Source organism: Emys orbicularis, chromosome 6 (assembly GCF_028017835.1).
Source record: "Emys orbicularis isolate rEmyOrb1 chromosome 6, rEmyOrb1.hap1, whole genome shotgun sequence".
Taxonomy (NCBI): Eukaryota; Metazoa; Chordata; order Testudines; family Emydidae; genus Emys; species Emys orbicularis.
In genome coordinates, this window is record NC_088688.1 from 99,583,265 (window position 1) to 99,859,718 (window position 276,454).

The following is a 276,454-nucleotide window of genomic DNA, read 5'->3' on the forward strand; positions in this document are numbered from 1 at the left end:
AATCCAAAAAAAGTGTCATTGGATGGCAAGAGGCAACGTACCTCGGCTACAACATAGGTAGAGGACAGGTGAAACCCCTCGTGGGGAAGGTTCAAGCACTGGCGGCCTGCCCCCACCCACCACGAAGCACCAAGTGCGACAATTCCTGGGGCTCGCCGGCTACTATCGGCGATTCATTCCCCAGTTCACTTCCATCGCAGCCCCCTTGATGGGACTTTTGACTAAGGACAGCCCCCGGCACATGCCGTGGACCCAAGAATGTGAAGACACCTTTCGGACACTCAAGGAGTGCCTCTGCTGGGAGCCGGTCCTATATAGCCCGGACATCGACCGCGACTTCATCATCCACATGGACGCCTTGGAGGTAGGGCTCGGGGCCGTCCTGTCCCAAGAAATGGACGGAGAAGACCACCCGGTCTTATATCTTAGCCAGAAATTATTCCCCCGTGAGAAGAACTACGCGGTAATAGAGAAAGAAGCACTCGTGGTGAAATTGGCCTGTGATGCCCTTGGTACTATCTCCTCGGGGGCCCATTTACACTAGTCATGCCCCATGCCCCATGCCCCACTCCAGTGGTTAACCAGAATGAAAAACAACAACACTAGACTAATGCACTGGTACCTGGCGTTACAGTCCTATGCTTTCATCATCCGGCATAGGGCCAGCAAAGACCATGTGAATGCCAACTTCCTGTCCCACCTAGGAGGGATGGAAGAGCCTGGTCCCAACGAGCAGGAGCCAGACTTTGGGAGGGGGGTAGTGAGGAGGTGAGGTTCCCCACCGCCCCGGAGAGAGATGAGTCCCTCTGGACACCAGAGTGAGCGGAGCCAGGGTGCTCTGAGCCCGCCCCCAACAGGGTCAGGCGTGGCACGAGAAGTATAAAGGCCCGACCCCAGAGCTCACTGAGAGAGCAGCCGCCGGGGAGGCCAGATGCCTCCGGCCTACCTTGCGATTGGGAAACCCCAGTGGCCTGCGGTAAACCCAAGGACTGGCCCGACCTGCCCCATGCCAGCTACCCGGAGGAGTTGCCGAGCCTGCCTCGCGCCAGCTACCCGGAGGAGTTGCCGAGCCTGCCTCGCACCAGCTACCCGGAGGAGTTGCCGAGCCCGCCCCGTGCCAGCTACCAGAAGGAATTGCCGAGTCTACCCTTGGCCAGCTATCCCGAGGAACCCATGGTGCTGGACCCCCCTGAGGACACTGTCCGGACCCAGGTACCTCAAGAGGGGGAGTCTGGAAGTAGCCCGGGGGCAGCCGACCCTAGTCTGGCTGCAGCCGTGCCAGAGCCCACGTCAGTGTGTTGCGGCCAGGATCCCCACTGACTCAGCAGCGGGTCTTCTGCCACTGTTAGGGCCCCGGGCTGGGACGCAGTGGAGTGGGAGAGTCTGTGTCCCCCCTGCCACCCAACTCGCAGGTGGCAGTCTCCCCCTCTCCCAGGCCCTTTGGAGCCAAAGGCCTGGGTTTACTGTTATATACTGTTATTGCTTAGCCCCTGCCTGAGGGCCTGACTCACCATTGCCCTGCCCTGCCCTAGGGCCTGGGCTTACTGTGTTTATTTCTGCCCTCACAAAGGCCGCAGAGGAAGACTTCCGCGGTCAAACTAATTCCCCACAAGACATCTTCCCAAATTTAGTGAGGCGGTGTGGTTCCCCACCGTCCTGGAGAGAGACGAGCCCCGGCTAACCTCTCTACAGGTGACATCATCTTTTTGGGGGGTGGAGGGAGCATACATATTTCTCCTTTTTAGAGATTTCTCTTCAGTCAGAGTCAAAGCAATGTCATTCCCTTCCAAGGAATAGGAAAATGTGTGCCTCTATATTGAAAGGAGGCATAGTGCATAATAATTGCATAGATGGCTGGCATGCTACATTCAGAAGATAACTGCATAGTCAGGTTTTTCAGCTGATTACAGATGAATTGTGATTTTTTTTTTTATTAACCATATTTTATGAGCCATGTTTAAAAAAAAAAAAGTTGACGTGCATGGCTAGTTTTATGAGCACTGCTTCTTACATCTTTTTTACATACAGGGGACACACAGGAATAAGAGGTTTCAGAGTAGCAGCCGTGTTAGTCTGTATCTGTAAAAACGAACAGGAGTACTTGTTGCACCTTAGAGACTAACAAATTTATTAGAGCATAAGCTTTCGTGGGCTACAACCCACTTCTTCGGATGCATATAGAGTGAAACATATATTGAGGAGATATATATACACACATACAGAGAGCATGAACAGGTGGGAGTTGTCTTACCAACTCTGAGAGGCCAATTAAGTAAGAGAAAAAAACTTTTGAAGTGATAATCAAGATAGCTCAGTACAGACAGGAATAAGAGGAGTAAGGGACTTGTTCAGTGATTTAAAAATACTTCGCACATCAAACTTCTAGCACTTGGGAGTGGAAACACAAGTGTGTATGTACTTAAATGTATTTGGACATGTAAATACCATACGAAACGTTGACTATCTAACCTTAACAATCCAACAGTAAGAATAACCTAGATTTTTCAATTCTGATGTTTAATGACTGACAGGGATGACCCTATCGTTGTGTTTTGTATATACACGTGGTTACAGGCAGTATAAGTGCTTATTCTAACACATTACAAATTTTAAGAAAAGGCAGAAAACCTGGAACATTTGTTTTTTAGGCTTGTTGATCTCCAACCATGTTATAGGTTTTAAAAAACCAAACGTATTCACTGTTAAAGGCAAAAAGAACAGGAGTACTTGTGGCACCTTAGAGACTAACAAATTTATTTCAGCATAAGCTTTCGTGGGCACGAAAGCTTATGCTCAAATAAATTTGTTAGTCTCTAAGGTGCCACAAGTACTCCTGTTCTTTTTGCGGATACAGACTAACACGGCTGCTACTCTGAAAACTGTTAAAGGTGATTTCAGTTTCTGCTAAGTGCTTTGTGTCATTTTGTTGGCGATGGTAATGGAAATAAAAACAAACAAAAAGTGGAGTTTTTCCAGCAAACTGACCTTACTGCAGTTCTCTGTCCAATATTTGTTTTTGGTGTTCTTGCCTCCTCTACAACTAATGAAACTGACTTGAACTATTTAGAATTAGATGAAGTCACTTCATTATGGTATATAGACCTGATTTGTTCTTTTAGAATAGTAGATCATAAAGCCTCTAAACAAAAAATATTGTTTGAATAAAGGCAAAACCCATTTATTTATACAACTTACTATATATTTTTAAAAATTAGCTCCCAGTCAATGGCTAGGGCCCATTGTGGTAGGTAGTGTACAAGCACATAGTAAGAGACACTCCCTGCCACAAGGAGCTTATGATCTAAGGCCTTGATCTTACATTTTATAGTGTGTGGGCTCGGAGTGCGATTGACACCAGTGGGGATCTATATGAGTGCACCAGTGAGCCCACACATTTGTAAACAGCTGGATTGGGGCCTAATTCAAGATGAAATGCCGTAAGTGTGATTGGTTGGTTCTAAGTCATTCGTCCATCTCTCCCTCCCCCCCCCCCCCCCCCCATAGCTTTTAGGGAAAAAGTGAAGACTCTGGCTGAGTCCCACTGTGACTTTGAAAGCAGATTATCTTGGGGTTCAGAGGTCTAGATGTTCCACTCAGCAGACATCTGAGGAAATGAGAACAGGATGACTGCAGGGCTCAAGATAGAAAAAGAATCCATTTCTACATGCTGTGAATTGAAAGACTTGCCAGATTTTGGTCATAGCATCTGAGCACTGGTCATAAATATTTCAATTTAGTTACATTGAAATAGGTTTAACCTTAATAGGCATATCGTGAAGATACATGTCTAATATGAGCAACAAAATGATTAGAGGCATAGGAAGACTTCCATAGGAAGAGAGTGTGAAATGATTAGGATGATGATAAGATAAGTGTTCAGTTCAGAGGGAAGACAAGTGAGAGGGGACATGATAGATGTGTATAAAACAATGAACAGAGGGGGTACAATTGGGGTCTCCTATTTATGCCCATATAACACAAGAACAAGATGGTATCTAATACAATTAAAAGATAATACATTTTAAAACTGATTACAGGAAATATATTTTACCACCACAAGAAATCACTGAGTCCAAGAATGTAAGAGGATTCAAAAATGCATTAGACATTTATATGGATAATGAGAAATCCACCATTACTTTAGATCAGACAAAATTTATAAGGGATATAAGCCCTCATGCTTCCAGCTATAAGCCATCCGCTGACTGGGCTGAGCAGGAATCTTCACCAAGTCACCATTTATTCTATATTTGTCTGTTGTCAAGTTTCTTGCAGCTTCTTAAGAAGCATCTGGTACTAGCCTATGCCAGAGATTGGATACCAGACTCAATGGACAATAGGTATGTATTATATATATTCCTATGCATATTGTAGTGTTATTTATTTGTAGAAATCCACCCTCCCAGGTACGCTTCAGCAGTAGGAAAAAATCACTTATTACCTGATACCCTACTTTTCACTGCCATCTTTTTTTAACATCTTCTCTGATACCAAAGGTTTTTTTTTTTTTTTAAATTTAATCACAAAGAGGGTAATCATTCATTCTACATTAAACGGTACCAATCTTCATTCTGTTGTTGTTGGTTTAGTTTGCTCAAATCAAATGATCAGACTTACTTTATTTATGTAAATATTAAGTTACCTGGTGGGAGGGTGTAGACACTGAAAAGTTTAAGATAAAAGTTCATGTCCTGTTGAAAAGTCCCAGTCTATTAAATAAAATAACCCTCCAATCTTCAAATCTCTAAATCCTGAATGGCTGAAGCCTGCATTACCATTTCCCCCCACACACACAGCTGTGTACATTGGTGACTTTAACAGCAACCATTTACGATGAGACTATAGTAGAAATGAGGCAGCTCTGGTGAGCAACTGACAGATTGGGTTTGGGTTCACAGATGTCCACCTTCTTTTTGGCCCCAAAGCCCCAGGGACTTTTCACTCAGCCTGATGGAATACTGAAGATAATCCAGACCTCTGCTTTCTGATGAAAGGAAATAGTGATGTCCCTCCGAAAGCTTCACAAATAGTGCTTGGAAACTTTCCCTGCAGCTAGTGCTGCCCCACTATTCTGTATGTTGGCTTTGGAGTTCCACAGACAGAATTGATGCCAGAGCTGCACTAGAATTTCCTTAGAGGGAATTGGGTTGCACACACTGCAGAAGTTGAAAATGAGATACACTATGGCCACTTTGTTCACCTTCTGATCAAAGCTGTCACAAATCATGTTCCCTGTGGCTACTGCAAGGTCAATACCACTTGCTGGCAGCCAGAGCCAGATGCACTTTTCAAAGCGTATGAGACAAGCAGTGATCCAAACTCAGAAAAAGCACTCAAGTAGTCATTGAAAAATATCCACCTGAAGAGATGGAATGAGACAGTGGAGGGTCTTGACTTCACTCATTCCAAGCACAAGCCTGGGGACTACTCCGTAAGCTTGGAGTCGCTGACTCAGTAAAACACCATCAACTGAAAGTGACAGCCAATGCTGTCACCTCACACCTTCTCTGTAACTCAATGACCAAAACTGACTAGTTGTCTGACTACACAGAAAGCTCAGAAAGAGCTCTTTTGAAATGTCCAACAAAGCCCCTCCACTTTAGCGCTATCATCCCCATGTACTACAGAAGAAATAAACAAGGCATTTACAGCCGCTACAAGTGGAAAACTGCTGATGAGGATGGCATTTGTCCTGAATTCTTCAGCATTTGGGGCCAAAGGGACAAGCATGGTTGGCAAACCTATTTACTGCCATATGTTCAATGGGGAAGATCCCCAAAAGCTGGTATGAGGATAATCATTGCCCTCTTCAAATATGAGAAACCACCAAACGATGCCTGTGTACCCAATTTCACTGCTCTCCACAATTTGTAAGTTAATGGAGAGAGTTTTACTGGCCCATGTCACCCCTGTCTTGGAGGCCATCCTGCACAAGAAACAGGCTGGTTTCTGACTGGGATGAAGTTGCCAGGACCAGGTTTTTGCCATTACTAGTCATATTGAGGCTGACTTCTAGCGGAATCTAAAAACCAGAATAGTGCTGATAGATTTAACCATCTCTTGTGACACAATATAGAAGTTTGGGTTATTGCTCAAGAGTCATCAAATGCCATAGCACTATGCAACTCCTGGACATGATGTTGAGCAACTGAAAATACTGTGTCCTTTTTGAATGGGCAGATCAGCAAAGCATGCACCCTCAGGGATCCATGCTGGCTCCTTTACTGTTCAACATCTGCACTGAATGACTTAGCTAACACAATTTTGCATTAAGTTCATTTATGCTGAGAGCATTGTTCTTGCAGTACAAGGCAAAGATCTCACCACCATTGGTAACACCCTCTTTGTTGACTTTATGATAATGGTGGAATACTTTTCAGTGCTGGAAGTTCCACACCAATGCCTCCAGAACCTTGGTAATAGCCTTTCACCTAAACAACAAAGCCACCAAGAAATCACTTATTGTCACCTTTTGCAGTCAACAGGTCCAAAATTAGCCTTATCCAAAGTACTTGGGTGTAACCTTGGACAGGAGCTTCACTTTTAAAGGCCATCTGGAAAAGATGTGCAAAATGGACAAGCCTTGTCTGAAAATTCATGGGCACAGCCTGGGGCACCAATGTGCACACACTTTGAACAGTGACTCTAGCACTGGTATACCCAACTGCTGAGCATTATGCACCAGTCTGGGCAGGCAGCTCACATACCAAATGTCTGGATGTGCAGCTCAATGCCACAATGAGAATAATAACTGGAACATTAAAATCAACACCTGTTCAATGGTTGCCCTCTCTGGTACATAGATCCTCACCCAAAATCCAGAGATACGCACATACAGTTCATGAACACAATTGAACCATGGCCCAACCTGGACTTACCAATTCATCCACAACCTTCCAAAGTCACTTCTGAAATCTTGCAAGCCTTTTGGGGACTGGGCTGAAGTTCTTAAAAAGTGTCCTCATTCAATTCTGAGGCCAATTGAAAAGAATTCAGCAATAATGTTAATGTCCCAAACAAACATCTGATTGCCAATCTATAAAAGAACTTCAAAGCTTCAGTCTATCCCAGCAACAATGGTCTGCATTGAACCATTTTAGAACATTGCATGGCAGATGTTGTCATCTCTTACACCTTTGGAAGATGAGTGACAATGCACAATGTGACTGTGGCTACCAATTGTAAACTATGGGCCACATTGTAAATTAGTACCCACTTCAATCATTTGCTGAGGTCATCTCAGATTTACACCAAGCCACTGACAAAGCTGCTCACTGTTCTGGATTTGGTTACTTGAACATTGCTAATCACCTCTTGCCATACGAAAGAAGGCCTTCAAATGAAAATATTTTTTGTATTAAGCAGTAACAGCCAAACTCATTTTGCCCAAATTGACTGGGGTTCAAAGTTCAGACAAGCTCAAATGTTGTTAGGGCCACAGTCAGGTGGTTTTTAGAAGCACAGGGACTCAGGTTTCTATTCAGCTACTCAACTCTATGCCTGTTGATGCAATACATCTACACTCTACAGATGGGTACAGGAGTTTAGAGTCATCAATGCACCATTTGTAAAATCATTCACCTGATATTGCACGAGAAGGCTTGCAACTTTGCACAAAATACAAGTGTATGCATTATATACAGTAACTCCAGCTGGCTGTTCAGGAACAGCATTATGTGAGTTCTGACAGATGCAACAAAACAACAATGCAGGGAGATAAATCAATGCACATTATAGCACTTTTTGTAAATCTGTTTCCCAAAATGCTATACAAAGAGAAAAAAGGAGAGGTTAAGAGAACATCATAACTTACAGAGCAAGGAAATTGTTCTAAATGAGATTTGAAAAGACAAAGTTGAGGCAGGTCTCCACCCTCAATGAAATTAAATTGAAGCCCAAACAAAAAAAAGTGTGGGGCAAAGAATTACAACCTACCAGCGAAATGATAAGGGGGGTGGTTACTTCCTTTTCTTACACATTATTTTTACATTTTTATTATGGGGGAACGAAATGGGGGGACAGACGTAGGAGCGTGAGTAAATGGGAGAAAGAGACTGAGCTAAAAACAGGGAAGGGGGATAGTGAGAGAAAAAGAGAGACCAAGGTAAGGGAGGGAGGGGATGGAAAGGAGCATAGAGGTGAGGAAGAGCAAGGTGGCAGCAGATGGATCATGGAGATTGTTAAAAGGGTTTGTTAAAATGAAGACTTGATTTTTTTATTAATTTTTTTCTTTGAATCTGTTATTTTTTCCCTTTCCTCTGTACTGGGGTGTTTAATAAAAGTTAAAAAATAATTTCTTGCCTGGAGACAAAGTCAAGTCCCTGACAACAGCTGCCCAAACTCAAATGTCCTTGTTGTTGTGGCAAAAGGTAATAACGACCAGTGTAAACATAAAGCTTCATCACATCTTTAAAAACCAAGTTCAGTTCTCCAAAGGACTGCTGCAAAAATGTGCTCCTCCCATCCTCTAAAGTTAGCACATTCAATATGATTGGGGAGGTGTAGTGGGGTTAGGTGACCAGATAGCAAAGGTGAAAAATCGGGACAGTGGGTGGGGGGTAATAGGCACCTATATGAGAAAAAGCCCCAAATATCGGGACTGTCCCTATAATATCGGGACATCTGGTCACCCTAAGCGGGGTGGTCACCCCGCTCCTGCCATGAAGGGCATAAAACAGCCCTGGGAGAGGGCTGCAGTGGGGAAAAGCCAGGCTGATTGGGGGAAGCAGCCACAGGTGGGGTCATGCCCCAATCAGACCACAGCTGGCCCTATAAGAGGGCTGAGGGCCAGAGGCTAAAAAGAGTCTCTCTTTAGCTGTCTGAGAGAGAAGGACCAGGGAGCTGAGAAGGGTACCTGAGGTGGAGTAGTGCTGGGGAAGGGCAGAGGGAGCTGGGGAGCTCCAGCCAGGAAAAACCCCAGGCTGCAGGCCTTGCTAAGAGGGCTAAATAGGTACTGGGGCTTCAGAGAGGCAGCCCAGAGATAGGCAGAGGCAGCTGGTCCAACCCCCGTGCAGATGATGAGTGGTTTACAGACTGCCGTCTGCCCCAGTGAGCAGGGGCTAAATGGAGATTGGCAGTAGCCACTGAGACAAGGTGGGGATAGGGGCTTGGGGGTTCCCCTGGGAGGGGAGACCCAGAGTGAGGGGGTACTACGGTGGGCAGAAACCCTGATGTAAAGGGCACTGGGGTCTGGGAGGGACATGGGGGCCAATGGCAGGCGAGGCATCAGCCGGCAGAGGGCGCTCTGGTGCTGGAAAAGAGCTAATTCCCTGGACAACCAGCAGGAGGCGCCGTGCCGGTGAGTTGTCGCCCCGCCACAGGGTGGTTTTCTCCAGTCACTAGCAAATCTGATATAATTTAAGTAAATTTTTCCCATGCAGGGCCCTACTAGTGTGCCCATTTAATTGGGAGCATTGCCAGAGAACAAATTCAGAGCAATGTACCTCAGTGACCTTGAAAAATGGATGAATGGCAGATGGAGCCTGGTTAAATGATATATCTGGACCCCAAAGATGCACACATTTCCCAGTGTTTTGTTTTAACAAAGCGTCAATTTACATGGCCCGTTCTATCATCTTAGGGCATTATGTTCAATATGGTAGTGCCCAGATTGAGATCTAACATGTTTTTGGTCTCTTCTGTGTTGATGGGTCTATAGTATTTTATAGACATGAACTGTTTTTCTTTGTTTTAAATACAAACAGACGTTGAAGTTTGCTGCTACCAGTCCCCTGTGTTTTATTTTTCTTCCTTCAAATGCATATGCCTAGCTTCCTGTAAAGGTAATGTAATACAATAGCTATTTTTTGTACTGATTAATACTATAATTACAACCACCATTAGAGGACATTAAAAACTATCTAGACATTTGAATACAGCACAAACTGTTAAAACACATTTGCCAAGACAGTAGATTTTGCTCAAAGTTGTATCCCCTGGACTGGAACAGCCAGAAAAATTAGTTTCACAGCATGGGGGGAAAATGTATTGTAGACAGGTGTTTAGTATGATATACCAGTCTTTTTACAACAGTTTACAGGTGTGAATTGGCAAATTGTAGTGTAAGCTTGATACTTTACTCATTTCGCTCTGTGCCATGGCTGTTACGATTGCTTGACAAGTCTATTGCCTTGACCTAGTTTTTTATAATGTTTGTACGATACTCATACATACTTCAGCTTGTGAAATAAAAGTGGATGTCTCCCACAATCCAGTATTCCTTTGAGCCATTGATGATTGGCACAGTCTTTTAATGGTGGTCTGTGCCAAGTTCAAGGCTGAATAAACAAATTACATGTTTCTCTTAGTACCACTGTAGTAAGTCATAGCTGACTGCCAGTGCCCCCACAACCAGAAACTGATCTGGTGCCACACCATAATTAGCTCATTCTAATAAAGAATCCTGCCAGGCCTCATCTGTGCACCATCCCCAAATATACTACCTAATTCATTTATTTCTCTGGTATCTGGAAGCTTATCAAGTTGGCCTTGAGTGGACCAAGAAGGTGGAAAGCACTTTCCAAACACAAGGAACCCTCAGAGAATGCCTTCCCAGAAGTTCCTGATCTTCTATATTGAGGGAGATCCAGCCTGAATGACTCTGCTTATCCAACTAGAAGTAACATGGTAGGGGAAGAGAGGCAGTCCTTCAGATAACTCAGGCCCAAATCATTTGAAGGTTTTAAGGTTAATGTCAGCACCCTCAGGTCCACCCAGAAACCCACAGGCAACCACCCATGGTGTTATGCACTCCTGCTATAAGCAAGCTGTCACATTCTGGTCTAGCTTCAGCATCGGAGTGGTCCCAAGTTGAACATGTTGCAGTGGTGTAACTTTAGGTGACAAAAACATGACTAGGTGTACCCAGATCCATATCTCAAACAAAAGGCTGCACTCTCCTTAAGAAGCATAGACAGGAAAATGTGTGCTTTGTCAGTTTACTGGGTACCTAAGAGCATCTCAGAGTCTAGTAAGATTCACAATAATAGCCTCACCATCTCCTTCCTGCTAAACACTATCCCATTTCAGATAACGAGCATTCTGGCAGCCATCTTCAAATTGATCTACAATTGTATACCATTCACAATAAGGGCAGGCCAATGCTTGAGACAAGAGTTCCAAATGATAACATCTGTCCTTTCCCTGATGACTGGGCTATACACTTGTTTCTCTGCACAGAAAGCACTGGCAGCTGTGAAGATATGTAATTTAAAAAAAAAAAAATCAAAGAACTATATCTAGAGATCTCAAATTAACACTAATAATTTGCCTGTATTCATGAGAGACTTGAAAGAATGGAAAGGGCAGGAATTAGGGTAAATAGCTGCTGTTGGCACTGTAAAACCAAAAGGCATATTTTATTTGATACGCCAAATTGTTGTGGTCCTGCAGCAAAGTTACTGTTTTTTAATACTAACATACCACAAAGATCCCACAATATTTACCCCTGGACATGGTAGCACAATTAAGAAAATATCAACACTACAAAATATTAACTGCTACGTGAGTAATAATGCAGGACTGGAGATCTTCTTTTCCTTTAAACTCAGATGTGAGTCCAGGAGTGAGAGATGACCTTGAGAAGGAATTCTTTCAGCCAAATAACAAATTAGATGTCTCCTTTTTCCCCCCCAGCAATAAATGTCTTATTCTTGAAAGTATGTGACTGTATAGGGCTGAAGGACATGCTTTCTTTTCACGTTTCTGATTTTCGTTCTCAACCTATTAGATTTTTTAAAAAAGATAAACACAGTAATTCAATTGTCTGGAGTCAAGAGATCCCTGACACCAGCTCTCATCCTGCACTGCATCAAGACACTTAAGATCACCTGAGATGCCCTTGTTGGCTCCAGGAACTAAACTCTTTAGGGTTGGGACCATCTTTTGTCTCTGGTTACAGTGCCTAGCGCAAAGGGGCCCTGGTCCATAACTGGGCTTTGAGACACTACTGCAACACAAATAATAACTTTCCAGTTGCAATAGTTGGTCTCTCAGCAGAGGGCCTCCAACTTTGGAACTCAAACCTGCTGGTGTCCGCGAGAGACAGATTGGCAGCTGTCAGAGAAGGCTGAACGGCTAGCTTATTTTCGTTAGCATTGGGTTAATTTTGTATTGGTGTTGTTTTTTTCCCCATCAGGTAATAAACCTTGGAAGGTGATGACAGCAGCATGCTGACATTTTGGCATTGCTTATTGTTTGTGATGTAATTTGTATATTTTCCCTACTTGTAATTTGGTAAAATGCCTAGTGATTTGTTGATAGCACTTCAGGATCAGTCCTTAAACCCTTACCCAAGAAGGCTATACCTGTGCAACTAGTGCTATTAACTTCAATGGGACTGTTTATGGGCAAGATTTGTGACCAATGTGGCTGCACAGAGAACTGGGCGGAGTAAGGGTTCCCAGGGTTGTATTAATTTAGATGAGATAAATGGGCCCCAAAAGGTCAAAGGTCTTAACATGACCCTATCACTGTCCAACATTAAACAGTCTAAACAAATTAGGGATTTGGTATACAGAGACCTCAGCCTGCTTAGTACCATGGTGTGATGGGATGTTCACCCCACACCAGCCCTGAAGGGGATAAGGTGGCTCCGAAGGGGCTAATTAACCCAATAGATTGAAGCTTGTGGGGAGACTTAGGCTTGACTGACAAGCACTAGTTGAAGATGGAGCCCATCTGGGCAGGAGTAAGTGGGGGCTTGCATAAAGCCAGGACGTAAGCGAACAAGAAGGTGGAAAGGTGGAGGCCGGCAGTCGCTTTTTGGGCCTAGGGAGGAGAGAAGAAGGAAACCCAGAAGGGAGTAGAAGTCCTGGACTCCTGATTGAAGGGGTTTACCCAGAAGGGTGGTGGAGAATGAAGCCTGCCAAGGGCAAAGTAGGAAGAAGCCCAGGGAAATGGAAGCAAGGGTTGAGATGCTATGGACCTTCGCTACTGATTGAAGGGTCCCTGGGCTAGAACCCACAGTATCAGGCCAGCCTGGGTTCCCCTACCAGCCACTGGGAAAGCAGCATAGTCTTGAACTGGAAGACTGCTCGGAGTGACACTTGGACAGAAGGGGAAACTGTACAGTGACCTGGCCAGAGGGCCAAGCTGAGAAGATGAAACACAGAAACTCTTGGAGAGTAAACATGGCATGAGCTGAGAGAAGGAATGGCGCAACAGACCTGGCAGAGCTAATGAGATTCAGCCAGGAGGAGATGCCCCAGTGGTGAGTGTACCCCATTACACAAGGCAAACAACCATTACAAATCTTCTTAAGCTTTCGTTAAAGATACAGAAAAGAGAGTAAAACAGGTAAAGCATTTGAACTGTAAAGTATTAAATAAGATTTTAATTTAACAGCTTCCCCTGTCCTCTGGCTGGAGAGAGTCTTTAGAAGGAAGCCCCCATCTGACATTATCATCTTTGATACTAGCTAAGAGATTAACAGTCCTTTTGGGGGAAAAGTTAGCTGAGATGAGCTGGAGCTGTCATTATTGCTGTTGTTTAAAGTCCAATCCTGTTTCCTAGAAGAAAACCCAAGAGAAACACACACAGAAGGGGGAGAAAAGAACAGCAAAGGTAGAAAATACAGCTTCTGTCTCTGGCTTTGACTCTCACTTGCAATCTCACTGCTGGAAAAACACAGGGAGAGCACACGGTCATCTTAGCCTCTTGTACCAGCATCAGGCTGTTGAGGGCATTGCATTTAGCTGCCTCTTTGTGGTCACAGGCTTACAGCAGTGATGCAAAATATGCAGTCTTGGACAGCTAAGCCAGACTCTTATTGAACAGAGAAGGAATAAGAGAGATGGGAAAGAGAAGAAAGAAGGTGGGGAAAGAAAAGGCACATGGGTGGGGGTGGGGGACAGTCTCACATCCCAGTGGTGTCTAGGACTTAGCTGGAGCTGATGGCGGGTTGGTGATATCATTAGGTCCTTCTCAGTGGCCTGACTTGGTCTGGTCAGGACAGCTCTCAGGATCAGGACAATGAAGGCATAATGGTGTCGTGCTGAATCCTGGGGTGCCAGGAGACAGTGGGGCTGGCAGGCATGGTGGTAAAACCTTCCCCTTGTCTTTTCTTTCAGCCAACCAGCATTGTGGCAGCCAGCTTCCAGCCCTCTCCCTGCAGTCTGGTTTTTTTTTTTTTTTTTTTTTGAAGACACCAAAAGGGTGTGATGGGCAGAATAGCCCATCCTCTCATTATCTTTATCCACGTATTTGGCCCAAATACTGGCATATCAGTTTTGGTCCATTGATTTCCAGTCCCACACTTCTCTTGTTCACCAGGCATGATCTTAACACAGACCTTGAATTATAGCAGTAGGCCTTTGTACTAATTCATTCTTTGTCTCCTTTTTGCAACGTTTTCCATCCAAGTTTGTTGTTATAGGTTATTGTGACATTTTATGCATTTTCACAGTTGAGCTCACAGTTAGGGTAAATTTGTAGGTCCAACTATCTCAAAACTAACTCCCTTGTGCAGGTGTATTGGGGCTACCCAGAACTTAGTTCTGGGTACTGGGCAGAGCTGTGCCTCCCAGGGAACAAGTGGACAGGGAGTAGGCAGATAAAGGGCTCTGCCCACTCATTTCAGCTAGCAATTGCATGAAATGGGCTGTAGCAAATTGCTCCTTCTTACTCCCTTCCCACTTGCCAAGTGAAACCAGAGTGCCCCGAGGAGGCTCTGTAGCTCAGCAGTACAGTAACTTCTGGCACTTCGGGCCAGTGCAATCACAGACCTGCGCCTTACTCGGGGAGGGGGGCGAATAAACGTAATTACTCATGCAAGTAAGGATTACAGAACTGGGCTCTTAAGCAATAAACAAGTCACACTGTATAACTTAAACGAGAAGAACTGCTACAGAATTGATTATGTGAAAATTCCTTACCTAGAAAAAGAGCACAACATGTACTGTGTATATTTAGAGCCAAATCTCACTAGTCTTCCCAATACTCCCCCATCAGAGTAAGGCAGGATTTGGTCCATTATTAGTTCAGTAAAACAGCCTGTGACAACAAAATAACCTGTCTTGACTAAGCAATCAAGCCAAAAGACCTTGCCCAAAATAATAGGAGGTAGAAAATACGGCTTCAATCTGCTAGATGCTGACCCCCCCTCAGCTCCCTGAGTCTTCAGTTTTAGTTCAGTTTAGCTAATCACCTTGCAGGTTTGAGCACAGAGCTACCATCCCTGAAAATGAACTCCTTACTAATTTCGTCCCTTTCCATTTTTCCTTCAATGCTTTCCTTTTTCCATGGATGATTTTTCTCTGCAGTAAGCCCAGCACACAATCATGCTATTGATTTGCACATGTGTAGAGTAATTTCTGTTCAAATTCCCTGCATCTAGACTGGTTAGTAGGAGCCAAGATCCAATTATGTTCTTTGGCTATAGATCAAGTTACTAGTTTAAAACATATAAAAGCAGATTTGTTTCAGACTCACACTAAAGTACAGATCAGGTAATAAGCCAAACAATCATAGCATTTAACTTCCAAATAAACCTTCTTTAATATATGTTGAGATTGTTATGCTGAATAGGGTTATTTTTTTGAGAGAGAAAGAAATAAACAATTCTGTTCAGCTATATTTCAGGTTAACACAAACCAACAGGAAATTCCAGTTAAACAGACAAAAAAGATCGGCATGCTCGCTTTAACTTTGAATTGCCTACATTTGAAGGGTGTGTCACTGTCTTTCACATTTGTACAAACTATTTACATTAAAATTTTTGAACATTTTTCAATTTTTGTTTAAAAGACAATTAAGAACACTTCTACATTATTAGAAACTAATTATTTACATAATACTTCATATTCTTTTGGGGCAAATTCAGTCTTTCTAAGGTAAATGTGTTTTAAGCTGCAATGGCTTATAAATATTTATTTACTTATGAGTCAGTTGTTTTTTTGGATTGTTAATCTCCATACCAACCAGCCATATGACTCATTTCATTCCACATTTAGTAACTTTGATCAAAATCTTTTTCTGAATGCTGCCAAGCGTGCTAACTCCATGGTTTGGTTAGATTTCAGACGCTGTAGTCTACTGCAGCAGAAGTCACTTTCCAACAACACAAAACAAGGTGGCACTTGTTTCAACTGTATTCTTTATAATTAATTGCACAAGCGACAAAATATAATTACAATGATTTCAATATGCTCACACCTAGAATTGTCTGCAGAATGATCATGTATGGCAGACATCTCAGCCAGACCTTTCGGTAAATGTATGGGCTGAATGTAAGCATTGTATGCTGTAGGGACGGTATATTTTTTTTCATACTCCTCAACTATACCTATTTGTGGGTTCATTGGAGAAGCTAGGACATTCTGTGAAGTTCCCTAGAGAGTTGTTTTTTGTATCCAGACTGACAGTGTTTTCTAGATTTCATAAAATAGCCATATCCTGCAGGTACTTACAGATATAACTTACAAGGATAAGTGTAAGCAAGAGTGGGTTCCAAACTGGCCCTGATTCTGCCAGCCTTGCTCACAATGAGATGTAACTTACATTGCACTCAGCTAGACCACTCAACATGAATAAAGATCTGTCTATGCTTGGAGCTGGGCATATGATTCCCAGCTCAAAGAGACATTCTCTACACCAGCTCTGATCCAGTTGCAGGCTAAAAAGAGAGCATAGCTTAGGCAGCTGCTCCATGTATGCGCCTGTAGTCTGAGAGGGATATATATGTGGGGCAGCTAGCTGCTCATGCTGCCACAGATATGCTGTATTCCTAGCATGCTTGCTCAATCAGAGTTAGTGCAGGTATGTCTCCTCCAACTGCGAATCATATCCTGAGCTCAAAGTATAGACTAAGGGTGGCAACTCAGGTTAATTATTAAGCTAAAGAGAACAGCAATTAAAGGCAGTTAGCACCCTATGGGTAGGATCAGGCTGTAAAAGGTTCAGGGTGTGACCCCCATATACCCATTGTCCACCCCCAGCTCATTCAGTAAAGGAATGGGAGGCCTATCCTTTTTTCCCCCTCAAGCACCGGGGGACATGATTAGTGGATTTCACTTGTTGAAAAACTGACAAGTAATACAAGAACATTCTGGGGGTGCAAAGCAAATCCTTTGGTTTCAAAATTGCAATATGGGAGATTAATCTGTGTGGGAGGAAAAATGAAAGTGATCTCTGCAATCCAGTCTTGCTGGAATTTAATGGCATGCATCATCAGGTTCCACTTCAATGCCTGTTCCATCAATGCTGCTTCCTTCTAGTGTCTGCAGAGAGGGGAGTGAGAACCTTCATCTGTGCTGCTTGTTTCAGGGAAGTAGGGGGGATGCACAAGGACCCCCACCTTCTTTTTTACTAATGCAGAGAGTCAAAGAGCATACAAAACACAGGTGTAAATAGGATTTAATTCTAGCACAGGAGAAGACACTGTAGTTTTCATACAGACAAAACTCTCATTGACTTCAGCGCATGTCTTCACTAAATAACCCATCAAACAAGAAAGAAGCCTTGTGTAATGCAAAGGAAGGAAAGTACCAATTTTTGCATATCTGAAAGCAAATGGTCATTGTGTGTGATGATCAAAGACTCTAATACATTCCTCTTTCTTTGCCCTCAGAGAAAGAGCCCATGTAGGTATATATGTGTGTATATATATCTCCTCAATATATGTTTCACTCTATATGCATCCGAAGAAGTGGGTTGTAGCCCACGAAAGCTTATGCTCTAATAAATGTGTTAGTCTCTAAGGTGCCACAAGTACTCCTGTTCTTTTTGTGGATACAGACTAACACGGCTGCTACTCTGAAACCCATGTAGGTAGTTACCCTGTCCGCTTGTTTTCTGTGAGAAGCCATAAGTATAGACAGAAGGAAAAATTCTTTATTTCTGGACTGTTTGGATTCTAACAGGACAGAATAACTGAACAAGACAAAGATCCCCAGAGCTATTCTGGGTAGCTCTGAGAGACTTTTGGGATACTTGCAGATTACTACATCTCTGCTACCATTTAGAATTATAGGCTATGACTCACCTGTACATATACTTTTATCTGCTTTAACTTCTCAATAACTCTCATTTCTTTTTCTTAGCTAAAACCTTTAGTTTGTTTACTATGGAATTGGCTACCAGCTTCTTTGGTATGAGATGTGGGATGCAAATCAACCTGAATGAGTGACTGGTCTCTTGTAACCTGGAACGTTTGTGATTTCTGGTGTAAGTGATCATTTATCACATAGTCGAGCTTGCCTGGGTGGCAAGATAGACTACTGGGTTGTAAGCATTGTATGCTGTAGGGATGGTATATTTTTTTTCATACTCCTCAACTATACCTATTTGTGGGTTCATTGGAGAAGCTAGGACATTCTGTGAAGTTCCCTAGAGAGTTGTTTTTTGCATCCAGACTGACAGTGTTTTCTAGATTTCATAAAATAGCCATATCCTGCAGGTACTTACAGATATAACTTACAAGGATAAGTGTAAGCAAGAGTGGGTTCCAAACTGGCCCTGATTCTGCCAGCCTTGCTCACAATGAGATGTAACTTACATTGCACTCAGCTAGACCACTCAACATGAATAAAGAAATCCAATTGTAGAACATACCACCAGTTTGGGGTGTCTATCTTGCCTTTGGTAGCCTGCCCTGAAGTAGCCACTCCAGACAGCATGACACTCGTATGAAGGGAATCCATCAACTTTAAATGTCTCCTCATGTAAGTATGTTCGGTCTCAAGTCAACCACCATCAAAGAGCACACATTATTTTTCAGAGCAGCTATAAACTGCCTAAAATGGTGGTTGATACTGGAAACATTGATTTTTACCTTGACTAAAATGGCACAAACACTCCCCCTTTCAAACTTTATGTTAATAGGAGTAAAATTAATTCAAAAGAAAAATAACACTGAGTTCTGTTTAAAAAGTAAATAAATCCTGAAAGCATAGTTATGGAAACATTTTAAAGAGCCTAATAAATAAGAGCGATTGCATGAATGAGGCCATTCTTCTCTGCTCAAGACCAGGGCCGCCCAGAGGATTCAGGGGGCGTGGGGTCTTCGGCGGCGGGTCGGGGCGGAAGGACCCCCCGCCGCATGTCTTCAGGGCACTTCGGCGGTGGGTCCTGGGGCGAAAGGACCCTCCGCCGCTGAATTGCCGCCGAAGACCCAGAGCGGAAGAAGCTCCGGGGGCCCGGGCCCCATGAGAGTTTTCTGGAGCCCCCGGAGCGAGTGAAGGAACCCACTCCAGGGGTCCCGAAAAACTCTCGTGGGGGCCCCTGCGGGGCTCGGGGCCTGGGGCAAATTGCCCCACTTGCCCCCCCCTCTGGGCAGCCCTGCTCAAGACTGCAGTGGCTGAGACTGATACAAAGCCAAATAAAAACATTAGTTTCCCTTAAATGCAGGAGTGGATCCTGACTCTCATTGGTTACTGACTTCTGACACCTAGTGAATAGCTGCCTGTCCTATGATGAGCCAAACCTTCAGCAATGGAGTGGCTAATACCACATCTTGATTTGTCAGGAGGAGATTATGAAAGTTAATTTTACTTCTGCAATCCCATGTGCCCATTTGAAGAACTCCCTCCCAAACTTAATGAAGGGAAGTGACTTGTGTAAAATGAAGGTTGTGAGAAGCAGCTCACACATGGTGGAAGCATGTGCATTATTGAGGCTTCCTGCAGAGAAATAGTGAGATGACTAAGTAAAGGAGCTTTGTGGTAATCTGCAAGATGCAGTGTTCTTGTCATCCTACTAGATATCTCATTTCTGCAGCAGTGTACATTTCATTTGCTGTATTAGTTTTTAAATATCACTTCCCAAAGGACATTATAACATGAAGATACTAATACTAATTAGTATTAGTATTAGTAATAAAAACTAATACTTTGCAGGTATATGGCACCTGGCACGCACTAAAGACCCCATTGTGCACCCCTTATTCAGATTGGTGAGCCCTTACATTGGTGGGCATTTGTACAGATACTTCCACTGGATCATGTATGTAAAAGTTCCATAAACTGGACCCTAATGCATTACATTTGACAATGTCATTGTGAGGTAGGGAAGGATTGCTGTCGCCCCCATTTTACAGTGAAGAAACTAAGGCTCAAGGATACATTATCAAACATGCGTGCCTAAAGATATGTATCAAAATCCACATACAGGGGCACCTAAATTTTCACCTATGTGCCTTAAATAGATATTGAGTTAACTACATGTGGATTTAAATGCCTACTTTTGGCACCTAATGTTCCATCAAAATTTGATTCAATTACTTGCCCAAAGGCACACATCAAGTCAGAGACGGACTCAATCAAGAATTAAACCCAGATCATCCAAATCTCTGCAATTATATGTAACTGGTGTAGGCTATTTTTAAGCACCTCACTCCTGCATGAAATTTCACTGCAATGATAACCTGAAGGGCACAAGGGAAAGATTACATCAAGGTGCACAAGCTGCTGCTCATTGCTGAAAGTTAGCTGGGGTAACATCAGCTGTTTTCACTTACCAAGGAAAGTAAAAAGCTATTCAAAGAAGAGATTTCTTTAGAGTGGAGTGGGTTAGGATTTATGAGATAAAAAGCATTTTAAAAAACAGTTTTTGATGAGTAAATTACAATATAGCTAATAACAATATAAAAAACACTCCAATTTTGAATGATAGGTCAGGGGTTTGTGTGTAGCAGAGCAGCTACTTCATCTGGCCCTCTCTGGCTACTACCCTATGCTACTTATCCATGTGGGTACTAATGATACTGTGAGGTATGACCCTGAGTAGATCAGAAGTGACTAAAGGGCTCTGGGAGTAAAGACAAAGGAGCTGCGGACACAGGTGGTATTCTCTTGGATCCTTCCAGTTAAGGGCAGGGGCCCAAGCAGAGACTGATGCATCCTGGAGATGTATGCCTGGCTGCAAGATGGTGTTGCCAGGAGGATTTCAGCTTCCTTGACCATAAGATTCTGTTCTGGGAAGAGGGACTGCTAAGCAGAGATGGGGTCCACAGTATCAAGAAAGGGGGAAAGCATATTTGGATACAGACTGGCTAACTTAGTGAGGAGGGCTTTAAACTAGGTTCAATGGGGGCAGGAGACAAAAGCCAACAGGTAAGTCAAAAACACAGAGACCTGGGAGGAGGGTTGGAATCTGGGGGGAGCATGGGCCATTATAGCAGGGATAAGGGCGAGACAGGAGAACATAAGGGGGAAATCAAATCAGTATCTTAGATGGCTGTATACTAATGCGAGAAGTATGGGGAATAAGCAGGAAGAATTTGAAATGCTAGTTAATAAACACAACTAGACATAGTTGGCATCACAGAAATACACATGACAAGAATATTGGTATGGAAGGACACGTTTGCTCAGGAAAGACCGGCAGGGAAAAAAGGGAGGACGTGTTGCCATATATATAAAAATGTTACACTTGGACTGAGAGTGAACTGGAAATAGGAGACAGGCTTGTTGAAAGTCTCTGGGTAAGGTATTTAAAAACAAGGGTGATGTCATGGTAGGGGGTCTACTACAGCCCCCCTACCTAGGAAGAAGAGGTGGATGAGGAGTTTTTTTTTTTTTTTTTTTTTTTTTTTTTTTAAACAACTTACAAAATCATCCAAAGCACAGGACTTGATGGCGATGGGGGATTTCAACTACTCAGACATCTGTTGGGAAAATAACACAGCAGGGCACAGGTTATCGAGCAAGTTCTTGGAATGAATTGGAGACAAGTGTTTATTTCAGAAGGTGGAGAAAGCTACTAGGGGAGAGGCTGTTCTAGATTTGATTTTTGACAAATAGGGAGGAAATGGTTGAGAATTTGAAAGTGGAAAGCAGCTGGGGTAAAAGTGATCATGAAATGGTAGAGTTCATGATTCTAAGGAATGCTAGGAGGGAAAACAGCACAATAAAGACAATGGATTCAAGAAGGCAGACTTTAGCAAACTCAGGGAGTTGGTAGGTAAGATCCCATGGGAAGTATGTATAAGGGGAAAAACAGTTCAAGAGAGTTGGCCGCTTTTCAAAGAGACATTAAGGGCATAAGAGCAAACTATCCCACTGCGTAGGAAAGATAGGAAGTATGGCAAGAGACCATCCTGGGTTAGCCAGGAGATCTTCAATGATCTGAAACTCAAAAAAGAGTCCTACAAAAAGTGGAAACTGGTCAAATTACAAAATATGAATATAAACAAAGAACGCAAGTATGTAGGACAAAATCAGAAAGACCAAGGCACAAAGTGAGATTAAACTAGTTAGAGACAAAAAGAGTAACAAGAAAACATTCTACAAATACATTAGAAGCAAGAGGACGACCAAAGACAGGGTAGGCCCATTACTCAGTGAGGGGAAACAATAACAGAAAATGTGGAAATGGCAGAAGTGCTAAATGACCTTTTTGTTCTGGTTTTCCCCAAAAAGATTAGTAGCGATTGGACGTCTAACATAGTGAATGCCAGTGGAGATGAGGTAGTATCAGAGGCTAAAATAGGGAAAGAAAAAGTTAAAAATTACTTAGACAAGTTAGATGTCTTCAAGTCACCAGGGCCTGATGAAATACATCCTAGAATACTCAAGGAACTGACTGAGGAGATATCTGAGCCATTAGTGATTATCTTTGAGAAGTCATGGAAGACAGGAGAGATTCCAGAGGACTGGAAAAGGGCAAACATTCCCCTTTTTATGGATGGACACCATAAGGATAACTGGGGAATTACAGACCAGTCAGCTTAACTTCAGTACCTGGAAAGATAATGGAGCAAATAATTAAGCAATCAATTTGCAAAAACCTAGAAGATAATAATGTGATAAGTAACAGTCAGCATGGATTTGTCAAGAACAAATCATGTCAAACCAACCTAATAGCTTTCTTTGATACGGTAACAAGCCCTGTGGCTAGGGGAGAAACAGTAGATGTGGTATATCTTGCCTTTAGTAAGGCTTTTGATACTATTTCATATGACCTATTCATAAACAATCTAGGGAAATATAACCTAGATGGAGCTATTATAAGGTGGGAAAATAACTGGTTGGAAAACCATTTCCAGAGAGTAGTTATCAGTGGTTCACAGTCAAACTGGAAGAGCATATCGAGCGGGGTCCTGCAGGGATCACTTCTGGGTCTGGGTCTGTTCAATATCTTCATCAATTATTTAGATAATGGCATAGAGAGCACATTTATAAAGTTTGTGGATGATACCAAGCTGGGAGGGGTTGCAAGTGCTTTGGAGGATAGGATTAAAATTCAAAATGATTTGGACAAACTGGAGAAATGGTCTGAAGTAAATAGGATAAAATTCAATAAGGACAAATGCAAAGTACTCTCCTTAGGAAGGAATAATCAATTGCACAAACACAAAATGGGAAATAACTTCCTAGGAAGGAGTACTGCAGGAAGGGATCTGGGGGCATAATGGATCACAAGTAAAATATGAGTCAGCGGTGTAACACTGTTTTTTGTTTTTTTTTTTTTTTTGCAACAAACATCTTTCTGGGATGTATCAGCAAGAGTGTTGTAAGCAAGATATGAGAAGTAATTCTTCCACTCTTCTCCACACCAAGGCGGCCTCAACTGGAGTATTGTATGCAGTTCTGGGTGCCACATTTCAGGAGATTGGGGAAAGTCCAAAGCAGAAGAACAAAAATTATTAAAGGCCTAGAAAACATGACCTGTGAGGAAAGATTGGAAAAAAAAAATTGGTTTGTTTAGACAAGAGAAGTCTGAGGCGGGTCATAACAGTTTTCAAGTACATAAAAGGTTGCTACAGGGAGAAGGGAGGTAAATTGTTCTCTTTAACCTCTAAGGATAGGATAAGAAGCAATGGACTTAAATTGCAGCCAGGACAGTTTAGGTTGGATGTTAGGGAAAACCTCCTAACTGTCAGGGTGGTTAAGCATTGAAATAAATTGCCTAGGGAGGTTGTGGAATCTCTGTCATTGGAGATTTTTAAGAGCAGGTTAGACAAACACCTGTCAGGGATGGTCTAGATAATATTTGTTCCTGCCCTGAGCACAGGGTACTGGACGAGCTGACCTCTCGAGGTCTCTTCCAGTTCTATGATTCTATGATAACGTGAACAATAATAAGCAAGTATATGTGAGTAAATCATGAAGGGCCAGATTATGATAGGCCAAGACAGTCTGAGAGAACGCTAAAAGTTAGAAACCAAAATTGATGTTGGAGTCACACCAAGCACTTGCCTTTTAGCTAAAAGAGTTGGAGAGTATTAAGATGACTTTATAACATTTTTAGCTTAAAAGACATGGGGGAAAATATATTGACATGGGTAAGGAATAGGGGACTCCTAATGGTTGGTTAGGAGCAGTCTAGGGCTGGCAAGAGCGAGGGCTGCAGGACGAACGTAATTTTTACTCCCCACACTCTGGCACCACCCAGGGGTGAGCATGCATGCACCAAATAGTGGGACACAACTGATGTGCTTGACCAAGTACTAGCCGCAATACAGAGGTGCCATTAGTCAAGTATGCATGTGGGACTTGCTTAAATAAACATTTTTGTTTTCAGTTTTTACATTTTTCAATTTCTTGGCCTTATTTTCCATTTGGATTTCCCCCATCTATCCATGCATGTATATTTAAAATATTAAATTAGTGAAGAGGACCTGTTATCTGGTGGCCTAAGTCTCAGACTGAGAAGATAGGACCCCCAATTTCTATTCCCAGTCCTGCTTTGTTGTTTGAGTAGGGCAACTCAGTTTCTGTTGTCAAGTTTATCCTTCGCTTAAAATCATTATAGTTATTCTTAACTATCTCATGGGGGTGTTGTGAGATTTTATATAAGTAATGTTTCTAAAACACTGAGATCTTCAATGAAAGGGGCTGTCAAAGCGCAAACTACTGTTGTTTTTATAAAAATTGTGGAACAGAAAAATCTAGATAAGAAAACATTCTTTCCTTCCTATTCTTTTTTATTAATGACAACACATGGAATACTAACTATTAAGCCAGGTAAGGGGCTCTTGCAAAAGAAACTATGAAACTAAATAATATCTTCACATTAAGACAAAAAGAGTGTCATTGGGAAGCAGAACTTGAAAAATTACCCTTCCCTGTGGGTTTAGTCCCTTCTGCCATGAAGTTCTAAGTGGCCATTGGATTCAGCAGAGTGGCGACAATGGTCACAGACTTGTTACTTTCTGTATTTTTCCCACCCCATTGTAATCAGTTCCCATCAATACTCAGGACAAAATTACAGCTCTGCAAAATCACTAGTTGAGAGGGGAATTTATTGTTTTTAGAGAGATTGATCCTGGAGCTAGTGACAACGTTGGGTAACATTAGGTCAGCTCTGAGCCAAAGGGATGTGTCGAGCCTCATGATTATTTAGCAAAGACAAGCCATGATAAGACCAGATCAGTCCAGACTGATCTCAAGATTTTGTTTGTCTAAAAGCAACTTCCTCTTTAAGGTAGCACCATAGTAATTATATCCAGCAGCTATCCTACCACCAGGTGTGGGAACAACAGATTTGGATAACAATGCAGTACAAAATTTAAGTAAAACAAAAAAAGTTGCCCACTAAACATAGTGACCTATCATAGTTTTTGTCCTAATCAAAGAACTACACTCTCCTACATAAAGCAACAGAGGGTCCTGTGGCACCTTTAAGACTAACAGAAGTATTGGGAGCATAAGCTTTCGTGGGTAAGAACCTCACTTCTTCATCTTCCAGACTGCACAAGACCTGAGGTCCATCAAGTCTAGTGTCCTGCTGCCAACAATGGCCAGCACCAGGTGCTTCAAGGGAAGGTGCAAGCAACCTCACATTAAAATAGATGAGGTATAACTTGCTTCCCAAATTAAGTCTCCTCTTCATCCCTAATAGTGAGATTGGTTTAAACCCTGAAGCATGAGGTTTGCTATACCTTCCAAAATTTCTTAGCATTAACCATTGTAACTCTAGATATTAACCCATTCTGAATAATTAGACCCATTTTTGCCTAGTTCACATGCATTTTATATGATTATTTCAAATTCCAAAAAGAATGAATCCACAGGGAGAGGTTCAGCCCTTTGCCCCTTATACACCATGTGATTGTGTATAGGAGCCATAAACAGCTCACAAAAGGCCAGGGGAAAACACCCTGTATGCAGCCATTGCACTGGGTGCCATAGGCAGCCCTACACTGCCCCCACTACCCGAAGATGACCACCATTTCACTGCAAGTCATCAGCAGCACAAGGGAGGCTGCTATGACTTAGAACAGCCTCCAGGCTGCCTAGATTACACCAGGAGCCTTTTGTGTCCTCCCAATTCTGGGCACTGAAAGATAGGGACTGAAACCTTTGTGCCCCTCCCGCTTAGTCTGCACCTTTATGCTGCATTTCCTGGAGCACATGATCTGACCTAGGATTCTTACATACATTTTCTCTCTTTTCCTGAATCCAGTCTGTCAGATCAAATACGGTCAGCTAGTAATTTTACTTTACCACTAGTGGCATTTCACAATTGTCCATTATATTAATCTCAATATTTCAAATCTGCCATCCACAGCATATGATGGAGTACAGAAAACTAGGTTAAATCTTGAATTAGGAATAGAAGGAAAATGGCTTAATGACAGATGTGCCAACTTTCCCTTGAAAAAATAAATCCAGGTCTTTATGAAGCTGGTATCACATCATATGGGTTAGGTTTCCACCTTCAGTTAAATACATTAAAGAACATATCTCTGCTTTGAGAGCTCCATCACTAACTGCAGGGACTGATTTATGTGGTTTTTTTCTCCCATCCTGAGCATTGGTCCAGGCCCATTGCTTAGAAAAAAATAATTTTCTGCTTTCTTGAAAGCACTTTCAGTGGTCCACCAGAATCCCTTTAACCTTGGATATTATGCGATATCATCAGACTTTTGAACATCTCATTCATTTTCCATCCTACATCCCACCCCACGCCCTCCCAGGGAGTATGGAAGGTTATACATGTCTTGGGGCATATTTATAACGCAACAGAAATTAAGAGATTGAAATGTTCTGTTTGATTACATCTTATCCACTGATAATAGCTTAACCACTCTTATATCTTAGATCTTATCCATGGAAGGGGAGATTCTGTGCTGAGCCTCTAAGAGGTCCCATACAGAACAATCAGCTCAGTAGGTGTGGGGCAATGAAGGCTTTAAGCTACCTTTGCACTCTCCTGATCCTAGACCGCTTTGTATACTTGTCATAATTGGACAGGCCTGGGAACCAGTCAAAATTATGGCAGCCTCTCTGCATTGCCCTATGGGTGGCAGTCCTGCTCCGAATCTCTTCAGTGCTACCTGCTGTAGTCCCATCCCAACCCAACCCTCCTTCCTCCAACACATCCACCATGCCAGAGCTTGTAATTGGGTCCTCAGAAGGCAGCTTTACAGTGATCTTTCTCAGTTCCAGCACCAGGGGAATGGTTTCCTGTTTGGATCCAGGATTTTAGAGGCCTTTTATATCCCATGCCAGCCCTTTTAACCTGACGCAGAGGCCAGAGAGAGAATCTCAGCCTGGTCCATTATTATTACAATCAGGGCTCAGAACCAACCAGCCCAGAGGTAACAGCTTCAGAGAAGTGCTGGTATCTTGTTCTTCAGAGTCTTAACTTACCTTTTTTTTTTTTTTTTTTTTTTTTTTTAAATGAAAGTGTCTAGTTTATAGTGTTGTGAATAAAACCACCAAAAAGGTGAACTGGGTGTAACTGATGCAGAGATGTCCATGTGATTTTTACAGAGAGCCTGGACCAGTAGCTTTGTGGTGCAACCTGCCCCATTCCTATAATTAAAGTGTTAACTCAGATGCCCAGTGACTGGCAATTTAAATGTCTATATTGTTGATTATTCTGTTCCTCATTTAAGGAAAGAAAGGAAGGACCACAGAGCTGCAAACTTACTGTGAGAGACCACCACTTTTTTTTGCTGCAATCAAGAAAAAGCCCAGCAAGTTGTTCAGTAGAGCCCCTAGGTATATTCAAGCCCAAATGAGGAGGAGCCCAGTGGAATGCAGAGAGCCACGTAGTCATATTTTGAACATCTGCACAATGTGGTGAGTGGAGTCTCTTTCTGGTGACTCACATGGGTGGAGCTTGAAAGACTACCACTTCCTCTGCCCCCATCTCTCCTGATTGCCATCTTTAATAGTGCAGTGTCATTGAGAAGCCACTTGCATTTTCAAATGAATACTTGAAAATGCAGTAGAGCCTCCCCCTGAACAACATTCTATGGAGCGATCAAACTGATCTAGTTCACATGAATACTTCAGATGCCGATCATATAAAGCTAAACTGACTGCATCATTCGCAGTTTCATCTTTGACAGCTTATTCTTATTTTAATGTATAACATGAGTCTGCTTCAGGCCTCTGTTCTGGGTTCTCTTATATCATTCACAGGTCACAATATTAAAAAAAATACAGAATTGTGTATCCTAGGGTAACAAATATCCACCAGTTGAGCCCTGCACAGGACTATTTTTTTTTAATCCTTCTCCTGTCCCACCCCACAATATCTACTCCCACTCCCTTCTGCTTCTTCATTGTTTCTTGCATTCTTATCCCATTCCCACCCACAAAAACCTTAGATTCACCCATGCTATGTAAAAAAAAAAAGTCAGTTAATAAATGAAAACTGAATTCAGATAAAATTTTTACCATTAAAAGAATAAAACAAATCTTGCTTAAACATCTTGTTATAAAAAATATCAAATCTCTTTCTACCCCTCACTTAAGTATTAAAACCTTTATTTTTCTTAAAAGAGAGAAACTTACTCTACATTGCTGAAATTCTATTTATGATAAATTGATGTGAGATTTAGTGTTTCCCGCAAATTACCGCAGTCTGGTTTTTTGGTGGTTGGTTGTGTTGTTGTTTTTTTTGGGCAGGGGGGGGGCGGTCTTGGTTTTTGTTCTTGCCCACCCAATCACACTTGCAACACGGTACATTTTTCCTGCTATTGTGGTAGCGGGCCCTGTGGGACCCATGGAATCCCAGTCCCACTGCAGGACTCTACCTATTAGCATACAATCATAAAAATAACCCCCCTCTATAGCAGGGCTAAGAGCCTTTCCAGCCCTCAACGTACCCCTTTCCCAAATGCTAATGTCCAATTTAAAGAAAGGGAGGGTTCCAAAGTTTGTTAAAATGTCAATTGTGCAGAATATTTGCTTAGCATGTATGATAACATTCTTCCCTTTCTTTGAGTGGCAATGATGACATGCTAGCCAGCTTCTCTCTTCCTCCTACCCCCAAACCACATGGTAATTTACATGCTACAGAGTAGGAGTGTGTGACTAATCTAGTTTGATTCATTTAGCCATTGTAGCTGTTGCCCGCAGCACATGGATTCGTTACAACATTCATCAAACTGAAGAATGGAGATTTGGGGACCTTTTTTCAAAATAAATACAGTTTTTAGGCATGCGAATGGCTACATAAGTACCCAAATCTTGTTGCAAGTGTATTCATTTGAGTGCCCAAACTGTGTGATCTGGTTTTTAGGCTGGGATCCCTGTGTCTTTTTAATTTTTAGAAAGGTCCTACTCTCCAAAAAGGACAATGGCTGACATAAAACTGAAGTTCTTCAACAGCTCAGACTGATTTCATAGTGGGGATATGAACTCTGACAAGGACATTTTTATAGATTTATAGGTTTTCACCATATATGGTTTGTCACTGAGTTTTACAGAGAATTTCTTCCTCCTTCCTGTTTGTCCTCTGTTTACCAAACACCACTCTTTCTCTCACAACCCTCCCTGAAGTGCTGTCAGGACTATTTCTGTTTACTGCCTTGTCCATCCTGTAGGAAACCGAAACTATGTCCAAGTTATATTTTAATAACAGATCAAGTGCACTACATTGTTTTGAAGGCCACACAAAATGTGACAATATTTTAAAAAATCTTTGATTGTAAAACAATTTAAAAAACACAACAAAAATAGCAAAAAAACTTTACAAAAACTAAAGACTTCTTTCACAATTGTGCTTTTCTTTAGATAAGAAATAAATACAGACCATTATCACAACCTGTCCCAGTCCCCCTCGCTGGACAAACACCAGTCTGTTGTAAGGGGACCCAATCTCTTGATTCCATCTGCTTCTCGGGGCCTCTAGGTATGGATAGTTACAGGCCTCTGTTCATAGCTCTGGGTCTCTTCAGTGAAGACCCCATGTCTGACACTCTTCTTGGACCTACAGTCCATTAGCCTTAGACCCCAGCCTCAGTGTCACAGCCCTCCTGAACTCCCTGTTGTTTAGACATGTTTTCCCAGAGCCCACCTAGCTGTAGGAACTCTAGTTTCTCATTGTAACCCCTTCAGGGACAATGTGGCAAGAAAACAAGGCACACAAGCTTAGCAATGGAATTTCTTAACCACAAACACTTTATTCTTAAACAAAGCACAAGAGTTACAGCTGTCTTCAAAACAACAAAATCCTCGGTCTGCTCTCACCCTTACGTTGAGTTGAGATCTGTTCAGTGTCCTTTAGGTTAGGCCTTCCTTAGCCTGGTGGTCTTGTATGTAACAGGGTTCTGGACCCCTTGATAGGAAAGCACTCCTCCTTTTAAAACAGTTTGTGCCCCTTTGGCCATGTGTTACTGCTGGGGCAGTTCCAGGCTCCAGACTTCTTTGTCCGCTTCTGTGTAGAGTCATTCAAAGTCAATGGCCTGACCAGTAGAAAACCCAGTGTTTCAATAGGAAAGAGTCATTCAATGTTGATAGCTCTGGACACTCTACTTCCTTTTCCAGACTTGAGGAAGAGCTCTGTGTAGCTTGAGAGCTTGTACCCTCCACTAACAGAAGTTGGTCCAACAAAAGATATCATCTCACCTACTGTGTGCTGTAAGTGGTCAACAGATCTCTGGGGAGAGTCAGAGGGAAAATTCACTTTAGATAGCATTGTTCCCCCAGGGGATTAGCCATGTATCTATGTCTGTCTAAGCTCTTCAAGTATTTATTTTATGCTCCTTACTGCAGTATCTGAGGATCATGGTATCTGACCCAGTTTCCAGTATTGTGTGAGGCTTCCTTCTTGCCTCCCCTTAGTGCAAGTCCCAAGACTTCCTTGGGGGCAGCTGCAAACAATGAGGCCATGGGAGCAGGGCATCTGCTGAGCAGTACTAGTGTGAGGGTGGGGGGGAGGGAGGCAGAGTCAACACAGAGAGCCCTGGCTTCCAGTAAGCATCCCCAGATCAATGGCTGTGAGTGAGTGGGAGGATAAATGGAGAAAACTCTCCAGGCCCCTCTATAGGTTTTTCCTCACAGATGATTTGACTCTAAGGCTGGTTGGAGACCTAACAGCATCAAGAAAAAGCCAGTGTGCAAACCCTGCTTAAATACCTTTATAAGTCAGTTTGTGTAGTAATATAGGATTTAGCACAAACAGGCCCTCATCAGAAACTGGAGTAGAAAGGTAAAAAGTGAAGAATGAAATGTTGCGTGCTTCTTATCTAATAATGAAACTACACGCTACATAATAGAGCGAGAAAGCAAACTGGGGTGTGTGTGTCTAGATAACAACATTAAAAAAGTGAGTAGCAGCAGTGGATTAGCCAGGCTGCAAGATGGAACACACCTTCAGCAAATCCAGAGTGGGCATGGGAGGGGGGAGAGGGGAAGTATGTAAGATTGAAAGACAAGGTGAAAAAGCTACATGGTGCCATTTAGCTTAGTGCAGAATGTTTGGTAACAAGCCAGTGGGGACTTACAAGATGTGGTTTCTCCAGGTGGCATATAACCAATGAAATAGTCTTATAACACATACTTTGCTGCTTTGTAAGGAATGGTAAAAGCTGCCTAATCAGCTTTACATCAAATTGAATGCTACACAGAGTGAAATCTAAGGGTCTGTCTTAACTGCAGCACTGAATTATCTACACTCAAGGTATTTCTCTCACGTTAGACTAGCTTGAGTAAGTGCAAGCACACAACACAATAACTCTCAAGTGGCTATGTCCACACAGGTGCTGCACTTACTCACATGAAGTGCCAAGACTTCTGGGGCATATCCAATAGGTCTTAGCACTGCAACAAGTTGAGTCATTTTATTAATTCTTCTCGATGTACGGTGGGAGACCGAGTCTGTCCTTTCTGAGCATAGAGGGGAGAATTGTGGACAGCAGGTGCTGCTAACCTGCATCCACATTGCAGCGTTAGCAGCTGATGAGTTGTGCTCACTCAAACCTTAGCCCACATCCCCCCTCTCAGGCCAGCCAATTCAAGTGAAAAGTACCACCACACCAGTAAGAAGCTTTATGAGTGGGCGAGAGGCTAATTAGGGACAACCCTTGAGCCATAATTTGAGTTAACTTTGCAGTGAAGACGAGACATAAGAGGTTGGATCAGCGATTCGGAGTCTGAATGATCTGAAAGGTGTTTATGAGCTTGCCAGGGAGCCAAACATTGTCACATGCTGTCTAAAATGGCTTTCCTTTGGGAGAATGTGAATAGTGTTGTAGGTAACCCTAATTTGTCACCTATATCAATATAGGATTGCCCAGCATAGTCTTTCTTGATTCTCTGATCTTACCCATGCTATCCTACACCTAGAATACAAACAGCATGTTCTGTGTTTCTATAAACATATATAATTTAAAAGCTGATGAGCAAAATTTTATTAAGATGATGTTTTAAAAAAAAAGTGAATGGTACAGAGTTTAAGCATAGAAGTTTCTGGTTATCAGGGGAAAACATACAGATTATCGAGGGTGCAAAGTTTGGTTTAAAATCGGGTGGCATAAGGAATACATAATCTGCAATATCCCCGATTGGGGTACTATACTTGTAGAACTTAACTGACTTATCCCTGAAACAGCCACTTCATAGCAGTGTGAGCCCCTCACAGGAAGCACCAGCGACAACTTTGCCTACATGGACTTTACTAACTGCTTTACTAAAATGGCTCTGCTCATACCTTTCATATGTCAGATCTGCCTACACATTCTCAGTTGTCATCAGCCTCCACTGTTTCACAATTAGTAAGCACAGGTGCCCCAGGTCATTAGCAGAACACTGAAGGAGCTTCCCATGCTGTTCCTGAGACATCAGTGGTACTGCAGTCTCCCTCAATGAGGAAGTAATTCAGAAAGTGTCTATTTCAGAACAGCAAATGACATGTTTCTATCTAAGTTTGAGTAGAGTTTGCATTAAACTGTGAACAGAATCTTAGAGACTACAGCACGAAAAATGGCATAGAATGGTATTGTGGAGCTAGACTGGCTGGAAGAAAAACCAAAGAAGGATATGAAATAGTATTTGGATTCTGTTTCACAAAGCAAACTGGAGCTGAAATGAGTGACTGGAGGTTGGGGTCGGCTAACCAGCCTACCTTTTTAGATTCTGCTCATCTTATGTTCATATAGAAGCTATGCACCTGATCTTGTCAAATTCCCTTTGCTGTTCCAGTGGCATTCAGTCAAGCAGGAGCAGTGGGAGGTAGGTCAACTGTTTGGTTTGTAGGAAATTCTGGCTATATGCATATGGCAGGTGGAAGCCCAAAGAAACAAAACAGGTGCTTAAGAAAAACTGTTCCATTCGTAGATGGAATCTTGTCCCCCTGAATTATAAACTGGAAAACATGAGATGTTGATCCTCTACCATGACTCACTCTTAGCACATAAGAGGCAATGGAAAAGATCTGTAAAAAGGCTTAGAGCTGTAGCAGATCACGTTGTGCTTGCAATTCATCGCAGTTATATGATTTAGGCCCTGATTCAGGAAAGCACTTAAGCACTTGCTTAACAATGCTTTCCTGAATTGGGGATTTCATAGCAACATAAATGAACATGGCATTTAAAGATGGGCCAAAGAGACATGAGTTTTATTAAAAGAGACATACACAAAACAAAGGGAGGACAGGACAATGAATAGAAGGAACGTCGGCCAGAGACACAGTAGAGACCTGCGTGGATACAAAATTTGTATCTGCATCCGATTCGCGATCTGCGAACGTGGTCCACAGCTATCCACAGATTCACAGGGCTCTACCTGTATGGTCTTATGTTCTACGTTAGAACAAACAAGAGGTTATGGGGAGGGTATGGTAGGTCAAAGATTGTAACAGAGATTGTGAGCTTGCTCATCATTGCTCATTTGGAGATGGCTGGTCTGAGCCACTGATTTATGGAGCAAAGCTGAGGGATTCCTGTACATCCCAGATGAGCTATGAATCAGACAACTTATAACATACTTTCAGGCTTACAAAGCACTGACGTGGAACACATATACAAAGTTTTTAATTATTTCAGAGCATCAAAGAAAATGATGTACCGCTCACCCTGGTAATAATCTTTCAAACTTTTATGCTATTTATAGGATAAATAAATCTCTGAAGGTGCACAGTTGTTACAGCTACACAGCTGTGATGGCATGTGGGTTTTTTTTTCCAATGGAAAAACTTACTAGGTTGCATGGTATTGCTGTGAATGGGATTAATTAGGGCTAATGCGTATTAAAGAATTGTAGTCACATCACTGAGATGGGTGTGGGAGTAATTTATAACCAGGGCTAGACTGAATCATCAAATAATCCTCATACTGCATCATAAAATAACTGACATCACAGTAATAAAAATGTTTAATCAAAACTAAGACTATTTTTGGTGATGATAGCTAACGGATTATTGCAGTGCAACGCCCACTCAGACCAATGGGGTGACATGCTATTGTTCTTTATTAGGTGTGCATGGCATGTCGGGGGGGGGGGGGGGGTGAAACAGTGACACATCCCTGCCCTGAGGGGCTATAATCTGAAAGCCCAATTCTACAAACCCTTTCTGGTAGATTTGTTTTCTTTCACAGGAGTAGCCTCCTTGCCTCCAGGCCCAAAGTGAGACCTGACGCAAGAGGAATGACAAATAGTCGGGGAGGGGGTGTGTGGGAAGGACAAGGGCTGCCGCTGCTGTGCAGCATAAGGGCACAATATACAATCTCGTTGGTTCCTTTTTATAAGGACCATGGAGTTGGAGAATTTTTCAGCCACATAGCTGCCAACCTTGCAGGGTTCTGTGTGTACGGCATTTCAGTGTTCCTGTGATGGTATTTCCATTTATATAGTTCATTAATTATCTATGAGCATCATTATTAGAGAGCAAAAGGACAGTAGCCCGAGCCCTTTGACCCAGGCAGGAAGAAGATGGGTTTTCTCTAGGGTGACCAGGTATCCGGTTTTTGACAGTTGGTGGCGCCACACAGCAGGGCAGGAAGGCTCCCTGCTAGCCTCCGCACTGCGTAGCTCCCGGGAAGCAGACAGCATGTCCCCCCTCCGGATCCTACGTGTAGGGGCAGCCAGGGGGCTCAGCACACTGTCCCTGCCCCATGCACCGCTCCCATTAGCTGGGAATCACGGCCAATGGGATCTGCGGGGGCAGCACATACGGACATTTGCCTGGCCGCGCCTCTGTGTAGGAGCCTGAGGGAGGACATGCCACTGCTTCTGGGAGCTGCTTGAGGTAAGTGCCACCCGGAGCCTGCACCCCTGACCCTCTCCCACACCCCAGCCCTGATCCCCCTCCCATCTTCTGAACAACCTCGATCCCAGCCTGGAGCTCACTCCTGCACCCCAAACTCCTCGTCCTCAGCCCCACCCCAGAGTCTGCACCCCCAGCCAGAGCCCTCCCACACACTCCCACGCCCCAACCCCCTGCCCCAGCCCCAGCCCCGATCCCCCTCCCATACGCTGAACCCCTCGGTCCTAGCCTGGAGCACCTTCCTCCAGCCCAAATCCCTCATCTCCGGCTTCACATCAGAGCCCTCACCCCCTCCCGCACCTTGAACCCCTAATTTTTGGCCCCACCCTGGAACCCACACCCCACACCTCCTCCCACACTCCAACCCCCTGCCTCAGCCCAGAGCCCCCTCTCATATTCCGAACCCCTCGGCTCCATCCCCAGCCAGAGCCCCCTCCTGCACCCCAAACCCCCCATCCCTGGCCCCACCCCAGAGCCCACACCCCCAGCCAGAGCCCTCACCCCCTCTCACATCCCAACCCAGTGCCTCAGCCTGGAGCTCCCTCCCGCACTCTGCACTCCTCATTTCTGGCCCACCCTGGAGCCTGCCCCCTCAGCCAGAGCCCTCACCCCCTCCCGTACCCCAGCCCCCTGAGCCAGCCCAGTGAAAATGAGTGAGGGTGGGGAGAGTGAGCAACAGAGGGTTGGAATGAGCAGGGGCAGGGCCTCAGAGAAGGGACGGGGCCTGGGCGGGGTCTCAGAGGAGGGGTGGGGCAGGGGACAGGGCAAAGGTGTTGAGTTTTGTGCAAGTAGAAAGTTGGCAAGCAGTGAAGCACACCTCTTAATGCTAGACCAGTTTAAAAGGTGAATGGTATCAGGTGAGTTGCCTAAACCACATCTTGCTCATAAAGCAAAAGGAACACATGTTTGTTTCCCTGCTTGTTGATCATTTGTTAGTGGGAGGAAATATAGCCCAGAGCACTCTCCTGACAATTAAATGGAGGGACTTTCTCAGGTGATGGGGACGGCCTCAGGCTTGTCCAGCAAAAACCCCTATTGATTCAATACGTGCCAGAGGAAAGTTAACTTTTTGTGCCAATTAGTGCTACAAGTTCCCTTTGTTACTTGTGTCTCTGACTGACATTCATTCTTTTCACTGTTCTCCCTTTGTTTTGTGTCTCTCTCTTTTCATAAAACCATCTCTCTCATGCCCATCTCCATTTCTTCCTCATGCATGCCTTGCATTTTGCTCTTTCCTTTCTGTATTTAGTTCCCTGTTTTTTCTCTTCACTCTTTCTTTCTCTGTCTTCAGGATGTCTGCACTACAGCTGCAGCTACACCAATGTAGCATAGGTGCTCCCTATATTGATGGAAGGGTTTCCCCCCCCCCCCATCAGTGTAGATAATCCACATGTAGGTAATCTCTAAGATGGTAGCTAGGTCAATGGGCGAATCCTTTTGCACAACATTTTTCACAAACCTGAGCACCAAAGCTAGGCTGATCTAAGTTTCAGGTGTAGACAGGACCTTATTAGTGTTTTCTTGATTTGTTTTGGCTCTCCCCGCCCCCCACTTCTGTTCATCATCTTCCCAGTAGTCATTTCTTTCCTGCCTTCTCGCCCTTCTTCTGTTTCGTGCTCTCTAGTTGCCTTCATCTCTTCTCCCTTCCCAGTCTCTGATAAGTATAGGTTTCTTCCCTTTTTTGTCCCCAAAGGCTAAATTCTTCATTAATATTCTATAGTTCTCCTCTCCATGCCCCCAAGGTTGATGGTTTAATGTAAACTCTATCAAAACCTCAAAAGAATAAAGGAGCAGATGAAGATTTTACAGGCTCTTGCTGGCTTTAATGCTGGTCTGTCATAAGCCAATGCTTTTATATAGTCTCATTTTCTCTCTCTTCTTCCTCGAGGGAGAGAGTTTTACATCTAGAGCCTCAGGAGCTGTATGGGAAGCACTCTGTGGATTCTGAAATACCTAGCTGAGAGGCAAGAAGTTTAGGTTTTAACATTCGTAACTTTTTTGAATTGCTCAGGGATTTACTTGGGGGGAGGGGGGGCTGTTTTTGTTTACCTGACTAGATATCAGGAAGGAGATTTTTGTAAATGATTTCTGCATGTGAATCTAATGCTACTGAAAAGTGCTCGCTGCACATCCCTGGAGAATGTCATTTTCCTTTATCACAAAGATAATACAATATAAGCAGCAGTGCAAGCTTCGCTGCATTACTCCACCAATATGTCTCAACCCTGAGCTGAAGAGACTGACTGTGAAAGAACCAACAGTTCATTCTTTACACCTCATCCTTCACCTCTGAGTGTTAATAAGGATCCTCATTAGTGCCAGTTTTGCCATATGGACACTTGTCCATTGGTCTGAGACCACCAAGCGTTTAATGCAGGTCAACGAACATCTTTCAGAGGGTAACAGCTTTTAGTTGACACAACCTGGGTTGGGTTCAAACTGGCAACCAGTAGGTAAAAGATTCATTAACCTTTTGCCAAGGGTGAATCAGAATCAATAGCATGAGTGTGAAATGTGAAAGGGTAGATAAAGTAGAATAATTACATGTTAATGATGTATTAGCATTGCTATCAAATATAATTACCGGTATTCCATTTTTCTATTTCAGAACTGATGCAATATAAAATATATACATTAGAATGCACCATGATAACACATAAGGCCAAATTCTGACTCCATTGATACTAATAAGTTTTGCTAATGAAGTTGATAAAACCAGGATTTAGCCTATAGAAATTATTTGTAAAGCTAATAAATTAGAACTCCCTTAACTTTTTATATAAAATCTTGACATTGAGTGAACAGAAACAAATTGACTTTAGTGCAGTACATTTAAAAAAAAACCCTGTTTTTAATGGCTTTAGCTTTTTTTCTGATTTGATTGCATGATGCACATTGGATTTCCATAAAGGAAAAAAGGAGATGGATGCTGTGAGTAGATTTTAGAACACTCATTGCACAAGGGTTTTTGCCTTACTCAATAGCTAAATATTTGAGTAAAATTCACAACTCTGCAGAGGGCCAGCACAAGGCCTATTCATTATTTAAAGGCTGAAATTTATACTTGGGTAGAATAAGACTCAATAGGGATTTGGTTTTAATTCAATAAAGCTGAGTTTGATAGTCATTTTTTTGAGGAAGAGAAAAAGTTGTCCTACACACCTTATTCTTCTTTAAAAAAAATTTCATTTCCACTTTGACTCAGCCATTCCATCTGGTACCCTTCTGAAAGCATGTGTAATGGACATTTATGGCCTCTTGAGGGTATTTGACTTATACCCATATAAAAAGGATATGGTATACGGCTAATCTCTAATACTCAGACCCTTCTGAGTGGGAATAGTAAACACTGGAGAAACAAAAACTCAATTTCATATTCATTCTTCTGGGGGAAGAGGGAATAGTTTGCCACCTGCAGTGGCACTTAGGGGTTCCACATGAATCAGGTGGAGCATCCTGAGGACACCCAAGGACTCTGGCCTTCCTGGCTCTGCGCAGCTCCTGCATAGCATGGTTATTGCAGTAGCTAGGGAGGAGGAAGAAGCACAAGTCAGTACAACTTCAGGCTACTTTTACTTGCACGCTTGTGAAGGGGAGAATCTGGAGGAGCCTAGCTGGCTCCTCTGGCCCCAGACAGCTAGAATCCTAACCATGTCACTGTGGAGGAACGTCTAGGGGAGTGGGGTGAAGGGGCAGCACGCTGTGGCCACCAAACTCCCACTTCTGCTGGAACAGGCTGTTCTCTGTGTGCAAACAGAAGGGAGGCACGAAGCTCAAGCATTTTAGGAAGCCGGGGTTAACTTGAAAAGTGACTTATGAGAGTAACTACTTTTCCTGAGGGCTCTAGTGCTCTATATCCAGGGGTAATACAGCATCAGCCTGAGCCAGGCGCAGTGCAGGAAGGAGCTGTGGAAACAAATGCTTTATCGCGGAGCTCAGTGTTTCCCCTGCTACTCTAGTTCTGGTCGCCTGTTGAGTACAGATAGCAAGCTGATCATGCAGAACAGTAGTTTAAGTTCTATATAATAACATTTCTTTATCGAAAGAAATATCTGACTTCTAAGTCGCTTACATGCAGATCATCACATTTATCACTGCATATTTTTAAGGTGAAAACAAAATTAGTCAGGAAGCCTCCACTGCAAAAAAATCTCATTGCTGAAAGGCACATATAACTTACTGATTTTTTTTAACTACAAACCTGAGAAGTGAAAGGCTCCCCAAAGCCCTGCTTGTATTCACCTGGAGAAAACCCCCAGAAGAAAAAGAGAACAGGTCATGTCCTTAGCAGCAAGAAAGGAAAAACACAGCAAAAAAGGCAGTTAAAGCATTTACATTTGGAAGAAAAAAAGATACAGGAAATAGCAGCCCATTACAAAATAGCTACTTTAGGACTACAGGTGTTTGCCTTTGCTCAATTTAAACAGCCAGCCCACAGGAAGGAAGGAAGGAAGGAAGGCATGCTGGGGGCGGGGAATCCTATAAAAGGGCATCCCTACACACCAGGAGGGTTAATAGGAATTAGATATTCTGGAAAGAAGGAGTTGCTAGGGAAGGGGTTGTTGTGTTTTATATACTTTTGTTGCATGAGAGAGATAAATAAAGTGAAGTGTAAAACTGCTGTTTTACAGCTGTGGAGGTCTCCTACATCATGAGCCAGTTTTTTTTAAAGAGACAATTTTCCAGATAAACCTGTTACTCCTCTAGTCAGTGGAGGTGTTTAGATGCATGCTGATGGAGTTAAGTCCTTATTGCTTCCTAAATGTTAATTAGGCAATTGTCAATCACTCTGTGAGGTAGGGGAGTAAAAAGTAAGATCCAGGAGTAGTAATTTGTATTTTACAGCTGGGAAACTAAGGATAAGTGACTTAATTAGGGTCCTAGGAGGAGCCAGGATTAGAATGTAGGACTCCCTTGCTCTCAGCCCTGGCCTTAATGTATCATACTAGGCTGCTTCTTATACTACCCACTCTGTGGCAAAAAGCCATGTTGGCTCCACAAGTATAGATAGTTGTCTGGGACAGAGATTGTAGTGTCATCAGTAGTGGACTAGGAAACATTGCTCTCAGTGACCAACGGAACTGGGTATGGAATTTGGAAAACTGGGCCATGCATTTTGTAGGTGTAAAAGAGCAGCCCTGCACTAGTCAATTAGCTCATATTTTTAAAGTTGCAGTATTGCAAACGTAGGCATTCAAAAATCATGAGTAGAGCCCAAACAAAATCACAAGTGTCTTAAAAATCATGGCACTCCTGTAATGTTTTGGGCTTTTTATTTGCCTTTGTTTTTTGAGAGTTTAGAGTTTGTTGTTGAGCTTTACTGTGTGACAAAAAACTATCATGTGACTTGCACTAAAATCACAAGATTTGTCAACTCTGAAGCTCTCTCCACAATGAAGAGGGTTAGAAACTTACTTTTATTTTTAATGAAAACTGAGATCCGTCTTGACACTTACATTTACTCTAACCTTATGCCTTTAGGCTCCAAAAGCTGACTTGGCAATAGCAGGTTCCTGCCTTAGAAGCTATAGCATAGCTCAGATTCTTTGTCCATCACAGAAATCAATTCACTTCTCAATATTTTCTGTTACTGCATCAAAGAATGAATCCACCTGAATATAAATCATTGGGAAGCATGGAGGCAGAAAATGAATGCAGTCAGGGAAAGAGCATAGCAGTGTTAAATCCACTACACTCACCATAATATATTTCCCTTTCAACCAACAGGTTTTATTTTATGCCATTGAACTGGACTACAAACTTAATTCACAAGAAACCTCCATTCAAAGCAAAGTTTGTGGTAAAGGAAAACATGCTTTTTCAGCTTCTGAAAAAACAATAAAGAAATGAGAATAGATGGTGTTCACATTTTAACAGTGTAACAAATTTCATGCTAGATTCACATCAGGCTTTGGGGGAAAAAAACCAAAGAATCCCAAATATCTGAGCTGCTTGAACATCACAAAGTATGTCTGGATAACTGGGGATTCATAGAAAAGGGATACACTTTAGCAGTGAATTAGCGGGAGGTTTCGATAATCAGGATTCTGCTCTACTTCTCTCTGGCATCCATGTACAAATAGACGTTATCACTGCACTAATGTCCACTGATACTAAATCCATCAATCGGTGGCCTGACACTAGCAAAATGATTAGGAACAGTAAAATATCAGATATTGAGGAGAAGAAAAGGGAAAGAAAAAGTTTAGAGCTCTGATACCTTTCTAACTACCATATATACATGTACTATCAATTATTATAAACAGTCATCATGCATTTTGAAGTATTTGCAGAGTTTTATTACAGAAACTATATCTGGGTTCTCTCTATAACATTTAGTCTGTAACTGGTCCATAATTACCACATCTCAATAATTAATTGCAAACAAAGTATTTAAACTATAACAGTAATACTAACAAGAGTTAAGATTCTGGAGAAGGACCATCCAAAGCAAAGGAATCCTAAGGCATAACTGTACAACCCCAAGGTTTGCCATATTTTAGTTACATGTAAGAGGGGACCTTAATTGCCAATTTCTTTACCTTCTGTGCTCCTCTGTCAGTCTCAAGGGGTGACAGCAATTGAAGACTTTAGCAGAGATAGTCCTGTTTTCTTTCTGGGCCAAGTCTTTGGGAATAAATGTTATTAGCTTCAGTGGAACGAGGATTTGGACACATGTGGGAGGAGAGTTGGATGAGCACCTGAAATTTTATTTAACCCAAACATGAATATTTTGCAAGGAGTTTGTGGGGAAAGTGAGATGGCCAGAGGGAGAAAAGGAAGATGGGGGAGAGAGGTAAGTTATTTGTAATGACTTACAATAATATAATGAGTGAAATGGCTAATGCGTCCATGGACTATGGTGAATGACGGAGGGAAAGCATCAGAGCTATCAGAATAACCTGTAACATTGTGAGCTACAAAAAAATTGGGAGCAGTGCTGAAATGAGGCACTTTTAATGCTGGATTGCAGCTTTTTATTTCTGAATCATACATACATATTGTACATACAGTGATATTACATCTCCTTGTATTGCTTAGTCTACAATTTAGTGAGCATAGGTTTTTTTTTTTTTTTTAACAAAACAAATCGTAAGTTAATTTATATTTTGCTCTGAGCACTGATACATGGTAGGGAAAAAATCTGTGTATAAAAGAGTACATTTGTGCAATTCTAATACAATATTCCTCTTTGAACAAACCACTGGTTTTTGGTTAGATATTGTATATATGTGTTAGTATAATATATTGTTGCTATATCAGAACATTAATATATTTAAAAAATATATTTTTAATGAGCAAAGATAACCACACCTTTTCTTTAAGCCACAGTGATCTTTTTAACACCATCGTATTGGCAGTCCTATTTTTTTTAACATGACATTTGATTTAAATGTGTCCTTTCCATCACCAGATGCCGTTATCAAATTAGTCTGCTCCGACTGATCAACTCCTTTTGCATGAAAGTGCCTCTAGAGTGAAATTCACCTCCTATGCAGAGGGCCAGTGCGAGACTATGTGGCACTTAAGCCCCAATCGGGCTCTGAAAATAGATGCATCGGATTTCTGTTGGGGCCCTGCATAGGAGTAAATTTCACCCTCCATGAACATTTCCGTCCCCCAGAGTGTAATATAGGTGATCCAGCTCATTCTAGGTTGCTTTAACTGCAGGATTACAGATTATATGAGTTCATGCTGTTATGCATTTTTAATTATTCATATCCAGAACAATCTTAATTAGCATCTGGAAGTTAACACAAATATTAATTCCTAAAGAAAGCATTTATCTCCAGAATTTTAAGTGGTATTACTTCTGTAAGCCATATCAAAGCCAAGACTCAAATATCTGGAAGATTGGGCAAACAACCAGATACTAATTTTGGGCTCGTCACTGTGAAGTTAACAGGAATTGATGATCAGCACCTCGTAGGATGGGGCCCTTTCCCTGTGAAAATTCACAGGACTTGATAGAAAGCAGAGATAAAATATATTATCTGGTGTAACAGAGTTGCACTGCACAAGTGGCAGGACAAATCAAGAACTATAAATGGGATGACATTTCAGGTTTGCTTGGCGGTATATAAGTAAGATTTTGGCAACTTCTTGTCCTTCTGCCACTTAGTCTGCATTAGAGTAGCTGAACAAATGGGCACACAATGATATTTAGTCTCTTGTTTGCAGTATGACTCATTACTGATACAAGAGAATAATCTACAGAGACTGAGATGTGCTCACTTTAAAACAAAAATGTAGATTTTATTTTGCTATAGGACAAAAACAAATCAGATTCTGTTCTCACTTTAGATTTTACTAAGAACAATTCTCACATCATTTCTGTCCTGACTAACCTGTTTGCTCTCTTTGTCTAGTGATCCTCTCTTCTGTTAATTAGTAATACAGGATGCTGAGAATTAGTTCACATGTAAGCTGTGAGATGAACAAAGCATCCAGAATTGTTTTCAGCCAAATCAGTGCAGCTGTAATTTTGGGGCATAACAGTGACTCTTAGTGGTGAACCATGTTTATTCCAAACTGTGTGTTTCCTACAGGCACCCCAAAGGATCTATACATCTACTACCACACTCTCATGTTTGAAAGAGACAAGTAGAATGAATTTGGTTATCAATTACATTCTGTCAGGCCCGCCCTCAGGCATAACCAGCATACGCAGCTGCGTAGGGCACCCGAAAATTTGGGGCACCCCCGGGTCTTAGTGTCCACCCTCGCGCCTCTTCCTATCCCTGTTCTGACCCTTCCTGCAGGCTCCCACCACTGCTGGCTGCTGGAGCCTGGTGAGTCTTCCTCCAGAGGAAAGCAACAGAGAGTCCTGTGGCACCTTTAAGACTAACAGATGTATTGGAGCATAAGCTTTCGTGGGTGAATGCCCACTTCGTCGGATGCATGTAATGGAAATTTCCAGGGGCAAGTATAAATATGCTGGCAAGAATCAGTCTGGAGATAACGAGGTTAGTTCAACTGCTAGCAGAGGACCTCACCCTCCCTGATTGAACTAACCTCGTTATCTCCAGACTGATTCTTGCCAGCATACTTATACCTGCCCCTGGAAATTTCCATTACATGCATCCAACGAAGTGGGCATTCACCCACAAAAGCTTATGCTCCAATACATCTGTTAGTCTTAAAGGTGCCACAGGACTCTCTGTTGCTTTTTACAGATCCAGACTAAGATGGCTACCCCTCTGATACTTCCTCCAGAGGGGATCTAGTACTTAAAAGTGAAAAAGCCTGCCAGACCTATTAGCACAACATTGAAACTGTTAAAGAGCCATTCAAGTGGTAATGAAGCCATTTAACAGGCATTTGCCAACCCCCAGGTATATACTATCAGTTTCTGAATTTACTGACAAAAACAGTTGTGCATTACTGTAATATTTACTTTACTCAGAACATAGGGTTACCATATTTTGAGCCTCCAAAAGGAGGACACTCCACGGGGCCCCGCCCCAACTCCGCCCCTTCCCCAAAGTCCCCGCCCCAACTCCGCCCCCTCCCCTGCTTCCCGCGAACATTTGATTCGCGGGAAGCCTGAAGCAGGTAAGGGGGGTGTGGGGGGAGGAGGCGCGGCCCAGTCTGGCCCCCCCCGGCGTCTCCAGCCTGGGTCGGCTCAGGCTCTGGGGTGCCGGCCCCGGGCCAGCCCCCGGCCGAGCACCCCCGGCCCGCCCAGCACTGCCGGTCCCCGGCCCGGCCCCCGGCCGAGCACCCCCGGCCCGCCCAGCACTGCCAGTCCCCGGCCCGGCCCCCGGCTCAGCGGCCCCCGGCTCAGCACCCCCCGGCCCCGGCCCCTGGCCCCCAGCTCGGCACCGCCGGCCCGGCCCCCGGCTCGGCACCGCACCGCCGGCCCGGTCCCCGGCCCCCAGCTCGGCACCGCTGGCCCGGTCCCCGGCCCAGCCCCCAGCTCGGCACCGCAGGCCCCGCATGTCCCGATTTTCCCGGACATGTCCGGCTTTTTGGGATTTCCCCCCGGACGGGGATTTGGAGCCCAAAAAGCCGGACATGTCCGGGAAAATCCGGACGTATGGTAACCCTATCAGAACATGTTAGTCTACAGGACCTTAGTTTAAAATTTGCTTTAAAAATAGTTCATTAGTGTGTTGCTGAAGATTATAAAATCACATCTCTAAAAAATCCTTGCATAGATTTTTAGATGCACAGTCTGAGTATTCATCTTTAGCCTTAAATACTTGGATCTTCAGACATATAGTTTTTTAAATAAATCCTTCAAAAGACTACCCTTACCTAAAATACACATGCGAGCCCGGGCTACCGTCGGGCATAGGGGCACTAGTTTAATAATACTGCATAGGGCCCCATAAATCCTAAGGATGGCCCTGCATTCTGTTATGCAAATACAGTGGTCACCATTAGAAAAAATCAACACTTACCCATAACCACCACACCAAGTATTTCCCATGTTTAGCACACGGCCATGCTGTAGTGTCTTACATACCAGAATGTGGTACAGCAGCTGTGAATAAATGTTATTTTGGGGGAGTGGGGGTTATTTTCTGGTGAGTACTCTTGCTACATAACTCAAATTGCTTTTCAATCATTATTTTACTGATATAAAATATACTCTCAGAATATTTTGATATCAGCATTTAATGATCATGGCACCACGCTATGGATTTGTATATTTTATCTAGCACTTTGAGGATTTTCTATGTTAATACTACAAACATGGAATAATCAGCCTGTATTACTTGAGCTAAAGATGCCATTTTGAATTATCACAGTTTTAAATATACTGAGTTTGCGTTTTTTAATTTTTCCAACACTGTTAGGTCATGAGATAATCATTTAGAGGATTAATCACTTTTAAAAAAAGACTGACATTAAAAAATAAAAACACTGAACTCAATTACTAAAATAAAATTTTCAATTAGTTATTTTCTCTCTGAGAAATCTCTTTAATGACTCAAATATTTATTAAAAAATTAGACTTCTCTCTGGCCAAGCAAATGATTATGTAATGTTATCAGTAGCACAACCTGAACAAGTAGCGTTTCACAGGCAGCAAGAGGTATCAACACAGTCAGAGAAAAATATGCAGCATCTCTAGAAGTATTTTAAACAGTAGTGTTATAGCTAGTCTGTGAAACAAACTAAGCTAAGTGTTTATTGTAATAATACCACTTTGTTAAGCTAGGCGTAAATGTTAAAATACTGAAGACAAAACATAACTACTCCATTGTGAGGTTTCCACTGAATTACCCATGAGGCACACATTGTTGGTTAACTCTGATATTTTAAAATTAAAAATATACACAGTTACATAAAACAATGCTAAATTAAATCTATTTTCTTATTGCAAATGATACTTCTGAAGATAATCTACAAAGTGAGAGCCAAAGCCTGCAGCCTCTATGGCAACAGGGTCGGGCCCTTAGCTTTCTTCAGAAATTCTGAACAACATGGAGCTAATCATAAAACTAAAGGAAATGAACCAAACTGTCCCTTCCTCCGTGGCCTTCTGTGTCAGGGAGACAGATCCAGACAACCCCTCTTCTTCAAGTGCCTGGAAGTTATGGTTTTTCTTTTTGCAGCGTCACATCAAGTCTTTAAAATAAACAAAACAATAAGTCAATGCTATGTAACACATTGCTACTTCTTTTCCCAGTCTTGAGGTTCCAGTCCTGCAGTGTGCTGAGCACTCTCATTGACTTCAATGCTCCAGTGTTAAATACTTAGTTTAAACAGTCCCTTTGGGCCCTATCTTGCTTCTACTTAATACGGAAAAATTAAAGGCCTGATGCTGCTCCCTTTGTTGTCAATTGCCAAATTCTCTTTGATTGAGGTAGGAGTAGAATTGGGCCCTAAGTGTGTGTGTGGCTTCATTAAGGATGTATCCAGAAACACTTTTTTGCCATCCATCTCAAAGAAGCACTCGCAGCAATGTGGGCATATTTACTGGAATTTAAAATAAACTTGCAATGCAGACACACAATATCCTGCCAGCACAGATGGGCAACTCATCCATTTGCTCGAGCACGTTGATTACTGAAATCTTATATATACTATGTGGAGTTAATTATATACTTAAAAATGGAAATGAATGTAGATTTATACACCTCTACCCCGATATAACGTGACCCGATATAACACTAATTCAGATATAACATGGTAAAGCAGTGCTCTGGGGGGGGCTGAGCTGCGCACTCCGGTAGATCAAAGCAAGTTCGATATAACGTGGTTTCAGCTATAACGCGATAAGATTTTTTGGCTCCCGAGGACAGCGTTATATCGGGGTGGAGGTGTATTTGCACTATATCATTTTAAAGCAGAGAGCTAGATTCCTTAAAGGAATAATATGGAGACATTATTTATGGAACTTTCTGCCATGAAAATGAAGAAATGTCTAGACTAATGGTTATTCCCAAATGTCAATATTTGTAGAAGGCCAGTGTTTTCTCCATGCTGAAATGCATTAATGTCTACTGTACCTCTATGTGCCCTTTTCCATAAATATATTTTAAAAAGGCTTTGATCTCTAAAAATACAGCAAGGTTCATTGCAAGGGTGGACTTCCCCCTGCCATGCTTTCTGCTGCAGCCTTTGGCTACACCCTTTGTATACATTTCTTCCTCTGAAAGGCAGGCACAGAAACCCTGGAATGGATGCTTCTACCACCATTAACTCCTGTATGGCTGGTGAATGAGAATTCTCTTGGGTCCCTGAGAGACCTACCATGGACAGCAGAAGTTCCCCATATCCAACCCATCCTCCTACCCCCCGAATGTGCCCCCTACCCAACCTCTGGTTGTGCCCTGGCCCTGCAGTGTTCTTTAGGAAGGGAGCGTCAGAGATTTGGGATGTGAGAAGTATCCTGTGAAACTCTTGTTCATTCCTTCCATGTCCCTGTTTCCATCCCACACAGCTTTGCTCCCCTCTATCTTTGCAAATGGAGAAGAGAATCAGGGCACCAGTAGTCAGCAACACACCTGTCTGTAAGCGATGCTGTTTCTAATTGTAATAAGAGTAGCATTAATTAGTTAAAATTAAAAATCTGGAAAATATCTCCCCATTATGCCTTCAATGAATCCATCCCCCAGTTTCATTGGTATTCTTTAGAATAAGGAGCTACCACCACATTAGATCATTATTTTTCTTTGTAGAATACAGAGCTGCTGTAAAGCTCTCCTGGAGGCATACTGCATATTTATGTTCCCACAAGATCAGTATTGTTTTTAAAACATGCAAAATGCTTCAGCGTACTGAATACTTGGTTTAAAGAAAAAAAAAAGTTGTCATTCAAACCACAAAACAGAAAACATGAGAGCACACCACCAGACAAAAGCCTTGCAAATGGATATAAAGAAAAAAACCACAACAAGCTAAGGGTCTGGGCAGACTCCAGAGAGGTTTCAGCAGAAAGGATATTGAACAGATTTGTGCAAAGCTATCAATGTCAATGAGAGGGTGTTTATAGGTGAAAACTGATTTTTGCAAGAATTTATGATTATGAACAAGGGTGAATTTTTGCCATTTTGGAAAATGGACACACATTTTTTTGGCATGAGAAATAGCAAGAGTTCAGCTCAGAATTCATCCCAAATGTTCACACATTAGACCCAATGAAAATTCGATGTTCTCATCGATGAACTGTGTCATTTTTGCTGCAAAAACAATCTTTTGCTTTTGTGGAAAACAGAAAAATTGGTGATGCTATAACATTTTTTTGCTTTTTTGTCAAACCCCATGATTATTTTTAAAATCTGTTTTGGTAGTGGTACACATTTTTTTTCACAGAGCTCCAAGACTGAGGCTATGTCTACACTACGGACCTTACAGCGGCACAGCTATACTGCTACAGTTGTGTCGCTGTAAGATCTCCCGTGTAGCCACTCTTTGCTGGCAGGAGAGAGCTCTCCTGCCAGCATAATTAAACCACACCCAATGAGCAGTGTTAGCTATGTCAGCAGGAGAACCTCTCCTGCCACCATAGCACTGTCCACACCAGCACTTTCCCCGGTGAAACGTATGTCGGTCAGGGAGGTGTTTTTTCACATCCATGGCCGACAAAAGTTTTACTGACAAAAGTGGTAGTATAGACAAAGTCTAAGTCTTAATGAGGTATCCTATGCCTGGGGGAGAAAAAAAGATGTGCATGTATTTTAATAGGTGGACAGGCCTGCATGCCAGGGTTCTATTCTTGGTTCTGCCACAGATACCAGGTATGACACTTTGAGACAGTTTAAAGTACAGTTTTATTCTGAAAAGTGACTATATAAAAATGGTTCCTCCTTATTCCACATATCAGTTCTCCATGGGAAGTCAGAGTCCTATCTGCTTGCTTATTTATAATTGTGCTACTAACAGAACAGAATTTTTCAATGAATCAGTAATGCTACACTGCTTCCAGAATTAGGAACTAACACCTAGGGAGTGCTGTTTTGTACAATAGAGACCCATTTTTTGTTTGATGTGATTTAAAATGAGCTTAATACAATATTTTGATATGTATAATTACTCCAAAGTGAAACAGTGAAAGCAATGTTGGGGTAAATGGTTCAACAGCTGATAGGTACTGGAAGTCAATGGAACTGTACAAAGTATTTATATCTACACTAACATCTTCATAATTTTTTTCTGCATTTTTTTTAATTTTGGAAAATTTTTCCATTTTCTTGATTTTAATTTTTAAAATAGACATTTTTGGGGGAAAACCCTTTAAAATTTGGAATTTTCTTTCAATAAAGATTGGTTTTCACAATGAAACATTGTAAAACTTCATTGAAAAGCAACATTGTGGGACCATGAAGCTGCCCAAAATGAATTTGCAGAATTTTAACTGAAATTTCACACAAAAAATTCTTGCATGGCCCAAGTGGTTATTTTAAGAGTAGAATCTATATTTTCCCCAAATTATACAGCTGAATAAAAAAACTCAGTGACAATAATGAAAAGTCCCATTATTTCCTGTTTTGGCACATTTCCAACTCGTTTTAGACAAGATCATGATGTTATAATTCACCTTAAGTACCGGGCAGCAGCTGTTGTGCTGCCCCTGGAGCAGTCTGAAGGGGACATTGTGACCCTGAGTGTCCCAACCTCCATCCTGGTCTTCCCAGTGCTCTGGGGAAGGTATTAAACTGTGCTGGGTCTATCCTTGGTGCAGTATTATAACACACTGCTACACAGCCCAGTGCACGGGGTGGGTATAGCCAAGGGTCTACTCATAATGCACCCCTTCCCACCCACCTGTGCAGGTGGGGCACATAGCAGCTCTGTGGAACCTGCTGTCCATCACTGGCTGCTATCAATGACAGGAATTGGCAGTGCAAGAAAGAACCTTACATGCCTTACACACTTTTGCAGCAACACAGGTTGGGCCGCAGTCTTACCCTCTGCTCGCCTGCTTCGGTTATGAGGTGGCTTTAGGAGCCGTGTGCCAAAATACTGCCTCCATGTTAACAACTGTGACTGATTATTGAACTGCTCCCATTACTCCCATTACCCAAAGTCCAATTTTGGGAAGGAGGGGCATAAACACACTGGAAATGAAGTCAGGGATTGCTGTGAAGGACATCAAGAAAAGAAGGGAATTTAGAGCCTGATCCAGAGCTCATTAAAATAAATGGAATGACTCCCATTTACTTCAATGAGCTTTGAAGCAGAAGCTTGGAATGTGCCACTGAAAAACAAACTTGTAACTAGTTAGACATGTGCCCTTCATCGCTCTGATCACTTTATACCTTTTCCCCCCACCCCACCCACCATATGTTTTTGTTTTTTAACCTGTACAGTCATCAGGACAAGGACTGTGTTTGCCTCTGTTTGGAAAGCAGCTAGAACATTTAAAACTCCACTGCATTATAAATACGTACAATTCAATCATCTTGAGTGCAGCAATGAAACACCATTTTTTCTGTTTGAACACCCTGGATTAGGCTCTTGAAAAGAAAATTGAAAAGCATTTGGTTTTGCAAAAAACTATATGGAGTTTACCTAGCCCTCAGAGTCAAACTGCATGGTCATAACATTACAATATAATTGTCATTAGTTGTGAATTCTTACTCCTGCTCCATAGAAGTCATTTCCGGCTCATTTGAGAGGCAGCTAGTTCTGGGTTCAAGAGAAAATAGGCAGCAGTAAACATTTTCTCTGCATTTCTCTCTCTTTTAAAATATGAAATTATATTTTGGGATGTAACTAACTGTAGTGAGTACTGGTGATTGGGCAATAACATAAAACAATGTTAACATGAATGTAACAGTTCAGTGTGTATGACATTACACTGATTAACGCAGAGGAGTCTTTTTATGGCTATTTCCTTAGAACATATTTGACTATGGATGGGACATGTACTACAAACAGACCCTGTACACCTAACAATAATGTCCCCACGTGTCTCTCCAGTCCCACCCTGCACTTCCTGTGCTATAATTTGCAACCTACACAGGAAAGGTTATTAACAAGATAGCAATTTTCTCCCTTGCAGTGTTCCTTCTCAGGTATCCTGATTTATTTGGCACATACAGAATGCTGACAGCCCACAGAAGGATGTTTTGAATAGAATGGATGCAGTCCCATGTCTCACCGTGTTCTTCTTCTGTCCCTGTTTTTAGGTGTCTGGGTAAATCCCTGATGTCACATGCCCACAAATGTCAGATATTTGCTGTTTACAAGGGAGATTTAAATGTGAGTTTTTGCTACAGGCACTGAGTCAGTCAAGTTTCTCCAGGACTAACAGCTGGTGTATATAAGGTGAATACAAGTATTTTGGATTTTTTACGTCTCCTTTCTCTTCTGTGGCTATATAGGCTGAATTCTCAAAAGAATTTGATGGGAGTGTCTGATCACAAATGAGGAGGCATCAGGAATCAATACAACAGACACAAAACTGCATGGCTGAAAATGTAAACTGCATAAAGCAAAAGAAGGAGACTGAAGAGAATCTTCAAAAACAGTGGCTCGTTCCAAAAAAGTAGGGAAAGAAGTCAGATAGGACCTGCAGATGCAACCCCCTTCTTCAGAGACCTTATGACTAATGTGCACAGAAAAAATATACTTTACAAAAAAAATACACTATAATATATCTTTTGGTGTAGCACTGGAATAACAGTTTAATCATCTAAAGGGCAATTTGAATTAATGTCTTTGATAAATTTTAACTTCTTCAAAAATGGCAGTGTTGAGCCTTCTATAGTTATGAATCTGAAATGGAAAACCAGGATTGTATTTTAAGGCTGTGCTGGCTAAAGCTCATGCAGTTAATTCAAGACTCATTTGCCCCAGAACACTGCAAAATTGCTTTATCCCAGATAAAATCTGGAACTGGCCACATTTTAAAAGTTTTTGTCATCATAGTATCCACTCTCATTACCCATAACTTGGTGAAAGTGAAGTGTTGTGTGTCTCTATCTAGGGATTTCTACAGTGCTCTTCTTCTATACTGTCTGAGTGTGTCTTAGGGTCAAAGCAAAGGCATGGGAGCCAGAAGGATACTTGGGTCTGATCCCCAGCTGAACCACTGACTTACTGTGTACCCAGTTGAAGGTATGTCAGTCAACCCATCTGGCAATTTGACTACATCATGGCCCAGTTTAACTGAGTAAATCAGTGTAATTTTTTGTTTCTGAAAAGTGTCCACACTGGATACTGTAAATGGAGTAAGTCATCTAATGAGTGGGGTAGGTAGAGTGCTTAAGGAACTACTCTAAAGGACTGATCAGCAGGGATCCTAGAAATCAGTTTGCCGCAGAAAAATGTGGAATTTGCGTTTTCACAGAGAATCTTTTAGTTTTTACATTTTGTGAAAAACTAAAAACATATACAGTAGAACCCTGTTTATCTGAGGCTCCATGATCCGGTTCTCCATATTAACCAAACCGGGGCTGACAGCTTGAGCCCCGCCATGTGGGGCTGACCCTGGTCCCAATTAGACCAGATAAACGGGGTTCAATAAACCATTGTGTTCAACTGATACCTATATATATTGTGTCTAGGGAAACTAAACTTCAGCATTTCATTTTAATCACAGAAAAATGTGGGATTTTATGTTTTTTTATTGGAGAAACTGTTTTTTTTTAATCACAGAAAACTAGGTCCCTGCTGGTCAGGCACTCACTGACGTCAACAGCAAAATCTTTGTGAGAGAGGAGGAAATGGATTCTCAAATGTGGCATCCTTATACAGTAATTCAGATTATGATTTGCAGTGCTTAATTTGTAATGAAAGAGGTGCTAGGGCTCAAGTAATTTGGTGCCAGGGATCAAGCAATTTTTTTTACATTCATAACTGATGCAGCAAGCCCAGAGGTGCTGGGGCTATCGACTGCCAAACCTAGAGGTACCGGGGCTCAGCCCTGAAGCACTGATGATCTCATTGCAGTGGCAAACATAATGTGGTTTCACCCAATCCATTCCTGTAAACCAAATGAACGTAATGCCAGCAGCTAGCTGAAAACTGTCTTACTTAGCTGTTTCTGATGCTTCCCTCAGCTCTTCATCCAGTCTGCGTGAGTAAAAGTTATTGATGTCGAGAAGAAACAAAGAAGAAGCAAGCAGAGCATAAGAGAGAAGCAGAGCAATAGCAAAGCAAAGAACAAGGTACATGCTTCTAAAATAGTCACTCCATTTTCTGCACTGTCCCTAACGTTCTTCTATTCAATATTCGTCATTTCTGCCTGTTCAGTTTTACCCTCTTTTACTCTGTAACTCCTTGTTGAGCTCATCTGGAGGCAGACACATAAAAGTAGCAGGGGTTTGAGGCATGCTCTCTGTATGAAGCTGAAAACATTCCATTGCTTTACCAGATACAATTAAATTAGCTGCAGCCTCGGCCAAGTCAAGGATTTTTCCAGTTTAATAGGTTTTAGTTGCAAAGGAGGCTGATCTCAACAGCTCGAAGGGGGAAGTAAGACAGGAAATTACATACAAGCAAATGCACAGGAAACCTCTCTCAATCAGCTGTTGAGGTCACCTATATGTGAAAGGCTGTTTCACACATGTTCACTCCATTATGGACAGTAGCATGAGCTGCAGAGTAAGAGTTTTACCTCATTCTTCTCTTAAAACACTTCTCTTCATCATACCTTACAAGATAAAAGTGAATGAAGGAGAAACATCTATAAATTCAAATAATATAGAAGTAGAAAAATGAGCAAACTTTATTTCACTGTTGTCCTCAATTAAAAACCAAACCAAACCCCAAAACAATAACCTAATCTATTTTGAACACCTCCTGATTAAAAACAAAACAAGAAAAAAACTGGCATGAATCCATCTTTTGTCCATGGGTCCAGCAGACTTGTTATTGGTTAAGGGGCAAACCCTGCACTAGTCAACAAAGGAACCAGGATGCTAACTGTTGCATTCTCTGCTATATTAATTCTTCTAATCAGAGCAGGATTATTCATGGCAGGCAGGGAAGAGGCAAACTGGAGCACAGTATACTGCTCTTTTTGTGCTGACTGCAGCATATGCACTCACAGCCTGGGATGCAAGATACATCTCCTGGCCCCTCAGATCACACCCCTTGTACAGCTACAGAAACATGTACAGGAAAAGTAGGGAGGGGGGAAAAAAGACAAGGGGAATGACAACGACTTAAAAAAGGATCAAAGAGGGAGGGAGGGACGAGAAAGATGCCATGAAGTACAGAAGGAGAAAGGAAAGAAAGAAAAAATAAAAGAGAAAGGGTTGAGGGCATTTGTAGAGAGCATTTGCATTTCTAGGACATTCATCCATTTCAACTTTTTCACATCAAAAACGGCCAGCTGAGTATTATAACTACTCCTCATCAACACATTTATCCTGCCAGTAAAGTAGTTGCACAGACAATGAAATAGCCTCTGTCTGTGCATCATCTTACTCCCCAGAACATCCTTCTTCAATTGCACTGAACTGTCTTTACCAGTATCACTATGCTTTCCAGAGCTATTGAATCATGTCTCAAAACAGCTCATTTTCTGCCCCCTGCATCCATATGTTTTATAAATGCAATTGAAAGCTGTTTGTTAAATCTATGGTATAGATTGAGGCATTTTTGTATGCATCTCTGACATCTACACTGAATAGCTTGTGAAATATAGGACAGCATCCATACTCATCTCAGATTGTCACCTACTGCAGAACTGAAAACGAGGGAGAGGCTGAAATTATTTAGTAAGATTAAAAAACTTGGAAGTCAATCATAGTTTCTTTATGGATCATTATTGCAAAGTTACATTATCTCTGACATGCATTATTTTTTAATTCTGTGTGTCAGACATACCCGGTTTTGAACAAGGCAAAGGAAGTGTGCTAAGACCCCTTCTTTGCAAAATAAATCTTCACAAAGGGAAGAGTATGTACACCCCAGTGTGAAGAACCTTTTTTTTAGAGATGTCACAAGCACCTCTAACCAGGGCAGGTATTTCCTTGCTTGCCCCACTACTACTTATGGAAGCAATATGGTTTCCTCGCCAGGCTAATTGCAGTTTCCCATTTTCAATGATTTGAGAAAAGATAATAGGTGAGCCCCAAGGCTTTCACTGTGCAAAAGATAGTGATCTTATCAATTGGCTATCTTTGAATTATTGCTTCCATCCTAAATGCAGTAAGATTAAAGACAAAAAGCACAGTAAGACTTAACTGCAGAGCAATCATTCAAAATGTACTGTGATACTCATTAAAGGTTTAAGCTTTCCTGTCCTGCCTTCAGGTTATGATTAGTGAATGAAGAGTTTGTTCTGATTAGATAATAACTCTTTCTTGTGTTTGACTGAATGCTTTACTGGTTCAGAGTGGGATGGAGTTCTTGTGGAACCAGGCAAAACTGGAATTGGCTCACTCCTGCTCGTGCAGCTGAATTAGTGCTGACTCTTAATAATTCTTAATAAAATTAAAAGTTTTCTAACTCCCGTATAGACTCTTGAATATTAGCCCTCCAATCCAAACATCATAAATAATCATGTCACTCCATGTGAAATGGGATTTAGAAGCAAAATCTGGTTACAGTTCAGGCTTCCAAATAACAATACCTTGCTTGGATGATGGTAACATTTTTCACCAGTATAAGTACATTCTTTCTTATTATGCTTCACTTACTTGACAATACTCTCTGGTATGTGTACATATTCCATTGGAATCAGATCACTGAGTTCTGCCAATGTGCCAACATACTGGATCTTGCTGCTGAATTTCGAACTGAAACACAGAAATGCCACAGATGATTTCATTTCCCCCCTTCACAATCTCACACTTAAAGAAAACATAGGGGGTGGAGCCTTCCCTTTTGTTGTGAGTGCTCACTGAGGGATTACCTGATTATAAAATGGCCATACCGGCTCAGACCAAAGGTCCATCTAGCCCAGTATCCTGTCTTCCAACAGTGGCCAATGCCAGGTGCCCCAGAGGGAATGAACAGAAGAGGTAATCGTCAAGTGATCCATCCCCTTTCACCCATTCCCAGCTTCTGGCAAACAGAGGCTAGGGACACCATCCCTGCCCATCCTGCCTAATAGCCATTGATGGACCTATCCTCTATGAATTTATCTAGTTCTTTTTTGAACCCTGTTATAGTCTTGGCCTTCACAACATCCTCTGGCAAGGAGTTCCACAGGTTGAATGTGCATTGTGTGAAAAAATACTTCCTTTTATTTGTTTTAAACCTGCTGCCTATTAATTTCACTGGGTAATCCCTATTTCTTGTGTTATGAGAAGAAATAAATAACGCTTCCTTATTTACTTTCTCAACACCAATTATGATTTTATAGACCTCTGTCATATCCTCCCTTAGTCATCTCTTTTTCCAAGCTGAAAAGTTCCAGTCTTATTAATCTCTCCTCATACGGCAGCCGTTCCATACCCCTAATCATTTTCATTGCCCTTTTCTGAACCTTTTCCAATTCCAGTATATCTTTTTTGAGATGAGGCGACCCATATGTGCATGCAGTATTCAAAATGTGGGCGTACTGTACCATGGCTTTATATAGAGGCAGTATTATATTTTCTGTCTTATTATCTATCTTCCCAACATTCTGTTTGCTTTTTTGACTGCCTCTGCATATGGATTGGATGTTTTCAGGGGACTATTCACAATGACACCAAGATCTCTTTCTTGAGTGGTAACAGCAAATTTAGACCCCATCATTTTATATAAGTAGTTGGGATTATGTTTTCTAATATGCATTACTTTGCATTTATCAACATTGAATTCTTCTGCCATGTTGTTGCCCAGTCACCCAGTTTTGAGAGATACTTTTGTAGCTCTTCGCAGTCTGCCTGGGATTTAACTATCTTGAGTAGTTTTGTATCATCTGCAAATTTTGCCACCTCACTGTTTACTCCTTTTTCCAGATCATTTATGAATATGTTGAATAGGACAGACCACAGTACAGACCCCAGTGGGACACCACTATTTACCTCTCTCCATTCTGAAAACTGACCATTTATTCTTACCCTTTGTTTCCTATCTTTTAGCCAGTTACCAATCCATGAGAGAACCTTCCCTCTTATCCAGTGACTGTTTACTTTGCTTAAGAGCGTTTGATGAGGGACCTTGTCAAAGGCTTTCTGAAAATCTAAGTACACTATATCCACTGGATCCCCCTTGTCCACATGCTTGTTGACCCCCTCAAAGAATTCTAGTAGATTGGTGAAGCATGATTTCCCTTTACAAAAACCATGTTGACTCTTCCCCAACAAATTATGTTCTTCTACGTGTCTGACAATGTTGTTCTTTACTATAGTTTCAACCAGCATTTACAAGGAAACTGAGGATAAAGGCCTGTTTTCATTTTCATCTTCAGGCTGGATGTGCTGCTCAGTCATTGCTCTCTGGCTTTTTTTAAGTGCCAATCAGGAGCTTGACCACGGTACAATAAGTTATTAAGTAATCTACATCAGGAGTTTTCTTACTAAGAAATTTCAATAAAACACCCACTTGGGCTTTGTGCAGGGGTGATCCAAGATACCCTTAACATTTAAAAAAATGAGCATCCCACTTGTACACACAAATACAGATGTCCAATTGTGTGCCTCTGATGTATGCAATTTATTACTCCAGTTGTTCATGTGTATTAAGTTTTTGCAAATATCCGAATACATACTTCATCTTTCAAACCCTGGGAAGTGATGTGCAGGGACTTGTAAATTAAGCATGCGTCTGTGGAAGGTCATCAGGATCAAGCAAGTCCTGTGCTAAAGCCATTTCTGACCATTCATGGGCTTCTATGTTTTGAAGGACACTGAGTGAAAATAAAACTGACATGTATTACATACCTTATAAAAGGTCGCGTCACTGCTAGAATAGTTCTGATAAACCAAGAAGGGTGAACGATTATAAATGATTTCAAATTCTTCCTTAACCTAAATTGGAAAGAAAAATGCTTCAGCTTCTTAAAATAAAAATGTCACATAGAAAGACTATATGCAATCAATAATATAAAAGCAGGCTCGATAATAAGAAGTGTTAAAGGATGGCATTTAAAACAGTGTGTGTGGTCAAGGAGGAAAATATACAGTGCTGACCGTCGATCAATCATCTGATAACATTTTTTCATCCAGCCAAATCCAGGCATCTTTCTTCGTGGTGTTGCTCCATTCAAGTAAACAATCATATAGTCTTCAGCTACCATCAGCTCTAAGGTACTTATTACATATCTGATTGGAGAATAAAAGCCTGTGAGTAAACAATCTTTTATCCATTTATCCCTAATCAAAACCACATAATAAGGCATAAATTAATTAATACAAGCACACTTAGAATAAAACAGCATTTCATTTTGCTTTATATTAAAAGCAGACATTGACAACTGACTCAAAGCTAGTTTGTGGCAGCTTATCCTGCAAGCTATAAACATATCTTCAGCTTCAGAAAAATGTAGTTTCCTTAGGAAAACTTCCTTTCAGAAAGTGAGTCTGGAACACTTCCAACATTACGGGTGGGGTTTTTACCCCATTTAAGCGCATTATGCCAACAGAGTCAACAAGGGAGACCATGATAATTAAATTCCAAGTGGTGCTGAGATCTAACTAGGGCAGACAAAGAGAAACTTAGCTTCATCATTAGTCATTGGCATGTTTACGAGGGAAAATAAGACCCAAAAAAAGGAACATAAAGACACTTAGTTGTAATTCTTGTTCTTAGAAGATGCAACAGATCCCATCTCCTGAGTCTGTGAGTGACGGGTATTACCAAGCTTTTGAATTCCAAAACTATTAAACCAGCTAGGAGGCAGTGTGAACCTACCTGCTTCTGCTGAGGGGATAGAATACCCCTCAGTACTTCTAACCATAGGGTCCTTTTTTTAACATAAAAATCCTTGAGGCATACATAATACTAATATGAATTCCCAACCCTGCAATAGTTTATGACAGGACTGCACTCTTTGTTGGCCAGATTCACCCCCATGGGAGTAGCCACTAACAGGGCAATTTAAATTCTGGTCTTGTCTCCACAGAAGCAGATGATCACCTCCCCCCCCTCCCCCCCCCAACCCCCCCTCCGACCCCATTAGGTCTCATCCAGCTCTGCATCATTGATGCCACTGGTAGAAAGGCTGAGCACATTTTCAGTCTTTGCCTTTGAGAGAGGAAAAAGTTGATGAACCACCTTCAGAAATGGGATGTGTGTTGTGCCTAAACATAGCATCTTCCATTAAAGGCCTTGTTATCACCAGAACAGCCTAAAGCCTGGGCAATCTGCTGAAATGTTTGTTAGAAGCCTGTAGACATTAGCAGAATACAGCAACTTTGCTCTGAAATAGTTAGAAATTGGCTTATACCCTGAAGCATGAAGTTTAATATCCCTTCCAAAAATTTTTGGACTCCACCATCCAGCCCCAGGGCTGTGTCTGTACAAAAATGGCAGGGGAACCTCTACCTGTGTATTTAATGGGCCTCATCACTATTGTTTTTGAGCACCTCACAGTCTACTCTCCTCCTTTAAATCCTTTCTTAAAATATTGTTCTTCCAAACAAGAATCTGAAGCCCAGTTCTCACCTCCAGGAAGTGCTTGTAATCCCATTTTAAATAAATATAAGAATACATTAATTAAATTAAATGCATGGAACTATCCAGACTAGTGTAAGGGCTTGGCTACACTCGGGACTTCACAGCGCTGCCATGGCAGCGCTGTGAAGCGCGAGTGTAGTCGCGCCGCCAGCACTGCGAGAGAGCTCTCGCAGCGCTGTATGTACTCCACCTCTCCGAGGGGAGTAGCTTGCAGCGCTGCGAGCAAGCGTGCAGCACTGCAGGCACTGATTACACTGGTGCTTTACAGCGTTGTACTCGCTGCGCTCAGGGGTGTGTTTTTTCACACACCTGAGCGCAGCAAGTTGCAGCGCTGTACAGCGCCAGTGTAGCCAAAGCCTCAGACTTCATTACTGATTCACAGTACTTTTTATTGCCTCTTTCCTTTTGCATTTGTATGTTGTCTACTTAGGCCTCGATCCTGCAAAGACTCATACAGATGTTGAACTTTTATGCACTGTGAGTAATCCTGTGGAATTTAAAGCTGCTCTCTCATTGCAGTGAATCATCAGCGGGATTACTCACAATGCAAAAGGTTAAGCATGCGAGGTAAGTCTTTGTGGGACTGGGACCATGGAGAAGGGAGCAAGTCTTTTTATGTGTATAAAATGCAGAGGGTTGGTGGGTGCTATACAAATAGTCAATCATAATAAACATCAAGAATAAAAAGAGAGTGATTTATAGATTTTTAAGACTAGAGATGACCATTATGATCATCTAGTCTGACCTTCTGCATAACACAAGCCATAGAATTTCACCCAGTAATTCCTGAAGTGGAGAGACTGATTCCTCCCTGTTTCCATAAGTGAACGCTACTGAGATCAATAATATGGCTGAATTACAGCAATTGCCATTTTAGGAAAAAATAGCCACCCTTCTGATGTCTGGCTCCTCATCTACCTCGTGAGAATGAAAGGTTGTTTTTTTTTTTTCTTTTTAATAAAATAAATCGTGGGTGAAAGGAAATGTCTTAGTGACTGGAGAGATTCTTCTGCAATGCTCTATGTGCGTTTGAAAGCACAAACTCTCTCTTCAGACTTCAGCAAATAATTTTAGCAGGTTGTGGACTGATTCTTGTGTGGAACTTGTAATTGTTTGCCTCTAACATGCTGAGGATTAAGCAACTGCAGCTGAGACAGCAGGCACTTCAGCCTGGGTCTGCAGCATCGCAGGGAAGGGCATCAGCAGCTGCTGTCTCCTGTGCTTTGGATCTTGGCCCAGACTCTCACTATCCAACCGGATTTGTCAAGGTGACAAATTGATGACAGAAAGCTTTGATGACCCACAGGGCATCGTAACCGCAGTAGGTAAAATATGTAAACAACTAAATGCACAATTGCTGGTCATAGATTGAAAAATCACTGATATGGAGCTGACATCTGGAGAATACAGCATTGCAGTTGTGGGATTATCTATGCAAAGTACTTTGCTTAAGGCCAAGAAGTGCTAGATAATAAAAAGAGGGAGTGCAGGACTCCCCGAGATTCCTGATATGATTAACTAGGAAGAATTTATGCACATATATTCGTAGCCTGATGTTCTAGGGATCAGTATACTGACATCTCTTTAGTTCAATGCATATACCCCTTCTTCCCCACAAACAAAATAAATGGGTGGCCAGATACTTCCTCTGTAGTTTCACTACCCTGCACCTCTGTGTATAAAGATAATACTTAGTCCTGCCATGAGAGCAGGGGACTGGACTAGACGACGTCTCGAGGTCCCTTCCAGTCCTATGATTCTATGACTTTCATTTTAAACAGGCTTGTGGGCCTTGGAGGGTCAGGCAGATTAGGATTTCAGCAGCAAAGAGAGGCAGACTGGAGACAGCTCAGGGCAGGCGTTGCCTTCTCCATCTATTTGCTGTCAGAACAAGTTGCCATTAGGAAGCAACAGAGGGTCCTGTGACACCTTTAAGACTAACAGAAATATTGGAGCATAAGCTTTCGTGGGTGAATGCCCACTTCATCAGACGCAAGTGGGCATTCACCCACGAAAGCTTATGCTCCAATACTTCTGTTAGTCTTAAAGGTGCCACAGGACCCTCTGTTGCTTTTTACAGATTCAGACTAACACGGCTACCCCTCTGATACTTGCCATTAGGAGTTACCTTTGTTGTTAAAAATTAAAACAAAGTTGGGTTCACTCGGTCAAATTCGTATGTCCTTCCTCACTGGCAATTGCCATTCGAAGTGACTGACTCAGAAGCAGCTGGAGTCGGGAAACGTCCTAAACTTTTTGGGGCAGTGACTGCAGGGGTGCCATTTAGGGAAGGTGGGGGAGGGTGGCACCTGCCTCCTCCCCTGAGTTTTGTACCACATTTGGGTGAAGTTTGCAGTAGGAGGGAAGATGCTGCCCCTCCTTCCCCTGCTGCCCTGCTCCACTGCAGTCTGCAGCCGCCGCGCTGCCCCCGCCTCCCCACCACGGAGCCCCCACTGGCCATGCCGTTTGGGACTGGGAGCCTGCCTCCTGATCTGTTATGCAGAGCTGGCCGCAGGCTGATGTTGGGGAGTTCCCCTCCTCCTGCCCATCGTGTATGTGTACCCAGGTGGGCAGAGCACGCCCCTCACCCCAGCTCCTGCCCCGCGGATCTGCCCCCACTGTGCCAACTAGGGACTGAGCACACAGCTGGCCCAGCAACAGCAGCAGCACCGCTTTGGATACAGCCCCTCCCTGCACCTTGAGCTCCACCCCTGCCTGCATGCCCTTAGCTACCTGTGTCCCTGCACCCTGAGCGGTTTTCTCCTCCCAGTACACAGTCCCTAGATATCCCCTGCCTTCACCCTAAGCGGTTTTCAAACTTTTTGAGCTGAGGCACCCCCTCCTTGAGTTATAATTTTTGGTTGTGCCCCGCCTTTTATCTGCAAAAAACCTAGAGTTTCCAGGTTTCTAAGTAACCCTTGGAATCATGATTAAAGTTCACCCTCCCCCCCATCTGAAATGGTGCCCCTGTGTGACAGTCTTTTTGTTCTGTGTCTATGCAGCACCTAGGACAACGGGGCCCTGGTCCAAGACTGGGACTCCTAGGTGCTACGCAATACAAATAATATTTGAAAAATGAACAGAGGGTTAAAGGCAGGGAAGGCTGCTCTCCCCTACAAGTAGGACTGGCATTCACTGGTGAAGTGGTTTAAGGATTTTAGAGCCAAGGAGTGTTTCACTGAGCATTGTACCTAAGGCAGTTTTTTCCCGTAGCATTCAAGTCAACCCCTTTAATATCCTAAATTATCTCTTAATTAAAGACAGGTTCTCTCAGTACGTAATTATACGTATTAACGCAAAAGACTGTCACATTGTTCACACATCACTCACAGGAAAAGATTTTCCATGACATAGTTGTAATCAGCTTGACTGCTGTCTGGCAGGAAACATGCAGCAAACACAATGATGGCATTTAGACCATCACCATAGTATCCTGTGGAACAAACAAAAAGGCATTTGTCTCTCAGTAAAGGGCTCTTAACAAGATCATCTTAAAAAGAAAATAATTATGGTAGGCCTGGAACATGGTGATTTTTTAATCTAATTTTTTAAGCCTAATGGAGATCAAGTAAATCCTTTTTTTTTTTTTAAAGCCCAGTTTTTAAAATGCCAGCTACCTCTGCTGCCAGCAGAGATGGAGACTTGGTATATTCACAAGGGGGGCATGAGTTGGTTCCCTATAGAAAGGAACACTAGCTCAGGACAAACATTGATTGCTGTACTTAATCTAAAGAAATGGAAATCACCAGAGCTTTTGACATATCAGCTTGGCAATTAGAAGGCTGAGAGAAATTTAGTTGTGGGGGAGAGGTGGTTAGAAGATGATCCTGGTAAGGGCAACCCTGACTGAACTTTTCCCTGGACAGGAGTCATGCAAAAACATTCCTATGGAAATGTAGAGGTGACCCTCCTGAATCTAGTAATGAACACCTGATAAACAGGTTGGGTGTAGGAGCAAAAGAGGAATTATCTCGTGCAGCAAGAGCAGCTGACAGGCTGATCAAGGAAGATCAGAGAGGACTAGCTTTTTAGACAAGTAAGAGTAAAAGCATTCTTTTGTCTCTAGAACTAAGATGAAAATGTCTTTCATAATTTAGCTAGTAAGAAGGTAAGCGAGAGATAGCTGTATTAGTCAAACTGTTCCTTATGTGTTAATTCCCTTTTCTCTCTGTTTTCAATCTTGTTTTAAGAAAATCTGCTGCTGGGTGGGTATTTCAAGTAGACCACTCCTCAAGGGAGCAAAGTTTTCAACATCTAAGGAACAGGAGGCAAAAGGATTTCTGGAGATTAATTCCCACCCAGTCTCAGTCAAAAGGGCATGGCAAAGGTGTCCTCTCCCAGCAAGGTGTGTGCCCAAGTGCTGAACAACCGAGGTGGTGGTAGGGCTGGTCACACATGCATACACCACCTCTCATTCAAGGATGGCAAATGTTTTATAAAGGACAGAAAATATAATTATCCTGACGTTACAAATGGGCACACTGATACAGAGAGAGGATCAGTGACTGAGAAGAAAAAGGTTCACATCAAGTCTGTGACCTGAGTCAGTCTCCTGTCTTAGTGCCACGGTTTATCCATTGAACCACATTGCTTCAAATCCTCACTTTGGAAAGTAGTCTGCAGAAGGATTTCAGTTTTGTTCTGCTGAATTTTTACAATTGAAACATGTCATATTTGATAAAATATAATTGATCTGAATAAGACGATTGGAAGAATTAGCATATAATTACATGTGCAATTATCCAATTAACAATGTTAATCACAGAGAAGTTTTCAGAGTCACACAGCAGCTTGCATTATTTCAAACCAACAATTAAATGTGCTTTTTCCTGAACTTGGAGTAAGCAGGAGAAAAAAGGACAGCCGACTCTCATGTTTGTAAGAGCTTCATACTCAGAGGCCTTCACATGAAGGAATAACCCAGTTTTCTAAACAGGAATTAGAGGAGAACATTGAACTCCCCTGTTTTTATTCTTCCTTTTTTTCCAGACTTAAGTACCAATCTCAAAAGGGAGAGCAGCAACTGATACAGCCTTCAACTGAGACAAGGTGGGTGAGATAATAGCTTCTCTTGGACCAGTTTCTGTTGGTGAAAGAGACAACATAGCCTTCAGCTAACCAATAATATTAGCTGTCTTAAATAATGGGCTATATTAAGTCCATATATTCAAGAATAAGGCAGTATTTTTCTCCTCTTCTTTGAAAGTTGGGATGGGATTTCCTTGCTTATATAAATTAGGAAATCTCCAGGGATTCCCTATACAACTAACACAGTGAAATCAAGAGCCAATCCTTTCAATTGGCCCAGGAACTTGGCATTACCAGGACACAGTGGCAGGTGTGTCCAGTATTTTATACAGCGCTGCTAAGGGCCTTATCTTGCAGTTCCACATAAACCCAAAAAGATAATGTGCACCTAACCACCTAGAAAAAAAGATTCCACGGATCAAACTAACACATATTATTTTTATGCTCTCTTATGGACAAGCAATGTTCATGCACGACAGTGGTGCTTTTTAATCCTTCACCAGAAGACGCTAACAAGAGTTGGCACAAATTCCTTGCCCATAGTTCAGCGGAAGCAGCCAGACGGATCATTGAGGAATCTCCCCAGGGGCTGGTGTGGAAGGAAACCTCCTCCCTAGGCTGTAGAGCTGTATCTACTATCCATTCCTCCTCACTCACATTCTGGCCACCACTCAGATTCTGAACACCACCATCCCACTCAGGAGTATGGCCAGTGAATCAATATAGTGGTGGATCTATCTAAACTCTAGTTAATTTATTTCTCAAACACCTTTCTTTGCTATCTAAGGCCTTGGCTACACTCGGGACTTCACAGCGCTGCTGCGGCAGCGCTGTGAAGCGCGAGTGTAGTCGCGCCGCCAGCTCTCTCGCAGCGCTGTCTGTACTCCACCTCTCCGAGGGGAGTAGCTTGCAGCTGCAGGCTCTGATTACACTGGCGCTTTACAGCGCTGTACTCGCTGCGCTCAGGGGGGTGTTTTTTCACACCCCTGAGCGCAGTAAGTTGCAGCGCTGTACACCGCCAGTGTAGCCAAGGCCTAAGCAGACAGGCTCCACCAGCCCCACTGCTGCTCCTGAATATCTATGCAAAGGACTCTGATGGAGGTGGACTTTGTAGTAATGCCATATCAATTGCTCAGGCTCTCCACATCCTGCCCCATGCATATGCAATGAAATTGCATCATTTCCACATCCACAGCTGGGGGAGGGAAGGATCTGACTCTTGATAAATAAAGGTTGTAATCCCATTGACTTCAATGGGGTCAGGATTTCACCCAATGTTTCTAAGTTGGTCAATGTAGTGTTGGTGTGTATTGCTGATTATTATGTTTCCTTTATGAGAATTAAACTGTTAAATTCTAGCCGCAGTAGTTTTGAAAGCAAATCATGCAGTTTCAAGGCGATGGGCTAGAAGACTTAGTAGAGGTTTCCAGCTCAGACTTGTGTGGTTCTTTACAAAACTTTGCACAGGAATGAGTACATTTGTCACACTTTCCTGTCTGAAGAATAAGAAGATGCCAGAAAAAAAAATCACCAAATAGCATGCAGCTTGCTGTTGTGGGTGAACATGTCATGCACATATTGCTGATAAAACATCAGCCATGTCAAAGACAAGCTGCTCACTATCTCTTAGCACACAACAGCCTGGAGAGAAGGAAGACTGCAGAAGCAAAATTAGGGGGTCAGTTTAACAGGTGGTTATCCTGAAAAAAATGGTCACCACTTCCAAAATGAGTGCTAGAGGTGAGGAAGGGCCACTTCTCTTGGAAACAGTATTACCATAAATGACTGTCACAGCAGACAGCTTCATTTCTACTTTTGGCAGCTTGCCAGATTCAGCTTGTGACGTTGTGCAGTCTACATGGTTTTATAAAAACATGATAATAAGTGAATATAATGTAACTGGGATAGTTTTATAAAAAATTTGATAATAAGCGACTATAATGCAAATGGGATATGCTTTGTGCAAAAGGTCTCTTGTAAGGTATCATTACAAAGCTCATAATCTACTGAGTGTGATCATCCTATTTGTAGAAATGTACCACTCTTGTATCTAAAACTAGAAATATAAAATGTAACTCTGAGGGCCTATTGTAATTATGTAAAGTGTGGGCCATTAATGATGGTTTGGAATCTTGATGACTCCCATTGTCTGCAGATGGCTGTTTACCTGTGAGTCTCCCTGTATATGTGTGTGCTGGCAAGTGAGTAATGAAGTCTTGCAGTGACATGTGATCATGTCACCTGAACTGGAATCCATCTTTAACCTGGTGCTTTTCCAGTGGGGGTGGGTGAAAACCCAGAGGGACAAAGGGTTCCCGCCTTATGCAAAAGATATATAAAGGGGTGGAAGAGAACAGAGAGGGAGAGGAGCCATCATGGAGAATCCCCTAGATAACACCTAAGCTGGAACAAAAGCTGTACCAGGGGAAAGAATTGTGCCCAGGCCTGGAAGGTGTCCAGTCTGAGAAAAACTTACTGAAGCATCTCTGAGGGTGAGATTATCTGTATTTAGTTTGATTAGGCATAGATTTGCGCATTTTATTTTATTTTGCTTGTGACTTACTTTGTTCTGTCTGTTACTACTTTGAACCACTTAAATCCTACTGTCTGTATTTAATAAAATCACTTTTTATTTAGTAATTTACTCAGAGTATGTATTAATACCTGGGGGAGCAAACAGCTGTGCATATCTCTCTATCAGTGTTATAGAGGGCGAACAATTTATGAGTTTGCCTTGCATAAGCTTTATGCAGGGTAAAACGGATTTATCTGGGTTTAGACCCCATTGGGAGTTGGGCATCTGAGTGCTAAAGACAAGCACACTCCTGTGAGCTGGTTTTCAGGTAAACTTGCAGCTTTGGGACAAGTGATTCAGACCCTGAGTCTTTGTTAGAGCAGACTGGAGTGTCTGGCTCAGCAAGACAGGGTGCTGGAATCCTGAGCTGGCAGGGAAAACAGAAGCAGGGGTAGTCTTGGTACATTGGGTGGCAGCTCCCAAGGGGGTTTCTGTGATCCAACCCGTCACAGTGGAAATTGTTCGCCTGCGACATAAAGTTTGCCCCCCGATCTGACAAAATTTCCTTAGGGAAGCCCACTCTGCTGAATATGGTGAGCAGGGCTCTTGCCACTGTGACGGGTTCTATGTTAGCCAGTGCAATTGCCTCAGGGTACCGAGTGGCGAAGTCTACTACCACCAAGATATACTTGTTCCCTCTCCGGGTGGGGCGTGGCATAGGGCCCACTATGTCTATTGCCACCCTTTGGAATGCCTCCTGGATGATGGGCAAGGGACGAAGCGGAGCCTTTTGGGGTCCCCCCGGCTTCTTCCTCTCCTGACACACCGCACAAGTCCTACAATAATCCCTCACATCATTCTGTATCCCTGGCCAGTAGAAATTCCTCCTCAGCCTGTCATATGTTCTCTGTACCCCAGACTAAAAGGCAAGTCCAATCCTTCATAGGCTTGGCAAACTATTACAGGAGGTTTGTGGTGGGGTTCAGTGACGTTGTGTCCCCAATCACGGACTTATGTAAAAAGCATCAACCTAATAAGGTCATTTGGTCAGAGGCATGCCAAAAAGGCTTCAACAAGGTAAAAGCACTCCTGTCCGCGAAGCCTGTGCTGGCCAGCCCTGACTTTGAAAAGCCTTTTGAGTTGTGCACTGACGCGTCAGACACAGGGTTGGGTGCTGTGCTGATGCAGACAGGGGAAGACAGTAAGAAGCATCCCATTGCCTTCCTGAGCAAAAAACTGTCCCCGGCCGAACAGAATTACTCTGTTATAGAGAAGGAATGCTATGCCATTGTGTGGGCCGTCAAACAATTAAGACCTTACCTTTTTAATAGGAGGTTCAGAATTCTAACTGACCATTCACCTTTAGTATGGCTTCACCGAACTAAGGGCACCAACTCCAAACTGCTACGCTGGAGCCTGGTCCTACAGGAGTTTGACATGGAGATTACTCATATTAAAGGAAAGGAGAACTGGGTAGCAGATGCCCTGTCCAGAAAAGAGGAACTTTAGGTATACTGCCTCCGCCATGGACAGTGTCCAAGTCTCTGGCAGTAAGTTCAGGGGGAGGGTTCTTGCTGAGCCAGACACTCCAGTCTGCTCTAACAAAGACTCAGGGTCTGAATCACTTGTCCCAAAGCTGCAAGTTTACCTGAAAACCAGCTCACAGGAGTGTGCTTGTCTTTAGCACTCAGATGCCCAACTCCCAATGGGGTCTAAACCCAGATAAATCCGTTTTACCCTGCATAAAGCTTATGCAAGGCAAACTCATAAATTGTTCGCCCTCTATAACACTGATAGAGAGATATGCACAGCTGTTTGCTCCCCCAGGTATTAATACATACTCTGAGTAAATTACTAAATAAAAAGTGATTTTATTAAATACAGACAGTAGGATTTAAGTGGTTCAAAGTAGTAACAGACAGAACAAAGTAAGTCACAAGCAAAATAAAATAAAATGCGCAAATCTATGCCTAATCAAACTAAATACAGATAATCTCACCCTCAGAGATGCTTCAGTAAGTTTTTCTCAGACTGGACACCTTCCAGGCCTGGGCACAATTCTTTCCCCTGGTACAGCTTTTGTTCCAGCTTAGGTGTTATCTAGGGGATTCTCCATGATGGCTCCTCTCCCTCTCTGTTCTCTTCCACCCCTTTATATATCTTTTGCATAAGGCGGGAACCCTTTGTCCCTCTGGGTTTTCACCCACCCCCACTGGAAAAGCACCAGGTTAAAGATGGATTCCAGTTCAGGTGACATGATCACATGTCACTGCAAGACTTCATTACTCACTTGCCAGCACACACATATACAGGGAGACTCACAGGTAAACAGCCATCTGCAGACAATGGGAGTCATCAAGATTCCAAACCATCATTAATGGCCCACACTTTACATAATTACAATAGGCCCTCAGAGTTACATTTTATATTTCTAGTTTTAGATACAAGAGTGGTACATTTCTACAAATAGGATGATCACACTCAGTAGATTATGAGCTTTGTAATGATACCTTACAAGAGACCTTTTGCACAAAGCATATCCCATTTGCATTATAGTCGCTTATTATCAAATTTTTTATAAAACTATCCCAGTTACATTATATTCACTTATTATCATGTTTTTATAAAACCATGTAGACTGCACAACGTCACACCCTCCTCCTGAACTTACTGCCAGAGACTTGGACACTGACCATGGCGGAGGCAGTATACCTAAAATTCGTTTTTGGGCTCCCCTATGGGGCAGACACTCCTGTGTCCCCCAAAAGGGAAAGAGACCCTGACCCAGCTGTAGGCTCACAGCTACCAGCTATGAGGGACCTTTCGCTGGCCAGCAAAATCCCCCCCCTTTCACTCAGGTTGGGTTTGCTTCCAGCTAGAGTCCTTGGGGTTTGTTCCCACCGCAGCAGTCACCAGGACCCCAACTTCCAGCTCCAGGATACATGTCTCTGTGCACCTCTTCCACTCCATTACAGCCAGGTCATGCTTCTGGGTCTTAATTGCTTTGTCTCTTAAGTCCAGGTTGGTGGGCAGCCTTTTCTTTTTCCAGGTCAGCCTTTTCCCAGGCAAATTGTACATCAGTTTCCATTTGTCTTCCCTTGAGACCACCACTCGATGAGCTGGGATACCACAGAGAACACCCTCCTGCCAGAACAGGCACCCCTCCACTCCTGTCTTGCTAAATTAGACACTCCAGTCAGCTTCAGCACAGACAGAGGTTGGGCCACACCCATCTGCAGTTCACTGAAACTGAGATCACTCAGCTCAGGGGCTTCTTAGTTAACAGAGACATTCCCAGCACCCATTGTTCAGTCTTTCTGGGCAATTTGAAACTTGTGTAGTTTTAGCTTCTTTTGATCTTCATTCTTACTTATTTTGCTTCCTTTTCTGTCCCTACTTCCCTTTCCCGAAATAAGCAAACAGAAAATAACAAACCAGTAACTACCTTGTCTGTTCTCCAGCCACCACACTTAAAACTCACTTAAAATCACTACCAGTATCTCAAAGCAATCAGCTGTGCACAGACCCTGCTCGACTACGCCACTGTGACGGGTTGGATCACAGAAACCCCCTTGGGAGCTGCCACCCAGTGTGCAAAGACTACCCCTGCTTCTGTTTTCCCTGCCAGCTCAGGACTCCAGCACCCCGTCTTGCTGAGCCAGACACTCCTGTCTGGCTCCAACACAGAACAAGGGTCCGAATCAGTTGTCCTAAAGCTGCAAGTTTACCTGAAAACCAGCTCACAGGAGTGTGCTTGTCTTTAGCACTCAGATGCCCAACTCCCAATGGGGTCTAAACCCAGATAAATCCGTTTTACCCTGCATAAAGCTTATGCAAGGCAAACTCATAAATTGTTCGCCCTCTATAACACTGATAGAGAGATATGCACAGCTGTTTGCTCCCCCAGGTATTAATACATACTCTGAGTAAATTACTAAATAAAAAGTGATTTTATTAAATACAGACAGTAGGATTTAAGTGGTTCAAAGTAGTAACAGACAGAACAAAGTAAGTCACAAGCAAAATAAAATAAAATGCGCAAATCTATGCCTAATCAAACTAAATACAGATAATCTCACCCTCAGAGATGCTTCAGTAAGTTTTTCTCAGACTGGACACCTTCCAGGCCTGGGCACAATTCTTTCCCCTGGTACAGCTTTTGTTCCAGCTTAGGTGTTATCTAGGGGATTCTCCATGATGGCTCCTCTCCCTCTCTGTTCTCTTCCACCCCTTTATATATCTTTTGCATAAGGCGGGAACCCTTTGTCCCTCTGGGTTTTCACCCACCCCCACTGGAAAAGCACCAGGTTAAAGATGGATTCCAGTTCAGGTGACATGATCACATGTCACTGCAAGACTTCATTACTCACTTGCCAGCACACACATATACAGGGAGACTCACAGGTAAACAGCCATCTGCAGACAATGGGAGTCATCAAGATTCCAAACCATCATTAATGGCCCACACTTTACATAATTACAATAGGCCCTCAGAGTTACATTTTATATTTCTAGTTTTAGATACAAGAGTGGTACATTTCTACAAATAGGATGATCACACTCAGTAGATTATGAGCTTTGTAATGATACCTTACAAGAGACCTTTTGCACAAAGCATATCCCATTTGCATTATAGTCGCTTATTATCAAATTTTTTATAAAACTATCCCAGTTACATTATATTCACTTATTATCATGTTTTTATAAAACCATGTAGACTGCACAACGTCACACAGCTAGTGTCACCTAATTTAACTGGCTCCTTCATGCGAGAAGAGGATGAACAATAAAGTTGAAAGCATGTGTCAACAGGTATGAGACAATTCACACTTGTTATAGAGCTGCACAATACGCCTCTTTTTTCATTAAAGTTAAGTCATCATTTCTGTTACATTTGTTCAGTAGAATTGCATTGATGTAAACCTGGTGTAATGCCACGAAGAATCAGACCCAGAGCACCTAAATGGTGGGGAATGGGTTAGACCACTTGGCTTTCACTCCCGGAGAACTGAATTTAAATCCTAATTAGTTCATACATAAAACTGAATTGAGTGGTCTGGTCCCCAATGGGAAAACTGTCCATGTTTACAAAGCCATCAGAGGATAAGGCAGAGTTCTGCACAAAAGTAATTTTAACAGTAGGATTGTGTTATAAAGAGCCTGTTCCTGCTCCCACTGAAATCACACGACAGTCATATCATTGACTCATTTTCATCTGAACAGAAACCATTGTAAATGCATATGTAAGGGCACTAATCTGGAAAGTTGTGTAAATGTTTTCATAGTATATGCATCTAGAGTGTTTATTCGGCACATACATTAAAATGTAAATAAATACCACTAGCAATGTTGCAATTCTTTGTTTTTCTTCCTTAATTATACCGTCCATTTATGAAATACCTCCAGGGTCTTTAATTGTGTTGTTATGGTTGAAAACTGTTATTTCTGGCTGTTAAAATGATTTTATTAGGATATGATTAATCCTTTTGTGCACTGGGTGATGTAAGTCTCTGCAGGCTGTAACATAGGTCTGCAGGAGGTCACACTAGATGATCATGATGGTGCCTTCTGACCTTTAATTCTATGCTTCTATGAGTGATTGATGTAACATTGATGTGACCAGAAGGATTGAGGAAGACCTGACTGGACCTGAAGTAGAGTCTGTATGGCTTGATAGCTTGTCTCTCTCACCAACAGAAGTTGATCCAATAAAAGATATTATCTCACCCACTTTGCCTCTCCAATACTACAAGTACACAGCTTAAATGAGGTCACTTTCTTAGTTATATTTGATGGATTGTCTAATAATTACCAAGTATGCAAGGAACACAGAATAAAATATTTGCTCGGATTGCTGGTGAAAGGCTGATTGATGCTCCTGAATGGCATAAAATAACTTTAGCAGTGTTCCGGGTTAATCAAGGGCACATATGCTGAAGCCCCAGGGAAGCACTGCTTACATTACGGGCAGTTTTTCCTTTAACCGCACCTCCTATTTGGAACTGTACACCCTTGCTCTGGAAAACGGTTGCAGTCATGCACAGAATAAAAGTAGTTTAATGAATCATAGAACAGCATACTTCATGAGGCAAAAACTATTACATCTATAGCCTACAGAGTAGATTTTTCAGTACTGCTGGCTATAGAAAAACCAAAGCATTCCCTCTTTACTGAAAGGGAATTTTATGCTATGAGTATCATGCTGCTAATAAGGCATCTATATTAGTATATTTGCTGTTGTTTGAGATGCTCAGGTATTTAAAGTAGCTATCATTGGAGATTTTTAAGAGCAGTCAGACAAACACCTGTCAGGAATGGTCTAGATAATACTTAGTCCTTCCATGAGTGCAGGGGATTGGACTAGTTGACCTCTTGAATTCCCTTCCAGTCCTATGATTCTATGATCATCTCACTTCTACCTTTGCCAGGTTGAATCAAACATTAGGCCTGACTTAGGTTGATCTCCCTTTACACCAGTTTTACACTGGCGGAAGTCAATTTTCTTCATTGGAGTTACTTCTGATTTGCCCCAGTGTAAGTTAGAACAGAATCATGCCCATTGCCTCTCCCAGAAATAATTCAGCACAGCAAGGAATACTGCTGAGGGATGTAACCCATACCCCATGTTTGGAGGTAATCCAATCTTTCCAAGTGAACTTCCAAACTCTGTGGGTTAAATTCACCCATGGAACAGAAACATGAAAATGATAGCTCCTTGAACCAGCTGATCTCCCTGTATCTCCAGAAAGATTCACCCTACAGGGAGGGTATGTGGTAGTTCTATACAATTATTCTCCTATGGTGTTTCTGCCACAGATGAGTGGTTTTCAGTTCCACTGGGAGTGCTATAAGATCCCAGCTGGCAAAGGCTGCTCAGGAAATGTGCTGAGTCAGGGCATCCTATGGTTAATCTGTCCATGTCCCCTTGCTGACAATACCACTCAGTTTTGGGTCTAAGCTAGTGGCCCGCTGGCCGTCTGATGGACAGGAGTTTGCAGCTGCTTTTTTGCCATCACAGTGGACTTTCGGCAAATGGGGCTCTGCACCTGGGTCTTCAGCAACAACAGCCCAGGCATGAATCTGGCCCTCTAGTATTTACTGTAATGTGAGTCTGAGCCAACATGTTGTTTATATGGGTGACTGAAAAATTAACTCAGTTTTCTCACTGGCTGATGAAGCATGGTTTTTCACATCACTCTAAAAATGCTTTTAGGAGTTCCCTACCTCCATGGGAAATAACTTTTTTGTAAGGCTCAATGACTTTCATATCAATCCTCTGCTCCTGTTCTCCAATCACTACCGTTCTCCATAACCTGTTGTCTTGTCGCTCTTCCTCAGCAGTATACTCCGGAATGGATTCAGACTCTTCTTGGAAAACATCCCTAACAGCTGCTTGGTCTTCTGAAAAAAATAAAACGGCACATATTACTATAGTATCTTCATAATTAGAGTGGTCCAAATTTGTGGTAAAATTATGAACTCAACTGTCCCTTTAAAGCCATTAGAATTAGTCTGGATTTACAGTGCTATAAATGAGAACAGAATTTGACCCTGTAACAGCCACTTGGTCAGATCTGCCTCTCTTTTCACCATTTTGAACATGATAATAGTAAACAATCACAGTGCAGAATTGCCTTTGTTTTGCAGGTAACAAAATGGAATGTAACATTCTGATCAGCAACTTGCAGTGGCTATTGAACTGCAGCTCTTCAGTGATATGGGCTGCTGGTGTGATAACTGTTCCACAAATATAAAGTACAAAGTTAAAATGGAAAAATTAATCCCTTGGTCATACCAGTGCTTGTTGGGGGAGGGGGAGTGGGAGGGAAGAGAAGGAAAACAATAGGGCTGCATTGTTCTCAACTTTTTCCCTTTTATCAAGTGTTCCTCCTCTTTTTTATTTTTTGGTGGACGTCAAAGAGGTCTGAAATTGAGAAATATCAGATTAAACCAAACAACATTCAGAGTACTACTTCACATCCAAAAACATCAGACTCCACATGGCTGGCTGCTCCAATATATTAAACAAAATTTTCAGGGTGGATTTTATTCCTTGTAATCCCTTTCATCTAAGGAAGAAATCTTTGTCCCCTGCTAAAAAGATCAGATAAAAGCATGGATGGGGGAACTACAAACTCCCTTCCTGGATGTAAAGTGTGGAGCAGGGATTGTGAGGCACTGGTACATAAAATTCAGGTGCTCAGCAGCCACACTCAGATCCAAAGCCCACAGAGGACTATGGAGTCCCTCAGCACAGCCCCTCTGTTTCTCAGTCCCCCCAGCCCAGGCAGGATGTCACTGTATTTCTGCTGCATTTTGGGAGTTGCATAGTGACAAAAGATGCTGTAGAATTTAGTTCTAAGTTAGGAGTAAATAGATTAACGGAGTAACAAGGGACCAGAGTTGGCGTCTGATACTCCTGCGAGTATGTCAAGTAATTAGCAAAACACATATATCCATTCTGCATTGAAAAGCATGGCTGCTAATGTATGTCTAATTATATCGCCGGTTGTGAGATTTAGTGGCTGGCTACATAAAAATTAACATACGGTATTAACTTCATTTGTAGTTGGAATTACTTAATTTCTTTCCCTAGCTATTGACCAGAATATAGGATTTTTGAGTGAATCTGTTCCTCTGTTCCATCTATTTTTTATTAATCTTCCTGGAGCATTTTAGCATTGTGAACACACACCACGAATAAGCAGGCAGTCTGAGCAAACATCTCCTCGTCAGAAAGAGAGAAAACAGCCCTGAAGGCAGATATGGCAGAGAAGCAGAGAATTTTTTTCAGTTCATGACACACATAAATAGCAAGCTCAGTCTTAAGTGAAAAGACTAAATATAGCAAGAAAATTTGGGGGGAAATGGAAGCAAGCATTTTAAACCCTAACAAAAAAAGCCAAGAATCTAATTAGTTTGGCTGAATCACCAAATATATTTATATTTTGTGTTTATGTTGACATATCTGTTCTGTTTAATGCAGCATTCCTAACTGAGCTGATGAAGACGCACTATTTTAATACAAACAGTGTCCACATTAGCCATGCATACCCATGTACTGAACCACTGTAGTTTTGCCCTGTGTCCATGCTAGCATTGTCCCCTGGGTATCTGTCCTGCAGTTCTTGTCACAACTACCCAGAATCAGTGGTTTCTGGGCATGGGGGTTTGAAAAGCCACAAGTGTACTGTGGGGCAGTAAGGGGAACATTATCTGAAACACTTCAGTCTGAACTGTTTAGTGATGTCTGTACTGGTTCTAAACCAGTGCAGGCTGAAACAGCTCCAACTGAACTAATACTGAGCCCTACTGAAAGCAGGGCTTTGGCCCACATGTAACTCACTTGGAGCACTTCTGTGTATGGACTAAAGGGGCCAGCTCCTCAGCTCATGTAAATCAGACTAGCTTCACTGTTTTCAAGGTGTTTTACAAGCATGCTAAGAGGCCCAAAGTGTTCTTATCAAATTCTCCAGTGCAGACAAGGCCTTAAGCCTTCTAGGAGAAAAAGGCGAGTATTTCTTGTATTACTACTAAAAAAATATTCATGAATAAATCAGATTATTGCTGTAATCTTTTGAATTAATGAAATGCTGAACCTTCTGGTACTTACCACCATGGGGGGAAAAGAAGTATGTATTAGTATTTTATATACAAGCTCTTTTGCAACAGTCCCCATTTCTATGTTTAAATTACTTGTTTAATCTCATGGTCCAGAGTGATTTACACAAAAATTCAGGAAAGGGTCACTTGGAGTCCCTATCCCCTCAAAATATCCCCCCCCCCAAGCCCCTTCACTCCCTTTCCTGGGGAGGCTTGAGAATATTATACTAACCAATTGGTTAGCAATGTGAGCACAGACCGAACCCTTTGTCTTTAGGACATTGAAAATCAATCAGGTTCTTAAAAGAAGAACTTTATTTATAAAGAAAAAGTAAAAGAATCACACCTGCAAAATCAGGATGGAAGGTAACTTTACAGGGTAAATAAAAAGATTTAAAACACAGAGGATTCCCCTCTGGCTCAGCTTCACAGTTACAAAACAGGAATGAAACTACCTCTTTAGTGTAGGGAAAATTCACAAGCTAAAACAAAAGATAACCTAATGCATCTCCTTGCCTACTTACAATTTCTGTAATTTTAGATGGATCATTCCAGGTATATTTTCAGGAGATGTTGCTTGGTCTCTCCCTCCATCCGGAGAGGGAACAAGAAAGAGAGCCACAAACAACCCCCCCTTCCCCCAGATTTGAAAGTATCTTCTTTCTTCTTGGTCCTTCCAGTTAGGTGCCAACTAGGTTATTTGAGCTTAACCCCTTACAGGTAAAGCGATTTAGTACAGCCGCCAAGAAGGGATTTTTATGCTACCCTTCTTTCTATGTTTATGACAGAGGTAAATCAAATAATTTGATTCAGACCCTATTTTCTCACTACACACAGCTTTGTAAAGAAACAAATCCCCAAGGAAGATTTTCTTCCTACTCAGCCAGTCTGTTTTCTGATTTTAAGGGTTTTTTTTCACATGAGGTACATGGAGCACTTAAATCAACTTGAAGCTGTTTTTTGCTAATCTGAGAAATGGAATAAATTCCCTGAGCAGAGTTCTGCCAGTTCACATAGACATTTCAGGTCCAATCCAGGACATAACCCTCCAAGTATAAGAAATAATAGGAATGGACACCTTGAACTCTTTAAGTTAATGGTACTTGGCAAATGGCTCATATTTAGTGGGTAAATGATGAACTGTCTGATTTAGAAAGTGACATAAAAACATGGGGCCAAATTCAGACCTGGAGTAAATGGGAACAATTCCCATTTAAATCATTGGCATTTGCATCCATTTTGCATCCAGCTGATTTCCCCCCCCCCCCCTGCCTTTTCTTATATTCAGAAATAGTTAGCTTTCATGCAGTATTCAATATAGTCAAATTCTGAAAACCTCTCTACATTTCAACCATCTAGTCAGCTCATCATCACTCTCCCCATCTGCCCATAACAAGCTCTATCCTCTAACCGGAGGTGACATGAGAAATGCTTATGGATGGCTGAGTACACAGTGATATCCTCTTTAGCAATAACAACTTAAGCTGACATTACTGTTCCTTGCATGTTTAAATGATCATTCCAAGTACTTTTAATTTACAATGTCCTCTCCGGTAACAGAACATTTATATGCAAGGAAGAATTTAGTTTAAATGTATTAAAAAGTTGCCCTCTGTTGTTGGTTGTGAATGTGTGGTTCCCCACATAGAAACAAATTATAATTATTATTCATTTACACAAATTATATATAAGGACAATTATGTACCAAAAAAGAATTAGCACAATAACCAGATCCCTTGCACCATCAGAACAGTTGAATTAAGCAATGCTATAAATTGTTTTACATAAGTAGTATGAGAGAGAGAATGGTATCTGGGTTAAGGCACTAGAATTAGATTCAGTTGATCATGGTTCAGTTATTTGGTTCTGCCATATGCAAGCTTATATGACCTTGGACAATTCCCTTTATCTCTGTGTCCTTAAGCTCCCTATCTATGAAACAGGGCTAATACTACTTCCTTCATCCAACACTTTGACTTGTCTATTTAGACTGTGTAGTCTTCATTGCAGGGACTGCTGTGCCTAGCATATCAGAGCACAAGAATTGGTTGCGGCTTCTAGGCAATACTGTAACACAAATAACAATAATACATTCATTGTGAAACATTTGAAGTTTCACCGCTGACTTTCAGAATACTGCTGATCAATGCAACATGCACAGTAGATTTGTTCTGGTAAATTTCAAAGTCTGAACTGACTTTTATTCAGATATAATATCTATCTAGAACTATATTAGCAGAACAAAAAATTCTGTCTCCTTATCTGATGACTATCAAGATTTGGCCAGGTGTTCACAGAAATTTTGTAACAGGGAGACTTTTTTCTGCTGTAATATGTCCCATAAGGATTTTCATTGTACCATGTTTTTTCTTTGCAGAACTGCGATTACAGGTGCACATGCTTCATTAACTGCATATAGTTTTGCAGCATTTTCTCTAAAATGGGAAGAGAGATTAATATTAACTGATATTTTATTATAAAAACTTGCAGTCCAAATACTGACTCCAAACAATGATGTCCATTTATTTGCTAGCAACACAAAATCTATCTTGCTTTATCTTAATCAAGGAAGAATGCTGAATTCATTGGAACTCTATATTCTATTGCAGACACTGCATCCAGCTGAAGAAGCATTTCATATACAGAATTAAGGCTTTGGTCAAGTGAACACATAAGCATGTGCTTAAGTTTGTAGTAGTCCCATTGACTCCAAGGTCCTAAATGCATTGTTGGATTAGGGCCTAATGGCCAATAATTTAAATGCTGAATCAGCTTTCATCTTAATAAAATGTACAGTACTCTATAACATAATTAGGGCCAGATTAATTTCCACTAGTACAGGATGGGGTAGTAGTTTGGCCCACTGCACCACATGGGGATAACTGCTGTGGAGGGTTGGTGGTGTTTGCACTGACACCATCTCTCAGGGGAAAGACAGCTTTAATTTCTGCCTGGAGCTCAACAGGAGCTCTGCCAGCACAGGTGCTTAGTCAATGCACTGAATCAACACTTCCCCTTCTGTCCTGGGCCCTCCCTGTCAGTGATGCACTCTTTTGGAACTGCAGTGGTCCTGTAATTCCATTGCTGGCACATACCAGAATATCCCTTACTGAAATTATCCCTTTATCTCTAAGAACAATGAGCTTTTCATATTTTTTACGATGAGACCCTTATTTTTAAAAAGGCATGGAAAAGTGGGCTTGTACCAAAAGTAGTAAGGATGGTCTAGTCTAGTAAGGCACTGCATGGGGACTTGGGAGACGTGTATTCAATTCCCAGCTCAACTGCAGACTCTGTGTGTGACCTTGGGCAAGTTACATAATTTACCTTCCACCTCAGTTCCTTCTCTGTAAAATGGGGATAATTCCCTAACTCACAGAGGAGTTGAGAGGATAAAATCCATTAATGATTGGTGTCTCAGCTCCTCAAACAGTGATGAGGACCAACCAAGTACCTAGAGAGAGTATTGCCCAAGAAATAAGTAAGAGTGATCCTGACAATAATTCTTCTGTAAGTCTCACTTCTGTCTCCAGGAACACAATGAACAAATATGGAGAGAAAAAAAAATCACTAAACGTGTAAAGGATAATGGAACCATGTGCAGTAAGAAGCATTGGTTATTAAGAACTGATCTTGCCAAATAAATTCAAATGTTTTATTTTTTAAAGAGAATTACTAAATTAATAATTAGTAAATGAATGAAAAGGAGTAGATAGAATAATTCGGATTTTAGTAAAGCATTTACTACAGTATATCATGAAATTTCTCTCAATATTAATTCAAACCGACTTGGACGTCAACAATCCCACAGTATAAAAACTGGCTGAAGGTCCACAAAGGGTTATGACAAAACATTAACTTTTGGTTGAGGAAGTTGTCTACTAGGTATTGCCAGGAAGTGTGTTAGATTGAGTTTTATGTAATATCTTCATTAATGATCTAGATTCTAGAAAAAGAGGTAAAGAGAACTTTTATGAAACACATAAATGTTGTTATCCCAAACACTGATGAGGACAAGGAGAACACAAAGGAAGCTAGGGAGATTAGACTAATGGACAGAAAATAACAAAATAAGATTCATCTTGCTAAAATGCAAGCTATGATATCAGCACAAATAATCTGAAACAAAGATATTAACTGGGAAGGAGAAATCTGGAAATGAATAATGTCAAGAGAGACTTAGGATCAAATTTTCTAAACTGCCAATGTACTTCCTAGTTATTACTACTTTGGTTTTCAGTATGTTTATGTTGCATACCTATAAGTGTAACTAACCCAGTACTGACTGTCAAAGAACTGATAAATTCAAAGATATGCTCCTAACCAAAGAGGAATTTTTCTCAGGACAAGTCCCATAGTAGTGCTGGGGAGCGAGAGGAGTCTGAACGTCTACATTTCTATGGCTAGCTGTTCTTACCTCCATGATAATCAGCTAATCAATTAAGCTAGTTCTCCGTGTGGCCCTAAAGAAGTAGACACCACTGATTATTTTCCATGGGGAAGAGACAGATGTTCCTTATAAACGGAAAATGGAACTATTTGGAAACCTTGCCTCCAGTCTGAAGTATTAGATTTACTTACACTGCCTAAAGGCTGACACACAAGAGACAGACCTAAGCCCATCTAATACAATGAGGAAAAGCCTACTTTATTTCTGCATAATGTCTTCCAGTCTAGTTCATTACCATTTCCAGTGTATTCAAAAGAATCTGCTTCATCAGGTGTGTCAAGGTCATCTACATTGATGTCAATTTCATCTGGTGTATCCAGATTATCATCAGAAAGGACAGACCCTTCACTTCGGTCCAAAGAAAGGTTGATGTTTGGAGCAGTGAGCTTTATTCTTCTGGGATGGGAGCCATTAAGATCCAGAGAATTAGGTGGCTCTAAATAAATATGAAGAAAGAGAAGAGCATCTGTATTAGATAAAATTGCTCTATCGAATGCTTTTGAATAACGTCAAACACATATAACAATGAGATTTTCTACCAATCAGTCATTTAAAATTGTATAATATATAAAATCAATTGTAAAAAAAAAGTTTACAAGAAACCAAAATAGAATTATGTCTTCAGAAATGTCAACTGTAGCTAGAAGCTCTAAATTACATGAAGTCCCAATGACCTCAGTGAGATACATATAGAAGCATCCCAGGACAGAATTTGGCCCTATAAATTTAGTAAAAATTATCATTATATTTAAATAACAATTGAAGGATTTGTATTGCCATGTTCCAAACTCTAATAGTAACACCATTATTAATCATATTCACTTTCTCTTAAATTGTTCAAAATGGGATCTAGCTTCTTTGAAGACAGGCCTGAGCGAGAAAGTTCAGATCTGGTTTAGATACGGGTGCACTTTTTTCTTATTACAAAATTATGGGCCAAAAGCAAAGTTCAGATGTGCTTCTGAGACTATATGTGGATCACACAATTCATTTCAATGTTGAACCAAGGTACCTTTGAATCCAGAAAGAATGAATTCACCTCTAGGTATCTATTGTAGTATGTGTTTGGTATCATTCCTGTAGTATTATTTTGCAAATATGCTGCGCTGTATTTTTTCTGATTATATAATGTCAAATTCTCTATAGTAGTAGTTATAAATATGTAACATAACCTTGTTCCTCATAGTTGGGTGTAAATAAAGGTATTCTCAGTTAATTAAAATACAAGTTGGGCATGGTTTCTTTCCTGCTATCGCATTTTACGCAATATTTTAAGCTCTTTTCTTTGGATTAGTGTATTTTAATATCTGAATTTACTTACCCCATTTAGACTGAAGTCAAATTTAGCATACTTAAGGCAGAGTATTTAATGCATTTAGTTCTTGTAATAATTAACAGACAGATGACACCAGGGAAAATATGTGGCACATTGCTAATAATTATAATTTGTCAAGTGAAGTACAGAATTAACTAAATAAAGCAAACTTAACACTTTTTTCCTAACACTGAAATGATGCCTTATCAGCACAGAAACATCCTTCTCACTGAATAATTAAATGTCATGGAAATCAGACATAACTGAATGAATGAATGAATAAATGTTTCTCTTACCAGGCCTGATCTCTGTAGCATCAGGACTTAGTACACCCTCCTCAAAGGGGATGTCCATTCCCACATCATCTGGTACCAATCTGGGGAGGGGGGAAACAAAAAAAAAGCAACACCTTAAATTGGCATATTTTATGTGCAAGATGACCAAGATCAAAAGATAATAATTTGATCTAATTTGGAGCACTGTCTTTCCTCAGACATGTCTAATTTTAATATTTGATTTGCAAACAGGCTACAGTAATAAAGAGGTGACCAAAATGTGGCTGATGGAACATGTCTAGGTAGCTCTTAGTTACCCCTATTGTTGATATGGAGATGTGGCCCCTCGAGACAGTAAACCCCACCACATAATCACGCACTTGAGTTTGGATTAGGGCATAGCATTGTGTAACCACACTTCAGCAGACTGCAGTTGTTTCGATTTTATACAAATTAAGTGCAGCTTTTGGGCTTCTCTCAATTTGCCAGTGCAGCATTAGGCGGCAGAAAGTTGTGGCTATCCTGAGCCACTGCACGCAAATCACATATCATAGCAAGACTCCACAATAATCTAATTACCATAATCACATTTGCTGTATATCAACATTAAGACTAAAAGGATATTAAATTATTTTGATTTTATTCATATTTTAGGGCTATTTTGCATGAAAATCCATCATTTCACACCTTTAGAGAAGGTTGAATATGCATGTGAATCAGCTGAAGTGTCTCATTCTGTCATGGAATTTCAGAAAGGCATGTATAGGACTGAAAGAACTCAGAAGCACAAAAATAATATCCTGGAATTTTGTGACAGATTTTCTATGTTGCAAAAACTTCTACCAAATGTTTAACTTTCATATCAAGTAATATTAGTTAGGAAAATATTAGGGAACTAATAATTATACCTAAAAATGACTATTAATTGGGATAATGTATAGCAAATACTGGGGGGAAATTGCAAATGTTAGAATTTTTTAAAATAAATCATTTCAGCTGTGTTCATTCCCCTTTTGTATTCACGTTCCATAAAAATTTTACAAATAAGTTTGCTAGTAGGAATGTTCATAGAAACAGCAAATTTGAAATGAATGTGACAATATTAATTGAAAGTGAATTTCAATTTCATAACTGTGAGTATTTACACCATAAACCTTATTCTGAAAAGTTACACTAAATCAATCAGAATAAACATATTGCGTGACCTATGTGTCCTTTCCAAACAGCTCAATTTGAAATTATGAATACTGATTACGCAAAGCAATATTTGCAGGAAACATTTCATAGGAAATCCAGAGTGAAATATCTTCACATACAAATTTAGCTGAATAACTTTAAAAAAGAAAAAAAATTGTGGAAAACATAATTTTGTTTGCAGATAGTTTGCGAACTGAAAAAAAAGCCCAAAATGCGATGGCTAAATAGCTTTTTGAGAATAGGCAACCAACTCTCTATAAACATCCAACTGGAATGTTGAAAATAACTACTAATTAATTATTGTAAAAAAATACAAGATCAAAGGTGTTAATGTAACAGGGGAGTTTCTAATACCATCAGCAGACCTGATCCTGCTTTCCTTGCTCACTCAAAAAAATTTTCATTGATTACATTGTGAAATATGCGTTCTTATGGAAGGCAAGGACACACAAAACACATAGTATTCATATAACTTTTAAACTTCATTATAGTGAATATGCAAATGTGTATCCTCAGGCATATTTTTACAGTAGCAATTTAAATTCAAAAATAGTCTTTTTTTGTTTGTTTGTTTTTAGCAGCAGAAAAATAATTTTGTTTTCACATCTGGATCACACAAAACTGGCTAAATGGATTTGTATGAGGCTTCTCTCCTTCCCCCCCACCCACCCCCCAAAAAATCACACTCTAGATCTTCTTTTTGGGATGGGACTGGATATTCTAGTTATGGAGATATCATCTGCATCATCGTGAGATTATGACCATATGTAGAATGATGTTCTAGCCTGTCCTGTCCAGATGGGAGGACCTGTTTTGAAGGAGCCAGTTTCCATTCAGTTGTATCTATAGGAGGCTTTGCTTATCCACTGAACAGCTCTTCTAATGGTTTAGGAGAATATTATAACAATTGACTGCCACCTCGATGTCTCCTGTACACATCATCATCATCACCGGGCACCAACGGAAACAATCTTGGAATTAAGAATTGACAAAGAAGGAGGTTAAAGTAATGGTTGTGGGAAAGAGAGTCTGAGGCAGATCAGTTGCAGTATAGAAAATTTTAACATTCCTATGCTGGAGCTGTGATAAGGGCAAAGTAGTAAGTATTTTCCTCTGATATATCTTCAGCAGAGTCTCTTCCAGCAGACTCATTTGAACTGATGGGGAGCCTAATTAATCCAACTTGCCTTAGTTCTTTGTTACAGCTTTCCTGACTGTACATTCTTTCTATCTACTTTGCTGGAAAAAAAAAAATCCTATCTGGCTGTTTGGCCAGCATCCTGGGAGCAGTGTCAGAGCATGGCCTTCTTTGGTTATTTATTATTATTATGTATTTATCGTATGATGTTAGTGTAGAGACCCCAACCAAAATCTGGGCCCCATTGTGCTAAACACTATGCAAACACACAGTAAGAGACAGTCCCTGCCCTGAACAGCTTACAATCTAAATAGACATGCCAGACAAAGGGTGAGAGAAGGGAACTATTACCGCCAGTTTACAGATAGGGAACTGAGCCACAGAATGTTTAAGGGCCCTATCCAAAGCTCAATGATGTCAACAGAAAAATTCCACTGATTTCAATGGGCTTTGGATCAGGCCTTGCACAAGGTCACAGAGGAAGACTGTGGCATAGGAAGGAATTGAGCCCCAAACTCCTGATTCCAGTCCAATTCTTTTACCATAAGATTAGCTTTCCTCTGACAGAGTGTCACCCAGCTCCTTTCAATGAGCTCTTAGAATTGGTGGCCTGTACAATCTTCCTAGAGAAAACCTATGCCCATCAAGGAACATCAGAGGAGGCACCTTATTATCTAGTCTCATGCAACAATGCCATGTCTAGACTCTGCATGGGCCAGAGCTAGGTGGACAAGTTTCCATTTTAGGATTCCATCTCTGCTCTGTGACTATGGAGCCTGGGAATTGTAAAGAGGACCAAAGGCTTGTACATTCTGGATGATGCATGGGCAGGCCTTCTCCCTAAATAAAATGCTTTGTCATTCACTAGATTTATTGCACAATGAATTTCCTATGCAAAGTCGAATAACTTGAGTACTGAAAAAGGAATTGTTTTAATTACTTAATTTCATCTACAAAACACACCACTTTGAAACATGTCTGGTGGTTATCAAAGAGGCTTTGTATTTTTCTTTCTTGTTTTGGACAACAGTAGAATAAATGAAAAAGTCTCATCAAAGCACCCTGATAATGGATAAAATAAATGGCATTAAATTGTTTGTAAGTGTTAACACTAAACAGTAGAATCAAAATAAATGTTTTCTGTGCACAGGAGCTCTACAGAAAACTGACACTTTGAACGTCATCACTGTTTCCTTACAAAATGTAAATAAATGATTAAAGATTTAAATGCTTTGACCAATACATAGTAAAATTCTGTTATTAAAACTAACTCATCCTTTTAAACTAACATGAAATGAAGCTTGAGTTTTATAATGACATTTAGATGTCCCAGTAAAGCTAAATAAGATACTGTATGCAAACATCAGAGGGGGAGTGAATATATTTGTGAATATATTTGCTTTAGTGTCCACATTCAGGTTTTATTTAAAATGTGTTTTATTAACATTTTAAAATTGAGGTGCCTAAATCTAAGCATGAGAACTGCAGGAGTTGGCACTTCTGAAAATCAGGCCACTTATTTAGGTGTCTAACTATAGGCACCATTTTGAAAAGGTTGGCCAATATGAATAGATATGTTTTCTTGATATTTTAAAAATGTCCCTAAAATAGGGTTTGGTTTTAAATTTAAATTTCCCTTATTGTTCTGTGAAACAGAAAAATATTCTGTTATTGCACAAGTATCAGAAAGTAACAGTCAGCACAAAGTGACTATAAAGAGAAGTGAAGGTCACTAGGTAATTTTTATTCCTTATAATGAGCAAAAAGCAAAAATAAAACAGGCAACATAAATGGTGAACAGTAAATTTAAAAAATACTTTGTTTCATAATCTCAAGTGTAAAGATACATTTAAAATGAGTTTTATCCCAATTGTGTCCATTTTAATTAAAAATTTTCTGTAGCAAAACAAAAGACCAACCTAAGATACTATTGTAAGCTCTTTGAGGGAGGGACCATCTTTTTGATCTGTGTTTGTACCATGCCTAGAGCAATGGGGTCCTGGTCTCTGATTGGCTTCCTAGGCACTACCACTATTAAAATAATATCTAAAAGAGCAATGTTCTGAAATGAATTAAACTGAGTTAATAATTTGTTATTAATGGGCTGTTAAAGTTTTACACCCTAAGCGTGAATTGAATCTCCATTGCAGTGCAGCTACCCCTACCCCTATAAACTACATCCTCTTCAGAGGTTGAACTAGCCCATTGATTTCAATAGGAGTGATATTCAGTAACTGAGAACAGAATTTGGCCAAAAATCTCTAAGCTCAATTTGATGGAACAGCATTTTTTATGTAATTAAAATACAATATTCAACATGGGATATTTGTTGTGTGACAGCTGTATAAGCAAGAGGGGACCCTCCTCCAGATGGAGACTTGACAGATCTGGGACACTGCTGGTACGTAAAAAATAATTTAAAATATTATCATAAACAGCCTTGTTGATATAAGATCATCTCCTGCATTTCAAATCAAAGCGGGGCACATATTATGGCCTTACAGCAAAGCTGAATGTAAATATCTAAGCAGTTTTTGCTGAAATAATGCTTTTTTTTCTTCAGTGTCAAGTTCCCTTTTTCTATTAAATAAACAATGAACAGCACTTGAGAAAAATATGTCCTGAGAATGATGATATTTTTAGAGCCCTTGTATATGCCCTAGACCAGTGGTGGGCAAACTTTTTGGCCCGAGGGCCACATCAAGGTTTCAAAACTGTATGGAGGGCCAGGTAGGGAAGGCTGTGCCTCCCCAAACAGCCTGGCCCCCGCCCCCTCCCACTTCCCATCCCCTGACTGCCCCCCTCAGAATCCCCGACCCATCCAACCGCCCACTCCCGGGACCCCCCGACCCTAACCACTCCCCCGGGACCCACCCCCTATCCAACCCCCCCTGCTCCCTGTCCACTGACTGCCCCAACCCCTATCCACACCCCCGCCCCCTGACAGGCTCCCCCGGGACTCCCATGCTTATCCAACTCCCCCTGTTCCCCGTCCCCTGACCACCTCCCCAGAACCTCTGCCCCATCCAACCCCACCGCTCCCTGTCCCGTGACTGCCCCCCGGGACCTCCTGCCCCTTATCCAACCCCCTGGCCCCGGCCCCCTTACCATGCTGCTCAGAGCAGCATGTCTGGCAGCCGTGCCGCTCAGCCGGAGCCAGACACGCTGCCGCGGTGCCCTGCAGGAGCTTGCAGCCCCGCCACCCAGAGCGCTGCCTGCACAGTGGTGTGACTGCAGGGCAGGTGGGACAGCAGGAGAGGGGCCAGGGGGCTAGCCTCCCCGGCCAGGAGCTCAAGGGCCGGGCAGGACGGTCCCGCGGGTCGTAGTTTGCCCACCTCTGCCTAGACTGACCGACCAAGCATGTCATGCTGGAAACATGAGCTCTAATATGGTCAGTAAAAATAAAGTTTTTACAAAATGAAGACATGATTAATATGTTTTAACTTATTAATTAATATGCAAAGCAGACATTTAAAAAAAGAGACAGGAACTAGCCTTAGTTACTCTCAAATGACTACTGTTTTCACTTCCCCTTTCACAGCCAGAATGGGTAAAAACCTGGTGGACTGGGGGAAGGGCATGGAATGGACAAGTACTGCTTCTACTGTATTGTACACTTCTTCCTCAAACTCCCCAGCAGGGCAGAAATGGGTGAGGTGGGCACATGTTGACTCCCTGCAGCACTATCACCCCAAATCTTGCAGGATTTTTGTAAAACCTGACGTTCTCTGCATTAACGGACTTGGGTTCCTCCTCCATGTTCTGAAGGGAATTCTGGAGGCAGCAGATAATAGAAAGATCCTTGGCAGAGCGCAGGCTGGAAGCCCACTTACAGGCACTGGGCCTCCACAAATGTAAGCAGAATCCTCTGGTAATGCAGGAACTCCATTCTACAGTGGGGAAACCCTTCCCATTCCTTCACCCACAGAGGGAAGCGTTAGTACATCAGACACCCCTTACGTCCATGCTTGAAGAATTTCCTGGCACACAAGATGATGTTGACCACAATATTAGGAAAAGAGAGAATACTTTTTCTTTCCGGTGAATGCTCCTTGTTGAAGGAATACTCACTTGCATTAGAGGCTCCATTATAGTCATGCATGATTTAGTGGATTGATAAAAAGATGTTTTCTCATGAAACTGAGGTCAAAGTAAATTAAACGCTTTGTGTCCTAAATGACTTCTTTTGTGTGGTACACAGACCAGTCATTCAAGGATCAGCTGCATTAGGAGTCAGGTTACAGGACACTAACTTTGATATATAAGGCCTGCAGACTTGCACAAAAGTAAGTCCAAAAATGTGTATTTCTTAAAGGTAGTTCAGAGCCAGATATCAGATTTGTATGAGAGGGGATGAGGGTGGGGAAAGCTGACTCACAGCTGAACTCTTTTACATTCCCTTTTTATGGTTTAGTCAGCCACACATCTGATGAAAAGTATCAGAGGGGTAGCCGTGTTAGTCTGGATCTGTAAAAAGCAACAAAGAGTCCTGTGGCACCTTAAAGACTAACAGATGTATAAGAGCATAAGCTTTTGTGGGTTAATGCCCACTTCATCAGACGCATGTAATGGAAATTTCCAGAGGCAGGTATAAATATGCAGGCGAGAATCAGTCTGGAGATAACGAGGTTAGTTCAGTCAGGGAGGGTGAGGCCCTCTTCTAGCAGTTGAGGTGTGAACACCAAGGGAGGAGAAACTGCTTTTGTAGTTGGTTAGCCATTCACAGTCTTTGTTTAATCCTGATCAAAAGTGACTAGTGTAAGCTGATTAATTATTTCTAATTAAGATCTGCAAATTAAGAAGAAATAGGTGCAGGGTTGATTTAATCATGTAGTACAGAATATGTCCACATGGTTACTAAATTTAAATCTTGGGAGTTAATCAAATTAAGGTAGAAAAAATCTATATCCTGAACGTTGGAATTTATTAATCGCTAAAAAACCTTGACTCATCTTTCTAGTTACATACTATACAATATTGGACAATGGGCCTCTGCTGAGCCATATATTTTAATAACCATATTATAATACACAGTGCAATGTGCTGTGCAAACATCAACTAATCGTTTTTCACAACACTGCTGCACAAAAGGTATGCAAGTGCCATTATTCCCATTTTATAGATGGAGATACTGAGATACAGAAGTTAGGTGACATACCAGAGCCCTTAGAGGTAGGTAGTCATTTTCAGAACTAGGATTCAAACTCATGACTTCCTAGGTCCCTGTCCTGTGTGCCTCAGATCTAAAAGTTGTTTGACAGTGAACATTAGAGCTGGTTGAAATTTTCTGAATTTCAATTCTTTTAGTCAATTTTTCACTGAAATTTCAAAGTTAGATCAGAAAAGTGATTGGTTTTGTTGTAAAAATTTCCCCCTAAAAATGCATCACGTTTTTCAACTAGATATAGGCTAGATGGCTGAAATTTTCTGAATTTCAAAATTTCAGTGAAAAGTTTTGTTGAAACTTTAATTTGGACAGAAAGGGATGGATTGTTCACAAAAGAAATCTTGAAGAAGTTTTCCTATTTTTCAATTAGCTTTAGTATTTGTACTGTTTATCTTATTTCTGTCTGTTTTTGCCATAATAGAAGAAGCAGAAAATCTTCAGGAAGGTGTATGTTGTGCTCCACACAAGGACTTCCAATATGCTTGGCACTATGAGAATTCCCCTTCACCTATTCCTATAAGACTTAAATTTCTTTAAATAGTTCTGATGAAGAAATTCACAATAGCCTTTACAATTTTAAAATACAACTAGTGTTATTCCTGTACAACTGATCTGTTTGTCTCTGCAACTTTGTTGGCTTTCTCCAGTGTTATTTTTTTTAATTAAATCTTTTTTTTTGTTTTTCATTGTCTACCTTTTGCACTGCTTAACACATTTGCCTCTCTCGGTAGTGATGTCTACCACTGTCCTCTATTGGATGGAATCAGATCTGTCAACAGTGGGTCAAAGGTCCTATTCTACTAACAAATACACCCTCCTTTTTCTCAAAAAATATTCCTCTTTAACACAAGTGATAGAGGCTTTTGGGCCTGATTTTCAGAGGTATTAAGCATCCACAACTCTAGCTGAAATCAATAGGCACTGCAGATACTCAGCACTTCTGTAAATCGGTTTATCAGAACACAGGGATCTGAATTCAGTTCCTTTGTTGCTGCCAAGTTCAGAATTGGCACGATTTGCAGTATATTGATACTTTTAAAGGGGTATGTGCATACAAATTTCTTATGCTACAGATGCTTTCTGATTGTCACCATATCTGTCTCCATGTGGCATTTGTTTTTACCTTTTTTCCTATGTATTATTTCTACACTGTGCAATTGCACCTCTAGTCTAACATATAATTTTCTACATAACCCTGAATGCATGATTCTCTTACCCCTTTTTGCTCCGTTTGTCTGTTGTATTGCCTACCCTTTTATTCTCTTGCTATTGCTATACTTCTCCCTTATTTTGCATTTTTATCTATTTTTTCTCTTTCCTACAATATCTAGCTTTTTTTCCCTTTTGCATCGTTCTACCTAAAATTTTAGTCTTGATTTTGAATTTCTGTAATTTCGTAGTTCAGGTTAGGACTTCAATATAAATGTATATCTTAAATTGCTGTAGTGAGCCTGCAGTTCATGCAGGCTAAGATATAAATTTATACTGAAGTTCTAACCTGAACTATGAAATCATAGAAATTCAAAGTTAAGTCTAAAATTCCCCCATCTGGACTTGAAGGGCCAGCCACAGGTCAACTGAGGAGAAAGGCAGGGATGCAGAGCAATACCACAGCTTTAGAAGAACAGCTGGGTGAATGGATACTTTGGGACCTTTTAAGAACTGGATCCCAGAAGACATCTGATGTAAGAAGCAGGGAAGATCTGCCCCCTGAGTCTCATCTGAAGGCCTCAGATTGTCTTTCAGATGCAGTGTGTGCGTCACAGAGATGAGAGAACAGGGGAATGTGAGAGATCATGCCACTCACAAGCTGTTCCTGCAGGTGGCTTTAGCGGGAAGCAACCCAATGGCTGTAGAAAGGAGCTGCTGAGGACAGGCAACAGCAAGCCATTGTAAGGTGCAGCCAGGAACAATGTGGGGCAGGTTCATACAGGAGCCAAAGGAGGTAGTCTGACCAAGACAAATGAGAGCTAGCTGAGGAGAAAGCTGGCACCAAGCAGCCTACTCCTACAGCCTACTTGTGGGAGGAGGGTGTTCGACTGAGGGAGTCTCTGAAGCATGGGAAGTGGCCAGGCCTGTAAATACATGTGTGAGTGGGGGACAGGCTGGGCAGAGAATCACCACCAACTACCCTAAGAAGAAGACCGCTATGATAAATCAGTGGGGCCCCTGGAGCCAGTAAGAGGCTGCAGACCAGCCAAATCTGGACACAGAATGAAACATTAGTCAGACAGAGGGATACTGTGAAAGTGCGAGAGCCAGTGTGTCAGGGAATGCATGGCTGATAACAGCTGGATTGGAACCAGGGAAGAAGGGGAGCACTGAGACTGAGGCCTGGTCTACACTAGGAGTTTATATCGAATTTAGCGCCGTTACATCGAATTAACCCCGCACCCGTCCACACCACGAAGCTATTTAATTCGACATAGAGCTGTCTTAAATTCGACTTCTGTACTCCTCGAAAACGAGAGGAGTAGCGCTAAATTCGAAATGGCAATATCGAATTAGGCTAGGTGTGGATGGAAATCGACGGTAATAGCTCCGGGAGCTATCCCACAGTGCACCACTCTGTTGACGCTCTGGACAGCACTTCGAGCTCGGATGCTCTGACCAGCCACACAGGAAAAGCCCCGGGAAAATTTGAATTCCTTTTCCTGTCTGGGCAGTTTGAATCTCATTTTCTGTTTGGACAGCGTGGAGAGCTCAGCAGCACTGGCAACGATGCAGAGCTCTCCAGCAGAGATGGCCGTGCAATCTAATAGAAAGAGGGCCCCAGCATGGACTGATCGGGAAGTCTTGGATCTCATCGCTGTGTGGGGCGATGAGTCCGTGCTTTCAGAGCTGCGCTCCAAAAGAAGGAATGCAAAGATCTACGAGAAGATCTCTAAAGCCATGGCAGAGAGAGGATACAGCCGGGATGCAACGCAGTGCCGCGTGAAAATCAAGGAGCTGAGACAAGGCTACCAAAAAACCAAAGAGGCAAACCGACGCTCCGGATCCCAGCCCCACACATCACGTTTCTACGAGGCACTGCATTCCATCCTAGGTGCGGCCGCCACCACTACCCCACCAGTGACCGTGGACTCAGAGGATGGGATACTGTCCACGGCCGGTTCCTCGTCGGAAATGTTAGCGGACGGGGAAGATGAGGAAGGAGATGAGGAGGACGAGGCAGTCGACAGCGCTTGCACCACTGATTTCCCCGACAGCCAGGAGCTCTTCATCACCCTTACCGAGATCCCCTACCAACCATCCACAGCCGTTACCCCGGACACCGAATCAGGGGAAGGATCAAGCAGTGAGTGCTTTAAACATCTAAACATGTAATTTTAACATAACTGGTCCACCGTGGTAACACACGTTCCCACGCCATGAGTCCAGTAAGTAGTCTGGGATCATGGCACGGCACAGCATGGCGGCATACGGCCCTGGCCTCTGCATGGTCTCCCGAAGCATTCTTCCCCTCTCGCTCTCCGAGATCCTCATTAGAGTTATATCGCACATGACGCCCTGCTTTAAATTAGGGAGGGGAATGTTAGTATTGGGACTGCTTTACAGCCACGCGGTGGAGGCGGCAGAGGGGCAGCATACAGTGATCTTTCCCGGGGACAGCCGCGAGGTGGTGGGACAGGGGCAGAGCTCATGCTTCCCTGATTGCTGCCAGCAGAGAGTGGCCTTGCATTCAGTGCGAAAGGAGCCCAGTGCTACTATTACATTTTTAAGCTGCCACAAGTCTACGGCTTACCATGTTTTCCTGCAACAAAAGTAGAGGTGTCCTGCCACGCTTCTCTGATCGCAACTGCAAGACCCCAGGCACTGAAGGCGAGGGCCGAAAATTCGACCTTGTCCTGTGTGCGCATGTGAAAGGTCCAGTGCATGGTGTTGTTCACAGAGAAAGACTATGTTCTTTGTTAGCAACTTCATTTATCTGTCTCAGGAATTTACTCCCTTTTTCCCATTCCCACAGACACATCTGCGACTGTCTCCCAACCCAGCCTGGCATCACACTCCCAGAGGCTAGCGCAGATTAGGAGAAGGAAGAGAAAGACGCGTGAAGACATGTTTTATGAACTTATGGAGTGCTCACGAGAGCAGGCAGCCCAGACGACACAGTGGAGGGAGAACTTGTCACAAATGCACAGAGCAGTCATGGAACGGGAGGAGAGGTGGCGCCAGGAGGACCAGCAGGCTACTCGAACCCTGCTTGGACTAATGAGGGAGCAAACGGAGACGCTCCGGCGCCTAGTGGATGTTCTGCAAGACCGGAGGCAGGAGGACAGAGCCCTGCTGCTGTCTATCTCTAACCGCCCTCCCCCGCCACCAAGTCCCACACCCCCCTCACCAAAAGTCCAAAGAAGGAGGGGCGGCAAGGGCCGTTAAAACTTTCAGTCGGCCCCTGCACACTGCTGCAGCAATGGAAGGCTCTCGTTCCAAAGTTTGAAAAGCCCTTTCCTACCCATCTCACAATAGCCCACGTCCAAGTTTCCTCCCCCCCTTTTCATGTGCGGTTCATAATAAAACATCTGTTTCTGTTAAGTACTGTTTCCGAGAGTGTCTTTTAGAGGGGATTCTGTCTGAAGGGGGGGAAGGGGTTTGTTACTTGGACAGGACAGTCACCTGTAGCAGGCTACAGAGGCGGGGGCAGGTCCAGCATCAGGACACATACACAGTACAGTCACCAGTTACCCTGGTCAGTCTGGGAGGCGGTTTTCATGTTCTGGGGTGCGAGGGGGTTGATCTGTGACTTTGTGGCGGGGGAGGGCAGTTACAGATCTTCTGCCGCGGTCCTTATCCTGGATCACAGAGCCACGCAGCAGGGGATCTGTTACCCTCCGCCCCCTGCCAGAAAGTCACTTGGCCGACACATACATGCAGTCCCGCCCAGGACTGCTGGCAGGCTGCGTTGAAACAACCAATCCAGCACTGCGGAGCCTGTCATTCCCGGAGTTTAGAAGCATCATTTGCATCAAAACAATAAACCAGCCCCCCGCCACAGTCTGCGTCCCCGGTTTAAAACATTCCCGCGAAAACAGTAAGAAAGAGAACCTTGTTCAGTAACAAAACGGAACAGATTTTATTTGTTGGGAAGGTGGGGAAGGGGGTATGTAACTTGGAAGGATAGTCAACAGTAACTGGGTAAAGAAACGGGGGCAGGTTCAGTATCTGTGTCCACAAAGTGAACAGTCACTGGAGACCCTGCTCAGTCAGGAACCTGGCTTTCAAAGCCTCCCTGATGCACAGCGCGTCCCGCTGGGATCTTCTAATCGCCCGGCTGTCTGGCTGGACGTAATCAGAAGCCAGGCTATTTGCCTCAAGCTCCCACCCCGCCATAAAGGTCTCCCCCTTGCTCTCACACAAATTGTGGAGCACACAGCAAGCAGCTATCACAATGGGGATATTGGTCTCGCTGAGATCACAGCGAGTGAGTAGGCTTCTCCATCTCCCCTTGAGACGGCCAAAAGCACACTCCACCACCATTCTGCACTTGCTGAGCCGGTAGTTGAATAGTTCTTTCCCTGAGTCCAGTGCGCCAGTGTAGGGCTTCATGAGCCAGGGCATTAGCGGGTATGCAGGGTCCCCGAGGATGACTGTAGGCATCTCCACATCCCCAACAGTTACTTTGTGGTCCGGGAAGTAAAGACCTTCCTGCAGCCGTCTATACAGACCAGAGTTCCTGAACACCCTAGCGTCATGAACCTTGCCAGGCCATCCAACGTAGATATTGGTAAAACGTCCCCGATGGTCCACCAGTGCTTGCAGCACCATGGAAAAGTACCCCTTTCTGTTGATGTACTGGCTGGCCTGTTGGTCCGGTGCCAGGATAGGGATGTGAGTCCCATCTATAGCCCCACCGCAGTTTGGGAATCCCATCTCGGCAAAGCCATCTCTGATGAGCTCCACGTTTCCCAGGGTCACTACCTTAGATAGCAGTAGCTTGACGATTGCCCTGGCTACTTGCATAACAGCAACCCCCACGGTAGACTTGCCCACACCAAAGTGGTTAGCGACGGACCGGTAGCTGTCTGGCGTTGCGAGCTTCCAGAGGGCTATGGCCACTCGCTTCTGGACAGTCAGGGCTGCCCGCATCCGGGTGTCCTTTCGCTTCAGGGCAGGGGACAGCAACTCACACAGTTCGAGGAAAGTCCCCTTCCGCATGCGAAAGTTGCGCAGCCACTGGGATTCATCCCAGACCTGCAGCACTATGTGGTCCCACCATTCTGTGCTTGTTTCACGGGCCCAGAATCGCCGTTCAACAGTATCAACAAGACCCAGTGACAGCGAGATGTCCTGGGCGCTGGGTCTCATGTTCTCAGAGAGGTCGGAGCTAGTGTCCGACTTCATGCCGTCACGGTGGTGCCGTAGCCTCCTCTCATGATTGATCTGCAGCTGCCTCTGGTACAGGTGGAGGAGAAGCTGCGAGGCGTTGAGAACTGCCACAACTGCAGCGATGGTCGCAGCGGGATCCATGCTCGCACTGCTGTGGCGTCCGCGCTGTCAGTAATCAGAAAAGCGCGCGAACTGATTTCCCACCGGCGCTTTCAGGGAGGGAGGGAGGGAGGGCGTGAGTGACGGACGGATGACGACAGGCGCCCAAAAGCACCCTCGACACATTTTTTTACCCAGAAGGCATTTGGGGCTCGACCCAGAATTCCAATGGGCAGCGGGGACTGCGGGAACTGTGGGATAGCTGCCCACAGTGCACCGCTTCCAATGTCGACGCTTGCCCCGTTAGTGTGGACTCACAAAGTCTCACAAAGTCGAATTACTGTCCTTAGTGTGGACACACACGTTCGACTTAGTAATATCGATTCCACATAGTCGAATTAACTAAAATCGAAGTACTCTCGTAGTGTAGACAAGGCCTGAAAGAGAAAGCCGTTGGAATGCAGCCAAAGAGCTGCATAGAGAGGGCTTGTGAGAACTGATCCAAGGATGTTTTATTCAAACTGCTCAAAATACCCTTCTATAGGCAAATGTTCCCAAGGCAATGTGGCCTAACCTCAAGGAAGACAAGCATGAATAAACCATGCCACAGTCCCATGCTGGAGGGGCCTCGGCTGTGCTTAAAATGACAATGACCAGATCAGGATGCATTGCCTAAAAGGGACAGAATCCCATGTTATGGGGTCCTAGTTGGGGCAGTTTCCAGTCCCAGCAGAAGAGGGAAAGAAAATTGAAAGGTCAGGAATCGAGCCAGTAGGAGAAGTAGCATGCAGGAGACACTAGGTGTGGCAAACCCAAGGGGAGGAGTTAGGCAAGGGGCTCATAATCCAGTGTCATCCCTACAGGAGAGACCCTTGAGCAGAGCATGCTGGGCTACTGATACAATTATCCAGCAAGGGCACAATTCAGAATGGCCCCAGAAAGAGCATTAGTGATGTGCAGGGCATCAGATATAGGGTGTGGAAATTAAAACATCATGTCTGTGAGATTAAAGAACAAAGGATCAAGGTCAGTTCTGGTGTAAGAGGGTGCAGCTGACATCAATGGAGTTACACCAGGATTGAATATGATACAAAGACTTTACAAGGGAAGATGGATTTAAGTCCACAATTCAGGAAAACTTCAGCACATGCTAGGTCCCGTTTAAAGTTCAACACATACTTAAGTACTTTCCTGAACAGGGATGTTTTCCTCAATCAGATCTTAAATGGACATCTTGGAGAGTATGCTCTATAGTAGTGGTTCCCAAACTTTAACAGCCCGCGAACCCCTTTCACTAAATTGTGAAATCTCGTGAACCCCCTCCTAAAAATGAATATTTTCAGGGATTTAAGTTTAAATTTCCTCAGTGTGATGGATGCCCCAACTGCCGGTCCCACTCTTCCTGGGACTCGGGCTGGGGTTCGGGCTGCCGGCTCCCCCGCTGACGGGGGCAGGGCTCGGGCTGCCAGCCCCAACTGCCCGGCCCCGCTCTCCCTGGGGCTCGGGCTGCCAGGCCCCCCACTGACCGGGGGCAGGATTCGGGCTGCTGGCCTCAACTGCCCAGTCCCGCTCTCCCTGGGGCTCAGGCTGCCAGCCCCCCGCGAAGCGCTGGGGTTTGGGCTGCCGGCTCCCCTGCTGACCACCGGGACTCGGGCTGCCAGCCCCAACTACCCGGCCCCGCTCTCCCTGGGGCTTGGGGTGTCTGCCCTGCAACCGGGTCCCACCTGCTGTCTCCAATACCTGGGGTCCTCTGTCCGCCATTAGTGATTTTTTTCTGGCGAACCCCCTGTAACGTTCTGCGAACCCCCGGGGGTTCACGAACCCCAGTTTGGGAACCACTGCTCTATAGCCTTATTCCAACCTGGTTGGATTGCCCTGTGGCACTTTAACTAGGAGTTTCATGGCTTTATTTATTTCATAACCAACAACAAAGTGTGTGCACCTACTGTGCTTGCACCCTTTCCTTTCTGCCATTCTTAATAAAGACTCCTTTCCTGTCAGACATATAATAGTGTCTCACATCATGTGCTACAGCATATAGGGTCTCCTGTTTGAAACACCTGCTGAGTCTGTGGCATACCCAGTACAATACCATGTACCTACAGCCATGTGTTTTACCATGAATCTCACAATGACTCTCATGGCAGCTGGTTGGGGAGCTACACTGTATCCATGTACTCCACGCAACCACTTGTGCTATCTGTGCAGATGAGTGTGCAATATGTTCACTAATTGTGCCCCAGAGTTTTCTCAAACATTACTGTACTGAATATATGTTGAGAAGCTTCCCCTCCAGGAGTTGATATTTCTGGGAATGACATTTCATTGCCATCTCATTGGCATTTCTGGAGCAGGAATGTTATTTCCATAAGTAACACATCTCATGTGATCCTCCAGAAAGGACAATGTGGCATTCAGCACATGGGGAGTTGACAGCTGACTCTTTTTGAAGGGAATTTCACAATGTAATACTTATTCCTGATATTTCAGAACTGAAAGCACTAAAATTTCTAACTCTAAGGACTAACTTCCTCTTTCACTGGGAACAAATACTGAAGAATTTGTTTTACTATTGAAAAGTAAATGTGCCTTTTGCCTCTAGATATTTGGATTGAATCTGTTCCACATCAGCAGTGTATGAAAGTCATTATGCGATAGCTATTTGATGTCTATTGTGAAATGAGAGTTGATGGAGTCAATCCACATCCTACTGGGCAGGTTTCCACATCAGAAAAAGCACCATCATAATTTTGGGCAGAAAACACAGAGGCCTGGGATAGAATAGACACTGAGCTCCCCTGTTTCACCAGGAGTTTATCCCTGTAGATCAAAGGTTGGTGCACTTTGGTGTGGTGTTGGCTATAGGTCCTGCTGCTTTAGGTAAGCTGGCAAATGTTTGAGCCACACTAGCCTGCAGTCGCTCACACAAAGACCATTTCTATACATTTTGCTGCCTATAATATTTTCCTGCTATAGCAAATACCTTTCATCCTCTATGAGAGAGCCAGCCCTGTACTGGTGAGATGAAATAGGGAAGCTTGCACTCTTGCTGTCCAATTTGCATTTACCCCATAGATAAAGGGCCTCTGTCTCCAGAATTATCAATCTTTTGCAGCACTAAATTTGCGTAACAATATTTTAATCAGTTAATGTGCTGTCATAAAGTCCATTAACAACTAAGCCATTTTTTTCAATATTCAAGAGAGAACAGTTGGTTCAACAGCATGACATTACCGTCACTCTCATTCTCCTCTGCTTCACTCTTCTTATTTATTTTTGCATCATATTGCATGACTGTGTCTTTCTATGTGTTTGTACAGCATCTAATACAATAGGGCCCCATTCCTGGGACCTTTGGGTGCTACTGTGATATAAATAATCTGAATCATATTTACTTGTGCTGACAGAATTGCATTCTTTACCACCTAGGACCCATATCTTACTGATTTTTTAAGCCCACACATTTATCTGAACACAGGGATTTGACTTAAACAGTGACTTTTCCTTACTAGAGTAGCTGCTCAGATAAGAGTGCCAATATATCACAGGCTCTTAAAATGTATTTGCTCTGCTCTGTAATTGCTTTTTCCAGCTCTTATCTGTCATCTTTTCCCAGTTTGTCTCTGCTGTTAGAGCTAGATGTTAAGGGCATGCTGTAAAACTACAATGAACTCCTGTTATTATTAGGTTGGAGATGGACTAGCAGTAACCACTGGCTAACACTGTAAATAGATGTAACTATATGGACTTTCTGTAGCTCTGCCCTGATACACTCAGTGCTAAATTAGGGCCAGGCCAGTCATGGAGAGGATGCAAAGGACATTTTTATCCTCAGTGTTCCCATGCAGGGAGAAACCACACTCTGGATGGCTGGACAGGAGAGTGTGGTCTGAAGAAATGTGTGAAGGTAGCTAGTACTATGGGGAACATTAGTGGCCTCAAAAGGATGTGTCTGGACAGGGTGAGGGAAGGGAAGGGCTCCTCCCCACATGTGGCTGGCTGGCTGTTCTGGCTTGATGTATGGTACTTTTCTTTTCACAGCCCAATGTGCTCCCCCAGGAGGCAGTATGACTAAGAAAGGCATGATGCCTCCTGGCACTGCTGTGCGCCTCCTCCCACTCCCCTAGCACAGCTCTGCTTCTTAAGAGGTATATATGAGTCCAAATTGAAACCCCTCATTTACTCAAAATGGTACTTAACTACCAACACAACACATTTCCTCCCCACTCTGTTTTAAGTATGTCATAGTTAGATATTCTATATATATTCTGCAAGTTCTTCTGCACCACTGTCATTTCTCTGGACTAGATAAAAGCATTTGTTTACAAAAATTCCTCCACAAGAATAATTTTCATTCTCTCTTCACAGATAAAAAATTCCTCCACAAGAATAATTTTCATTCTCTCTTCACAGATAAAAAATGCAAATGAGCTAATGAAACCGGCAAGCTCCTGACACTAAAAAGGAATGGAAGTAATTCCTGTACAAAGCAACTTTTGCAGTAGTTCTTCAGCACTCGTATCGGTTGACATTCTTAACCTTGTAACCTTAATTCTTGTAACCTTGTGAGAGAGAGCAAAAGATCCCTTGCTCTCTCACAAGGTTACAAGACTCTTCATACTACAATAATTTAAAAGGGTGTTGCAAGGGGAAGGCAGGAAATGTTACATGCTTCAGTTGATAGCAAAGGACCAAAAACAATAGACTGTCAAGTACTGCACTGTTAGTGCTATCTCAAATTCTTGCTATGCCCGTAGTGAAGCAATCCTTTAAAAACACAATGACAATGCCTCGGTTTTCTCTCCCCCCCATGCCCTGAAAGCTATGCAAATTAACTGAAAATACACTGTAATCAGAAGTGTTAGGTGATTGATTGTACACTGAAGTTTTGTTCCCTAATTATAAATACCACGTCTGCTCCCTGACAAAACAAGTCCATCGAATGGATGTAAGCTCCGCTCAGAAAGAGTTGCAACATAATTAAAATACAGCTGCCTGATTTTCAGTAATGAGGAACTAGATGCTTTGCATCCTGCTAACAAACATTCCTCTCATCCCTTCTTTTTTCTCTGAATGAACTGCAACAATAGAACTGTTAACCAGAAAAGCACTTTGCATATCATTCTCATAATGCAAAGAGATGCTTACCTTCTAAAGACTTGAGGAGGGTTTTTTAAAGAGGGAAAATAATACAGATGCTTTATTGCTGCACTTCAGCATCCCTCTTCCTGTAGCAGTTTACTGGTAATACAGATCCTCCACCATTTTCTGGTCACATGACTAGTGGTACTTCTAAATAAGGATGATCACCTGCCTTCGGGTAGCCTGCTGTATGTACCAGAAACCACAGCCACTCTGGTTGGGTGAATGAGAGAGAGCTGAATGGAGCTTTATCTGTGGAAAATATTTTTGTAATGGTCCTGTGGAGCTCTGTCACAGTATCCCCAAACTTTTATATGGGGAGTCAGTTGTCTGTTGTGAAAAGCTGCTCACTGTTTCATTTCAGAGCCTGAGGAAAGCTTGCAGTGAGAGATGAGACAAAAGTTCATATGGATTCAGCTCATTCCAGCCCTCATTTTTGTTTGCCTCTTGTGGTTATATAACACACACAGATTCAAGCATGCTTTAGATGACTTGTTTCAGTTTAATAGTTTAGTTATGAAAATGTAAATATTAAAACCATCATATGGAGCAGGGTGTGCTCAATAAAACAATATCTCAGGGGCTTTACTAAAGGCTCTATGCTCTCCTCTGAGAGCACAGGAGGTGGGGAATCTGCACTTGCAGAAAAGGGAATTCTTCCCCTGGAGCATCGTGAGCCTGGTTCTGTGAAAGCCCCATTGGGGGCATGGTCTCCTTGTGCTTCCAGTATTACAGAGAAGGAGAAAAAGAGGGGAGTGGGCTGGGCTTTTCTGGATTTTTCCCTCACAGTCCTGGAGAGAGGGGGGACACTGGAAGTCAGTAGCCCCTGAGGCTGTATTAACTTCAGCTGGCTTGTGAAACTCCCCTTTTGGCCCAATTGTAAGTATTTAGGGGTGTTTGCACGATCAAGCCCCTAGACCGCAAGCATCTTGGGGCACAGGCCTGCTATTTTTTTTAATTTGTCTATAAATTCCTTGCACGCCTACAGCACTTCATGAAAAAAGATTCAGACATTGTCATCCTGTGCTGCATTTGAATCAGTATTCCAGCAGTGAAAGATCTTGGATTCCATTATCAATCTCCTGAGTAATCAGCCCTCCTCACTTACCTTTTAAAGATAGCAGACAACTACTGAGCGTTTAAAGAGATATAAAACATGCTCCCTCTCAAAGAAGATGTTGCTGTAGAAATGTGATTAGTAGTGCTGCAGCCAGTGTAACAGTTCTGAAAATCAAGTTCCTTTATGATTGTTGGTGGGATTGTTGGGTTTTGTATTGGTTTGGTTTGGTTTTGGTTTTGCTAGCAGACTTCCAATGTGTCTGAAATTTTAATCTCATGTTATGCTGGGCACTTAGGGAAAAAAATATCCATAGTAAAAAATACAAAATTATGCTTCTGCAATGATAGACAAGGTGAGTGAGGTAATATCTTTTATTGGCCCAAACTTCTGTTGGTGAGAGAGACAAGCTTTTGAGCCACACAGAGCTCTTCAGGTCTGGGAAAGGTACTCTGAGATTACCTCACCCACACTGTCTCTCTAATATCCTGGGACCAACATGGCTACAACTACACTGCATACAACTTCTGCAATTATGTCATTATTAACCTGATAATCACATACCACAATGGAATTAGAAATGTAATAAAAGCTAAGTCTCCAATACTACAATTAGATCTACTACAATTAAATCCCCTGTGCCGAGCCCCACTGACTTCACTGGGACTCACTGCCAGAGTGAGGGTCAACCCATGTGGATCAGATTGCAAGAATGGGGTCAGCATTGTTAATGCTTTGAGCTGAAATTGAGTACAGCTGATCTACAGTGAACAGAACGTAGTACATTTACTCAGAAAAACTAAGGTTGGATAGGAGGGGGAGTTTTTTGTATAACAGATGCGCTTTAGCAACAACCTACATTCAGAATAATTTTATTGTTTTTACTTTAGAAGATCTATTATCTGTGTTTCCTGAATTAAATAAAAGGTACAAGTCACAAAGTGAGTTAGTAACAGAATAGCTGTCCAGGTCTTATTAAAAGCTGGTTATAAAATACTTGTTGTGTGGCATGCAGTAAATAATAAAGCTGTTTTTTTTACAAAAATGGGATTATCACCATATTGGCTTCTGCTATTTTTTAAAATCTGGCTCTTCAATGCAAAACTGGCATAAAATTTTAATTATTTTCCAGCATCCAAATGGTAGTGGAAAATATAGTATCACCCCAAAACTGGCAACAAAAAGATAGTTGGCATGGCTTGCTGGGTCACAGGAAGTGTGGGGGAATAAAGGATGTTAAGAAAGCTAAGTGTGAAAAATAAGTTTAATTATTTCCATCAAGTTAAAACTTCAATAATTTAATTCACTGTTATTAAATTGGAGTGATGCAGAAAATACTGGAAAAAGGAAATGCTTGAATGAGGTCAATTATGTATTTACTAAAGTGCCTTAAAATGCATCCAGGCTGGGTATGCCTGTTTCATTCTTCTACTTTCATAGAAGTAACTTTGCAAATGATGATAGTATCTTTGCAAATGATGAAATATCATTAAAAAACATATAATGAGTAAAGCTGGGTAGGAATAGTTTTCCCATCCTGGGAAAAATTGAGGTTTTGAAACATTTTCCTGTCTCAAATAGGGGTGAAATATCCAAATCTCAAAAAACAAAAATTGAGAACCAATAATCTGGGGGGGAAATCAGTTTGGGTCAGTTGAAATATTTCATTTTGATAATTCTGAAACATTTAATTTTGATTTAAAAAAACAGCAAATACTATAAATTAACTTACATTTCAAAACAAAAAGTTATTTTGAATCAAAACATTGACTTTTTTTTTAAATGTCCAAATTCAAAAGTTTGTCTTATTCAAAAGTTTTTCAACACAGGAATTTGTCAAAACTTACCCTTTCCCATGCACACTTTGTGTTTTGCTGAATCGGCATTTTTGAGAGAACAATTCCGGACCAGTTTTTATGACAAGTCCATTGTGGCATCCTAATGGCAATTAATATGGTAAGGTATAAGGGGCTGGGACTTTGCCAGATTTAGTACTTGTAAAGCACCATGCACACCCACAGTGCTGTTTAAATAATAATGAATAACAATGCCAGTAGTAATAATGTGCTCTACCATGTGTCAGACCTGGGTTCAAATCTCAGTTCAAGTCTCTAATCCTATATTTCAGCAGGGACTGGAAGTACTACTAAAGCAATATGCTCAGTCCCCAGAGTGCCTAGCATTGCTGTAGAGTGACACTGATCAATTAAGGAACAATTGTGGTAGGAGTGAATAAAGTCCTGTCCACTTCTCCTCAGGTTTCAAGATGATGGCTTTGAGATCTCCCTAGGGAGAGGCTGGCCTATAAAGCAGCACGGAGGCAGAGGACTACTATGCAGAATACTGAAGAATCCAGCTGTTTATGATTACAACAAATGTAAAAAAATATTTTTTTGCTTAATAAACATAATGGGCCAGATTCTCTGTTGGGCCCAGATTGTGCTGACACAGCAGAGACAGGACACCAAGGGTCCTGCTGGTCTTCCTGATTCTCTGCCCGACCCTGGCCTTGGGTTCACACTAGAGCAGCCTGAAGAAAAATATCTGCGGTGAAATCCTGAAGTCACTTGGAGTTTTGCTATAGACTTCTTTGGGATCAGTGTTTCACCTTAATGTTGGATTTTGGTATCTGAACTTTAAAATGGGTGGCCTAAGTCACTAATGGCTTTGACATTATATTATGTGCATTTGACTAAATAACACAGCCCATTTTCAAAGTTTCTTGAATTTGTCTACACTAAAGGACTCAGAAGGGCAGAATTGACCCAAAGCCCTATTATTCATGAAATAGTCACAATTTTTTTCCTCCTCGGTATTTTACGATCTCTGTTCTCTGCTAATATAAACACAGGCTCTCTCAGTCAAGATTTCCTGTACTGTTTACATGGCATAACAATTTGACCCTTTCTCTGAAGAGTGATGATGGTGACTAGAGGAGGGCAAAAAAAACCCTTCCCCAGGAATCATGTTACAAATGAGAGGAGGGCCTGGAATCCTCCTCCCTGCAGAGTACTGTGGGTTGGGGTAGAGAAGGAGCTGAAGCCTCCCCTGTGGATAATGGAAAAAAACATTTCAGGGGAAAATGCAGATTCAGTAACACTGGAATGTTTTCCAAATTTGTATCAATTTTGCCAACTTCTCATTTCTGGGGAAAACCACACCAAATCTCCCCCCAAAATTGAAATGTTTTGTTTTCACATTTTCAGAATGAAACATTTTGATTTCTCAATTCAAAACCACTTTACATTTTGAAATTTCCTTTAACTTTTTAAATTCTTTTTAAACATTAAAAAATGTTTTAAATCAAAACAAAGTGTTTTGTTTTGGGCCAAACAAAATGTTTTATTTGACCCAAAATGATTATTTTTCAGAATTGCTAAAGAACTAAAAAAATCTATTATTTTGCCCAGCTCCCCTTCTATCCTGCTCCCCTTCCCATATACACCTGATTCTATTACTGCTCTCACCAATCCTGACTCCTCAAACAGCCCCTTCCTGGTATTCACGATCCCTTCTCCAGCTCATTCTACCCCTCTTTTCCGCCTCCCACAATTCATCTTCCTATCTGCCTGCCTCTCCAGCAGCCATTCTAGCTTCCTTACCTCTTACTCAATTCTCCTTGTTCCCTAGACTGAACCATGCTTTTATTCCTGCCCCTACATCTCCTCCCCCTTCACCCTTCCATTCTGCCTCAGCCTTTTTGGTTTGTTTGTTTTTGGGTTTTTTTACATCATCCCCATCCTTTAGCTTTTTTTGCTACACCTCTTCTGTTCCACCATACAGCCCTCTTGAGGTCCATGTCTATCCTGACCTTTGAGCTGCATAAATTCTTTTACCCACTGGGTTTTTATTCTTAAATCTACTTCTAATCCTCAACTATCCTGACATGTGGTAAGGGGAGGAGGCGGATGCAAGGAGTTTATGACACAAAAACATGAAGGGGAAACAGAGACAATGTGAGGGCAGAGTCCACCGGCCGGGGACAAACAGGCGCAGGGCTATCACTGGAGGGTCTCCATGCTTCTATATATTGTTCCAGTACCTATAATTCCAGTGCTTGTGAGATGAAACCTCTTTCCTCGAGAAATACTCTTATAATTTCCCACCACCACTATCTACCATACATGCAAACATACCTGGGATGATGCCTACAGTAGAGCTGGGCAAATTTTTTTGGTTGAACAGTACATTTGCTGAAAAATGTAAATCAAATTAGGCACATAGTTTCGTCCGGATAAAAAATGGAAAAAAAAAAATAGAAAAAGGTGAAATGTTTTGTTTTGATATTTTTAAATGAAATATTTTGACTTTTTGTTTTGCAATTTAGCTAGATGTATTTTTTTTGAAAGAGTAATAAACACCTGAAAACATAACAAAATAAAACAAAAAATGGAAAAATAATTGGTTTTGTTCAAAGAAAATGTTTTGTTTGATCCAAAATAATTTTGTTTGTTTTGGCAAGAAAACTTTTTTTTTGCAGTTTCAGTTCAAAACTAACAGGTTTTTTTTTTTAATTGTTTTTTAATTTTTCAGTTTAGCCACCAAACTGGAAAATCAATTTTTCTCTCAGCTCCAGCCTACAGAGCCTCTTCCAATGACTGCTGCTGCTGCCTCCAGAGGAGAAGCGGGAGGGGAAGGCCCAACCCCAAAACACAGATCGGGGCAGGAATATACTTCCAACAATATTTTACAGCCTTTCTAAAAATGACATATTTTACAAACATTACCTTGAACATGCACAGAAAAGAGTGGTTATATGTAAGCTAATACCACCATCTATTGTGCCCCAGTCCTTAATTACTGTGGCACTATCCAGTTTCATATAGTTATGTAAGATGAGTTACTCTGCCACAAAAAAATGATCTTCAGACTCAGGAAATTTTACTGTTGGCATCATATCAGCACTAGCAGAGAAAGATGTTATTCTAGACATCCTAGACCTGTACAGTACTCCATGAATTTTTTCTTTTGAAATTAGTCATTCTTGGCTGTTCACGTAAGAAAAGCCATACAAAAAGCTATTTTCTTTCCAATGAGAGCGACATTAATAATGTGCTATCAGATCTTTTTGCATTTTACATGAAGCCAAATAAATGCCAGGACTTATTATTTCTAGTGTTCAGGTCTTATTGACATTGGTTTATGGTCTTTCTTACATATTTTAATGCCAGAAATAATTATTTTAAAGATTCTGTGAATGAGGTCAGTCCTCCCTGTGTTATTACATTTCTTATTGCTTCTGTTTTTCTGATATTGTTGTGGGTGTCTCAAGGCAAGGCAGTAGGGAGAGGACCTTCATGGCCTACTACAGACCCTCTCGCAACCTGCTTGACCCGTTCTACCAACTCTTGTCAAGGAATTTGTTCATCTGCCATTAGGAAGTGACAGGACAGTGACTGATTCAAGGAAGGGGGACTTCAAGTTTTTATGTCTTGTTTTTATTTATTGTCTCTCATTCATAATTTCTTCCCCAACAAAACAGTCAAACTGACTACATTGAATTTTCATAGCTGAACTGTCAGACAGTTAGTGGAGGAGAGCAGACAATTATGTAACCTGCATTTTCTCCTTCCCCTCATTCTACCAATTCAAGGCCTTGATTCAGCAATCGACCAAAAAGAGAATATCCGTAGGTTGTTCCTGTACATGGGTACATGGATGTTCTTGTGGCAGTATCTTGTGCTAACCAACCAGTCATTGGTTTGAGAAATCTGTGCTCCTCTGCTGCTTTAAACTTTATCCTCTAAACAGGATATTTATTTCAGACAAAGGAGCAGCCCCCAGAGGGATTTCATGCTGCAGCAAATTAAAGAAATATTTTTTCTTTTTTAATGCGTCACCAAAATGCGTATAAAAGAGTCCCTAATGACACACGCCAAATCAGAGTCGTTCCCAAGTTGCTGATTGCTCAATTTATACAACAGGCTTAATAAAATGACTATAGGACCTTGTAAATAATTGTTTCCATATGTGTTTTGTCCCTTTCCATTGGGCAAATACATGAATATGTGTTTTTAATACAGCAGCAGCCTAACTGGCTCACTTTCCTTTACTTCTTTGGGCCTCAACATTAATACAGAGAACAGAAATACCCGGAGCTGTGACTGCAAAGCCAGAGGGGGAGAGTAGACCCATATAATAGGGGGTGGCCACACTAGAAAAATTTGATGATAGTCATATTATATCAAGAGCTAGCATCAGTGTAGGTACAAGTTGCTACTGTAGACAGAACTCAGGTAGTTTTACCACCATGGGCAGGGGTGCTGGAACAATTTGTACAGTGGGGGTGCTGAGAGCCATTGAACCAACCTGTAAACAACCCTCTATATGATGGAAACCACTTTGTCAGGGAGTGCGGCAGCACCCCTAGTTCCAGCACCTATGGCTGTGGGTATGTCTAGCTAGATTGCAATTCCTAAGTGTGATTGCAGCTTGAGCTGACATACCTGAGCTAACTAATTCAGCTAGCTCGGATCCAAGAATAGTAAAGCCACTGCAGCGTGAGCTTCAGCGTTGGCTCACCCTGTAATTACCCAGGGCTCCAGACGGGCTAGTACAACCCACACTAAAGCACATGCTGCTACAACTTCACTGCTCCAGGACCAAAGATAACTAGAGTAAAGCTAGCTCAAGTATGTTGGTTCAAGCTACAATCCCACCCTTTGATTGCAGTCTAGACATACCCTGTGCCACACAAACATGCTCTGAAAAGCCTGAGCCTTGCCCCTATTAGCACTTACCCCATTGCTACCACTGGTAGTAGTTGCTGTAACAGAGGGCCAGATTTTCAAATGCTCAGAACCCACAATTGGGCTAGACTTACAAACAAGCTCAGCATCCAATATGCTGCATTTCTTTGGAAATCTGGCCCCCTGGGCTCCTAAACAGGACTGAGACCTTCTGAAAATTGGGTTCCAACAGAGGGTGCTGAGCACTTTGACAAATTCAGGCCTACAGGGACTCATTTTTCTAGTGTCTGTGTAAGACCAGAATCAGCCCCCATATTTTGAGGAATCTCACCAAAAAGTTAGCTGTTTAGTGTTTGCTTCTTCAAAAATTTTCTCAGATCCACAGTGGTGACATAAAAATAAAAATTAAAAATGGATATTTAGAATTATTCTCACTTCCTGTGTGAAGACATTAACACCACTGAGTTGTGCAGGCATGGCATGCGAGAAGCCTGGAATGCTGTCTCCATGTAATTAATCAGGGTGACTTAAGCAGGGCAAGCATCTGGCAGCTTTTAATTGAAAATGCTTTTAGTGGGAGGCTAAAGAGCCTACAGCTGACTTGCGCTTGTGAAACTAACAAACCCACACCTTTCTTAAGTAACCCTTCCAATTTGTTGTCCCATTTGGACATCTGTTATGAAAGTCTCAAGGTCAAGCACTGGGACAGAGTTTCCATTGCTTTACTTTTTTACTGAACAGAAATTGATAAGCACCAACCTTCTCTGCCTTCAAACCTCTTCTGAAGATTTGCTTCTTCCTCTATGGCAATAAATGCTAACCGGTATCAGTTAAACTACCATCATTCTCAATACATTCTTGTGCTGTCCATCTATAAACTATAAATAATTTGAGATAGGGACAGTGTCTTCTTCCTTTATGTTTTGTACAGCAACAAACAATGTTTGTTCTTCAAAAAACTAAGGCGCCAAGCCTGCCAAAAATTTATGCAGGTGCTTAACTTTCAGCATGCAAGTAGTACCATTGAAGTCAAATGTATGCAGGATCAGGGCCTACACTTAGAATGAAACCAATGTCTATCTGAGATAAAAAACAAAACAGCTGAAGTATTCTACAGAAGGTTTTTTTAACCATGTGTGGATTGAAACAGAACAGGAGAGGGAGGTTTCTTTAACTTGTCTGGAGGGAAAAAATCAGTGAGGGAACTATTGAGGTTCTGAGATTGCCAACATTAATCTTAGACAGACGAGGTGGGTGAGATTATACCTTTGATTGGACCAACTTCTGTTGGTGAGATAGACAAACTTTTGAGCTTACACAGAGTTCTTCTTCGGGTCTGGGAACCATACTCAGAGTGGTGTCACCGCTATATACAAGCCTTGTCCCTCCAATAGCTTGGGATCAACACGGCTACAAAAACACTGTGTACAACATTAATCTTATTCAAATGTGGTTTGTTTTTGGCCAGCAAATTGTAGTTGTTTGGTATATTATATGCTGTCAGTACATGCAATTATCAGTGTACGCTGCCGCAGTAATGCATGCAGTGCTTCTTGAAAACAGGCTGACTGTCAACACTGCTGCTTGTTAGTGAAATTTTCAGGATGCCTAAAACAACATGTGAACCAATTATAGTAGGGTAATGGAAGTTCTAAATGTCATCAAGCACTCTGTTTCCAATTAAGTCCCAATGCTGGTATGCAATAAAAAATATCCCTCACAGGGGCAGTATCTAGCATTTCATATGAACAACTTTCCCATTTAAAAAAAAAAATGCCACCAAACTGCAGCTGTAAAGGGGCAAAGCAAGAACAAGCCAATTAAATCCTTTTATTTGATTCCCAAAAAGAAGCTTCCCTCACACTTCCCAGGATCCTTACTTTGAAAAACAAAGTGAGGGACAGGTTTAGTTACAGGACTATTGTTTTAAAATGGTGGAGTAGGAAGGGGACCCTAACAGGAATAAGCCCGGCCCACTCCTGTGACATCAGAAAGGGAGACCCCTAGGATTCCATCCCGGCAGGAGCAGGAGGAAAGCAGACTCTTCGGCAGCTGTGAGGCAGGGGAGTAGGCACAAACACCCTAAAGACAGTTGTGGAGCAGATGGAAGACAAAAAAGGAAGTACCTCCACCCCCAAAATACTGCAATAGTTGGTGCAGAGGAGGGTAGTCACCAGCAACTCCCTCTCTCCCTAGAGATACTCAGCAAGGAGGGAGCAGGCATCAGTGGTAGACACAAAGAGCTGTGTGCAACAAACATCATTTTCAGATTTCCTCAGCTATCACTCTAGTTAGAGTGAGAAGAGACGCAGGAAGGGAGCACTGCAGCTGCTTTCACTGGCTCTTGGAATCGCCCACGTGAGCTTTGAACTCCCTCACTCTCTTTCCTCTGCATGTAAGGAGGATTGCTTTTTCACTTCCTACAGGAGGGCAGCCCTTTGCTTACTGCCAGAAAGGCAGAAGAAATGAAGGAATTGTGTCTGACTAGCCCCCATATTTTCCTCCAGTCTCTCCTCCCTCTTGACAGAATTATGGAAATAATCCTTCCCTCCAAATCCCATCTTTATTGCAGCACGTTGCAGTCAGGTGGGGCTTGATGCTGTCCTCCCAGCTCTCTGCTGGCTGTAGCAGATCCTACTCTTGTTTACCCTCTTCCACCCTCCCCCATCACAGCTGCTTCAGATTCAGTCTACCCTGGGGAGACTTTCTCTGAGACATAGGGTATGTCTACACTGCAAAGTTGTCGACAAAACTTTTGTCTTTCACTGGTACTTAAAAAAGCCCCCCATTCCCCCCCCCCCCCCGCGAAAGACAAAAGTTTTGTTGATGCAAGTAGCAGTGTGAATGCGGCTTTGTGCTGCCGACAAAGCTAACATTGCTCGCGAAGCTGGAAATTTTTTGTCGGCAAAAGTGCCAACAAAGTACCGACAAAGAGCGTTTACACACACTGACTTTTAATGACAAGGTACACAGCCTTGTTGCTAAAAGCTGCATGGTGTAGACAAGCCCATAGACTGGGATTGGAATTATTCCTGTGAGGGAAAGGTAATCCCTGGGGTTCCTATAATCTCCTTCAAAATTATGAAACAATTTTAAATGGACCCACTTTGGGGTATCACTAACCTAGGCTCTGTTTGTTACAAAAGGAGAGAGAGAAATCCTATAAATACAACTAATACTTTATTTTTGAATGTTGTCACCTTTGTATGACCCCCATCTATTTAAATAACACTGACCATAGTTTCCTAGAAGATTCTCATAAAGAGAGTGTGTGGGCGTTTCCTTACCCTGATACTCGATTTAGTTCTCTTTCACTGTTGAGAAATTCTGTTTCCTCCTCCATTTCTTGTTCAGTTACCATGCCATCTCCAGGATGCTGCTGGGAATGCACTTCCCATATACCATGACCACCAACAACCTGCAATAAAAGAGCATCTGTCCTTATGATGCTTGAATTCTTGTCCTCCCTCATCAGACTGTCTAAGGGAGAATATTCCTCTTGTTCAAATGATTTGTGAGGGGTTTTTTTTAGCTGAACTCCAGACTGTTTGTCATGGATCAACTCCTGGTCTAAAACTGTTTCCAGTTCTTTGACAGAATGTCCAGACCCTGAGTCCATTGTTTCTGTCCTGCTTGACATTTCTTCAGGTGATATATCACTGGTTTCATTTTTGCCCAGCACTGTCCAACCGTGGTCTTGCACAGGGCTTTCAGGGGATCTCTTTTCATCACCCAGTCTTTGAGGCAAAACAGAAGGACTTTTCTCTGCTAAATGAAAAGAACCCCATTCACTACTCAAAAAAGATTGCTCTTTACTTTCATTTATTATGGAGATTGACTGAAACGTATCCGAGGAGCCTGCTGAAAAGGCTTCATGAGACTCTGTTTGTTCAGCCACATTAGCTTCTTGAAATGCAAAATCACTTTCCTTTGTTTCCAGGATATCCTTCTCCACAGATCCATTTTCTTCAGCAGTAACAAGGGTGTAATCCATCTCTAGTGCAGTCTGATCTTTGTTCACCCATGTCCTCATATCTTCCTTACTCTCTGTACTTGTCAGTTCAGGGCTCTCAGTGGAATTTCTTCCATTTCCCTCAGTATAAAGGGAATCACTGGCAGCTTCTAAAATGAAAAACAAACAAAATTTTAGTTTTAGCAGTTAGCAATTATTGTTTTTCAAGTGAGTCCGGTAAAGTAAGCCCATTTTTATTTGCTTTTGATAGCCTATGTTCTGTGTTAATTTATTCTTGAATTTTATATTTATTAATTATTATTATTATTATTTATTTTGTGGTAGTGCCTAGAGGCCAGTGAGGCTGGGGTCCTTTATGGTAGGCATTATACAAATATGTGGTAAATGACTCTCCCTCCTTTAAAGTTTCAGTTTTTGATCTAGCTACAATGAAGAGAATACAGGTCTTTCCAAGGTCCAGAGTTTCAGGAAGACACATGTATTCCAAATGCCATTCAGTTAAAGTCTCACCATTCAGTAACTATACTGAATCTTACTGTTCAGTAGCAATACTCTTTCTCAGACATTTACTACTTTGTCCCATTAACTTATTTTATTAGACAGTGCATAATTTCTTACCATTGGGTGATCCTGTGACTCCACCTGCTGGTGAATCAGTATTACTTGTTTTTGCTTCATGTTCTAATCCTTTCAAGGTATCAGAGGATTCAGGCATCACTTCAGACTCTACTGGTAAAGATCCCAATGCATGGTCTTCCTGGTGGCACTCTGCAAATGTGTCAAATGACTGATCTTTGGTAATGCTGTCTTTGGTCTCTAAAAAGCCCATTTTATCTTTTTGAGGAGTAAGTGGAGATAATGGCATTTCCACCGAAACATTGCCAGAAAACTGCTGCTTTAATGAAATCTCCTTTCCTCTCTCTCTGCTGCCAGTGGCTTCTGTATTAAACGATACATCAGATGGAGAAGAGTACACCCCTGGTGACTGTTCATTAGGTGATTCTTTAAACCAAGGATTATGACTATCAAGCAAATTTTCAGGTGCTTTTACTACATTGTCAGCATGCTGACTAACTGCAGCATCTCTATCATTATCATCCAATGAGGTTTTTAAGAAGAGTGTTTGTCCACTAGTTGCATCCCTTTCTACTGCTACTTTGTGTTTACTGTCTAATATTGTCAGTTTGCTCACTTCACCTAATGACTGGATGTTAGTGATTGAGGTATTGGAGCTATTTTCTATACCAGTCTCATTCCCATCAACACACATGTCTGATATTTCTACTTTATCAGTAGTCACTGCTGTATGGTCAATAGCAGGAATTTGGCCAGTTTCAGCTGAGACACTCAGATCTTTTATGCTTTCTTCTGAATTATCAAGGGGAAAGAAAGCAGTGGCAACTACATGTCTCTTGGAGCGATCTACATTGACTGAAGCTGCAAGATTATTATTTTCATAGCAAGTATCTTTAAGATTTAAGGAAGCCATTCCCAAATCTTCAGCAGAGGAGCCTGCTGAATCCATTAGTTCAACAACTGGTTTCTTTTCTAAATCAGATTTTTTCAAGATATTTTCCTTTCTGAATTCAGAAGCTTCAAAAGCTTTCGGAGATATTAGCTGATCAATCTGTGTTCCATCATCATTTTCTGGACTATTTCTATCAGGAGATGTCTCTACTTTGTGAGTTACTAATTGCTGTTTAAAATCAAAGTCTGCTTCTTTGCTTATATTTGACATTGTGAGAACCAACTGACTAACTTCTCCTCCAGCCTCAGCCAACGCATGAGTAGATTGTGAAGATGCATGCTTAGCTACATATTCATGGCAAACATCAGGCCTGTTTGAGGCCTGTGAACTGCTGTCTTGGTCACAGTGACTTAATATATCAGGATTTTCACCATCAGCTTTCAAAATAAAAAGCTGTTCAGCATCAGTCCACAAATCAGGATCTACTGAGAATAGCTGATTACTTTCCGGAGTCTTGTCCTGTAAAGTATATGGGGAACATGTAATTTGGGGAACTTCAGCTAATTCATTCCATCTCAGGCTTGACTTTTCTATCAGTTTTGGGGATGAGTCATTTGCAATGAAAGCATTTTTGGGGGAGCTGCAGACTTCTAAAGTTCCACTGGTATTCCATTGTTCTTGAACAAATAGATCTTTATTTGAAGTGTTCAGTATTACATCCACATTATCTCTTGAAAGATCAAGTATTAGGTTTTCCTGGACGAATGTGTTTGGCATATCTGGTTGCCACTTTTCTGAAAAAGGATTTTTAGAAGTATCTTGATCTCCATCAATTGTGACAAAAGGTTGCTCTTTTAAATCCCTTTCTTTCTTACCCAGTGCCAGTGGATCAGACAGTTTAAGCTGTACAATATCTGGATCAATTTGACTCTCGTGAATATTCCCGGAATGCACTATACTTTCATATTTCTCTTCATTAAAGTACAGAGGGGGAGACTGATTTGCGTGGCTACCTGGATAAGCAGGATATGCATCTTTTAGTCCTTCACTTTGCACTGGTGCTCCCCAGGCATCAAGCTTAATATTTGCTAATTGATCAATTTCTAAACCATCATCTGAATTAGAATATTGCCCTTCTATTGGCTTGTCTTTATGCGGTTGTGAATTCCACCATTCTGAATTGTCATCCGGAAATCCAAATGTTTCAATGGTGGACCTTTGATTTGTTTCAGAATCAGCTTGCAATGATATATTCCATGTATCTGAATTCTTTGAAGAATATTCTTTGTTATGTCCTGCTGCAGAAGTTGGGGCAATATAGTAATCCATTGTACATGAACTCCAAACATGTGGATGGTCTGGATTTTCATGGAAAGTATTCACTTGAAATTCTCCCTGACTTGTTTCCCAGCCGTCTAAATATTCAAAAGCTTCACATGTATCATTGTTAGTTGTGTTTAAGTGTATAATATCCTGTTCCATTGATATATTCCAAGGTTTTACATTTTCAGAGTTTTTATTTAAGATGGCCATCTGAACCTCTTTATCCAGTTCAGTTTCAGCATCTAAACTGTCTTCAGAACTCACTGCATTGGATTGTGCATAATCATGTTCTTTAGTTTCAGAAACTTTATGCTCATTTGCTTGATAGTTGGAATCTATCTCTATCACTGCCAGAGGTGCCTCTGAATTTTCAGAATCCTCATTTGCTTCAGGACTTGACATAGAAGATACTGTATCATCATCTACGTGTGCATTCCAAAGATCTAAATTTTTAGGAACTCTGTGATCATTGCTCTCTTCAGATTCTTCCTGACTTTTATTCTCAAAGCCCCCTTTTTCAGGAGCTTTTTCTAATTTATCATTGGTGATATTCCAAATGTCTTCACTTTCTCTGTGATAGGTAGCTGGCATGCTTCCCCAAACATGCACATTTGCAGCGGCATCACTTATATCAGGGCTTGTGGCACTGGACTGTGTATAATCATTTGTTGAACCACTCCATACATTATCCTCTTCACAATCACTTTTGATTTGTGTATCTCCTGGAAGGCTACTCATGGTGTTTCTCATTTCAAGAACCTCACTTGTCTCAGGACTTCTTCCAGGAGACTGTGTATCTTCACTTGTGTGTGAATTCCAAACACCTAGAATTTGGGGAAAATCATGATGAGATGTGATGTCAACATATTCCTCATCTGGAAGTTTATTCCCAGATTCTAAACCTTCAGAAGCATCACTTCCCCCAGAATCCATTTCATGTGATAATGAATTATCCATAATAGACATATTTGTAATGTCAGGCACTTCAGCAGATTCAGAAGAGGGATTCACTTGAATTTTAATCTGCAGAGTCTCACTCATGAAAGGTGTTTCATGAGCATCACTTATCTCTGGACTATGTTCAGAAAAACCTAATTCAAAACTGCAGATGTCTAAATTGCTAGGAACTTCCTCAGATAAACTCTCTTGAGCTTCTCTTAACACCTCTGGTGCTTCATTTATCAAAGGACTTGATGCAACTGATTGAGAGCTACTCTTCACAGACTCATTCCAGATATCTAGATTTTCAGGCACTGTAGGAGAATGATTTTCTTGGCTATCCTCGCCTCTGTTATAACTTTTAGAGGCACTTTTCATCTCGGGACTTGTTGCACCCTCTGTAGCGGTACTTTCCTTATCAGTATTTGTAGGAAGTGACTGTGATATATTACTATGGCTGTAATTTTGTGGTTGACCGAAATCTAAATGCCCAGAATGTCTTTCTTCCTCAGGACTTGTTGCAGAAGATTCTGCATTGTTCTGCAAAGGTCCTTTCCTCTGTTGCTGATTGGCAGGGTTAGACGAACAAGAAAAGGGCATATTTATTTCTGATTTCTCTGTTTCTAAAGCCTTGTAAATGTCACTGTTCCTTATTTTTTCTGGTGAGTTAGGAATTTCAGATGTTGATGTACTTTCTTCTGAATCTGTTATACATGATAATTTAGATACCACTGATGGTGACACTCTGTTATCTTGCATGGTTGTGTTCCAAACATTGCTAATGGTTAGCTGTCCACTCATCTCATCCATTCTTTTATATTCATCTATTCCTTGTTGAGAAGTACCAGAGATACCATTATTCTCCCATCCTGCCTGATGATTCTGCTGAAGGTGTACACTCCACAGATTCAACTGTGGCTCTGAAAGCTGAGTTCTCACCTCTGAATCTTTATTAATGCTTCCTTGTACTTGCCCATTAACTGAAACCTCATTTTCTAAGTCACTTGCTTTCAAGTCCAAACCATTACCCATCTCTGAAGTTCTTGCAGATAACTGTGTATCCCCAACGATGACCCTGTTCCATATTTCTACATTTTTTTCAGCTGCAGTTGGTCTGGTATTCAATCCACCATGTGGCTGAGATAAGTGGTTGACTGTTTGATTATAAACCTGCATGACTCCAGTGTCCTCAGAACTAGAATAACTTTCACTGATATTCTCATCACCTGAAAAATACTTAGTAGCTATTTGTTCTGAATTCAGTGAAACTGTACAAGTGTTTGGAAGAGCAGTAATTTCAGAGTTTTCTGCTTTTAACTGACTGACATTATTAAGAGACACATTCCACATTTCTGTGTTTCCTGAGCTTAGAAAAGGCATGCTTCTAGTGGATGGCTGTGGTAATGATTCCTTATCTGTTTCCTCCAATATTTTAGGTTCATCTGAATTTGAGTTAATCACTTCATCAAAAATTGTTTCTTTGTCAAAATGCTTGTCCTCATTTTCCCTTTCGTCCCCTATAAATGTAGGTGATATGTATGAATCAGATGTTGAATAATTGGTATCTGGTGGAGAAACAACTAAATCGTCACCTGCATTTGATGAACTAAAGTCTGAGTATCTATATGACAAGACAGAATCTTCCCATGGAACCAGAGTTTCTAGTACGTCTTTCTCTCTGTCTTTTTCATACAGATCCCAGACATCCATATTTTCAAATTGTTTTGGTCTACATTTAGTGTCACCTAATACATTTTGATTTTCTATGGCTAGATTTGAATTGTTCTGCACATTATCAATACTGGACTTTGTATTTTCAAATGTGCTGTATTCTTCCACTGGATAAGCTCTCCCTTTGTTCCAGGCTTCTGAAGATATTTCATTGTTTGGGTTTTCAGACTCATTTTCTGCAGTGATGTCTGAAGAATATGAAAGACTAGTTTTGGACATGGCCCAGGCTTCAAGATTCCTCACAGAAGTTTGATCAGTGTCCAGTTTTGGCATACTCCATACATTTTCTGAGGGCTTAGTGCCATCTTCTTGATCAAACTCTGTCCAAACATCATAAGATTCTGCATCGAGTTGTCCACTTTCACCTACACTGTTACACCATGGAGCTGATATCACTGGGGTCAGTTGACTGGACTTCCACAAATCAGTAAATGCTTCCATTTGTTGTTTTGTCTCCTCTAAAGATGCATTTTGCCCGTGTGAGTGTTCAGTGGTTTTCTTCTGTAGCTCTAAGCTATGTTTATCTAGGACAGGGTTAAACTGATTCTCCCACAGACCTGTTCTTGAATATTCCATCTGCCTTGGTTGTTTTTGCAGGAATACAGAATCTGAGGCTCTTCTATCAAAGTGCTCCCGAAGTAATGGGCTTGCTTTACGATCTTTCCATGAATCAGGGCTTTGAAATACAGATTCCTGTTCACTTGAACTCCACACATCAGCATTTTTAGAATCTAATTCAAAACCATCCCACCAGCTTCCGTACCTAGCACGTGACTGAGAATAGCTTGCACTATCTATTTCATTAATTTTTGTAATTACATCTTGTGGAAAAAACAAAGGTGGTCCATTATCTAATGGTGAGCTTTCTACAAGACTGTTCATAGGAGTTGGTGGAATTCTTGTTTCAACATTTTTCAACACCCCAGGCGAAGAAGAATCATCTTCCACTAAATCTGTCAAACTTGAAGTTTTTTCAGACAAATCTCCAGGATTTTCTTGCCTAAATTCATCATCAAATTCTACTAAATTGTCTTCTTCATTTGTAGTCATTAGTAAATCAGTTGAATAATTAGCCATGTCATTTTCTGATAGATTTGTCTCATCAAGTTCTTTCTGCACAATAGGTGGTTGTCCTTCTGATGAATCACTATTCAGGAAGAAGTCATCTGCTGGGGAATAATCAACAGAATGAGAAGAAGATTCAGATCGAATTGTAACCATAGGTGCTAGATCAAAACTAAAAAGATCAAAGTTATCACTGTTGTTTCTAGATTGAGGTTGTTGTTCTTCTGGTATTGCCCCTTCAGGAATGGGACTATAGGAATCAAAACCTGGAAGGAGACTGTGATGAGCACCTTCTGCAACTGGGCTATCATCACTGAGAAAAACTGAGCTCTCCTTGGAAGACCGGCTGCTTCTAATGGTAGCCAATCCACTGTCTGGACTCACAAGGTCTATATTAACATCAACATGGGCTTGGATAGAGCCATTGAGATCTTGAGGATTTTCTATAAAGTTGACAGAACTGGGCTGTGGTTCTATGTCAGAACCATATAGCTCCATGATACCAGAAGATCCCTGTGAAAGCGGAGCACTCCCAGCAACAGCTTCAGTAGAAGAAGTTCTGCTGTTTGGTACCATTTCTGGCTGTCTCCTGTTAATAACTTCTTTAATTATTAGAAAAATTTGATCACCAGTCACCAAAGTATTGTCTTGGTGATAAACGAGGAATTGGTCACATCCACATTCTAAAGGATCCAGCTCCAGGCAAGGATTCTGACATTCTTCTAATTCACAGCAAATCTGTTGGAAAATACAGTGGTTTCAAAAAGTCATTGTAAGGATAGTTACAAATGTACACTAATAGTATTATTGCCCACCTATTCTTGTTGGTTGATTTCTCAGCTATCTTCCTTTACCTATCTTTTTAATGAACTTTGAACACACTAATCCCCTTAAACTCAAGAAGATCATTACATAACATTTATTATTTAATTAACAAATAAACTCAGATTTTTGTTTGTATTCTATTCCCAATGGGGGAAATACTTATTTAGGCCACTGTCCTGCAATCAGATCCATGTCTGTGAGCTCCTGGGATGGTACAAAGTCTCCTCAAAGTCAAGTGGGCTCCACCCTGGTACAAGGCTCTGCCCATGCAGATCCATTTGCAGGATTAGCACCTCAGTGTGCACTGCACTTAAAATCATTTAAAAACAAGTCTAGAATACTAAAAATCATTTTCATTTAATAGTAACAACTATATGGTGCTCAAAGATCCAGTGAAATATTTATACTATTCATAACATCAAATCAAAACCTTGAATCAGAACCCTTTCACATTTTGAATAGGTAGCAGGAGTCTGATTTAAATTCCTGGATCTCAACCAATTCCAGTAGTCTGGTTTACAGGTTGGAACCAAAACTAGAAATTTGTTTCTTCCATTTCTGGATTGGATGTGGCCAAAATTACCTTGTGAGATTTTCACCTAAAATGAAGAAAATCTTACAAGATGGGCTCAGAGTGGAGCTCAGAAGCACTTCCTCCATTTTCGACCAAAATTTTTGTTGCTGTTAAAACCTAAACTCAAATCAGAATCCGAACTTTATCTTATATCTAATCCAAATCTAAACATGAAAACAGTCCCTTTGGTTTTTCTCTCATTTATATTGTATATGTGTTCACAACCCAGTGATCAGATTGCTATGCATAGGCCAAAATGAAACACACAATCAAGTTAAATCAACACAAAAATGTTCTGAACATTTTTTAATGAAAAGTCATCTGTATATCCCCTTTCTCTTTCTTTTGACCACTGGATCTTGCTGTATGACTGCTCTGGAACACTGACAAATACAGTAGTGTTTTGTTATGCAATACATAAATAATGCAAGAGATAAAGTGGATACGGTAATATATTTTATTTGACCAACTTTTGCTGGAAGAAGGAACAAGCTCAAATCTGGGGAAGAGCTCTGTGAAGCTTAAAAGCATCTTTCTCCATTCTTCCATAAACAGAAGATGGTCTAATAAAAGATACTGCATCACCCACTTTAACTCTCTCATATGCTGGGCCCAACATAGCTTCAGCAATACTGAAACATAATAATGCAAAACATAAATAATGCAAAAAGTGATAAAGAGTCCTATGGCACCTTATAGACTAACCGAAAGCTTATGCTCCAATACGTCTGTTAGTCTATAAGGTGTCACAAGACTCTTTGTCGCTTTTTACAGATCCAGACTAACACGGCTATCCCTCTCATACATAAATAATGCAGTCATTCCATATCCATGACAATAAAATGTTGTAGCACCCACACCATCACATGCTAAATGGTTATTCAGTGTTTAACCCATTTAATTATACAACAACTATTTTCAAGCACAATCAGTTCAGGAAGGACAATGTTTCATTCTTTCTTTATAGTACTTACTTGATTGCATAGCTCTAAGTTTTCTGAGTACACCACTATCTGCCGCTTAGTCTGCTCGTCCTCTGATAAATAGTTGGCCAAAATCACAAGAACATCAAAACCGTATTTATCTATAAATGCTTTCAGGTCACCAGTGATATTCCTATGAAATATGCAATCCTGGAATATGACAAGAAATTATATATTAAAGGATTTGATAGCTTATTCCTAGAACTCATCATCAAAGATATATTGGTTTCCACAAAACTTTTGTTAAGAAGGTTCTGGGGTGAGAGACAGACACTCTATAGCTAGATGCTTAGGGAACTGACCTGGGATGTGGGACATTCTCTGTTCTTTCTGATTTAAAACTGAATTTTTCATCCTACAGCACTTAAAATCAAGAATAACAGAGACTTGACTCTGGGTCTCCCACATCAGTGCCTTAACCACCAGGGTACCTGTGCACACATGCACAAGTCCTTTTTTGTGAAAATATTTGAGAGTTTTTGGTTTTGTTCTGCATTGGAATGAAAACAAATTCTGAAACCTTGAAAGTTTTCATAAAATGGAATTGTCATCCTCCGGGCAACTCTATTTGTTTCCCTTGCTCTTTAGAGTTGAATGTTTGGGCAAGCCATCAACCATGTTAAAGTACAAGTCAGTGTGGTAGCATGGGTATAACTGAGAGCAGAAACATATCCTAATCGTTATAACAACTATCACCAGCCTTAATAAAGTCAAATAACTGTTGTGATTTCAAGAACCATCCTCACAGCACAATTAAAAGACACATTACTTTTCATAATTTTTATTCACCATTTGCAATATATCTACCCTCTTAGAAGTTTGCAATTACCCTTGCCTTACCTTACCTATTAATCTGATTTGTTATTGTAGGGCTGCTTATGAGCAATGGGCTGCTGCAATGTCCAGAATGGAAACAAATGTTTCCGAAAAATTTAGATATAAAGGATTTATAGATTTTTGTCATAATGTTACATTTAAAATAACTATGCTAACAGAATGTTATTAAGGTTGCAAAGTCAAACACTGAAAAATTAGGAAAAGCCACATTCAAGTTGCCTGTGCAACTTTAATTTTGTCATAAGAACATAAGAACATAAGAAAGGCCGTACCGGGTCAGACCAAAGGTCCATCTAGCCCAGTATCCTGTCTACCGACAGTGGCCAATGCCAGGTGCCCCAGAGGGAGTGAACCTAACAGGTAATGATCAAGTGATCTCTCTCCTGCCATCCATCTCCACCCTCTGACAGACAGAGGCTAGGGACACCATTCCTTACCCGTCCTGGCTAATAGCCATCAATGGACTTAACCACCATGAATGTATCCAGTTCTCTTTTAAACTCTGTTATAATCCTAGCCTTCACAACCTCCTCAGGTAAGGAGTTCCACAAGTTGACTGTGTGCTGCGTGAAGAAGAACTTCCTTTTATTTGTTTTAAACCTGCTGCCTATTAATTTCATTTGATGACCCCTAGTTCTTGTATTATGGGAATAAGTAAATAACTTTTCCTTATCCACTTTCTCCACATCGCTCATGATTTTATATACCTCTATCATATCCCCCCTTAGTCTCCTCTTTTCCAAGCTGAAGAGTCCTAGCCTCTTTAATCTCTCCTCATATGGGACCCGTTCCAAACCCTTAATCATTTTAGTTGCCCTTTTCTGAACCTTTTCTAGTGCCAGTATATCTTTTTTGAGATGAGGAGACCACATCTGTACGCAGTATTCGAGATGAGGGTGTACCATCGATTTATATAAGGGCAATAATATATTCTCAGTCTTATTCTCTCTCCCCTTTTTAATGATTCCTAATATCCTGTTTGCTTTTTTGACTGCCTCTGCACACTGCGTGGACATTTTCAGAGAACTATCCACGATGACTCCAAGATCTTTTTCCTGACTTGTTGTAGCTAAATTAGCCCCCATCATATTGTATGTATAGTTGGGGTTATTTTTTCCAATGTGCATTACTTTACATTTATCCACATTAAATTTCATTTGCCATTTTGTTGCCCAATCACTTAGTTTTGTGAGATCTTTTTGAAGTTCTTCACAGTCTGCTTTGGTCTTAACTATCTTTAGCAGTTTAGTATCATCTGCAAACTTTGCCACCTCACTGTTTACCCCTTTCTCCAGATCATTTATGAATAAGTTGAATAGGATCGGTCCGAGGACTGACCCTTGGGGAACACAACTAGTTACCCCTCTCCATTCTGAGAATTTACCATTAATTCCTACCCTTTGTTCCCTGTCTTTTAACCAGTTCTCAATCCATGAAAGTACCTTCCCTTTTATCCCATGGCAGCTTAATTTACATAAGAGCCTTTGGTGAGGGACCTTGTCAAAGGCTTTCTGGAAATCTAAGTACACTATGTCCACTGGATCCCCCTTGTCCACATGTTTGTTGACCCCTTCAAAGAATTCTAATAGATTAGTAAGACACGATTTCCCTTTACAGAAACCATGTTGACTATTGTTCAACAGTTTATGTTTTTCTATGTGTCGGACAATTTTATTCTTAACTATTGTTTCGACTAATTTGCCTGGTACGTTAGACTTACCGGTCTGTAATTGCCGGGATCACCTCTAGAGCCCTTTTTAAATATTGGCATTACATTAGCTAACTTCCAGTCATTGGATACAGAAGCTGGTTTAAAGGACAGGTTACAAACCTTAGTTAACAGTTCCGCAACTTCACATTTGAGTTCTTTCAGAACTCTTGGGTGAATGCCATCTGGTCCCGGTGACTTGTTAATGTTAAGTTTATCAATTAATTCCAAAACCTCCTCTCGTGACACTTCAATCCGTGACAGTTCCTCAGATTTGTCACCTACAAAAGCCAGCTCAGGTTTGGGAATCTCCCTAACATCCTCAGCCGTGAAGACTGAAGCAAAGAATCCATTTAGTTTCTCCGCAATGACTTTATCGTCTTTAAGCGCTCCTTTTGTATCTCGATCATCAAGGGGCCCCACTGGTTGTTTAGCAGGCTTCCTGCTTCTGATGTACTTAAAAAACATTTTGTTATTACCTTTGGAGTTTTTGGCTAGCCGTTCTTCAAACTCCTCTTTGGCTTTTCTTATTACATTTTTGCACTTAATTTGGCAGTGTTTATGCTCCTTTCTATTTGCCTCACTAGAATTTGACTTCCACTTTTTAAAGGAAGTCTTTTTATCTCTCACTGCTTCTTTTACATGGTGGTTAAGCCACGGTGGCTCTTTTTTAGTTCTTTTACTGTGTTTCTTAATTTGGGGTATACATTGAAGTTGGGCCTCTATTATGGTGTCTTGAAAAAGCACCCATGCAGCTTGCAGGAATTTCACTTTAGTCACTGTACCTTTTAACTTCTGTTTAACTAACCCCCTAATGTCCCTTCTACATATGCATTACGATATAGGCTTTAATTATATTATCACATACTATTTTATTCACAGAATTCCTGCCTCATTCAGTGCCTAAACCAATGCTCTTTGAAGTCATGCAATTCTTTCCAAAATAGTGACAGGTTGTAATCTCCAGCAATAGAGATATGTTAACAGGTTCTATAAGAAATAGATATGACACAATGTAGTTTCAAAATTTGTACACAAATTATGACTATCATAATTCAGTGAATAACAAATACACATAATTAAGAAGAAGCAAATTGCACCAAATACTATTGAGCTAGATTCTCATTTACTTAAGGCCCCTCTAAACCACGTTGACACTGTAAATGGGCTTTAAAGCAGGTCTAAATATACAAAATTACAGTACAAAATTATGTTGACCTAATTTATGGTGCCATAAAGCCACTGCAGTAATTAAATCGCTTTTGCATGTCCACACTACTCTCCTTGTGTCAGCGGTGAGTGTCCTAACCAGGGTATTTGAATGGATTTAGTTGCCTTATGTCAAACTAACTCTGTAGTGTAGACCAGGCCTTAGATTTTCCAACATAAACCAGGTGTATCTCTTTCAAGTGTTGGTAACAGATACACATGCAGTACTTATGATCTCTGTCTTTCTTTAGTTCTCAGTTCTGACAGCCACCCTGTGAAATAATGAGCAAAGTCTGAGAAAACATTTGTATTCTTCCCTTATGCTTGTGCTATTTGTATTTGAGATAATTTATTGTTGTCTTCTAGCTAAGCACAATGTCATATGCTGTGATGGTTCTTCTGTTGCTGCTAAGCTATGCTGTCCCTGAATAAACAGTAGTTCATCATCAGTACAGCACAACTGTATATACAGGTTGGCATTTTATTCCCACTCCCAATTCCCCAACCCCCATCTGACTTCTACCTGATAAACTGCTGTTTTGGTTACATGTATACAAATACTATTTATTAATCTGCCCAAACATGTCCAAAAATGTGTTTCATCTTCCCTTAAGTTAAAATTAAAACAAAAAACTCTTTTTGTCAACTGTTTACAAAGTAAAAATATTGTTTTTCTACATTAAAGATGCATGTCCATCTTGCTATTTGTGTGGTATGTAACAATGAGATTCAATGAGTGTTAGGATTGCTACACAATGAACACTGAGTGTCAGAACAATGAGTGTCACTGGGATTGCTACACCCAAAAAAAGCATCCTATTGTTGGGCATCCATATCAGGTTCCAATAGACTTACATCACAAATAGTGCACAATGGCAAAAAGCCGTGAGAGACTGTGGTGAAATGGTCTGAATTTCCAAAATAAACACATTGCACATCTATTATCCTTTCTGAGGGCCAACTTGGCACATGTGCTGAAAAAGCCCAGCGTGCACCTACGGGGGGAGCATGGCCGTCTGTCACCTTTTTGCTCCTGGGGGCAGCCAGGGGCCACTGCAGTCTCTAGCATAACTTAGAGCAGCCTCAAGACCACATAAGTCACATGGGTTCATAAAAATCTCCTAGAGGATTGTATACAGTCTATGACTGCAGTCATACATCCTATGCCAAGGGGCAGCTGGAAGGTGCTGACAAAGAGCTGGCTATGCAGACTCAAAATCATCTAAGGATTCTCCCACAGCAGGGACTTTTCAGTTTATAGTACCTCCGCCCCCCACCCCCGCCTTTACGCTACTGGAGCAGCATAAAGGGGACTTAACATGGGCCAGAATCTGGCCTGCAGCCTGTTTGTTGGCCATACAAAGTAACATTAGTTAATTAGGGCACTAAATTATGTTTCAATCCTGGACCTCATACTAACACTCCTTTTTAGTTTTTATATTGGATTTTTCTCACAGCAGTTGTAAAGGAGTTATTAAACATTCTTTCGAGAATAAATGATCCAGTTTAACAAGAAGCTAAACGAAGATGGATTTGATTGTCAGAATTCCTATCTCCATTGGAGCAGCAAGAGTAGACAGCAGAATTGTCAACAGGCTTTAGACTGAACCACATTACTACAAACAGTGAATGGTCAATATTATACATGTCATTACAGATGCTCTGACCAAAATTGGCCAGGTGCTATACGTTAGATTCATGCTCTGAAGTCTGGAGTCGAGCATTCCTTGTTGACTGTGTCACCAGAGGTGCCAAGGATTGAAAGAAGTATGAGGATGAACTATAAAGATACTATCCCTAGACATTTTTTCTCTCCGGTTCAGGGATGAGCAACACCAGGAGGTCAGTGTGCCCACCATTTGTGGGCCTCTTGTGCAGATAAAGAGAGGATTGTATCAGCTGACTGGGATTCTTTCTGTCTTTCCAGGCACGATTTAGGAATATCAATATGGCAACTTTAATTATTTTAAATGGCACTAAATAAGTTTTAAAATACAAAATACAGAAGTTGGATATCTTGATTCAGAAAATAATAGTCTAGTCATACTTTTTTTCCCTCAGCACAGGAAAGGTTGTGGGGAGTGGAGTGCAACCAGACACCTGGATTCAGCTCCTTGATTCCTGGGATAAGTTTTGGCCCTGATGCAACTTATTATTATTTATTTGTATTACCATATGACTAGGAGCCCTATTCATGCACCAGGACCCTGGTGTGCTAGGCACTGTACAAACACAGATCAAAAAACAGCCTCAGTCCCAAAGAGTTTACAATCTAAGTATAAAACAAGAGACAACAGGTGAATACAGAAAAGCAGATAGGAGAGTACAAGGATACAATGAGACAATATTGGCCAGCATGACAGGCTGTGATCTAAGCACAACAATAGACTGTGATCTAAGCACAACCTACCCATTGTCAAATTGTTTGTAGATACCAGTGGAACTGATTTAAAATAAACGAACGGATTTATATCAGTGAGACTGAGGACAGAATTGGCCAAAGGGTGCCAGATTGAACACAAGCTTCCAAGGTCAGGAGCATCTGTGGGAGGACTGGGGTAAGGCTGTGTGAATAGACTGAGCCTAGGTTTGGGAACCATGGCACATTTCTAAGGGCTGGTCCACACTAACCCCCCAGTTCGAACTAAGATACGCAACTTCAGCTACGTGAATAACTGTAGTATCTTAGTTCGAACTACAAGGTACTTACTGCGGGTCCAGACGTGGCAGGCAGGCTCCCCCGTCGACTCCGCGTACTCCTCTCGCGGAGCAGGAGTACCGGTGTTGACGGCGAGCACTTCTGGGATCGATTTATCGCGTCTAGACAAGACGCGATAAATCGATCCCATAAGATTGATTGCTTACCGCCGAACCCGGAGTAAGTATAGACGTACCCTAATAGAAGTGAACCCGAATCCCCTCTTGATTTCAAATGGGTTCTGCATTCCATGCAAACTGCTCACACGGCCCTAATATAAACACAAATATTCTAACTGAAACCCTTATGATTTATGCTAGCCGATTTCCATTATTATGTTTAAAAGATTCAGTATTAATAAATTATGGAAATGTTGACAGGCAAATGATTTATGAGAACATAAAATGCATAAATTATACATGTTATTTATTCACTTTTTGTCATTCACTCTATAACTGGTAAACAAAGATGTTTCTCCATTTTTGCCACAAATTGGTTTTCTATTTATTTTCATCAGGCATCTACGGAACTTGTGGGATTTATTATTTAGGGCCTGATTCTCATTTACATTAGATCCTCTTTGCACCTACCTGGCAGTGTAAAGGAGGTCTTAAAGTGCATATAAATTATTTTTTGCCTCAGTACGCTCCTATTCTGAATTCTACCATTCCAACATGGTCTGAAACTAAGATTGTCAATCACAAAAGACATTAATTCCATCTGAGAGGAAGATTAAAAGTTGTGAAATTGTTACTGCAGGGGAGCAGCAAAAATGGAAATGGAAATACTCATTTTTGCAACTTCAAAGGTGTTTTTACTAAATGGATCTAGCTAATTACACTGCCCCCAGAGCTTTTTTGTATCTGGTTCCGTTAGGGTTCTGTACTATAATAAACTTATATTTCTTCAACTTTCATATGTTGTATGATATGGGTGTAGCCCAGGGTGGGCCAACTACTACATTTTAATCTGACCCTCGAGCTCCTGCCGGGGATCAGTCTGTTTGCCCCGCTCCACATGTGCCGTGGCTCTGCGTGGCTCCCGGAAGCAGCAGCATGTCCCCCCTCTGGCTCCTATGTGTAGGGGCAGCCAGGGGGGCTCCGCATGCTGCCCCAACCCCAAGCGCCGCCCCTGCAGCTCCCATTGGCTGGCAACATTGAGCTGCAGGGGCGGAGCCTGCGGACAGGGTAGCGTGCAGAGCCGCCTGGCCGTGCCTCCACGTAGGAGCCAGAGGGGGGGCATGTTGCTGCTTCCAGGAGCTGCTTGAGGTAAGCGCCACCCGGAGCCTGCACCCCTGACCCCCTCCAGTACCCCAACCCCCAGCCCCAGCCCTCATCCCCCTCCTGCCCTCTGAACCCCTCGGTCCCACCCTCCTGCATCCCAGAGCCTGCACCCCTGGCCGGAGCCCTCAGACATGCACACCCGCACCCCAACCCCCTGCCCCAGCCGTGAGTCCCCTCCCACACCATGAACTCCTCATTTCTGGCCCACAGTCCCAGCCGGAGTCCTCACCCCCTCCCGCACACCAACCCCCAATTTTGTGAGCATTCATGGCCTGCCATACAATTTCCATACCTAGATGTGGCCCTTGGGCCAAAAAGTTTGCCTGCCCCTGTTGTAGCCAGTCTGGCAATTTTGGGAAGTCTGACTGTACCATTTATGTATTCTGGTTCATACTATAAAATTGCTGTATCATGGAAGGCCTCTCTGTCTCTGAGGATCCACCTTTGCTGGTTAGCCTTTAAGGTATATACCTCCCAGACCAGAGACAATAGCTCATAGTTAAAGACTATCAGGGCCTGAACAGGCCTTCCTTGGGGAGAACAAAAGAGTAACTGTCTCCTAGGGAGTAACCAATTCTCCTTCAACAGGTAGTTGGGAACTCAGAGTGTGGAACCTTACCAAGGGCAGAACAAAGATACCAAGGTGGTGATACTACCTTGTAAAAATGACTCACAGGAGTAAGACCCACGGAAACACACAGGAATTTTGGGGAAGAGGATGGTCTGACTAAGCTCAGGGAAGGCAAGCTTGTGGGAGAAGGCCCAATGTTTCAGAATCCAAGCAGTGCACTAAAGCAGAAGGACCCTGGATGACTACCCATTACTCTTGCCCAACCCCAAAGAACGCTCTAGAAGAGTGGTGAGGAAACAGAGGGAGGGAAACACGTGTTGGGTTTATTATTTTTGTGTAGCTGTGTGTATTTCTCGTGCTATTAAAGAAAGAGCAATAGGGTTTTAGAAGTGCCTGTGTGTGTTAAGTGTGTTACACCTACCAAGTGCTCTCTTTGGCCTGGTCCACACTAACCCCCCACTTCGGACTAAGGTACGCAAATTCAGCTACGTTAATAACGTAGCTGAATTCGAAGTACCTTAGTCCGAACTTACCGCGGGTCCAGACGCTGCAGGCAGGCTCCCCCGTCGATGCCGCATACTCCTCTCGCTGAGCTGGAGTACCGGCGTCGACGGCAAGCACTTCCGGGATCGATCCGGGATCGATTTATCGCGTCTAGACAAGACACGATAAATCGATCCCAGAAGATCGATCGCTTACATCCGGACCAGGAAGTAAGTATAGACGTACCCTTAAAGAGGTAAACCAAGAGGCACTCACCATCTAGTGGAGTTATAGGAGAGGGTGTGTTTAAGTAATGGGAGAACCTGAGTGGTCAGCACTGGTTTTCAGGGCTGGGCAAGGAACCATATGGTCACAGCTCTCAGGAGAGGCTGCCATATAGAAGATCTGTACCCCAAGAGTGTGCCCAGAGGCCCTAAGACAGCAGGAGGGCCTGGACTTTGTTCAGACTGTGGAGGCTTAATACACATGGCATCCAATGACTGGATCCTCTCACAGCAATCTGCTGAGTGGCCGAGAGGTGCCACTTGGTGGAGTTGTGACAGCCAGGGATTCTTATCTTGGGACAAGATAGAAATAGTGGCTCATTTTACATGCCTTCCTTTCATTCCATTCTCCATGATCTCCTAGAAGATATCAGGAGGAAATGTCTGAGTTGTGGCTGTGTTATCTAGGGCTTACCCTTGATTTTTGTGTGTGTGTGACTGCATAGTCTAAGGGGAAGATTTTCAAAGGCACAAAGAGGAGCTAGGTGCTCAGCTCCCACTGAAAGTCAACTGGAGTTAAGTACCTAACATGCTTAGACACACAAGGTGGGATTTTCAAGAGTGCCAAACTCCCTGTTGAGAATCTTCCTCCAAGTCTTCAGTATCTGGTGATGGTGAACATGAAGAGATGGAGGATACAACCCAGAGAGTAAAGCTAATAAGATATTTGGGGATGTGTCATGGACTGAGTGAATATTTCCTAAGAGTATATACCTCTAAGTATTTTCCCAGGTCAGCCTTCATATCACGTTTTGCTGTTCAGAAGTTGGCTTTGACAAAGGAGATGCAGTTGGCTTTTTATATTGAAACCACCAGTGCGGTATCCTGATTCAATTCAGATAGCAGCATAGCATCTCTCCCTACCACAGCAGTATATAAGGAATGAGGAACAGCCAGCTCTGTAGTTAACATTTTGAATTACACCCAGGGTGGACTGGCAGCCAGTGTAGAGTAAAGAGGAGTAATATGCTCACTTCTGACTGTCCCTCTGATGTGGTAAGCAGCCACAGTCTGTACTAGTTGAAGCTTTCAGGGGGGGTTGGGTAGTGGGTTACAGTAGTTTAGCCTGGAGATGATAAAGACATAGAAAACTCAGACAAAGTCTGCATCGGAGAGGAAAGGGCACAATCTCTGTGACAGCTGAGCTGATAATAGGAAAAAGAATTTCTGGCTACGGCTGCTATTCGGAAATCTGAGAACACTGATGGATACAACAAGTTCCTGAGATTTAAAACCCACTGAGACAAAGGGAAGGGACACCTATTCAATAGTGAACAGTCATAACCTCATTCATTTCCTCAGAATACTTTCCCCAACCACCAGTGTCACTCCCATCTCACAAAATAAAGAATCCCTCGCAAAGTAAACCTGCACCCCTCATTCCAATAGATTCCATGGTGATTGAGGCAAGACAAAGAGATTCCTGCCTCATGAAGAAAATTTGTCAAGTAACAGCCAAATACGACTAGTACTCTGTATGGTAGCTCAGCATGATGCAGTTCTCTTATTTCTGAGTCAGAGGGCTTCAAGTTCAAATACCAGCTGAGGAACCCAGCCATGCTCCCTCGAATATTACCCAAGGATGTCTCTGGGATGCTGTGCTGCTGATAGTGTCATTCTTCAGAGACATAAAACCAATGTCTCCTTATTCACTCTGTGTTGTCAGGAAGATTTAAACCATATGGCCAACAAAATGACAACATCGCTCACATTAGTATTACCAGACAGTAGCTAACATTATTTCAAATATTTAAGAAAGGCTGCTTGCTAGTACATAAAAGTTTCTAAAGTTTCCTGTATAATGCTGGTATATCAATAATGATATATGTTTCATAAAGTGCTTTTGAATAGTCACTTCAGTGAAGTGTGTCCATAAAGTAGCTAAAACAACATGTTGTGCTCTGAGATAGATTTCTGTAATTATTCCAGCTAACATAAAATATAGGCTTCATTTGTGACGAGCAAGATAAATATCCTCTTAAAAAAAAGATTTTCTACTACTCATCATCATAAGAGTCAGGTTCTTCCAAATGGCAGAGTATCACAAAATTTAGACAATTCATGGCAGATTGGAACTATAGAACCTTTAAGAACAAACTTTCTATAGCTGAGTAAATAATCATCAGTAGAATACTGCATTTATTGCAAATGTTAACTGGGAATATATTATTTCCTGCAGAAATGGAAGACTACCAATGATTTCAAAAGATTAACTGCCACATTCAAAATTCATTATGAACACTGTAAAAAATATGCTAATTGAGTTAATGAAATAGCATAATAAGAAATACAATGAGGGCACAATGAAACAATGGGTAAGGTCAATTACCTATTACTTTTTGGTAAAAAAATTTTACTTTAGTATTTTAGCTTTTGTTTAAAAATTAATTGTTTGCACAGCACTCTGCAGCTTGTAAAGCACTATGTATATGTTTTATTAGTTTTCATGCGGTCCTTTATTTACTCCTGTAACAAAGGCAAAACTATTGTGAACAGATACAGTATAATTTTAAATAAGTGTCCCAAACTATGTGGTGTAGTGATCAGCTCTTTGCAAGAAAAGCCAATATCTTAGCATTCCTACAACAAACTCCAAACCATTTCCTTCAAAGTGTGAGTTGAGAGTCATATCAGGTTGTATACATAATGTATATATAAGAAGGCTCATATTAATATAACATGATGAAATGACATAAATAACAAAAGAGAACTGTCAACTTTAAAAAATAATATTTTGTTTTCTTTTCCAGGTCATTTACCCAATGTAATTTAGAATGTATTCCCCAAAGTAAATTGGAGTTTAAGAAATCTGAATAATTTTGAAGCACTTCTAGGCTTGACAAATTCAATAATTGGGTGTCTTTATTTTAACTTACAGTAAGTGGATTACATACGTTTCATTTTTACCAATACCATTAAACAATCTTTTCTCTGTGCAAGGTAATGTTTCAGCAGTTATAGGAATATTGTCTATTTAACAGTGGTCATGTTTGCAAATCTGAACAATTTTACTTGACAAGAAACCTCTGAACAATACTCAAAAGTGAATTGTAATTTCTCCCTCTCTAGTAACACCTTCTGATTTATGACATCCAACAGTCAATTACCCAAGTGATCACTATAAATGTACATTGCACACACTTCTGAGTCTTCTGAGCTAACTGTGTCAATATTAACCTGACCATATTAAGAACAAACTGTCTCTTTTGTTCTCCACACTTCTCACATGGAGAGCACAATATGGCTTTTGTCAGAGGTGCTCCATCATTTTGGCTCAAGGAAACTGTCAGTACAGTTTGGGATTCGTTATTCATGGGCAGATATCCTGATGGGTCTAATGAAGCCTTTCTGCTGACAACTCATTTGCTAAAAATACCCAACCATCACAAAGTAAAAGTGAGGAATATAATTGTGCCTCTATTATAATTTTCTCAATAAAAGCAATTATTTCTAACCATAATGATCCACAAGTTGAGACGTGCTTTATCTCATTAGACCCTCTTTGTATTTCATGGTCACTACTTCTGCTTTCCTGTTTCTTTTTGTGTGCTCACTGATAAACTTTATGACATACTTAAATTGCAATATAATAGGGTAAACACCAATGTTATAGCACACATGCAGAGCTAACAGTCTGTGTGCCATTTGTTGTAAATTCAGACTAATTACCGGAAGCCCCCTCCTGAAAACAGACACAATCCATTTTTATACAAGTTTTCAGGTAAGGTCATGAAATTGAAAAAAAAAGTATAGAGAAATAATACAGATATTTATCGGAATAGATCTAAAGGGCATAAATGCATTTGTTGTTCTAGCCCTCTTTGGTATCCACCACTGGTGCATCTGCTTAATACAAAATCCTTTGCTCTTTTGGAGACCATGAGAGAGGTTTATGTTCATCTGGCGTATGTACCAATCTACCTATATGCAGTTTTGCTGTTCCCACCACTAATATCCAAGCACCATGTATATGAATAAAAGTAATATGTCTGCCCCAAAAAGGACCTAAATTCTCCGCTCCTCTTTTTATAGCTGCCGTTCTAAGCTTCCAGGAAAAGGTCAAGTGAAGGTGCTAAAGCAAAGAACAGAAAGAGAGGTGGTATCTGAGAAAGCTGCTTCTGTTCTATTCTATTCTATATAAGTTCTACAATCTTCACTGTAGAATCTGAGCACCTTGTACCTTGAGCTTAACCAATTAAGGAATTTAAACTTTAGATCCCATATCCTGAAGTAGAATTTGAATTGGATACAGAACAATTAAAAAGCACAATGCCCCGATGTCTCTGCTGAACACTAATTGTAAGGATAAATTCTTGCTCTTCCTATTCAGAGCTGTGTTGCAAGAATAAAGTGGATTGGTGATGGTTACGTGGCTCAGCAAGAATCATCCTGCCTATGCAAGGCAGAATAATTTTTCAGAGAAGCATAGGGGAAATGAGACAATGAAAGTAAACCAAGAATTCAAGTATAACCAATGGAATTATCACATTGTGTTCAATGGAGGTGTGGCTGAACAGTTTCACTGATGCATTACATTCTCCACATCAAACATACATTTCCTGTTTGTTCACACAGAGTACGGATTAAAACTCTGGTTTGTCTATTTCCATTTGTCTTTTTTAACAAATCATTGTAACTAATTTAAAATGTCTGTGCTTTATATGCATGTAGCACAAGCCGAGAAAGGGTTCTGGGCGTGCATAAGCTGAAAAGTTTCAAAATTCTGAAAAAAAAGTAATATGGGTAAACAACCAAATCTCAGTTATATCAACCAGCATTTTCAAAGCTGTCTGGGGCAGCCAACATATTTTGGCCATGCTTTGGGTTTGGTAATAGGAGTATGGCCTTTCCATATGTTAGAAGAAAATAAGAACTGTTATATTGGTTCAGGCCACTGATCCATCCAGTGGAACATCCTGCCTTCAGCAGTGGCCCACGCCTGACAATTCAGAAGTGACTCATCCTCCACCATAATAGACTTACATAAATTGTGCATTTTCCTCCAGAGGTAGGAAGGAATCCTTCTGTTATGGGTAGGCAACATATACCCTAGACTAAAACATTGACTGATTACCCTTTTCAGAGTCCTAAAGCCCAATCCTTGAAACATTACAGTACAGAAAGTTCACTAATATGAGTAGTTTCATAGCTTCCTGTGAGAAACTTTGTTAAAGGCTTTTTGAAAGTCTACACAAATTAACTTAATATGCTCAAAGAATTTTGCTAGAGTGGAAATGCAGAAGCAGAAATAATTGGTTAACTCCTATTGTTACTACAAGAGAGATAAGAAATGATTAAAAGAGACAAGGTGGGTGAGGTTATATATTTTACTGGACCAACTTCTGTTGGTGGAAGGGACAATCTTTTGACCTTCACAGAACTCTTCCTCAGGATTGGGAAAGGTAACCAGAATGTTACCCCAGACGTGAGGAAGAACACTGTGAAGGCCAAAAGCTCGTCCCTTCCGTTACCTTACCCACCTTGTCTCTCTCAGATCCTGGGACCAACACTGTTACAACAACACTACAAACAAGAAATGATTACTCCATCTAATATTAAATAAACAGCAACTGACATTTGTCAGTGGTGTACAGACTGAGATGGTATGCACTGGTATAACACGATGGCACTTACTGACTGGCATCATTAAGTCCAGCAGAGGCAAAGTTGGGTACAAGTTCAGGAGTTAAGGTAGGGATGGGTATGATTCTGAACTGGTGAGCTAGAGGGGAAACTCTGTTTACTGTATATTTGCTTGCCACATTTAAGAAAAAAAACTGATTTGCCCAAGAGCTGGTAAATCTTCCACTTGTTAATGACTTTAGGCTGTTCCTTTTTAATCAACACATTGTATCTATTCCTACACTAATAAATGAAACTGCCACTTTGACTACAAATGTTTTTGTAGCTTTAAGTTTTTAAGGTTTACACTTCCCCATAGGCTGAAGCCCACCTTCCCTTTTTCAGGTGCATTTTGGGCCTGTAAAATTTGTGTGTATAACTTTGTCCCTGAAAAATAAATTACAGGAGCAAACCAGAGAATTTGTATTGCTAACTGCCTGATTTGTGTCTATATCATGGAACTGTAATCACAAGTACTCAGATTTGTACCCACCATTCATATTGAGGGCACAACAAATGGATACAAATTGTACGGGGGCAAATTGGATATGGAAAAGAAGAAGTAACTCTTTTGAAAATGGCAACAGAGGGTCCTGTGGCACCGTTAAGACTAACAGAAGTATTGGAGCATAAGCTTTTGTGGGTGAATGCCCACTTCATCAGACGCAAGACTGATGAAGTGGGCATTCACCCACGAAAGCTTATGCTCCAATACTTCTGTTAGTCTTAAAGGTGCCACAGGACCCTCTGTTGCTTTTTACAGGTTCAGACTAACACGGCTACCCCTCTGATCTTTTGAAAATCTAGCTCTATACATCCAGGACAGAAAGATATAATAGAAGAAAGTAAATGTCAGGGATTTGCTAAAGCACTGTACAGGCCCACCTGCCATTGAAAAGAGCAATTATATCTGTTTATACCCTTGTCAGTATTCTTTATATTACATTTTTCTTGCTATATAATATGCTAAGAACTTGTATCCAAATTTTCAGTTCTTTTATTACAGGAAATCCACTTAAAATATTATTGAGAAAACACAAACCTGCCAGGTGCACTCATAAAATCAATGCTGAATCAAGTGTAATATTTGATTTCATTGTTGACAGAGTAGCAAGAGATAATAGGCAAAATTAGCATGGGCCATCCTGCCGGGTGTGGTGTACTAAGCTGTGCAGAGACATCATTAGTATACATACTGACCAGGAGTTGTACATTTTAACCAGATAACACTCAGATGTAAATGTATATGCAATAATTCATACCTTACAAAATAACTTGCATGCAAACATGGTAATAAAAAAACACATTTCTAGCTGTCAAGAAAATTTCTGGCAAAATTAATCAACCATTCATCCATTCAGGCTCTTTGCATACCCTTTTGTCAAAGAGGGAATAGTAAGACATTTCTTTCCTTTTCCACGCACTCATTGCAATGGTTTGTAGAATCCATCAAGCTTGAGTTGATTTATTGAACTGTCTCTTAGCTCAGCAGTATAACTACGGCAAATGAACTGGTAACTTTTCCAAAAACAGTCGTGATTCAACAATATCTGGTTTATTTAATTCCTTCTAACTTCAGATTAAAGATTTCTTAAAGGGCCTGACATGCATTCTTCCACAGCTCTATATGCAACCTGATACTGAATATTTCATTTAAATTCAATTTCTTAGTGATCCGATGGTTTTGATTTACAGATGGCTGAACCTAGTATCAGCCTAGTATCTTTACACTAAATAGTGCAGTTCTACAGTTAGTTTGTCTGCAGAGACATTACATTTTAATTCAATGTTTTATAAACAGGACAAATTAAAATTGTTTATTTCATTTACATGAGGTACTTTACATACTGTAGTTTCCCATGTTCATTATCACTCTAAAAACTCGCAGTTCTTCGATCGCTTAGGGGGGTTGTTTTATTTTTTTCCATTTAAGCAAATAAGTTGCATGCAAGCTAAAGTTATTTTCATATTTATTTCAGACATATCAGCAGGTAAAGAGGATGATTATAAAGGGTACTTAAACCCTAAAGAATACAGATATGCCAAACAGCCTGCAATACTGTTTAAACATGGATTTTATCCCTGAGCACCGTCCACTGAACCCCACAGAGCACATTCATCACTCACCAGCTTTGCATTTTTCTTCACAAAGATATATGACCTTTGCCTATTAGATTTCATTAGCAGGGCACCATACAAGGCTCCTCCGCAGATGACAGGATAGAGAGCTAAACATCCTCGCCTGAAGGATTTGTGGGAACAAGCCCATCTTCAATCTTTGTCCCTGGGAGGCACTTTTAACACCTGCCAACCACAGCACTATCATCAGAAAAACATTTAGAGATTTATCTTCAGGCTGGTGATTATAAGAGATAATTTGTTTGGAGTATGTATAAAGTTGGTCTAGCATAAACAAACTAGAGGCTCGAATTACATCATGAACCTCATTAACTATTGATTTAACCACTGCAAACCCGTGAAAGAACAGACATTATCTCGAAACATTAATTCTTCCTAAACATAACCAAGAAATGCAGGGCATGACTGTTTAAAAATGCTCTGTTTTAATACTGATTCTTACAGACACTTTTAATTTTCTCCCCTAGGCTGCAATTGGAGGGTAGTTACAAAAATGATAATGCAAATATCTGTAGTTTTCTTTTTTTTAAAGTGCTATATCTCACAGGTCATCATCATCACACTAGGGATGCAGTTCCCCCTTAACTTCAGTGGGACATTTACCTGAGAACAGCAGGACTGGACCACTGTAGAAATATTTTTGGCAGGAGGAAGCTAGATATATTATGGATGAAGTTCTTTGCACAATGGGCGCCATCGGACATACATTGCCAGAAAAATGATGTACACCGAGTGTGTCTTCAAATCTTTGAAAAACATGCTCATTCAAGTTAATAAAACATCAGTTCATTTCTGAGCAAAGAGCATATTTATAAAAAATGCAATTGCATTTACCTCTGAAGACATTAATTCTGTAGTATGATGGGGTGTTCACCCCATACCAGTCCGGAAAGGATGAAGGAAACTGAGAAAGGGGCCAATTAGTGAGATGACCACACATGCGGGGTTTAGACTGGAGTAGCAACCCCTGATTGGAAGATGGAGCTCAGCTCAGCAGTAGCGGCTGGGCTAGTATAAAACCAGGATGCGGGCAACAGAAATGGTTGCAGTGAGGCAGTCTGCAGCTACCCTCTGTGCATTAGAGAGGGAAGGAGGGAACCCAGGGAAAGAGAGCAGAAAGTTCAGCAAATAAACATCCAAGATATGAGAATTTCTGTATAGTTAAGTGATAAGAATAAACAACATGTAAATGTACATCACTTCACTTAGCATGAAATGGTTGGATATCCAGAAAAAATGGAACAAAGGAAACAACTGTGGTTGAATTTTTTTTCTTTATCAACGATGCTGTTTCCTATAGAGAAATGCAGCCACAGTGCCAAATGTAAAGCTAACTGTAAGGGTCCAGATTTACATACCTTTCACATTCTTTTGGCTCACTCTGCATTTAAATTACATCAATTTAGAATTAACCTCAGAATTTGTCCCAAAATGTCAATTTAAAATCCCTCCTAAAAGAACCAAACTGGGGATTGTATCTAACAATGTCATATTTCCTTCATTAAATTATCAGCTGGCATTTACCTGAAAAAAGCTACTCAGGGCAATAATGGTAGGTGGGGAAGAGGTTCTGCCCTCAAGGTTCTTTGCTTAACAGGGTATTTTTTGACAATTTTGCCATTAATGTTTCCCCAATCTCAGCCCCTCACACTTTCTTACTTCTTCTGGCAACCTTTCTTCCAGTCCCTATCTTCAAGGAACTGCTGCTTCCTTCTCTCTCCTCACTCTATCTCACATTTTGTTTGACTCCTTCCCGCAATCTTTCATTCCTCCAATCACACACTCTCCTCCAGAACTGCATTGTAAACCCGGTCTGCAAGACCAGGCTTGTGGACTCAGTGTTTTCAAGCCCACACTTAAGTGTCCACACTGCATTGTAAACTGGATGTACAATTGCTAGACCTGTGTCTCTCAGTCATGCTAGCACATCCATATTGCACTACACAGACCTTCTGGCTCAGGTCTATGGTTTTAGCTGCATCCACACTGCAAAACAACAGGGCTTAAACCCTAGTCAAAGTGGGACTCTGGCTCTGACTCCCCCCCAGCCCTAGCAAGGTTCTACAACCCAGGTTCTGAGTTCTTGCTGACCTGAGTCAGACTGATTTGTGTGTGGATGGAACAGGGACTTAGACTCAAACCTGAGTCAGTGCCTGTGCTTAGTATCAAGTGTAGACATAGCCTTTCTTCTTCTACAGTCTCTTTCTCCACTCCAGTACTGCTGCCACTTCCCAGTACATATTCTCTCCTTTGGACACCTGGTAATGCTCACAAGTTTCATGTCACCATTTCCAAATTTGTCACTCTCCCTGTTACTGGATGGCCAGCTGGAATTGCTGATACCCATTCTATTTATTTGGTTAATTATATCTAATATTCAACCATTTGAAAGTCTCTGAATCCTCAGGTTGTGCATATAGCTAGTCTACACAACCATGTGTGTCCAGTTTTGGACCCCACACTACAAGAAGGATGTGGAAAAATTGGAAAGAGTCCAGCAGAGGGCAACAAAAATGATTAGGGGGCTGGAGCACATGACTTATGAGGAGAGGCTGAGGGAACTGGGATTGTTTAGTCTGCAGAAGAGAAGAATGAGGGGGGATTTGATAGCTGCTTTCAACTACCTGAAAGGGGGTTCCAAAGAGGATGGATCTAGACTGTTCTCAGTGGTACCTGATGACAGAACAAGGAGTAATGGTCTCAAGTTGCAGTGGGGGAGGTTTAGGTTGTATATTAGGGAAAACTTTTTCACTAGAAGGGTGGTGAAGCACTGGAATGGGTTACCTAGGGAGGTGGTGGAATCTCCTTCCTTAGAGGTTTTTAAGGTCAGGCTTGACAAAGCCCTGGCTGGGATGATTTAGTTGGGAATTGGTCCTGCTTTGAGCAGGGAGTTGGACTAGATGAGCTCCTGAGGTCCCTTCCAACCCTGATAGTCTATGATTCTATGTGCTCCTGTCACTGTTATCTTTCTCCTATCTTCCCTATTCTGTCCTTGTGTTCATACTTTCTTCTCTTAAATTATACTGTAAGATCTTCAGGACAGGGACCATGTCCTTCTACTTGTGTGCACAGTATCCAACAAAACGGGGCCCAGACCTCACTAGGGTCTCTGGCATTACTGCAATGCAAATAGTCATTACTTGCCCCATCTGTCTTAATCTCCCTGAATCCATTACTTACTCATGTTGCATTCCTAGGCAAATACAGCCTGATCCAAAGCCCATAGAAGTTAATGGAAAGACTCATTAGTATCAATGGGCTTTGGAACAGGTCCGTATTACTATTTAAGTACTTCTTGCCATGATCAGCTCACTCAGCTGAAAGTTGTCAGTAGCCATACCATTTCTGGAGGCCTGCGACTAGCAAAATGTACCACTTTTATGGAACAGCAACTCCACAAACTTTCACAAGGTGAGATCCCATAAATAAATTCTTAATCCATGAAGCAGAGTGGGTGTGTAATTTACCTCAATATATTATCTCAGCCCTTAGTACCAGATAGTCAAAACAATGTTCTACTCACACTATCCAAAAGAGAGAGAAATATAATTATAGTATATCTTCTTTTTTAGCACATTTGCTTCCCGTAAAATGAGCTGAACTGGCATCACTGAACTGAACCCTACTATTATAGATTCAGCATGGGCAGCAGCAAAATAGACATCATCACATTTTCTTGTCAATGTACAGGAACCTTGACCTGGAAAACTTCTGAGGTGAAAGAGTAGTTCATTCTCCATGCTCATTCAGTTCTTGACCTCTCTGCTGAGGCTGTCCAAGGTTCTGATCCAGTTCCCACTGAAGTTAAGGAGAATCTTTCCATTAACTTCAATGGAGTTGGATCTAGTCTAAAAGGGCGCCATTTATTATGACTGTTTCAGTGATGTGAGCACCTGTCCATTAGGAACTGGACAGAGACTACCAAATATTTTGGATCAGCCACCAAAAAAGTTCCAATCTGTTTACAAGGATTATAGCTAGCAGTTCTTTGTAATTCACTGAAGTTTTGATAAGGATACTAATAAGCACTCATGGTTACGCGAGTTAAGATATGCCTTCAGCAACTCATTTGTTAAACAGTCAGTTCCTTCAGATGAGATATAAGAGTCATTATCTACCCAAGCAAGAAAAAAAAGTTCTTTGCAGATGCTTATCCTATGCCATGCACTCAGCTACACTTGGTGAAAGCTCAGAAACTACATATGGGTTTGTTTTATACTGAAAGTGGCCAACGCAGAAAGAGTAAATGTTGAAATAATTAACGGTTCTACAAACAAAATATAAGCGGAGTCACTTAATGAGTGGATTGCACAGGTATTAATAAGGAGAGAATCTGGCTCAATCATACTGAACTGAAAGCTATCAACATGCAAGGCCTAATTCTCCACTGTTCTACAACTTATTCAACTGTATATTTTATAACGGTATGGTTTTGCACTCACTATGCACAGGTATAAATGGATACACAATGTGCAAAACAGTGTGTCTAAGTCCCAGAGTTTCTAAGATAACTTATTTGAGATTCAGGGCCAGATACACTGCTCTAGTGGCATTAAAGTGATAAACCTGGCTTACCTGACCAGCTATCACAGTGGCACAAAGCAGCTGGAGTGTACTGGTGAATCTGGCACATATTCGCCACTTGCTGCTTGTATGTAACACCCAATGGTTATAACTGAGAATGTGTATGTGGGTGGCTAGGGGAGAATATCCCTCTTTCTCTGCTAAAGAATGATAGTAGCCCAATGGGAGTTTAGTAAAGAAGTCAAATCTTGTGCTTGCTTGTAAGTTTCCATAAATAGCTAGAGTGGCTTACAAAATATTTACCTCCAAATAGGCTCAACATCCAATCCATTCAGCTTCCAAGGATGGTACTACACTGATCTTGGTACATGTTAGGTCCACTTGGTATTTCCACAACAGCACAAAGCAGATCTAAAGCTGGCCTATGTGGCTGGTGGAAACTTCCACCAGCATAAGGGGGGGTGTTCATGTCAAGGGTGACTGCTCCAGCGATCGTTAGATGATATAACAGCCTTTAGGGGCTGTGACGCTATTGACATAAACTGTGACTGTATAGATCATTGTTGCAACCGCTGTTATATATTTGCAGCAAATATTGTACAAAGGTTGTCGTGTGAGGTGTCTATAAAAAGTTTATGATTTGCTGGTTATGATTATGCTATCTGTATGTGTGTATCATTTTTGTAGTTGAAATTATGAATATTGGCTATGTAGTTGTATCTCAATGTGTTTGATTCTAAATAGCATTAGTGAAGCATTTGGTCAGTTTCTTGAGAAAGGAATTTGCAGATTAAGTGCCCAATCAAGAAACAACTAACAATGGACCTTAGAAGACTCCAATCCACATATGCAAAGTCTTCCTGAGACGTTCAAGGTAGCATGTGAGCAATGGCTGCTGCCTGCAAACTGAGTCACGAATGGACATGTGACTTGCCCAGATGGCTACAAACTCCATCTTGTTGCTGTGATTTTGCACAGGAGAACAAAGGGGTTTCTGCCCATGAGAGAATATAAAAGGTCCTGGAAACCCCTTCATTTTGTCTTCAATCCTGCTTCTTACCTCTGGGGGAACCTTGCTACACTGAAGCTCTGAACAAAGGACTGAATGACTCATCCAAGCTGTGGATATACTCCAGAGACTTGATTTAAGCCTGCAATTTATTCCATCACTGCTATAAGCCTGAACCAAGAACTTTGCCATTATTGTATGTAATTGATTCCATTTAACCAATTTTAACTCTCATCTATAGTTCTTTCTTTTTATAAATATACCTTTAGATTTTAGATTCTAAAGGATTGGCAACAGCGTGATTTGTGGGTAAGATCTGACTTGTATATTAACCTGGGTCTGGGGCTTGGTCCTTTGGGATTGGGAGAACCTTTTTTCTTTTACTGGGGTATTGGTTTTCATAACCATTCGTCCCCATAACGAGTGGTACTGGTGGTGATACTGGGAAACTGGAGTGTCTAAGGGAATTGCTTGTATGACTTATGGTTAGCCAGTGGGGTGAGACCAAAGTCCTCTCTGTTTGGCTGGTTTGGTGTGCTTTAGTAATAAAGGACACCCAGCTTTGGGCTGTGACTGCCCTGCTCTAAGCAATTTGTCCTGAATTGATACTCTCAGTAGTGTCCCACCAGATGCCGCATCATTACAGGGGCTCTTTACTAGCTGGCATAGATTAGAACACCTTAAAGCCAACCTCTCGTACCGTTTAGGTCCTGAGTCAAGTGCTGTCTGGCTGGTCCCAAGGATCATTTCCTACATGAATAAAGGTGTAGGCACACTATACAGAGAACATTTATAAAGTTCATTCCCATTCTACAGTTAGTACCATGTATAGCATCATTTCCCAATTTTTAAACATAGGGAATACCACTCAAACCTGTAATATCTCTTAACACAGAGATTACAGTATATACTTGTTCATAAGCCGAATTTTTTTAGTAAAAAAGGGAAGCACCAGAGATGGGGGTTGGCTTATGAACGGGTATAGAGAGGGAGAGATAGGACACAGCCCCTCCCCCCAACAGAGGGAGCAAGAAGAGGCAGAACAGCCAGCAGAGACAGAAGGGAAGAGGTGGGGTCAGAGTCTCTCCACTTCTGGCCATGCTGCTCTCCCCCCAGCCTCCGAAGCAGCTGCAGCTCCGGGGCTTGCAGGCTGCAGCCGTGCTGCTCAGCCCCACCCCCCAGAGCAGGCTGTGGCCGTGCCGCCCGGGCGCCGGAGCACGATTCGGCTGTGCCACCCGGCCCAGCCTGCTGGAACATGCTGCGGCCGCGCCACCCGGCCCGGCCCGGCCCACTGGAGCAGGTTGCGGCCGCGCTGCCCAGCCTGCCAGAGCAGCTCCGGCCAGGCCAGAGACATCCTCCCCTGGCCCGCCCCAGCTAAGGTGGGAAGGGATGGGATGGGGAGAGTGTGGAGGTCCTGGGCTAGGGGTGGGGTTATGTGGGGGGTAGTCACAGGGGTTACTCCCCTGACTCCCAGCTTCTCCCCCCCAAAAAATTTCCCCACCAGTTGCTGTCCCAGCCCGTCAGGGTAAGCAGCTGGCATGCCAGGACACTTTGTTTACTTAGGTTTACCTCCGTGCCTGCGGACGCTCGAGGTAAACAAATCATCTCGGACCACCAGTGGCTTATCCTGATGGCCCGGGAGCCAAAGTTTGCTGACCCCTGAATTATAGGGTCGGCTTATGAATGGGTGATAAAAAATTTCCATTTTTACTTATCCATCTTGGGGGGGTCAGCTTATAAACGAACTGGCTTATGATCGAGTATATATGGTAACTTTTAAAGTGCACCTGCAGTACATAGCCATACACAATACACTCTGATGCTGTATATAAAGTTATCCTTCAAACCTTTTCTTGATCTAAGGAAAAGGCTAGAATATTCTGTGAATGAATCAAATGGAAAGTTTCACTAAACAAAGTAAAGAGCCAAATTCTCTTCTGATGGACCTCCATTGACGTCAACGGAGCCAGATGAGAATTTGACCCCAAATATTTAAATATAATTTTTCAAATTCTAAAATTGTTTTCATGCATAAATAGTAACAAGGCTAAGCAAAAATAGAGGGATCAGTGCACAAAGCAGGAATGTGTTCATAACAGGTAGCAACAATTATAGCTCCTGATACAGCAAATCACTTCAACATGTGCTTAAATCCCATTGAAGGCAATAGTGCTTAAATGCTGGCCTAAAGTTACAAAGGTGTTTCAGTGTTTTCTAAATTAGGGCCATAGTACAGAGCGTTCTATTGCTTTCTACCAAAGAGTTACATGTGCATGGGGGAATTCCTTTTATTTTTCATTTTTACTTCTTAAAAGACGCAGGAAATTCCATACCTGAAAGTTACACTGCTGCAAAGCAAAGCACTAAGAGGCCAGAAAATAAAAATGTTAAGGCTGTACAACCTTAACTCTGCACCCTTATGTGTATACATTATGAGAGGTGGCCTAAATCACCATTGTGTTCTTCTGGTTTCACAGTGAGGCAATTCCACTGATTTACGCCAGCACAAAACTGGAGTAAAGCAATAGTGAATCAGACCCATAGCCTAACTACATAACTACATGCTATATTTGTCTCAGAACCCCTGCCTCATTCAGTGGACAACATGGATGATGTTCAGTGAATATTTTTGTGTTCTTGTCATTCAGTTTGTGGTTTTTTTTTATTGTATACCATCTAAATCCTAAGGATTTTTAAATAAAAGATATGTGAAATCTTTGGTACTTCCTGGCTTCTGAATGCATCTTATCAGTCTTTAAGGTAGCTTTTCTAAGTGGATATAGGATATACTGTAATTACACTTATCACAATAAGGGTGAAATTCAGGATCGCATGCAGGGCCGGCTCTAACTTTTTTGCTGCCCCAAGCAGCAAAAAAAAGCGCCGCCCCCCCCCACCGAGCGCCGCGCCGCCGGAACCCCCCCCCCCGAGCGCCGTGCCCCCCGCCACCCCCCCCCGCCGAGCACCGCGCCACCGGAACCCCCCCCAAGCGCCGCGCCCCGCGCCGCCCCCCCACCGCGCCCCGCGCCGCCGGAGCCCGCCCCCCCCGCCGCCGAGCGCCGCCGGAAACCCCCCCCTGAGCGCCGCGCCCCGCGCCGCCCCCCCAAGCGCCGCACCGCGCCACCGGAGCCCGCCCCCCCCCCCGCCGAGCGCCGCGCCGCCGGAGCGCCCCCCCCCCCCGCGGAATGCCGCGCCGCGCTGCCCCCCGCCACCCCAAGATTGGCCGCCTCTTACCAGGTGCCGCCCTAAGCATGTGCTTGGTTGCCTGGTGCCTGGAGCCGGCCCTGATCGCATGATAGAATTATAGCCATATTTATATATATTAGAGGTGTACATTATTTAAGCAATTCATGATAAAAATATTACTGCTTATTTTCTTTAAAAGTGAACAACTGGCACAGCAAGTAATTTCCAAGTATCTTCCTCCGTATTCTTCCCATCCCAACATCCTGAAAAATATTTAAATAACTTAACATGAAGTACTTTCAAGCCCAACTTGAGTGGTTGTTTGCTTCCAGCTTCAGGCAGCTCCACAGTGCCGTTTAGAACAGCTGCCTCCTTATCACCCAGCTGGCCAACTTCAATGCCAACTAGAAGAGACCAAAAATACCAGCAATAGTATGGGACCTCTGCTAGGAGGGGAAATCACAATGTATTGGCAGCTGCTTCAGCAGTGCTAAGCTATTTAAGATGTTAAAACAATACTGATTTCTCTCCTACTCACTCCCACCCCCAGGAATGTGCTCTGTGCTGTTGCCACTCTGGATTTTCTTTGCATGATAATGGGGTACACAATAGTAAAGAACATCTGACAGCCCTACTGACAGACAGGGGAAGGAAGATATATTAGTCTCCCTTTCATCTGGGCAACTGGGTGAGGATATACTGACATCTCACTGCCTCTCCAGAATGGACCATGGGAATGCAGGAGGAAGAGGACATAGTATTAATTATTATAATTTATTTGTATTATAGTAACTCCTCAGCCTTTTGTGCAAGACACTGTACATATACATAGTAGTAAGAGACAGTCCCTGCCCTGAGGAACTTACAGTCTGAATACTATGAAGTCCCCTCCTTCTCTTCCATGGAAGAATGAGCCACTACTAGGGCAGGAGGGAGACTCTTCTCCCTCATGACCATGGTATTCCATTATTGTTGAGGGGAGTAATAGAGAAATGGGTGGGGAGTCAAGAAAAAGAGTTTTAGGGAAATGGAGGGGAGAGTTTGGTCAAAGACTGGGTTTGGGCCAGGGAATAGAAAGAGTTGGAGGTAGTTTAGAGCACAGACAGGGAGGAGAGTTAAGTTGTTGGAGCGTGGGGTACAAGGAGCAATTGAAGAAGTCTGAAATGGAAAGGAAGAAAAGAAGGAAATATAGGATACAACAGGTGTAGGAAACAAAGGAAATAGGAAGGTAGCAGTGGAAAAGAGAAGAGGAAAGGAAAGAGAAAGGAGAAAGGGCCAAGATAAAGACAGAAAATACTGAGGGGAGAAAATGAGTAGATAGAGAACAAAGAAAATGAAGCATAATGAGAAAGCAAAAACTATTCTGGAAAGAAGGATAGTATTAGAGAAAAATGAACAGATGAGAAATATAGTGTGTGTGTCTATATATGCGAGTGTCCATAAGTACAAACATTATTTATAAAGAACTCTCTGACAAGGTATTCAGAGCACTGTAGAGAGCAGCAGAATAAACATTATAAAACTATCAAATAAATAGTTGATAAATAAATTTATCAAAAAAAATAAAACATCATATACTCATAGAGACAGGAAGTAAATAGTACACTCAGCAAGAAATGATTATCCCATGTTTAAAATGTTGAAATTAAGGTTTAGACTGCTACACTTTCTCATCCACCAGATGGTGATCTTGAAGCATCAGTGAATGATAAACAATATATAACTGCTTCTGGAGATTTAGTCTAGATTTAACTCTAATATTTGAATTGTTCCTGTAAGAGGAGAGTTGCTGTATTATATTTGACTGCACATTTTTCAAAATCTCATTAGAAATCTGACTAATTCTGGCAGAAACATGAACTGTAGCCTGCCCCTCCCTGAAAGCAGTTTGCATCCTATATATTATCTGAATCTGTAAGCAGGAATAGGTGACAGTTCCGAGTAAATTGCAATAATTTTAAAATAGTAGGATTGTTTGCTTTTTGTTTGTTTTTTGCCCCTTAAATTACAAACTCAGTTTTAATATGGAAATATTTGATCTATGTAGGAAGTTATATTTTTGCCAGTAGCCCCACAGTGATGGAGAAAACCTTACACTTATTCGAATCAATTTGTTTATATTTGCCCAGTGACATTTAAACTGGAGAATATGCAGCATTCTTCAAAGCTTGATTGGCTGGTGCAAGCAAAGTACATAATCGGTACTAATCTCCTAGTCTGTTGCCACTGTTTTATTTAATCTAAAGATTTTTGGTAAAAAATATTTAGAAAGAAATGCTGTTCAGAGCAAATGATGCATCAAATTCAAAGAGGCCATCAAGATTGCTAATGGATTTTAATAGCAGCTATTACAGCATAATGGTATTTTCCCAACAGCTGTTTGTTTATAAAAATTTCAGTTTACAAGACCTTTATGTCCAATCCCAGGAGATATTTCTCAATTCATTTATAATCATTTGCTTCAACTTACAAATAAATGCTGTCTTATTCACATTGTGTGTAAGAGACTTGACCAACTTCCACTTCAATTAAATTGACAGTGAACATTACAAGCTAAATTCATTAGTTAATATCTCTTGACTGACAAAAGGAAGGTTTTGTTGGTTTTTATCCTCCAGTTAGTCCTGAACAGCCACCACAGGTAAAAGACAGCAGGCTGGATTCTATTGCATTTTTTGTCTCAGGCATGACTAAGTTCCAAATAGGTACATCTGTCCAAGACTTTTGAAGATAATGAAATAACACAAGTATCACCAGGGCATAACTAGAAATCAGTGAGGTCATCTGGCCTGCAGAACCTTTATCAGTGGCGGGGAAGCATTAGATAGAAAGTATCCTGCTTGCCTTTCAGAGCCTGAACTGAATTAGCAAGTCTGGCAGTTAAAGAAAAAAAATTAACTTAAAAACTGAACATATTTGACCTGAAATCACTGATAGGACAAACATGGAACCCCACCTTGCCATTTTCATGGAGTCACTTTTCAGAGTAGAACCACACTTTAATACAAGTGATTTATTTATTTTTTAGGTAGTAATTGAGTAGATAATTGGGAAAGGAAGTTAACTATTAATTGAGAGGGAGAGATTTGGTAATTATATTGAGGATTTTTAAGAACAGGAAACACTTCTTGAGGAAGGCCCAGAAAGAGCCATTGTTTTACCCAAACTTCTCCCTGCCTCTTAAGCATTGTGTGTATGGAATACATTTGTAAATAAAAGTTAATGGTGCACTCTGGCTAATGGTCTTTATTTTACTATATATGCTCATGGACAAGTTATTTCCAGAAACATCCAGATCTAATTAATGTTGCATACAACTTGTTATTTATAACATTTGAGGGTCTTTCAGGATGTGACTAAACTGGAAAAAATAAGTGTGCATTTTACTGCTTTAGATATTTTTTCTCTTAGACACTAGGTGGCTCTGACTTTCCAGAGAAAAGAAGACTTGTCTAAAATTCTCAGCCATGACAATGACTTAGTTTTCTCAGGTCACAGGGAAATACCTGACACTTTAAAACAAGGATTCTCAAACTTTTTCAGAGTGGAACAAACCTGTGTAAAGAGCTTGTCTGTGGGCCTGTCCTCTTTGCTTGATCGTAGTTCACCTCCTATTTCACTCCTAGCTCTGCAGACCACCTCTCCCTCCCATTCATGATTACAAAACAAAGTCTTTACTGCAGTTGCTCACATAACTTCAGCAATTTCTTGCATGGAAAAATAACATTAGGAAAGTATGTAGGTATTTTTAATGGTCTTTAATATAATTAGGGTTTTTTCTTACTATTGTATCTCTGTTTCACATCTGTCCTGTTCCTCTTGCTCTCCCATATTGCTTGGGTCCTTACTCCCCTGAACATGCCACCCACCCTGCTAGTCCTCTTCTCCTCCTGCTCTCCCCAATGTTCTTCTCTCAGCAGTAGCTCCAATCTCAGAGAACAGATTATGTGTCTTATGAAGCAGCAGCCCTTAGTAAAGGCAGCTAGTCTTGCTCTTTCACTTATGGACAGGCCTCTGGGCTCTTCTTTGCCATGTATACGTTTAGAAGCATCCTGAATTAGGGAGGGCCAGCCATCCTTCTGTGGGCCACCAGCACTGGAGAACAAACGCCCGGGTTTGACACAGAAATGCAGACTCAAAAGTTTGCTGATGTTCTGTCCCACATGCACCCATAGTCAAGGATATTGTGCTGCTAAATTTGCTTTTCTCCATCTATAGGCACAGAGACTGTATTTCATGACAATTTTACCATGGCTCACCTGTGGAGTTGGTTTCAAGGGTTTCCTCCTGGGAACTGCAGACAGTCTGAGGTTAGCCTGTGGAGATTCCAGAGCAACCCTCCGTGCACATCTTTCATGTGAGACATCAACTCTCTTTCCCACTATTCTGCACTTGCCTTATTGCAATTTTTCATATAAGCGTCATAGAAGTTAAACATTTTGAGGGGGTTTGCTTTGTATGAAGCAGGGCTAAAAAGATCAACAACACCCTTTCTTCCTAAACACTTGAATTAACTAAGAGCATTTGCCTCTTCCATTAAAAGTAATAGTTACACAAGTTTTACACCAGAAGCAGCCTCTGGTCCATGTAGATGATGATAAGAAAGAAATTGGAACACAAATTCTAAATGTCATGTAAGTAAAGAATATATCACTTATATGCCCATCTTTAAAAAGGGGGGAAAGGAGGAGCTGGGGAAACTACAGACCAGTCAGCCTGACCTCGATACCTGGGAAGCTATTAGAGCAATGTATAAAACATTCAATTTGCAAATACCTGGAGGAAGAAGGGGTGATAACAAGCAGCTAGCATGGATTTACCAAGAACAAATCATGCCAAAGCAGCTTGATTTCCTTCCTTGATAAGATAACTGGTTTGGTGGATGGGGGAATGCAGTGGACATAATATACCTGGACTTTAGCAAGGCTTTTTACACAATCCCACATGACATTCTCATAATTAAGCTGGAGAAACATGGGCTCGGTGGAAGTACCATTAAGTGGATATGTAACTGGTTACACAACTGCAAACAAAGCGTAACTATTAATGGAATGATGTCAGATTGAAAGGAGGTCTCATGTGGGGTTCCACAAGGATCTGTTCTGGGTCCTGTGTTATTTAACATCTTTATTAATGACCTGGAAGTAGGAATAGAGAGCACACAGATCAAATTTTCAGATGACACAAAGCTAGGGGAGGTTGCAAACACTATGGAGGAGAGAAATAAAATCCAAAGGGATCTTGGTAAGTTGGAGAACTGGGCTATGGACAACAAAATGAAATGCAACAAAGACAAATGCACCAGTTAGATCAGATTTCAGGGCCTATAGTTGCCACCCTTAAAAGGTTGTCAATTTTTCCTATAATAAACAGATACTTCATTTCCTAAGGAAACTCTATTATCTAAACTTAATTCTCGATTAATGCACAGGCTTCACAGTCAGAGCCCGGGGCCCCAGCCCCTATGCTCATGTGATTACATGAGAAGTTCAGCTTTCATTTACAAAAGATTGTTTCTAGCTGTCATCATTGTGAAGAACACCTTGAAAACATGGCTCATGTGCTACTGATGCAGTGATGTCAAGTCTGCAGATGACATGAAACAAAAAGCTCTAAGAGATCTGATCTGCCCCATTCATCTTATTGGGCTGTTAAAAGGTTAAGTTACTAGAAGAGTACTTGGGATGACTGGGGCCTGAGTCATTTCTCCTCCAGAATAGACAGGGAGTGATAGTCTGGGGTGCGTCTGTCCAAAGAAGTATGATGATGGGGCTCAACCAACCCTGCAAATTATTTGTGTATGGGTGGCTTTTTCCACTACCACCCAGGCAGGGCAAGGTTTAGGGTAACCCCCATGTGGGATGTTTCATGGGGCAGGCCTGACTTGCTTTAATGGAGCCCTGCTTACAGTATTCTACATACTGTAAATATGAAGGAAAAGTTATTGATTTATCTAAGGCACTATCAAAAGTCACTGGAAACAGTATTAAGAGCATAGAACTTGGCTTTTACAAGCCATAGAAATTTCAAAATACGGGACCAATTACCATGTGTGTAGTAAAATAAAGAATATGTGAGGCTGCTCCCCCAATTTGATTAAAAAGCATTGTGTGGGGGGAGTACAGGGTAGCCTTTATATAAGCACAATACTAACAGCATGACACTCAGATTTATTATTATACCTAATAAACAAAACCCATGTGTGGGATTCAAGATAATTCACAATTTTACAAGTGAACAAACGCAATGAAAATTAACTAAGAGTAGTTACACTTTACAATGTCTTTACATTTGAAGACACTTTAATTAAAAATATTATTTCATGAATAACATTTAGGTGAGCTGCTGAATAGACAGATTCCTCACAAACTGAGATAATAAATCTTACCGCTTATATCTTATTTGCCTTTTACTTGACAGTTCGTTCTAGTTCTCACTAGATGTGTGCTCAGGGACTTTTCAAGAAATTAGATAACATGATATGCTGATAACGAACAGAAGAAGGGAAGTGGCTGACTTCTAAACTGAGGTTAAGCTTCTCATGGCTTCAATGTTGGCCAGTCCATTGACTGAAACTCTGTCCTGCTGTAATCACATTTTAATCAAGCTGCCACAATACCCAGAGTAGAAGAATTGGAAGTTTGCATCCACAACCAAAAGGAAATTTCAAGCTCAAGTGAATCAGAAGCAAGAACGCATAAGGAATGAAAAGGGAGGGTCTGGTGAGAGTGGAAAGCACTCTGCACTTCTCCCCACAGTAATAGTCACAAGCTACGTTCTAAGATGAGGAAACTGACAGAAATCAAAGCCAGGGGCTGAAAGGAAGAGCCTATAAACTTAGCGAGCACAACATTCAGACTTGAGGGCAATACTTTTCCCTACAATTATGAGCCTTTTAGGGGAACCAGTCTAAACAAATCTATTTATATAAGGGCAACACTCTGAAGTCCTATTCTTCAAGGTATCTCTAAGGGCTCGATGCTGTGAGGAGTTGAGTTCTCCTTCGAGATGTTCAGCACCCTCAACTCCCATTTAAGTCAGTGGAATGAATGCCAAGCACCATGTAGGATCTTGCCCTGACTAAAAAATTCCAAGTCAATTAAAGAAAAAGTGCATCATATAAATGTGATAAGTAAGCGCAGAATTGTTTTCTCCCCCATTTTTAATCATGATTTCAAAATGACCCATAAAGTAACATAGGCCATATCCTCAGATCTGGCTTTGCTCTGCTCAGTGCAGGACCCAAGGTGGGGGAAGAGCACCTTTAACCGCCTGGTACTAGGACTGGCTCTAACTTGTGCCCAGCTGCAATGGGCCTCAAGGGGTATTCCAGAAATTAATGACTGCTGGAGCACAGCAGTTCTCTGGCCATACACGTGACCACAGTAGGGATCAGGATCTAGCCCATGAGTGACAGATCAAGCATTTCTTCTTCAAAACACAGTTTACTCAGACTATATTTGCTAAAACATATCATACAGTTGGCTATCCAAAATAGCACAGCCAACAGAAAGGAGGAGGGATGGTCTTTAGATTACAGGAGGAGATTGGATTCATTTCCTGGATCTGTTAAAGACTTTTGGGATGACCTTGGACAAGTGACTGGGGGGGGGGCCTGATTAAAGGCCCACTGTAGTCAAGGGGAGTCTTTCCATTGACTTCAGCGTGCTTAGATGAGCCCCTTAATCTCTTTGTGCCTCAGTTTCCCATCTGTAAAATGGGGACATTAGTACTTCCCTATCTCACATGGCTATTTGTGAGAATGAACACATTAGTGACTGCAATGTGGAGGGTGTCCAAACTAAGCAATTCTTATCTACTTGTATATATTATGATGATTTATTATTTTTATTACCAGTAATGCCTAAAAGTACCAGCCCCATTGTGCTAGGGATACTACAACCATATAACAAAGAGATGGTCCCTGCCCCTAAAGAACTATCATTGTAAATATAGCACAAGAGACTACAGGTAGAAAGATGGAGAGAGCACAGTGTAACTGAGATGATACTGATCAGCATGAAAAGCTACGGTCACCAACAAAGTCTTTTACAGTTTCCAACACTTTCATTTGGTCTTATTTATTAATTGAAAACAGTTTTCAATACAAAAGAGAACCTATAAGGAAGCATAAGAAAAAAGGAAAATTGGCTTCAGAAGCAATCAATAGAAAGATAAAGTACTTTTACAGGTTCAGATCTAAAGAGACTTGTCTCTCTTAGCCCTCTTTTCCCAGCTAAATTTTAATGGGGATACCCATAGACTGCCTATGTGCTCCTTGCATTTTCAGTTGTATTGCTCACTTCCTAGTCTGAAATATTGCATTAGGTCTCTGTATTGTTAAACAGCTGTCACCCTTCTACAAAGAGATATTGTTGATGAATGAAGTGAGAGTGACATAGATTAAATACAGACCTAGATGTGAGGGAAGGGTGTTTGAGTAAGTACTAAGTAAGAACTTCAGGATTTGGTTTAGGATTCTAAGTGCTATATAAATATAAAGTTGATCATTTATTATCATTATTTATTATTACTGTATTTCAAACAACTAAAATGAAGAGTGTGTGGAACATGGCTCTTCCTCAAAGAAATTAATATTCACCCACTCAAACACTTTGTCCGGATAATGAGAAATATGGCTAGTACAGAATGGGCAAACTGTCCAAATAAACAAGTTGCAGTCCAACATAGATATAAAACATATGAAACAGTATAGACAGTGTATAACTTTCCATGGCAACATTAAACAGGTAGCCTTTAAAGGAGATTAACTGTTCTTCAATAATTTTGAGCCAAATATATTTTCTCTTTTCACCTATTTTATTTTTAATCAAGCGCATTTATGTAACTCATTGCAAAGAAAACTCACTCTAATTTTGTGTTCACAGGTCTCCCTGTCCTTGTAGGCTATTTCTACTAAATATATCTATGCATTTCTTGGAATATTATTTATTGTATTGTGCCATTTATATACAGCCAAATGCAGCCCTGGTAAATGGGAATAGCTACACTGAAGAGGCACCCATAGTTTCTAGTTCCTGTACAATATTTTAAAAGGCATAAATAAATTGTTAACTACTGCCAACTTTGGAAGGCAGTCAGTCTCATCTTTATAGTGCCTTCCCTTGAACTAGCTTGCCTCCTGTGTGATTATTGAAAATTATTTTATGTGCAGTATATGTAACTTTTTTGAACATTTACGACACGACACAATGGGTCAGATTCTGATCTCAATTACACCACTGTAATATGAAATAACTTCAGTTAAGTCAATTTAAGTCATTTGAGACAATTTACACTGCAGTAGTTGAGTTCAGAATCTTTCCCAATAACTTTATCCTGAAAATTGTCTAGACAATGCGAGCTTTAATGTCGCTCATATTTCTTCCTGTTCCACATTGTATTGCTTGCAGCATAGCTTAGGGTCTTGTGACTTTTTACTGTAGAGTTACTCTAAACTAATGGATAAAATATTTCCATACGACAAGATATTTCATCAGGAAATTCAAAACACTGTCCAGGATACTCATAAATACTGTAATGTCTGAAATGACTTATCTCAGTAGTGACTTGGGCTCAGATTTATTGTACAGTTCATCAACTTCTCAGCATGTTAGATAATGAATGTTTCATTTACATTGCTAATTGCCAAGCCATGGTTCCTTCAACCTTTAACCCTTATGCTTTATCACATTATCACCATATGTCAATATAATTGCACTTAACATTCCAAATAACAAACTTTCACTAGCTGAAGAGAAACATTTTTACAAAATATAACCTCAGAAGTAGCTACAAAATTTAACAAGAGAGCAGGACTGAAGCAGCACTGCAGAGATACTGCATAACTACTAAGATCTTTTCCTCAAGAAAAAGTTACTCTAATCTTTTGACCAAAAAAGAGCATTTTCCAAAGATTTTTGTGTAGCTTGGCCTAATTACACAGCAACAAGCAAAAAGTTCTCAGTTAAACTTTTATGAAGAGCTTCAACAGTACTTCCTGTGCTTATGTCTCAAATACTATTGCATGCAGTTCAGATTCAGTACAAAACTCCCTTCTGCATTTGGATAGTGGGTGTTTTCCTCCGGTTTTCTTTAATCTGTGGAATTGTCATTAATTTTACATACCATATGACCATGATAGACATCCCACTTTCTCCAGAAGGCAAAATGTTTTTTTGTTGGGCACCCCAGGTTCTTTTAGTCCTTTCAAAACTCACTTGCAACACGAAAACCATTTAGAGACTGAACCCATTTCCGAGAAAGGTCAAAACCACCACAGGAGAAGGCTCACAAACAGACAAGTGCAAAGGGTTAATAAGTACCAACCTATTAGGATTAAAAAGAAAAAGTGGGGGAGAGGGAATCGAAGACAAAAAGAAAATGGAGCAAACACCTCTGTACACTTCACATTGCAGAATGTCCTGTTTATCCAGATATGTAGGTGACACTTAAGTGAGACAGTCCAACATTTCTCATGGAAACAAATCAAAGCATTGTGAGAAAAGACACTGCCTATACAAGGCATTACATATCCATCTATCTCTATCTATATAGATGTCTCTTTACCTCACATACAGTGTTCAGACCTAGTCATCCTATCTCTAAAAGTAGTGGTTTTCTACATTTTACTGTTCCTCGTCTTTTTTTATTTAGATCAAGTTCATTTACAGTACAAGGGATAGAGTTTCAAACCAAGATTTTAATCATGCATTGAGGGACAATTTCAGTGGCACAGTTTGATGTGCAAATACCAATATTTTCGCAAGTGCAATTTAATATCTAATTATGTTGAGAAAGTGTCGATGTAAAAATGGTACCTTCTTAAAGCATGTCCACACTAACCCCCCACTTCGGACTAAGGTACGCAAATTCAGCTACGTTATTAACGTAGCTGAATTCGAAGTACCTTAGTCCGAACTTACCGCGGGTCCAGACGCGGCAGGCAGGCTCCCCCGTCGATGCTGCGTACTCCTCTTGCCGAGCTGGAGTACCGGCGTCGACGGCGAGCACTTCCGGGATCGATCCGGGATCGATTTATCGTGTCTAGACAAGACGCGATAAATCGATCCCAGAAGATCGATTGCCTGCCGCCAAACCAGGAAGTAAGTGTAGACATACCCTTTTTCCATAAGTCTGCTCTTTGTGTCTATTCTGGGTCACACCTCATCTCTTGTTACCCCTCACTCTTCCCCTGGTGCTATGTTCTGCCATTTCAGCCTGCCTTGATGCTCCTCTGCTTTCCTTTCTCACAGGGGACTCTGTGCCTTGTCTCATGTTGTCCCCTACCTCTAAAATGGCCTCCCTGACCTGGCAGACGCTGCAAACTCACTCTCCTGCATAAAGCTCACTCCCTTCAGTTACCAGTCATCACTGACTTCCACCATGGACTCTTTTCCTGACTCACTGTCGAAATAGTAATATATTTTTAAAACACCAGACTAACATGCAGTGGATGGTGTGCAACAATCAGCTTATCTCATGCCCTGCACATGCCCTCCCTGGAGTTATTGTTAAATATATTTGGTTTTAAAAACCAACATACATAACATTTAAAAAAAGAATATTTGTTATACTAATTAAACTATGGTCTTCATTACGCACCTTGTGGCAAGCATACACTGGAGTGCAGTTAAGACAGATTAAGATTTATTGGGGCCCTGGGCACAAAGAACATTTGGACCCTCCACACCCCAGGAGCCCCGGGGAGCCCAGGACCCCCCTCACTTTTAAAAGTGTGAGCGCCATGTCTGCCCACTTTTTAACATGGGTGTAGTAGCTTAAGGTAGGCGCGGAGTGGTGGTGGCAGGGGCTGCGCTTCACGGCAGGAGAGCTGATAAGGTGATAAGCTCCCCTGCCATGAAGCGCAGCCCGTTAGTGGTGCCAGCCTCTTCCCAGTAGGAGGCTGAGGTGGGCCTTAGCCCTCCCTCACCAGGGGGCCCTGACCCCTGCTCCTCCTCTTCCTCCCCAAGGCCCCATCCCCTGGCCAGGCCAGAAGCTGGAGCCAGGCAGTAGTAAGAGCCCCCCCCGGGGGGGGGGCGAGCTGCTGTGGGGAGCCCCAGACCCTCCACTTGCCCAGGTCAGAGTGCCCTCGGGGCTGAGGACATGGGTTGAGGGCTGCTCTAGGGCACCCCGCCCAGGGCAGGCGGAGGGCCGGGGCTCCCCACAGTGGCTGCTCTTACTATGGCCCAGCTCCGGCTTCCAGCCTGGTCAGGGGGTGGGACCTTGGGGGGAAGAGGAGGAGCAGAGGGTGGGGCCACAGTTCTAGCACCGGTGACCCTCCATTTCTACACAGGTTCAAGTGTCCTGGGGGAACCCCCAAATTGGCTGGGGCCTCTGGGCATGAGCCTGTGCATTAACCCACCACTGGGTGCAGTAGTGAGGCAAAGGGCATAGAAAGTTTCTCCCACTATGCAGCAACTGGACAGGTAGTGAGAGAGAGGAGAAACATGATATCAGGGTGGCCTGCACAGCACAGCCCCACGTAGGTGTGGTCTGATGGTTAGAGGATATGGACAGCTGCAAAGTTAGCTAGTGTGCATGGTGGTGTCAACAGCAGGCATTGGCCATGATGTACGCTGTTCCTTTTCAGAGGAGCAGTAATCCACACCCCAATGCAGAACCCTTAACCAACCCCTTTGGAATCTTACCCAGGATGTCATGGTCCCTGTAGCATATTATGCACTGGGAGCTGTGTTCCTGTTCCCCATCACAGTACTGGCTAGTGCAGGATTTGGCCTTTCATTACCAATAAAACACAAGGAAAGATTATGAAATCATCGGCATACAAACCTTTTGGACTTGATTATCACCTGAAATGTATGCTCCTTCTCACCAATACGTTCCAAAACCCATTCAACGTCTCAGAGAGATGAAAAAAAAATACAAATTCTGGATTGCCACTGAAAAACGAATATTCCCAAATTTATTCATGTACCACACCAACTGCATTCCAGTGCAAGTATTTTGCTTAAAAGGAATCCTAACTATGAGGAACTTTTAACAATATATATATCAGTGTGCATCTAATGGCAGGAATTAGATTTATGCATATTGCGATTGTCCACTTCCAGCTGCTTTTGTGGAGTCAAACTTTTTTTTATGTTAACGCATCACATTATTATCACATTTAGAGAAGAATAATGGCATAGGGTGTTGATACATCATTGGCAGCGCACAGTGTCATTTGAAAACATGCTTGCCTTTTGAATCTGTAATAATGGGTCGAAGATATATTCTGGATTTAGCACCTAGTACTTGCTCACTGGTTCCAAATGCAATAAATGAGTGTCTATTACATGTGAGATGTCTTATCCCTTAATATATAAGAAACCCTAACTCTTTTCCAGTTGGCAGATGAAGCTGCAAGTAGAGATTTTAATAGGTTGAAATTAAACTATTATTGAATGTGTCTGTAGGATTTGATGGGACCATTGAGTCCAATTCATTTATGGATTTAGGATGAGATTTTTCTAAAACACTTAAACGTTAAGGGATACAAACCTCCATGCTTCTGGGTACAAGACAACTCCTAATTGACCAAGATTCGAATTTTCCATAATTGGCCAATACACGATTATCTTGCACCTTCTTCTGAAGCACATGGACACAAAGAGGCAAGATACCTGACTAGATGGACCACTGGTCTGATCTGGCATGGAGATGCCTAAGTTCCTAACCAGCACTTGTCAGAACACCTCTGGAAAGGGAGTTCGTAAACTGTTGTTGCTGCAGAACCAATAAAGAGGGAGCCCAAGCCATGCCTAGTTTTGTATTTTATTTTTGTAACTTTACAGGGCCATAGGTAACAAAACTGAAAGCACTCAAGTAGAAGCAAGTTTCTTTGTACAGTTGACTGTACATATTTCTTAACTGCTCCTAGATTTTGTTTTTTAAAAAGCTTGAAACTTTAAGGCATGTTGCCAGCACAGTGTGTAGTGATACTGTTCTGATATCCCATGTGGTTAACCCTACGTCATTTCCCTCTCCCCTTCTCCTGCTCACTGTGCTGGGGACACTGAGAAAAAAACATGCAGCCTTTTGGAGGAGGGAGTGCTTCTTGTTGGTCCACAGTAGTCTGCCCCATTGATAGACTGAAGAATGGTATTGACAAAGCTGCAATGGGATTCCGCTTCTCCTCTGTCTGAAGGATAGTAGCCCCAACAAGGGCCCCCAGTGCAGAGAGGTACATGTATGGTGGGAATTTTTGTACAGAGACATCACAGGATCTGCAGAAGGCAGCAGAATCTCAAAGAAAATAGGACCCTTTGAAAATGTCAATAATATAGCTTTTCTGTTTTAAAATATGGAGAAAAAACCACCTGGGGTTTATTCTGGCTTCTGCTGTTGTAGATCCTGGCAGAGGATGACAGAATCAGCTCATCTGTTCAGCTGGTGGTACCCCAGTCAAAAAATAAAGCTCCCCTTTCCACAAGGAAAGTGGTACCATCTCCTACCACCTACTCTCCATGGTGTAAATATTCCCCTAAATGCAGGCCTGGCAGTGTGCCGAACTGGCACAGTGAAGTATAATTCACACATTGTCACACCAGCTTTAGTCAGTCCCATGGCAAGAAATATGTGTGAGACCAGGGCCGGTGCAACCCATTAGGCGACCTAGGCGGTCGCCTAGGGCGCTACAATTTGGGGGGCGGCGACAGCGGCGGTATTTCGGCGGCGGGATCTTCCGCCGCCTCTGTGGGGGGCGGCATTTCGGGGCGGGACCTTCCGCCGCCTAGGGCGGCAGAAAAGCTGGCGGCGCTTCTGTGTGAGACCTTAGTCTTTAGAAACTCTGTATTTTATGGTATATACCACAGCTGCATATCCCAACTGTATGGACTTAACCTGAATATATTTGGGACAGTAAAATAAGAGAAAATATTAATTTTGTGGTATTTTCTTTGTATCATCTTTTCTTCTGTTCAGTCAATGTGAGTTTGCCATAAATTAGGCCTGCTGAGAGACTGATGCTGAGCCTTCCATATGGCAAATATTGAACTGAGAGATGTGAAAGAGAAATCACTTTTTTATTCTTGAATTCATTCTTTTCCCTTTACGTGGAATGTCAGGTTAAGCCACAGTGCAGAGAAACAATACTGCTAGTGATGTTTCTAAATACAAAAGGAAATGGCTAATGAAAAAAAATTTAAGTCAAAAAAAAAAAAAAAAAAAAAAAAAAGGCAAGTCCATACAGGGCATAACCAAATACCTTGAATGGATTTTGCATCCGGCTCAGTACTAGGACTTTTAGGCTATAAAAGTTCTTTTGTTTCAAGGAACAGCAGTTCACTATTACAATCAGAGTTCATTCAAACACATAACTGCATTTTTTTATTAGATAAAGTAATCTTCAGGTCGGGAAAATCAGCATAGAGCCATTGAAATCAGTGATGCTATGCAAATGTATAGCAGCTGAGGATATGATACAATGATTCCCACTTCAGGTAATCTATTCTAACATCTTTTCTGCCTAGTACTCTACACGCTGTAAGGTAACAATTCAGAAAAAAAAAATCTGAAAAAATCAACTTTTGTGCAAAGATGCCAAGCATATTTTTTGCAGGTTAGGGTCCTCTGTGAAGCTAGTAATAGAGTGGAGAGTGAATTTCCTGGTGCTGCTGAGTCATATGGAAATAAAAGATTAAGAATTTTACTGGTGGTTTTGTCATTTCTGAAGATTAATTGTGCAATCCCTTGGAAACCTCACTAAAAAAAATACAAAGAAATGTTTAAATTGTCAAATGTGACCATAGTCAAAATTATACAATGTATGTAAGCCTCTCTCTTTCTGAACACCAGGGTTTAAACTTCCAAAGGGGCTTTTTCATTTTGTATTTGCAGTTTCATGCCTCCAATTACTTATTTCTGTAATTTTGCACCCATAACAAATGTAAGCACAAATAGTAGCAAACAGACACCCAGTTACTGGTTTTTGATGGCAAAATTAGAATTCAGGTTCCAATTTTCAAAAGTGCTCAGCATTGACCTAATTCTGTTCCTAATGAAGACAGTATTAACACTCCTATAGCCTTCAGTGTGAGAAGAGTTAGGCCAATACTGAGCACTGTGAAAATCCCACCCATTAAGGCCTGGCTGGAACCAAGCCCTAGAAGAGGAAGCATGGTCTTGTGGTCAAGGCACAAGACAGGCCCTCAGGGAACTGGGTTCTGTTTCCTGTTTTAGCACAGACTTCTCGTGTGATGCTGGACAAAAGGGCTGGACTGAGGGTGAGGGGTTTACAGACCCTATGCAAAACCAAGCAAGACATGGAGCAGTATTGGGCCAGGGAGGCCCCAATCCTCAACAGCTGCAAGGTATGCTCCAGGTGATATGACAATTTAAAAGGGCAGTGGTAGGCCAGTGACAGGGGGGAAGGTGTTACAGGCTGCACCAGAGCTGTGAACCCACAAGAGGCCCTGAGGAATGGGATATTGTACCCCACAGGTGAAGCAAATATTACTAAAACTGTGACCACACCCTAAATGTAGGAGCCACACCTGATAGGAAGTGACCCTGGGGGAATGTAACTTGGGGTGGACCAACAAGTGGTCTGGACACTGCAACATCCCTTTAGGGCTCTATGTTGGGATCTGGTGGAGTGGAATGACCTGCATCGTCATCTCCTGCTCCCCTTCCCCTCTGTTGTGAAGGAACCTGAAGGGGGGAAGAAGGGACACATAGGAGAGACTGCGGCCTGCTGTATAGGACCTGACAGGGCTCTGTCCAGGATGGGCATACTGAAAAGCCACTGCCTGACCAGTAGGCCAGCTGGCTATCAGACTGACCTGCTACACTGAGCAACTCTTATTCATGTTCCATGAGCACTTTTTCACACAACCTAGACTGAGCATTCACCCGTGTGAGTAAAAGTTGCACAATCTCATCCCACGTCTCAATACCTCATCTGTAAAATGCAGATAAGATTTCCCTACCTCACAGGAGTGTTTTAAGGATAAATTCATTGACTCCTATTCCCCCCTCACTCTGGCTTTACATGGGTGTAACCCCATTGACATCAATGGAGTTACTTCTGATTTACACCAGTGCAAATGAGAGGTGTTTAGGTATGAAGATGAAGGGGGCCATAAAAGTACCTAGAAAGAGAAATACCTATGCAGTTGATTCCCATAAGTCATCAAATACACACATAAAACTCCATTTAAGTAAATGGGAACTGCACATTTATATCTGAGGATGGCCCTGTGATTTTCACTTGTAAGTAAGAATTAAGAAGTAAGAAACAACAGGGTCTGGTGGTATTGTCTAATGTGGCAAGAACCACCTGGTAGAAAGGTGGACAGTCTCTCCAATGTTAAAGCCCAAGGATGCTTTTGATACCAACCAACTTCCGCAAAGAAGAAAACTAGGGACATTCAAAATTTTCAGGTTAACCTTCAATGACCAGTATTTTTCATGAATGTTAAGGAATCAGAGCAATTAGTTTTCAGAAAAAAGAAATATTAAGAGTCCTTGAAACTTTGAAAAGTGCCTATAGTTCCTTCATATCTCCAGATCTAGTGAACAGATCCAAATTGTACTACACAACTGACTAGGGATAATTACTTTGTACACAGGATAATATTCAGGACCAAAAAGAAAATAATATATCATTCATAAATAGCATTATTTATTGAAAAAACTATGTATGAGTCTCCATCACTGAAGCCAACACAGAAAAGATGCTATCAGAGAAAGCTTTTACTGACTGGTGCTTCAGTGTTTTGCCTGAAAGCAGGAGGCTGCAGATGAGAAGAAACTACAACAACAGATGTTGAGATAATTCTCCCTGCACCTTTTAAGGGATGCATGAGGGGAACCCTGAAATATATACATGCATTATAAACTTTAAATAGTCAGAAGTATCTTTATGTTAGTGATGAAAGAATTGACAAGTATTTCCTGTAAATCAGAATTAAAGTTGTCGTTGGATTTTGGGAGTACATCACTGACCTACATAGGACAATTGGTTTGAACAGTTTGGAAATTCCTATGTTCCTATGTCTAAGGATAGAATATGGATTGCAGATTAGGCCCCTAAGATTTAGCATAAGGTGTATAAGTAGTGCGTTATCATTCAGGTTACTGTATATATTACACGTGAACTGCCATCTATTTAAGCTCGGATTCAGCAAAGCACTTTCGAACATGCACTGGTAAATAGGGATGGACTTAAGAACATAGTAAGAACATGTTTAATTGCTTTGCTGAAAGGGGGGCCTTAATCCTCAACAAAATATCTCTATTTTAAATAACTATTGCATGGTGTAAAGGGATTTTTGTAAATTAGGTCTTAATAAAAAGTTGGAAATCATGGATTAGAATTTTTAGTGACCAATCAGACAGTTCCTTTTGGTAATATTCTACTTCAGTTAGAGGTTCTGTAACTTTTTATAGCTAGAATAAATAGCATATGTATTTGTCTTCATTAGTAATTTTATATTACAACACATGCATATCTAAACATTTCAGCAACTTATAATAGAAGAAAGTGACTCTACTTTTTTATTTAAATTTGGTATTTAGTAACATTGGTGAGTTAACAGTTTAACATCCTGCCTAGATGATCTCCCACAAAATATCAAGAAACAAAATGAATACTACGTAGTACAAGGTCAAATTTAAATCTACAACAACTTTTGTTAATAGGTTCTCAATCAATATGTTCAATGTATTTTCACATACTAAAATTGCTTTTGTATTGAATATCCAGACTATAGATTTCTATAGGGATAAGAAAAGTGTACGATACATCATATGAACATATTTTTATGCTGAACATTTCTCAAAATAGCACCTCCCGCTGTCAATGTCTATGCCCCATGAACAGCTGAGCTGAAGTGCTACTGACAAAAGCAAGAAGGGTACAAAAATGATAAATTAGTCAAATTTATACAAGTCAGGAATGAAGTCCAATAATGAGCCTTTTCTTTGCCACCGAAATGAAACTGAAGAAACTATGTATGTATGAGAGAGACACTTGCTCAACATCATACAATCAAGAGTTCATATTCTATAAGCAAACAGTATTATTTTCTTTACACCTAGAAACAAATATTCTTGTAAACATCTAATGAAAGGAAAAACCTACTAACTTTCTTAAATGGCAGATATATTTAAAAACATAAAAAATATTTGCCTATTATAGAAAATTAGATTAGAACCAGCTAATGTATGGGTACACTTATAAGATTATATCTTTTTAAAATTTATTTATTTATTTAACCAATTCATACCAGCTATCTGAATTTTAAACTGAGATTGACTAGCAAAGAAATAGTATGGGCAAAACTCCCTTAATTACAGCATATGCCAGAAACAGATTTAGATCTGATACCAAACAAAATATAGCGCAGGTCACTGAAACTTCATTTAACATAAACTGCTACTGAAAGAAACGGGGGAAACAAATAAAATATTATTATGAATGACATTATAGTGTACCAAGTGCATTCTTAAATGACACCAGCAGTACAAATCTTGTTTTTGTTTTTCCAGTTTATACTGTGTATAATGGTGGTAGCTGTAGAATAAAATAAGCAAATATACCTTACAAAATACTATGCACCATCTTCAAGCTCAACATGACTTGAATTTACTAGTACGTTCCCTGAGACTGGTCATTGTTATTCATAGATTTTAAGGCTAGAAGGGACAAATATGATCACCTAGTCTGACCTCCTACCTAACACAGGCCATAATATTTCACCCAGTAATTTCCACATCAAGCCGATAACTTTTGTCTTGGCTATCGTATGTTTTGTAGAAGGCTATCTAATCATAGAATCATAGAATATCAGGGTTGGAAGGGACCTCAGGAGGTCATCTAGTCCAACCCCCTGATTTAAAGATTAGAAGGGATGGAGATAATCACTATAACCATTACTGATGACACTTTTTGCTTTCCTACAGTCAATTAATAAGCAGTTAAGGTCATAAATAAACAATCTGGGATGACCCATACACATTCCCACCTGTTTCCCTTCTGCACTTGTAGAGCAGGATAGAGAACCACAAAAGAAAATCCACATGCTTTGCCTAGCTTGTCAGCATCTAGAACCAATCTGTATTCATTACAACTGGGATTCTTCATCCAACCTGGGGCATCAATAGCAGAGGTACCATCCTCCAGAATGGTAGAGTTGCATAATTATGGTATTTTCATTAATGGATCTTTGACTGTTCTATTCATTCTTGTAATGTAATGACTTAACTCTCTGAATACTTCTGGAATAGAAAATTAAAGTACATTTAGCTCTGTACGTGTGTGTATATATATATATACATATATACGTACACCTATAGGCAGATCTCACACACTGACATTTAAAAAAAAACTTAATTAAGGTTGATTTATTTACAAATGCAATGTTTTCAATACACACAAAAGATGTATTTAATGTTTTATTTTTAAACACAATTAAAAAATAATATATAAATATATACATACTGCAAATGTAATACAGATAACAAATTCATTTAAGCCCATTTATGCACATTAGTAACACACCATGTGGCAGAAAGACTATGACTACAAGAAGACCCCTTGGCGATTTATTTTATATTAAATCCCTAATGGCCTCTCCTCATCTTTGTAAAAATATGCACAAAAGTCCAGACTATGCAGCCATTGAAATGAATGGTTATTTATTTGCTAAACGAGAACCCTATGTTTAATGTTCCTTAGACATAAGGTAGCCTGCAAAAGTCGCATTCCTACAGCTCCATACATCATTTATTTTACATACCCTAACTTCTCACAACAGGCATCAGAAAAATATCTCTGAACAGCATTGTAAGTTGCTGAGAATTTTGTTTCCAATTCCATTACTGGAAGATTTTTTTTTTTTAAAAGATTAAATGTTAACATGTTTACTTGCTTTTTTAGCATCAAAAACAAATCCATGTACCAATCTGACACCATTTCAAAAACATTATGTGTATATTTATACTGGAAAATAAAAGTTTGCCAAGTCTGTGATGTGATCATCAAAAACAGACAATGGAAGTTCAACCCTTCAAATAAAATAAAATTAGAATACATTATAATTTATGTAGTAACCCAACTAGTTTAAAAGTTGTTTGAAAATGCCTGCCATGCTACAGCTGAGAGAGTTACTGATTTTTATATAGGTATATTGTGTAATACTTAAATAAAAATCTGTCTTCCTAATACACAAAACACCATACAAATCTGCCAGAAAAAAATTGCAAATGTATACACTGTGCTACTACTAACGCTATTTTGAAAAAATATTTTGAAATTTAACCAAGAGGTTTTCCTTCTCTTGGACACAAGTTGGGCTGGTTAGGAGATCAAAATCTAGGGCTAGAACCTTGAGTCTGGCCAACGTTTGGCAGAATCAAAGGAGGGGAGGCATAGGTGATGTTATGCCACCTTTCTGTCCTTCCCCTATCCAATCCTTGAGACAACTGAGGGCTGTTTCAAACCCAAGTGAAATTTATAAGAGCCTCCAGGCTGCTCTAAGTTATACTGGCTGTAACAGCCTCTTAGGGAGTTGTTTCACCAGCCCAAGATCAGCAGAGCACAAAGTGCTGTGTCCACCCCCTCTTCCATTCCTGGGACACACCCCACCCTGACCAGGAGGGCCAGCAGCGGGAAGTATAGAGTCAGCTACACTATCATGTGGGGATTGCCCTATGTAAAGAACACTTTACAAAATTATAAGTGTGCTCAGATATCAGGGTGAGGAATGTGATATAAGAACCTTAATAGAGAACTATCTCATCAGTCAATCAGCATTCAGTTTCTCTCACATATACTGATCAAGACCAGATACTCATATACCTGTTGGCCATATTTTTTAACTGGCTTCCTTAAGTCTCCTCTAGGAATCTCTATTTATGTTATTTTTCTTCTCTTTAAAGATATTGCTAGTTGTGTTATCATTAAGTGGTCCAACTGACAGTCTGCGGGCTGAACCTGGCCTGCAGGACAATTCCATCCAGCCCCCAGAACTCCTGTGGCATCCACTCCCCCAGCAGCTGCCCAGAACATAGAGAGTATTGCAGTGAGTGAAATGCTGCACAATCCACATGTGGAGACAAAATGGTGACCTGCATGTGAGGTCACGCCATGCGGAAGAGGCCATCTTATAGAGCCAGTCTCCCTCCAGCACATGCAGCACTTCTCTCCAGCAGCAGGAAGGTAAAGGTAGCTGATGAGGTAGCCAGCGAGCAATGATGAACCTCAGAGTCATCTCTCTGGAATTCTGTTTTGGTAATGGGCCTATGGAGGTGCCTCCAGTCCAAACTAGCATCCGGCCCACAGCATTGAAACGGTTGGACCACAGACTCCAGCAAAAATGTCATCAAGCTTTCATAAGAAACTATAAAGAAAAGGGGGTTCCATGAAAGCTGCATGTCTTGTTCACTATATTGCATCTTGAGGAAAGAGGAGAATGGAAAGTTCAATTCACAAAGTATTATTCATCTCTCAGAAAAAAATGACTTTCCCGGAAAGTCACATTGAGAAGATGCTTCTCATTTCCAAGGGAATTCCAACAGAGAACAAGCAAAATATACTCTCGGGGTATAACATAATAAAACAGAAATTAACAGCAGTGCAAGCACTCAGTTTTGCTACAATACCCTATGAATAATCTCCATCATGACTTGGAGAAACTTCCCAGTAAAAATAATGAAAACAACAGCCACTTGGGCCATGTTACTTCTCTGTTGCCACTATCCTGAACAAATGCTGCCATGCATGTAAATAGGATTTAGTTTGTGTGTGATATGGCTCTGTTCATTTCTTGTTTTAACCTAGAACTTCACTGTAATTTAAATCTATAAAACCCCAAACAGAAAGAGCATTATCTGAAAAATGCAAAGCTGTGTACATCCAGCTCCCCACACAAATCCTGATTTGTATGCATGAAATGCCTTCCCTGAATTGATCAGTAAGACCCACTATTCCTTTAATACTACTCTGTATTTCTTTAAAACTCTCCTCAAGATCCATCTCTGCCAAGATGCCTATAAGAGATCAGAAAATTGATGCTGGGCAGATGGGGATACGTAACACTTTATTAATATAACAGCGGTAAATATACTCACATATACATAAAATGTGTATATTTGATTGTATTCCAACCCCTCACACCCCTCATATGTCCCTTGTCTTCCCAAATATGTAAACATATTGGAGCAGGGATTGTGCCTTCCTATGTGTTTGTATAGCACCAAGAATCATAGACCTTGATACTTTTCAGGCCTCTCAGTGCTACTGCAATGTAAATATTGACTAGTGATACTAATAGTGAATTAGTTGGTAACTGAAGGAATTATTGAATTATTGCCAGTTACCTTCCTCCTAAACCAAAGAACATTTTCTCTAACAAGGGATATTAGCATCTATATTTTTAATAGAAAAATCAGGGCTTAACTCCATAGTAGCTGAACAGTTCACAAATATTGCGGAATTTATCTTCACAACTCATCTAGGAGGTAAAGAAGTATTATTATCCCCATTTTACTGAGGCAGAGTGACCTATTCAAGATTGCACAGGATGTCAATAGCACAGTTGGGATATGAACTCAAACATCCTGAGTTTCAGCCCAGTGCCTATCCATAAAACCATCCTTCCTCTCAGAAACACAGGAGCTGAGACAGACTCTAATTTCATTATAGATCTGTAAAACCAATAATAAAAGATAGCACACTTTTTATGGGTATATGAAAGACTATGTAAGGTATTTCATTTATTAGCATATCAACGTCACTTGATATATTGATTTTAAAAAGACTTTATCATTCTTAAATACTCATTTAACCCATTCACAGCCTGAGTGTTTCAGGTGTGACATTTTCATTCTTCATGACACATCGCAACTATAGCAATAAACATGCGTCTGTGAATGACACACTATTCCTGACGGGTTGCAGTAGATATAATCATATTATTATCACTATTAGTAGCAATAGCAGCAGCAGCTGTGTAACCATCAGAATCCATAAATCCTAACAGATCAGGAGAGATCATGAAACCAAAGCAAATAATCAGGCCTAAGAAAACTCTTCATCAAAAGATGCTCTTATGTATCTGTTGGCTGGAAGAACAGTTTGACCCTGTTAGTTTTCTAAAGAAGCAAACACATTATAGATGCAACATCTGTGGCATTAAAGCAAAGCAAAAGCTGTGTCTCGTGTCCTCATTGATGTTTAATTAGTTAATGTCTGTACAGCACTTAGAACACAGAAAGCACTGCATAAGTGCTAAGTAGTAGGAATTATCATCATTATTACTGGAGCAAATCTGGAAGTATTTATACAAGCAAAACTCACAGGAAGGTGAACATGAGTTTTACCTGAGTAAAGACTCATGTCTTCAGGATTTTGCCTGAAGTAAAAGACTCAGGTTTTCCGATTTTTGCCTATTGTTAATTATTATTCCTATTTTATGTGACACAGAGTTCTGCTTGCTGGGGGTGTGGCAGGCAGAGCAGTACACTATGGTTTTGCAAATCCATCCCTGTCTCTACTGGTGCTGTTGCAGATTGCTCTATACCTGACAAGGCTGTGAATCTGAACAAGCCAACAACTGTCCTGTGTGCTTCTGTAAGCCAGATAGAGTTCTGGAAGTATTTGAACAGAGTGTAGTAACTCAGCACCGCAAAAATTAATCTCCAGCCAGAGAGGCTGGAGCAATGCCACTTCAGTTACAGCATGTTTCTTTTGAAAAGAGAAGAACTAGAAGGAATGACTTCTAGGAATCACTTCCAGGTAACTTCAGTCAAAAATCTGGTAATATCAGTGACTTGATGGATTCAGATTAAAGATCATTTAACTCATGGAAATCACTAAGAATTGATTGTTTTGTGCATATGCAGTTGAATCTCCTTCCCCTAGATAGTTCCATTTAGTTATGCCTCAAACAATGTTCTTGTGAACCACTTCACTGCTTGAGAATCAAATCTTGGTGTTCCCTGAACAACAGTATTCTAAAGTCAAATGTGATACAATATATTCACTGAGGCCAGTTCTGAAACTTGTCTGCTTTTAGAACTATAAAAACATTGCTGCGGTCAAATGTCTTTTGTAGACAGTAGAAGAAAGGGATACAAATTATAGGCTAGAATGTGACTAGCCTTAATACAGTTGTGCAAAGTAGAAGTAAAGATCCTCCATCTCCCAGCTGAGCTGTGTTAGTGCTACCTGGATGTTAGATCTGGGTCCTGCGTAGAGCACAGAAGCTGCATTCCACATACTCTTTCAGGAAGTAACAAAAGCATCTTAATTTAATACTGAAGCTAGCTCCTCATTATAAGCCTAATTTGTACCACTCGTCTAAATTAGCAAAATGATAGACAACGGTTAAAATAAATTATTAGAAGATTATAAAATCCCATTTCTTATTCAAAGAATGCATTTCCAACCATCTTGTTATTGGTTATTTTGACATTTGTACATTTTTGCAAATTTTAGGGACCAAAGTTAAAGTTGAGTGGGCCATGCAAGTTTGGTGGAGTGATGGAGGATTGTATGGCAGTGAGAAAGTGGCTAGACCCTTTAACTGTTCATTTCTTGACTTTCTAACATGTAGTTTTTTAAACTGATTGATTACTGTGCCAGCATGTAAATTACTATCACTGACACTACTGACATTCTACCACTTATTTAGTAAGCTAGACATTATAATTGCTCAGAGAAGCATGTTTTAGCATGTTTTGTATCAAGATATCTTCTGTGAAAGGATTTCAAAGCTACATACCTTGAATCATACTAGATATTAATTGTATTGGCTAGTATGTCAAAAATTTAAGTGTTTTGAATAAGTCAGGAAAGAAAATCCAAGTCTGACATTTTAAATACACCAGGATGATATTCAACAGCACAAAGCTACAGACTAGATCCAGCAGACCTAAGCCTCTGGAACTGCTATCCCTGGAATTTCCATAGGCCTTGTGGTGTTTGCAAAGATGAAGACTAACCTCTATTTTCAAGGGGAACTATCCCTCTCTTGTACCCCAAAATGCTGTGTTTCATGGACTCTCCCATTCTGTACTGTCCAACTGCCATAATTAGAGTAAATTAGGTTATTTGATATTATACCAAAATACTCTGTACCTGAGCACACTTAATGCCCTACATGTCCTAACAGGTTCTTCTCCAACTGACTAAACATCACTCAATGAGGGACACGTTTGAAGGGCTCACACCATTAAGACACTAGGCTCTTCCCTTGCTGACAGTGTCACTACAATGAGAGCATGAAGAAGACCACAAAATTGAAACGCCAAAGATTAATTCATACTTCATGGCACCCAAGAAGCTTGGCAACAGAAAGAAAGATGCCCAGCACCTCAGCTCCTATTGAGTTCAGTGGAGTTGTGGGAGCTCTTAAAATCAAGTCCTTGGTGATTGGGGAGGGGTAGAACCCCATCACCTACTTGCAACATTCATCTACCAATAAGAGAGCCATGACGGCTACTCCCAGGCAGCCTATTTAAAATAACAAAGGAAGGGAGAAAGAATAAAACATGACCGAATCATAAAACATCTGTTCCCCACTTCCCTCCAGTTTAACTCTGCTTGTCTCATAGTCAGCGAGGCGTGAAGTTTGCAGAGTTTGAGAGTCAATCTTTGTGGCACATAGGGGGCTCATTCACTGGTACCCATAACGCTCGTTTTTACTTGTTTGAGTTGGTGATGCAGCACAAATACAGTCTTGGGTGTTTGGCCAGATTGGCCCTCTGTATGTAGGGTGACCAGATGTCCCAGTAGCGGGACCGTCCCGATATTAGCGGCTTTGTTTTATATAGGCAACTATCCTCCTGGGGGGGGGGGGAAAGTCTCCTGATTTTTCACTCCTGCTATCTGGTCACCCTATCTGCATGTAAAGGATCATTTTGGCTAACACAAGATAGAGGAGTCAGTAATACAAAACACAATGCTGTTAGATGAGGTGTGCTTTATATGCACCTGCTCAGTGTGTGAGGACTGGGCTGGGACTAAAAGTGACCACCTGCACTGATGGGGTACGTGAAGGGACTGCAATGTAGTAAAAGCCCCCCGGAGAAATAGGAGCAAATGTAACAGCTGCCTTAGGCTCATGTCTTACCCCACTCCTTTTGAGGTGACTAATGCCACTTGCAGGACTAGTCACGCTCAGTTGCTGCACTTCCCACCCACATAGCAGCTAGTCCCTGAACAGGGGATTACGGGGAACGGGAAGATTCCTCGCGTGTCCATTTGCTCTCTCACACCTATGAAGAGCCAGCCTCAACCTGGCCCTGAATGATTCTGATCTGTACTTCTACACATATAACAGCTAAATCTAAAGTGATATCAGCACAATATTCATTAAAAACAGTACACTAGAGGGGAAAGAACATCTGTAAAATATGCATAACACTGAACAGCTAATAGTTATGCACACATTTAACTAAAAGCACTCCAGCTTAAGTGGGGTCAGTTCAGAGGTGTGACACTGAAACCAGCAATCAAAAAAATGACTTTCACCAGTACTGCTAACACAGGAAATGCCTGAGACAAGCAGCCATCTAATTAACAAATTGAAAGGATTTCTTATCAATCCTGGAACTTCTATAATTTATGACCAACGTGACTGTTTTCACAACATTCAAAGCAGGTGTATAAAAGTAAAAAAACAAGGGGACACTTTTCTCAAGAAGTTGAGAGACTATTAACCCCACTGCATGGAAAGGTGGGTTATGATCCAAGCATTGCAATTTTCTGCAGCTGTCGCTCGAAAGCATCCTGGTAAATTACTTTTATTTGAAAAGATATTCAGATGCATAGTAATGCAAGTCAGACCACAAATAACTACGGCATTCATAAAAATTAATTACATCATAGACAAAATCTGCTCATATTCTATCCTGAGAAAACAAGTAACTGAAAATCTATGTGAAAGAACAGGCCACCTTCTGCAGCTTGGTTGTTTAGCAGCTATATTCTATTTATGTTTCCTCTTACCTCAAGGGTCATGTACACCGTGCTAACTGCAACTTTAATTTCTCCATCTGACAGCTCCTTGAGATCCTTCAACAGAGCCTCCTCGACATTTAAACCTGTTTGAGATACAGAAAAACTGTTCAATACATATAAGTTTCAGAGCTAGTCAAATGCAACAAGATGAGTTAAGACCAGAATTTTAGCCTTAATGTTAACTCTTCTGGCTTTTATGGGTTCACATCAGAAAATTAACATTATTTTGTAATTTAAATTAATATTAATAGTATGGCACTACTACTTTAATATCAGAGTAAACAAAGTTCAAAAGAATTAAAAGACAAAGATACTCATATATTCAGTTTCCCTTGATGAAGTTGTAAAGGCTCTGATCTGGAAGCATATTGAATACTACTTGTCAACGAGTGCACATAATCTTTAATCTTCAGATCATGGATATAAAACTTTTGGCACTAATATAGAATTGTTGTAACAAATCATTCAGAGCTGAAGCAATTAAGGTACATGTTGTAAATACAAACTTCAGATTGCATTCTACCATTGATCTTCCTTAAACTAACATTGTACCAATGGATGTTTCTGTGTGGGATTAAAGATTAATATAACCCTCAGGAACAGATTAACGTGTGTATTGTTGACACAGGAGACTTTATCATCATCATCTAGTGGGTGACTCTTTAATTGTGGGATCTGGATTCCTCTATATAGGAGCCAGGAATGTTGTGAATTTTCAAAATATTTCATTTAACCATATAGCTTTCATTTACTGTAATGGGAGACGTCCAGCTACAAGGCTGCAACATTCTCTAAACTATATTTAAATAATTCATGACGCACAGGAACATGGTCAGTTGAACCCTACTGATAACGCAGATAATATAGCCAAATAGCCACTCATGAGTGAAACAGCCATAGAAATCATAACTGCTCATCAATGAATGCAGTAGCTAGATTATCTTCAATCAGCAATCTATTGACAAGATGAACTGGAAGTTTCTCATGTATATTCAAAATCTTTGATATTTTCATTAAAAAAATAATTATATATAGACAGTAGAGTCTTTAATAAGCAGAATATCTATTCTCCTCATTGTGCCCAAAATAACCAGTACACCTATGGATTCAGGTTTGTAAATGAGTGCTGCTTCTTAAATGAAACCTGGAACTGCTATTTTGTTGAATTGTTCCACTTCTGCCTAACAAACTAGATACAAATATAATAATATATGGAGATATACCTATCTCATAGAACTCAAAGGGACCTTGAAAGGTCATTGAGTCTAGTCCCCTGCCTTCACTAGCAGGACCAAGTACTGATTTTGCCCCAGATCTCTAAATGGCCCCCTCAAGGATTGAACTCTTGACCCTGGGTTTAGCAGGTCAATGCTCAAACCACTGAGCTATCCCTCCCCCATCAGGGCCAGCTCCAGTGTTTTTGCCGCCCCAAGTGGCGGGGGGGGGGGAAAAAAGCCGCAATCGGCGGCACTTCGGCGGCAGCTCTATCACCACCACTTCATTCTTCGGCGACAATTCGGCGGCAGGTCCTTCCCTCCGAGAGGGACTGAGGGACCCGCCGCCGAAGAGCCGGACGTGCCGCCCCTTTCCGTTGGCCGCCCCAAGCACCTGCTTGCTGCGCTGGTGCCTGGAGCCGGCCCTGCCCCCTATAAAGCCTACATAAAGGCAAAACTTTCATCTGATTTGCAAAGGACCTCAGAATCTCATCCCCACCTATCTGCACATAGAGCACACAAACATAGCAATGCTAACTATGTAATTTGTAATAAAATCATAAACAATATTGATAAAACACAGAACAATGTAGCTGGTATGCTATGTCCCTGTTCAGAGGCACTTAAAATTATGATGCATCCATGGCCATACTAAAGCTGCTTCCAAGAGTAGTAGCAAAGTGGCTAATTTTTTTTTTACAGTGTAGTTTCATTAACAGCCAACTATGGTCTTATCTCTGTGCATGAAACTCCATGGATCCCAATCCTAAATAGACACACACGCAGACTTCACTTGACACATTGTTGTTAGTAATCCTGTTAGGTAAAATCCTGGCCTTACTGAAGTCAATGGGAGTTTTGCCACTGACTTCCGTACATTGAAGTCAATAAGCCTACACACAATGAGCAAAGTTAAGCACATTTATTAGTCTTTGTAGAATCGGAGCCATGAATGTCAAATATGAATAGTGCTCGTGATCACAGGCAGTGTATGGCCTTTTAAATATAATTTAACATTTTCATTAATGATCTAAAAGAGGATCTAAGAGCATATTGGTCTAAACTGGCAACACTCATCAGGCACCTAAAGGGACCAGAAATATGAAAATAAAATTCAGTTCATTTCAACTGTGCAAACAGAAAGCTAACACATCTGGGAGGAATAATCCAAAAAATTTTTTAACTCAATCGGAGGGAGATGTCCTAGGGAAGCAGTGATGATTAAAGGGATTTCGGGGTAATAATGAAAAGCAAAGTGGACATGAGTTTGCAATGCGACATGGCAACAAAAAAGGCCACTGACATTCTTAATGTGTATACAGAGACTGTACGTGACAGAGCTGGGAAGCACTAGAACCATGTCAGCTACTTTATTCAAGCTGCAGAAACCACTGAAAACAAGCTTTATTCGCTTTTATATTGTATTAATGAAGTGACAACGTTTCACTGAATTTTGTTCATATGCATGAACTCTTAATAGAAGCTTTTTGTATGTCTTTTGTTTTGTATATTGCTTTACCTAGATGTTGGAGCACAGCTAATAACACATAAGGAACAATGAGCCTGATTCTGCCCTCACTTATTCCAGTTTCACTTCAATATAGCTCCACTGATTTCAGCGGCACTGCTACTGATTTATACCAGTGTGTTTAGGAAAACCAGGCCCAACGTTCAGAAATTCTATCCCACTGCTGTTTACAATGTATTTCAAGTTTGATATTGAATATTAGGGCAGATCACTTGAGCCACGCCATGTGGTGGATGTCACACATTCTTCCTCCTTTGCCCCTGACTGGCTGAACCTAGCTCTTGCAATCAGAGAGGTCAGCCAGCTCAGCGGGAGCCATTTTTACCTAGTTTCTCACAGAGAGGCTGCATTGACTTGCACTCTCTAATCCAGCTGGGAAAAGACTTTTTTCTCCCAGCCTCCATGCTTTTCTGGATTGTGGGAGAACTTCTCTGTAGACCTGGGCACATGGCGGGAACTGAGGGAAAGCACTGAAGGACTATCAGTGCTCAAGTGAATTAGCCTGTGTCTTCATTACAAAGTGGGTGGATTACCAACCTGTCCGAAAGCAGCACCGGGGAGCGCTAGCCTATACCCCCACCAGGGTAGCAAGCCCAGGTTTAAAGCAACTTGAAACCCAGATAGTGAATGTTTTTGGAGGCATGGAGTAAAAATGGTTCAGTCTCATTTCTGAGTGACAATGAAAAAGAAATATACTTTTCCATTATTAAAATAACTTCTTGCTATTTCAAGCTTTATTTAGGGTTAAAGTCACTTCACCAGCATAGAGCCCAAGAAACTGAGCTCTATGCAGGTGAAGTAGGTTCAGAAGGTAAAATCCACCCCCAAGATGGCATTGAGCTGTAGCTGAGTATCCTCCCTATGGCTGGAGCGGTGGCTATAGCCCACCATGTTGTGTTGGGGCCCACTAGACAATATTAATTATCTCGTTTAGAACCTCAGAAAGCGCTGACAATGCTCCACCTTAAGTCAGTCATTTAACTTAAAAGTAACCATCATGTTAATACAAATGAAGACTTTTTTTATTTCAACTACTGTCATCTCACATAATGATCCATTCTGTCTAGATGTAGCCACATGACAAAAATGCCAAGCTGCCTGAGGAATGGAAGTAAACTGCATTACCTTGAGCCTTAAATGGGGTCTGCTGGAAAACAGAGATAATGTCTTCTCGAGGCGGCAGCTCTGGAAATTTTTCTTCTAGAATTGACAGTATTTCTTCCTGTTGTTCTGTAATTCTTTCGGGTTCCACAGACATACATTTGAAGAGAATGCTTCCTGAAATGTGAAACAGCAAAGTCAACCCCTTCTGTACAACAGTGAAAAGGTACTAGAGAAACTACAATTCTTTACTGTACCCTTGTTCCCCCTTCCCCCTTTAAAGCCCTTTCCTCCTTTGGGCTTGTCTTCACTGTAGAGTTAACTCAAGTTATAACTTGAGTGCTCTCTGCACACACAGAGCCTTAACTGGCATGTGTTGATGCTTTTTTTTAATTTGAGTTGGCTGGCCTGTCCGGGGATATAGATTTGTAGGTTACAGCTAGACTTAGCGTAATGCATCAGCTGCTAACAATCACCCCATAAAGTAATCCAGTCACTCTTGTGTAGCTCAAGTGTTATTTCCCAGTGTGGTCACTCTCACTAGAGCTACGCTTACTTAAGATGCATTAATTCAAGTGTAGATAACTCACGCTTACTCTGCAGTGAAGATATAGCCTTCATATACTTGTTACAAGGACCAGTACAAACTGACATGCCAAATTTCCATTTTCTAAGCAGCCAAAATATCAAATTCTTTAAAAATCTACACTGTTAATTTGTTATTTTGATAAATCTAGCATATTAGGAAAAGCTACTTCAATTTATCATATAATTTCTATTTCTATAGGGTTTTGTTATATTTAAACATAACAATCCCAATCTTGCCCCAGGAAGCCAACGGCAACATTCCCATTGACTTCATGATAGGTCCCAAATATAAGCATGAAGTTTTTTGAAGTGAACATCTCTTTAAGTACAAGTAATTGCTTTTTCCGGGAGCCACCTGTTTACAAATCCATCCTGTCTGGTAGCTGATCTCCCTTCTTTTTCCCCACACAGGATGTCAGTATCAATGGACATAGAGTGTGACAGCTAAAATACAGCCAGCAGAACCTTGAAATAAGTACACAAATACATACACAGTATCACCCAAACCACAATTAAGCAAATCTAGATTAAGCATTTTAAGCAAATGATTGATTTTATCATATTTATTGACTCCATTATTTCTATGCCCGAGGAATTCTAATGGCCCTTCTTATTACCAATACAACACAAAACTCTTCCCGAATACAGCACACAAGTAACAACTTCACAAAGGACTTTGAGGATAACCTTAAACTTATGATTTAAGTCAGTCAGTAGTCATTCCAGTGTAATCGACTCTAGATGACTCCATGCCAATGTATTTCTAGATGAAAGCACAGCACGTTCAGCCAAATACGACACATTAATTTCAAAGTTAAAAAAATGAGTCCATTAAATAATTGCAGCACAGTTGGCACTCTCTTACAACACCTAAATAGAGTTGATGTATTTTCAGAGGATTACATAGAGCATACCATCTTCAAAATTCCATCCTTGATGTGACAGATTTTGCTGGCGGGGTAAGGATTCAAGGTCATCCTTTAACTCCCAGAAGGCTTTGTTCCCATTTGCTAATATGCCCAAAGAAAACATTCATTGCCAATTATTCATGCTAAATTAAGAATAAAAAAATCTTATGCTTCAGCATTATTATTTATATTACGGTAGCTCATAGAGACCCCAACCAAGATCAGGGCTCCATTATGCTAGGACATGTACAAACACATAGGAAGAGACAGTTATACCCAGATCCACAAAGATACGTAGGCACCTAACCCCCAGATTTAAGCATCTAAATCCCAGTTTTAGGCTCCACTGCGATTCACAAAACTCCTGCCTAACCCCGTAGCACCTGAACTCACTTGGCGCCTAAGTTTCTTCCTGGCATGCAAACTGCTGCCTCACTCTAGACACCTATCTCCCACCTAAGCCCCTGAGCAATCCACAAAACAGGGGAAGACGTGCAGTCGCCTGCCTATCTTGTATGCAGGGCTCAATCAAGTAGGTGTGCTCAGAGTGCCCCTGTGTATAAATAATTAGTCATTGGAGTTGGGGGACTGGACTTTGGGTCTCCCACCTCTCAGGTGGGTGCTCTAACCAGACTCATAGGGTCATTCTCACTCTCTCTCGGGCTCAATGACTCTTTAATTATTTATACATAGTGGAACAACTTCAACAGGAGAGACTGAGGGAGCCCAACGTTAGATTGTCCCATAGCTCTGTGGTTAGGGCACCCTCCTGAGAGGTGAGTGTCCCTTATTCAAATCCATTCTTCCCATCAGGTAGAGGGGGGGAATGGAACCTCATCCTAGATGAGTGCTCTAACCACTGGACTACCACCACCTCCTCTTTCTCTGGCTGTTGTGTGTGCAGCAAGGGCACCAGAATCTTTGTAGAAGTGGGGGGACAAGGCCAAAGTGCCCCCTCCCTCTCCACGGCGGGCTGCTCCAGTGGTGAGCCAGCTGCCCTCTCTTCTAGCATCACAGCAGCCCCTAGTGGGCAAAAGGTGTAATTGCAGTGCCTCTCCAGCAGAATCTATTATTATGCGGGGCGGAGGAGGGGGGGAGAATCTGCAGGGCACACGAATTCTGTACTTGTGCAGTGGCACAGAATTCCCCCAGGAGTACATAGTGCATGTTGGCCTTTAGCAATACGATTATGTTTTTCCCACAGCACATATGTTTCTTTTGTTAAAAAGTGGGAGGCCTGATCCTCTCCAAACCCTCAGTTCCAGCGCTGGTAGTGTGCAGTGAAGCAGGCACCTAACCCATTCTCATAAAAACCCACGTAGGTATTTAAGCCATCTGATTCTGGAAAAGAAGTTCCTGATTGTGGATTGCTAGCAGCCCAGACTCTGGCGCCTATCTCTGGGAAAGGCTTAGGCCGCACGCCTCTCATCAGCATCTCCCATTGGCTAGCTTAGGGGGTCCCTGCCTAGCATTGCTGGCTTTGTGGATCACATTCTTAAGCGCCAATTTCTCCCCAGCCATTGTACAGGAAGCCTAAGCACCTAACTCAGACTTGTGGATAGCTGTGCTGTTCCTGTGATTCTCTAGGTGCTTGAAATGCATTGCAACATTTAAGTCCCTTTGTGGATCCAGGCCTTAGTCCCTATCCCAAAGAGTTTATAATCTAACTAGACAAGATGCACAGAGAGCTAAGAGACTTACATAGCATCACAAAGCAGGTTAATGGCAGAGCTAGGAATTGAATCCAGGTCTCCTGACCCCCACTCCAGTACCCTGTTCATTAAACCACAAGCCTGTAAAATGAGTGGAATCCCCCCCCCCCCCTTCAATGTAAAACACTGCATAGTTGGGTAAGTGCCGTATGGGGGCAGGGGGATTCAACTCCCTGTGAAGCAGCAAAGATTTTTCCAACCTAGCAAATACACTCCTCTCCTCAAGGACTATTTGCATGTCAAATTCTTTGAAATTTCAAATTTTGGTTGTTTTTGGCCTAGTCCTGTCAAAAAAGTATAGTTTGAATGTTTTTAAATTGGAAACGTGCGGGGGGGGGGGTTCCACCCTTTGATCACTGAAAGGATTTTCCTCAAACTTTACAACCATCACCTTTGGATAGATTAATGTTTTATTCTCAATAGTAACTTTCTTCAAAAAGTTATAAGTGAATGAAAGCAGGATGATCTGCTACTGGAAATAATTTTGCAATTTTAAGTATAGGCCTCACTAGCAGGCAAATGCTGGTGTGGGAGTAGTACTCTGAAGTAGGGAGTGAATCTCTCTGAGAAACAGATTAGTTGACATATTAGTTCAAGGGATGAATATGGCCTAACGTTAATATGGAGACATATAACCTGAAAATACGTAGGGCCATAAAAATTATTGTAACTTACGACTCCCTGGAGAGACTGCAGACACTTTTAATATTTATTGTAGGGTGAATCCAGAATGGAATTTCTTTCTTATCTCAGAATTTCCAGAATTTCTCTCTTATGTCTTAATACCCTTACTTTTCTTGGGTTTATGTGAGTCTTATTATTTTAAATATCCCTCTCTGTGTGGTAGTATTAAAAATCATAAAAGAAACAGACTGTATAGAAAAATACACCTCTACCCCTATATAACGCTGACCTCGGGAGCCAAAAAATCTTGCCACATTATAGGTGAAACCGCGTTGTATTGAACTTGCTTTGATCCGCCGGAGTGTGCAGCTCCCCCACCCCCCGAAGCGTTGCTTTACCGCATTGTATCCGAATCTGTTTTATATCGGGTCGCGTTATATCAGGGTAGAGGTGTATATACTGTGGCCCACATTTTCACAAGTTGCTAGTGATTTAGGCATCCCAATTTTTGGACACCTTAAGGGGTCTGATTTTCAGGTATGTAAAGTTGGGTATTCAAAAGCTGAAGCACCCACAACCTTTATTCATTTTTCAAAATGTAGGCCTGTATCTTTAGTGGTGGTTCAGTTGGTTGGGGTTTTTTAATATAAGAAATGGAATAGTTATTATTGTATGTGTCATCTGAAACATTAACCAATGGATTTAAAAAATAATACCTTAAGAAGCAGAGGAAATCAGAGCACAAAGTACTGGAAAGTGCAATAAAGTAACAAGTATTAGATATAAAACCATACAAGCTCATCAATTCAGAATTAAAGATTGCTAGAAAGTCAACCCAGATTTGTGTACCTAATTGTATAGAAAGAACTAAGATCAAGTAAGTTATGCTTCAGTACAATTACAATTACATCATCTTACTAATTTTCTTTTAATATATCACATAGTCTAATTACAATTGATTACAGATTGAGCAATAATTATACTACAGCTTTTGTCTAATCAATCCAGGTTTTCAGTTAAACTGGGAGATAAGTGCAGGATTATGTAATTCTAAAAAAAATGATGAAGGCAAAGGCAATAGAGAAACAGTAAAAGGGAAATAAATTTTGATTCTTGCAATTTGAGCAAAATATTTTTTTCTGTGTTTCTCACACAGTCAATTTCTATTTCTTTTAAATAAATAGTGGAGTTCAGGTAAATGAAAATCTAGGGCCCAGAGTTTCAAAATAATTAGGCCCCTAATGCCCACTGACATCAATGGGACCTAGGGGCTTTTGAAGATCTGACCCCAAAACACTATGGCAGCTGGATTCTAATCTCACATCAGCCTTATGCTGGCATAAATCCCTTGACTTTAACTAAATTACTCCTGATACACACATGTGTGAGGGAAAGGAGAATCAAGCCCCTTAAATCAGAACGAATCTTCATAATAAAAATTCTTATCAGTGACAATTCCATTTTTCAGTTCAAGAACAGTTTTATTATAAAGCATTGTAAAAATGATTTTCTGAACATTCATGAAGCTAGTTTAAATTAATCTGCCAATCCTTAGAAATATATTTTAAAATAGGGACTTCTAATGTTTCTAAAAGTTTTTACCTTTAGCTCCCAAACTAAAAGAGCTTGAAGGATTGTTTGAAGATAACGCTACATATAATGGGGGGAGGGATAGCTCAGTGGTTTGAGCATTGGCCTGCTAAACCCAGGGTTGTGAGTTCAATCCTTGAGGGGGCCATTTAGGGATCTGGGGCAAAAATCTGTTTGGGGATTAGCCCTGCTTTGAGCAGGGGGTTGGACTAGCTGACCTCCTGAGGTCCCTTCCAACCCTGATATTCTATACTGCTATGTCCCTCTATCTGGTTTTCACTGGCATGATATGTTCTTATGAATTTCCATTGGGAAAGCTCTCTTAGAATTTGATTAGACCCTCATTAGGATACACACATGTGAGTTATTGCATATTTTTAAAATCAGAGTTTGAACATGGGTGCAAGAAAGAGTACAGATATGCATTTCACCTGGCTATTTGAAAGCAGACTTGAACTCTTGATTGCTAGGTTCCTCTCAATAGTTGCAACTTGAGATATTCTGGTTGTGTGCAAAACTTTCTGATCGGAAACCCACTTTTGGTTTTAAGAGGAATAAGCATTCTCATCCCAACATGAAATGTAGGCCTTATAGCATTAATGGAGTAATTAATCAAACAGGCACCCAATTTAAAAGCTTTTTTGTCATAGTCATCTGTTGTTTAACTCTTCTGCTAAGAAAAAAGGAAGAGAGAAAGAGTCTTCTAAACTAAGGTAGGAACATCTGCAATTCCCAATGTCAACACAGGGCTGTATTCTTCCTTCAATGTATACAATTTGCTTGTTAGCATTAATAGGACATACACTCAAAATCCCTGCATATTAGTGGGATATGGACCCCTCAATTTCTTTATGGGGTTTAAGATCCCACATAGTTTAGAAAAACAATGAACTGAGAGTTTGTCCTAAGTAACATTGCATCACCTCATTTCTCTTCATCGTAGGCATGCTTTCATTACCTCTTTCCCAGACTGAGTCAGGTCAGCAGTCCATTTAAGTCATGTACTCTTTTAAGTATCTGTTGTAAAGGATATCCATCAGCTAAAAACACTGTGGCACACTAGGCCCCATATTCTTCATAGAGATATTTTGATGCGAATATGATATAACTAAGATATGTTTTATGCAAGATGGGTCATGTGAGGTATCATTGGAAAGGTTATGATGAACGGACTATGATTATCCTATTTGTATGCATGTATCATTTCTGTATCTGAAGTTAGGAATATTGACTGTGTATAAATTACTAAAGTGTTTGCACCTGGGGAATGCCCACCAGACAGTAGGCAATCAGCCTGGATGGGCCATTAGGACTTTGAAGATGCTAATCTCCCTCCTTCCTGAGAAGCTTTCTGGGATGCTGCTTTGACACTGCCGGGTCAGGTGATTATGTCACCTGGTACTGGACCCCATCTTGGCCTGCTAGTACTTTTCCACAAAAGGGGTGGAGACCAAACTGGGAAACAAAGGATTCCCACCATATGTAAATCCTATTTAAGGCAGGCAAGCAATAGTTAATCAGGGCTCCTTCTTCACTGAATCCCTGCCCAGGATGACTGCTGAGAAGATCTAAGAAACAAGGACTGAGCAGGGGAAGAAGAGCTGAGCCTGGACCAGAAAAGGTGTCTGGCCTGTGAAAGAAATGCCTAAAACAATATTTAGGGTAAGAAACTACTACTTCTAACCAGTTTCTTTAGTTTATTGAGCTTAGTTTGCATGTTTGTTTTATTTGCTCACTAATCTGCTTTGATCTGTCTGCTATCCCTTATAATCACTTAAAATCTATCCGTTGTAGTTAATAAACTTGCTTTTTTTTCTAAAACCCAGTTTGTGCAATTCATAAGGGGGGGGGGGAAAGCTGTGCATATCTTCCTCCACATTGAGGGAGAGGGCAATTTTCATGAGCTTACGCTGTACAGATTTCTGGGCAGCGCAAGACAATAGTTTTGGGTTTATGCTCTAGAGGGAGTGTGCACTGGAGTGCTGAGCAATCCCCGAGCTGTCTTCCCATGCAGAGCTGATCTCAGTGTCTGTGTCTTTTGCAGCTGGGTGTGGCCCTACCTATGTGTGTGCTGGAGGAGGCTTGAGGGCTTGGCACTGCAGGACAGAGTGAGGGAGCCCAGGCTGGTGGAATGGGTGGGCTCAGTGGGACCCCAGTATATCGCTTTCATTACCACTTTCCCAGACTGAGTCAGGTCAGCAGTCCATTTAGTCATGTACTCTTTTAAGTATCTGTTGTGAAGGAGATCCATCAGCTAAGAACACCTCCTGCCAACAACTTGTTTTTACTGAGAGCTAGTGCAACTCCCATTGGATTCCTGAAAGGACTCCAGAAGCTCTTCTGTCCACTGACACACAAACAAAAGAAAATACAATATATAATCCAAGGGTTGATATTACTTACTATGTGCATCACACTGCATTACTGGGTTTTGGGGGTGGGGTGAGGGGAGAGGACATTGGATAATATGCTATGCCACTTTTAAAAAAATGATGGGCATTTTATTCTTTTTGCAAAGCAGTTCAGAAGTACCACTTTTGCCAAAAGCAATTGCTGTGCATTAATATTCAACATGATCTAATGAAGGCAGAAGTTGTTTTGGGAAAACATTAAAAACAGCACAGGCATCTCCTGCATGATAAGTTTGTGGCTGAAAAGAACAGTGCAGTGAAAATACAAAAACCTCCCTTTTTCACCTAGGTTTTGATATTTAAGCTGAAAAAGAAAGGATGGTAGGGGGGTGGGGAAAGAAGCAACCTTTCATGAAAACTGTACATAGAGCAAAAAAGCAGCCCTTATTGATGATCAGCAGTTAATAAAAAAAGATTCATAGCTGAAATGCTACACAATCTTGCTGGCAAAAATAGTTGCCTTCCAGAAAATGCTTTGTTTCTAGACACAGTAGGAAAAACATCTTATCAGGCCAAAAAATCATTGTTTGGTGGAGCTGAAAATGTTCCCCTTTCTCTTTCATATTATATGTATAATAAGGGATGCAATTCACTTGGACTTCATGACCATTTAAGAAAAGTGTGAGTCATCCATCTGATAAATGCTGGCACCTTTCCCAAACTCCCAAAAAGGACCTTTTAAAAAAAAATGTTACTGGTGTGAGTTGCTAAAATAAACTAATTTTGAAAGCCAAACTGCACCAGCACTGCACTGAAAGGTATTAATGCTTCAGCTCATATCCAGAAAAATCAAATTAAGTATCCATAAATACTGTTGTTCATCTTGGTCAAAAATTGCCAGTATTTACATGTTGCAATCTGCATCTTGTGGCATCCTTCAAGGCCTTATACAAACAAACAGAAGGAGGCATTTTCGAGAATGCACTGACTCAAGGTACCTGACAATCAGTGTTTTGAACCACTCCTTGCCAGCTGGCTCTAACAAAAAATGTAATGATTCAGCAATTTAATGGATCTTGAGCTTGGCAACAGTCCCCTAGTAAACATCTCTGGGGAAATAAAGTAATACAGGCCCAAGACTCTGGCAGATTTTATAATTGTTTGCTTCTGGCACAAATCCAGAGTCAGAACAAGCACTGACTTAAGGCAGATATGACTGTGCAGTACTTTGACTATTGGAGCAGGTTCTGATTAAGGCCCAAGGGTAGAATTAACTTACAGTGTGTCTGAAGAAGAGACAAAGATATCAGGAAAGCATACAGTTTAAAAAAGGCCTTAAATATTAATGCTGCCTACATTAATGATGTTGAGTTTTGCATGGACATGCCTTTTCTTCCCTTCTCACTTTTTTCCATTCAAAAGCATGTCTAATTTGTTCAAACTTATAATAGTACACGTCAGAGTATTTTTAAATACTTTCAGCTATTATTAAAATTAATAAATAGTGCTAACAGGCTGTAAGCCAAAGTTTCAGAATTCCAAAGAAGTCTGTTGAGATGGCACCTAATGAAACTGTCACAACTGGCACAGCACAACTGAAAAGATATCTCTAAACCTAGGCATTTGAATCATGTTACTAACCTTGCAAAATCACCCCTCCATGCATTCTAAAGGCCTGAATCAGTGCCCACTAAAGTAAATGTCAAAGCTCCCATGGACTTCAGTGCTGATATTTCTGCTCAGCAATTTTATGAAATCAAATCCAAATTCATAGCACTTTGACTGTCACGTTAGCTCTCCGAACCTAAACTCCAACAAAAATTGCTCCATGTAAATTATACAATGATTTTACGCTATAGTATAAAAAGAGAGGAATAGTAGTGTTGGTACTTCTATACTGGCTTTATGCCACTGGAATATCACCTATGCCCTGGGGCAATCCTGCTAGAGTGAGATATGTCAGCTTTACAGCATATATCCACTGGCGGTGCAGCACAAAACAGCCATTCCTCACCCCAGAATATGGTCCTTTGCTGGTAGCTACAAAGTCAGAATGGCCATGAAGAGCAAATCATTTTGGTATCTGTATATGAGTAGGAATTCTTCTACATTTTCAGTACTGTAATTGATTGACTTGTTCTCCATGGCTACTCCCAACAGTGATTTGAGATCCCAGCATTTAACAGTCCTCTTGCAAAAGGCAAGACTCTCATAACAGTACAGCTGTATATTTAGGATTTGGGTAAGTTGTAAGGACAGAGTTTGGTCTACTATCTGTAAATATTTATAGTCTTAACAGCTTGGACAATGTATTAAAAATTAAAATTAAGAGATGTTGGTATTTATTAATTTTTCCTGAATTTGTAAATGTGGTTTCCTAACTGCTAAAAACTTTTTTTTTTAAAAAATCACATCAGAGCTTATTGTACTGTTTAATTCAGTACCTTATGATTTTTTATACCATTAGCTAGCAACAGAGTAACTAGATACCATGGTTGTTGAAGCTGTATTAACATGATAGATAACTGTAATTCTACTAGGCATGGGGCCCAATTCCGCAAACACTTACTACCAAATAATAATGTTTACAATCATGAATAATCCTCCTGATTTCAACAGCACTAATTATGGTGCTAATCACTACACACAGTAACAAGTATCCGCAGGATTGGGCCCTTATGGTTGCATCAAAAGAAAAATCTTGTCTATGTTTAGCTTTTATAGCAAATATATTTAAAGTGTTTGAATAATAAGCTATAATTCTACCTCTAAATAATGAACTACATAAAGGCTTTATTATCTGTAATATCCTACTAGCTCCAGTCACTTTGCATTGTCACAGAGGCCTCTTGACATAAATCCCCCAAATGCCTTTTTTTTTGGTTCTGTCACAAAGATAAATGATTATGCTTACTTGGTTAGTTGAGGGCACAGTTTCCCATAGAGCTATTCTACAGAGATCTGCAGACAGCGAAATATTTAATGGCAGCTTTACTGGGGACCATTAGTTATGAAACATGTAAAGAGCTTTGGCCAAATTCTGTATTACTGGTAACACCCTCTCCTCATGAAAACATGAACAAGCCTTATAAAAATACCAAATTTTATAGTGTCTCAGTATAAATTCAATAACTCAGATACCATGGTGAAGGGCATGTTATGAGGTCCAGAACAGAACAGAGTAAAATAAACTCCTATCTTTTCTTAAACTTAGGTGTATGCAAAAATTCAGCACTGGAGTTGTGACCTTTGTCTAAGTTAATTTTTCAGGGGGGAAAATGTAGCAACTATGAGTTCACAATTTAAACTAGTTATTTTTTAAAATATGTTCTGAAGCCGGAATGATAAAATTACATAACTAACTTATGGGAAACAGTCAGTTCTTTTACAGCTTCACCTTTCTATCTAACAGATATCACAAATTTAAATGCAGTGACTGCAAAAACTGAAGATGCTGACAAATGTAACAAGCTAAAAAGAAAAACTGAGACACATTTGTGACTATACTGAAGCCCCACTGCTTAATACTGTGGTGCACAAATGAGGCAAACTGAGAAGAAAGTGTCATGGCAATTTGATTATGGCATTTTTAGATCATGAAAGTTACACATTATACCACCAAAACAAGATTAAATAAACATGGCTTTGATTAGGAGAAGTTTTAACATGCAACCATGGGATCTTGAGCCATATTCATTGTACACCACAGGGTAGGAGTAACTTTATTGCCAATACCACACAATCCCCGGAAACAAAGTTAGAACTATAAGAGCTTTTCCATCTACCCAACTGATATTCAGATAGCTCCATTTAATATTCCTCTCTAGCGATACAGTAAAGCCCCCTCATGCCTGTTTTTAAATGCACATTTTTAATATTAAATATAATGTTACTCTTTAACAAACTCTTTACTCCCTGCTTCTTTTATGGAGCTTCCTGTGGTCTTTAAAGGGATTGTTAACCAAAGAATGGATCGCACTCTTTCTGCATGATCAAATTCTGCAACACTCCATTAAATCTTTCAGTATTTAATATAAAGAGTAATCTCTCACCTCTGAGGAGATGAGCCAGTTGCTGAGTGATTAACTCTGGTGCCTCTTGAAGAATCTCTTTTACTACTAAAGAGGAAGAAGACGCCTGTAACCCCAAGTTGGCATCACATCGCTCATCTGGATTGATGACTTTGACAACTGCTGATTCCAAACTTTTATCATCACTATCACATGAAATTTAAAAAAATACAAATTACAAAAATTCTAATTATTTGATCTGTAAACACACCAGTGTAGCTTTTTCAGTTACTTTGCTATGGTTAATAGTACAAATTATTTTTTTAAATAACAGCTGCTATCACAATGCTACATTCTAGTCATTCTTATTCAAATTCTACTGTGAATGAAACAATAAAAAAATTCATTAACTCCTTGACCACAATGTCCTTAACTTAAGTCACCATTGTAGAGTGATAGATTCTTAGCTTCTTTAAAATAACTACTGTTTCATATTTAGTATGTACTCAGACTTGAATGCTTGTAAGAGACAAGGTGGGTGAGATAATATCTTTTATTGGACCAACTTCTGTCGGTGAGAGAGACAAGCAGTTGAGATATACGGAGTTCTTCCTCATGTCTGGGAAAGGTACTTTTAGAATGTCACAGCTAAATACATGGTCAAACAGATAGTTTAGCATAAGTAGTTAGCACATATTCTAAGAGACTGTTCAAAGTGAAGTGACCCATTAACAGCCCTGTAGTCACAGGAAAAAAGGGGGATGGGGTTTAAAGGGTTACAGATTGTTGTAATAACCCCTAAATCCAGTCTCTTTATTAAGATCATGATTTTTAGTGTCTAGCAAAGTTATGAATTTAAGCTCCCATGCTCTTCTTTGGAAAGTGCTGTGCAGGTTTCCTTTGAAGATGAGGACTGATAGGTCAGATATAGAGTGATCGCTTTGGGAAAATTTTCACCCAAGGATGATAGGGTGTTTTTGTCTTTTATCATTTTCCTCTGTGAGTTCATTCAAAAGCGTAGTGATTGTCTGGTTTCAACCACATAGTTGTTACTGGGGCATGTAGTGCACTGGATGAGGTACAACACATGTTGTGTAGGACTCATGGATCTTGACAGGTGTGTTGTGGGGGGATGTTTATCATTGTAGTAATGGAGATATGTCTGCAGGTTTTGCATTGGTTGTTCTGGTAGGGTCTGGTGCTGCTTTGAATTGGTGTGTCCTGGTCTGTGGGGACCTTGCTTCTGATGATGACCTTGGAGAGGCTGGGGGGTTGTTTGAAGGCCAGAAGAGGAGGTTCAGGAAAGATTCTTCAGGATGGGGTCCCCATTGAGTAAGGGTTGTAGTTGTTTGATGATACCCTGTATGGGTTCCAGTTTGGGGTGGTAGGTGACAACTAGGGATGTGTGGTCGGAGGGGATTTTATTTCTGTATTGAAGCAGGCTCTCTCTGGGTATTTGGGTGGCCCATTCATGATGCAAAGACTTGACAGCCACGAAGTTAAAGAAGTTGGAGTTTTATGTAAAACTTTTAATTCACATTTTAGCAGGCTTTCCACATTTCAAGGGATTGTTTTTTTCCTCTCACTAACACAGATACAATGTTGTTTATCTTAAAGCAAGAGGAAAAATGCACTGGTGAAGTGCGAAGAAGAGAGGCTGGTGACCCAGTAAGTGGCATTTTTCACTCTGAGAGCCTCACCCCAACTCCAGCCACTTTACAAGGGCCAGAGCTGTGCCAAGGAGCTCTAAAAGCTCCACTTTGATCTGGGGGGAGGATTTACCCGGAACAGGAATAATGCCATTTTCCAAGGAACCATTCTCCCAAACCCTGGCATACAGGCTGCAGCATATAGGGCTGCAGAGTTTCTGGCCCATAGGCAGTCAGGGACAGGCTGTTGTAACAGACAGGCCCCACGGCTGTCTGCATTATGCTGGGGCCACTAACCATCCCAGAACTGGGAAGATGCAAAGGTGGCCTAAAGTCACTATAACCTTCCCTGGGCATCCTCTGAGTTTATACTGGACCAAAGATATTAAGGGTCTGTGTGTTGCAGAGAGGCCATGTTTTCGGATGAGACATCAACCTGAGCTCCTGAGCACATCTAATCATTAAGGAGCCCGGGGCACCTTTTTGTAACATGATGTGTTAATCCTTGTGCCCTGGCCAAACCCAACTTGGGTAGTTCCCCCTACAGTTTCAACTAGATACAATAATCTTTTTCACTTCCTGTCCCAAATGATTGTGTAGTGCTTCCATGTAGTGTTAAATAAATGCTGCCTGTGGATTTACCGTGCCTAACATTGGGGGGGGGAATTAAACTTATATAAAAACTATATATAGGGATAAGTTTGTACAGCAGTTTAGAATCCTTTGGGATGAAAAGCTTTGTGTACATGTACCTTATTGATATTATTAAAATTGAAGGACAGTTTATCAGAGATGAAAGCGGAAGCCTCTATATTAGCCAGGGTTGCTTTTCACATTACCAAACTCACTGACAACCAGTAGAGACTGTAGAGGTATGAAACTGCCAACCCTATCCATAAAGAAGTGGGTATTCTATGTTCAGGAGGTACCAAGGGCCCACTGGTCACAAACCTTGTGTTCCAAACTGCATGCATCAGGCATCACATGTGCTCCAGCCGTGTGCATACAAATCTGAAATTTTGATTCAGTAACACAACCTAGACTCTTGTGTTACTATAAAAATAACAGGAGTACTTGTGGCACCTTAGAGACTAACAAATTTATTGGAGCATAAGCTTGTGTTACTGAATTTTAGAACTGATGCCTAATTCTCTTGATCTATACAGGGTCAAGACAAAGGAGTTGCACTTTTCACAAGACATGTATTTACATATTAATTAAATCTTTGTTTGGAAAAATTCCCACAAACTTTTTTCATTTCTCCTAGGAGCTACGCAGTGTCCCATTTCCTAGTTGTCCATAACCAAACGAACATCATTGTCAATAAGCAACAATGAACATCGTTGATAAGAACACAGTGGTTTCGCTTGACTGGAATGCATATGCCAAATGAATAACCAAACTGACGGTACAATCGGTCCCTCTGTTACACCCATTTACTTCAGTGAGACTGTACTGGTGCAAGTGTGGGCAGAACTAAGCATGCTGTGTTTAATGCCCTATCTCTCTATGTGCTTATATGGCCTCCTCACGTAGAATCTGAGTGCCGTACTGGGAAGTTTCTGTTTCTATGGATCTGTTCTTAATATATCCAGGATACGAAGTATTTCTGAAGCTTGGAGGGAATATAAGATATGTTTTAATGAAAAGTCAATTAGCTAAAATAATTAAGAACACTAGTGTTACAGCTTTTTTAGTTAACTACAACAAAAGGCTAAAGTCCCAAAAAAATGAAAATAGAGCTAGGAACCTTACAGACGAATCAGGTGAAAATCCTGACCCCACTGAAGTCAATGGCAACTATCTTTGACTTCAGTAGGGCCAGAAAAATCCATCAGAGAGGTGGGGTAATCTATTTTAGACACACACACACACACACACACACACACACACACACACACACACACAAATGGGCTTTGTAACTGTGTTTTTTCTGCTACTGTCTTTATTATTGCATTTATAATTTAAGAATACTGAGCCAATTTCTGCCCTCAGATACTCTCACACAAGTAAGTGGGGCTGCATCGATACTGAGGGGAGAATTTGGTTTATTGTAACTTGCATTTAGAGCATGTATTGTGTTTAAGGGTTAGCCTGTTTTAGATACCTCATTTTCTAGACTGAAAATTCCCCTTGTACTTAAATTCTAATCTGTTCTTAGAGGAATGTTAAAAGCAACTGAGCAAGTATTTGGCTATCTCTGAAGGAACGTGATAGTTAGCCCTTGCTAAAGGAAGAAGGCTAACCGGCAGTGAAAGTGTGACCTGCTGTTTACAGACCTTACATAAAACTCTGGGATTATAAATCTAATTCAGTAGTGTCTAAACTGAGATCTGTGAAGGTACATCCAGGGCTTTTAGCAAAATACATAAAATGGTCCATCAGAAAAGTGAAACAGACTAACACGTGTAGCATGTTGTATTCAATGGTCATAATGAAGGGAAAATAATGTTGGGTCTTCTATCTCTTCTGTGATTCCACATTGTGTCACAGATATAGAACAGAAAATGTTAAGACAACATTTATAGTCATAAAACTACTTAAAATATAACCTTTAAAACAGCTCAATCTAACATGGCCACTTTATCGTACACAGAACACTATACCTTGCCAGCATGTTGCTGTTAACAAGCGTTAAAGACAATTTCCCTTCATCATTCAGCTGATGCAAATTGATTTCATCTTGGAAGATATGGAATGATTCTGGGATATTCAGCTCTTCCAAAATAAACCTTGTTTCTGGGTAGTAGCTGAATTCTCTTCTTGGTATGTTCAGCACGGGCAAGCATAGAACATCCGGGGGACTGACCTGTAACAGGAGAATGTGTATCTGTCAGAATGGTGTAAAACAATAACTGACTTTCACTGGGACAATTTTGTCTGAATTTTTGCCCATCAATAAACCTTATTTTCCCCCAGATAATTCCTTTTTGCTGATTCCTCTTTATGTAGCTGTAGTAGAGATGTTGGAAAAATGAGGGGGGGGAATTGCTAAAAATTCTATTTCTGTTTTTTCAGCATGTGCCTAAATCCTCATCACCTGCAGTCAATGTTTACCTTTCAAACTTGGTTTGGTCTCATGGTTAAACCGTTGCACTAAAAATCAGTAGATCTTAGTTCAATTCCCAGCTACGACACATATCTTGTATAACCATAGACAAGTTACTTAATCACTCTTGGTGAAATTGTGATCCCACTGAAGTCAAGAGAAAAAATTCTGACCCCATAAAATTCCATTGACTTCAGAGGGGTCAAGATTTCACTTTCTGTGGTGACTGACTTTTACTATGCATATGTACAGTGCTTAGAGCAAAGGGGTCTTATAGATGCAACTGTGACACAAGTAGTAAGTAAACAACAGTAATCTGTCCTCTGTTTCCTGTGAATCAACAGTCTAATGAACAAAAAGAATAACAATGGATATGTTATTTGTATCAAAGATTTTAGGATGAAACTCAACCCTGTGCAAAGGATTAGGATTTGCATGAGTTCTATGCATCACTTAAATCAGATTTTAGCAATGAATAGGCCATGTGCTGGCAATGAATTTCACCTAAACTGCATTAAGATGTTCTTCGGGTTTTCACTATTGCCATTCGTCTCTTGTATGTAGATAATCTCTAGATCATTACTTAGGTATAACAAAGGGCTGCCATCTGCTCCCACTTAACTCAAAGGGAGTCTTGTCTTTGACTGCAAAGGGAGAAAACCCTAATTTTGTACATGCATGTTTTTATTTGCTGAACATTATTACATCTATAACAAATAAGTCAGGATCTCATTTTTCTTTTTACCTTGTCTAGGAAGTAGGCATACGTTAATGCAGAAATGAGAGAATCCAAATCACATGGTTTATTCCCAAGAACAACATGGACTTTCCCAAGGCGTTTGCTCCGGTTCTGAAACATATAAGACCGTTTTAAAAGGTGATTGTGAAAAACAGCAAGGAATGCAGACATTTAACTTACCAATTGAAATATCTAAATGTTTTGCTTAATTGTAAAACTTCTCAATCAGCATAATAAATGTGCTCATTATGGGGTCAGTCCAATCCCCATGCACCCATAATTCCCAATGAAGTCAATATGAGCTTGGAGTGCATAGGGGACCCAGGTTTAGACCCTATGGACTGAAATCACAAGAGTCAGTTCCCACTAAAATTAATGGTGTAGGTAGAATAATGGGAAAAGCAGCTTCCAGTGTGAGTGGGGAGATGCTAAAAACACTACACATACCTAGTGAGAAAAGCAACATCGGGGCAAGGGGTGAAGACCTACTTGACAGACTCCTGAATCACAAAGCATGGTAAGTTCTTCTGGTTGTAGCTGTTTTCCTCTGCCACTTGGCCTGATATTTGCAACTTAAAAAATGTAACTAGCCTTAAGCAATGATCCTGCAAGAAGATGAGCACACCTCTGTGAGGTGCTGCATATCTTTAATTCCCACTGACAGCAATAGGAATTAAGGGCATTCAATATCAGGTAAAATTGGGTCCCTTCCAAACAATAGACAGGGAAATGCCAAACATGCTGTGTAAATGCAAAGTATTTCAGAGAGGTTCATGCACAATTCATACACACACCCCCCACACACGTCAGATGATTGTGAATTATGCTTTTCCTTGAACACATCATTAATGAGATGCCAACTGTACAGAAATGTTCTAGCCTATTGCTTTTAATGAGCTGTGCATCTTAATTTGAGAAACAAATCTGACTGACACTAAGGTATGTGTCTCACATCCAAACATACACAATTAAACAGGTTCTTTTCCATGTCTGAAGGTTGAAGTGCATTTTGTTATTTTGAGTTAATTTTCTACACTTTCTCAAGTGAAAACTAATCTTCCTATAAAGGGCTATAATTAGCATACTTGCCTCAATTACCTGTTAATAAAAAAATACAAATGTCTAATCTTCACTCTACCAGGACAGAAAAAAGAGGTACAGCTCTTTTTTCATTATGTAGAACACAATGATTCAAAATACCCTGGGGTAATAAAATCAGGTCAATTGTTCCCAATCTCCTATGCACTTGGAAGGAAACTACTTAAGCAAGATACCTTTCTGAACAATGCAGTTGTAAAAACTGTCTAGAATAGACACCTATGAATTAAATGTACATCTTTTCTGTCATCAATATTTCTCTACTTCTTTATTTCCCTATGTCAAGCTGGCTAGAGCTGCTCATGACCGTGAGTGCCAACCTCAGGGCAGACTGTGAAGAAACAGGGCACAAACCCCAGACTGGCTGTGTGTTCTATACTTAGATTTCACCAACCAAGTATCAGGTGTGAACTCCTCAAGCACTACAATAGCCTTAATATGGAGTCACAGACAGTCCCCTTGGGTACTCCGGTCTATCTTGCCCCTATCTTTGTGATAGATGGTCCCTTATGCCAAAAAAAAAAATCACAATATTCAGGTTACTTCCAGTCCCAAAGGACTAGTGACTCACCCTCAGCTCAATTGTACCTTAGCTCTCTCACCAAAGACCATGCTTGTAGCCAATCCTATAATAAACTAACTAATGACTTACTAAGAAAAAAAAAGTTATTTACAAGGTTAAAGCAGGTAAACATACACACACAAATGAGTCACTGTCTTAGGGCATGTCTACACTACAAAACTATGTTAAGCTAACGTATGGCATCGCACAGTAATTACATCACTTGTGCGTGTCTACACTTTGCTCCTTGTGTCAGCAGTGTACTTCCTCACCAGGAGTGCTTGTACCGATTATACTGTCTGTGTGGGGTATTGTGGGATAGCTTCTAAAAGCCAGTAACTGTCAATGTAAGCAACACTAACATTGCACCGACCTAACTACATCAACACGGACTCTATGTCTCTTGTGGAGGTGGCGTTATTAAGGCTACGTCTACACTAGAGAGCTTACAGTAGCACAACTGTACTGCTGGAGCTGCGCCACTGTAAGATCTCTTGTGTAGCTACTCTATGCCAACAGAAGAGAGCTCTCCCATTGACATAATTAAACCACCCAGTGGCGGTGGGAGAAGCTCTCCTGTCAACATAGTGCTGCGCACACTACCACTTATGCCAGCTAACCTTCTTAGGTCATTCAGGAGGTGTGTTTTTTCACACCGCTGAGCAACATACATTTTGCTGACATAAGTGGTAGTGTAGACATGGCCTCAGTCAGTGTAGCAGGACAGTTACGTCAGCAGGAGTGAAATTTTAGTGTTGACACTTACATATTTAGGTTGGCATAAGCTAAAAAGGTAATAGAAGATTCCAAAAGGTAATACAAGTTGCTGCGATATGCAAGCTTTCTATGTACTTCAGAGCTAACCCAAGCTAAGCAGCTTGGTAATCCCTTCTTTATGCTTAGAAATATTGCCCTCTCCAAATTCCAAGCAACCTAATACAGTTCGTCTGGCCAGGGATTTTTATTCCCTTTCTCCAGAGTTCAAACTGATGGAACAAGTATTGGTGCCTGTCTCCTCTTCTGGGAGTTGGTGAAAAGGCAATCAACAAGTCTTTGTCCTTTGATGTTTCACAATGGACCAGCGGACCAGCATTTTACATTAATTCTTCTTTCTGTCTGGTGAGTTACACAACTACAGAGGTTTACAATGCAAACACTCAATATAACTTTTTACCATGGGCTACAGATGATATAAGTGAGATCAATGCATGCAGCATTCTACAAACATTTTATCAGGTCTAAACACTAAACACATTCTTATCAGCTTAACATCTATTTTATCAATGCTAAGGCACAGTTGAACTAGATTGGTTTCCAGCTATGCATTTGTCAGTGTTTGGTGAGGCGTAGGGGCCTTGGCATGAGCTGGCACCTGGTCTACCAGTGTCACACCCAATTTTTAACTTATCCCCTTTCTCAAACTGTCCTTGCTCAAAATATTTTTAGGATTACCAAATAATGCCAATTTCAGTGCCGTCCTAATGACTAAATAAAAACGCATGAGTTCATGGCTTCTTTAATACAAACTGAAATGTATTGAAATTCTTTTTCTTTAGCGTCTTGACAAGTGTGCTATACTGGCCTTTGGGTTCTTTTTGTGGCATTTGTGTATTCTACAAAAACAATAAGAGATTGAATGGATCGGGGAGTTGATAATTGGATAGTGAGCCCATCACCTCTCAGAATCCAATCCAACCAGTAGTATCTGAAATTGCTACCATTTAATGGCAGTCATGGTGCCTCTATAAAATGAGTTTCTTGATCTTGTCTATTTTCCAGTGAACACACAACCACATCCTAAAAATGTGACACTAGCAAGCAAGCAACCACAGTGGCAGTCCCAGCAGAAAGGCCTAGGTTTGAATAGGCACAGAGATTAAACTCCAGCTCCAACTTCAGCTCCATATGATTGCTCAGACGCCATCGTGTTTTCTTAAATAAAAATAAAATAGAGAGAGAACTTCAGCATTGTCAACATGGCACCTTTCCTGTGCACTAAAATTCACACAAAATACCCATGTTACTAGTTAGCAGTGGCTTTGCTATAAAGATATGCTGCAGTTCCAAAGAGAAACAGATTGGGGAGGTGAGATAAAAACCTAAATATAGCAGCTTCCAATAATCCTTTGTCTTTGTAGTTGCTTTAAAGGACAAGGAGAGTTCAAATTTCTAAACCAACATTTGCCTTCTTCACATGCCCACATTTACTCTGCTTTTATTTCCCCATCCCATTATCCACCCATCTTCTCCTCAACACTCTTGTGACTGACATGGTATTACTATGTAATAGTCTAAGAATACTGAGATGTAATAATTTTGTGAACCCTATACATGACTTGGGTAGGGAGATAAAATTATTGTACAACTATGGTGGGCTATTAGAATTTCCTGTAGGAATGTACTGATATAACTCAGTAGCGGCCAGCGGGAAAAACAAGCAGGGAAGCGACACAATGAGCCCAGACAAGCAACCTTGGAACAACACTTCAGGGGCAGTTACAAGACAATGAGAAAAGTATTCGCTTCAAGCAGACTATATCCTGTCTCCAACTAAGTGACGTAGCTGTTCTGCTGGGAATGCTGGGAACAAAGAGATCGAAAGAACTTCAGATCTGAAGAAGAGCTCTGTGGAGTGCCAAAGCGAGTCTCTTTCACCAACAGAAGTTGGTCCAATTAAAGATATTGCCTCACCCACCTTGTCTCTCTCAGACTTTAAACAGTTGTAAAATTCTCTTCTCGGGAGAGAAAGCGGGGGGGGGGGGGGGAGGAGGACATCAACTGCTGTCAAGGGGGACATGCTGACAGAGAGAGAGGCTCTGCAGAGGGAGAAAAGACCAGGAATGATATGCCTTAGAGAAAGACAGGCAAGCATGTAGACTGTGTATTGTTTTAAGATCTGTTTTCTCCTAAATGCTTTTGTTCTAAATAAATAATGCTTTGCTTTAAGAAGGCAATGTAGTCACTGGCTACCATTGTCATTGTCCTGGAGGGGATGCAACTGGAGGAGCTGAAGACAAACCAGGACAGCTAAGTAATCACAGTTGATCACAGGGGACTGCAGCCCAGTCTGAGTGTGGGAGAATTGCATGACTCTACCTTGAGGTGATGGCTACAGGCCCGAGACCTGGGAGGGGGTGCACTTGAACAGACAAGAAGCGTTAAGACTTGAGGTGCAGTTAACTGTAACATCTCCTTCCTAAATTCCCATTCTCTAATCCTCTTCCATACTGCCACTTATGTGGGAATTTCACTGCCCCTCGTTGTGTGCGAGAAGAACCAAGAATCCCATGTAAAGGAATGTTCCTAAACAAACACAGGCACTGTCCTGAACATACCTCCAGATTTTTAAAGGACAAAGTCAGGTTAAAAGTCCTATATTTAATAAATAAATACATTAAAATGTCCTTATCTATGTTTTTCATAACACCCAAAACTATTAAAAATGAAAGAATGTTTAAAAAATAACTTTCACTATTTTTGCTGCTTGTTCACCATTTGTTTCACTTTCATGAACCACAAAGAGCATAGACTAGTAGGTTTCACTTTAACTTTCAGGCTCCCATACTTTAAAACAATGCTGCAGTGTCCAGAAATATGGCAGTTGAATTTTAAAACCATTTCCATTCCATTTTTTATTTTTATTTTTTTATTTTATGAAAACATTCTAATTGCCCTGGGGGTCTGCAAAAGAGTTGTTTTCACAAAATCTATATTTTTATCACATTTGATCAGAAAACATTCCTTGAAAATTTTATATCCAAAAGACCTCCAATGTTATTTCATAGATTTATAGCATTTAAGGCCAGAAGAAACCATTAGATCATCTAGTCTGACCTGGTGTATAACTCCCCATTCATAGTTTGAGCCTATTCTCAGTTATGGAGAGCCAATTATCATATGACTTCATTTTTTCTAAAAGTGTAAAAAAAACAATGACTCTGAGAAGAAGGCTTGAGACCTCATCTTGTTTCTCCATCCTAAAGATTATTTATTGCAAAATAGTGTGTCTGCAGTAGTTTTAAAGAGGCACTCTGCATTAGCTGAATTATGCATGATCAAACTAATTATTAATGAAAAGTCCAGTAAATAGATATTAAAATGTTACTTTATAGGAATAAAAGTTCTGCCTGTCAATGTCCCCTATAAAAATCATTAAAAAACAAGTCATCTTTAATTATTGTTAAAAGGTACATCTTAACCTAAAGCTAAGTTAATTTTTATGTTCCTATATGAATTTCTCCATTATCAGAATAAATATCCTTACCCATTAAAGCATCCTGATCTCATTAGGCCAAGATGCTCTTGGAAAAAAAGCAGCAGCACTGTTTTGTAATAGTTCTTCCTGGCTACCTCCACAAGCTTGTAGAAGCGCATTAGATACTGTATATCAGACAATTAGTAGATAGCATATAGCAGCTGCACTAAAGGTAACTATAAGAACTCACCACTAATACCCACTCCACAGGTAACTTTCTGTATTTAAGGCCACTCATTTAAATACATCCAAGCGAAATGCAAAAGAATCGAATCTTTGGAACTGAAGCAAATACAAAGATTAGAAACTTGGGTCAAATGATGCTCTTGCAGAGTGTGGAGCCCCACTCCCCAGACCAACAGTGGTGCTGTGAAATTTGGTGCTGGCCCCAGAGCCTGGCTGGCAGGAGAAGAAGCTGGCCCCTCACCCGCACAGAGCTCTGACTGGCTAGAGAGCTGGCACAAAATCCCACCCCTATTTCCTGCTGTGATCTGAGCTTTCCTGCTCCTGGATTAGAGGAGGATGTGCAACTGCATCTGCATAGGCTGTAGTAGCTGCTGCTGTTAGGACCTAGCAGGCTGAGAGTCCGAGCTCTGGGCTGGGGTCCAGACTGCAGCCTGAGTTTGTAGTCTTTCAGCCTGCACCTCACTGCATATGAGGATCAGGCAGAGCCCAGAGGAAAGGAGGCCCCAGTCAATGCTGCAAACTGAGAGGCAGGGATATTCCACTGAAGAACCAAGAAAGGTTCCTATGAACATTTTTTTTTACAATTTTAAAAGGATTAAAGGGGAGAGAAAAGAACAGCAAAATATAAGGAACAATCACAAGGCCATTTAAATAGTTTTCTATCAATCAAATCACAAATTAGCATAACACCTTATAGCTCATATGGGGAGTCAGGTTTCTGCCTGCTCCCATGCTCCCTCCAGCAGCATCTAAATTCTAGCAAGTAAGGCTGCTTTGACTTAGGGAGTTTATCCCTAATCCCTCCCATAAAATGTCAAATGCTGCTTCATGCCCAAACAAAACAAAAATTACTCATATGTGATACAAAACTGAGCAGGTAACTCACTGCGCCATTTGCATATACAAAAATAACTCTTAGTAGCACATTCTCCAGTGTAACCAATAACATATAGGCAACAGAAACACAATGACCCTTTGTTATTTCATTTGATTTCCCAGAACACAAAGCATGTTATCAGTGTGATATATTAGTTAGAATTTGTTTCATACTGTCCTCTGATGTATGGAATATCAGACCTGTTCACATATACGTGATCACCTAGACCTCTAGCAGCAGCAGTTTATAGATGGTACAGTATAAGCTTTAGAGCTACTCAGTGCTTATCAACTTACTATTTAGTGCTAAGTGACAGAACACTTTTTCCTTAGCTCAAGTGAGAAAAGTTTGTGTGTTTGGAGCCAAAAATCCTGGGGGTTTTCTCCAATTCTGCATGTGGGCAGTTTACCTGGTGATCATTCAGTCAGCTGTTTTTAACCTTGGATCTGTTCTGCTGAGGATGCAGTGTTTGAAATACAATCTCTAAAAGGCAGTATTTCCTGGAATGACATCACTGTCTTAGCTAATGATTATTGACAAATAATGCAATATCATCCCTGGGTTACTTAGGGAAGTAACATGAATTCATGACAGATTATAAATTATCAAACATAGTTCCAGAAAGAGCCAAATTTTCACTGTTTAAAGCTAAATTATCTTCTGCTGGTTTCAAGAAAAGATGTTAATAGGCAATTAAGATCTGGAAAAGAAAATGGTACAAATAGGTTTGAGATTATAGTAAAGAGAATATTTAAAAAAAAAATTATGTTATTTTTTCTGATTGCAAAATTTAAAAATATAATTTTATCTTCAAAATTTAGCGTTTAGGGCCTAATCTTCTAATATGTCTGTGACAATAGAATCAATGCACAAGGTACTGCTTCCCTAAGACAACTTCATACTGCATTTTCAGTACATTGTAAACAAAGAGATACTATCCCTTTGGAGCATCACGGTCAAATAGTAGTGGTCAAAATTTGTATCAATGCACTCAGAACCATACCATATCTGCGGTATTACTTGGTACTGGTGACACCTCAATCTGCTGCCAAAGATTTTTCTGAGAAATCCATTCTGTTAATTTGTCACAGCCTCTTCAGAAACTAGCAGATACTCCAGGTCAACAATCAACATGATGCAGGCAGCCTGTGTTCACTTTTGATGTGACTTAGCTAGCTTCTTGGCTTTCAGAGGATCACTCCTCATTAACAGGAAGACTCCACAAGGCCTATACTCCTTGGAGAGTTTAGCTACACCAGGGGTCGGCAACCTTTCAGAAGCGGTGTGCCGAGTCTTCATTCATTCACTCTAATTTAAGGTTTCACGTGCCGGTAATACATTTTAATGTTTTTTAGAAGGTCTCTCTCTATAAGTCTATATATTATATAACTAAACTAGTGTTGTATTGTAAAATAAACAAGGTTTTCAAAATGTTTAAGAAGCTTCATTTAAAATGAAATTAAAATGTTGATCTTACGCCACCGGCCCGCTCAGCCCGCTGCTGGTCTGGGGTTCTGTTCACCTAGGCCGGCAGTGGGCTGAGCGAGGCCTGCGGCCAGGACCCCGGCTGGCAAGGGTCCGGCAGCCAGAACCCCAGACCAGCAGCAGGCTGTGTGGGGCTGGCGGCCAGGACCCCAGACCGGCAGTGGACTGAGCGGCTCAGCTCACTGCCACTCAGGGGTTCCATCCACCGGCTCCTGCCAGCCGGGATCCTGGCTGCCGGATCCACTCAGCCCGCTGCCAGTCTGGGGTCCCGGCCCTGCCCACATACAGTGGGTACCTACCTTCTCCCTGGTTCTGGCCATTCTCTTCCTCTCTCTGCACTGAGCTGAGGGTGGCAGTGCACTGAGCACAGGGCTGGGGGTGAAGGGTCGGGCCACGAGCTAAAATGAGGGAGGGGGCTCAGGGTTGGGGCAGGAGGTTCAGGTATGGGGCACTTACCTGGGCAGCTCCCATTTGATGCGAGGGGTGCAGATGGGAATGGGGGGGGTGCAGGAGCTCCCGTTTGGTGCTCCGGGTGGGGGTGGGGATGTGGCGGGTGCATAGGGTGTGGGGGGGCTGGGGATGTGGGGCGGTGCAGGTGTCAGGGCAGAGGGGGGGCTGGGGATGTGTGGGGGTGCCAGAGTCAGGGCTAAGGTTGTGGGGGTGGGATGAAGGAGTCAAGCAGAGGGCTGGGTGTGTATGAGGGAGGTACAGGGCTCAGGGCAGGGGTCTGGGGTGTGTGCGGGGCTCAGGGCAGAGGGCAGGGTGTGTGTGGGGGGGGGTCAGGGCTCAGGGGAGAGGGCTGGGTGACTGCCCCCCTAAGAACTCCCAACCCCCCAGCTCCTTGTCCCCTGACCACCCCCTCCAGAGACCCTCCACCCTAACTGCCCCCCCAGGACCCTCCTTGCTCCCTGTCCCCTGACTCCATCCACCCCCCGCCCCCTGACAGACCCCGGGACTCCCATGCCCCATCCAACCCCCCCTGCTCCCTGACTGCCCCCACGCCCACCCCTTATCCAACCCCCGGCCCCGGACCCCTTACCATGAGGCTCCACGCAGAGCCTGATAAGCTGCCCCACGGGAGCGCGCAGCCTCGGCCCCCAGAGCTCTGCGCGCGTGGCGGCAGGGCTCCGGGTGAGCGGGGAGCGTCTTTCCCTCCCCGCGGAGCCAAACACTGCCCCGCGGGAGCGCGCAGCCCCTACCCCCAGAGCGCTGCGCGTGCGGCGGCAGAGCTCCAGGGGAGGGGAGAAGGCGCGGGAGGGGCCGGCAGCTTGCTGCGCTCCGGCCCAGGAGCGCGGACCCCACGGCTTGCCATGCCGGGAGAGTGGGGTCATTTGCCCACCCCGTGCGCACGGCTATGCTTCTGCTCCCTGCCCCCGCGGGGGGAGCGGAGGGCAGAGGAGAGCGGGCCGGGCTGGGCAGGATTTTTAATGGCACGCTGGAGTCCCGGCAGGCTCCAGCGTGCCATTAAAAATCGGCTCGCGTGCCGTCTTTGGCACGCGTGCCATAGGTTGCCGACCCCTGAGCTACACAGTCCTGCCAACCTCTCCTCACGTCTGCTGTTTTATTTGATAGGAATGATCATGCTCTCTTCTCTTATGATGCGCTAAGAAGTGCCTTTGCTCTTGCGGCAGAGCCCCAGTGCTTGCTTTCATCAGCATTTTCTCTCCTGAGTACAGCTCAAAGGCTGCTTCAGTGCTTACTCTTTAGTCCCAGCCTCCCAGGAGTTGCTGAACTGCCATTGTATTCTCAGTGAGAATACCCCTAATGTGCTTTGCAGTGCCGTAGGCCCAGGGTTAGTAGAACTTGAATTAGCAGACCTTGAGTTTGTTAACCTAGGGCGGCACTGTCTACACTCATTTGTAACCCCAGGTTCGGAATTATTGAACGCTGTGTCCCAACCTCCAGAATCTACGCTGCATTATGTGGTCCTGAGTTAGGGTTACCATACATCCAGATTTTCCCGGACATGTCTGGCTTTTTGGGCTTAAAATCCCCGTCCGGGAGGAAATCCCCAAAAGCCGGACATGTCTGGGAAAATAGGGAGGGACGGGTCGTGGGGCTTGGGTCCGGGCCGGAGCCGCTGGGGCCGGCAGTGCTCGGCCGGGGGCCGGAGCCGCTGGGGCCGGCGGTGCTCGGCCGGGGGCCGGAGCCACTGGGGCTGGCGGTGCTCGGCCGGGGCGGGCCGGAGCCGCTCGGCCAGAACCAGGGCCGGCGCCCGAGGGCCCGAGCCGAGCCGGACGGGAGACGCCGGGGCCAGAGCCTCTTGGCCTGGGCCGGCCGGCCGCCAAAGGGAGCCGCTCGGCCGGGGGGGCCGGACTGGGCCGCGCCGCACCCCGCCCCAGCCCCAGCCCCAGCTTACCTGCTGCCTCCCTGTTTCAGGCTTCCCGCGAACATTTGATTCGCGGGAAGCAGGAGAGGGGGCGGAGCATTCAGGGGAGGGGGCAGAGTTGGGGCGGGGACTTTGGGGCGGGGCGGGGGTGGGGAAGGGGCGGAGTTGGGCCGGGGCCCCGTGGAGTGTCCTCCTTTTTTAAATTAAAATATGGTAACCCTATCCTGAGTCCAACTGTCCATATCCCAGACTTCCTACCGCCCTCCCAAAACGTGACCACTCTAGCCCTTTGTACATGGTGCAGTGTAGGAAAACTTGATTGTTCACCAAACTTGACTGTCCAGAGGGCAAAGAAAGTCCACTTGTGGAATTGTGGGATACTTTTTGTGGACTCCCAGAGCATGAGTCTGGTGGGTGTGCATCTACACTGCAAAGCAATAGGGCTTGAACCCTGGGTCCTGACTTGATTTAGGCTCTCAGACCCTCTACTCCTATGCAGTCCTGGGACCCGGGGTCTGAGCCCTGGTTTAGCACAATTTGTTTGTAGATGGAAGAGGAGTTAGGCTTGAGCCTGAGTTTGAACCCTAGGCTTACATTGCAGTGTAGACATACTTTCAGAGAACAGCAGCTCTTCCCCCACATACAAACCTAGCCTGCATGTCCTGGGGCTAGTCAATTAGCTAGAAGAAAAGTATGGAGGTCAAATGTGAAGCTTCCTCTTCCAGCTCAGCAAAACTTGTAAAGGAATCCATTCTGCCTAGCAGAGCCCCCTTGTACTAATGCAGACCCATACTCAATTGTTAGTAATTCTGAGAACCTGAAAGCAGCCTAGTTAGATGAGTGAGATCTGCGTTTCTAAACAAATCTCTGTCCCTCTGAGCGGAGCCCACAGATTTCTGTTATAATTAATAAGTTTCTATACGGCTTTATAAAAGATATATTCTGTGCAACAGTCACACTGTAACAACGTATTCACTTTTAAAAGACTGACTCTTGGTATTCCAGGTGTGAGGTATGAAATTAATTAGACTCAGGGTCACATTCTCAGCTGGTGTAAATCAGTATAGCTCAATTTAAGCCAACAGAGCTACACCGATTTACATCAGCTGAGGATTAAGCCCATCTTGATCAAAAAGTACAACACAGTTTGAGATTTCTGTATATTATTAAACAATAAACTGTCCCTGCAATCTGGTACCCAAATAGAAGGTGCACTCTGGTATTTTATTGTAACACTTCTTTTTCTACTCAGCTTTGTTCTCTGCAAATAAGACAGACAACTGTGGTAAGAAACCTTTTTTATTCATTCTTATCTATAGCAAGCCGCTGACTCATTCATATGTCCTACATATGCTTTGAATCAGGATTGCAACAACTTCAGCTAATATATACTGTAACAGTGGCTAATCACATCATGATATCTCAATTACAATCAAGACATTATCTTTCCTCCTTACTGTATTAATACAAGGTTGAAATGCTCCTACATAGAAGGGGCTGCTGTGAGCTGACTTCCTCTACTATAAAAAGAAAATCATATATTATGTTCACAATCTCCAGACCTGTACTCTTGCCCAAGTTCCTCTCACTCTCTCCCCAACAAAAAAAAATACCATAACCTCGCATTCTGAATTAGGTGTTTTTCGTCCTCATTGGCCCAAATCTTACTCTGTACTCTGTGCATGTGGTGGACCCTGCCTGCAATAGAACCACTGCAACATATGCTCCCTGGGACAGGGGCAAGATTTAGAGAGTACAGAGGGCAGCCTTATGAGGATTCTCTGCATGTCTCTATGCAGTAGTTCTTTGGAAGAGGAAAGTGCATGGGATGATGGGAATATGGATAATAGGTGAGATACTGCACAGTGACTGCCCACTGGCAACCACATGGCGGGTGATGTGTCTGTGAAGGCTACTCCAGTCCTGATGCTGGAGTAGCGATCATGGAGCAGTTCTGCTGCCACAGTGTGGCCCAGAGAATTGAATTCTGCCCCCATGGAAGAATCCTCAGCACTAAACCTGGCTGCCTCTGCTGGGAGCTTGGAACAGGATTTGTCCCTTTGGGAACAAGGTATTAATACATACTGTGAACAGAATGTGACTTTAAACCAGTCAACAGAGAATTTGTTTGTTGGATATTAAGGGCTCAGTTCTACCTTCTGATCCATGAGCACAACCCTGAGCAGTAATTTCAGAATATTCTCTGAATTTGTCTCAGAATAGCAGTCAGCATGACTCCATTGGCCTGAGGGCTTTTGAGTTGAGCCTAGTACAAGGCCTGTGTGCCACTGGCCATGAGAAGAGGACTTATGTTGGGTTTAAGTGGTGAATATGTAACAAACACATATTCAGTGGGGAGTTCTGTCCCCCTTTAGTAGTGGCTGGACTACATGCAAAAAGTTGATGAGCCTGCTATAGGCTTTGTTAGCAGATTCTGGGTCAGTTAGCTCAGGCAGTAAAGGCTCATATTTTAAAATCCAGAGTAGAACTGGTTGAAAAATTTCTGATGGAACAGTTTTCCATCTATTCTATTGAATTTTCATTAATGAAACCAGGCTGACTGGCTGGCCGAGCAGTTGGGGAGCCAGCCAACCCCCTGACTGCCTGGCTGGTGGAGCCATTTTGCCAGAAATTCTGTGATGTCAACATTACATCCCCATGCAGATCAAAGCAAAACTTTGACAACCTGAAATTCCCTGAAAAAGGGAAATTCCCTTTCCTGGTCCGTTCTAATCCCCAGGTTCAGGTCCCACTGCCAACAGTCCATCCAGGGAATCAGCATTACACATAGGCCCTGTTCTGGCCCTCTGCACAAGAGTAAATTTCATTTCTACACAAGAAATAGTTTCCAGTGACTTAAAATATGCATTTGAAGTAATTGATGAGTTTGTTTACATGCTAATCAGCTCTTCCTATTTCTGGATTCTACCTCTATGCAGTCTAACTTATTCACCACAGCAACTACCCACATTGTGAAAAATAGATTTTAAAAAATTATCTCTGCATGCCATTCCCCCCTAAAAAGGATGCTTGAAAGCACAAATAAAGCACAGAAACTATTTAAATATCAAGAGAACTGCCATAGAACTAACAACATTCCTCAAAAATTTTGTCTGCTCCTTTAAAATCAGATCTATTCCATCAATTGGTTTGGCACAGATTTTCCTTGATATTTTCTAATCTTTAAATGTTAAATGTTCAATTGTTGAGTGTTTCCATAATTTACTATTCAGGACAGATTTTCAGACCCAGAGCTGCTTATGGACTTGGCATGTATACACATCATGTGTCTAATATCACCTGACATCCAAAACTGCTCATTTCTCAAGAAAACAGGGACATATATATGCAACTGCATATTTTGATCACGTTGTAGGTGTGTGTACAAATTTTGTGGGCGCAACTTTGGCACCAGTGTCTGAAAAGTTGTCTCTTAGAACCCAATTCTGCACTTACACCTGGGAACAACTCCCACTGAAGTCAGTCAGATATTAAACTAACTTGATCTTAGCCAAAAAGAAAAAAAAAACTTTTGTGACAACAAGAGAAAAGAAAAATCAATTTAAATGATCTCAGGCCAAATAAAGATATCTAACTGCTTTCCCTGGCAAGACAAAAGCAGGATATATTTTCTATGACTGAACAAAGAAAATGTTCTCAGTAGAACTATTATTTAAGCCTGAATCAGTAATACTTCAGAGTCAAGAGGACTCTATCAAAGAGGTACTAGTTTTGGATGCAGTAAGTACAAGTTCTCTTCCTGCCTATGCCACAGATTCCCCACCTTGGGCAAGTTACTGTGTGCCTCAGTTCTCTAACTCTAAAATGGGGATAGTCACTTAACATCTAAAAATAAAATATCAAGATATATAAATAATAAAATGATAAATGTATCAAGACTCAGACATTGCATGCCAGATGAGAGCCATAATAAAGCCTATAGCAAACAAACATTTCTTATTCAGTCATGGTTTGTATGGTATGTAGTACATGAAACATGTGGTCACACACAGAACTGAGGCCAGGGTCCTTGGGAAAAAATAGTATGTAACTATGTAATTAGACTATATTGTAATGTATTTGTATTGGGGAGCAAAGTTAAGATTGTACAGGCAGTATTAACATTGTCATTTTCTGATCTGAGTGCTTTACCTGGCAATCTTAAGATTTTTAATGTATTTTTTTTATTTGAATATATGTACTCTGTATGTGTGTGTTGTTTGGAATATATATGTGTGTGAAATTGCATATTTTGCATGCATGCGCACACACAATTATATAATATGCATGGTTACATTTCATTTTGCTACAGATCTTCTATGTGAGCTTCTGTCTCATATTCATCATTAACAATACTCAAAATTATGTTGGATGCATAGTGGAGTGAAAAGGGATTATCAGTAAGTGCACTGACCCCATCTTGGGTTTCAGGTTTGCTTCCCCATACCTGTGAATGAATTGAGGTGAAATATAATGAACCAGAACATATTACTTATAGATGAGGGCAAAAATCATAGTTGTAGCTAGAGCAAATGACTGAGCTGTTGAAGTCAATTTTTAAATTTGCCTTTTTTTAAAAAGAACATTTTAACATAATTTAATTTTTAAAATTCCCTCCCTTTTTTGTCTGTAGCATGGATGGCTCTGGATATGTCCAATATTATCTTATATTAATATTATTTTATTAATAATTTGTTTTTTCCTGGTTGAAAAATGTAGAAATTAATTAGCATGACTCCCCTAACTCCCTTTATGCCCGCTAGAAACCCACTTCCTGGAAGGATTTTCCCAAAAGACTCTCTTTACCATAGGCAACTTTTCTTTTTCACTGGGGAGATATATTGTAATATTCTTGACTGCAAGTGTCTTTGTGAGAGTTGTATGTCAAGGTGATATCCCATGGAAACTGGGCATGTATGAAAGAGAAAATAGGCTTCCAACCTTGGCAACATTAATGAAATTATGGTATACTAGAAAATGCTGTACTGGAAAAGATAGGTAATTACTGCTTTTCCAAAACTGCAGTCATGAATGCCATTATTTTAATATAATATGTTATATTATTTATCAATAACTAAAGAGTGCTTAGCCTCCATTTGCTGCCTCCACCTTTTGCACAGAAGAGTAACTGTTGGGTATTCACTCACGAAAGCTCATGCTCCAATACGTCTGTTAGTCTATAAGGTGCCACAGGACTCTTTGCTGTAAGAAAGAGGTTTCTTTTTTCCAACAAATTACTAAACCAAAACAGCTGTAGAGCAGGTAATAATCGAATTCTCCAAATGAATTAATAATGTATGTATAAAATCACTGTTGTTAATATTAATAGGAAATATATTGGAACTGATAAACTAATCCCGAGTGCTCTGTTTTTTATAACTCTGTCCACTTGTCTGTGTGTTTCATTCTTGTAATGAAATGTCCGTCTTCATAAATAAAGGATGCACAAACAGAAAGACAGAACATTCTGCACTTATATATTCATAACCCCTGGATGCTTTATAATCATTTAAAAATGACAAATATATAAGCAATCCATATGCATGTAAAACCACTGCCCCTGAACACAAAAATACTATGTCTGTTTTTACACGCTCACATGCATCTGAAAATTTCATCTTTCTGGATAAAGCTTTTCATGGTTGGTCTCCACCCAAAAATTTTCTGGTAGTTCCCCCTTCCCTTTGGAGAATTAGAGCTTTACCTGTGCTATACTGTTTTTGACTTGGGAATGTGTTGGAAAAAGGAAACATTTCCCACTTGAAGATACCATTGCTACCCTTTCCCTACCCACAAATAATTTGAATGACTAAAGCCTGAAACTTGAAATTTGGCATGTAAATAGTCCTGACTGAAGAGGACCTCCGGGATCAAGTTTGCGTGGAAAAAGAAGTAGAAATTAAAAGCTATGAAGGTTTGCATATGATAAGCTATTTTATATGGGGTTTTGTACTACCCGCATCACTGTAGTAATCAGAGAGCATATTGTGTATTGAGTATGGCAGTGGAAAATATCACAGTTCTAGAGAGATGTCATGTTCATGTATCATCTTTTTCCCCACATGTACACTTTTCAACATATGTCAATAGTCACCAGTAAGTCTTCAGTCTCCAAAGAAGCTCATCCTTGTGAGGATGATATAAAAAGAGGGAGAACTGGGGAGTTACTCTATTTATAGTCATGGCTAAAAACAAGCTTGATTATGTCCAGTCCTCCGGAGGTCAGAAAGGGATGGGGGGAGGGAACAATTAACCTTTTGTATCTATATGCGAGGGCTGCACCCTTGTAGGAATTACTCTGCATCCCTTCTGATCATGGGCTGCAGCTTATAACTTTTGCTGAGCCCATAAAATCCAAATAGACTATTAACAGAGTAACCCATGCAGTATTATTCCTCACAGCAATCTGAAACCCACTTGTTCAATCTGCCTCAGAGGGCAAAACAATTAAACCCTCCACACTGACAGGAGCACAGGTGAGCCCTAACTCAAACCCTAGAATGTAATGGTCTAACTGTGACAAGGGTGTAGCCCACACTCCTTCAGTCACCACTAATTTAGCTTACACTACATCTGAAAGGGCGCTCTCTTTTTCAGTCAGCCCAGTTTTCTTTTGTACTAGATGTCTCTTATCAAAACAGTGTTGGAGCTGGTGTATCAAAAGTGGGACATCACAGATTTAGGACCTGATACTCTACTCCATTACAAAGCATAACACCAGAATAACTCCTCTGTAGTCAGTGGAGTTAATGCTGATAACATAACACTGGCATGAAGGATTAGGCACCATATATTTTGTCTTCTTTGCTTTTCATGTTCCCAGGGCTGTCCTTAGGCATACACGGCTGCGTAGGGCACCAGAAAATTTGGGGCACCACCGGGACCAAGGCTGGGCAGCTGGGGCAGGTGCCCAGGGCAGCACACCAAAGAGGGTGCTGTGCGCTGGCCCGATGCTCCATGCGCAACGCAGCCAAGTGGCCACAGCACTGGTTCCTCTCCGGCCCAGCCCCTCCCCCTGGCTGCTTTCGGCCAGCAAGCCCTGGACTGCCTTCTCCTTCTCCCCTCCCCCTGCCCACTTGCTCCTCTCGGCCAGCCGGCTGCCAGCTGAGGGCTCCTGCCAGTGACGGGGGCGGAGAGGCGCTCTCAGCCTCTGCGGCTCCGCTCCGGCCCCACCTCCTACCCCCAGAGGCTCGTACCACTTGGCGGTGTGATGGGGGAGGCTCAGCGGCAGGCCCAGGGGTTTCTGGTTGCTGCGCCACCGCGCGCCACGGACAGCTGGGTTCCCCGGGATGCGGCCGCCTCCTCCCTACGCTCTCGGGCCCCTGCCAGGCCTGGGGCAGCACTGGTGCAAGGGTCCTGTGCATGCAGCTCCCCCCTCGCCCCGTGCGCCCATCCTGGCCCCACCACTATTCAAATGCAGAGGCTTGGGAGCATGGGGTTCCCGGACCATGCTCAGCAGGAGGTGGCACCGGCACCCAGTGGACGGACACCCCGACCAGTGGGTGCTCCTTGTTCCAGATAAGCCACCTTGGCCCTGGCCCCACAGAGCAACTAGAGACCCAGTTCCCCCTGCCCCATCCTCCCCCCCCACCTGCACCCCTGGGGGACACCCAGTTCCCCCGCCCCATCCCGCGCCACCAGCACCCCTGGGGGACACCCAGTTCCCCCTGCTCCATCCCCTCCACCAGCACCCCTGGGGGACATCCAGTTCCCCCTGCCCCATCCCCCCCACCAGCAGGGCGGCTCGGTATCCTTTGCTGCCTCGTCCCTCCCCTCTGGACTGCGAACCCGGGCTGCCACAGCATCTGCTCCATACGAAGCTTGGTGTGTGCCAGCAATTGGGGGGATGGCGGGAGGGACATAGTCCATCAGCATTATAGTGTGCTTAATTTGTTTAAACTGGTTTTAATAAAGTGCATTTGGTAAGTTTTCCAATACTGTAAGCTTATGTTTGTGTTACTAAGAGCAAGTTGGGCATAGGAGCACCAGTTTAATAATACTGCGTAGGGTCCCATAAATCCTAAAGATGGCCCTGCATGTTCCCAGCAGTACACATTCCTCTCGTTGTAACCGCAAGCAAGCCTCTACAGTGTTTTCCAAACTGCTCCCAACTAACAAAATATATTTTGCCATGGCACCGTAACCCACCACATGGACACTACACAACACCACATCATCCATTTATGAAGACTAACCAACTGGACAACACAGCTGCAACAACACTGCATACAAAATATATTTCAACATAAACACTAGGTAAAAGCTTTTAGGAACCAGACTTTGCCCCCCCGCAACATCCTTACACTATTAAAAATGGACCTTAATACCATTTGGCACACTATGGGGTTTTTTAAGTTCACTATAGTTGCATTAAATAATCTCATAATCACATTTAGAGGCAAAGTGATCTATTGCCACCAATGTACTAAAATATATGATAACAAATACAGTCAGCATTTTCCATACCGTATGCTGGTAAATGTTATTCTACAGGGAACCAATTAAAACTCTGGAAAACTTGGAACACAGACATATGGAACAAAACAAAGGAACTTACCTTGTCACTGCAGTGCTTGCTCAGTACAATGATTAGGGAATGATAATATTGTAGGACAAATACACATTACTTGAATTAAATGCACTGAAAGGTAATATACAGTGGCAATCTAAAACTTTTGTCTGTGGTGATTTTAACGTTAATGAGATGAAAAAGTAAAGCCATTATTGTAAAAACAATAATATCAACAAAAATGTTCACATGTGCTCACAACAGGAACACAATACGGGAATTAATTTACTAGAGATTTTTCTATTGCAACACACAAAGGCAGAGGGGTGGGAGACTGAAACAGGGCAACTTTTGGTCAGAAATGTGGCTAAGAGTATATGATGTTTCTGTCTAAAAAGATGTGTGTGTCTGGCATCTTAGCAGCCCATGTAGACGAAGAGGGTCTAGTAACTTTTTGCAGTGCCATGGTGGAAAATCAAGACAATAGTTCTTACTGAGGATTAGATTCTGTCTAGTGTAGTTGGCATTCTGAGTTGGAAGAATTGCCATCCTTGCTCTCTAAGTACCCCCCAGCACCCCCAGAGACAGGTGTCCCAAAGGGAGCAGGGAGGAGGGAGAGTAAGCAGAGCCATCGCTGTCTCCTCTGCACTGGCCAGAGCGGGCCATATTCACAGAAAGCAGCATACTTAACCCTGCATACCTAAGGTGGAGAAAGCAACTAGGGGCGAGGCTGTTCTAGATTTGATTTTGGCAAATAGGGAGGAACTGGTTGAGAATTTGAAAGCGGAAGGCAGCTTGGGTGAAAGTGATCATAAAAGGATAGTTGTCATGATTCTAAAAAATGGTAGGAGAGAAAACTGCAGAATAAAGATAATGGATTTCAGGAAACTTCAACAAACTCAGGGAGTTGGTAGGTGAGATCCCGTGGGAAGGAAGTCTAAAGGGAAAACAGTTTGAGAGAGCTGGTGTTTTTTTAAAGAGACATTATTAAGGGCACAAGAGCAAATTATCTCACTGCATAGGAAGACAGACCACCCTGAGTTAACCAGGAGATCTTCAATGATCTGAAACTCAAAAAAGAGTCCTACAAAAAGTGGAAAGTAGGTCAAATTACGAAGGATGAATATATAAAAAAAACAACACAAGCATGTAGGGACAAAATTAGAAAGGCCAGGGACAAAATGAGATTCAATTAGCTAGAGACAAAAAGGGTAACAAGAAAACATTCTACAAAATACATTAGAAGCAAGAAGACGACCAAGGAGAGAGTAGGCCCATTACTCAATGAGGGGGAGAGACAATAACAGAAAATGTGGAAATGGAGGAAGTTCTAAATGCCCTTTTTGTTTCAGTTTTCACCAAATAGGTTAGTAGTGATTGGACGTCTAACACAGTGAATGCCAGTGAAAATGAGGTAGGATCACAGGCTAAAATAAGGAAGGAACAAGTAAAAAATTACTTAGGGCCTGTCTCCGTGTACAGTGCTGCAACAGCACAGCTGTACTGATGCAGCTGCGCCCCTGCAACATGTCTGGTGAAGATGCTCTATGCCCATGGGAGAGAGCTCTCCCATGGGCATAATAAAACCACCTCCACGAATGGCAGAAGTTATGTCGATGGGAGACGCTCTCCCGCCAACATACCACTGTGCACATGAGCGCATATGTCGGTGTAACATATGTTGCTCAGGGGGCTGGTTTATTTACACCCCCTGAAAAACATAAATTATGCTGACATAAGATGTAGTGTAGACATAGCTTTAGACAAGTTAGATATCTTCAGGTCAGCTGATGAAATACATCCTAGAATACTCAAGGACCAGACTGGGGAGATATCTGAGCCATGGCCAATTATCTTCGAAAACACATGGAAGACAGCGTGGAGAGCCAGGGGCCCAAGCAGGCCAGGCAGCTCCTACCAGCTTCCAATCTACCGGCTCCTGGCAGGAGCTGACACATGGGCACCTCCTCCTTCTGCTTGCCTTTTTTTTTAAATGGGGCCTGATCCGGTGGACAGCCTAGGTGGCTGAACACCTCTCTTCCCATCCCCAGTTTGTGAATCACTCGGGGGCTTAGGAGATAGGTGCCTGGGTGCCTAGAGGGAGGCAGCAGGACACATGCCCGGACGTAGAAACTGAGGGAACTTTTACTCTGAAAACGTAAGTGCCAAGTGAGTTTAGGTGGCGACAGGGGTTAGGCAGAAGTTTTGTGCATCACAGTGGAACCAAAACTAGCACTTAGATGCCTGAAACAAGGACTTCAGCACCTAACTCCTTTTGTAGATCCAGGCCATTGCTATAATACATTTTTAAGAGCCCATCACACATGCATTATAGTACTTTTTGCCAATATTAGGGAGCTATGATACTAACTGTAGTGCTATATTAGCATTATAATATCTACATGGAAAGTTTCCAATTTTAAAAAAATCTCTAAAGTACAATGTGTACATTAGCATATTAAAGTTTTTGTTATTAAGTGCATACCTTGAAATATATGGGATGTGCAATGTGTCTGAGTTAACATTACCACAAGGAGCTTAAATTTTAATTTCCTGACTTCTGGACTGCGCAATCAATTAACATCAGGGATGCAAAGTGATACTTGTGCTTAGCACCAAAATAAATCCTGGCTTTAAATGTCACTTTGAAATACCCAAGGACAAGGAGATCTTTGCATCATAGTTTAAACAGAATCAGGTGTAGATTCTTTTTTCCTGAATGTCACCTTTTCAATAATGCTCCACCAAAGAAACAGCATTTGGAGAATACAGTGGAGCCACTTAAATGGCAAATCTTCTTAATAAAGACATATCTCAGGAACAGATGCTAATCAGATTTAGGGATCTGAATAATAGGATGTCTAATACAAATATCATTCAAGTCTAAACAACAGGTTCTTCACCAATTATTGCTATGCATTAACTAAAACATGACAGTGTCCAAGACTAATTAAACCATCAGAGGCTTCAGTTTAATTACTGTAAAAGACAAAAGTCTACAGACCCTGCACAAATTTTCCCCACAGCAAAAAGACAAACAAACAAAACAAAAAACAGTGCCAGTATAGAATCAGTTTATCAGGTGCTAGTTGCTTGTATTATTGTCCACAGATTTTTCAAATTTCTCTTATGGTGACATATTAAGTGCAGTGGATTCTCAACTTACCACAATATTGATCTTAATACAAACTACAGCTCATATTGAACCTTGCATTAGATAAATTCATGACAAGAACACAGCAGAAATGTTGACAGCTTTTAGAAGTAGCAGTATTAGGTTTTCTCTGTTTCCTCTAAGATATTTTCAATCTTGCACCAGAACAGTGAGTCATGTTAGTGGAAATAAGAGGACAAACATCCTATTTATTTATGCAACTCTTGTCTCTTCTCTGTTGGAAAAGATACTATGTCCTTTCCTCTCTCACCAGCTTTGTTGTTCAAGTGATTACTCCGGTGAACTCCACCTCTAAAGAATACTAAAGAGGCTGCTTAACCAGTAAAAATCTCTAATTTACAACAATTTTGTGCATGGCTAATGACAATCACCAAGCTATTTATCAGTATATGCAGGTGAATGAATGACAGACACATAGGATAAATTTAAGCAGCAGGCTGCAATTTTATTTATATATTAAATACTGGAAGGGGCAATATATGCCTCACCGAGCAGTCTCTCATGACAGCCATTTCACTGGGTCCAGTGCAATGTTCAGGATTCCCACCATACTACCAGTAACTTGGAGTAGACCTGCTTGGGCCCATCCCTAGGACTCAGCTCACTTCTGAATCCTCTTCACCTCCTCTGCATGGAGGGGTAGAGGTTCCCAAGGGAACACCTCAGTCCCTCAAAGACTTCAGGACCACCAGTACAATCTCAGGTCTCATCTACCACCAGGAGCTGGTCCCTTTTATCCTTATCTGCACTGGACACTGGCCTCAAGTAGCAACATACTAAAACAGTATCATTTTTCTTAATATTAATCCTTTCTCAGTCTTAATGTTATGATCTAACTGCCTCCATGATGCTGTGAAGAAGGCAAAATAATGCCACCAGACCACGTTAGCTTGCTCTATTGGGAAAAATTTCTTCCTGATCCCCAAGCAGGCAATCAGTCAGATCTGCAGTGTCATAAATAACACAAAACACAATGCTATACAAAGGGGGTGGTGGGGTTTGATGGCCTGAATAAGAGGCTTTTGAAACACCCAGGTACGCTTAAATAGGCAAGGGGGAGGGCCAGCAAAATCCAATCTGTTAGCTTGTTCCCCCACCTCCACCCAATGGAAAGGTGGCAGACCTGAGAGGCACAGCAGCCCCCATCCCAGCCATACACACTCCCTTGCATTGGCCCTGACACCTACACCTGCCAGCTGAGGGCTGTGGCCTTCCCCTAAGGTCCTTCAAAGCTCCTTCCCCACTGATTGCTGGGAAGGGGCAGCCTGTTTCTGCAAACAAGAAGCAACGAGTTATATTCTTGAGACTTCAGAAGAACATTCCAACTCAACTCTAAAATCTAGCCCTAACACAGGCACTGTGTTGTTTAAGAAAGTGATCAAGGAATAACAGAATATTACAATATATGTAGGTGTTGAGTTTTCAAACCTTATGTGAGGCACAACAGAGGAAGCTAAGTAACTTTAGCACTTGGCAAGTGGCTATAGCATACACCTGTATTTCCACATACTTTGGAGTGACCTATTCTAATAATAAAATGATAGACATTTTAAATTTTGTTTACAAAACCTTATCAAAATTAAATTGCAAAACGAAGTGTTCTAAACAAGACTGGAAAAGAGCCTATTCCCCAATAATGATATCTGCTGACAAGTATCTCTTTAATGACCACCAAGCAAATGAAAACAAAGTCTTGTGTTACTACTAAAGGGGTTCAAGTGAGCAAGCCTTGATGTTCCTATTGCTGCCCTGTGATCACAACAGAAATTTAAAGTCATGAGAGTCAAGCTGCTTTAACTGCAGCAATGTGTCTCTAAACATGTTGGGAAAGAAAGAAGAAGATAATGAAGGGAAGGATTGATAAAGTGGGGAAAAGAAAGCAAGGAGACAGAAAATGAGGTACTAACTAAAATGAAACAAAAGGGAAAAAAGATTTAAGGACAAAGGAATGGGACTGAAAGAGAAAAAATTTTACATGGTCATTAAAAACAGACAGAAACAAACACATGAATAAACAGAGAAATGGACACAAACAATGACACTGACAGAGCAATTGTTGACAGAAAAATACTAAAAGGACCAGGGAAGAAGAAACAAAACAGTATTAAGAGTCAAGACTTTTTTTTCAGCAATGATCTAGCACTATTATCAGGGCCGGCTCCAGGCACTAGCTTACCAAGCAGGTGCTTGGGGCGGCCACTCCGGAGAGGGGCGGCACGTCCAGCTATTCGGCGGCAATTCAGCGGACGGTCCCTCACTCCCGCTCAGAGCGAAGGACCTCCCGCCGAATTGCCGCCGCAGATCGCGGCTTTTTTTTTTTTTTGCGCCGCTTGGGGCGGCAAAAACCCTAGAGCCGGCCCTGACTATTATGACTTTAAACAGTTCCAAAGTTGCCTGATACATATACGGTTTCTTTTTTCTGATGTTTGTGAACAGAAAGGTCAGACAAGATTGAGTGATATATCGATGGACTACTCATGTCTTTCAACACATTAAAGAGGATATAGAGCATTTCTATAATATTTTTCTGCCTCTGAGAATTTAGACATTACTCATTAGTAAACACTGTAAATAAGCTTAAAGTGTCTGGATGTAAGGCCCTGCGTGGAGCCCAGGATATAGCTAAGGCCAAGGTTTGTGAGTTTTGTTAAATTATGAATAGAGAAAAGCCCAGGAAGGTCTACGAACTATGGACCAATCAACTGTGTGTGGGGGGGTGTATGTATGCTTGCTGTGTTGAATGGGGTGGGAGTTTGTCCATTCATGGAGCCATTGTTTATTATTCTAGAAAATAAAAGGACTATTTCTGCTGTAGTTTAAAAGGTTTTAATATTATTTGTATTGTGGTAGTGCTTAGGGTTTCCTAATTAGGGATCAGGGCCCTATGTGCCAGGTACTGCTCAAACACATAAAAGAAAGCTGTTCCCTGCCCCCAAAGAGCTTACAATGTGTACCAACAGTCTTTTGGTGTCTAATCTTCCTCTGGTTCTCTGTATTGCCATTACTGGAGAAAAAGAGTTAACTCCACCCTGCACCATTCCCACCCCCCAATTGGTTCCTGATCCAGAAGTGCACACGCCTGGGGTTGGGGACAGAAAGGACATGACAGGGCAGGGCTCTTTCTAGCCCTGCCACCCATCTGCTGACAGTGGGGAGGAGAAAACTAATTTCCTTGTCTCCAAGAAAATGCTCTTTTCTTGAGTTATCAGTCAAGGCCATCCACAAACTCCAGCTTGTACAATGCATATCAGCAAACCTGTAAAGTGGAATTAGCCACAGTGAGCACATCACACCAGCGCTCTGTGTCCTCCATTGGCTCCCCATTCACTAGTAGGTCCAGTTCAACATTCTGGTCCTAATCTTTAAAGCCCTCAATATGGCTAGGATCAGACTACCTTAGTGATCATCTCTCCTATAGTGACACTCCAGGACACTGCACTCAGAGGGGACGCTGACACTATACCAGTCTGGGATTTTTCTGAGACAGAGAGCAGAAACGTTTAGTGTTAGGTGCTAACCTAAGGTATACCTTATTAAAAGAAATCAAAATGTGACCCAATCTGGCCTCCTCCAGAGCCAAGTGCGAAATCCATTTTTCAGCCTATGCACAATAACAGAAGCTAAAAAGAAGAAGGATTATAAAAGAGGAGGAAGAGAAGAAAGAGAACTCCACCCCAGGATATTAGGAAACACAATCCCCTTTTCAACACACATTTTGGTTTCCTTGATTTACATTTCTTTGTGGTCTCCCATTAGAAGTATTCATGCTTTATAGGTGTGTTTGCAAAACATTGCTAGGAAAAAGCCTAATTATTAAACCTTGATGGGTTTGAGCCATTTTAAACTTTTTCCGCATGTTGATTTTAGTTAATTAAATGCCCTCAGAAACATTTGCAATTATATAAACCTTGGTTGTCAAAATTAATCTCTCTCCAACGATAGCAGAATGCAAAGCGAGCAATCACAGATAGAATCCAGATAGAGAGCGAGAAGGAGATACTCTTGATGGCCTTTTCCCAGTTTACTTTGGCTCTTGCAAGAACCAGGAACCCCACACGAAACAAGATGCTTGTTCCAGATTCAGCAAATCATTTTAGTGTCACTTCCCACACACTATCCTGCTATTTGCCACACGTCTTCTTTTTATTTATTTTCATACAATAGGCCTGATTCTGATCTCATTCACATTTGTTTTGCACTAGAATAGCTCCATTGACTTTAAGTGAGCTGCTCTTTATTTTCACAGGTGTGAGATCGGAATCAGGCCCATCATTCCTAAGAAGTATTTTGGATTATGCACTACCACTGTGATTGTTTTGACAGAACAAGTCCCTTAGAGAAATAATCACTAACAAGACTAATTGTTTTCTTTCCCTTTTATTTATTTTTATTAACTAGCGATGTGAATATTTCTTGCCCACCTGTGTTAGGAGAAAAATTATGAGAAATAGGATCCTGCACCCAGATTTTCAATGAAATTGTGCTATATAATAAAAAGACTCAATCCCAACTCTAGGGAGCTTAAAATCGATACATAGGGACTAATTAATCCTTGTGTAATTCCAATTGTCAGCTGAAGTACATCAGGATGAATCTGGTGCACTGAGCCAAATTCAGAGGTGCCATACATGTTATATGAGTAAGTATGAGTGTAACATTCATGCAGAATGGATGGAAAGTAGGGGTTCTATAAATAGGAACATCAAGAAATGTAAGATAAAGCAGTCCTTCCTCTGGCCCCTTTCCGCTGCACTTCTGTGTTACATTCTTATTCCGTATTGATTGCTTTTACTGATACAATCCCACCCGTCTACCCCTTTGGCACACAAGTCACACTTATACCAACTTACCAACATGTATTACTGCTGCTGTTATTTTTCAAGCACTCTGAAATGTGCTAGGCACCTCACAAGACAAGCATGACCATGTGACATGCTTCAAAACAATATGCCACATAGTCCGTCTGGGCCAGGAAGTATTTCACTGTCTAGCTACCCAAGACTGTCATATCTGACCTGCTTATCATGAAGGTTGACTTTTTTACTTCAAGATAAATGATCTTTCAGCTGTTGCTGTATAAAGTACTGGTGACATCCAGTCATCTGTTATATTAGTCACAGATGTGTATTCTTTATGGATCCCTGGGGGATGTAGCCAGGCTCTACTTCCTGTTAAGTGACAGTCAGTTGACTTTAAATGTGTTATCAAGTACCTGTGATGCTCTGAATATCTCTACTAATGACATACTCATTAATCTCCAACTTTGAAAATACATATCAGAGCATGTCAAATGATGACTTCATAGAATATTAGACCTAATTTTGTTATGGGAGAAGAGCTTGCAGAAATTTAACTGTTGTACACTTATTTCAGCATTTAGCTCATTTTGAGGGTAAGCAATAAAAGGTTCTTCCAAACCAAATTAAAAAATAATTTAAAAGACTGTGTTTATTTCCTTACCTGCCTTACCTCTCAATATAAGGCCCTTTCTCTGAAATGCAAAGCCCGTGTGTGAAAGGGCAGAGATGTAGGGTATAGTTTATTCTACCTTTTACTTTTGAGTGTGTGTTTAGTACTGATGAAAGATGCTGTATTGACAGACCTGGAGATTGAAGTCTTCTCATCCACAGAACAGAAAGTGCAGAGGGCTTCCCTGCACTGCATGCCTCAACCCTTTCTTGGAGAATCCCTCTCTGGAAGCAACAGAGGAGGAGAAAGATTCGTGTATTGGTTGATCACAGGATGACTATGAGCCACCAATGCAATGCAACCGTGAAAAAGGCTAAGGCAGTCCTAGGATGCATCAGGAGAGGTATTTCCAGTAGACAGGGAAGTGTTAGTACCAATATGCAAGGCACTGGTGAGACCTCATCTGGAATACTGTGAGCAAGTCTGGTCTCCCATATTTAAGAAAGATTAATTCAAACTGAAACAGGTGCACAGAAGGGCTACTAGGATGATCAGAGGAATGGAAAACCTATCTGTTGAGCAGAGATTCAAAGAGGTGGGCTTGTTTAGCCTAACCAAAAGAAGGCTGATTGCTCTCTATAAAAACATCAGAGGGATAAATACGGGGGGGGGGGGGGCATTATTTAAGTTAAGCACCAGTGTTGACACAAGAACAAATGGATATAAACTATCCATCAATAAATTTAGGTTTTACATTAGATGAAGGTTTCTAACCATCAGAGGAATGAAGTTCTGGAACAGCCTTCCAAGGGGAGTAGTTGGGGGCAAAAAATCTAACTGGCTTCAAGACTTGATAAGTTTATGGAGGGTATGGTATGATGAGCTTCATAAGTTTGTGGCAGGGATGGTATGATGAGACTGCCTACAATGGCAGGTAGCTGATCTGTGACTGATAGTAGCAAAAATCTTCAACAGCCGGTGATGGGACACTAGAAGGGGAGGACTCTGCATTACTACAGATAATTCTTTCCCAGGTGACTGATTCTGGGTCATGCCCACATGCTCAGGGTCTAACTGAGTGCCATATTTTGGGTCAAGAAGGAATTTTCCCCAGGTCAGTGTGATGAGGTGTCCACCTCACACTCACCCTGCAGGGGTTAATGGAGGCCACGTGGGATAATTAATCTATTAGGAATTAAGACTGAGAGAAGCCTTAATTAGAAGAAGCTCACCTGTGCAGGAATAAGACAGGAAGCTGACAACAGAGGGGGCTATGGGAAAAGGCTGCAGTCACTCCCTGGGAAAAGGGAGGAGTATTTGGAGGCTGCAGAGATGTATACCCTGAAGCAGCTCTTGGGAGGAAGGAGTGGTAAAGCTAGCAGACCCAGAGAAGGAAAGGAAAGCCAGATGGCTAGGAAAGGGCTCAGGGAAATGGAGCAAGGTACAGGGTGGAACACACTTTGATTGCTAGCTAGAGGGTCTCTGAGCAGGAAGCCAAAGTAGAGGGTGGGCCCAGGTTCCCCAACCAACCACTGAGGAAGTGGCACCAGAAGGACAGTGGGTAGGAAGACTGCCTGAGCCTGTGTGTAAAAAGAGACTTTCCAACCCCCAGAAGGGGAAACCACAATAGTGACCTAGCCAGAATGCTCTCACTAAGAGGCCACAGCACCTCCTGAGATGTGAGAGGGATACAGACAAAGAGACTGAGGCTGGAAGGACAGCGTGCAACCGCAGGAAGGGGTGTTGACCTGTGATGAGCTATTCCCCAGAATGGCCAGGAGGAGGTGCCATACCAGCAGTGAGTAGAGCACCCTGTCACAGACAAACTGGTAGAAACCCTGGGGTGGGGGGGGGTTCATCTTCCGCTGCAGCATGGACCATGGGTCACTTGCTGGTTGAACTGGTGTAAATGGTGAATTCTGTGTAACTTCTTTACAGTAAGATATGAGGGCTTCAGTAACTCAGAGAGAGGTTATGGGCCTATTTACAGGAGTAGGTAGGTGAGGTTCTGTGGCCTACAATTTCCAGGAGGTCAGACTAGATTATCATGATGGTCCCTTCTGGCTTTAAAATCTGAGTCTATGAAGTTGATTAGGAAAGTCACACTTCATGTGCATTCAGCCCTTGGCTAAGTCTCAACAAAGGTGACAATTAGTGCCAATTGCCACTAAGGACAGAAACCAACAAACTCATTTACATAGGCCACCAGGGGAAGCACCAGATGGCAGTCCTTTTCAGTCACAATCATATGGGGTGTAGAAAGACTTTATGTCCATAACTTGATCCATTATCTACTCATTGCAACCAGAGTACTCTCTCTTTGGTTTATAATGGAACCCACATATATCAGGAGGAGAATAAACTCGATAGCGTTAATCTAAAAGTCCACTGATTCCCCTTTGCAGAATGTGAACTCCACATCTTAAAGCATCAATACTTTTAAAACTAGAGTTGGCTGAAAATAAGGGGCAGAGGGAAGGGGAATTTGGAAAAAATGTAAAACAGCCCTATTTAAAATATCTGAATATTCATGTTAGCAACAGAATGCCTACAAAATGTCCATATGTTATACCAAACAAAACCTGCAGAGGGGGGCAAAGATGACTTTATGCTATGTGAGCAATTCCTGGTCCTGGGGCCAGCTGGGGCTCGCCTGAAACAATTTAGAGCAACATCATGACCATACCTCCTCCCAGCAGCCATCCTCCCCTTATATCCCTTATACTAGTGGCTGCAATGGAAAGATGGCACAAAGCCTGCTATGCTGGTTCTACCCCAGGGCTTCCCCCATGCTGGGGAAATCTTCAGCTGTCCACTTAGGCCAGCTTTACTGCCCCTTTGTGCCAAGAGAAAGGGGTGCAGGGGCCGAATCTCCATTTCTAGATCAGTCTTGAGTCTGTGACCTCTTCATTAAATTGACAACAGTGGTGCAATTTTGCTAGTATCTGAGGTATGGTCTCTTGCCTACTAGGAACTGAAATGAAACCACTAAACTCAATTCATGTGCAAAACAGCCATTAGATGATAATGACACTTTACTTGTGTGGCCTGACTGTGATCTGAAAGGGTCTATACCCCATACCAATCCTTACAGACACCAAAATTCCTACTGGCTTCACAAAATAATCCTGTGAGCAAAGCCAAGACACACAAGGATACACGTTGTCTGTCTGAAGGAAGCTTAGGGCACTATTTATCCAATCTGGAGCTATTACAATCCATTAGTTCAATAATCTGCACTTAAAAAGAGCCCAGAGCTCTTACAGTATAATCAATCAATAACATACATTTAAAATCTCCGTGCAGGATGTTTTCACTTTAAAATGCCTTGAATGCAAACAACAGCCTACAATATCTTCAAAGATGAGATACAAACTATAAAAAACAAAGAAATCCATCCTTAACTTCTCTAGTTGCACTAGGAGGGCTCATGTGACTATGACTGGTGCTGCTATGGCTTATTACTATGGGCAGGGCCGGCTCCAGGGTTTGGGCCGCCCCAAGCAGCCAAAAAAACAAACAAACCGCGATCTGCGGCGGCAATTCGGCTGAAGGTTCTTCACTCCGAGCGGGAGTGAGGGACTGTCCGCCGAATTGCCGCCAAATAGCTGGACCTGCCGCCCCGCTCCGGAGTGGCCGCCCCAAGCACCTGCTTGCCAAGCTGGTGCCTGGAGCCGGCGCTGACTATGGGTTGGGTTAAGGATGAAAGTTTAACTTAATTTCCTTGGTTTCTGCCACAACCCTAATATTTCTTAAACAGAATTTGTTATAGGTTACTATGCACTTCTGTCACTATTTAACTTCTCCTGATTGAGGGGGAGCAAAGAGCACACATGCAGATTCTGTTCTTACAGCTCCTTGTTAAGTCCAGATTGGTAATTATTAGCTGGTCTGCAAAGAAGTACCTAGGTTTTAATGACTATAGTAACTCCTCACTTAACATCAGCCTGGTTAACGTTGTTTCGTTGTTACTTTGCTGATCAATTAGAGAACATGCTCGTTTAAAGTTGTGCAATGCTCCCTTATAATGTTGTTTGGCAGCTGCCTGCTTTGTCCACTGCTTGCAAAAAGAGCAGCCCGTTGGAGCTAGCTGGTGGGGGCTTGGAACCAGGGTGGACCAACAGCCCCCCTATCAGTTCTCCGCTCCCCTAAATTCCCTGTGTGGCAGCCACCCAGCAAGCTATTAATTGCTGGCAGTTCAGCTGTCCCTCCTCCCACTGCCATGTGCTGCTCCTGCCCTCTGCCTTGGAGCTGCTCCCGGGAGCCTCCTGTTTGCTGTGCAGGGGAGGGAGGAGAGGAGGGCTATCAGGGTGTCCCTCTCCCCTCTGCTCCTGCCCCCTGCTTACCCCATCTCCACAGAACAGGGGGGACACAACAGGGCTCAGGATGGGAGGGAGTTTGCTGGCAGCAGCTGCTGTCTCAACTTCCTGGTCTACTTAAAAAAGCAGTGTACTTAGAGTGGTTCAGCATACTTAAAGGGGCAAAGCACATCTCTCTCTCTCACACACACACAAGGTGTGTGTCTCTGTCTCTGTCTGCCATGCTGTCTCCCCTCCCTCCATCTGTGCTTCCTTGTAGAGTGTGAGGCTACATTAACAACCTGTTAACCCTTGAGGGCTCAGCTGAGTTCTAGTTCATCATTTAGCAGTAAGACATTCCCTGGGAAATATCCCACCCTCTGACTCCACCACCTCAACCAAGCTTCACAATCATCATTGCTGTGTACAGTATTAAATTGTTTGTTTAAAACTTATACTGTGTATACATGTATATAATATAGTCTTTTGTCTGGTGAAAAAAATTTCCCTGGAACCTAACCCCCCCATTTATATTAATTCTTACGGGGAAATTGGATTCGCTTAACATTGTTTTGCTTAAAGTCACTGAGATGGGTTGGATCACAGAAACCCCCTTGGGAGCTGCCACCTGATGTGCCAGGCCTACCCCTGCTCCTGTTTTCCCTGCCAGCTCAGGACTCCAGCACCCTGTCTTGCTGAGCCAGACACTCCCGTCTGCTCCAACACAGACCCAGGGTCTGAATTACTTGCCCCAAAGCTGCAGATTTACCTGAAAATAGCTCACAGAAGTGTGCTTGTCTTTAGCACTCAGATGCCCAACTCCCAATGGGGTCCAAACCCAAATAAATCCGTTTTACCCTGTATAAAGTTTATACAGGGTAAACTCATAAATTGTTCGCCCTCTATAACACTGATAGAGAGATATGCATAGTTGTTTGCTCCCCCGGGTATTAATACATACTCTGAGTTAATTACTAAGTAAAAAGTGATTTTATTAAATACAGAAAGTAGGATTTAAGTGGTTCCAAGTAGTAACAGACAGAACAAAGTAAGTCCCCAAGCAAAATAAAATAAAATAAAATGAGCAAATCTATGTCTAATCAAACTGAATACAGATAATCTCACCCTCAGAGAGGCTTCAGTAAGTTTTTTTTTCCCTCAGACTGGACACCTTCCAGGCCTGGGCACAATTCTTTCCCCTGGTACAGTTCTTGTTCCAGCTTAGGTGGTAGCTAGGGGATTCTTCATGATGGCTCTCCTCCCCCTCTTTGTTCTCTTCCACCCCTTTATATATCTTTTGCATAAGGCGGGAACCCTTTGTCCCTCTGGGTTTCCACCCCCCCTCACTGGAAAAGCACCAGGTTAAAGATGGATTCCAGGTCAGGTGACATGATCACATGTCACTGCAAGACTTCATTACCCACTTGCCAGCACCCACATATACAGGAAGACTCACAGGTAAACACAGCCATCTGCAGACAATGGTCCTGGTTAATGGGAGTCATCAAGATTCCAAACCACCATTAATGGCCCACACTTTGCATAATTACAATAGGCCCTCAGAGTTATATTTCATATTTCTAGTTTTAGATACAAGAGTGGTACATTTATACAAATAGGATGATCACACTCAGTAGATTATAAGCTTTGTAATGATACCTTACAAGAGACCTTTTGCATGAAGCATATTCGTTACATTATATTCACTTATTATGTTTTTATAAAACTATTCCAGTTACATTATATTCACTTATTATCATGTTTTTATAAAACCATATAGACTGCACAACGTCAGTCGCATTTTTCAGAAACATAACTACAACGTTAAGCAAGGAGTTGCTATATTTGTTTAAAGAAGCAATGACTAGGTTTGATTTTTAATGACATTTTTAGGGAAATGTGGTGATCAAGCCACCACCAAGTGGTCTCAGTCTGAATACTGGAAATGGAGATTTTTGTACATTTAAAAATTGCAACTTAAATTTATGAATTTCAGTTGGAGGATACAGCGATTAATGTGGGTTTGAAAGGTCTAGAATGCCATTCTCCTTCCTTGATTGCATTTTGCTACACTCCTGGAATGCAATCAGGGACAACCTCATGGGAATATAGCATCCAAGGGCAGACAGTAAATGCCCCCACCTTTCTTTTTTCCTCCCAAACACTCCAGGAGCGCGCGCGCGCGCACACACACACACACTCTCTCTCTCTCTCTCTCTCTCTCTCTCTCTCTAGTTTCTAGCATGGCGGGGAACTCTGGTTCTAAGTGGAACCACTGGGTGGATGGCTTTCAGACAGATAAATCTATCTACATGCATCCGACGAAGTGGGCATTCACCCACGAAAGCTTATGCTCCAATACATCTGTTAGTCTTAAAGGTGCCACAGGACTCTCTGTTGCTTTTTACAAATCTATCTATGCCACTCTTTTTGGCATAGTAGCAATAATCTGCCTGGAAAAGCTGACTCATTATATGAAGTTGCAGATGCTCACAAAATAATTGTGCTATAGGGTCCTGAGATGGTGTTATGAAGTTAGCATTGTGAGATTATCACACATGATGAAAACACACAGCAATGTGATGTCATGTGTGACGCTGGCAAACAAGGTGCCAGCACTTGACAAGGCTTTAGATCTCAACTGAGCACGGACAAATTCATTGCTGGAAAGCAGTCTGTTTCACCTATGTGTTCGTATGGTTAAGATGAGTATTGAACTTAAAACAATGTGTTTACAGTGTTTAGACTTTGATGCATGCAGCAGTTTATAAGAAATTCATAATCTCACTTATAATATCTTCATCACCTACTACAAGGTAATATTTAAGTTTTTGCTTTATAACTGTAAAAAAAAGTGTTTGCTGTGAACCTGTTGGGGGGGATATTTCCCTGCTCATCAAGAAGACTATCAAAACTAAAGGGGCCATTGTGGGACATCACAATACAAAGACTTTGTTAATTTCCCCTTCACATCCATGAAGGGGCTACGTACAAAAGGGCTTTTCCCATCAGCTTGAATTCTGAAAGAAGGAAATTATAGCTGAAAAAAAAAGTTTTCATTTCTCATTTGTTGTTTGGATTCTGTCAGGGCTGGAGCCATGAAACAGAAGCAGAGATCCCCAGGGTCAACCTGGGTTAGGCCTAAAAGACATTCAGATCAGACAGATTATTACAACTGTCACCTTTTAAACACATATATCGTAACTCATTTGTGTATATGTGTCCACCTTATAATAACTCTCTCATTTCTTTTTCCTAATTAATAAATCTTTAGTTGGTTTATTACAGGATTGACTGCAAGCATTCTCTCTGGTGAGAGATCTAAGGTACAAATTGACCTGGGGCTAGTGACTGGTCTCTTGGGACTGGAAGCAACCTGAATATTTTGTGATTTTTTTGGTGTATAGCAACCAGCTATCACTAAATCCAGTTTTCCTGGGTGGCAAGTTAGATTGGAACACCCAAGGAAAATCTGTGGTTCCATGGTAAGGCAGTGCTTCAGGAGTTCACATTTGTTACTGCATTGGTGAAATCTAATTACGGAACATACAACCAGTTTGGGGTCTCTGCGCTGCTTCTTGACAGTCTGGTCTGAGGTTGGCACTCACGGTCGTGAAACAGCGTGACATCATGATTATTTAGTGGCTTTCTATGACTTTCAACATACTACCTTCTCCCTCCTTCCCATCCTACTCTGGCTGCTTGGATGGCAGGGTCGGCTGTTTCTCTTTTCTTTTCCTCCCACTAACCTTGCTTACACTAGGAAATAGAAGATGTTTCAACTTTTCTCCTACCTCTCTACTTTCCATACCTTGCAAGCTGTATGGTGAAGGGGAAAGGGGGCTTAAGAGTTCAGGTCCAGTTACTTAATGATGTGTTATGTATGTAAGACCATACAGTGAGTACTCTAATGAACAGTTCTCCATTTGTTCGGCTGAAACCAGTCAAACAGTGGGGGCAAATTCTCTTGTTTTTCTAGTGTAAATACCTGTTGACAGGTAGAGGGGAACACACTGCATCCTGCTAAGGGGTGGCAGAGAGTCTGCACTCCTCAGGACAATAGTGGACCAGCCCCTACTCTAGATTGGGCCTGAGTGGCACAGTCTCCATCATAATCCTTTTGTGAAGTAAACAGAACTTCTTCATTTTTAAAGTAAAACTTTATTTTTTTTCTATAACTTAGGTAAACTTTGAGAACTAATTACTGTATTTTGGCTTAGCAAATGAACGGTCCGTCATGATGACCATCTCATCTGTTATTAAGACCAAGTCCAGTGAAAGGACAAATAAGTCAAACTTTACAGAAGAGGGAAATTTTGCGTATTTTCTCAACACCAAACAGTCGAAGTCAGATGAAAATATTTTCTTTTCTGCTGCCTGAATTAAAAAAATCCAGAAAACAAAAGTAAGCCAGAATAATGAATCCAAATAACTTTGAGATTGGGGTGGGGGTGGGGGGTTAAATCTGGATTTGAATAGTATGACTCAAATTTCTCTAGGAAAAAAAAATTGACTGATTTCTATTGAACACAAAAGCATAATAGTAGCTAATCAGGTGACTCAGAGGATCCCTACATAAAACCTCAGCACTGCTGAGGTTTGGTTTTTTTCCAACTGCTACCTGGCAAAACTCAAGCATTTATTAAACTTCTCAGGTGGCTATACTTTCATTGTTGTTGTTGTTGTTCAGTAATAAATCATTATACAATGAGATTAACTATTAGAAAGAAAGAGACTTATTACAATGTGGTGGTCTATTGCCTAATCAGAGAGGTAGCCAGTCTAGATTAGTTTTTTAGAGAGTGCCAATCACTGCAGGAAAAAATAAGACTTTCCCACATAGGGATCAGAACTGTGCTGATTACAACAACATTTAAACACAGCTGTTTCTAGAAAGATCTAGCAGCATTTCTCCGATCATTATGGACAGGGAGGCTTAGTCTGAGAGCTGTGCTATAGAACTGCTCCAGATAAGGAGACCATATTTTCAAAATCAAGATCCCAGGATATTTTTGTGGCAACATTTTTATGGTTGCAAAATAATCATAATTTTTTTTAATGTATTATAGTGTTGCTGCTGCCAGTTTTTGACCAATTAATGACACTTGCATATTTCTTGGAATCGAGACTGTTTCCAATAACTTAGTTTTCTGAATGTGTTTGTCATGTAACACTGAACAAGACTCATAGAAATTCACTTTGAACACCTTAAATGAGTATAAATGCTATCAAAGCTTTCTCTTCACACCAAAAGTTGTTTATTACATTGACTATTCATTCCACTGGACTGTTTTCTGTAAACACAGAGCAAATTCTAAAAAAACTGTAGTTATAAAAAACTCAAATGTTTTGATTGAAATGAAACACTAGGCCATTTCAGTTGTTCCAAAAGAAGTTCCCAGAACAATGGGTCATTACATGGAAACTGAGAACTGTCCTGATAGTCACTTTAGCTTTTGGAGGTGGTCTATAGAATGGTTTGGCTAATACAGTTCTCAGACAAAAATCACTGTGTATACTGCTTACAGGAAACAATTGATTGTAACAATTGAATTAAGGAACACTTTTAAGATAGCATTATGATTTCAATATGGACAGGAATTAAAATATACACATGTATGGAGATGACATCCATGTAATAAATGGCAGATCCATGCAATGAATAAACCTCTCCTTTCCTCTGCCCACCAATTCATCTGCCTCAAGACTTTCTACTTGTACCTGGTCAGGAATTTTTCAACAAAATGCTTATGTCAAAAAATGCCAATTTGTTGGACCTAAAACTTTTTGCAAAAATATATTATTTTTGACAAAACTTTTGTTAGGAAGGTTTTCGCAGGTCCAGGATGGAATTTTGAGGGAGACAGAGACCCGGTCCACCCTAAAGCAGCCAATAAATTAGTGGCTACAGTACTTATTTGAGCTGCAGGAGACTCGAATTCAAGGCCTGGCTCTACCTGATTGTAGGAGGGACTAGAATGGGGGGGTCCCCTACATCCTAAGTGAGTGCCCCAACCATTTAGCTATACAGCCACTCTCTCTGATGCTCAATGTCTCTTGTTGAAGATGTTCCACTTTATATAAATAATTCAGCATTCGTTGGGCCAGAGAGAGCAAATTCAAATGACTGGATTTTTTTTTTTTAATTTATCCTACCAGAGAAATGTTTCTTCTTTCCTCCCTCTGCCCCAAAGCTAAAATCTTCTTCCCGCAAACTTCCTCTGCCCAAGACCCAGGATAGGGCAAGGTTCAGTTTCTTGTAGATTTTGTTAGAATTTTAGGCCCTGATTCAGCAACTGAAGCATTTGCCATTGACTTCAAGGGGACCACTGCTTGAAGTGAGGCACATGCTTAAGTACACTGCTGAATTGGAGACTTATTACAGTAATTTTACAGGGACAAAGTAAATTAATAGTATTTATTAACTTCTGGAAAATTACTTATTTCTGTCTGAGAAGGAACTGCACTATCAATAAACATTACATGGCACTATATAGTTGTTACATTTTGAAAATATTGTACAAATATTAATACATTTAAAAGCATTGGTGTCCTGATTATGTGTACGTAACATTGCCCTTTAAAAGTACTGAAAATTAAAGCATTTGAACAAACAACTAACCACCTTCACTGAACTCCAATATATTTTTTCAAACATTTATAATTTCTATTCAGAATAACCCAATACATCAATCATTACAAATCTTTCATACCACAGCATTCAAAGTTTTTTTACAGGAATCATTGAAATGTTGCTACCTCTTGGGTGGAACATAACAGCTCTTTAACAGCAGTTTAGGACAGGAAGTTTAAGAATACTGAACTAAAACTTCAGGGGAATTTATATACTGTAGCCAGGATGTAATTGCACAGACAAGAACAGGGCCAGCACAGTGGAGCTATTACATACTGTATGTTTATCATCAAATGACAAAGTAAACAAAACATGGTTATGAACAAAATGAAAAGAGAACATTGTTTGACATCTTCCAGATGTCATTTTTTAAAAAGTCCTTAAACCTTTCACTGCCACTCTTTCCACTGCATGTCTGGTGCTGCAGTCTTACATTAAACTCTCATTAGGACATATGACATCATTCAAATGCTTAACAATCATTCTAATATTATTGGCACAAGACTCTGTACCTTTTCACAATGTCAGGTAGTTTAGACTTTGAATTTGTCCTCCCACTTCAATATGTGTGTGCGTGTGTGTGCACACATTTGCATATATATAAATTATGCTGCAAATCAAACTCCCTGCCACTAAGAAAAATTTACTTTTGTGTGGCACACCCATGAACAATATGTGGGCAACCCCAGCTGTCTTCCAGCAGAAATGCCATATTGAACAGTATCCCTACAACCATACATATTCCCACTGATAAAGGCCTCTATGCCTCCTGTGTTGCATGACAACTGCAAAAGCCTTACCAACAAATACAGGTCAAATGTGGCTTATGAGCACTGAAAGAAGGAACCAGAGACTACAAAAAAAGCATGTACACAAATGCATCCTCTTAAGCCAGGAGCAGCCCCTCTATGTCCTTTGTATACTGGTATTTCAGGGATATAACTGGCTGGCAGTGGGGGCAGAACCAAGAATGAGTTGCTAGTGCTAGCATGCTCCCCTAGCAAACTGGGCTCTGATGCAGCTGAAATCCCTTTGGACATTAATGTTGCTCTTGCAAAATAACGATAAGTGAAGCAGGCTAACCATGCAGATGTCCCAATATGGAGAGGTTGGAAGGCTAGGATTTCTCGTGCATTCTCAGGCTCCAACTGTTCTGATGCACTTCACCCTTCCACTTCAAAGGGAGAATGCACAAAGCTTTTCATAGTACCTTTTCCCTTTCCATTCATTTTTGTGTGAACAGAAGAATGTTATTTATTTGAAAATGCCAGTGCAAGGAGTTGACAAGTGCAAGACATATTAGTTATAACAAAAAAGAAAACATTTATCGGTGCTATCTACAAAGGAGGAAAATCAATAGGGAAATACAGTACTTTTTTTATTTTTATCTTAGTGCTACATACTGGCATTCTGTGTGGCTTTGCTTAGAAACACAGAAGGCTAATAGACTGCATAATCGATCTCCTAGCCAATGCAAAATTGTTCTCTACTCCACATTATAGAAGAGTATAGTTAAGTGTATAGTGTTCTGTCTAGTTTAGTTTTAAAAAGCGTCAAAGGATAGGGCTTCCACCACTTCCTGTAGGAAACTATTCCTCAGTCTTGTCTTCCATCCCCTCACTCCTCTCTTGGTCTATTGAAACTCCATACCCCCACTCCCCAAAATGGACTCCACACAATGTGGACAGCCCTCTATAGTGTCTGAACAAGGAAGAAATAATTCCTTAGCAGCACCTGAGTCACTCTTTAGCATCTGGTAGGGGTGATCCACTTACAGAGAATCCCTCCACATGTAGGGGGATGGTTTGGCCATTACTAATATCTGTGTTGCAGTAGAGTTCAAATCCCCCCCTAAGTTAAGTGGTGTGACTAGTTTTAACTTGTTCTCTAGTTGGAGACCTTCACTTGTGTATTTTGGAGGTTCTTTTTTCCATAATATAATAATCCTTAAAGAGAAAGCAAAACTAGCAGTTCCAATTCAGTACTGCCCTTCCAGGAGCCAGAGCATAGAAGGACAGCCACGGGACAGGAAAGGGTAAATTGTGGCTTTTTGCCACCTTTCTGCTCTGTGGATTCAAGACTGTTTGAGGGGCCAAAAAATCCTAACCTGCCTATGATGAAGCCCAGAACCACTGTAGCAGCATGTCACTTATTCCCACCTCTGATCCCCTCCCCTCAGCCCCACTTCCAGAATTTGTCCTAGACCAGAGCCATTGACATACTCAGCACTTACTTAAGCAAAACGCTCATTGATTTCAAGTGGAATTTTGCCTGAGAAAGAATTGCAGGACTGGACCATAAATGTGGATCATTTCAGGATCATTACTGTCCCACCCCTTAATATTTTTTTCAGTAGTATTTTTTTCCTTCAGCCTTAGAGTAACAGGTTGTCTTGTAATCCTACACAAACATATCCCTGGATTGCATTTTTGTAACTAAAAATTCTGCACTGAGTGTTACTGAGAATAATCGGACACTGCATGTCAAATAACAACAGTAAAATTTATTTTCTTTAAAAGTATATATTAATGGAGATTTTAATATCATTGGATGCTGTGTAGAGATTTTTACTTTTTGGCAGTTATAGAATGCTACATAATACTATATTATTTGAAAACATGAAATAGGACAGTCCTGTCCATGATTAAGATTAAGATTTTGTCATGATTATTTTTAGTAAAAGTCATGGACGGGTCGCAGGCAATAAACAAAAATTCACAGGAACTTGTGACCTGTGTGTGACTTTACTAAAAATAACCGGGGAGCAGGGCTGGGGAGGGGGAAGACAGCTGGAGGCCCACTGGGGGACTGACAGCCTGAGCTCCATTGCCATGGGGAGGGGGGCACAGCCCTAGCTCCAGCCCCAGCCGCGTCCCTGGGAGGGGTGGCAGCTGCAGGGCAGAGGCACACGGTTCCAGCTCCAACTCCAGTCGTAGGCTCGGGTGGGGGCTGGGGGGGGGGGAAGCGGGAGATACACAATCCTGGCTCCAGCCCCAGGGTAGGTGTGCACAGCCCCAGCTCCAGTGGAAACCATGGGGGGGGGGGGGGGAACGCAGCCCCAGCAGCAGCCTCAAGGGGGGAGCGCACGCCCTGGCTCCAGCCCTGACGGCAGCCACTGACAGCTGAAGCTGAAGAAGTCACGGAGGTCCAGTAAAGTCACAAAATCCATGACTGCCATGACCTCTGTGACTAAATCGTATCATACAGGCTAGAACTTCTGCCATGAAAGAAAACCAGCATTGACTAATGTTGTGGCTGGAGTCAGATACAAATGAACGATGAAGCGCTCACGGTAATAAGCTTTCCTGTATAATCTGAAGCAATTGTTCATTTAAAGACAGATTCTGCCACCCTTACGCTAACTGAGTGGTACTCTGCAAGCCATTCTACTGTAATCCCACTTTAAACCAATGGGACTGTTATGGCCTAAGGTACCACTCACTGTAAGTAAGGATTGCACAATCTGACCCTTAAAGTAAATATATAGCGCTTGAATCTCCACTGTATCTAAGCAAAACACAGGTGCACTGGAGTGAGGAGCTCATAGACTCAGGCTTTAAGGCCAGAAGGGACCATCATGATGAGCTAGTCTGACCTCCTGCACATTGCAGGTCACAGAACCTCACCCATCCACGCCTGTAATAGGCCCATAGCCTCTGGCTGAGTTAGTGAAGTCCTCAAATCAATAAAGACTTCAAGTTACTCCACCATTTACTCTACTTTAAACCAGCAAGTGGCCCATGCTCCCTTCTGCAGAGGAAAGTAAAAAAATAACAACCAGGGTCTCCACCAATCTGACTTGCGGGAAAATTCCTTCCCGACTCCAAATATGGCGATCAGTTAGACCCTAAGCATGTCAGCAAGACCCACCAGCCAGGCTCCTGGGAAAGAATTCTTGGTAGTAACTTAGAGCCCTCCCCATCCAGTCTCCTATCTCTGGCAGTTGGAGATATTTGCTAATAGCAGTTGCAGATGGGCCATATGCCATGGCAGGGAATCTCATCATACCATCCCCTCCACCAATTTATCAAGCTCATTCTTGAAACCAGTTAGGTTTTTGCCCCCACTGGTCCCCTTGGAAGGCTGTTCCAGAACTTCACTTCTCTGATGGTTAGAATGCATCCCAAAAGCATAACAGGAGAACACTTAAACAACCTTTTAACAGGTAGAGTTACGATAATACAACTGCACATTTTCTGCCATGTGATCAAGTAGACACTCCTGATGTAGACTTTAGTGCTTGCCTGCACACCGTGCTTAAGGTTAAGGGGATCAGCAGTTAAGAATTTCCTCTTGTGCTTTGCTACACCTCCTAGAAGGTGCCTTCATTGTCAAATTAAAGCATTGTTTTTAACTAGATACATGACAGCAAAAGACAGTTTAACAACATCCAAGTTATTACAAGTAGGTGTGGTGGGCTTAGGAAGGGAGGTTTTCTCCAGTCATAGTGCCTCTCTCTCTCCAAAGCTTCAAAACAGGTCTGGAAATCAGGAAGTTGCTGCTACTGGAAGTATCAACCTTGAAGTTTATTGTTCTTTTATGATAACAGTCCAGGAAAAAAATACAAGCATGCAGGGCCTGATTTCCATAAATTACTGAGGCAAAACTCCCATGACTTCAATGGGAATTTTGCCTGAGCAAGGACGCTAGTGTTAGCGGCCCAATGGGTAACATTATCCTTACCTGCATGTGAACAGTCTGAAGAAAGGGATGCATATATAGTAAATATCTGGGGCCAGATCATCAACTGGTGCAGCTCCACTGCCTGATTTCAATAGAGTGACATCAGTTAACACCAGCTAAGGATCTGACCCTATGTATATGAGCTCATGTGTATTAACAACCTCAGGTATCTAAAACTATTACCCAAGGTGGTCACACCCCCTGACTACCTTGCAAATTCCTTTGATTATTTGAAATCTTGATTACCCAAACTTATTCCGTGTTCCAAATGACATTCAGATCATAGAGGTTGAACAGTAGATAGAATGTTTTCTCCTCTACTTTCGATATATTTCTATGTTTTGGTCATTTTTACGGCAACTTGATGCATATGAAAGACACTTTACAAACTCATAAATAACCTCCTGAAGTGTCCCATTTACTGTTATTCTCCATATGCGAATCAAATATGGTTTAGAACACTCCATAAAATGATAAAAGAGTGCTAACGGCAGGGTTACAATTCGTTTATTTTAGGTGAGACAACAAAAGAAAAACAAAACATGTGATCCAGTCAAAGATCACACGTTATGTCTTGCCCCAGCTGCTCAGGTTGCTGATTAACTCTTATTAGCAGCTTATCCTTTTGCATGGACTAAAAAACTGCCCAGAGGGATTTTGTGTGCAGCGCACAAATGCAAACAGACCCGCAGAGTAACAGTCACCTAACGCTTTGCTGCCCCCTCCCTTTTTTCTTTTTTCAGTCTTGCGTCTGATGAAGTGGGCATTCACCCACGAAAGCTTATGGTCCAATACTTCTGATAGTCTTAAAGGTGCCACAGGACCCTCTGTTGCCCTCCCTTTTTAACTCTCCTCCATACCTTACCAGCTTGGATTTGGTGCGCTGCAAAAATTCTTCCATGTTGTCATAAGGAATCCGAGCAGGCAGGGCAAAGTTCCACGCACAGAGCCTCTGGGCTGACTGGGGCGGCTCCTTCCAGCTGCGACTGCCTGGGCTGCTCCTGCTGCTGTCTGCGTCCTCCCCCGCCCCCGCAGCGCAGCGCTGCCCGGCCAACTCCTCTCCCTATTCTGGAAAGTGGGAGGAAGAGACAGGGGTGCCCCGGACTGAGAGGGGCGGGAGGCGGTTGCGCGCACAATTCCAAAGGTCGGCCTGGCTCCTCTGCCAATAGCACGGGCGTCTCCGGCTGGCTGACGTCAAGCAGGCAAGTGCTGCAACCATGGACAGCGCCCAAAAGTGAGGACTCAAAGTGAGGGGATGCAGGGAACTCTGCAGCAAAGATGCACTGAGGAAGCTGTGTGTGTGTGTCTCCAGCGCCTGGCTGGCACTGCAGTGGGTTTTATTGGCTGGGTAAGGAATGGAAGCGCTGTCTGGACAAGGCAATGCACTCAGATAGCTCATAGTCGGGTGTGCCTGCTCCAGAGGAGTGATTTAAAACAGAATTACACAGAAGTGTTGCTGTGCCCTGACGCACACGTTGCCTCGTGGCCACTACATTACAATAAACTTACCTCAGTGAGGAACAATAGATTAGAGCCTACAAGGATTTAGTCTGATAAGAGTCATGGGGATTTAAATGGGTAACCATCTAAGGACAAAGCAACAAAGAGTCCTGTGGCACCTTATAGACTAACAGACATATTGGAGCATAAGCTTTCGTGGGTGAATACCCACTTTGTCAGATCTGACGAAGTGGGTATTCACTCATGAAAGCTTATGCTCCAATACGTCTGTTAGTCTGTAAGGTGCCACAGGACTCTTTGTCGCTTTTTACAGATCCAGACTAACACGGCTACCCCTCTGATACTTGACATTGTGTTTACTACTCCAAACTTCCAGTCCTGTGCTTTAAATACAAGAGCATCCTTTCTTTACAATAATTACTTATACCGCATCTCTCAGGTGGCGCCCTCAGTCAATGTACAAAGGTTAATTAATTCAGCCTAATTCATGTGTGGTAGCTTAATAGTTCTGCCCAGAGGTGCTGGAACAATTTGTATAGTGGGGGTGCTGAGAGCCATTGAACCAAAGGGTAAACTCTGTATTTGATGTAAACCACTTCAAGCCAGGGGGGTCGTAGCACCCCCAGCACCAGCACCTACGGTTCTGCCCCCATTTTACAGAGGGACAAACTGAAATGCAAAGGGATTGAGGGCCCTATCCAGGGCCCACTGAAGTCAATGGACATTGCTAATTCAAGGTTACACAGTGAGTCAATAGCAAAGCTGGGAATAAAACCCAGAAGTCCTGGCTGACTCTACTGCTCTGACCACTAGTACCCCTTGGCTTATATCCCTTACTATAGGTAACTAACCTGAATATGAAGTCATCACAATTATTACTCCCAATCAATTGTGCTTCATCTGTGGAGTTAGTAACTGGTGATTATTAATAAATTTGGTACTCTGAGGTCTGGGAATTTTTCTCCCTTGTATTATTTTACAGCCTATTGAAAATATTTCAGTAAAATCCAACAGCATCCGATTCCTCATTAACATGAACCTTTTCTGTGGGCTCTACTTCACTCCCACTTGGTTTAATAGTTCTTTCATGATATTTTGCAGATGATATTATTGATCTGTCTGTCACAAATTATATATCCTACATGGTAATATGCTCCTATTCTAATTTGTTGTGTGGAACAGAAAAACTGAACTGCATCCCAACCACACAAATTTTAAAGATAAATCAACATTAAAATATTTAGTGGTTTGTAGTATAGGCCAAAGGACAGAGTTTCAAGAAAAAACATATTTCATACTACAAAATTTCACAGTAGAATAGAGGGGATATTACTACATTTATTAGTGGGGTTTGGGTTTTTTTTTAATTTGAAACCCCTTACTTTAATGACCCTGTCTTTGACTCTAGATTTTCACTTGCCACTTAGAAAGTATAGACCTTTTAAGTGATTATATATTTTGCAAAATATAATCTTACAATTACAGTTGTGTCTTACACGTGAAACAGATTTAACTGCAACATAGAGATGGCTGCATAATTTGAGACCTAGCAGTTTGAGGTCTGTTTAAAACTTTGTCTCAATATGTAATCAATACTGTCTTGTGAAAACTGAGGCTGAGCGTAACACAAACATTTCCTTTCAACAAAACCAATGAAAGTATTCAATGTAGTTTAGCAGGAAAACTGAAGTTTGTGGAATGAATGCTTAAAGTAGAAATCTGTCTCATGAGTACTTCAAAACATGAGATAGAATGCAGGTTTGGGGAGGCATATAGTACTTGGTTGAAGATTTACTGGACAATGAAGACTGAATTTTCTCAGAGGATGCAAAGCTGCATCTTTACATTGTCCGCAAACCTCCCATTTGCTTGCACTTTCAGATTAAGTAATTTTGCAGATATCTGTTTGCACGCATCATTAAGAGACTTGTTTGAATGTGAGGGGTTTGTGGATGTAGCAGGTGAACACATTTTTACTCCCTACCCTTTTTGTCTCCCACTGGCTCCCTTAGTGGTCTCTCAAAAGGTACTGGCAAAAACATTCTTCATGTCCTCCTACTTGCAGACCACAGATGGCCCTGATACACTCGATGTTGCTTTATTCTAATGTATAGGTGTGTGAGTCCTGGCTTGTTAGTGAATTGCTGTAGATTTCCACCAGGGTAGAGCACTGACCAGACAGAGAACTGAAGGAAAATATTTGTAAAAATATACTCTGAATATGTAAATCTCTTGAAACTGCATTTTAAACGATGCATTTATGCAAACAATTCTATTAATTATTCATTGTGTACTGAAGTTTGCACGTAGATAGTATTTGATGGAGATCCTAGGCCTGATTCTCCTGTCATGTACACTAATATAACACCTTTGGTGGCCATGGAGTTACTCCTGATTTATAGTGAAGTAAATGAGAGGAGAACCAGGCCTCTTATTATTTCTAGTTATTCATTCATCTTTCTGATGTACCTAAACAAAGTAAATTAGTAATCCTTTCAGAGGCCCGTCCTAAGGGATATAGTCTCCCCTTGATATGTATGCATAATTCCCATTGACATCAATGGGAATTATGTGCATGAATCAAAATGAGAATTTACCCCTGAATCTCATTCATTGATTTATTTAAATTATTATAACAGTCTCCTTTGTAATGCTGAGTTTCCATTCATAGTATAGCAGATTTGTTCACAAAATATCCTGTAATCAAGCAGAGAGAAAAACTAAGATCAATGGGTACATTTTTTTATGCTTTTGTGCTTCTGAATTTGCAAATATAAATGATGACTTGCTTCCAAGTGAAAGCAAGTCAGAAGGGCATGCCCTCTTTTCTCATAGGTCTTGGGAAAAGGTTCTGTTTTAAACTTTAGCTGTTACTAAAACAATACAAGGATTTACAATGACTGCAATAACATTTACTGTCTGTGTCCTAGAGAATTATAGCCCTAGTGATTATGTAGAAATGGAATGCCTAGACATTATGATCTTGTAAAAAGCTCCTTGCATCACCACTGTAATTTTCCAGTCGAAAGTACATAAAGTATATTTAGAATTATATTCCCAGATATACTACATGGAACAGGACGTTATGAACACTTCATGTTGGGCTTTGTTACTTTCCATTGTTTCCATAACCTAGCTCCTCCTTATTTCCTACGTAAGAAAATATTTGGGATCTGTTTTGATTCCTTATTAGAGATGAGCACAAACAGGAACCCCATTTCTTAATTATTCAAACTTTGAGAAAGTTTAGATTCAGATTTGAGCTTTGTATGTGGGGCCTACCTCTTATCCTTACTAATTCCCAGGGGTGTTGGAGAGGTGGTAACATTCATGTGGAAATCCACTGGCTGGGCAATTCCATTGTAAGCATATGTCAACATAAGTAAACATTTGAGTATGAGTTTTAATTTGTATTGTGATAGTGTTTCAAGGCCCAGTCAGGACTGAGACCATATTGTAATGGTTGCTCCACAAATACATGGGACAGTACAGTGCCTGTGTAACCCACATGCCTAATAGAGAGATATCGCTTTAAGCGATCTATTGGGGGGTAGGTAGGCAGGGCCGGCGCAACCCATTAGTCGACCTAGGCGGTCGCCTAGGGCACTACAATTTGGGGGGCAGCGACCGCGGCGGTATTTCGGCAGCGGGACCTTCCGCCGCCTCTGTGGGGGGCGGCATTTCTGGGCGGGACCTTCCGCCGCCTAGGGCGGCAGAAAAGCTGGCGGCGCTGCTGTAGGTAGGAGTGAGTTGTATCTGGGTCATTTTGCTAGGCTGATGCACAACTAGCAGTCCACATCCAGAAGTTTCTGGAATTGGGTGCGGTAGTTTTGGGTATGCTCAATAGGTTCCCTCTAGCTGGACTCAGACTACATGAGAGCAAGTAGTCAGGGCAGCTGCTTCACAAAGGGCCATGTGCCCTGTGTGGGTTGGGAGAAGCTGAGCCCAGGAGCAGAAAGGAGGCTGTTTTCCAAACTCTGAAGCATTATGCAGCAGGTTAGTGATATTGTTAACCCTGCAACAGGGAAGCCCTGACAGTGTTAATTATAGAAAGGGGAAATGGGAAGGGGAAATACTTTTATTTTATTTTAATTGTATACTTCAAATGTTTGATTTTAGCAAAACTGATTTAGTTAAATTGTCTCAACTAATATGATTCACCAACTTCTCTTTAAATGTGATAATGGGGAAAGAGTTGTTTATATTTTGCTATTCTCAGTTTTGTATTTTCTTGTAACAGGATTTTTTTAAAATCTATTTATTTAACTGAGCTTGGTTAATCAGTTAGCTGACTGGCTAACAGTGATTTCAGCAGAGGAAGAGTCTGCATGGACTCCAACTGAAGATTCCTATAAGCAAGTGGAGGGAAGATGTTGCTTTTGACTCAGCAGACTGTCTAGATTTGGTGATCAAAGACTCTAAACTCAGGTGAACTCAACCTAAAGCTTTTGGGAGCTCTGAGTTTCTTCTCACTGTGTTTCTGTGGGGACTGCCCTGTTAAGATTTAATTTGTTTTCTTTATTTATGCTCATGTATAATTGTGAAGCTACTGAATGTAGATTATAAAAATAGCCATGTTATGTTGTAAAAATTAAGTATTATTGTTGTTTCTTTATCATAAGATTTATAAAGTTGGTACTTTTCATTCCTTTTAGGACTTGAATGTGGGGAGGTTGACCCTGTGCAATCCTTGCTGAAAATCCTTAGAGACTGAATTCTGGGTCTTCTGCTGCTTTTCTATGGGAGTTGGGGTTTTTTTAAGCACTGGAGAAGGGCAATGAAGTGAACTCTAGCCCACCCAAATGTTACACCTGCCTTATAGGCCTTACACTCTTACTTAAGACAAGAGAGAACAGGTGAGTGTTTTTGTAACAGGGTAGTTTGCCCTATGGCCTGGAGAGCCTGGAGCAAAGCCAGTCCTGATTACAGGATGAGCCCCACCTGAGAGGAACCAGGTGATGCCAATACCGAAGGAGCAAGAAGTTGCAGTGAAGGGGGAAACCCAGGAAACTTCAGCTATGTCTGTAGGCTCTGCAGGGAATAAGAAGACTCCTGCAGGACCCTGAGTCAGCAGGGGGAGAAGCTCAGGAAACAGGAGCTAGTGAGGAAAGCTCCAGGCAAGGAGGTCTGTGAGAAGCCTGCCCAAGTAGGGGAGAGACTACATAATCTCATCTGGAAAGGCCTGTGGAGAAGGACAAACTCCAGGCAAAAGGGGCTAGGGAAACAGAAAGTCCCTCAGGAAGGTGGGGCTGTGCCTAGAAGAAACTGGGATGAAGACTGAGAGTTTGTTTTCTTTTATGAAAGACTTTGTGTTATTTTGGACTATGGGGTGGGAGAGAGAGAGAGAGAGACTAAACTAGGGTTGGGGCCTGAGGGGCCACTGTGCACCTCAGGATTCAGTAAATGGGACTCCTTGTGGGGATTCTTTGAACTGAGTGAATTCTTAAAGGGCTGGGGGTGGGAGACAGCAAGGACAGAGGCAGGGTGTCTCTGGCCACGGGAGGGCAGTTGAGAGGTTGCTGCTTCTGTTACAGTACTCTGGAATTATATTCAAGATTAATGGAGTGAATGGATCACACTTATAGTCCAAGTAATTAAAAAAGAATGGGGTAGCCTGTACCTATGGTGATTTCAAGGTTGCCATTAACCCAACTATTGTATGTGGATTAGTACCCTTCTCCTAGAAGGGAGAATGTATTTGCTTCATTAGTTGGTGGTAGGCTTTTCTCTATTGATCTTGCTTAAACCTACCTATAAATGGAGAGTGAAGATAGTGACAAGAAGTACCTCACTATTAACACACACAAAGTCCTTTTTAAATATAATAGAATAGTGTTTGGGATAGCATCCACACCTGCTCTTTGCCAGTGAGATATGAATCTAGTAAAACATTATTCCTAGCATTCAGTGTTTCTTGGGTGATATATTGTTCATGGGGTCTAGTGATAGAGAGCACAGAGGGAACCTCCCAAACGTACTTGTCAGACTGTCTGTCTGAGCATGGTCTTAGAGTAAACAAGGAAAAGATGTAAATGAGTCTTTGAATTTTCACATTGCGGTCATACCATTGACAAAGATGACTGGCATAGATCACAGTACAGAGCTGAAATTATCCTTAAGGCACCCCAACCGCAAAGACTGTCACAATTGCATGCCTTTCAGGCCATAATTGGTTATTTCCATAGATTCTTGCCTAACAGCAACAGTGTTACAGCCTCTAACAAACTGTTACATAATGGACAGAAATGGAGTTGGTCCACCCAGTGTAGGAAGGCTTTTGATGAAGCAAAAGAAACTTATAACATGTAAAAAATCTTTTACACCCCAGACTTTCCTATAAAGTTAGCATATGATGCTTCCCCATATGGAATAGGAGTAGTAATTTCCCATGTGATGGAATATCCTACTGAAAGGCCTATTGTATTGTTTTGCTTCTAGATTTCTTATTTCTGGAAAAACATAACTATGCTGAAATTGATAAAAACTCAGAGTTTTGTCTGGAGTGTTAAAAAGTTTAACCAATATCTGTCTGGGAAATTACTTAGTGTGGTTACCAATAAGCAACCTCTAGTTTCATTTTTTTTTAACCCAAAAGAAAGGATTACTACTAATGGCTGCAGTGCAGTTACAGGGATGGGTGATACTTGTGGGGGCACGCACTCAGGGTATGTCTACACTGCAGTTAAACCCTAGCCCCTGCCAGCTGACTGGGCTCATGGGCTGCAGGGATGTTTAATTGCAAGGTAAGCTTCCAGGCTCAGGCTGGAGCCTAGGCTCAAAGGCCCTGAGAGATGGGAGGGGTCCCAGCCTAAGCATGGAAGTCTACACTGCAATGAAACAGCCCCACAACCTGAGCCCCATGAGCCCAAGTCAGTTGGCCTAGGCTAGCCGCAGTCTTTTAATTGCAGTAAAGACATAGCCATAGAGTTCAAATATAGCAACCAACAGGCGAATGCAGATTGCTTATCATGCTTGCCCTTAGAAGTGGCAGGTAAAGACACTGAAGTGGAACCAGGGATAGTAGATGTTCTATGTGGCATAAATTGCACCCTTTGCATGACAAATGCCATGATACAAAGTGAAACTAGTCATATACATTAAAAAATGATCCAGTGCTGATGTTATAATGAATAGATGGACTTCTGCACACAAACAACTGTGTCCAGCTTTCTTTGCTCAAAAAGAACAATTAAGTGTATAATAAAGTTGCCTAATGTGTGACACCAGAGTAGTTATTCCTACAAAGCTTAGGTGTCACACACTCCAAAAATTATTTGAAGACCACTAGGGGATTGTAACAATGAAAGTATTTGCCAGGTGTTTTGTGTGGTGGCCAGGGATTGATGCACAAATAGAGGAAATAGCAAAACAATGTCAAGGTTGTCAGCAAATGCAACACATACCTAAACATGCTCCTTTATATCCTTGGGAATGGCCAATCACACTGTGGCAGTGAGTCCACATAGAGTACACTGGATCACTTATGAGTCATGGGTTTTGATTGCAATAGATCAAGAGTGGCCAACCTGTGGCTCCTTGTATAGGCACCGACTTCGGGGCTGGAGCTACAGTGCCAATGTGCTGGGGGGTGCTTACTGCTCAACCCCTGGCTCTGCCACAGGCCCTGCCCCCACTCCACCCCCTCCCCTGAGCCTGCCATGCCCTCGTTCTTCCCCCCTCCCCCCCAGAGCCTCCTGCATGCCACAAAACAGCTGATCAGGAGGGAGGGGGAGGCACTGATTGGCAGGGCTGCCGGTGGGTGGGAGGTGCTGGCGGGGAGGAGCTGATGAGGGGGGCTGATGATGTATTACTTTGGCTCTTTGGCAATGTGCATTGGTAAATTCTGGCTCCTTCTCAGGCTGAGGTTGGCCACCCCTGCAATAGATGCTCATTCTGCATGAATTCAGCATAGTGTTGAAAGTATTAAGACTTGTTTTCAAGGAATGGAGTTCCTGAACAGATTGTGACAATAGAACTCAGTTGACATCTGAAGATCTTCAAGTGTTTGTCAAGAGAAATGATGTCAGACATATTACAGCCGCTAGCTATCAGCCTGCTGCAATTGAAATAGTGGAAAGATTTATCCAGACATTCAAATAAGCAATTTGTGCTATGGCTCTGTATAAAGGCAGCCTAGAACACAAGATTGCAAACTTTCTATTGTCCTCTAGGAATGCAGTGTATGGTGTTACAAATTGGACAGCAGTGATGATAATGATGATTCTAGGATGTTATCCTAGACTTGGACTTGGTAATGTCCAATCTACAGAGGGACATTAAGAAACAGTGCGAACAAATAGTCATACCCAGCTGTGCAGTTTTCACCTGGGAGAAAATGTTTTTGCATATGTCTACACATTGAGCTGGAGGTATACATTCCAGCTTGAGGAGACATACCTGCATTAGCTTTTATTGAGCTATTAGTCTAAATATAGAATGTAGCCACTGTGGCACAAGCAAGATGAGGAGCTAGCAGGCCAAGTACATACTTAGTATCTTGGATGGCTATGTACTCAGTGTGGCTACCCCCTCCTACCGCTTGCATCACAGCAGCTACGCTCATCTTTAGCATGATATCTCAACAAGAGCTAATGCAGATATGTCTCCTCAAGCTGAAATTTTAACCTACAAAAGGTATGCATACACTTTGATCTGTAATAGAGCAGTGAGACTGTGATGTAATCACTCCAGGATTCCATAAACTGAGTAGCACCAAATGTCCTGGAAAAGACATAAAACCAGCTTTTGAGCACAAGTTCCTCAGGATGTTCTACACCAGAGATGCTTGTTGAAACTAGTGAGCCTACAATACCACCACAGACAGTGATATGTGACAGTACCAGTGAGCCTCATGTCCCTGTTTCTACTACAAGTGACCCTAACACTACAAATAGGAAGATGTTCTTGATACAGCTACCCCAGAAAATACAGATGCTGATCCAGATACTGCTGTGATGCCTACAAGATGTTCTCCAGAGAAGTCATAATCTACCTCTCAGACTTAATTTGGAGCATGTTGTATAATTAATGATTAAAGCATTTGAGGCCTTTTTTCTGCAGCCATATTAGGAGAGCAGCAGCCATGAGCTAAGAAACAGAAAGTCACATCCTCATATTCCATCTAAATTACATTTAAAATAATGTAATATCTGTCTGTTAAGGAGGGGATCCTGTCCTAATAGTACCCATTACCACCAGATAAAGAAACGACTCTTAAGATGTTTAAAGAAAACTTTGTTTGATAGCAGTCTGTCTGTCTTGCAAGGAATCACTTATCAACAGTTTTAGATATGAAATCTCTACTTTATTGTTTTCCTTTATAGTCCCTATTAATCAATTGTTTATCTGTATGGTCTCTGTCTGGTTCTTTGATTAGTTATGCAACAGACAGAAACAATTTTGCAAGGTGTAAATTAACTAACGTGGTGGGGTCTGATAGGGTAAAGATTGTTTCATAATGGGCTAGAATTGGTGAAAAATACTGTCTTGTAGTACTTTAGTAAAACGATTGGTTAAGGTACAGCTAAGCAGGACTCAAGTTTGACTATCTAACCTGGGATTCAAAAGGAAGTCCTTTGGAAAAAGAACACAGTCCCAAGATCAGAGCGATTTAACACCCTGCCAATTACACTGTTCAGAAGCTGGAGTCCCTGGATGACCTGATCCTGACTGGCCAGCAGGAAAAGTTCATCTACCTTGTTGGGAGTGGTGAGTATTGTATGCTTAGTGTGTGTATTCTGTTTTGGTAACTGTTAATAAATAGAGGCTCAGGATATTACTGTGTGAGTACGCCCTGAGCCCTAGGAACTGGGTAAGGGAAGGTGCCCTTCGCTCAGAGCCCTAAGAACTGGGAAAGGGTAGGGGTGCCTTAATCAACTGGGTTATGCCTTGAGTCCTAGTAAAAGTAGGTGGGGGTAACACAAGTGACCATAACACTACAGAACAGGAAGATGTTCCTGATACAGCTACCCCAGAAAGTACAGACTCTGATCCAGATACTGCTGTGATGCCTACAAGACGTTATCCAGAGAGAAGTCATAATCTACCCCTCAGAATTAATTTGGAGCATGTTGTATAATTAATGATAAAGCATTTGTAATATTTTTATGTTCTCTCACTTTAAAGGGGAAAGTGTATGCCATTTATAGGAATTGGGTAGTTACCTTGATCGATCGGTCCATCAGCCCTCACAGAGAGAGCGCTGTTCTAGCCAGTCCTTCAGCCACCCCGCTGGCCAGGCTGTCAGTGGTACCGGACACCTGATCAGCATAGCACACCGCAACCCAGAACCCCTGAGTGATCCGCCAGCCTCAGCCTCCCAAGTCGCTGAGATTACAGGCACGTGCCACCATGCCAGGGAGGAATTTGGTAGTATCTCTTTAAAAAGTTGAGCTGCCTAGTGGCATTCACTGTTCCTTGTTTTAGAAACTAGCCAGAGCTATAGTATATTGCTAGGCCTTGCATGTCTGCATATAGAAAGTAAACATGGTTACGTGAAAGCCTACTGTGCCCATGTGGTTTCTTCATATTATTGTTGTTTAAAGACCAAAAGAGACAACAGGTTTTTTTCATTTATGATATAGATTTCTGGAGATTATTGCAGGATAATGAGGGTTGCTGATATTTTTTTCCCATTTATTTTCTGCTTCAATAGCAGTGTATTCTGCACTCATAAGGCTCTTCAGCGAAGAATTCATGGTGTAAAGCTAACAGTCTTGGCTATTAATGATCATTAGTGTCACTACTATGAAAAGATTCATGTTGGTATTACTTATTAAAGGCAATCAAAATGTGCTATTACGTTCCTAATTACAATATTTACTCAGATTCCCCTACTTACACACAGTACAAATACAGTGCAGGCAGCTGTTGTAGGAGCTTCCCCATGCAGCCCTGGAAATGCCGTCATTCTTCAGCTGAAGGCACTGCTATTTTTAAAGGAGGAGACTGGACTCCGACTCTTTGTGTTAAAGAGCCAATTCTCTACCTTTGTATGTATTGAGTCACTGGTAGTTTTGCATGGATAAGAGCTGAAGCAATGGGACAGAAGTCAATGGGAGCTGTGTGTGATGCCCAACAGCAAAATTTGGGCTTAGAAGTAAGCCTCTTGATTAGAAACCAATACATTTTTCTTAAAGATATGTTGTACTTGTTATCCTTTATATTGTAACTCCTCGGTAGAGACAGAGCCTCCAAAATAGTAGAAAGTATTTTTGAGGGACTTTTTTGTTGATGTTGTTAGATGGAAGAACACCAACACAGGAAGCAGTTCTGAGGCTACAGCTACACTTTAGAGCTCTGGGTGTGATTGCCAGCTTATGCAGACATATTAGCACTAGCTCTCATCGAGCTAGTACAGTAAAAATAGTAGTGTAGCAGGGGCAGCGGCAAACAGTGGCATGGCCTAGCCATCCTGAGTACAAACCCACCTGGGCCCTGTGGGCATGTAGGTGAGACAGCTAGCTCATGTCGACATGCGCCACTGACCATGTAGTTACCACAGCTACACTACTATTTTTAGTGCACTCGCTTATGACAGCTAGCATGAGTGTGTCTGCATGAGTTGGGATTTGCTCCCTAGCTCCAAGTGTAGACATAGCTCTAGAGCAGTCAAAATAGGCTCTCAGCAGAGGTTTTAGTTTAACAAAAGCTCTCTTTTGTGCCATCTTACAGGAGAACCAGGAAGCAGCAGGAACAAATGAACTCTTACAAATGATCCAGATTTATGATCCAGCAATAACGAGATCAATATCAGAAGCACAGTGTATGGCATCTGATACCTTTTCTCGTGCTATCGCAATATTCACAACAAACTCTTCATGATCTGGTCCTCATAATACTCTATCTTTGTATATTTGTGCTGTATAAAACTTATATTTTAGCTGATGCTGTTTAGGTATTTCTAAAATTCAGCGACCTCTTTAGTCCCCCCCCCCCCCCCCCAGCCTTTTGTAAGTAATCCCCATATGTCCATGCTGACCTCTGGAACCCTATCTCTCAGCTACACTCAATTGGCTTGATTTTCCTCTGCCTTACTCCATTTTGGAACTAGACTAATTCTATTGATTTCAGTGGTGAAGCAGGTCTAGTTGATGTAAGAAATAGTTAAATTTAAAGGCTCATCTCTTCATCATGGTTACATTTGTGACCTCTGAGTTTAGTTAAAACCAGGCTTTTTTATTTTGCTAAAAGACAGCTAAAACCTTCACAGAAGCCATTAAAAGCTGTCTGTCTTCTGTTTTGGTTAAGTCAATGTCCAAACCAATTTTGATTAAAATTTTACAAAAAATACTTTTTCTCATAAAGAATACTTTCCCTTGAAAACAGAGAATAATAGTGGAAGAACAGAGATTACCTGGATTGTGTTGTCACAAATAAACTGATTCTGTGCTCTACTCTACAGCACATTCTGTAGGGGTGCAAGGTGGGTCCCTAGATCACGATATTCAGGAAGGTTAGCTTCCACTGACTCCTCCTCCTTCTTTCTGATTTTCTCGTAGTTAATAAATCCTTGTGGAAATGCATTTTTGTGTCATTTGAACCATTGTTAACGGAAAGTGAGACTAACCACTAGGGAAAAGTAGAAATTAGAGCTGCCTGAAATGCTACAGCTGTATGAGGGGTTTAACAGAACTTTCCCCCCCTTTAGCAATGGTACATGACTAGCATTGTTTGTTGCAAATGTAGTATAGTACAATACCAAAAAAATGCATTATTGAGGTTTTTTTCTCAGCAACCTCTTCAAGAAACCCAGAAGGAATTTGCTTGGCAATTAATGTATCCACTTCTGTGGTTAGACTGTATTTTCTTCTCCTCTATCTCTCCTTCACATGGATCTGTCCAAGGTAGGGATGGAGGACATTGTGTTCAGGGATCTCCCTATCAATGCTCATTTTCTACCTTGGAGAGCCAATTAAACAGAAATTGCCTAGAGCTTTAAGCTGTCCACAGAGCACTAGAGCTAACTTATTTTCTAGCAAAATGCTGTTTGCAAGTGTTCTACACAAAAAAACCTTAATTCAAATAAAGAGGTGGTGTTATTTCTGTCAAAAGTCAGAATTTTCTAATTTACCTGCCAATCAAAACTCTGTTTTACTTCTGTTCATATAGTAACTTGCTTCTGCTGTTATTAGGTGGTAACTTGCTTCCACTGTCATTGCACCACAGACATTATACATTTAAGATACAGAAAATATGGCTGTTAAAATCAGTCGTCTGGTTTTTCTGAACTCACTTTGGAGACTTGCATCTTAGTTTCTTACATTAGCTTGATTTATAGCATGATTACTGATGATGCCTCTTAAATCCTCATTAAGGCTCTGATCCTGCAAGCACATGCCTACATTTACTCACATGTATAGCGACTATTCATTTGATTAAAGTGAAGAATAGGCTTGCTGGATCAGGGCCTAAATTAGCAATACGCTGCATAATGTTTACTTATAAAATTTTTCTCCTATTTTTTTTTAAAGGGAGGGAGGATCTAGTACTAGAAATTGTCAAAACACTCAACTAATGTGTTTTTCCTTTCTAATGTAGTAGTAATACCTTCCATATAAAATATATAGTACCTCTTATCGGTGTATGACACCACTCAGCTAATGTTCCCCCCCCCCCATTTCGTTTTAGATGCATTATCTAAGATGAAAACATTTCTATAACACCTTTTATCTGAAGTTCTCAAATTGCGGTAGAAATATTAATTCCTTAAGCCTCACAAGACCATGTGAGACAGGCAAGTATTCTATCCATTTTACACATGGTTAAATTGATACACAGTGAAATGACTTGCTCAAAGATTACAGTTGCACTACAGACTTGGGGGGTGATTTTCCCTTGCTTGTGTACCCATACTCAAGCTACTGCAAGTAAAAGTGTAGCCACAGTAGGACAGGCAGTGGAGGTACTCCTTAGCTGAGCTGTGCACGTAGCCACCAGCTTCAGGAAGGTTTGTACTCAACACAGCTAAGCCATGCCTCTGCTGCTGCTGGTGCTACCACGGCTACACTTCTACTTCTACTTGCACTAGCTCTATCAGGATTGGCGTGAGTATGTGTACATGAGCAGGGGCGTCATACCCCTAGCTCGAAGTGTAGATGTAACCACGAGTCAATGGATGAATCAGGAATAAAACCAAGGAGTTCTGGCCCCCAGTCTCTTGCTTTAACTGCTACACCACTATTTCTGATCTGTTTCATACTGTACTTGTGTGCAATGTAGGAGCTGAAGATATACAAATGATCTCATTGCACTCTGCTTGTGGCAACTATGGGGATTTAACAGCTTTGATAATTCTTTTTAAAGGCCCTGCTGCCTCAGTCCTTATCCGAAGAGTTGAGTGAATGTAATATTTGAACTTTTAATTTTTCGCTGGCCACCTTCATGCCCAAATGTCTTCACTTTCTATGAGCTTTCAAGTTGTTTAATATTACTAGCCAAACAAAGCAACAACAAAATTGTGGAAAGCTAACTTCAAAGCAGCATGTACAGTAACCCCTCGCTTAGCATTGTAGCTATGTTCCTGAAAAATGCTACTTTAAGTGAAATGATGTTAAGCAAATCCAATTTTCCCATAAGAATTAATGTAAATGGGGGGGGGAGGGGTTAGGTTCCAGGGGATTTTTTTTCGCCAGATAAGACTATATTTTTTTCACATATTTATATATACATAAACACACACACACACACAGTATAAGTTTTAAACTAACAATTTAATACTGTACACAGCAATGATGATTGTAAAGCTTGATTGAGGTAGTGGAGTCAGAGGGTGGGATATTTCCCAGGGAATGCCTTACTGCTAAATGAAGAACTAACACTCGGCTGAGCCCTCAAGGGTTAACACATTTGTTGTTAATGTAGCCTCCCACTCTACAAGGCAGCAGGAATGGAGGGAGGAGACACAGCATGGCAGAGAGAGACATAGACACACACCGTGTGTGTATGAGAGAGACGTGCTTTGCCCCTTTAAGTACGCGGACCCCACTCTAAGTACACTGCCTTTTTAAGTAGATCAGCAAGTTGAGACAACAGCTGCTGCCAGCAAGCTCCCTCCCTCATGAGCCCTGTCATGTCCCCTCCCCACCCCCACCCCCGGCTCTGTGGGGATAAGGTACAGGAGCAGGGGGCAGTAACGGGGAGAGGGGGACACCCTGACATTAGCACCGCCCTCCCCTCTGTACAGCAAGCAGGAGGCTCCTGGGAGCAGCTCCAAGGCAGAGGACAGGAGCAGCACATGGCAGTGGGGGGAGGGACAGCTGAACTGCCCAGCAATTGATAGCCTGCTGGGCGGCTGCTGCACAGGGAACTTAGGGGCGCTGACAGGGTGGCTGCCGGTCCACCCTGGTTCCAGCGGCTGCTCTTCCTGCAAGCAGTGGACAAAGCAGGCGGCTGCCAAACAACGTTAGAAGGGAGCATTGCGCAACTTTAAACAAGCATGTTCTGTAATTGATCAGCAACATAACAACGGTAACCGGGATGACCTTAAGTTTGGAGTTACTGTACAAGTATGCACACCTTCTATTTTAAATCTGCATACATTCACTTTGGTACTCTTGTTTTGCTCTCCAATTACATTAATTTCAACACTACCAAGTGATAGCAGAAGTCAGGGCCTTACAGGTGAACTTCCCATTGAAGGAGACCTCAGTAATGTGGAGTCTGGCAATCTTACTGCAGCTTGTCTTATTTACACATTAATCCTGGAACAGAGGTAGTCATAAATAGCACACAGGCAATCCCTTCTTTCAGGGATCTTCACCCAAAGACCAGTTCCCAGGGAGCAACTCTGTCCCAAGAATTGACTCTTAATTATAGAGAGTAAGGCAGAGAGAACTCCCTGGTTGCTTGCCACAGCTCTCCTCAAACAATACTACATCAGAAAACTAACACACTTCCAAGACAAAAAACAAACTAGCCCACTAAGAGGATCTTGTAAGACTATGTATAGCAGCACCATAGTGACTCTTGCCATAACAACATTATTTGACCAATCACAACTCTCTCAAATAGTCATGAAAAAATCCTTAAATTAAAATTCATAGAGATTTTTCTTGAATAAATTCAAATGAGATAATTTGAGGAAATCACAATTTACGCATGGATATTTTTTTGACGAGAGAGACTAAAATAATCTAACAAATTCCTTGTGAATTATTTGCTTAGTTTTACTAACAAGTTCCCTTCTTTCATTCCAGTTCTGTTCTTCTATTGACATGCTCATTGACTTAATAATAACTGAAATGTATTGAAGATGTAACTGACTTATTTGATCTTGTAATATAATAATGATACTGTATCCAGCTATTGATTTCTATTCAACATGTTAGCATCCACTTCAGCTGTAATCTGCATCATAACAAAGCGTGGTCAGCCAAACCATTTCAATTGTAGGGAGGGCTCTAGTGGCATAACATCTTTCTTCACATATACTTAATTGTGTCTGCATTAGAGAGGATAACTCTTAGCAGAGACGTTGCCCCTATAGAGACAAAAGACAATGAAAAGAAGTAGTGAGAACTTTCTCACGGCCCCTATAAACAAAACACTAAACCAGATGGGAACACTGCCCATTTAATTACAGTAACATTTGTACAATTTTTCCAAAGGCAGATGTGTAAGGTTTTGGAAGGTTTTTTTTCTTTCTGTCTTTTCCTCTTTAAATTAAATTCAACTAATAGAGTCAAAAAATTCCCACTTTGTCTTTTGTCTCATTTATATTGCAAGCTTTTCTGTGCAGGAACTTTGTCTTCCAGCATGTCTGTAAAGTGCTAGACACCTGTAATAAATAATGACATGGGATGAAAGAGTACCTAGATTATGGGAGATGAGCCTTCTGTGTGGCCAGGGTTTTAATGATACCTAGACTCAGATGAATTGAGAAGATCCAGTAAAATGATGGTGAAGTTCAGAGAAAGGTGGCAGTCTAGGCAGGATTCAGGTGGCAAGATGGAACAGCTCATTCTCCCTGCTTTCTCAGAGCCATTTTGTGGGGGGCACTCACAGCGTGAACAACACTCTCTAGTATCTTTTGCTACACTGGCTAACTTTATTTTTTTTTTAAAAAGCCATAGCTTTCAAAGATCCTTGTGCTCCTGTTGTGCAGAAACCAGGAGAGTCTTGCTCCCACAGTTGTACTAGGTGCCCCTCAAGGGAAGACATGTAATGACCATGAGATTATTGCCCCATCCTCCTTCTGCACTAGCCAGTAGAAATAGATGATGACAAGAAGTGGGGGAAGCAGATGGCCATCTAGTCCACTATTGTCTCTGATAGTGGTAAGCAGCAGGTGCTTCAGAGGATGTTGTAAGAAATGCCACTGGAGATTAGATGATTACAGAATAACTAGTCCATAGAGGAAGCTTACTAGAGCTGCTTGAACATTTTCAAGGTTCAATTTTTTTTAGATTAATGAATCCCACATAATTTCACCAAAATTCCCATTTCCTAACCAGCTCTATTGCTAACCCATGTCATTTAGCAGCTGAGATATGCCTTGAACCATGAGGGTTTATGTCCACTCTCTCTTGCTCCACATCTGATGTACATGGATGTTCTTATACATGTAAATATCTAATTCTTTTTTTAAAACATGTCAACTTCTTGGTCTCAACAACATCTGGAGGCAGTCGGTTTCCAGGTTAATTATGTTGTGTAAATAAAATATATAAATTAGTTTTAAATGTGCTGCCTTTCCATTGTATTGAATATCTCCAGAAGTGAACTTCCAGATCTTTGCAGATTGAACAGAGAATTGCATACTGATGACAACCTTATATTATAAAGTTATACAGAGTGGCCTAATACATTGTCAGAAACTACAGTCTGGAACAACATCTTTACAAAACTGTATCTGTAACAACTCTCCTTTTGGAAAGTCACTTTATTTGGGAAAGCTAAATCTCTATAATGTACTAGATATTTTTTTTTCTGTAATTCTCATCTTTTTTGCAAAAGACAAGCATCTAAGTCACAACACTTGTGATTGAGGGTGCAACCTCTCTGTGGCACTTCTTTGAGCATTTAAATGCTCAGAGACATTTCAGAAATTGAGAGGTTTTAAATCATACTGAACCATCTCTGGCTTCTGTTCGATAAAATGATATTCAGATTTAATTAGAAGCTTTTTTTTTTGAGAGGCTCTGTTTCTGTTTTATAATGTTAGCCTTTCTTTTCCTTGCCACTGACATCCTGGTTGCTGAATTCCTTGTTATCCTTACATTTGCACAGAAAGAAATGGTTTGTTAATTGGTTCATTAAAAATGGATGGTGCACTTTAAAATTTAATATTTAAACAAAACATGTAATGTTTACTAATGTCTACTGTGCTTTTTAAGTCACTATACAAAACAGCGTGCCAGGCTGTTTCTGGGCAGTGATATTATGAGCGTTGGGTGGTGTTTTAATATTTGGTGTAAATATATTATTCAAATGTCATATATGCTTTTACAATGTCAGTGCAGTATTATGCATCACTCCACGTTTTTGGGCCTTAACAATGTTAGTCTACTGATATTACAGCATAATAATGGAATCTGATTTTGAATCCTTTCTATCTCTCTTCACTACCTCTGGAGTCGCACCAGTGATGTCAGTATTCAACAGTGTCTGCCATTCGTAGCAGACTCAAATAAGCATTTTATTTAAAATTAAAGCATTTTCAATTTCAGAGTTAATTCCTAGTGCTACATGCTTCCCACTCAGGGCTTCATCCTGTAAGGTGCTGAGTACTCTCGCCCTGATCCACCAAATCACTTAAACAAGTGTTTTAAGTTTTGGGTTCCCTACTTTTCAAATAAGGTGGCGGGTTGCTGGGGGGGCTTGGTGTTACTATGCCTCAGCCATTCCTATCTGCTTGCTCTAGGAAGTGTTCTTCCACCTGATGGGCCCCATGCTATGGCCTGGTATGCGGGTGATCAGTCTAGATGATCTTAATGGTCCCTTTTGGCCTTGAAATCTATGAATCATCTCCATCACTGGCAACTGTCTGTCAGACAAGGAGGACCTTACTTCCCCCAACCCAGTTGTGATGGTAAGGAACACTTCTCCCCTGATGTTATCCCCCATATCTCTGTATAGGACAGAGCACTTTGCAAAATAGGCAAATATTCCTTTTAATTTCACTAGGAAGACTGATGCAAGGCTGTTAAAGCTCTTTCAACTCAACCAAACAAAATAAAACAGTGTCCCAAATCAGGAGTTCTTGGTTAGTGAGATTTCTGTCCAGGTCCCACAGCAAAAAGGTAACTGCCCCAAAGCTATCGCCCCAAAGCCGCAACTGCAAACACATTTGCTTTTTAAGACTCAAAAGAATTTGTATTCTTTTACACATTAACTAAGTCTGGATATGCCTGAGCTTGTTTCCCTTCTTTCTGAGAATGAATATGAACAGAAAATGTGTGTATTTTGCTGATTCAGATTAATTTGCACTTCACAATTATACAAACAAAACCTAATTTATTATCAAAATCTAAGGTTTTTAATGTAGTTAGAATATCAATTCCAGGGGAAGAAGTTTTTGTTCTTATCTCTCCCTTTTAGAAGCCATACTCAAGAGTTCTTCTCACTCACTCACTCACTCATGCCCGTCACCCCAATTGGGGTATGGGCCGCCAACCACAGATCTCCAGAGTCCTTTATCCTGGGCCATTTGCTCTAGCTGGTTCCAGGTATAGCCCATTTTTATGCTATCAGCCTGAAGGTCGCGTCGCCAGGTGTTTCTTGGACGGACTCTTTTCCGCTTGCCTTGGGGGTTCCACCGCAATGCCTGTCTAGTGATGTTGGTTGGCTGCTTGCGTAGTGTGTGTCCTATCCAATCCCACCTTCTCCTTCTAATTTCTTCCTCTGCTGGAAGTTGACGGGTCCTCTCCAAGAGATAGATGTTGCTGATGGTGTCTGGCCAGCGGATCTGGAGAATCCTTCTAAGGCAACTATTTATGAAGGTCTGGATCTTCCTGGTGGTTGTTTTAGTTATCCTCCAGGTTTCAGCTCCATACAATAAGACTGATTTCACGTTGGAGTTGAACAGTCTAATCTTTGTTGCCAAAGACAGCTCTCTAGAGCTCCAGATGTTCTTGAGCTGTAAGAAAGCTGCTCTTGCCTTACCGATCCTTGCTTTGATGTCTGCGTCTGTGCCACCCTGTTGGTCGATGATGCTGCCTAGGTAGGTGAAGGACTGCACTTCTTCCAGAGGGCTTCCATTCAGTGTGACTGGGTCATTACTGATGGAGTTAATCTTGAGGATCTTGGTCTTGTCCTTGTGGATGTTGAGGCCAACCTGTGATGACGTGGCTGCCACTACGTTGGTCTTCTCTTGCATCTGCTGTTTGCTATGCGAAAGGAGTGCAAGGTCATCGGCAAAGTCCAGGTCATCAAGCTGGGTCCACAACGTCCACTGGATTCCATTCCTATGCTCATAAGTGGATGTCTTCATAATCCAATCAATGACAAGGAGAAAGAAAAATGGTGACAACAAGCATCCTTGTCTGACTCCGGTTCGCACCTGGAAGCTGTTTGTAAGCTGCCCTCCATGGATCACTCTACAGTGTGTGCCGTCATATAAGTTCTTAATCAGGTTGACCACCTTTGCTGGGATGCCATAGAGCCGAAGGAGCTTCCAGAGAGTCTCTCGATCCACGCTATCGAATGCTTTCTCATAGTCAACAAAATTGATGTACAACGAGGAGTTCCGCTCCACTCCAAGTCAGGATAAAGGAGGAGGGTTGGGCGTGGGGCTAGCAACTCCACCCCGTAAAAAAATCAACTTGCTACAGAAACGCCAACAATAGAGATAACAGAGACTTTTAGCCTGGAAAAAGAAGGGTCTTCAACTCGAAGACGCATGGCGCTGGGTGTTGAAAGTCGTGAGGAAGCCACTAAGCCGATTACCCTTCTTGCAACCAGGAGGATTACCATCGGTACATGGAACGTGAGGACCATGTATGAGTCAAGAAAGACGTCGCAGGTCGCAGCAGAGATGAGGAGCAACAACCTGACCCTACTAGGCATTAGCGAGGCAAGATGGACGCAAGCTGGACAGAGACGACTGTTGACAGGAGAGCTGTTGCTGTATTCCGGACATGAAGAGAGCGACGCACCCCACACACAGGGAGTAGGCTTCATGTTGTCCAAGCAGGCAGAGAGAGCACTGATTGGTTGGGAGGCACATGGTTCCAGGATCATCACAGCATCCTTCAGAACTAAAATGAAGAGGATTAAGATGAACGTTGTACAGTGCTATGCTCCAGCCAATGACAGTGAAGAGGGGGACAAAGACTATTTTTACAACAGACTTCAGAAAATATTAGAGATTCTCCCAGACAAAGACATTACCATCCTTATGGGAGATTTTAATGCCAAAATTGGACCTGACAACACAGGATATGAACAAGCCATGGGGACCCACGCTCTGGGAGAGATGAGTGAGAATGGAGAGAGATTTGTGGATCTGTGTGCACTTAACAACCTGGTCATAGGAGGTAGCATCTTTCCTCACAAGCGGATCCACAAGAGTACCTGGGTATCGCCAGCAGGCACGATAGAAAACCAAATCGATCATGTCTGTATTAGCAAGAAGTTCAGAAGATCTTTGCAGGACGTTAGAGTTAGAAGAGGAGCAGACGTAGCGTCCGACCATCATTTAGTGGTGCCCAGATTGAAGCTGAAGCTGAAGAAGAACTGGATAGACGCGTTAGATAGAAAAGCGAAGTACAACATCAGCCTTTTGAAGGATCATAAGATCAAGGAAGATTTTGGACTGACGCTGAAGAATAAGTTTTCAGTACTACAGGATCGGTCTGAGGAAGAGGAAGACAGTGTATCCAACAGATGGCAGAAAGTGAGAGAGACACTTAGGTCAGCATGTCAGGAAGTGCTTGGAATTAAGAAATACCAGCAGAAAGAGTGGATCACAGCAGAGACCTTGACTAAGATAGAAGATAGAAAGAAGAAGAAGGCAGTAGTTAATAACAGCAGGACTAGAGCAGCAAAGGCTAAAGCGCAAAAAGAGTATGCTGAAGCCCATAGAGTAGTGAAGAAGAATATTAGGAAGGATAAGAGAGATTATGTGGATGGACTGGCAGCAGAAGCGGAGCAGGCAGCATACAATGGTAATATGAAACAGCTGTATGACATCACCAAGCGACTGTCTGGAAAGTTCAGCAAGCCAGAGCGTCCCGTCAAAGACAAGCAGGGAAAGTCTATAACAGAAATAGAACAACAGATGAACAGATGGGCGGAGCACTTTGAGGAACTCCTGAATAGAACAGCACCATTAAATCCACCAGACATTGACCCAGCCAGCGAAGACCTTCCAATCAATTGTGACAGACCAACCAGAGATGAGATCAGAAAAGTCATCACTATGATGAAGAATAGGAAGGCGGCTGGACCTGACGATATTCCAGCAGAGGCCCTGAAAGTAGATCTGGATGTTTCAGTGGAAATGCTGTACCCCCTCTTTGAGAAGATATGGGAAGAAGAAGTGATTCCGGCGGACTGGAAAGAGGGATATCTTATTAAAATCCCCAAGAAAGGAGACCTCAGCAATTGTGCCAACTGCAGAGGAATCACACTTCTGTCGGTGCCAGGGAAGGTCTTCAACCGAGTCCTCTTAGAGAGAATGAAGGATGCCGTCGATCCACAGCTACGAGATGAGCAAGCAGGTTTCCGGCAAAATAGATCATGCGCGGACCAGATAGCAACGCTCCGCATCATAGTCGAGCAGTCTATGGAGTGGAAGAGTTCTTCTACCGGTGGGAATATTAGCTGGAAGAAGAGACAAATTTACTTGCCCCTCTGTTTACAAGAAACTGATCAAAGATTTCCTCTCATTCACACTGGTTTTACACTAGTTCAACTTGCTAGGGTTGCTAGGTGTCCAGTTTTTGACCGGAATGCCCTGTTGAAAAGGGACCCTGGCAGCTTCAGTTAGCACCACTGACCGAGCCATTAAAAGTCTGGTGGGCGGTACAGTGGGGCTAAGGCAGGATCCCTGCCTGCCATGGCTCCGCACAGCTCCCGGAAGCAGCAGCATGTCCCCCCTCCGGTTCCTACGTGTAGGGGCAGCCAGGGGGCTCCACACGCTGCACCCGCCCCAAGCACCAGCTCTGTAGCACCCCTTGATGGGAACCACAGTCAATGGGAGCTGCAGGGGCGGTGCCTCTGGATGAGGCAGCACACAGAGACACCTGGCCATGCCTCTACATAGGAGCCGGAGGGGGGACATCCGCTGCTTCCAGGAGCTGCCTGAGTTAAGCGCTACCCGGAGCCTGCACCCCTGACCCCCTCCCATGCCCCAACCCCCTGCCCCAGTTCTGATCCCCTCCCACCCTCTGAACCCCTTGGTCCTAGCCCAGAGCACCCTCCTACACCCCAAACCGCTCATCCCCATCCCAGAGTCTGCACCCCAGCTGGAGCCCTCACACCCCCTGCACCCTAACCCTCCTGCCCCATCCCAGAGCCCGCTCCCACACTACAAACCCCTCAGCCCAGAGCCCCCTCCTGCACTCCAAATCCCTTATCCCCAGCCCCACACCACAGCCCTCACCCCCCTGCCCCAGCCCAGAGCCCCCTCCCACACTCTGAACTCCTCATTTCTGGCCCTACCCTGGAACCCGCAACCCCAGCCCAGAGCCCATACCCCCTCCCACACTCCAACCCCCTTCCTCAGCCTGGAGCCCCTCCCGTACTCTGAACCCCTCGGCTCTACCCACCAGCCCAGAGCCCCACCCCCATCCTGAACACCTCATTTCTGGCCCCTCCCATAGCCCGCACCCCCAGTCAGAACCCTCACCCCATCTTGCACCCCAATCCTCTTCCCCAGCCTGGTGAAAATGAGCAAGCGAGTGACTGAGGGTGGGGAGAGTAAGCGACAGGAGAGGAGATAGAGTGAGCAGGGGTGGGGGCTTGGAGAAGGGGCAGGGCAGGGGTGGGACCTCGGAGGAGGGGTGGGGCTGAGACAGGGCAAAGGAGTTTGGTTTTATGCGAGTGGAAAGTTGCCAACCCTATCAACTTCACAGGTGTAAATTGAGTTAATGCCTGCTATATACCAATGTAAGTGTGCAGAAAGTGGGCCATAAACATTTTAGGCCCAATCCTCTTCCCAATAATTTTCAGCAAAAACTCCTTTAATTGCAATAAAAGGAGGAGGGTCCTGAAATGCAGAAAGGGACCCACTCTTGGGCAAAAGGGAGCTAGTCTCATCTTTTAAAGATGGAATGCCCTCTAGTGTCTGGTCAAAGAGCAGCATGAATGTCTTTCACAGAAACAGCAGCTCAATCTCCCTCCCAAGCAGAAGAGATCAATAAATCATAAGGCCCCCTGAAACTGCAGAATTTCAAAGCTTCTAATTGTTGTAAGGGAACATTATATTAGAGGAGGGCAGTAGAGAATTCTATGGCACAGTTTAGTTCTGAGGCACTTTTGTTGCAGTACCACTGTATAACTCTTTATATTTCTACACCTGCAGAATCCACTCTGGGCTGCAGATTTCTAGGAGCACTGGACTTTCCAAATCATCACAGCTCTCAGCTCACATCCTATGGAGTTTATTTTCCATTGCAGTAGACTTGGATGAACAATCCACACCTGGGGAAAATGGACAGATACCGTATATCACAGTATTATATGGTGAGAAAGAAAAACCATAGAGAGCAATCCTGGGACTATTCACCTAACTACATATAGTGCTGATTTTTTCTTTGGAGTAATAAAATAGTCATGGGCCTAAGCCACAAAGTTCACATCTAGAGTCTGATTCAAAGTCACAGGTTGAACATCTTAAAACTAGAATTTCTGGAATTTTTTTTAAGCCAGCATTTGGCATCAGCATTACAGGTGATGTTGCCAGATTAATTGTTTAGGGCCTGATTGTTTCCTCCATTTCCATGAGTAGAAGGGACAAAGATCCGGCACATCTGGCAAGGCTGGACAGGATGACAGAAGTGGTGGAGTGCCAGTTCTGAAACATCACCCTCTGCCCCACCTTGCTGAGACCCTGCAAAAAGGTCCTTTGCTGGAATGCTCAGGGCTTGAGACTCAAGGTTTTCAGAACTTTGTAGCAGCCACTGCCTGTGACATCCCCACACACTTATTTGTGGCAAGTATCATTGCCTAACGTATTGGTGCTAGAAGCAACATTAACTTAAGCCCATTGCCTGCACTCCCACAGAGAGAGCTTTTCTCCACAAATATGAGTGGTTGCCCAATGTTGACATCGTTCCTGAAAAAGCCAGGCTGCCAGAGAACTAAAAGAGGGGCTGACCTGGTAGGGACTAGAGCACCTCTTCCATGCAGATCCCTTGACTCCATTTGGTTGGGAGGCTGCACCCACAACTTTCTTCATGGCCAAGCTGCTTAAACTGTCAGTAGGAGGAAGAGTGAGTTGATATTTGACTACCTGAGCTGGGCGAATATGTTAAAAGTTTTGAAATTTTAAGAAACTTTTTACAAAAATGTCCTTAATTTTTTGTGGAATTTTTCTTTTACTATCTGTTAGTGTTCAAAGTTGTTCAAAAATTCAAAATTTCAGTGAAAAATAAATTATAAACAAAATAAAAATATTTTGCATTCTTCTACCAGCACTATTGATCTATTTGTGTGTGTGTGTGTGACCTAACTGGATACACGGTAACAAAAAAAACTTTTTTATATAGTTATTGCTCTGGCAAATACCCGGGAGATTTCATCTATAATTCCCTGGGCCTTAACACTCTGACTACTTGAGGATGTCTTTTATGAGTTCTGGTAATTCTTTAGACATGAATCTGACTTGAATTTATTTAGAGGCATCCCAAGAAATGTTTTCTCCGTCTCCCGGATTGGAATATTTTTGTCTTTATATTTGTACGTGTTTTACTAGATCCCGCAAGTCTTAGTCCCAAATGTTTTTACTTTGGTTTTACTGCATTAGAAGGTATAGAAGTCAGAGAGAGCTCATGGATGTAGGGATGTATACGTTGTATCGTTTGTCTGTGGTATTTTTCTTTTGAAAATCAATCTTAAAAAGTTAACTCACTCTTATAACCATAAAAAATATGTGCATTGTATTTGCAGCTAGACAGGAATGAAATAATGTGACCTCAAAGAGAACAACAAACAGGAAAGGTTCATACTCAAATCTCTCTCTTTCTCTTCAGCAGCACATGGAAGGGGACAACATTTGTACCTGTGATGGGGCATGTGCTCCACACTGGCAAATAAAGAGTTGACAGGAGTCTTAGGGCCTAATTAGCCCACCAGGTTACACCTGAGTGTGTGGGGAATCAGGCCCACTTTAGTACTGGGCCCCGCTGAGTAGAAGGGTGGAGCTCCATAAAGGAGGGCCCACAGTAAAGTAGGGTGGAGAGTCTGGAGCTCTTGAGCAGCTGGGAGTGGCCCTGAGGAAGTGCCTAGGAGAAGAAGCTACATGAGAGGACAGAACTCCAGAGCAGGAATAGTGGAGGCCACAGACCTGTGGGAGATGCTGACAAGCATGGGAGAGGTAAGAGCAGTCCAGGGAAGCAGCCAGGATTGTAAGCAGCTGTACTTAGCTGCTCACAAATGAGTACTGGACTGGAACCCAGAGAAGAGAGTGAGCCTGGGTTCCTTTGGCCCTCCACCAGCAAGAGGTGAAGTACAAGCTTTGGGACTCAACGAGGCAAGGACTGATGAGTCCCAGAAGGGGGCTGAAAGCCTGGTATAAAGGCTGTTAGACTTTTTTTCCCCCCCTGTCTGGATGTGGATTAAACTTGAAAGGTGACCTGGCCAGAGGCTTGGACCACAGAGACTACAGGCTGCTGCAAACCCAAAATGGCAGACAATGAAGGGTGCTAGCATAGAAGAACCCCTGCAATGCTGTGTCCTGGTTTGAGATGGTGCCTGGTGGTAAGTCTCCCCTCTGTACCCCTACGGTACCTTTCTAGAAAGTTTACCTCAGAATCATTAGAAAGACAAGGTGGGCGAGGTAATATATTTTATTGGACCAACTTCTACTACACTGCATACCTCAGAATCATACAGTTTTGTCCCTATTTTGCTTATAGATAAACATATATCTTGGTTTAAAATAAATCAGAGAAGCAAGAATGTTTGAAATGTATTTAAAATGGAAACCAGTTAAGTACATTCAGCAGCATTTGAGAAAGAGAAATATAATCCCAGATGTTGGGACTGAATGACGGGATGGATCACACAATAATTGTCCTGTTCTGTTCATTCCCTCTGAAAGATTCTGGCATTGGCCACTGTTGGAAGACCAGATACTGAGCTAGATGAACCATTGGTCTGACCTAGTATGGCCATTCTTAATTCATTAAAGGCTCAAGGACCTCTTGCACACCAGAATAATGGGAATGTTAACTCCTTAGTTCCACAGAGTTGTCAGGCCAGTGTGGAGCTACTGTTTTAAGAACTATCAGGGCTGAGCAGAGCGGGCGCAGTGTGGCTTTGAAGACATTCTGCAGTCAGAACCAATTGTATTGCTGACAAACATGAACTTCCTGCATAGCACTCCATAGATTCTGTTCCTTTATGCTGAGAAAGATCCATGCAGACTACTGCAGATCTGAGTTTGCAGGGAGGAACAACAATGCACATGGACATAATGACTCTGTGATACAACTGCCCCCATTATTTGAACAAACTTTCACAGATTGATTGTCAGTTCTCCTGCCAACATTAAGAACATATAATATCAGCAATTAAAATGCCTTTTCCACTACCTATCCCTGATACTCCCAACAGGCTTGTTCTGATCTCTTGATTCATACATTTCCATTTTCACTTGGAGAGAGAAATAGCAAAGAATCAAATACAAAATGCTTTGGGCAGCGAAGGACTCGGGGATTGGTTCTACCAAACATCAACTTCTATCAGGCAGATTACCTAATAAACTGGATAATATATTCTTGTACCACACAGAGAGCTTGGGTACATATAAAAAAGTCAGCCCTTCCATGACCATACTGGCCTTTGTAGATTCCACAAAGGTAAATACACAAATTCACAATGGCCCAAAACCACATCAACTGTTTGGAAGTACATAATAAAGAAACTGCATATCTATTCTTCTCTGTCCTATTCAGTAAACACTCTCTGAAATCGAAGACTTTGAAATGCTTCAGAAAAGCAGGCATGTCTAAAGGACAAATGTCATGATCTGTGCAGCTCTGAATAATGGGCAACACATACTGTTTTTGTTTCCTTTTTTAAAAGGAAGCAGAATTGCAAGGTACTATACTTGACATCTGGCCAGGCATCCTCCAAAACACATTGCCACCACCTTTATATTGTTTTTGACTGGCCTTACCAGTCAGTGCTATAGCCTTACTGGGCTTTACTCATCTGATCTATTACAGCACCACGTATCTATTTTCTGGGATTTCCCAGAGAGAGAGAGACATTTTGGTCACACATGAATAAGAGTTTTGATGAAAAACCCAATCTATCGTGTTCTAGGATGCACTCTTCCAACACTACAAAAAACATTGAAACTAAAGGAAGCTGTGTGTTCCTAGCACCTCTGAAAACCATGATGAAGTTAGCTAAACTATACCTGCAAGATTGCATAGCAATTTCCTGTCTGCGTAACTATCTATGTATAAAAACTATACAGCAGTTACTTGTGGACCTAACAGCATACAACAATATTACACTAAACACTTACATATAAAAATATAGCACCAAATATTGTGTATATTAAGTAGAATCAAATACGTGCCTTTTTCCTTACAGATCACAACACTGCACTTAAAACCTATATGCATACCTTTGTATTCTATGTGTATATTTACCTGCAAATAAACACATACAGCTTCTTAAAAAGAGAAACTGCTCCCCGTATCCAGAATCAAGAGTTATTTAACATTTTTATCCTGTATTAAACTTCAGAACAAAATGGAGAAGACTGGAACAGCAGTGATTGTCAGTACACTAATGATGTTAATGAATTTCCAGGAACAAGGTTTGTCAGTTAACTTGTGCTTCCTCTGCTGGCTGCATTACGAACAGCAACTGAACCCAAAACTATTGCAATAAGGAATGGGCAACTTTTTTTAAGGGATTGTGGGTAGGGAGGTTGGTTTTTGTTTTGTTTTTGGATAATTTTGGATGATAAAATCAATAGTTATTCCAGATGGGAAGAGAGTTTGTCAGATTAGTTAAAGTTAGAATGGATTTTTTTTCTTGAACAGAATCTAAGGTACAAATGAGTGAGTATTTCTGCAGTCCTAAAAGCTAGCAGCAAATCTTACTTTGCCCAGTGTATAAGAATGCAAAGACATGTCGTTACTAATGACGAGCTAGTCACTTTTTAACCTGTGCTCATAGGAGTATAAATACTAAAGAAAATAAGTGTACTTTTATGGCAATGATATCATATCAGAAAATAATTCAGTGCTTTGATTTGCAAAGACTTCATTATGGAGTCGGGAGGTAGTAGTGCCCCCATAAATTGCTCTGATGACCACACAGAGGGTACTCTATTCAGCTCTGTACAACTCATTACCAGCAAGGTGTAGACTAACTGGATGCAATTTAGAAAAAGCAGCCAAAGTGATCAGGGGGATGGAGGAAATGACTTATGAGAAAAAACCTATATTTGGGTATTTTAATATCCTGGCTAAAGGGGGTGCTAAATGATAACCATCTACAAATATTTGAAGGGTATAAGCACCAAATACTGTAAAGAATTTTTTAGTATGGTAGAAGGGGGAACAGCCTGGAGTAGTGCAATAAAATAAAAGGAAGCTTAGGCTGAATATCAAGAAAATCTTCCGGACAATGAGATCTATACAATTTAGAACAGCCTCTAAAGGAGGTAATGGGAGTCCTGCTGCTTAAGGCATTTAAATTAGACTGGAGAAAACACTTGAAAATGTATTGTAGGAAACAATCTGCATTGGTCAGGAGGTAAACCTAATAGGTCTTTCTATTTCCAATGTGTATGATTTCCAGAGTTTGGACATAACAATGTATAGAAAATTCAAACCAGTTAACCCTATACAGGCTCAGGAGTTCATGCAGTTATTCTTTGAGTGTCTTATAGTGTGACATAGGCAACAGTATGTGTAATCAAATATCCTGTTTAGTGTCCAAGCCCATTTCAAGGTATATACCATAGTGAAATATGGCTGTCAGTCTGCTGGCTGAGGATATTGTGATGTAGAGCATGCTGTTAGATCCCAGACAAATGGATCTAACTCTGTGCTACCTTAGGCTACATCTACACTACAGGGGGGGGGTCGATTTAAGATACGCAAATTCAGCTACGCGAATAGCGTAGCTCAATTCGACGTATCAGATCCGACTTACCCTGTTGTGAGGACGGCGGCAAAATCGACTGCCGCGGCTCCCAGTCGACGGCGCTTACTCCCACCTCCGCTGGTGGAGTAAGCGCGTCGATTTGGGGATCGATTGTCGCGTCCTGACGAGACGCGATAAGTCGATCCCCAAGAGATCGATTTCTACCCGCTGATTCAGGCGGGTAGTGTAGACCAGGCCTTCGATCTAAGTTTTACCCAGAATGGTGACCTCACTTGTGAGCCTTTCTCCATGTTTGTCACTGTCAGAGCTGGCCTTTGGGGCACTCACCAAACAGATGAAGCAAGGTGGAAAGAGTGCAGGCATGAATGTACTGAGAGATCATTCATCTCCCACCCAAAAAATGTCACATATGTGCCACGGATATTAAAACATTGCCCCCACACTTTCAGTGCTTCACTGTCTTACACTTTTAACCCATCAACAGAAGATTTTCAGGCTGCCCCATCATCTTGTGCTTAAAAATCATGCTTCTAACACAGGGGTAGGCAACCTATGGCACGCGTGCCGAAGGTGGCACGTGAACTGATTTTCAGTGGCACTCATACTGCCCGGGTCCTGGCCACCGGTCCGGGGGGCTCTGCATTTTAATTTCATTTTAAATGAAGCTTCTTAAACATTTTAAAAACCTTATTTGCTTTACATACAACGATAGTTTAGTTATAGATTATAGACTTAGAGAAAGAGGCCTTCTAAAAACATTAAAATGTATTACCGGCACGTGAAACCTTAAATTAGAGTGAATAAATGAAGAGTCGACACACCACTTCTGAAAGGTTGCCGACCCCTGTTCTAACATCTCTGCCTGTCAGTAGGATAGGATTTTCTTTTGTTTTGAAATGAAACTTTAGCAATAGGCCCAAGCTGCAGAGTTGGGATCTAAATTTGGTTTTAAAGCCAAACTTCCTCAAAGTTCAAATGTGGTGGTCACAGTTGCATTAATTTCTACATTTTTTTTTAAACTCAAACCATTACATTATGGGATATTATAACTTCTTTGTGAATGGGTCACCACCACATTAAGGCAGTCCTAGCCTAGCCATCATTTTTTGATCATGGCCAGGTCATCAATCATTTGTAAAAACAATATATGCCTGGGGAAAGGTTTGCTGTATCATGTGAGCTTGAGCTAGGAGTAACAAATCCTGGATGTCTAGCTCTTCAAACAATAGTAGTTTGCACAGGTGCTCAATCCATAAAAGTATATAATGACCATGCACTGTCAGCACTCAAAAAGCAAATTTTTCCTTAAGTGTCTGCTGCGATCTCATTCTAAAGAAGCAAATTCTTCTATACATATCTAATGAAGTTCACCGGTGAAATTTTTACTATCTTATATTAATTTTTTATTTGTCTGAAGCTCTATTTTTGAATAAAATAGTGCACTACAAAAAGGCATTATAAAAAAAAAAAGCAATTAGTTAAATGGTTTTAAAAACTACCCTTGCCACTGAATAATAAAAATCCTATTATGAATATGTTAGTGTTTGGTTCTAAACTCTGTAGAAGGAATTAAGCCCCCAAGCTTTACAGTTTCATAAAGACTTTCTATATATAGGAAATTAAACTGAAATTTGTCAGTTTGTTAATGGCAGCTCTTAAAACCATAGCAGTTAATTAACTAATTAACAACTTAATTAACTCAGCACTTAATTTACTTACTTGAGTTCACTTAAATTCCCTAGATGAGATTTAATGAACTTTCAGTGTAATTTCTGACTAGCCATGTAAATTATGTGATGTACATTTCCCTTATCTAGAAGATATTTCATGAAACTAAATGATTTAAGACAGAGCACTGATCCCAATAGTAAGTTTTGACTTTGCTTTCTGCCTACAAGTCCCAAAACCTTGATACTATGGGATTTGGGGGACCTTTTGATTGGTTAATTATTTGAAAAGTACTTGATATTTTTGGAGGAAGTTGTTTATTTTTCTTGTTCTTGTGTAATACCATTCTTTGTGTGGGTCAGTCCACTGAGATTAAATCCTTCTACAGGTCAGCACTTGTAAAGTGCTCACTATGGTGAGTCATCAGCAGTGGGGATCAAATGCAAGATCTCGGAATCTAAAACCATAAGCCTAAACTGCCTGAGCTGCTTAAAAAATAAAAACACCACATTATGTGGTTATGTAAATAAAGTCCGTATCCTAATGCATACACACAAGAGCTGAATTCACATTGCACAGGAACTTTTAATTCTGGCATTTCCTTACTTTTGAGTGTGTCACTTTGCAAACTTAATGTTCTTTTAACATAGTTTCTTGTGTGTAATTTCCTAGGCTTTTAAAAGGCAAACTTAAAAAAACCCAGGAATTCAATTATGTAGAACCCCATGATTCATCAAAAGGGTTGGAACCTTTAGATCCACAGCACACACATCTGATACTTGAGCTAATGAAGTAACTGACAGAAGTAGTAAGCTGTCATCCTCCATGTGAAGCAGCCACTAGAGAGGGATGAGCCACACAATTTGCCAGTTGGTGTGACAGATATTTGCTGACAGCAGAGGAATGTTAGCCTAGAGCCACAGAGGGACTTTTGCATTGTGGTTAGGGCACTCTTCTGCGAGATCCCTGCTGAAGTACTTCCTCTGCATCAGGCAGAGGGGGGGATTTTAACCCAGATCTCTCACATCCTGAGTGTGTGTTCCAACTGCTGGGCTAAAACTTAGAAGGGAGGCACCATCTCCTCCTCCAGCATTTCATGCAAGAGTAGCTTGGGTGCCTAAACTGCCTGACTCCATAAAATGAGTGCCCCTGCATTTCATCAACATTTGTCATTGGCTAGCTTAGGTGGGGAGCCACCCAGCACACTGCCTTTTGTGGATCCCATTCTTAAGCACCCCTCCCCATGCATTGTACAGGGAGTCTAAGCACCTAAGTCCTGCCATGAGTGCAGGGGAATGGACTAGATGACCTCTCGAGGTCCCTTCCAGTCCTATGATTCTAAATCAGGGTTTGTAGATCACCTTAGTATTCCAGTGTTTTCTAGGCACCTAGATGTTAGGTATTTAAAAACCTAAATCCCTATGTGGCTCCAGGCCCCTGCTCTTGCTTCTGGTGCCCAGTACCACAATGGCCTGGAGCAGCTAGGAAGAATGACGTGCTCAGTACCTGCAACCCTGGGCTGGAGCGTGTTCGCTGCTGACAATCTTTTGAGAATTTACCTTGAAAATATTAACTCCTCTCTACTGAACCTGTGTAAACTGAATATTTTCAAAGGGCTTGTATTTGGGTAGTTTTTCAGAGGAATTGCAAAAGGCATATTGGTAACACCAAGATTACACCTCTGCCCAATTTCAACAACAGTGCTAGAGCTTCTCAATGAAATGGTTGTAAAAAGATTTTTAACTTGAGCATAACAATGCATTTTCCCCTAGCC

General features: G+C 41.7%; 2 protein-coding genes across 3 annotated transcripts; one reads left to right on the plus strand and one right to left on the minus strand.

Moving 5' to 3' along the window:
* Positions 1-46,925: 46,925 nt before the first annotated feature.
* Positions 46,926-196,655, minus strand: PRUNE2 (prune homolog 2 with BCH domain). Of its 2 annotated transcripts, XM_065406219.1 has the most exons (18): positions 196,630-196,655; positions 192,417-192,580; positions 180,616-180,768; positions 176,737-176,831; positions 123,217-123,375; positions 114,936-121,581; positions 113,632-114,466; positions 83,550-83,629; positions 82,174-82,374; positions 75,110-75,286; positions 63,673-63,775; positions 58,857-58,988; positions 58,608-58,694; positions 56,433-56,531; positions 54,401-54,436; positions 53,818-53,856; positions 51,418-51,465; positions 46,926-46,959 (listed from the first exon to the last, which is right to left on the minus strand). In XM_065406219.1, the coding sequence occupies exons 1-18, from the start codon at positions 196,638-196,640 to the stop codon at positions 46,926-46,928; spliced, it is 9,099 nt and encodes a 3,032-aa protein (XP_065262291.1). In that variant the 5' UTR covers positions 196,641-196,655. The 2 variants fall into 2 exon arrangements, with proteins under 2 accessions (XP_065262291.1, XP_065262292.1); XM_065406220.1 differs by lacking the exons at positions 54,401-54,436; positions 114,936-121,581; positions 123,217-123,375; ... (2 more) ...; positions 192,417-192,580; positions 196,630-196,655 and having other exon boundaries at positions 113,632-113,705.
* A 66,956-nt stretch (positions 196,656-263,611) lies between these two features.
* Positions 263,612-265,702, plus strand: LOC135879876 (uncharacterized). The gene has a single exon (XM_065405911.1). It carries the CDS (start codon positions 263,612-263,614, stop codon positions 265,700-265,702), a length of 2,091 nt encoding a protein of 696 aa, XP_065261983.1.
* Positions 265,703-276,454: the final 10,752 nt, after the last annotated feature.

Bases quoted from the DNA above. Each gene is read 5' to 3' on its own strand.
- PRUNE2 (XM_065406219.1), bottom strand. The intron at 121,582-123,216 runs GTAAGTACTATA...ATTTTCCAACAG, and splicing joins ACTTAGAGCTATGCAATCAA to ATTTGCTGTGAATTAGAAGA. The intron at 58,695-58,856 runs GTCAGCACTGTA...TTTCCAATTTAG, and splicing joins TATCAGATGATTGATCGACG to GTTAAGGAAGAATTTGAAAT.
- LOC135879876 (XM_065405911.1), top strand. From the start codon at position 263,612: ATGGCGCTGGGTGTTGAAAGTCGTGAGGAAGCCACTAAGCCGATTACC.